Source organism: Chrysemys picta, chromosome 4 (genome assembly GCF_011386835.1).
Source record: "Chrysemys picta bellii isolate R12L10 chromosome 4, ASM1138683v2, whole genome shotgun sequence".
Lineage (NCBI taxonomy): Eukaryota > Metazoa > Chordata > Testudines > Emydidae > Chrysemys > Chrysemys picta.
Window position 1 is genome coordinate 127375636 of NC_088794.1, and position 288358 is coordinate 127663993.

The 288358-nt window shown below is 43.3% G+C and overlaps 4 protein-coding genes and 2 long non-coding RNA genes across 15 annotated transcripts in view; 1 reads left to right on the top strand and 5 right to left on the bottom strand.

Annotated features, from left to right (window-relative positions):
• Positions 1-1136, bottom strand: part of LOC101933271 (alpha-1-antitrypsin-like) — a 17542-nt gene extending 16406 nt beyond the window's left edge. The window contains exon 1 of the mRNA XM_065595656.1: positions 999-1136. The gene's annotated coding sequence lies outside the window, so the exon portion shown is untranslated. The remainder of the gene's footprint in view (positions 1-998) is intronic.
• A 13918-nt stretch (positions 1137-15054) lies between these two features.
• LOC101933012 (alpha-1-antitrypsin-like) lies at positions 15055-25117 on the bottom strand. Its single transcript, XM_008165761.4, has 5 exons — positions 25008-25117; positions 21263-21931; positions 19545-19815; positions 18660-18807; positions 15055-17496 (listed from the first exon to the last, which is right to left on the bottom strand). Exons 2-5 carry the CDS (start codon positions 21912-21914, stop codon positions 17302-17304), a joined length of 1266 nt encoding a protein of 421 aa, XP_008163983.1. The 5' UTR covers positions 21915-21931; positions 25008-25117; the 3' UTR covers positions 15055-17301.
• A 3403-nt stretch (positions 25118-28520) lies between these two features.
• LOC135983190 (uncharacterized) lies at positions 28521-30161 on the bottom strand. The gene is made up of 3 exons (XR_010600743.1): positions 29890-30161; positions 29287-29486; positions 28521-28659 (listed from the first exon to the last, which is right to left on the bottom strand). It is a non-coding gene; the product is annotated as an uncharacterized LOC135983190 (long non-coding RNA).
• Positions 29346-47097, top strand: LOC101932737 (uncharacterized). The gene is made up of 4 exons (XR_256844.3): positions 29346-29458; positions 30827-30970; positions 42985-43101; positions 44311-47097. It is a non-coding gene; the product is annotated as an uncharacterized LOC101932737 (long non-coding RNA).
• LOC101931719 (alpha-1-antitrypsin-like) lies at positions 39425-231381 on the bottom strand. 10 transcript variants are annotated; one of them, XM_065593536.1, is made up of 8 exons: positions 165662-165778; positions 162509-162621; positions 151200-151338; positions 79214-79417; positions 53659-54322; positions 47095-47368; positions 42706-42853; positions 39425-41069 (listed from the first exon to the last, which is right to left on the bottom strand). In XM_065593536.1, the coding sequence occupies exons 4-8, from the start codon at positions 79331-79333 to the stop codon at positions 40884-40886; spliced, it is 1392 nt and encodes a 463-aa protein (XP_065449608.1). In that variant the 5' UTR covers positions 79334-79417; positions 151200-151338; positions 162509-162621; positions 165662-165778; the 3' UTR covers positions 39425-40883. The 10 variants fall into 10 exon arrangements, with proteins under 10 accessions (XP_065449608.1, XP_065449609.1, XP_065449607.1 ...); XM_065593537.1 differs by lacking the exons at positions 162509-162621; positions 165662-165778 and adding an exon at positions 231204-231381; XM_065593535.1 differs by lacking the exon at positions 162509-162621 and having other exon boundaries at positions 165662-165801.
• Positions 162926-169341, bottom strand: GSC (goosecoid homeobox). Its single transcript, XM_005307505.5, has 4 exons — positions 168767-169341; positions 168099-168358; positions 165653-167670; positions 162926-164655 (listed from the first exon to the last, which is right to left on the bottom strand). Exons 1-3 carry the CDS (start codon positions 169086-169088, stop codon positions 167518-167520), a joined length of 735 nt encoding a protein of 244 aa, XP_005307562.1. The 5' UTR covers positions 169089-169341; the 3' UTR covers positions 162926-164655; positions 165653-167517.
• Positions 231382-288358: the final 56977 nt, after the last annotated feature.

Consider the following 288358-nt stretch of genomic DNA (forward strand, 5'->3'; position numbering starts at 1 on the left):
AAAGCACATCCAAGCCTGGGTCAGAGTTTTTCTTGAGTAGAAGTTGGGGTGTTTGGGCTAAAACCCAGGTAAAAGCCCACATTAACTGTGCAGTGAAGACATACCCTAGGAGTTAGAACATTACTATTTTACTTTTGAGGAATATCTGATAAAATTTAGATATAGTTATTAGCATATCATGGTCTGTACTTGCTCATGGGAATTCAGCCAGCTGTTAATGTCAGCACTTCAAGACATATAGAAGCTGATCCGTTATTTGTCAGTAGGGTTCACCATTTAGCCCCAAAGAGGATGTGGAGTAATAATCATCATTAGGAAGAGCCTGTTGAATGTAATAGTAGGAGGAGAAAGTTAAACTAGAGAATCAGTCTTAAAATCCACAATAGTGGCTCCAGCCATCTCAGCTCCTCTATGAAGAACATTAAACAGGACCTTGTGGACAACCTCCCAAGCAAATAGACTCTAGAAGAGATCAGTGAACAATGGCTGGGGATAAACTAATTTTGTAAAGCAAAGTTCTTCAGAAAGCCAACTAATAAGGAAAGAGCAGGGTAAGAAAAGGATCGGTGGAAAACAAATCTCACTAGATCTAGTCCGGCAAAATTCCCAAGGACTTTAATAGGAGTTTTTTCTACATCAGGACTGCAGAATTAGGCACAAAAATGTGAAAAGACAATGTCAGTTACTTTTACAATGCAATTGCACTGAGGAAAAAGATACCATACTCATACTATAGGAACAGCACAGGATAAGAAACATAGCAAACAAATATAATGTGTCCTGAGTAGGGCATGGTGTGGATTTGTACAGTGCCAACAGACCTGCTAGGAGGCATTGTACCTATATATGGAGGCACAATGTCTCTTGGAGCTCCCTGAAATGCAGAAGGAGCAATTCCAACATTTGCAATGGCTGTAGGAGCAGACCCTTTAATATGATAAAATATAATCACAGCTACAGAGAAATCCACTTCTTTCAAACAGAAATTACCAACTTACTTTTGAAATCTTCTGCTCTCTGGCTCCCGAATGAGTCCAGACAGACCAGTGTGGTCAGTGAACACCTCTGTCACGCCCATTTCCTCAGATCTCTCTTTTTTATCATAGGTACCAGAAATAGAACATTTTGTCCTATACTGATTATTTCGCTGTTCAAAAAAAAAAGCTGTTGAAACAGCTCATTCGGATAACACTGAAGAACTTGTGTCAGTTAGTGAGATCTGACGGTGCTTTTGCAACAATTGAGGGGTGTTTACATTTGTTTGTGTGAACAGTGTGCTTGAGGGAGGACTGAACATATTGGGAAGAGATGAGCCTTTGCATAATACCTGAATGTTCCTTTATGGATTTTGTTGTCTTTGAAGAAATGCCCCCTCGTTACTTCAATGGCATAATTTCTGTTCCTTGGGTACAGGGAGTGGCACAGAGCTGCTGTAGTGACTCCTGTGTCAGCTGCACACTGTACAGAACATGGCTGGGGCACCTCTGCATCCAGGTTACCAGAACAGTCCATCAAGGCCATTTGCGGCCATCAGAGTTTAGAGCAGCCCTGAGAATACTACAATCTATGGCAGGATCCAGGCTGGGGTAGACCCAATCCCAGGATTTCCGCAAAGGCAGTTAAAGAGTTTAAGAGCCTCACCCTCAATGTGTGTCACAGCTGCCATACAAATAAAACCTGATTAATTTAGAAGTAAAATGATTTGATTTCCGGTTGTTTAAAACTCCTTGGTACCTGTTTCCTTTTATTAACAGCTATTTAACTCAAAAGCCAGAAGGAAGAGTTGGGGGAAAATTGTTGAGTTGAATGGAGTTTGACCCAATGGTGTAACTAAGGACTTGCCTACACACAAAAATTGTACCTGTTTAACTACAGCAATATAGATACAGCAGTCTAACCTCCCTCACATGGATGTAGGTATACCTGTATAAAAGGTACTTATACCAGTATAGTTTTTTCCCATAAGCAACTGCATCCTCAGTAGGGAGGTTATACTGGTATAACTATTTCAGCAAGAAATCACACTCTTAACCCAAAGACTTATACCAGAACAAAAGCTGTGTGTGAAATCGGGTACACTGTGCTTAACTCTTGCAGCATTTTAACAAATCTTTGACATACCAGTATGTAGAAAGTAAACTGCACACAGCAAAAGTCAAGGAGAATCATGGCTGACCATCAAAACTAAATTCAGCACCACTTAAAAAAAGTTTCCGCACATAAATTTGTATATGGATTTAGTACCTTTTATATCCACTTAAGAAAGGATCTTAAACTCTGCTGTAAACAGAACAATGCTCATACATACGTATTTTCCCCTCTATACAGGGGAAAAACATATTTACAATCCTTAGGCGGCAGGCACCAGAACTGAGAGCAGGACAATTCCTGGGCTGTCAATATTCCTCCTGCTGGAATCCAGACAGCATGCAGAAAAAGGAGGATGGCGCAGATGTAGAAGGGTGAGGAAAGGAGTGTGGGAGCCTTTCATGCTTTGTCAAGATAGTGGATAATTGTAATTTTAATTAACAGGTCTTCAAAATTATAATGTGCTAGAAAACACAGATACAGTTCCCCACACAGAGTTCATTAGATTTTTAGTACCAATCATTTCTTCGTACAATTTCCTAAAATGCATTAAAAACAGAATGTGCACTAACTGGTCATGTTGACAACAATCTCTCTTTAAGAGGCAAAACCAAATGGCTTCCCATTAAATTTAGTTCCCATTTCAGCCAGACTTCCTCTGTCAGAGAATTCAGTTCTGTTCATCCCCTGATGACTGCCTCTGTCAGATTTACTATACAGAACTGACTGTTTTCTATATTTGCTACAAATTCACCCATAAACTAAACTGCATATAACATGAATTCAAAATGTCAGGAAAAATTAATACCGTACTTACAGTCATTCAAAAGGATCCTGTCATGCCCAGCTGATCTGCACTTCTCGTTGCTGTATTATTTACTACTAAACAGTATTAAACGGAGTGTCTTATAGTAAATACGATTCTGATCAAATAAAAAATATCAGAAAGAATATAGAGTAAACAATAAGGCAGTTTGTTTTTCTGAACACCTACAGCCAGATGCCCACTCTCCAGTACAGAATGGAGCCAATGCTAAGGGAAGGAAGGGATCTGGGCATCATATAGATGGGAGCAGTGACTAAGCCACTTGCTGTTCCCCAGCTTTTCGGTTTGTTTATGCATAATTAGAGCTTCACTGAAACGAGGAACCCATGCCCACAAGCAGCTGCCCGAACACTATGGTTCCCTGGGACAGGCACTAAATTTCATTTCCAAAAAGCCACACAGGTTACTATTGCTCAGATGAGCGTTATTTTCCAGAAGATAGGATTGGTAGGGTCCGCGTTGGGAGAGAGGGAGCCAATAGCATGGGAATCTGCCATGCTGATGAGAGGAAACTGTTCCCTGGAATCGATAAAGAGAGGCTTCTTCACCCATCTGATTGGAGAGCCACATTACTGGGGCTCGCCGTCCATCTGGCACTGCAATCCTCGTCCCCATTGTCTCATCTCTAGATATCAATATCGCCCCCAAAGAGGAGTCGATGGAGATGCACCACACTGAACCCTGTTCCACAAGAACGATTTGCCCTTCTCACATGTTTTTACATAGGAGAGTGTGATCGAGACCCTAAATTCCTGTTTATGCATGCCCTGCATGTGATCTTGTCCATGTTAGACATGACAGTCAAGCTCTTAATGTGATTTGAACTGGGATTTTAACAATTTCCTTTACACCAAAACTCTAACACTGGGCCTTCTGATTATATAAAATACTACAACCTGCAGCACCACTCCAAGTAGTCAGGAACCACCACAGATAAAAATGTAAGCTTCAGTCCTGCAAGGAGTTACACATCTACTGAATTTTAAGCATGTGAGTAATAATGAATATTCATGTGCTTAAAGATAAACCTGTTTTTCGGTCTTTGCTAGATCAGGCCATAAGCCAATAAGTAATAAAAATAAAAATATTCAAAAGAATGACACTTCAAAGAAATGGAAATATTTCATGGAGACATGTCAATTTGTTAGAAGTTGTATATGTTTCAATTAAAAGTTTTTAAATTTTTCTAATATTTTTTTACTCGCATCTCATTTTTTTTGGTAATTTTTTTGCCAACTTTTTTTCCAGTGTGTGAGGGGATGGGGAGGGGGAGCAGAAAAGTGAGAGAAAGTGAGATTTTTCTCCAGAAAATTGAAATTAAGTTTTGTGTATTCTTTTGAAAAAATTCTTTTAGAAAATTATCACACATACACACACAAATTCATAAAAAAGTGAATGAAACAAGAAAAGTATTAGAGTATAATTAACTCCTATAGCTAGTTCATTATAGTCTAAGTACCCAGGCAGAGATGCACCAATACTGCCAGGAAGAGCAATCATTCCAGCAATCTGAACAGAATAAATCACAGGTCAAGGAAGATGCAGTTAGCTTTAGGGTTCGTATGCATAGGGCTCCCCATCCTAAGGTTGGGGAGTCCTATGAGTACTTGGAGCAAGGGTTAGGGTTCCTATGGGCAGGGACCCTTGTGCTAAGGTTAGGGTTCCTTTGATTAGGGTACTTGGAGTTAGGGTTCCTCTGGATAGGGCTCCCCATCCTGGGGTAAGAGTTCCTATAGTTAGGGTACTTGGAGCTATAGTTAGGGAGTGTAGGGGTAGGATGCTTGTAGCTAGGCTTAGGTTCTTATAGGTAGGCTTCCCTGCAATAGGATTATGATTCAGAGTTAGGATTCTTAGGGGTAGGGGACTTGGAGCTAGGGTTAGGGTTCCTATGGTGTCATAACTATAAAGGGAAGGGTAACAGCCCTCCTGTGTACAATACTATAAAATCCCTCCTGGCCAGAGACTCCAAAATCCTTTTACCTGTAAAGGGTTAAGAAGCTCAGGTAACCTGGCTGACATCTGACCCAAAGGACCAATAAGGGGACAAGATACTTTCAAATCTTGGTGGGGGGAAGGCTTTTGTTTGTGCTCTTTGTTTTGGGGGTTGTTCGCTCTTGGGACTGAGAGGGACCAGACACCAATCCAGGCTCTCCAAATCTTTCTGAACAAGTCTCTCATATTTCAAACTTGTAAGTAAACAGCCAGGCAAGGCATGTTAGTTTTTAATCTTTGTTTTCTCAACTTGTAAATGTACCTTTTTGCAAGAGTGTTTATCTCTGTTTGCTGTAACTTTGAACCTAAGGCTAGAGGGGATTCCTCTGGGCTCTTTAAGTTTGATTACCCTGTAAAGTTAGTTTCCATCCTGATTTTACAGAGATGATTTTTACCTTTTTCTTTAATTAAAAGCCTTCTTTTTAAGAACCTGATTGATTTTTCCTTGTTTTTAGATCCAAGGGGGTTGGATCTTGATCCACCAGGAGTTGGTGGGAGGTAGGAGGGGGGGGTGGTTAATTTCTCCTTGTTTTAAGATCCAAGGGGTTTGGATCTGTATTCACCAGGGAATTGGTGAAGAGTCTTTCAAGGCTACCCAGGGAAGGGAATTAGCACATTTGGGAGTGATGGCAGCGGACCAGATCTAAGCTGGTAGTTAAGCTTAGAAGTTTTCTTGCAGGCCCCCACATTTGTACCCTAAAGTTCAGAGTGGGGAAGCAACCTTGACATATGGATACAGCTCTCTGCCCTAGGGTGAGAATACACACAAGGCAGTTACCTTTTTCCGTAACTGATGTTCTTCAAGATGTGTTGTTCATGTCCATTCAACTTAGGTGTGTGTGCTGGCCACATGCACCAGTGCCGGAAGATTTTTCCCTCAGCAGTATCTGTAGGGGACCAGCTCTGGCGCCCCCTGGAGTGGTGCGCATATGCCACAGTAAATAGGGCACTGCCGGCTCCCCCCACCCTCTGTTCCTTCTTGCTGGAAACTCCGACAGTGGGGAAAGAAGGCGGGTTGTGGAATGGACATGCGCAACACATCTCAAAGAACACCAGCTTCGGAAAAAGGTAACAGTCTTGTACGTATCTCTACCCATAGGAACCCTAACCCTAGCTCCAAGCACTCTACCCAGAGCAACCTTAATTTCAGTAAGAAGCGATTCAACTCTCGCAGGTCCAGGATAAGTCGCAGACTGCCCTTGGCCTTTGAGACTAAGAAGTAACGGGAATAGAACCCCTTGTTCCTGTACTCTGAAGGAACGCCCTCCAGCTCACCTAGCTGCAGTAACCCCTCTACCGCCTGTGCGAGGAGACCCTCGTGAGAAGGGTCCCTGAAGAGGGACGGGGGTTGGGGTGGGAAGGAGGGGTGAAAAGCAACTGAAGGGTGTAACCCCCACGCCACCATACTGAGGACCCATCGGTCCGCTGTAATAGATGCCCATGCAGGGAGGAAAGGAGAATGGTGGTTGGCAAAAATAGGGGAGGAAAGATCCTGGGAACAGTCTGGTAGGTTGCCCCCGGCATACTCTCAAAATGAGCGCTTGCCCGCCTGCTTATTGCAGGCTGTGCTCAGCTGAGAAGCCTGAGAAGGCTGGTGGCTAGGATGCTGCTTGTAGCCCTGGCTTTCTTATGGGGAGGCTCCTGGTGAGGGTGGCTCCCCTGGCCCGGAGGCTGCTGTGGCTTGACCCACTTGCAGGCAGGGCTGGGAATGTTTTATGGGTCGGGCGCGAGTCCTTTAGGCCATGGAACTTATTGTCCATCTGTTCTGCAAACAGGGCTTGCCCATCGAAGGGAAGGTCTTGTGTCAACTGCTGAGCCTCCGTGGTCAAGCCAGAGAGGCGCAGCCAGGATGCCCGGCGCATAGCGTTGCCCTCCTCCATGATTGCCCAGAACTCCTTCCTAGAAGCCTCAGGAAGGGAGCCCTCGAACTTGGCTATGGCTTGCCCCATATTAAAGTCATAGCATCCCCGGAGGGCCTGATGGTTGGCCACCCTCAACTGGAGACTAGAGAAGGAATAAACCTTATGCCCAAACAAGTCTAGTCTCTTGGAGTCTTTATTCTTAGGGGTAGCCCCGGGCTGACCCAATTGCTCCCTGTGGTTAACTGTCTCTACCAGTAGAGAGTTGGGAGCAGGGTGGGTGTACAGGTACTCATGGCCTTTGGATGGCACAACGTACTTGCGCTCAGCTCTCTTGGAGATGGGGGGGCAAGGAGGACTGAGTTTGCCACAGGGCATTAGTGACCTTTGAGACCCCCTTCATGAAGGGGCAAAGTCACCCTGGCTGGTGCTATGGAGCAGAGTACATCGAAGAGAGAGTCTGAGGGCTCCTCTAACTCCTCTGCCTGAAGACCCAAGTTGGCATGGACCCTCTTTAGTAGTTCCTGGTGCGATTTAGCCTCATCTGGAGGAACCAGTGGAGGGCGCCCTGTTACAGCTTCATCTGGTGATGATGAGGAGGATGCCTGTGCTGTAGGGTCCTCCACAACCATTGGTGGCACAGTGGCTTGCTCCCCTACTCCCTCTTTGACCTGCGGGGTCCTTGCGCCTGAGGCTTCGTGCACCAGAAGAGGGCGGGAGAGAGCGGCAGCTGGTCTCTCTGCGGCTCCTGACATGAGCAGGTGGCCTGGGAGGTCTGGGTGAACCCCCCATGGATTCCATGGGTACCATGGCCCTGGCCTCTGTGCCTGAGGTCCCGGGGCCGGTTTTGGTGCCCACAACGTAGCTGGCACCGCTGGTACCGGCGCTTGTCCCACTGTCAGGGAACCTCGCTCTGAACCCGGGCTGGATTCTGAGTGGTCGCTCCCAGTCGACCAGGCCCAAGTGGAACGGTGGCTCTGCCCTGACCGATGCCGATCACTCCACCTGCAGTCTGATCTGGAATGGGGTTTCGGGGACTGGTGGTGCTCGATGGATCCACGACAGCCTGGGGCCAGCGATCTATGTCTCGAGCTTGACGAACAGTACCGGGATGAGGAGCAGGACTGGGAGTCAGAACGGGCCCAGTGCTGGGAAGCACCCACATGCATTGATCCCTCAAGCGGTACCGTGGTCTCGGAGATACCGCGTGCCGGAACCGGTACTCCTGCCGGGGTACACGTGCCTACAGAGGTCTGCGCCCGGTCACCAGCAAACTGCACCTCAAGCCTTTCTGCCAGTGCCCAAGGTCTGGGGACCAAATGGGTCTGTGCTGCATCTGCCTTTCACTGTTAGAGGCATGGCAGCTATGGGAGGGTGAGCGCTGGTGGGACATCCCCTGCGATGGGGAACGGTGCCGCTGAGGTGGGGACCATGGCGGTCTGAACACGGGTTTACTCTGTGACCGGGGAACCACAGGAGCCAGTGTGGGCAGCACCGGGAGGGACATGATCTCCTGCGCCACCTGCAGGGCCTTTGGCATGGACGGTACCCTTCAGCATGGACAGTCTTAAGCTTTCCCTTGCGGAAGGATGTAGACCGACCTCACACCGTCTTCTTGGTCGGAGCCAGATGGGGAGCCAGTGGATGGTCCCAGTAGGGCACTGCATACCGAGGTCACGGTGCTTGGTGCCTGGGTGAGGACCGACTGCATAAGGAGCGCTCGTAAATGAATATCGCGCTCCTTCTTAGTCCTTGGCTTGAAGGACTTGCAAATTTTGCACTTTTCACTAATGTGCTCTTCGCACAAGCAAAGCAAGACAGCTGCTGTGTGGCTCACTAATGGGCATGGGCCTCTTGCAGCGATCACAAGGCTTAAAGCCTGGGGACCAGGGCATGCCCCGTTCTGAGGTAAAGTCCTGTTTGGGCCCTACGAAGTCGCTAACTATAACTAAGGGATTTACCAACACTAACAGAAAACTATATACACTATAATACAAGAATTAACGAGTTCGTATGAATAAGAAAGCAACAGTTCCAGCAAGAAGTAACTGAGGGAGGACGGGGGGCGGGGGGGGCGCCCTATATACCACGGCATCTGCATGCCACTCCAGGGGGCACCAGAGTCAGTCCCCTATGGATACTGCTGAGGGAAAAAACTTCCGGCACCAGTGCATGTGGCGAGCATACACACCTAAGGTGAATGGACATGAGCAAGCACTCGAAGAAGACCCTAGGATTAGGGTTCCTAAGGCTAAGGTAGTTGGTGCAGGGGCTAGGGTGCCTATGCTAAGAGTATTTGGAGCTTTAGTTAGGGTTAGGGCTCCCCACCCTAGGGTCAGGATTACTATGGAGATGGTTCCCCACCCAGTGGTTAGGTTCCTATGTGTGAGGCTCCCTGCCCTAGGGTTAGGGTACTTGGAGCTAGGATGAAGGTTCCTATGGGTATGGCTCCCCACTCTAGGGTGAGGACTGCTATGAGTAAGGCTCCCCACACTAGGAATAGGGTTCCTATGGGTAGGGCTCCCTTCCTTAAGGGTAGAGTTTCTATGATTAGGGTACTTGGAACTAGGGTTAGGGTTCCAATTGTAAGATTAGTTGGGAGGTTTTGTTAGATTTCGTAAAGGAAGGACTCCCCACCCTAGGGTCAGCATTCTTAGGCATAGGGTTACTGTGGTTAGAGTACTTGGAATTACAGTTAGGGTGCCTATGGATAGGGTTCCCCACCCTCAAGTTAGGGTGTCTCTGGATAGGGCTCTCTGCCCTAGGGTTAGGATGTCTATGCCTGCCGTAGTTGGAGTTAGAGTTAGGATCCCTTTAGTCTGGATATTTGAAGCCTTTGTTAGGGTTCATATGGGTAGGGCTTCCCACCCTAGGGTTACTGTTGGTACAGCTCCCTGCTTTAGGGTTCCTATGGGCAGGGTACTTGGAGCTCTGGTTGGGGGTTCCTACATTTAGGGCTCTCCACCCTAGGATTAGGGTTCCTGTGGGTCAGGTACTTGGAGCTCAGGTAGGGATCATATGGGTAGTGCACCTCTTGCTAGGAATAAGTTTCCTATGGGTAGGGCTCCCCATCCTAAAATTAGTTTAGATGATTAGGGTAGTTGGCGCTATAGTTAGGGATCCTAGGGGTAGGATCTTTGGAGCTAGGGTTAGGGTTCCCCTGGTTAAGCATCCCTGCACTAGGTTTAGGAGGCCTATGGGTATGAAGCTCCACACTAGCATTAGGGTTCCTATGGTTAGGATAGTGGCTTGTGGGTTAGAGTTCCTAGGGGTAGGGTACTTGGATTCTTGCCTTAGGGTTCCTATGGGTAAGGCACCTAGTGTTAGGGCTCCCAAGTGTAGGGTTCCCTGAATAGGGTAAGGGTTCCAGTGGCTAGGGTAGTTGGAACTAGGGTTAGCATGCCTATGGTTAGAATATCCAAAGCCTTTGTAAGGGTTCATATGGGTAGGGCTCCCCACCCCAGAGTCAAGGTTCCTATGGATTGGGTTCCCTGCACTTGGGTTAGGGTTCCTGTGGTTAGAGTACTTGAAACTAGGGCTAGGATGCCTATAAGCAGGGCTCGCCGCCTTAGGGTTCCTATGGGTAGGGCTCCCTGCCCTAAGGTTAGAGCTCCTATAATTAGGGTACTTGGAGCTGTAGATAGGGATCCTAGGGGTAGGCTCCTTGGGGCTATGGTTAGGGTTCCCATGGGTAGTGCTCTGCACAGTAGGTTTGTGATTCCTATGGGTACAAATCTCTGCATTAGGGTCAGGGTTCCTATGGTGAGAGTATTGGACCTAGGCTTAAGGTTTCTCCGGGTAAGACTGTTTGCCATAGGGTTCCTATGGTTAAGTTAGGTGGCTTTAGCTTTAGGGTTCATATGGGTAAGGCGCCATGCTGCAAGGTTAGCGCTCCTATGGCTAGGTCTCCCTGTCTTAGGGTTAGGGTTCTATTGTTTGGTTACTTGGAGTCAAGGTTAATGTTGCTATGACTAGTGTAGTAGGAGCTAGGGTTAGGTTGCCTATGGTAAGGGTATTTGCAGCTTTTGTTAGGGTACCTATAAGTAGGGCTCCCCAATTTAGGATTAGGGTTCCTATGGGTATGGCTCTCTGCCCTAGGTTTAGCAGTCTTATACCTACTGCCCTGGGCACTAGGGTTAGGGTTTCTATAATCAGGGTATTTGGAGCATTTATAAGGGTAGGGCTCCCCGCCTTAGGTGCAAGGTTCCTATGGATAGGGTTTCCCACCCTAGGCTTAAGGTTCCTATCATTAGGGCACGTGGCGTTAGGATTAGCATTCTTATGGCTAGGGCTCTCCGCCCTAGTGTAGGGTTCTTGGAGCAAGTGTTAGGATTCCTATGGATAGGTAATTAGAACTAGAGTTAGGGTTCCTATGGGTATGGCTCCCCACCTTAGGATTAGAGTTCTTATGAGTAATTTGCATTAGGGCTAGGGTTCCTATGAATTGGGGTCACCTCCCTAGAGTAGGGATCATGTGTGTTGGGCGCCCCAGCCTAGGATTAGGGATCCTATATATACAGCTGTCAGACCTAGGGCTAGGGTTCCTATGGGAAGGGTACTTGGAGCTCAGGCTAGTGTTCTCAGAGATGGCAGATGACAGAACAAGGAGCAATGGTCTCAAGTTGCAGTGGGGGAGGTCTAGGTTGGATATTAGGAAACACTATTTCACTAGGAGGGTGGTGAAGCACTGGAATGGGTTACCTAAGGAGGTGGTGGAATCTCCGTCCTTAGAGGTTTTTAAGGCCCAGCTTGACAAAGCCCTGGCGGGGATGATTTAGTTGGGGATTGGACCTGCTTTGACCAGGGGGTTGGACTAGATGACCTCCTGAGGTCTCTTCCAACCCTAATAGTCTATGATTCTAGGATTCCATGACAATGCAGCGGTGGTGGAAGTAGTGAGCTTCTCCTCACAACCCAGTGAAATCACTAAGAGCTGAGCTAGGTGATAGAGCTAGAGAATCCATATGTAGCATCCCACCTGAAGACAGACAGAGTGGTGAGAGATGATGTAGCAGCCCGGTGCCCCCTGCCCAAAAATCCTAGAGCTGTAATCACTATGAGCTGGGCTAGGTAGTCATGGTACCATGTGATCAGACCAGACATGACAGGTAGAGCAGCAAAATGGTCCAAAGGCAGAATTGCAGTTACAGGCAGAGACAGGGCGAAGGGTGGCACCTCTGGATTCTGGAATGTCACCGACCCCCAACAACAAACTGGGAGTAGAGTGTGGTGGCAGGCCGGGGAATGCGGTGTGTTGAATTCATTCAGTAGACATTCCCACTTGCAGGTGAGGAGACTAAAGCAAAGTAACCGTGGGGGGTGGGCATTTAACTTATTATTCACATACCGTCGATTCCTTGTTGCTGTGTTTTCCCAAATTAATGCTGTTCCCTCTCTCCTCACTAGATGTTGTCTTCTTTTGAAACACAGACTCAGTGCTGTGAGTGATGGTGCCATGAAGGGTGCCCAGGGGATATATTCAGCAATCCCAGTTTCTGGATGGAGGCTCAAGTTGGTTTGGTTTTGTAATTTCAAAATAGATATTGAACCCTCCCTTGTTGTTGCCAGCAATGCCTGGCAGTAAGGTTACACAGGATAAATAGTGTTATAATCCCACACTACACTCCCTCAGTGCAAAATGGAGCCGCTGCCCAGGCAAACAGAGAGCTGTGTAGATGGCAAAGGTGGCTTGCTTGTTTGTTGACCTGAGGCCTGCATTACCCTCTCTATGCAAACAGCATGTCGTAAGCGATCCAGTGGAAACAAGGAGCATACCATCAGGAGCAGCAGTATCCCTGAGACAGGGACTAAAATCCAGTGGTAAAAATGTCCATCCAGCATTAATTCCCAGTGGAGTGAACCAGAGCATGCAGAGCATGGGAGAGGACCTGCTACCATGGTATGGGACCCAGCCCTGCTCCAGGGGGAGAGAGGGCCTTGGAAAAAGATGTGCTGGATCTAATCATTGTTGTCTGTGGATGTCCTGCATATGCCTTTCTTCATATTAAATGAGAGTCATTGTCTTTCTAGGGCCAGATCAAGTCTTTTGCCACGTAGTAGGGTGTGTTGGGCAAGGAGGGACTGACAGGGCCATGGGAGCATGTGGTGGAATTCCCTCTGGGGCTCTGCAGCATGCATACCCGAGCAGTAGCTCTGCTCCTGTTTGGAAGAGTGCAGCATGCATTCCCCATGCAGTGGGAGAAACAGTGCGGGTAGAGAAAAGTCTTAGCTAAACAAATAGACTGAAATTCTCTACCTGCTGGATACCAGATGACGGGAGGAAGATGTGCAGCTGGGGACTGTCTTGATGTGTTCCCCCACTGTGGACGTCAGGGCTAAAGGGAATGGGTAGACACTATAATAAAGGAGGAATGTCTGTAGCAAGCCAGAGTGAGTTTGGTGGGACTGAACTGTCAATGGAGGAAAGTGTCTTCTGTTCATCCCATTCTGTCACTCATACAGCTCTTTGAGGCAACTGGCCAGTTTAAGCTGTATTGCTAACTAATCTCCTGCTAAAATGTTCACCAGTGTGTCAGTACATTTCATAGTCAATTGCTTGACCACACTTTGGTTAGTAATGAAATATACTCAAGGACCAAATAACCAATATCAGTCAGGTTTATTGCTATGCTAAAAGTCAGTGATGTCTAGTACAGGGAAGAAAGGTTCAGTATGATACCAATTTCTGGGAAGCCATCTTGTGCTGCGCTGTTAAAGGCACTTTACCGGGAAGGTGTCCTCCTCAAGTCACACCTCCAAAGCTATCCTTTTTATACCCAACTTGTTTACAAGTCAAAAGGTACTGTATGCATCATCTGAGGCTAGGCAAGGACTCTTTACCTTGTTTTCTGGTACCAACGGTGAACCCCGTAGTTCTTTGTTCTGAACACATGTATTCCAGGCACCAAGAGTGTGAAGGCACCTCCTAGGCAGGTAGCAGGACAGAACACTTGTATCTTCAGCCTGTCAGTTTTCCTGTCTGCTTAAGCCAAAGCTTACTTCAGCTAATGCAAGGGGTTATGGGTAAGGCTGCATATCTGTCACAGACATCACGGAATCCATGACTTTCCGTGACCTCCATGACTTCTGCAGTGGCTGGTGCGACTGGTTCTGGGGCTGCCTGAGCACTCAGGCATCCCCTGGGCCAGCAGCAGTTTGGGTGTGGGAGGGGTCTCAGGACTGGGGCAGGGGGTTGAGGTGCGGGGCAGTGCTTACCTCGGGGGGGTGGGGGCTCACTGGAAGCGGCTGGCATATCTCTGCAGCTCCTAGGTGGAGGGGCGAGGAGGCTCTGTGTGCTGCCCCTACCTGTAGGCACCACCTCTGCAACTCCCATTGGCTATGGTTCTCGGCCAATGGGAGCTGTGGCGCCGGCTCTCGTGGCAGGGGCAGTGCGTGGAGCCCCTCTGGCCTTCTCTCCCCCTAGGAGCTGCAGGGACATACCGGCCGCTTCTGGGAGCTGCACAGAGCTGGGTAGGGAGCCTGCCAGCCCTGCCAACCCTTCCCCTCCTCCCCAGCACCAGCGGTGGTCCCGGGCCATGCACTGCCATCTGTCCCCCACCCCAGCACCAGCATGGGTCCCGGGCCGTGCGCTGCCGCCTGTCCCATACCCTGCACCAGCGAGGGTCCTGGGTCACCCCCCCAGAGCAGCACCCCTGGACCCGCAGCACCCCTGGATCACCCCCCCAGAGCAGCCCTGGCCCAAGTTTTAGTTAGGGGTATATAGTACAAATCATGGACAAGCCACAGGCCATGAATTTTTTGTTTACTGCCCGTGACCTGTATATGACTTTTTAGTAAAAATACCTGTGACTAAAACTTAGCCTTAGTTATGAGATACTTAGCATAAGGAGAACAGAATTATAGATGGACATGGCCCGTTCAGGCCATACAACTGCTACAAATAAATATACACAATATGATATGTTGATAGGGTTCTTAACGCATATTAATGTGTGTGGTGTGAATAATACATATTGATAATGTGATATCTATTAACCAACCATACACTGGTCAATGTGTAGTGGTCTGGGTGGGAAAACAAGAGGTGGAGGGGAAGGGTTATAACCCATATCCCTTATACCTGCCCTGTGGCATATGGTGTAGCCTTTTATTTTGCTTAAAGTGAATTTAGAGATGTTGTATTACACCACCATGTGTTTGGCTCTGGTTGCTACAGTTTCAAGCTCAACAGAGTGAAATTGCCTCTGGTGCTTTTCTCAGATTTGGAGGCTTTAGGAATACACAAAGTCCAAGGATAATGACCACAGACACAATCACCAGTACAAAGCCTTATCTGTACTACAAATTTTATTAAGCAATAAGTAAAGTTACAATTACCCATGCATATAAAAATCCTAAAAAAACCTATGTAATAATTATCAGTGTAGTCATACTCACATCCTCAAAGATATTCTAGGGTCTGATGGACCTCTCACAAATCATCATCAGTAGAGGGATAGTTCCTGCTGGGGTTTTTCCTGTGGCTATTCCCGCTTTTACCCAATCGGCGAATCCTTTATATATTGTAATTCTAACTATACCTAACACCTTATGCATATGCACAAAGGTGTCAGCCCATTTTCCCTTAATTGTACTTCCACACCTCATGGGGGTGCTCCATTTTTCATAGGTTGTTCATAGTTCCTCTTATTCTTATTAGCATTTATGCACATGTACCCTGTGGTCAGACAGACATTTAAAGATGTTACAATCAGGTGTCTTGCGGTTTTGGACAATACATTGCAGTCTATTGCAATCCATTTTTCTGTAACATCACCTATTGGCACATCTTATGCAATAACTTTGTGACTTTACGGGCATCGGGTTATTCCTAGGTCACTCACTCATGTCAAGCATTCTTAAGCCTATGGCCTAGTTTGGCTAAGATAAAAATCTTACAGGTCTCATCCTGTAGGCCTTGCGTTTCAGCCATGCTTTACCTAATACACACTCATTACTCCTAAATGCTTGTCAATCCCTATACTTTTATAATCCTACAATTTAAACCTGTTTAGCATACAGTGATTATATATGAAATAGCGTAAGAGTAGACCATAGCATCATGTAATAGAATGATAAATGGATGATAAAATGAAATAATTGGCTACAATGATTTTAGATTTCCCAATAGGAAAGCTCAACAAACATGAAAACAGACCTGAATGCTCATTAACTTTGTCTAAGTTAAGATACCAGAATCTGATCCTGATGTAAAAAAATCCAAAAAATCTTTTATATTTATGTTGTCTCCATAAGATACCAAGTACGCAATACAAAATTTGCAAGGGCATTTTATTAATGCAAAAATTGCTGAATAATTTTATCATGGGCCTTAAGGTTCTTTTACAGTAAAAGTTTATGATCTGCAAACACAATATTTTTGGATGCTTCCTAAATATTTGTTGAAAACATATGTAAACCTAATAAATACAAGTTCATGGGGGGACTGGGTGGAGGAGAAATGAGAGAAAGAAAAGAATCCAGCAAGTAAAAACTTGTTCTTCCTTCTCCATCTGAGAAAAGTTCTGCTTGCTCACTATTTCTTTTTTTAAAACCCAGACACTTTCCAGAGATGCTGCTTTGTTAATGTGGTGTCACCATCATTGAAAGGCTTAACTGGCTTAAAAAGATGTATAAAACATAACGGCAAGAGAGTGGAGAGTCTCTAAAAGTCCGCACAAGTGAAAATTTTAGGTCCCAACATTTATTTTATTCATTAACTGAAAAATTAGTAATTGACAATATAAATTTCTGTGCCTGTTTCATTATTGTGCCTTTAAAAGTTTTTTGCCAATCTCTATGGAAGTAACATGGCACCTAGTGTGTGCTACGGAAGAGCAATTCTAAATGTTTTGGAGCGGCCTCTGGCTTTTGGGGACATCCCAGATAAAAGCTGGAACATGTGGGGAAGGTAAAATGACTGAAGGAGAAATAACTGAGAGAACCTGTTGGAGAGAGAGAGTTGTGACGGGACTGGCTTGGCAGCATGCTGACTAACAGCCAGGCCTTGGGCAGCAATAAGGGAAGGGACTGCTAATTTCTTGGACCCCAAGGCTGCGACTATCCAGAGGCAGACTGGCAGAGCAGTGATCATTACCAGGATTCCCGGTGATAAAGCTGCCAGTGAATAACCCAGAACTGAAGGCATTCAGGACACCGCCACTCAGTTGGGAAACTTTACATCTTACATGAGGATCTAGTAGAAGCCTTTTATAAAGACTGCTTTTCTAGGGACTCAGATAATGTATTAGTATGATCTGAATTACCAAACTGGGGCAAAGAGATGATAGGCCTTCTTATGCAGATTATCTGTGATTTGTTATTACACGTGCGGTATACATCATTAGCTATTTTGTTTGAGAAGAAATCTCAATTGCTTATAGGCTAAAAATTCCTATATATATATATATATATATGTTTGATTTGCTTGTAAATATAGGTCAATCAAAGTTCAGGGATGGTCACTGACACCTGGTGGTCTGTAGGAGAGCCTGCTGCAGCCCACCGTAAGCACTGATGCGTCCAGTGACTCCTCAATTATTTTATAGTCGGGTTGACGATTTTCCCCATGAAGATTGTGCTGAGGGTGGCTTTATCAACAATCATCACCACAAAGGGCCTGTTGAATTTAATGGTAATTGAAGGACGAAGAAGTTTGCTAACTACTATTGCAGTGGCTGCTGCTGCCTCGGTGCCATTCTCATGAACATTCAACACGGCCTTGTGAATAGCCTGCAAGGAAATGAGGCAAATGTTACAGCGTGAGTACAGGACCATGAACAGCAGCTGAAATTGAACTTGCTGTGTTAGGAAATGGGAAGAATACAAACAGGATTGGTACAGCCCAATGAACCCAACTCCACTGAGTGGCAAATCTCCCCTGGACTTCAAGAGACTTTTCCCTGTGTCCGGACTCCAGGATCAGACCCAGCAATATTAAGAGGCTGTTGCAGTTATTTCTCAATTGCAGTTCCACTGAGAAGAAAGATAGGCCTGCATGGATCAAGTCAGCTGCCCTTCTCCGCACAAGAGAGGTTTTTTTTTCTATCAATGATTACTATCAGCAATTCCTCCTTAACATTACAAACAGTCAGTACGTTTAGACAGTACAAAGCCGTGTTCCAGCAGAAATGTCCAGGCCAACAATGATCAAGAATCCATGGCCCTGAGCCCCAGAATTATTTTCTTCGGTGCAGCTTTTGTGTCATACTGTGCATTGATACTGCTGAACCTTAGTTACTCCAAACCTTAACTGGGTTCTTTACAGAGGTGGGGTGGAACCTCACTTAGAATGTCCTTATTGTCCCTAATGTGACTTAGATGATAATATTTCAATGCTAAGCTAGGGTCAGATTCTGATGACCTTACCTCTTTTGAGCTGTAGCCTATTACCCACAGTTAAATCCTGGCTCCATTGAAGTCAAGGGCATCGCTCTCATTGACTTCAGTGGGGCCAGGATTTCACCCATCTTCTCATTGGAATCTGAGGCAATGCTTGAGGAAAAAGGGTGACTAAGGGTATCACAACCTAGCCCTGGATTTGGAAGAGATTGTCACTGCTGCTATGGAGCCATTCTAGTCTGGGGGCAAGGAATAGTTAAAGCCATTCTTGTGCCTGTGCCCATTCCTAATGTACTTGCTGCTCCCGAGGACCATTTCCTTTTATAACAACCTTCAGAAACTACAGGTGAAGCCTTGTGCTTTCTGTAATGAGCCTGTTTGTGCCCCAGTCTAGAGAAAACTGATTGAGTGCCAGCAGCTACTGAGGTCAGTAAGAGTTCTGCCAGTGGCTTTAGTGGGAACAGAATCGAGCCCGTAAATAGTCTCGGATGTAAACTTTATAATCACAGGTACAGACAAATCCTGTTAACAAAACCATTTGTTCACTAACTTACTTTTGAAACATGCAGGTTGGACGTCCCAGCAATTCCAGACAGATCAGCGTGGCTAGAAAACACATCAGTAATACCCATTTTCTCAAACAGGACTTTCACATCGTAGGACCCCGAAATAGAAAACTTTGGAATGTACAGATTAATACTCCTGTCAACAAAGAACACAACATGATGGTGGAACATTGCACTCAGTTAATACTACGGAGTACCTGCAATTTAATGACACTGCCCGGTGCTTTTTTGATTCCTGAGGCATCTGCATTCTCTGTGTGATTTGTGTGTCTGAGTGAGGATTGAGCACCTAGAAGGGTCTAGGTGAGCCTTTTGTACATGCCTGGATGCTCCTGAACAGATGTGGTTGGACCATTGAACAAATGAACTTCTCCTGAGTCCATAACTTCATTTCAGAGCCCTGACATGTACCTTCCAACAGACTTCTGTGGGAACAGGAACGGTTGGAGGGACAAGGAGATGGTGGAGTGGGGTCAGAGATTAGGGTAAGGAGGTTGGAGTCAGTGGCACCAGGCAGTTAATAAATCTCATTAGCAACATGAAAGAAGTAGGAGCTTTCAAACATTCAACTGGCAACAAGATCAGTACTTGTTGTAGTCCTAGGACCTGACAGACTTGTTCAGATCAGTGGCCTGGCTAGAGTCCTAAGGGACCAGCAGCTGGGATGCTGCAGCCTGTGCTGTCAGAAGAGCTGGAGCTGTACATTCTGTGATGCTCTCCTCTAAGGTAGCTGGGGGATCATTTGAGAACTCTACTTACTCAACATGGAGAATACTGAACTCTGATACCTGCGTTAATATTTTGCCTTGCTCTGGAATTCTCTCCTAAATTACCATCAACCATCTATCCGTACAATGGTGGACAAAGGGTTACCTTTTTTGAAGTAATTTCTCCCATTTACACACAGTTTCTTTCAAGAGAGCAGCCTCCAACTGCTTCATCTTCCCTTCGTCAGGCAGAATAAATAATGCTTTGGCATTTCCATTGTACGGTATCTGCACCAGCCAGCACGACAGCTGGTTATCATAGTGGCTTTCATAGTCGGTATCCCGGCGCATCATACGGACTTTAACGGAGGTTTTCTCATCCACCAAAAAATCCTCCTCGAGGGTGTGGAAAGGATCGAAAGGATTTTCCCAGGAGGCTTATCATCAAAAGCAAAGAGAATGCAATTTAATAGTGGAGGGAGAGAGGAATTTGTTGGCAGAAATCGGACTCATTCAAAGGGAAGAAGCTCATAGGTGGGGGTAACTCCAAGTTTAGTATTATGAAGCGATGTCTGTTTTGCAGGCGAGCGGCAGCAGCATCACTGATGTGCTGGAGTTTGGGGTAAATGGGTTATTAGTCAAGATGAAAACCACTAAGTGAAATGAACAAATGTTGTTGGTTTTCTTTAAAGCATTATTGTGGAGAGAAGAATAGGTCCCTTAAATATTTATTCTGATGTAATGCTGGGGCCCCCCCAAACTATTCCAAATCAAACTGTTGCTACCTAGAGATGTCAAACCAAATATTGTCTTTATGCTTCTTACCCCTAGGAGCCAACAGGCACAGAACCACACTGGGTGAAGGCACAATCCCACTTGCAGCTCCAGGGACCAAGAGCCAAGAGCGAATGCTGCACCATTCCTGAGAATGGGCTCCCCTCTCCACAACCAGCAATGCCCCTCCCATTGCTGACTGGTGCGGAGCAGAGCAAAGCTATACCCTGCTCCACTCAGCTGGCTTGTGTTCCACTAGTGATGCAAAGAGGCAACAGCCCTTGGGCTTCCCATATTGCTAGGAGTGCGGGAAATGCACATATTGTTTCATACATGCAGTAGAAACTGACCTGAGAATAACAAATAAAATAAGGACTGTAAATATTCCACCTCCCTTGCAGAACAACATTTTCACCAAGGTTTAGCAGTGGACTGGAAATCAGAATCAAGTCACTTCTTGTTTTAATTCTTTATTAGGAAGAATTTACCTAGCAGGTGCCTCAAATAAAACAGCTATTAAAATGATTTCTTGTAGCTGTTTTATACTCAGTAGGTACCTAAAACACAATAAATGAACATGACTGCTCGGATAGAGTTTAAGGCCAGAAGGGACCATTTGATCATCTAGTCTGACCTCCTGCACAACCCAGGCTTTGGAATATCATCTGGTGACCCCTGCATTGCATCTGTTCTTGATTAGAAGACATAAGAGATGGAGAATCCACCACTTCCCTTGGTAGTTTGTGACACTGGTTAATCACCCTCATTGTTAAAAAATATTTCTAATTTGAATTTGTCTTGCTTTGATTTCTGCCAATTGGTTTTTGTTATTTCTTTTCTACCCTTCCAAAGTCTCTTCCAACTAAGAATCTTAAAGGAATTTTAAACTATTGGATCCCTCTTTTATGGTACATCAAATAAATGTTTTTTGTCCTTACCTTCAAGGCCCTGCACAATTTAGTCCAGTTCTAGCGCTGCGCTCTATTATATAATGACAGTTTCTCTTAATTTATAGAAAAAGCAGCAACAACGTTTTCTTTGCTTTAGATCAAAATCAGCCATTCAAAGATTATAATTTAAATAAATACCCATTTGGGCTCCATGCCTTACCTTTGAAATAAATGTAGTTAACAAGAACCATTATAGTGTTTGGATCAAGATAGCCGACTAGTTCCGGAATTTTCCCCCGGGTTTTCTTCTCTACATAACCATTGATCTTTTTCGCAGCCTCTTTTGAATTATGGAAATCAGTAGAAAAATATTCTGTTTCATAAAAGGTTTTGACGTCTTGTAAAAACTTCTCTAGTGCTTTAAACTCGGTCGCTATGAAAAGGGCATTTCCCATACTTGTCTGGATCTTATTGTTAGGACAATTCATCATGTGGATGTGATGATGGAAACTTTCATGTATCTCCTCCTCCTGAATCTCTGTCAGGCTAAAGCCCATTCCTTCAAAAATCTGAGTCCGAGTGGCCGATTTAGCACCCATTGCCAGCATTGCAAAGGCAGTGGCAATGCTCACGGGAGAGAAGAACACATTCTTGTCTGCTTCTGCTAATATAGCCTGCTTATAGAATCTAAATGTAAAGTCCGCATAGCTAGTACCTTGTTTGACACAGGCCTGGTTCAGCAATGCATGCTCTTCCGTGTGATTTGTATCTTTATGGTCATCCTCGCAGGTGGGGTGATGAGGAAAGTGATGGCAATGGACAAGAGCACAAAGAGCAGCAAGTAACAAACACACAGCAAGGGCGGAATTCATTTTCCTTTCAAATTATTCTGTCACAAAATAGAATCAAACAATTAAAGGGGCAAAATTAATAGTGACTTTGGTAGCAATTAATGGCTAGTCGTTTGCATTAGTTGTCATAATAATTATTAATAAAATGTATATAAAAATAATGCAAAAAACAAAGGAACATGGCATATATAATGTGACTATACATGATTATAAATCCCACTAAGGGATAATTTGGTTTAGTTTACTAATATGTCAGTTATAATAAAGATTGCAATATGCCTCGGCTGTTTAGGATATGTGTTGTGTTCTTCTCCAGCAAAATTCTGCAGCTAGTCTGTGTAGGGTCAGTAGTAACAGTGATATCATTTTTTCCACCATAACTATGTCTCACTATTCACTGGACACAATTAGAAAGTTTAAGAGACCTAGCAGGAGTTGGAGCAGCAGCTCTTTAGCTCCCTCTAGTGGTGACGTGGGAGAATTGAGGGAATCTGCTGCCTGACTAATTTGCATATACCACTCTGACTCTCCCTATAGTAGTGGTTCTCAAACTTTTGTACTGGTGACACCTTTCACACAGCAAGCCTCTGAGTGCAACTCCCCCCTCCCCTTATAAATTAAAAACACTTTTAAAATATTTAACACTACTATAAATGCTGGAGGTGAAGCAGGGTTTGGGGTGGAGGCTGACAGCTTGCCACCCCCACAAATAATAACCTCATGACATCCTGAGGGGTCACGACCCTATAGGAAAACTGAGTGGCTCCCTACCTGTCAGCAGGTATCAATCTGTGATAAATGTGCTGGGTAATTGCAGGTATATGAAAAAGGAGGTAAGTGTGAAAACATGGGGAAGTGGAGTTATCCACTGGGCCACTCTTAGCTGGGCAATGGGTCCAGATTGGGTAGCCATGCCCAGATGGGTAAGAGGAACACAAAGTCTTACCTTAGAGAAAGGGGGTTTCTTTTGAGTCCACAGGACCTAGGCGCAAGGACTGAGCTGAGCAGTGCAATGACAGCAGCAGCAGCAACCGGTGGGGCACTTGCAGGCTAGAGCAAGTCCCCAGCTGAGAGGAGCCCCTGCACCCCCCTGACTGAGGTGGAGGGTGGCCTGGATTTGCAAGGGAGGCCCAGGTGGAGATATACCTATCTCATAGAACTGGAAGGGACCCCGAAGGGTCATCGAGTCTAGCCCCCTGCCTTTACTAGCAGGACTAATTTTGCCCCAGATCCCTAAGTGGCCCCCTCAAGGATTGAACTCACAACCCTGGATTTAGCAGGCCAATGCTCAAACCACTGAGGGTCTTGACCACCAACCCAATTCCCTATTACTTTAATACCTTGTTGGTCTTGTCATTTGTTTATTTGTGTACCCTACATAAAATTTGGTTGTGTTCCCAAGTTTACCAGACTGCAAGCTGCTTGCCGGAGGGGAAGGTAACTGCCATGAAAGATGACCAGGGGTTACATTTTAAATGTTCAAAAGTCAGAGCATGGCCCTGAGTGGTGATTTACCCCAACCCTATTTATTTATTTTAAATGGAACCCCATTTTTAGCCCAGCAGAAAGTCAGATTCCCTATGTAATCACACCCCTGTGTGTTTGGGGATACACCAAATAACTTCCAAGTATAAAGGGAGGTTGTCCCCTTTTTTTTTTAATATTTGTTGTTTCATATTCGCTGCCATCCCCCAATGCTTAATCTTTAATCAGCTCTATCAGTGATGCAGTTACATACGCTAATAACTACAACCCCAGCAGCACAGAAGAACAGCTCTCACTTATTGTATTTAACCTGGAGGGGATAAGTCATGGCCAGCATTTTAACCTGCGTTTTTCTAATTATCTGAGAGGTAGCACACTAGTTCCAGAAGCACTTTTTCTTTTGTCTGCCTGAGTCAACAACCTCCCCCTGTCTACTTCCCATAGCTGAGCAAAGTTTAATTCAATGTTTTAGAAAGCTTGCTAAGTACAGAATATATGCTGCCTATAGCGAATTTATACCAGGCAGGGTTGAAGACCCCGTTTTCTATTTCTGTTGTACTGCAAAGATGTCATCAATTTCCATTTCCTTTTCTCATAGAAATTTTAATTTGTATTTTTGTCAAAATTTTGACATTGGAAAAATTTTGGCCAGCACCTTTTTTATTAGTTCCCCCCCGCCCCCAGGATGGGTGAAATGTCTCAACTGAAGAGATCAAAAAGGTGTGTTATACAACCTAGCAACATTTATATAATAGCCATAGCAATGACCTTTTCCCTTGGAAAAGCTGGGATGGCATCTTTAGCCCCAGATCTGAGTCCAGAAATTAAAATGGTGCTAGACTTTATTTCCCTGAGATTGGGTTGTCTCTGGGAGTAAAAAGAGAAACTAAATTCAGAAACAATGGCATTTTTCTTCCCTCCTCTCTACTCCCAAATTCTAATAGTAGGGTCTGCAACTAGACATTCAATTATCTGTTCTAGGCTATTTTGAGTTTAGTCACCAGGAAAATGTAGCAATGTACTGCATTTTAAATGTTTTCTCCCATTTCCCAGAATGCATTCATCTCCCCCCCAATGAATGTGTCTTGGTAGACTATGCCATTGTGAAAGACACAGAAAGGGTGACCTAGCACAAAGGGGCACCTCAACAGCTTCCTAGTTGATTGGGCACTTTAATGGCTCCTCGTGGCTTCAAAGACATTTTATTCTAAGGGCTGGGCTCCCAAAGCTGCGCAGCAGGGATTGATTTAGCGGGTCTAGTGAAGACTTGCTAAAGTGTCTCACATCGACTCCGCGCTGTGAAGACACTGGGGTAAGTTGACCTAAGCTACATCGACTGCAGCTATGTTATTCACGTAGCTGGAGTAGCGTAACTTAGGACAACTTACCCCCATAGTGAAGACAAGCCCTAATTTTAGTCTGAGTACACCTCCACTAGAACAGCAGGGTTTGCTGGTCCCTTGGATGTTTGCTTCAGTCCTATTTGAGAGTAATGAATCAATTGTAACAGCTACAGGGAACAAAGTCACAAATATGTGAATGATATAATCCTAGCACCAAAATAGCAAAAAACACAAATAACATCAATTCAAAGTCTCTAAGGAAAAATGAATACAGAACTGTACTTACATCGTCGAAGGGATCCTGCTGTGTTCATCTGATCTGGATTGCTCCTTGCATCACTATTTATATTGCTAAGCAGTACCCAGATGAATTTCCACTATTACACATTAAACAGGTTAAAGAAAAATGATCAGTGAGAGCACAGAGTAAATACTGATGGCCTGAAGGGGACTGAACCTGGGTGAGTGCCCTAGTCACTGGGGTAAAAGTTATAAGGGGAAGGACTATTTCTCTTTTGGCTGCTTTGTGAATCATGAATGGCACCAAACGTAAGGCGTTAGAACCTGGATCTTAAGAGCCTGGGGACAGTTGATGTTCCCACACCAGTAAGAGGCCATGCAAAGCAACATCCATGGAGCAATGTGGAGATTAGGTGCCATAGGAAGTACCACCCAAAGGGTCCAGAGGGACAGCAGCCTGTGACCCTCTGCTTGGCCCATGTGCACTATTTAACCCTGAAGGGTGCCCAAGGAAGCTGTCTGGGCAGCCACGTACAGTTCTGACTTGCTGTGACTTCAGACTGCACCTTGCTTTCTGATCTCTGTCTTCTGACCCCAGCCTGACTCTGGCCCCCTGATTCCAGCCTGGTTGTGCCTCTGATCTCCAGTCACTGACCCCGGCCTCATGCTGACCCTGACACATGCTTATCAATCCTGGTGATTATGCCAATCCTTGCTCACTGTCTATTGCCTCATGGCTGTCCTTGACTTGTGGACACCAGCTCAGCAGTGACTATTAGGCCAGACCACCTTTACCCAACTCCCTTACACCAAAGTCCCCTTGTGAATCCAGCCTGGAAAAAAAAAATCCTCAAACCTATTAGGTGAAGGTGTGTAAAATTCACAAATAGTTTTGGATAGGCTGCAACTGCATTTTTCAGCAAATAAACTATTCATTCGAAAAAAATTATCCACCTTTATTGATATCTTTCTGGTGTTAGGGTAGCCAGACAAAGTACAATGTTCTGATATAAGTGTGGGCTCAACATATCATCTCCTTCATTAAAGATGTGATGCATGCATGTTACATTTCCATTCTTCTCAATGTATGCAGGAGGGAGGGAGCAAAGGTTTGTGAGGGGTGGGGGTTATAGTCATGAGAGAGCCTTTTGTAGTATTTTCGGTGTTTCAACCAGTGGGATAAGCAGCCAGGATGATGTATGTGGACAATATGTTATAAATTGGAATAACATATTTTAATGTTTGTCTTGATTGAGCATTCTCCCCCAATCTACAGACGAGCAGCTATCAACCCCAGACAAAAGATTCCTCCTTCTGAGTGACTTCTCCCATTTGAGCAGTTTCCTTCAACAGAGCACCCTCCACCTACTTCCTTCTTCCATAAGAGAGAATAATGTAGCAGCATTTCCCTTTAAATGTATTTGTATCCACCAGCAAAGCAATTTCTCATCATAGTGATCTTCATACCACCCTATTTCACTTTAACAGATGTATTCCTATTAACCAACCAAACAACAACAACAAACCCTCTTCTTTGGTCAAATTTGGATGAAATGTTTTTTCCCGGTGGGCTTCTGATAAAAAGGAAGAAAAGGCTATTAAGTGCTCGTGGGAAAGGGAGTTATTAGTATAAATCGAACTAAGCCCATAGTTGGAGGTTTAAGTGAACTCGAAGTTAATTTTCACAAGGGGATTTTTTTATCTGCAACATGCTAGCCAGCCTATTGGCAGCAGCATCTCTGATGCATTAGGATTCTGTATAAATCTTTGAGAGTTACAATGAAACGTCAAATGAACAAATATCATCTGGGGTTTCTCTAAAACTATTATTTTGAGTGAAACAAATGCCCTTTAGTAAATATTTATACTGCTATTAAATTGGAGACGCCAAATTTGCCAAAAACTGCTACAGATCACATGATGGTAACTACAAATGTATAGTCATTAATAAAGCAAACATTTTCTTCATGCTTCCTATCACAAGGAGCTGATAGGCACAGACCCATGGTGGGGTAGTATCGAACTGCACTGGTGTAGAGGAGCTCTTGGAGAGATATTGTGCATCTCTGAGGCAGAAATGGTCCCCGGTCTCCAGGGGCCATGGGAGTAGCATGCACACTGCAGAATCCTTTGCAATGCTGTAATGTCTGTTCAGCAAGGTCCACTCGCCAGCACTTCACCTACCTGCCCTTGATCAGTCAGTCTCACTTCTTCGGTATTTCAGAGCTCATAAAATTCCTGGTTCTTCAGTTGACCGTAGCCTTGCACAACAGGAAAAGCCTGAATTTCTAATGTAAAAGGCATACTAGAAAAAGAACATTGTAAAAGCAAATTGTTAAACAAAAAAACCCTCATGCCTTCATTAGACTTACTAAAGAAGGAAAATGGAGCCTATTTTTCAAAATCCTTTGCATGGCCCCTCTGGGCTTTACCTTGTTTCAATGAACAAGGTAAATATAGTTATCTCCATTTTACAGATAAGAATACAGACGCACAGGGCAAACTTTGGGGACATTCCCAAGGTTACAATGGAGCTCTGTGATACAGCTGGCCCACCCCATGCTTCAAGTCACAAGACCATCCTTCCCATCCCAAGTTGGTTGCAACATGGAACACTAGCAGGGCAATGTGACAGTCTGGCCGTGAAGTTTAGTGTTGGTGAAATAGATACGCACTTGGTCATTTGATTTTTCATCTCTTTTTTGCTGTATAGAGGAAGAGTCAAAAGAAACATGTGCTATCCTTACAGAAAGACTTTCCAGATGGGATCAGTCTCCAATTAGGTGAGCTTACAGGCCAAACCTCTTATTGTTTGTATTATGCTAGCACTTACACAGCAACTAGACACCTGTGGCTAGCCCATGCCAGCCGAGTGGGCTCCGGGGCTTGGAGCGGGGCTGTTTCATTGCTGTGTAGACTTCTGGGCTTGGGCTCCAGCCCAAGCTCTGGGACCCTCCTACTCCCAGGGTCCTGAAGCCCGGACTCCAGCCTGCACCTGGAAGCCTACACAGTAATGAAATAGCCCTGCAGCGTGAGCCCCACGAGCCTAAGTTGGCTGGCCTGAGCCAGCCCTGTGTGTGCAGATATACCCTAAGAGGTCTCAGGCAAGATTGGAGCACCATTAGGCAAGATGCTATACATACAAATTATAAAAGAAAGTTCCTGTGCTGAGGAATTTACAGCCTAAATAGGCAAGACAGATAAAGGAAGGATTATTATCCTCATTGTACAGCTATGGATCTGAGACACACAAAGAGATTAAGTGACTTGCCCAATTTATACAGGGAGACTGGCACAGCTGGGAACCAAACCCAGATCTCCTATATCCCAACCCGGTGCCTTAATTATAGGACCATCCTTCTCTCTAATGACATTCTTTTATTAAAAGACAAATGACAGCATCCTTCCCCCTAGGTCTCAGTCAGGAATCCAAAACTTGTAATTGCTATAAAATGTGTGCGTGGATAACATGCATGTATAGTTAACAAGCACCATGACAGTGACTGGTTCAAGATCCTCAATTAACTCACTATTTTTCCATGGCTTTTTTTCTCTGGGTGATTACTGATTTATTGCTCAGCTTGTGGGGATTCTTGATGTCACTAGAAAAAAGGAGACATAGGTTCTATTCTTGGCCAGAAGTCTGCTGAGAGACCTTGAGCAAGTCGCTTCACCTTTCCGTGGCTCAGTTTCCCCATCTGTAAAATGGGGGAAATGATACTAAATTAGTCAAGTGCTTTGAGAGCTATTGATGAAAAGTGCTATATGAGAGCTAGATATTATCATCGTTATTATTCCTAAAAGCTTTTGTCATCATCGTTTAGCACATGTGGGAGATGAAAACCTTCAGCATCTCCTTCTTTGAATCTCTGTCAGCTTAGAGGTGAGTCCTTCCAGAATCTGCCTTTGGGCTTGTCTTCACTATCATGCTATATCAGCGCAGCTGCATCGGCTGCAGCTGTGCCGATGTAGTGCATCTGGTGAAGACGCGCTATGTCGACGGGAGAGTTCTCTCCCATCGATGTAATTACTCCACCTCAATGAGAGGCGGAAGCTATGTCGACAGGAGAGCGTCTCCCACTGACATAGTGCGGTGTAGACACCGCTTTAACTCGATGTAACTCACATCACTCAGGGGGGTGGCCTTTTCACACCCCTAAGCGACGTAAATTACATCAACTTAAGCGGTAGTGTAGACAAGAGTGGCAGATTTATCATCAGCATTGCAAAGACAGCAGAGATGATCACAAGAAAGAAGAAAATATTTTTGTCTGATGCATTTGCAGAAATCTGCTTGTAGAATATAAATGCAAAGTCAGCATTACCAGGCGCTATTTTGAGAAGACCATGTCACCATGCACATTATCTCTTTCAATCTGGGTATCACCTTCGGTGTGACTGGTATCTTCACGATCATCATGGCCTTTGATGGGACCGGGCTGGGGATGACTATGGCCGACTGCATGTAGCCCAAGAAGTAACAAACACAGCCAGAGGGTAGGTTTCATCTTCCTTAGAAATTATTCTGGAAAATGAAAGTGCCATTAAATCTGCAGAAATTAGTTAGTAAACAGTTATTATATTTTAGTACATAGCATTATTCATCATAAATAACAGAGGAAAATATTTTAAAAACAATTAACTGTCATGTCCTACTTAGTATTTCTGACAGCATGAAATGGGGAAAATGAATCCCATCAATAAACAAATGAATTGAATTTGATTATATCATAATTCTCTATAACATAAGTACAGGTCCCAATTTCATTGATTTTCCACGGTGGTAAAGCTGGAAATACGGGGTTGCATCCCAAAGGCCAGTGTTAATCATTACCCACAACTTTAAATCCCTTTCCGGGTTTTGTTTACTAATCCCTTAGATGTAATCAAAATACATGATTTCAAAACCCTCAGTGAAAAGTTCTTACCATCCATCTGAGCTGTTCCTTTTTCCATTATTTATATGTTCTGAACAATATGGAGCCGAATGCCCACTTTTAAAATACTCAACTGAGAAAATCAAACTGATCAGAGAGGATGCAAAGCAAACAATGCCGAGAGTGGATTATTTGGATTCCTGTGACTAGGTGTCCACACACAATAGGGAATTCAGCCAAAGCAAAAAGAGAGTCAGGAGGGCCCTGTACCATAGACAGTAGCAGTGACCAGCTTGTTTGCCACCTCCTGGCATGCGGCAGCTGCTCTGCTGCGCTCTGTGACAACAAGCACTTAGACCTCCACTGGGTCTGCGTGGCCAGGAGTCTGGCATGTAAATAACACAGATAACATTGAATTCGGCCGCCTATTTTGAATAACAAAATACACCTCTACCCCTATATAATGCTGTCCTCGGGAGCCAAAAAATCTTACCGCGTTATAGGTGAAACCGCGTTATATCGAACTTGCTTTGATCCACCGGAGTGCACAGCCCCACCCCCCCCCCAAAGCGCTGCTTTACCGCGTTATAGCCGAATTCATGTTATATCGGGTCACGTTATATCGGAGTAGAGGTGTATGTATTTATTTGCACAAGCACTTAGGCATTGACCTGACTGCTCCCACTGAAGTCAATGGTAAAACCCCCTTTGACATTATTAAGAGCAAGGTTATGCCAATGCTGAGCACTTTGGAAAATCCCAGATGAAATGACAATGATTCATTTTCCATATGATAAGCTATCCCATTGCTCATTTTACATTGGTTAGTGGTCAATAGAGATTAGTCTGAATTGTGACCTGTTGCATACGGATTCAGATTACCCCAAAGTTGAGCCAGTCCTAGTTTGGAAATCTCTCCAATGTTTGCTCTTACTGGTGCACTGAGGGACATTTCTTCTCTTTGCCTCTCTTAACATCACTGACCCAGATGGCTTCCACCTCCCTTACTGAACCGTGCCCCCAACCACAACTTTCTAATCAACTATGGATAGAAATGGCACAGAGGATCTACTGGAGGTTCATGCGGGAGGGAAGGCAAGATTCCTTTTCAAAAGCAAAGCCCAGAGGACAGGTAAAGTCTGGACTGGTTCTTATTATCTCTGAATTGATGTACCCATCCACCCCTGCAATACATCACTGTATCCTCTCCTACTCCTCCACACAGCAGATCCATGGTGGTTACACTGCATCCAACTGCTCCCATGGATTGGGGGTGGGGGTGGCGGTGGGAGTGGGGGTGGGGGGGAGGAAGCAGGGAGGATGTGTCCTAGTGAGTATGACGCCAATGAAAGAGTTAATCAGGTCACTAAAGATTCTAGGTGACAATGTCCTGCCCTCAGGTTCATTGATCAACCAGTGAGAGTGTTTTCGGATGATGGGATGCTTTTAAGTTTATGCCTTAATAAATCTTAGGCAGGTGGAGTTTACAAAAAACAGTCTGAGCTAGTCTCCTACCTTTGTGAACAGACCAGCGCTCCTGCTAATGATGCTAACTGAATTAATCTCTTAAACACAGTTGGTCTACTAATTTGCATCCACACTCCTAATCAGTATAACTTCAAACTCAATACCCAAGTATTGCAGCATATATGACATCATCTGCTCTTCTGAGACGTGAGAAATAGGTTAACACAATGCTTCTGAGCATCACACTAGTTTATACAGTGTAAGAACTAGGGTCCTTTTCAAAATAACTATTTCCCACTGACCCATCTTTGACAGAAGGCAGTACAAATCACAGGCATACTCTAGATTTACATCAGTGTAACTCCACTGACTTACTCCAGATTTACAATGGCAAAACTGGAATAGGACTTGGGCCTATGTCTGAGTCCCACTGTTCCCACTCCCAACTTCTTGTTCTATGAAAGGATTTAGACCATTTTCACTAAATTGTTTTATACCATAAGCATCGATTCCTTAACTAACATATGAAATTCATGCAGAAATTCAAATAGTGATTGATGGGATCTCATTGTAAACCAAGTAACTTCAGCTGGAGTATATTTCTAGTTTATAAATATTGCCTGTGTGGATTCTTTAGCGGGGCCAAAGACTTCTGTGGCAGACACGTTTTGCCTGGTAGTTCTCCAGAAAACCAGTTATTTATGAATAAGAATAAAACAACATTTAGATTTAAAATGTGATATGGCACATAACTTCTACTATTGCATAATGCCACTGCAGCCAATAGAATTATGCTGATTTACCCCTGTGGAGGATCTACCCCGAATGTATTGATATCTATCACCAAAAGATCTTGTTTGCAATTTCAAAATATATATGGGGCTGGCCTGTTCTCTCACCTCCACCCTTTCCCATATTGGTTCTCTGCAACTGATTTCCTCTGGGGACACAGGCAGTAGGCTGGCCCCCACAAGTTGCTGCTGGGGGCTCCTGCCTCAGGTGTGTTTGGAAGAAGAGATGCCTTTCATTTTGGATGAGGAAATCTAGAAAGGTCTGAGGAAAGATAGCCCAAGAAAGTAAGCTACAGGAAAAGTCTCAAGAAGCCTGTTTGAGACTAGTACTAGCTAGGAAGCCAGAATATAACCAGAAGGGAAGCACCAGTCCAGAGCGTGGATGGCCTCCATTGTTGCTGCTAGTGTTTCTATATTTTGCTAGCACGTATCAAATCCTTTCCCTTTAAAACTGTGTCTGCTGTTTTCTTTATTGGTTCTGAGCACAAGTACATTAGAAACCGTCTGGCTGTAACAATCTCAGACATTTAATATCTTCAGTAACGATGTAGAAAAGCAGAAAAAGAGCATATTCATGACATTCATAGATGATAGTAAATTGAAAGGAATTTCAAATGCTACTAAGGAAAGAAAAGAAATAAAAAAGGGGACTGTGATGGGGTGGGAGTTCCAGTCTAATGCAGGGTGAGTTCATCCCGTGCCTCAAACTGTTCTTTACCTCACAGCAGTGAGGCCTAAGGACTAAAGTCAATATAATTACCCTGATTCACAGGGCAGTAAGGCCTAGGGGTTGGAATCAATATGGCTACCCTAGTTTGCAGGGCAGTAAGCCCCAGTGTAACAACTGTCATCTTGCGTATCATTCAGGACCTCCACGTGAAGCATAAATCTTGAACTAATAGAATAAGTGCCTGATCCAAAGCCCTTTGTAATGTGTCTTCTCATTGGCTTCAATAAGCTTTGGATCGGGCCCAAAGTCTCCTAGTTGACAGCTGTTGCAGGGTTGCCAACCCTCCCGGATTGTCCTGGAGTCTCCAGAAATTAAAGATTAATCTTTAATTAAGTCCTAGGGGCTGGAGTCAGTAGGGTTTACCCTGATTCGCAGGGCAGTGAGGCTAGTGGCCAGAATCAATAGAGTTGCCCTAAGCCACAGGGCGGAAAGGCCTAGTGGCTGGAGTCAACAGAGTTTACCCTAAGCTGCAAGGTGGTAAGGCAAACTGCCGAGAATCAATTGGCCTTCACCTGGGGTGGGGGTGGCGACCAGAATAGGAGACCCGGACCCACCCTGCTCCACCTGGCCCTAACAGTGGCAGGGTATTCCGCCACTGAGTCAGTGGGGCTCCAACCAAAACATGCCGACTTTGCACTGGACTATAGCTAGTCCCCTCGCACATCCCGGGCCACTTCATACCATGTCTCTTGGAACTGTAGCTGAAGCGTCTTTGGGGTCTCTGGGCTTTTCGGCACGTGCGGTTCCCCCGATGACTCTGACCCGTCTCAGAAGTCCACAGGCACTTGGGCGTCCATTTGACTTTCTGTGGTTCCGGCTTCCATGGTCAGTGGTTCCAGCTGCTCCTGGGCTGGGGCAGGCAAGGAGCATCCTTCCTCTCTGGTAGTCAGCCCAGACTGAGCTGAGCTGTTCATTCTTATACTAGTGCTACACCTTGAGCATGCCCGATAGGGACATGGCTTTCTCTACCCACAGTGAGGAATTAACCCTTCCATGTCCAATGTGGGGTGAGTTCACCCCGTCACAGGGATTAAGATTAGAAATGTGAGCAGAAGAGAACAAAATGAAATTCAACTTGGAGTGGGAAGAAATGCAGGTTAATACACCTGGAAAAAGAAGCTCCAAATCAGATATTCAATTAAAAAGAATTCTGGAAATTAATGGAGACAAATATAAGGGGGTTGGTAGCAGAAAATTAGACATGGATATGCAATGGCTGGTGGAATTTTTGGCTTCATATTTGCAGGCATTATCACATCATGAAATCGGAAGGTAATGAACCTTGTCTACATAGCTTTGATGTTACTGTACCTGGAATGCTGCATATAGAAATATATTTATAAATTGGAGAAAGTTAAGATAAGAAAATTAAGTAGGGGTTGGAGGGACTTACAAAGAAAGATTACAATTATTAAATACATATTTGTCAAGTATCAGGGGGTAGCCGTGTTAGTCTGTATCTACAGAAACAACAAGGAGTCTGGTGGCACCTTAAAGACTAACAGATTTATTTGGGCATAAACTTTCGTGAGTAAAAACCTCACTTCTTCGGAAGGGCTCATTCACCTGCACATCCACTAATGTCATATATGCCATCATGTGCCAGCAATGCCCCTCTGCCATGTACATTGGACAAACCGGACAGTCCCTCCGCAAAAGAATAAATGGACACAAATCGGACATCAGGAATGGTAACATACACAAGCCAGTAAGTGAACACTTCAATCTCCCTGGTCATTCTATTACAGATTTAAAAGTCACTATCATTGAACAAAAAAACTTCAGAAACAGACTTCAAAGAGAAACAGCAGAACTAAAATTCATTTGCAAATTCAACACCATTAATCTGGGCTTGAATAGGGACTGGGAGTGGCTGGCTCACTACAGAAGCAGCTTTTCCTCTCCTGGAATTGACACCTCCTCATCCATTACTGGGAGTGGACTACATCCACCCTGATTGAATTGGCACTGTTAACACTGGTTCTCCACTTGTGAAGTAACTCCCTGCTCTCCATGTGTCAGTATATAATGCCTGCATCTGTAACTTTCACTCTATGCATCCGAAGAAGTGAGGTTTTTACTCACGAAAGCTTATGCCCAAATAAATCTGTTAGTCTTTAAGGTGCCACCAGACTCCTTGTTGTTTTTGTTTAAATACATATTTGTTGGCTAACTGACTAATAAGTAAGGCTAAGATTTGTCACAGATATTTTAGTAAAAGTCATGGACAGGTCATGGACAATAATGAAAACTTCATGGAAGCCTGTGGCCTGTCCCTGAGTTTTACTAAAATAATCCGTGACAAAATGGGGAGCCTGGGCAGCTGCGGGGGGGGACTGGGAGCTCCGGGGGTCCCCACCACCCTGGGGGCTCAGAGCTCCAGGGTCCCCTTCCGCTGGTGGCTCAGAGCTCTGGGGATTCCCCGACGCCCACGGTGGCCAGTAACTGCAGGGGTCTCCCCTGCCACCTGAGGTGGCCGGGAGTGGCAGGGGTCTTCCGACACCCGCAACAGCCGGGATCTTCAGGGAACCCCCTGCTGCCCGTGGCAGCTGGGAGCTCTGTGGTCCTCCCTGCTGCCTGCAGTGGCCAGGAGCTGCGGGGGGTCCACCTGCCACTCATGGCAGCTGGGGATCCTGCAGCTCCCAGCTGGTGCCGGCTTCCTCCTCAGAAGAGCTGGTCAAATTTTCCAGTGGAGTAATTTTCTGTTGGAAAAGGCTGATTTGACAAAATCTAAATGTCAAAATTTTCAAGAGGAAATTTTCAAAATATTCCTTTTCAACTTTATTGTTTAGATTGTTGTTCAATATATGTCAAAACAATATATTTCAACGTTTTGCATAAACATTTAGATACGGATAAAACAAAATGAAAATTTTTGACTTTTCATCCTGATTTGGAATTAAATGAAATGTCAAATCTCAGATTTTGTCTGGGGACAGAATTTCCATTATTTTGAACACTATAATCCTCATAGGAAATAATTCTGCTTAATGTTGCCAATTTTGGTTGGCCACATTCCTGGAGATTTCATCATACCACAGAGTCCTTAATTAAAGATTAATCTTTAATTTCTGGAGACTCCAGGACAATCCTGGAGGGTTGGCAACCCTGCTACAGCTGTCAACTAGGAGACTTTGGGCCCGATCCAAAGCTTATTGAAGCCAATGAGAAGACACATTACAAGGGGCTTTGGATCAGGCACTTATTCTATTAGTTCAAGATTTATGCTTCACGTGGAGGTCCTGAATGATACGCAAGATGACAGTTGTTACACTTACCCATTAAAAGCACTGTTTAGGGTTGTTTGGGATTTTTTTTAATATAGGGAGAAGACATATATTTCATAAATATTTGAGAGATGAAACCAAAGAAGGAGAAGAATTATTTAGGATTGCTACAATGGGTTTTAACAATGAGTAATAACATGAAATTAAAAATAGGAAAAATTTGGGATGAATATGAGGGAAAACTTTCTGGCAGTGAGCTCCATTGGAATAACTTCCCATAGGAAAAAACAAAAAAATATTATTGAAAAATAGATTGGTTTACATTTGATATATGCTATTCTACTGGATAATAGTCTGATATTACAAAAATTATACTACCTGTACTTACAACAAATATGGAAAAAAATTATTTCTGTAACCTAATAATTATTATCTCCAATCATGTAAGTAATAAAAATGATGAGACCTCCAAAAATTATAAAAAACGTATGTTACTCCTTACTATAAAAAATGCCTCTAATTGGAAGAGCAGTTAACCAAGTGTTCCCTTTTAATTACTTCCATTCAAGACACTGAGTTGTGATTCAGAGAATTATCTTTGTCAAGGCATGTAGATTTAATGGACCAAATTGTGCTCTCATTTACATCTGTACTGCACCAATGAATTTGGTCCTATGCACTGTAGGCATGGCTTCCAGTGGCCCTCCAAGTTACTGTTAATTCATGTCTGAATTGAGTTGAGTTATTTATCAAAAATAAATTATCTCATTTTAATTCACGTTTACATTTTTAAAGCACGTTTGCTCTAATCCACTAGGGGTGATTGGCTGACTCCAAACAGGGATGTATGTGAACTTCACTCTATTGCGCCAAAACAATACTTGGAATAGAATTTCATATAAAATTAGCAAAAAGAAGAACAGGAGTACTTGTGGCACCTTAGAGACTAACAAATTTATTAGAGCATAAGCTTTCGTGGACTACAGCCCACTTCTTCGGATGCGTAAGTGGGCTGTAGTCCACGAAAGCTTATGCTCTAATAAATTTGTTAGTCTCTAAGGTGCCACAAGTACTCCTGTTCTTCTTTTTGCGGATACAGACTAACACGGCTGTTACTCTGAAACATATAAAATTAGGCCTAGGATGACCAGATGTCCCATTTTTAAAGGGACAGTCCCATTTGTTGGGACTTTTTCTTATATAGGTGCCTATTACCCCTCACCCCCTGTCCCGTTTTTTCACAGTTGCTATCTGGCAATCCTAATTAGCCTAGTCTTGCACATCCAAACTCCCATGAGGTCAATGGTGCATCCTCTGGTGCCTGAACACAGGGTTACAGGAACCTCATTTTGGTCATTGGGAGTTTAGGGTGCACAAGAAATACAGGACTGGACCTTATGTAGCATTAAAATACGATCTTCTGATTGCCATACACAGAGACTTTATCTCAATGCTCACGCTACTTGACCTTTCAACAGCCTTTGGCACAGCTGACCATTGTTTGTCACAGATGGCCCATTTACAGGAGTAGCTAGAGTAGTCAGCACAGCAGTAAAGTGACTCCAATTATTCCTCGCCAGCAGGACCTAGAGACTGACAATGGACAACCGTCTTCTTCTCCAAAGACCCTCATGTGTAGAGATCCATGGGGACCTATCCTATCCCTTCTCCTTCTCTTCAATAACTACATGGGATCCCTGAGAGGGGATAGACCCATGGGAGTCATATTATTACCATAGGAGCCTAAGCTGATGTTGCACATGTCCATAAGATGATGTTGCATATGTCAGTTTCCATAGACTCAAGCCTATATCACTGCACAGATGTCAAACCTCAAGGAGATCAGCATCCGGATGAAGAACAACTAGTCTAAATGCTGGTCTGGCAAGACTGGAGAGATGCTGATGAGAGGGGGGAACACTCAAAGAGCAAGCTGGGACATTTCCTTCCCTTACTTTGAACATGTCTGTTCCATGTTCATCAAATGTTGTGTGAAGAAGTCTCTGGTTCCCTTTTTATCCTCACTAAGCCTAGATGATTATGGTAGCATCAGTGGTGAAAAACATCTTCCACCTCTATTTTGCTAGAAACCTTTTCTGCTTTCTCTCAGATGAGGACCTGGCCACAATGATTCAGTGCCAGCACCAGACTGGTTTACTGTAACTCATTGTATCTGGCACTGATGGTGGCAGTACTATAAAGGCTCCAGTTTGGAAAAAAGCAACAGCTTATCACCTTAATGGGAGAGGTCACTGTGAGCATATCCCCCCTGGGCTCTAATCCCCTGGAAGTCTGCTTCCTTGGTCAGTTCACTGCCTTGATATTCATCTTCAGAACCACCAGAGGGTCAGGATACAGCTACATCAGCAATTCCATCCAGAACTGTGGCAATCTCTCTGGTACAACACAGTTTTACAGAACCCAGGAAGAAGAATGCAAGAGGAGCATTCTCAGTCCAGAGTGTTGTATCTAGCTAGGTGCAGATAGCAACACCAGATTGCAAAAATTTGTAAGTTTGCTCTTAGGTGGTTCCTGTAACCTGGGTCCAGGAACTACAATTCCCAGGATGCACCATGGGAAGTGAGGGTGGAGGAAGAAAAGAGGAGGGGAAGAGGAAGAGAAATAAGAATGTGAGCTCTGTGAAGGAGCAAAGGAATAAAACTTATCTTTGCTCTTATCTAGTTTCCCGAGAATTCCTGAGAGGGTTCAGATACAAAAAAGGAAGTTCAGCTGTGGAACAGTTTCCAAAGATGATCAGACAGACCCAGAATCTGACCACCTTTAGGGCCCTCTGCCAGCTTTCCCACCATAACTGAGCTAGGGACTAATGGCAAATGCAGGGGCTGTACTTGTCTCTGTGTGGTGTGAAAGAAGTAGAAAGCTGACCGATAAGGTAGCAGAAAAAACAATGAGACAGCAAGAAAAGCATTGGTAACATGGTCCTGAGAGAAAGCCAAGAGATAACTTTTTGGGCAGAGTGCTAGCTGAACAGAGGCTTAGAACTGTGCGCAAAGAAACTGCCTCCTGTTGTTTGCTTCCTGCTATGTTTGGAGAAACAGGAGTTTATGTACATTCTTTATAAATAACAAGGATTGCGTCAAAGAAATATCTATCATCAATAACTTCTCCTAATGAAAGCAACCCACAAGACCCTAAATATTGGCTAACCACCTGGGCCCCAAAGGGTAACAATATATACATACATGGCAAAGAGCAGAGGCCTCTATGAAGTCCACTAGAGACCTCCCTATGGAGAGCTTAATTAGCACATAGATACAACGCTGTTTGACGCTGTGATTAGCTAGACTGTTTGCATCATATGTCCTAATTGCTTAATTCCTGTTCTGTAGAAATCACATAGTACAATTAAAAACTTTTAGATTTCATGTTTATTAATTTTCATTTCTCTAACATAATAACTTTCTGTATATTTCAAGGTCAAACATAAAGACTGGAAATCATAACATAGAATACCCATTAACAGAACACTCAGTAATTTACCTCTTCTGCCACTAGAGGTCAGAAAATATACCATCAGCATGAATATAGGAGAAAAAATATTGATAGATCTTCTGAAAAAAGAGTAAAATGGTATGAAGGTAAATTTTAGGTAAGAAAAATATATAAATAAGCATCTGTAGAATAAGTGATCTTGGAACCCTTTGTATCCTAACACTAAAGAGAAATCCTATACAACTGTGACTATATTAAAATATAAAGCAGGTGTTGAGCTTAGTGCAGATATTCTGTGAAGGTTCAATCTGGGAACAGACAGGGCCCACTTCAAGACACCACAGCCAAAACATGTAGTTAGTAAAACGCGGTATAAGTTACAGATAGGCTGTAAGTGATGGATTCTGCAAACATTTACTACTAGAGTGATGTTTACTACTGTGAGTGATTCCACTGGGTTAGATTAATCCTATACTGTCAAAAATACTGACACAGGGACATTGGGGAAACACAAGCCATTATCCCTATTTGGGAGCTTCCAAAACTTGACTTGGGCCCTGGCACAGGGCTGACCTAAACTGAACTTTGATTCAGTGTTGCACAGAAGCCACTTCAAGGATTCAGAATTGCTGGGGCACAGTTCTACTCCGGTCACACCTCCTCCCATTCTGATCTGCCACTTGCTTCCTCTGGCTCAATTCTGCTATGCCTCTGTCCTACCCTAGAATGGTCAATACAGAGGTGTCAATGTTCTTCACCAGGGAGACCTTACACCTTCTCTATGATCCCTTTTCACCCGCCTGGGTGGCACAAAGGGCCACAGGGCAATGGTTTATCAGACTCATTGACAGCAATGGGGCCACTCAGGGTAGTAAGCACTACATTTGTTAATAGGTATCTGCTAGACTGAGCCTCAGGTTGGTGAGAAAACGGATGTAAGTGGTAAAGAAGTGTAACGGACTAATTTGGCAGTCAGTGAGCATTCAAAACAAATGTAATTTACACGATGAGGAGGTGGACAGGAGAGGTGCAGCAGGCATAGGTTAGTAATCTCAACATCTTTTCTGATCCTCACTTTCCAGAAAATGTTTTGCTGCTTTCAGCATTACAAAGGATTTTCTCTTTTCACCTCTGCTGACAGTTCTGCCTGAACTCAAATTCCTTTTCTTTTCTTTGTTTTTAAATGCAAACTCAAACTAATCTGTAGTGATGGTGATTTAAAATCTATTAAAGGTCTCAGTTGTGAAGCAAAATATACAACACTACAAGGGAAAAGGTGGCCTCTAAAGCCATCTCTACGCTGATTAGGTCAAAACGTTTCTTTATTTAATAGTGGTGGTCAATTACTCATAGTTAATGCATACAGAACTTTAATAACTATTGTTCCACAGGGTTCATGATTTTGCCCATAAAAAGTGCGGTATCATTGCTAAATATCATCATCATGAAGGGTCTGTTGAATTTAATGTTAGTAGGCGTAGACATTGGCACTATTTCCACAGTAGAGGCTGCCGAAGCTTCAGTGCCATTCTCATCCACATTCACCATGGCTTGATGGATAGCCTACAAGGAAATCAACAAACATTACCGTTCCAGGTGTGGGCTGTAAGCAGCATTCTGAATATGAGCTTGATTGTTTTTAAACCAAAAGTGCTGAGAGAAATAACTGCTAAAGAATGAGCAACAGAGCAACAGGTGTGAGTGAACACCACAAATCAAAAGGGCAACTGCAAACCCAGTAAGAAAAAATCAATGATCTGCATGAATCAAAATTGCCTCATCCTTAAAAGAAGACATTCTCATAGTCACTATTTCATACTACTATCGCAAGCACTGGCGCTGATTCTCCTCTTGCTTACACTAATGTAAATCAGGAGCAACTTCACTGAAGTCAGTGGGGTTACACTAGTGTAAAACTAATGTGAGACCAGAAGTACACCCAGTTGTCTTTGGCAAATTTATATAGTGGAGTAATAATAATTCATAAGTGAGAACAATGAAGAGTGGACAGAAAATAGATTTGAGGGGTAGAGATTGCTTTCCTTGCGTATGTCTTGTATGATAACAGCATCAGAAGTTGGATAGATAAAATGGGTTTGGGGCAGAAAAGGGCACAAGCTTGTCCTTACCTCACTGAGAGACATGTATAGACTGGATTCATTAGATTACATCTGTTCATTTGTGGGTGGTTCAGGGTTTCTGTATTGTTTTTTAACAGGAATTCAGTGTTAACTAATGGAATGTACCCTGCAGGTAAGGTATAATTGTAAGGCTCTCAGACTGACAATCCGTATGGACTGAACATGGGTTGAACTGAAATGGTCTGCAAGGGACTGGCACTGAAGCCAACAGGAGCTAAGGGTGCTTCTCAAACTGGGAGAAATTTTTGGACCAAAACTTTTTTCAGTGAAAAATGCAGATTTGGTGACACTGAAATAGTTTGCAAATGCATGCCAATTTTGACAAGTTGTGTGTGTTTAAAAAGATTTTCTAAAAAATCAAAAATCAAAATGTTTTGATTTTTTCAATTTAAAATGGCTTTTTTTGTTTCAAAATTCCCTTTAACTTTTTTTAATTAAAATGCTGAAAAAAGAAACAAAAGGTTTCATATCTGGTTGAGTGAAATGTTTTAGTCAAACCAGAACAATTATTTCTGACTTCTTGCTTTCTCAAAAATGTTGTTGTCAGTTTGACCTGAAATGATGTTTTCCCCCTGAATTTTCAGAATTGCCAATAATCCAAAGAACCTGTTTTTTGCCCAGCTGTTCATAGCACCTTACAGAATTGAACCCACTGTTTTTAATAACAGGAGGGGCAAAGGCAGCTATGCACAGGCAGCAGCAGCAATGGAAGCTCTGAAAAACAGCACTTTGCCCCCCCCCTTTCATATCAAGGGAAAGATGGCCGTGGGGTCTTCTCTGGGAAGTGGGGGAGGGGAGAGAGAGATTTGTTCAAGTGTGTGGTCAGTAAAGTGGCACCATGCACTGTAAAACTCTGCTGGGCCAAAATGTTGTACATGCTGTGATACAACTGCATAGGCAACCTAGCTAGTTTGGGCTGAATATTCCATCCCTCAGTCCCTGCCTCTCATACAGAGCAAAGCCCTTTTATGTGGGTTTCCGCTAGGAAACATTTGTAAAGAAATGTTTTTAAATACCAGTTACCATGGATCCTTTAAACAGAAAGAAACCTAACTTACCTCTGAAATCCTGTGCCTTGGCTGCCCAGTAATTCCAGACAGGTCAGCTTCATTAGTGAATACATTTCTGATGCCCATTCTATAAAGAATTTGTTTTAAGTCAAATTTGCCATGAATGGAGAATCTTGGCAGATATAAATTGGTTGAGCTGTCCAAAGAGAAATGCAAGAAAATGGTAAAACATTTCAATCAGATGTCACAGTGCAGGACAGGCTCATTCCTGACAACATAACATGCTGTGGTGATTACTGAGAAATTTGTTTGCATTGTTTCCACTAGCCCATAGAGAAGATTTGACTGAAGATCCATGACAGATTTCCTCTGGTGGGGAACAGAAGGTTTCTGAGAAGTGATATTGGAAGCCAGGACTAGGAGGAAGGATGGCTCATAGCTAAGGTGCTACCCTGGAACATGGTAGACCTGGGTTCTATTCCCTGTCACTTAAAATCTCTGTGCCTTAGCACCCCATCTGTTAATTAGGTATAATAGCACTGCTCTACCTCACAGGGGTGTTGTGAGGATAAAGACATTGAGGTCTGTGAGGTGCTCAGATACTATGGTAATGGGACCTATAACGACCTAATACAGATAGAGAGACAGTTTCAGGAAAACTCTAAGTAATATTGCTAAGTACAACGAGACTGAGGCTGTGCTCCTGAATTCGACAAGTGCAGAGCATCTGGATTATCCCTTCACCTAGCTTGTTTTTCCTCTCCATCCTCCAGGAGATTCCTTATCTGCCCCACCAAGAATCTGATTCAGTGACACCCACTGAAGTCAATGGGAAGATTCTCATTGACTTCAAAGGACTATGGGTCAACCTCAGGACAGCTCATCTCAATGTCCATAATCAGGAGGACTGTCCAGCAGGCTTTAAAAACAGAATCAAACTTCAGAGCCTGCTGGACCATCTTCCAAGCTCCTATTACTGGTAGGTTGCCAGTGTCCCTTAAGATATCTAAGGTTGTACTGTATTCCCATTTTTAGGGAAATTTTCCTCCTTAAGGCTCTTTAGCCAAGGTTTTCAAAAGCGACGAGTGATTTTGTGCCTGATTTTCAGAAAGTGCTGAGCATTCACCCTCTGAAAATCAATCCCTTTTAAGGTGTCTCTAGCTGGACACCCAAAAAAGCGAGGCACCCAAATTCATGAGTCCCTTTTGAAAATGTTGTCCTTAGCTTAACAATTAAATTAAACCTGTGGGGGGAAAACAAACAAAACAGATTCCAAAGAGAGCAGAAGAATGTGTGGTGCCTAATTTATTTAGGATAAAAGCTAACAACAAAGCATATCTGTCTAGTTCATGAATCATATTGTTGGCTCTAGGTAAGATTTAGTCAATTTAATGGAAAATAAATACTTCGGTGCTTTCTGTAAAACTAGTCAATGCTCAGCATTTCTGGTGCATTTTTTTCTCACTGTCCCACTGTCTCTAGTTTTTCTGGAGTTAGTTCTAGCATCTACAGTGAGAAGCACTAGCCATTTGATAGCACGTGAGAACATGTCTTAAGTTAGATGCTAGGATTGTTACTAACTATTAGTGCTAGTGGAGGTGCAATACTCTTTCCTGATTGCTGATCTCTTCCCTTTTCCTGTTTTTTTGGCAGAAGGTGCTGACTGCTGCCCTATTAATGATGCAACTGTCATTGGACCATTTTTATCCTCCCATTATAAAGAATAAGCCATTCCACCTGTCCCCATCTACTGCTAATGTGAGGGGAAAGAAGAATGCAGCACACACACAGCCTCAGGAAGAAAGGAATAGACACTGGGACACACAACTAATTACCCACATGTTAAACAGGGCCCTTGCTATACATAAGAGTAACACTCCGTGCTTCTACACCTTCCATCCAACAATCTCAACAGGGTGACCAGATAGCAAGTGTGAAAAATTGGGATGGGGGGCAGGGGGATAATAGTTGCCAGTATAAGACAAAGTCCTTAATATCAGGATGTCCGGTCACTCTAATCTCAACAGTAATGAACACTTCTCACAATACCCCTGTGAGTGGTATCAACCCATTTTGTGGGTGGGAAACTGAGGCACAAAGAGGTCAAGTGACTTGAACAAGATCACACAGGAACTTGGTGACTGACCTAGGAATAGAATCCCGAGCTCTTGAGATTTAACCATAGGGCCACCCCTTCTTCCCTACTGAAATGGCCTAAAAGTACACTGCTCCCAGCTGCATGCAATTCTACGTTATCTCCATATATTTATTCAGACCAGATAGATTGAACTGGACCGTGCAAAAGTTTTTCACTGAAACCAGGCATAACTCAGCTGGGTTTGTGAAAGTCAAATGACCTCCCCTTGGAAACTCTCTTCACTACTGCAGTGGGGTGTGAGGCATCAGGCTGCAGATTGACATGAAGGTAACAAAAAGAGAACAGGACCCAAGGAGTTCCAACTATATTACTGCTAAACAGAAAAACAGGTAGATAGCCTACTCCCCTGGAGGCACTTAAGTGGGTTTGATTTAGGGAGTGAACGGATTTACTACACCCTCCCAAAGACGCAAAATGGACCAACCAACCGCTCTGAAAATTATGTGGAGAGAGAGGAGGTGTTTACTGGCCATCGGTTTGCATGAGTGCCAAACTCCAGTGAATTTCAGTGAGTGAATGTGTCCACACAAAGCTAGCTCGTTGGGGGTCTCTAATAATGAGGTCTTTCTATACTACAAACCATAGAACCCCACTGCTGCTTTATAGGTAGATTATTCCAGTTTTGGAAAAGGTAAGACATTTTGCTTAGTTCCTTGTCTGCTGATACTAAGGCAGCTCCTCTTTGCACAATTCATGTTTATTTGACAGGGATAACACCACTGACATTTTGGTTAAGCTGTTTCATTGCCCAGTACTGATTTTAGGAACAATCATGAGCATTGGGGCTGAAACTAGCGGTGTGGGGGGTGCGGCAGCACCCACTGGCTTGAAGTAGTAAAATAACAACCCAAATACATGGTTTCTGCCCTCAGCATCCCCACTATAAAAATTGTTCCAGCACCACTCGTCACGAGGATCCTCCTCTTGGTAGAGCTAGATTAAATTTTTACATTTCTGAAGTTTCAATGAAAAACAGTTCACATTTTTCAGTGAAAGTTTTGTGAAAAAGTGTTGCCAAGTTTCAAAAGGCTCTGCCAGCTAGTCAACGTAAAGAACTGTAAACTGTGTATTTAATTTAATCCAATTCCTTGTCTTAAAGCTTGGGTTTGGTAATCTAAGGCAGTGTTGTCAAGCATTCAGCCTGCTTGGTGCATTTATGTGGCACATTCTTACTCTCCAGAATGAAAGGCCCCGAGTCCGCCAACAGGCACATGCTTAATTTTATGCACATTAGCAGTCCCACTGTAGACATGCAAGAAGCCAAGCACGTTTTCAGCACCGGAGCCTAAATTTTCCCCTTTCAAAGTGAGTTAAAATTCTAGCTCTCATGGTTGCAAAGATAATATGACATGAATGTAATAAATGAAGTGCCATCTTCTTCGGTCTGCCAGCAGCCTGAAACAATGCCTTTGAGATGCATGAACTCTTCCCCCACCCCTACACACACACACTCCTTTAGTCTCACTGGGGTGATAATTCTGAAGACAAATGATGAAACTTAAAATATTAGCATTAACTTTTTCATTGATGATCATCTTAGCAGGTGGGATGGGGGAAAGCATAGGAGAGAGAATCCAGGGGGGCTGGAAATGAAAGCGGCCACAGGGAGGGAAATGCAGAAGGGAAAAAAATGAGATAAAGGGAGAACAACAGACTACAGAGAAAAGCACACAGGGAAGCAAAAGAAACAAAATGCAGAAATGGCAGTGGTCCTAAAGGGAAGCAGATTTTCACATTGAGTGATACAGAATGTGACAGTAGGATATTGAACAGATAACATGTCCTGGGCTTGGTCTACACTACAGACTTATGTCAATGTAACTACATCGCTCAGGGGTGTGGAAAATCCACACCCCTGAACGACACAGTTATACCGACTGAACTTCTGGTGTAAACAGTGCTATGCCGACAGAAGGGCTTCTCCCATCAATATAGCTACCACCTCTTGGGGAGCTAGAGTACCTACACTGACAGGAAAAGCTCTCCCTTTGGCATAGATAGCGTCTTCACTACAGTACAGTGGTGCAGCTGCATCAGTGCAGTGCTATATGTGTAGACAAGCCCTTGAAAATAACTAAAAAAGTTAACTACATAAAGGCCATATTCTATTCTTGATCTTTGTACATTAACCTCACTGAGGGTAGCACATTAGTCCTAATTCTATACCACAGCCAGGGGATCATAGTTAAAAATACAATCATCCTTCCCCAAGAATTTGTCCGACACCCTTGATCTAAAGGGACTGCCTGCCACCGGAGTAGAGAGCTGAAAGATTTTACCTTTCTGATAGTAATTTTCTCCATTTAGGCAGACTTTCACATGACAAGCCATTCTCCAACTTCCTCATTTGTCCTTCATCAGGCAGAATAAAATATGCTTTAATGCTTTCTTCCTTATAATCCATTTGCACCACGGTGCTAGACAGCTGGTCATCATAGGCGTGTTTGCACATGCCCATCCGGAACATCATAGGGACTTTAACAACTGTGTTTCTATCCACAAAGAAGTCATCGTCTTTAGTGTACTTTGGATTGAAAGTTTTATTCCACGTGGCTTATGATTCAAAGAAAGAGAGAGTTAGTGGATGTTCTGGGAACAAGAAACCATCCTTAGTTGGCATTAACTGCAGTAGCTGTATTTGCCTTCAGAGCTACACAAATTCACACTAACTGAGGATCTGTCCCTAAATGTATAAATTAGAATAACTCAACTGTAATATGCACATGGAGAGGGTTGGGTTGGGAGTGGTTTAAACAAACCCAGAAGCTGTTCTGTAGTGAAAGGATGGTGCTTTCAACTTAGATAGCCATCATATACCCCAATGCCTCTCCTCATGCCAGAAGGAATTGCCAGACTATTCTCAGGGAGGAGGCTTAATACATTCCCCGGTGTCCTAACACGGGATATGAGTTGATATTGCACGTCTGGTAGCAATTTTCAAGTGACACCAAGCAGCATGAAAGCTGGAGTAAACATCTCCTGCCACCACATTGGCTGGGTAGCAGACCAACATTTTAAACACCTCCCAAAATCTAATTTGGATGGGAAAAGTCATAAATAGACTGTGCCCCATCTCTAAGAAACACCCTCACAACCTCCCCTCACCTCAGTCTGGTTTAGGTGCGGGACTAGGTAGAGGAGTTTTCAGCTCAACTGATCCCTTTCTTTCATTTGGCTGAAGTCCATAAAAGAGCTCTTGTTCAAGGGGATGGATTTCAGCCAAGTGGAAGAAAGGGATCAGTTGGGCTGAAAACTCCTCTACCTAGTCCCACACCTAAACCAGATTGAGACGAGGGTGTTACTTAGAGATGGGAGCAGGGCACAATCTACTGACGGCTTTTCCCATCCAAATTAGGTTTTGGGGGATGTTTTAAATGTTGATCTGCTACCCAGCCAATGTGGTGGCAGGAGATGTTTACTCCAGCTTTCATGCCTCTTGATGAAAACCCTCTTGCAAAATGTACTGGGCAAGAAGAAAACATGGGATTTTCAAAAGCTAATAGCTTGGTCAAAACAAAACCAATCTTTTCTGAAGCACTCAAAGTGTTTTCAGAGAAGTGTCTTCTCAGTGAGAAGAAATTCCAAGCCAAAATCCAACTATTTACCCTCATTCACTGCAGCCATAGAGCTGTTAACAAACAACTAGAAAAACAACAAAACATTGCAATGATGTTTCTTGTAATATGGAAATAAATTATTCCCTGTCCTCCCAACCCTGTGTACTAAAAAACAGTTGATCTATTAATCAGTTTTGCTTAGACTTTCCCAACTGATGTATTTTTCAGAAAGTACTGAATGACTGAAAACAAAGCATTAGAATGCATTCATATGCTTCCACTGTAATGCTATATGTTCCCAGTAGATAATGCTTAATATCTATAGCTTCCTTTTCTTTGTATAATGCATATATATATATAAAGTGCCAAAAATACACCCCTTTCTTGTAATTAGAGGCGGGATACCTTGAGTTCTAGTCCCACCTCAGACACTGTCCTTAATGATACTAAAATAGTGTGTGTTAATGCCTAGATATATGGTGATGGAAGCCTTAAAAATACCCCAATTACATTAGCTCGAAATAAATCTTGTTTAACTGAATTACTGAAGTGACTAATCTCGTCAAACTACAGATGGTCCCAAGTGAAGCTGGTTAAAAACTGGCATGTTTTCTTGCCAAATCAAGACAATGCCAAAATATCAAAAACAGCAGAATGTAAAGTTCTGAAACATTTAGATTCAGAATTGTTGAAATGTTTCATTTTTATATTTCTGATCAAAATTAAATGTTTCAGTATTCTTGAACCAAAATGTTTCATTTTGGTATGTTGAACCTCAAAATATTTCTTTTCATGATGATTCTACAATTAATCTGTGTCCCTTGAGCTGCTGCAGTGTCTCATGGGAGCTATAGTTCAGGTGCCTTGTGCCCCAATTCTCCTCTATGGGCTAGGCTCCCTGGCTGGACTACAACTCCCACAGGCACTGCGGCAGCTCAGGCAAACATAGATTAATGTGCAATTGATCTGAAATGAAATGTTTTGATTTGGTTTCACAAACCAAAATGTTTTTGATTCAGGTTAACCCAACACAAAATGAAATATTTAATTTAGATTTTTCAGATGAAAAATCAAAAAATTTAGGCAACAATCAAAATTTTTCACAGAAATTTTTGATTTTGTAGCAACTGCATTTTCCATTTAAAATAAAACAGATGGAAAATTCCTGACCACCTCTAATCCTAAACCCCAAAATTCAGATCTGGATTTGGATGGCAAATTCCTCAGAGTTCATCCAGAAATGCTCCTTTATGACTACTAGCCTTAGCAGCTCTTCCTAATTCAGAGACAATGAATCTGCATTTATAAGATTTTGGATGCAGTATGCCATCATACAAAATGTCATGAAGAACAGAGGATACTGTAAGTAGGGGTTGTCGACAATTTTCCATCTATTTTTCATGGAAAATCAGGATTTTGACTAGAACCTTTTTTATGAAAAATCGCTGCTTTCTGGGGAAACTTTTGTGGAAAAACTGAATCCCTGAACACCAAAATATTTTGGTATTTGATATTTCAATTAAAAGTTGGAAAAGTTATTAAAATTTTCTGCAGAAACCAATCCCTATTTTCTGATCAGCTCTAACTCTAAGTTACACTTTGCTTCTTAATTAAAGTACATGGGCAGCACAATTACCCTGCTGGGTAAAATTGGTCTAGTTGACTAAACCCTGGACTGAGAACAAAGTCCTCTGGAATTCTAATCCCTCCTCCAACCCTGAGTCACTCTGAGGCCTTGTGCAAATAATTTCATCTCTACCCTTTGTTTCCTCAGCTATAAAACTGGCATAATAATAGTTACATACTACTTAAGGGTGTCATTATTATTAATTAATGCTTGTATGGGGCTTTCAAGATATAAAATGCAAAGCATTATTCTTTAAAGAGGAGAAAATTACTACATTGTGACTGTAAGTTTCTCCATAAACAGTGTAGCCACAAACATGATGTATGTAATTTTAGAGTAAGTCTGTCTGTTAAAAGAAGTCTCCAATTTTTGTACTGTCAGATCAGAGCCCCTGGACTCTTCTTTAACACGGCAGAAGTATTGCCATGTCATGTTTTAGGGAAATTCCATAGTGAGTCACAACATTTTTTGATAAGTCACAGGCCCAAATCCTGATATGCTCAGGCAGCTATTACTTGCTGCTTACTTGGACAAAATTCCTACTGGTTTCATACACAGCTTTGGTTAAAAACTGAGTAAGGATGTCAGAATTTGGCAGACAGACTGCATATTGGGGACATTCATTAATTCTTCCCTCCTCCTCCATCCAAATCCAGATCTGCCTGTGCTGCTCTTCCTCTTAGCAGGGCACTTTTCAAGGAGGTCTTGCCTCTGCAATTCTTTACAATGCTCCAGGGACAAAAGGAAACCCAGAGCTTGCCCTTTCCAGTGGGTTGGACAATAATTCCTCACTGGACTATGGGGCAAGTAAAATGACAGGATTTTTGGGGGGGGGGGGGGGCGGGGGGAGATGAACATGCTCACTATCTAAGCCCCAAGACAAACAAGAAGAATAGCAAATCATCCGGTGAAACCCTCAGTACAGTGCAAGTTAGAATGCCACCAAACCTCCATCCTCAGACAACAACTCAATGTAAGCTACAATGTACTGTGGAAAAGGGAGAAGAGTCATCAGGACTGCGGGGGGAATAATCACATGGTACAGAGGATGGGACAGCCATTAAACGTGAGGTCAGACTTTATAAAAGCTTCTAAAATTTCAGATTCTTCTCCAAACCAATCCCAGCCTCTGAACCATTCAACATTTTAGCCCATTCTCATTTTCCAGGTGGAAGCAATAGCAGCAATAGTTTGGATTTTAAGTGTAATTCTTCGCAATTTCTTTAAAATCAAAAAGAAATGCAGTTTGTCTCAGGACATAATCATCCACTCATAGCAAACATTTTAAAGAGACAGGGATTTAAAGTGGAAGACAGGATCTACACACACAAAATATTGGGGGTGCTGGGAATTCATTCAGATATGGAATTGAACATTGCGGCTAGGGGCATCTCTACTTTTAAACAAATATCCATTTTAAAACATATGTGACAGCTGTATCTTCATATGTGCGATGTAGAAGGTTTTAATTCCTATATTATTTTCATTGAATATTTTCCTCTTATTATTATAATGTATGATATTGTACTAATCTTATGGCTAAACCCTTCAAATCTATGTAACTTTTACTTCCATAGCGGTTTGATTTCAGGGTGGATAGAATCCACACTTTTTTTTTTTGGTCCACTGTTAAGACTGGAAGGAAAGCTTGATACATGCTAACTAAAAGCCTGTCTTGAAAATGCTATTTGGGAGATGAGTAAAGATCTTGAAACGAGAGAGGGACAGATAGAAACTAGCCTTCCTTGATGGAGTGAGGAAGAGGGACATGGATGTGGAAGGTCAAAGAAACATAGAATCATAGAGTTAGAAGAGTCCATAAGGGTCATCTAATCTAACCCCCTGCCAAGATGCAGGATTTGTTGTGTCTAAACCAGGGGTCGGCAACCTTTCAGAAGTGGTGTGCCAAGTCTTCATTTATTCACTCTAATTTAAGGTTTCACGTGCCAGTAAAACATTGTAATGTTTTTAGAAGGTCTCTTTCTATAAGTCTGTAATATATAACTAAACTATTGTTGTATGTAAAGTAAATAAAGTTTTTAAAATGTTTAAGAAGCTTAATTTAAAATTAAATTAAAATGCAGAGCCCCCAGGACCTGGGCAGTGTGAATGCCACTGAAAACCAGCTCGTGTGCCGCCTTCGGCACGCGTGCCATAGATTGCCTACCCCTGATCTAAACCATCCAAGACAAATGGCTATCCAGCCTCCTTTTGAAAATCTGCAGTGAAGAAACTTCCACACCCTTCCAAGGCAGTCTGTTCCATTGTCCGACTGTTCTACAGTTAGGAAATTTTTCCTGAGATTTAATCTAAATCTGCTAAACAGTACTTTGAATCCATTGCCTCTTGTCCTGCCCTCTGTGGCAAGACAGAACAACTTTATTCCATCTTTTTTATGGCAGCCTTTCAAGTGAATCAATTGAACTAGATTCAAACTAGTTTTACCACTCTACAGCTAATCCTTCAAAGATTTACACAAATGCATAGATGTAATTGAAAAACAAAGGGGAAATGTTTTTTTTGAGGAGTGGGTTGACATTTGAAAAACTTTGACCAGCTCAATAGCTGGTTACAAACCAAAAACTTCACTGACATTTTTCATTTTTTTAAATTAATTTCAAAATTTAGAAGTCAAGACAACTTGTGTGAGTAAAGAGACTCACATGGGCAAACACTGGCACAACTGGGGGCCCTGGTCAGGTTTCAGAATTTGATAAAAGGTGTAATCAGTTATCTTAGGCTTGGTCTACACTAACCCCCCAAATCGAACTAAGGTACGCAACTTCAGCTACGTGAATAACGTAGCTGAAGTTCGAAGTACCTTAGTTCGATCTTACCTCTGTCCACACGCGGCAGGCAGGCTCCCCCGTCGACTCCGCGGTACTCCTCTCGCCGAGCTGGAGTACCGCAGTCGACGGCAAGCACTTCCGGGTTCGACTTATCGCGTCCAGACAAGACGCGATAAGTCGAACCCAGAAGTTCGATTGCCAGCCGCCGAACTAGCGGCTGGGTATAGACGTACCCTTAGTTACAAAGAGGTGGGCTTTAAGGAGAAGCAGAAGTTCTGTTATATACCTGCCTTTGTGCTGTTTGCTGTTGCTGGGACAGAGTAAAGAATTTTCCACTCAATAAGTTGTTTAGGTATCTTACAGCATTTTGCAAACTGCACTCTAAACCTGCTTATCAGAAATTTTCATAGCATTTGTCAAGGGTGCCAATTCAGGAAAGCACTTAAGCAATGAGTCCTACTGACTTCAGTGGGTTCTATGTATATGATTAAGTGTTTTGTTAAACAGGGATTCGCTCCTGAATTTGGTACCTGCGTGAATGTATATTTTACGTACCCTTTCATCGGAAAAAAAAATAATTTTTTTACTATTTTTTTTTATCAGCTCTGGCTTTGATCAGAAAATGGGGGGTGGGGGAATCACCAAAATTTTGTTAAAAAAACAGGCAACACTTTCAATCAGAAAATTATTTTCAATGAAAATGTGTTGACCAGCTCTATTCATAATTAATACTGTGAATAAAAGGCCAATTGTGAAGCAGGTTGTGATTCCCCCTCCAAAAATAGTACTCCAAAGGGAGTGGTGAAGCCTAGAGTTGGCACAAGGATAGCCAAATGACCTGAGGCGAGATGTCCTATGATTTTGTCTTACCTTTAAGGTAAATATAACTAAGAAGAAGAATTTCAGTAACTGGATCCAGATTATTGAGTAGGTTGATAATTTTCCCATGTGTTTTTTTCTCTATGTAATTATTGATCTTCTGCTGAGTTGGTCTGACATTCTTGAAGTTTTCTGGGAAAGCTTCTCCACTGTAAAAGTTTTTTAGATCATTTAAAAATTGCTGCTGCAGTTTCAGCTGGTCTTTCACAAACAGGACATTCCCCATATCCAGCTGGAAGTTAGCATTCTGGTGGTTTAGTGATTGCATGAGCTGACAGAAACCTTCATGTATCTCTCTTTGCTGGATCTCATTTGGTTTAAAGTGGAACACTCTAAGAATCTGTTGCAGTGTCTCTGATTTAGCACCCAGGGTCAGCATTGCAAAGGCAGTGGAGATGCTTATGGGAGAAAAGATCACATTCCTGTTGTTTCTCTGAGAAGAAGCCTCCTTATAAAAATAAAATGCAAACTGACAAATGCTTCTCCCTACTTTATGACCCAGCATATTTTCGTTTGCTGGACCTACTTGGTTTCTGTTTCCACCGTGGTAATTTTCAGGACTGTTGTTGCTAGAATTCTGTTGGCAAGGTATATCAGCATGAATCCCAGCAATCAAAAAACACAGGTAAAAGATTGACTTCATTTTTCTAAGATTCTGTAAGAAAAAAAACATATTTGGTCTACAAATCTTAATAATTTTCAACATATGCTCACCAACAGGAAGGAATTGTTTAAGAACCTGAAAATACTATGGAGGAGGCATGGAAGCAGTGACCACAGGCTATTTGAATTCAATACAGTGACAAAATGGTTCCGAGTACTAGCAATAATATATTTCAAGGAAACAAATTTTGGTTGTGAATTTTGAATTGTGAAAGAAGAAATGTTAAAATCCGTGAATGTGGAAGAACACTGAAGTATCTTAAAAGATGCCATAATTAAGGTGCAGTAGACTAGAATTCATTTGAAATCAGTCATTCCCCATTTGTTTGCATTTTTCAATGAGGGACCGAGGGTTAAAAGAAATTTGGTGTGCAACAGAAAGGGGGAGGGAGTCAAAGAATATTCAGTTAAATTTTGCAGGTGAAGGTAAGGCAGAAAGAAAGCAGTATTAATGTTAGCAAAAGGGGAACAAAGAATGCCTTTGTTCAATCTCAAGTGTGTTGAGGGAAAATACATACACCAGAGAGAAAATAGATCCACTAATGTATGAGGAATGGGTGAAAAATTATTATGGTTCCATAATGGGTGAACAAGTTTTTTAAAAAATCTGTAATTAACAGCAGAAAAAAAATTGCTCTGGGCAGTTAATACCTATTAAAACCTTAGTGAATATACTGTAGCAATTGGTAAAACACAAATAGGTAAGGGAATACACAGAAAATGTGTATATGTACATATCAACAAGCCCAGGTGATAAGCATACCAAAGTGTTAGGGGAATTGTTAATGAATGTACCAAACCAATGACAATTATTTTTGAAAAATCATGGAGAACTGAGGAGATCCTAGAGATCATAAAAAAGGGAGGAAAGTGTGATGCTGATAATGGGGGTGATGATGCTGAACTGGAAAAATCTTGAGAAATTACAAATAGTGGAACTCTGAATAAACAGAACCAATGGAAAAGGACAGTAGCAACCAAAACAACAGGAGAGGGTTTTCCAAAGTGGGTGGGAACTGTCAGTGTCAATGTACCTGTGGTAACAGCATCTTTAAATACTGAAATGACATAATTGGGCACAAACTGTGCTAGTATTTGGTGTCTGGGTTTTGGTCAACAGACCAAATAAAAAGTAAATAACAGTCTTGCTTATATATAAACACAATATGCCCAGTAGCCACTCCATCCAGGGGATATGTTTTTAAAATAAAATACCCTGAATAAACAAACATAGTGTCTGGGATTTTCAAAGGGAGTTAGTTATGTGTCCAATATTGACGTTCAATGGGAACTGGGCACCTCTCTTTGACTTAATTTGATTGCCTCCATCAATTCTCACCTTGCCCATGGCATTTTCCTCCACCATATTCCATCAAAGCCCCAGTTCTCCAAAATCCAGCCAGCTCAGAATGCTAGGAAGTACACCTATAGCAAACCCACCATGACTCCCCTGTCTTGTCAGCAACACATTTAAATTTGTCCTAATTGATCTTACAGCATTTCAGGCTTACTCCAGCTTCTCTCTCTCAGTCTGCTTTTCCAGACTCTGCCTCCAGGCACTTCCTCTAATGCTGGTGCAAGAACCTTCTCTACCCAGCTCTGCAATCTCCAGAAGCCTTTGAGTAATCCTCTGCCTCATCAGCTCTCTCCCCCTCTCTCGAAGTCTCACGTTAAATCATAGCTTTTCCTATTTACATCAGCCTCCCTTTTCTCTCTCCCTCTGCCTTGGACTTGCGGCATAACACTTTAATGTATTCACTATGCAATCTCTTTATGCCACATGTGACATTTGGTACCATGACTCTTGTATTATTTAACTACTTAAAACATTTGGAGATACAGTTTATCTGAAAGGAGCTATTCCATACAAAGAGGTTCTGTAGCGCAGATTTTTTTTTTAAAAAGGTTGAGATGGAACAAAAGCAACCAGCGTGTGGATGGAATAATTCCACAACTGATTATCCATGAACCAACCTGCATGTAGCACAGGGAACATGGATTATAATTCTCCAAGGGAAAAAAACATTACTTACAGTGCAATCAACAGAGTCTTGTGTTCTCCAGGTCCGCACTGCTCCTTGCTCTGTTGTTTATGCTGCTGAACATACAGCAAGGCACCCGCTAGTAAATTCTAATTACATCAGCTAAGGGCTATGACTCAGAACTCAATTTCAGAGATGAGGCAGAGCAAGCAGTGGTGAAACTAGTTTTACTGGACACCTAATTTTGTTGAATATGCTTGTCCCACATGTGACTGTTTATATTACTCAAGATTGTCTAACTCTCCTTGATGTTTTGAACTGGTTTCCCTCAAACCACTTAAATATTTACATCAACCACCCATCCTAACCTCAATTGTTGAAATCTCCCATCTCTGTTTAAACAAAAGGAGCCATCAAAAATAACAGGTTATATCCAATACCTTGAATGAGGTTTGTAACAACTCTTTAAGTGCTTCAACCAATATGCCATAAGGATAATGTTTGCTCTATTTAATCTACAGGGACAATTCGAAGTTGTGTGGGTTCACTGTACATTGGGCATGATCTTGCTCCAGTTGATGTCAATGGCAAAACTCTGATTTGGTTCTAGTTGGAGCAGGGCTTAAACCATTTAGCAAGATCCTCGGTCCTGCCAAGGCATTGGTACAAAGCAGCCATAAACCCAGCATAAAGAGCCACTTGAAGATACCTTCCCCCCCCCCCGGAATGGAGAACTCCTCTGATAGCGCTGGGTTGGTATAGGGGTTCCATACCACATAGGGGGCAGGTAGCCAGATGAAAGGGGACATGGCTGGGATGACGCTGCATTCAGCTGGTTCCCAGTTATAAGAATGGTCCTCAGGGACCATGGGAATCTAGGTGCCAAACAGAACAGCCTTTAGAAAAGGTTTGGAATTGGAAAAGGTTCAGAAAAGGGCAACAAAAATGATTAGGGGTATGGAATGGCTGCCATATGAGGAGAGATTAATAAGACTGGGATTTTTCAGCTTGGAAAAAAGACGACTAAGGGGGCGATATGATAGAGGTCTATAAAACCATGACTGGTGTGGAGAAAGTAAAAAAGGAAGTGTTATTTTCTCCTTCTCATAACACAAGAACTAGGGTTCACCAAATGAAATTAATAGGCAGCAGGTTTAAAACAAACAAAAGGAAGTATTTTTTCACACAACGCACAGTCACCCTGTGGAATTCCTTGCCAGAGGATGTTGTGAAGGCCAAGACTATAACAGGGTTCAAAAAAGAACTAAATAAATTCATGGAGGACAGGTCCATCAATGGCTATTAGCCAGGATGGACAGGGATGGTGTCCCTAGCCTCTGTTAACCAGAAGCTGGGAATGGGCGACAAGCAGGGGTGAAAGTAATCTCTTCAGGGAAGGGACCATTTCTGACTATGCATATACACAAAGCATAGTACAATGGGGCTCTGATCCCAGCTGGGGCCACTAGGTACGTCGGTGGTACAAATAATTAATAATAATAATCAGATAACATTTTCTAAGGACTATATAAACACTAGGTTAAGGCCTGACCTGTGAAAAGCCAGGCATCTTCAACACCCACTGAATTGGAGGTGACTGGATCAATGAGAGTTGAGGGTGATTAGCACCACACAGCAGGTACTCAGTGCCTTGCAGAATTAACCCCTTAAAGGGAAATATAAATGGCTTTTTAAACCAAGGACTGAGAAATAGAAAGCTTTCTTGGATACAAAGCTGATTCATATGTGATTAATCTAAATCCCACAAGGGCACAGTATATTCACCTGGAACAGCATTTATGGTTTTATTTTCAGTGCTTCTTATTTTGTGTAAATGTCACCAATCTCACTCAGAACTGGCTTTTAAAATTGGGCTATAGATTTCCTTGTACCGAGATGGATTTCTGATGAAGGAATGTAAACCAAATTAAATATAGACGCCATGAATGACAATGTGATGGCAGTGAGTAAGCTATATTTAAACCCACTTTGACCACACCTCAAAGTGTGCGCAGGAGGAAAGCTGCTACATTCAGTACATTGTGTAAACACACGCACCCAGAGAAGAAAAGAAAATCAATGCTATTTATACTGATATGCTGGGAATGAGAATTTCCTGACTCTAACATATCAGCTTTGGAAGTCTGTATCTGAGTTTCAGATGGGATAATCTCCAGAATCCAACGACCAGGGACAGGGGATAAGGAAATAAGAAACACACTCATATACCATCGTGATACTAAAATCTAGAGAGATGATAGCTAGGAACACTGATTCACAGGGAATCTGACCATTTCATTCAATTTTTGAGACCTGATATTCCAAGACTATGCTAGTATGTGCCAGAGATGTGCTGCTAATAGCATAACAAGGTGCTCCCACTGAGCCCTTGTCTACACTTGGGAAATTGCTGAAAGTTCCCACTGTATCTAACATAGGTGCAACCCCACTAGTGCTAGCAGCAATAGTAGCTCTAGTGTAGATGGACCACCAACTGCCACCAGTGTTGTGTTGATTATATCTGCTTTGAGAAGGGTTCCAAGAGAACTGTCTACACTAGAGCGGACTCCCCACTTTGATATACTCGGTGGCACTGAACAAGTGTTAGCAATAGTGGGGAATTTTGACAAAATTTCCTGTATAGATGGCACCAAAAAGGTTCCACCTTAGCCTGTGCTAAACCCAATACATTAGATATGTTTGTGATTTCAGAGGAGTCTCTTAATCTGGAGATTGAGGAGTCTCTTAATTTCTTGTCCCATTGAAACCTAAGCACTTCCTCACAACCATAATTAAAGAGGGAGGCAACAAGATTTGACAAGCAAACTTATACCAAGCTGCACGTGGCCGGAGCGGTGTATACTTTCTCTTGGAAAAATATACTGAGTCTCTTGATAGTAAAGTAGAGCATTTGGCTTCTGTAATTTGCAAGGTGTGTGCGCATGCTAGTTGATGCACTCGGATGCATTATAATGTAACATTTTGTTCTTCAGAAGTAACTCCATGAGCCTCAGGGATGTCAAATTTGTCAGAGATGCTATAGAAGTAGTTAGAGATAGGTAAGGGCGAGCTGAAGCAGAGGCAGAAAATGGCTCCCGTCTTCCCTCCAGTTTGGTTGTGGAATTTTAACAGCAGCCTCCACCAGCAAATCACTGGCAACTCTATGGCACAACACGAATCTCCACAATGGGGGATTTAATACTAAATACCCTGACATGCCAGACCACCATTGATGCTTTCCTTTGTTTCTTTCTTATCTATTTCCTCCCTTAGCACTCACCCTCTTTTCCTACAGGAACCCATTTCCAAAATATACATATTTAAAATACTTCTTGTTGTGCGCAACTTGCCAGGATAGCTTCCACTCTCAAATTACATAGTCTTATATTGCAAGAAACTATAGAGTTATTGAAAGCATCATTATCCCCATATTACAGATGGGAAAACTGATGCACGGGGAGGTTAAATGGATCCTGGCTCTCAATCCTGTACTCGTTGCACCGGACCACATTCTTTGCCCCAAATGATTCAGATCAATTTGTTTCACAAAAGGTTTTTGGCAGCAACTTTCCAAAGTACTTCAGACATAGCACAGTGTGCACTTACTCCAACACAGAGACAGAAGGAGGTATAGGAATGGCATTAACCATGAGAAAGTTGCTCAGCTTAGGGCATTCCATGGAGGCAAGGCTGCATACGACTGGCATGCAGAAGTACTGGTTCCTCAAGAAAATGACCTCTGTACTCCTCATTTCAGAGCCATTGCTCTGGACACACCTAGTCTCCACCCACAGCATGTCCACATATAGACCCTGCAGGTACCAGCTCATGATTTCTCTGTTGGCCATTCATCTGCTGAGTATGTGTATGAGCAGCTCACTGGGTGAGCACATTCCCTTCTCTGGCACTTATGAGGTTTCAGACCGAGATAAAATCTGGTGCAAATTTTGCTTTCAGTTACACCTCCCCATACACACCCACACTCCACGCCACTGATTCCAATGCATGGGGGTAGCTCAGACCTGAATTTGGCACCAAATATTTCCAAGTGCCATAATGAGAGAAGCACGAGTCTCAGAGAAAGAAAACAAAAACATCCAACAGCTTTGTTTCTCTCGGGCTTAACAAGACCAAAACCTGCCCTATGCACCTCTCTCTTGTATCCCACGCACCAGCCAGCCATTATACATATTTTTTTTAAAGTTTCCTAACAGAGGGCTGTGGCATGAAAGAGAATAAAAATGCAATAGTTGCTCAACAGCTGTAAGATGAAAGGATCCTTTGCAGAAGCAGCTGCTAAAACAGGTGGAGTTTTGGGGAGTGGGGGTGGGGCGGAATACAAATCATCCACATTCTTGAGGGTTTTGCTGGTGGCTGCTGTTCTGAATCCCATCCTAGGGTCTCATCTAAAGTCCACTGAAGCCAATGGGAACCTTTTTTGTTGACTTCAAAGGGTTTTCTTCGAATCATACCCCTATTGGGGTATGCACAGCTTCCTGTCAGTCCACATAGCAAACTGTAAATTCACCAACAGCTCATGCAAGCGCAAAGCCCCGTGATCACAGATCAAATTCGGTCTCATATGTCCATGGCTGCTGTTTGTTGCAAACTTGGTAGGCATTGCCTGCGAATTCCTATGAGATTGCAGTATCCTATTCTGGTTATTGTGGAGCGGGGACCTGATCCAAAGCCCTTTGAAGTCAATAGAGAAACTTCCATCTTTAATTACTTTGTCTTGGATTTTCAATGGGAGTTAGGTGCCGAACTCCCTTAGGCTCCTTTCAAAATCCCAGTCTTATTTTACAGTTTTGCCCACTGGGATGGTTTCCCTGAGTTACACATTTCTATTTTGTGTGGGTTCCAGGGAGACAGCAGTCAGACTGCCATACACCAATGCAAACAATATGAAGCATACAAATGGCAGTCAGTATCTCTTGCTTTTGTTTTGAGATCAGTTCAGCTTTTGTTGGCTCCTCCTTCGCACATAATAGGATAGTGTGGTTCCATCTTCCACTTGAAATCATGATTAATGCACATTTCTAACTTCATTAAGGGGGTAAAATGCCATATTCCACTCCTGTCTCCTGCCCATTCTAAAGCGTTTAGACTCAGGATTTGGAAGGCTAAGTGGGGTTTCCTTTCTAGATCTTCTAAATATACCATTCCAGTTTTTGCACTTTCCTAAAAGAAAAACGGTGGCTACCAAAACACCCATTCTGGGGACAGAAGCAGCATTGTCAGCAGTCCCTTAAACTTAACTTTCCCATGCCTCAGCTCAAGGGAGCAAACTTTGAGAAGACGACTTGGGGTTATATTTTCAAAAGTGTCTAAGACCAAGTCTACACTACAGGGACTACAGCATGATAGCTATGGCTCTGTAGCTATGCCAGTATACCCCATAGTATAAATGCAGTCTACAGCAATGAAAGGGGCTTTTCCACCACAGTAGGAACTCCACCTCCCTGAGTGATGGTAGGTAGGTTCATGGAAGCATCGCTCCATCAACCAAGCTGCATTTATATCGGGGATTGCATTGGCATAGCTAAGGTTCTCAGGGTTGTGGATTTTTCACACCCCTCAATACCATAGCTAGGTTTTAAATGTGGATCAGGCCTAAGTGACTTAGGAGTCTAAGTTTCAAAAGAGAATTCGTTTTCAAAAGTGAGGTAGACACTCAGGGGGGCAGGTTTTAAAGGTATCTAGGAACCTATAGATGCAGATAGGTGCCTAGTGAGATTTTCAAAAGTGCATAAGCAGGTTAGGCGTCTAATCTGCTTAGGCACTTTTGAAGATCCCACTAGCACCTAGATTCACAAGCGGGACTTAGGCATTACAACAATGAATATTGAAACACCTAACTTTTTGGGCATGCTGGCACCTACTAGAATTCACAGCCCAAAGTTAGGTGCCCAAGCATAGGTGCCTAAGAACGGCATTCACAGAAGCCAACATGCTGTGTGTGGGAAGTTGCCCAAGCTAGCCAATAGGAAATGCTGAGGAGAGAGTGTCCTATCCCTCAAAGTGAAAAAGGAACCTAACTCTGGGTCACATGGAGATGTCATCTCCGCTCACAGCAATGAAGCCTCTTCCGGAGTTAGGCACCTATGCCAGGTCAGATGTTGCTTGAGAAAAAGCAAGGAAGAGATGGTGCCAGTGTCAGGTTGCCAACCCTCCAGGATTGTCCTGGAGTCTCCATGAATTAAATATTATGTCATGTGATTAAACCTCCAGGAATACCTCCAACCAAAATTGGCAATCCTATGCCAACGGCACGGGTAGTGGTGTTCCCCTCCACCCCATAATAAGTGCTGAGAGCCCTAATTCTGCATGTGAGAGACCTAGGTTCAAATGTCCACTCTACCTGACACCTTGACAGTATTAAACTGTTTTGTTACAATACAAACAGGAGACACTGTGATCTAGACAAGATGTCTCAATCAGTACTAAGTAGCAGCTGCTTAATTATTTTAAAAATAAAATGTCAATGATTATATTATGTCATATTGCAACATGTTAATAATAGTGCATATTGAAGTACAGAGTACTATGCACTACTACTAGCCGACATGTCATGAAATAAAACTAAAAGAATAAAAATATCATAAAAATAAAACCCCATAAAATAAAATTTGAAACAGAATCAGATGCTATTCCATTCCAACAGCATAGTAGGCACTTATACATGGGCTTAGCAGAATCTAACAGTAGTTAGAGATAGGTAAGGGCGAGCTGAAGCAGAGGCAGAAAATGGCTCCCGTCTTCCCTCCAGTTTGGTTGTGGAATTTTAACAGCAGCCTCCACCAGCAAATCACTGGCAACTCTATGGCGCAACATGAATCTCCACAATGGGGGATTTAATACTAAATACCCTGACATGCCAGACCACCATTGATGCTTTCCTTTGTTTCTTTCTTATCTATTTCCTCCCTTAGCACTCACCCTCTTTTCCTACAGGAACCCATTTCCAAAATATACATATTTAAAATACTTCTTGTTGTGTGCAACTTGCCAGGATAGCTTCCACTCTCAAATTACAAAGTCTTATATTGCAAGAAACTATAGAGAATTATTGTGCTATGGGATATTCTGATGTGGGGCTCCCTCACTCTCTCCTGTATATCTCCAAAAAGATATACTGGCATTAGAAAAGGTTCAGAGAAGAGCAACTAAAATGATTAGGGGTTTGGAACGGGTCCCATATGAGGAGAGATTAAAGAGGCTAGGACTTTTCAGCTTGGAAAAGAGGAGACTAAGGGGGGATATGGTAGAGGTATATAAAATCATGAGTGATGTGGAGAAAGTAGATAAGGAAAAGTTATTTACTTATTCCCATAATGCAAGAAATAGGGGCCACAAAATGAAATTAATGGGCAGCAGTTTTAAAAAAAATAAAAGGAAGTTCTTCTTCACACAGCACACAGTCAACTTGTGGAACTCCTTGCCTGAGGAGGCTGTGAAGGCTAGGACTATAACAGCATTTAAAAGAGAACTGGATAAATTTATGGAGGTTAAGTCCATTAATGGCTATTAGCCAGGATGAGTAAGGAATGGTGTCCCTAGCCTCTGTTTGTCAGAGGGCGGAGATGGAGATGGGCAGGACAGAGACCACTTGATCATTACCTGTTAGGTTCACTCCCTCTGGGGCACTTGGCATTGGCCACTGTCGGCAGACAGGATACTGAGCTAAATGGACCTTTGGTCTGACCCAGTACGGCCGTTTTTATGTTCTTATGTTCTTGTTTAAAAAAATCATCTAATATAATACGTTGTCTGTAAAGACAGGAAAAACATCTTAATTGTCATACTGTGTTTTAGAGGTACAACTCCCTTTAAATAATGTAATGATTTAAGTATAGCTTCATATACCTGGTCTTTCTTTCTTACATGCACACAGCACAGATCTGTGTCTGTGACTTGTTAGTAAATAGCTATTTACATCTTAATGAAAAATCAACTCACAATAATATCTTACTAAAACAAATCTTTCCCCAAAATAATGCTGGCAGATATTTTGTCCCGCGCTCAAGTTTCACAACAAATATTTTTTGCTTTAGACAGAATATTGGGTAATAATAATAAGTAAGCAAGCACCTCCTGTTTATATGCAGGAATTTGTTATTGCATGTTGCTTAGAAACCTGTAGTGAATCAACTAGTTTTAAAGAGCACGGGGAAATTGTAAACCTAGATATTTGATTTAGACACACAAACAGGACACTTATGGACACTTATGGACACAATCTGTGTTTGTCTCTCCAGACACCACTATATTTGAAGAATATGAAGCAGTTTGAAGAAGTTGCCCTTAAACTACTTGTTAATCTTCGGTACCACCCAAGGAAGCATGAACAATGACAATCATCAAAATATGCTATGAATCAAAATATATCACAAATCAACCATTAACCAAAAAGCATCACATTCAGTTACAAGGCTGTAAAAATAATTATATCTGTAAATTGTCATGTCACAGAGATGTGAAGCAAAACAGTCATATGCCAGATCACTGTAAACAACAACAGACTAGCAAGCATTATATGGCCAGTGATCACGGTGGTTAACAGGTTAAGGTAGGTGATCACAGATCCCTAAGCACACAGCTGGCACACATACCACGAAGCAGTTGGCAGGTGTGGTATAAGGAGTGTGTTTATGCCACAGAATTAGCAGGTTTGCACAGATCTTCATTATGAAGGAAAATCATAGCCAAGGAAGATTGAAAAGAGATCAAAACACAGGATACAGCCTGCAAATGGGAAATGTGTGCAAGAGAAGCATATATCTACCTCAAAGTGGAAGCTTTCTAGGAAAATAAAACAACGTGAGAAGCAACATCTGTAACAGATACCACCTGACATAAATCCCTACATGCAGCGTGTTGGCATTATTATGTGGTAACATACAAGCACAGAACTCTGCCTCTGTAGTCAGAGAGTAGGTGTACACTGGAAAAAAAAAAAAAAAAAAAAAAAAAAGGTGTGTTCTTAACTTGGGTTAGCTACCGGGGTCAAAATAGCAGTCAAGATAGGACAACTCAGCTTTTAACTTGGTTAGAAGCAAGAGTTGAAGACTATAGGACAACCTGAGGTTGAACTTGAACAGCTAACTCCAGTTAAAAGCCGAGTTGCTGTGTCTTCAATGCTATTTTAACCCTAGCTAAAAACATGCCTTTTTTGCAGTGTAGATATACCTTAAGAGGGTGCATACGTACCTAAAGAAATCTCTGGTCTTATAAGCATGTATTCATTGCTTTCTGTTATTTGGTGGCCTGGCCACACTATCCACAGCCTCAGCCTTCTCCTCACAGACCTGAAAATCCAGGCAGACAGATGGGAAGGTGGTAACCTGCTGCATTATTATGCAGTACCCTTACACACGACACATGGCATACCTTTTGGCGCTCCACTCCTGTGTAGATACTGAACCCTATTTTCAGCATGCCCAAATCCTTCACACTCCTCAGACATTTTATAAACCTCACTGTATGAAGTTTAAGCTGAAAAAGCTGTGGAACCTTATGCAATCTGAAGAGGTATGTTAGCAATGGGAGTTATTGCCTAGGATATAAGATGCATAGCATTAGGAGCAACGGATGTGTGCAGATATGCTAAACACATATGGTACAAGAACCAAATCAAACTTGTATAAAGATATAAAGGGAGATTGCTGATACCACTATTGTTAGATGGGATACTCGAGCACTTGAAGGCAGCAACTATTTCCAGATGCATGAACATCATTTTGAGACAGGCACACCTGTTCTGATTGTATGAAACAGAGCCGCTAGCAAAGGTGATCATTGTGATTCCCTACAAAAAGCATACATGATTGTCAGGCAAACATAGGTCTGAATGCAGGTGGAAGAAGTGGGCATAAGTTCATGAGACATGACACAGGTCCATATGCCACTCTGTAACAGACCACGACATGGACTTTGTTTCCTTCTGTCTGCTCCTCTCTCCATCCTATCATTTTGCCAATGACTCTGTTGATTCCCATTTCCACATTGTTCTCCATGCTGCCTGTATATATGGCACACAAGTCAACATCATCTCCTCAGTTATATACTTTCTAAGGACTTATTTTTTCCACACTGATACAAGAAATGAGCTAATTTACAAATATGGAGAAAGGGGAGCCACCAAGAAATGCACAAGCCGAAACTTGCTTAACATGTGTTCTTATTACAGTTTTATTTATTTGTATTACTGTAGTGCCTTGGTAGGAGCCCTAGTCATAGACCAGGAGCCCATTGTGATAGGCACTGTACTGACATAGAACTCCCATGTGGAGTCTTTCCATTCCTTCTGGTCTTTGTTACTCTGACTCATTGTGGCATGTCGAAAATGAGCTTGCAAGATCATAGCGGCATGGACTACCTCTTTACATTTGTTTTGTAAACTGTTTCACGTGCTTTGGGGCACTACATAGATAATAAAAAGAAATCGTCATTATAATAATTAAATAATAAATAAACATCAAAAGGTGGTCCAGGAACAATTTGTGCAGGATAATGCTACTCAGCATTTATGTAGTAATTTACATCTTCAAACCACTGTGCAGATGTTAGCTAATTAATTAAAGGTGAATGACAGCGCCATGTGGAGGCATAATTGGCTGAGCACAGAGTGCGCCTGACCACAATGGAGCCTCTAATTTAGTCAGTGCACTCAAACAATTCTATGAAGATAACAACTGTACCATCAGAGTGCTAATGTTAACTGGTGCATAATGTTTAGATCCTCCTGATCACAAGTATGTAAATAAGAAATGTAGCAGTTGCACAGAAGGAACTTGTAGCTTCACTCAAAAAAAAGGCAATATCCAAATATTGCATGTAGAAATAGTGTCAGTCTCATGAGCAATGGAGGCATAGCTCAGTTGGATCAGCATCTCACAAACCTAAGAGGGATATACAGAGGGATTTAGAACAGCTACCATTCATTATGCAAGTAGAACAGCTTTGCACTCATTAAAGAATGATTCCTCATTCCAGACACTCACTGAGTATGTCCCTCACATGAAGATTTACAGAAAATAGATGCATGGTGCATTGTTTACACTATATTAGATATAACCCTGTGACTGCCATGTACGCCATGGAAATGCTGTCCTTTCCTATATCTTCTCTCTAGAGCAGCTAAGGGCTGAGTAACCACGTGTGTTCAGCTGATTGGTCCAGTCACATTTGGGGAAATCAGCTACTGTATGTCCACAAATGATTGCTTTGGTGCATTTGGTTGGGTTACATCAGTGAGGAAAGCAATTAAATCATCCCTTTGGAGCACCATGACTTCAGAAACTCTAGACACATGACACAAATGAGTGGATTGTCAACTGCCAGAAGCTGCCTGCTATCTATGCCATCAGCTGGAATGATTCGAGCATTCCAAACATGCTTAGGGAGCCCTACATCTCCTACAAACAAGGAATGTTGCAAGGGTGATAAACAGAAGAATGTTGATGGGACAGCAGGTCACATACATAAATTATTTCCCATTGGCGCAAATGATACAGTGATATTCTATACATTCTGAATCAGACATGCCTTATTCACAGAGCCATGGAAAATATTCACTCACACATTCACCCATTCATATGCCTTTTCTCTCTCTCTCTCTCTCTCACACACACACACACACACACACACACTCTTCAGTAAGGCACTACACGACAGAATGGAGTCAACAACCCGTACCTTTTTCTGAGTTAAACAAAACTGAGACCTTTCAAAAATGTTCATGCGAAAACTGTGAATGTGAGGCCCTGGAATAGCCAGGACATCCACCTAGCATGTGGGAGACCCAGCTCAAGTCCCTGCTCTGAATTAGGCAGAGCAAGGGCAGAGGTGAAAGTAAGCCGTTATGGGCCGGTAAGGAGGATGGGTAAGAAAAGGTGCAGTAGCTACTGGCAAGAAAATGGAGCATTCTCTCCCTCTCTTACTCCTCCTCCTGGCTCCAGCAATATTGAGGGTCCGGGGGCCCGGCTCTATGAATGTTCGGGGCCGGGTCTCCCCCCTGGCCCCACCTGCTGCCCCCCCTGCACCTTCCCTGAGTGTGGGCTGGCCCCTCTTTGCTGCCCCTGTGCATCTCCCTTCCATGTCTCTCCCCTGAAGCTCCATGCTGCCTGCCTGCATTAACTGCCACCTCAGGGTCCTAGTGCCCCCCCACACTAATGCCAGGGCAGGCTGCCCTTCCCCCTCCGACCCTTTCATTTTCCGGTGGGACCCTCCACCAGTACAGCCGCCCCCCCGCCCACAGTCACCGCTCTTGCCCCACTCTGGGCAAGGGGCAGCCCCATCCCCCACCCCCTGGAGCCCAATGCCCTTTAAATTGCCGCCAGAGCCCCCGCTGACAGAGCCCTGGGGTAGCGGCGGCAGGGCTTGGGTGGCGATTTAAAGGGCCCAGGGCTCCTGCCACCGCTACCGCCCCGGGCCCGTTAAATCGCCGCAGGAGCCCCACTGCCGCTACCCCAGGGCTACGGGAACAATTTAAAGGGCCCGGGCCCTTTAAATAGCCCCCGGAGCCTGCCAGAGCCCTGGGGTAGCGGTGGCAGGGCTCTGGTGGCTATTGAAAGGGTTCGGGGCTCCCGCTGCCTCTACCACCCCAGGCCCTTTAAATAGCCACCAGAGACCTGCCACCCCCAGGGCTCCAGCAGCAGGGCTCCAGAGACGATTTAAAGGGCCCTGGAGGGTAGCGGCAGCTGGAGCCCCGGGCCCTTTAAATCGCCCCCAAACCCCAGGGCTCCCAGACACCTCTGCAGCTGGGAGCTCAGGGGTGATTTAAAGGGCTTGGGGCTCCCAGCTGCTGCTACCACAGCCCTAGCCCCGGGCCCTTTAAATCCTGATTTAAAGGGCCTAGGGATTTAAAGGCCTCGCCTCTTCTGGCAGAGGCCACGCCTCTTCTGGCGGAGGCCACGCCCCTCCTCAGGGCTCCGGAGTACTGGCAAGTCCTTTAAATTACTTTCACCCCTGAGCAAGGGCTTGGACTTGGGTCTTCCCCCAGGCTCTAGAGCACCGTTTCTCAAATGTGGCCACATGTGGCCACCAGGGGGTTTCCCTACAGCCATCACAGCTTCCTGAGTGGTGATGGGGGGCAGCAAAGCGTCAGCCCCGCTCCCTCCCTGTTGCTCCTGGATGCACCACTCTGCATGTCTCTGGAGACAGGTGGGGCACAACACTGAAGGAGCAAGGTGAGTTCTCTAATGGGGGAGGGGAAGAACAGAAAGCTTAGTGGGGCTCGGACTTGGTTGGGTTGCAGGGACTTAGGGAGCCTGGCTGCAGACTAGGGCTCCAGCCATGGGGGTTCAGACTCCAACCCCGGCCACGAGGCAGCGGGCTCCAATCCCTGGCTCCAGCCATGGGGGTTCAGACTCCAACCCCGGCCACGAGGCAGCGGGCTTCAATCCCTGGCTCTGGCCGTGTGGTGCTGACCCCCAATCCCGCCGGCAGCTGCTGGCCAGAGCCAGGGATTGGAGCCCATTGCCACATGGCCAGGGGTTGGAGTGTGCTCTGACCCCCAGCCCCGGTCACTGACCCCTAGCGCCGGCCCCAGGAGCCAACCCTGAGCTCCAGCAGCTGCCGGCCCTGGGTGCAGATCCATGGCAAAGGCCTGGGGCTCTAGCGGGTGCTGGTTCTGGATGCTGATCCCTAGCCCTGGCTGTGCAGCAGCAGGCGCAGACCCCAAGCACCAGCCCCAAATCCCGGACCTGAGAAATGTTTGATGAATCAACATTTTCTGACAGCAAAACATCCTGCTGAAAAATTCTCTTCCTGTCCAGTTCTCCTTTCAACCTACTCCATCCTGCCATAACAATCCTAGGTATGTTATTCACAGGCAAATGTAATGAGCCGCAGCAGTCATGATGAAATGCCTGTAAACCAGTGGTGGGCAACCTGCAGCCGCACGTGGCCCGTCAGGGTAACCCGCTGGTGGGCCGCGAGACAGTTTGTTTACATTGCCTGTCTGCAGGCACAGCTGCCTGCAGCTCCCAGTGGCTGGGGTTCTCTGTTCCCAGCCAATGGGAGCCACCAAGGCACTGGGACCACTCCCTTCTTTTGCACTCTGGGTGCAAACTGAGAGTGAAGTTTTGCAGGCACAAAATGCCCTCACAAAAGAGAGGCCAAGCCTCTCTTTTGAACATATGGCCTTAATTTTCTGACCTGTACCAACACTCAGAATTGCCTCTACAGAGGCAAGCATGGGGTATCATGGTGATAGGAATGAACAGATAAACCTCGCCTATAGACTGGTATATGCTATTTGTCATGCAGCGTCTGAAACACTGTGCTGTGCAATTTTTTACTGACAAGCTCCACAATACGCTTCAACAGACAATCAGTATGACCTGACAGTGCTTGCAACTCCCAGCCTCCCTGGTGCGGATATTGTCATCACAAGTCATGAAGCAAGCCTGGTCTCGTGATGAGACATATTCCTGTCATAAGTGAGGCATCATACAGCTATCAGCACAAGCAATCGCTGGCATCACCAGCTGACAATCATCTTTAGCACACACTTAGCATACAACCACTACCAGTGCCAACCGTCAGATCAGTACTATAACCATGTCTCGTAGCTAGAGCAGTGAGTCCTACAGAAAAATGAGATGACCAGCCACCAACAAGGTCATAGAGTGACTAGATGGGGCTTAGTCCCTCAACTCCATCTCTGGCAGTGCCACGGCCAGGAAAGAGGTGGAGCAATGCAGTGGGAGGATCCCATTCCCACCTGCATCGTAGATTCCCCGCAGGTGGAGCTAAATTCCTCAAACCCAGTAAGGGGTGCTAGCTCCTGAGCCGTGCTTCCCAGGAATGGAAAGGGGGAATCCTGAAGTGACTGGGGGAGAAGGGGAGTCCCAGAGGTGTGGAATCCTGAGGTGACTGGAGGGGGAGCCCTGGGGTGATCAGGGGGAAGGAGAGTCCCAGGGAAAGGGGGGAACAATGAGGTGATTGGGGAGGAGGGGAGATTGCTGAGGGGATTGGGAGGGAAGGAGATTCCTGGGGGAAGAGGGGAATCCCGGTGACTGTAAGGGGAAGGGTAGTCCCAGGGGAGGAGGGAACCAAAGCACCAGCAGAGTTGCTAGGCCATGGAGTTACTATTGGGCCTGTAAAATGTGTGCCCATCGTAAAGACGCATTTCAGAACTGGATGCCGTGCTGGTACACTGAGGTGTTCTTTACTGTTTAGTGCAGTGCCATCAGCACAGCAAGATCTGCAGCAGCAGCAGGATGTTGCTAATGATGTCGACCTCATAGACCGGGATGAGGCCACAGCTACCATGAGATGAGACCCTGATAACCACCTGCAGCATAGGCACTCGCGTATTAAGGGGATGAGTGGAACATAGATTAGATAATCTTGAGTGGTGATATGGAGGCTTCCTCTAATCATTTGACATCATATGAAGGGGAGCTATCAACTACGGCAGCCTAATGAATTGACTGGTCAAAGACTATGTATGCCATCAACAAGAGCACACTGTTAAGAATACTGTGCATTGAAATGCATGGAGCAGCCTCTATGTGGGATCACTGTAGAGCTCAGACCATAACATGACTGTACAGACACTGCAGAGCTTGGTCACAGACATAGTGGGTACACCTACACAGCATTTTGGAGCCCGTGGGAGCGAGCGTCCCAGCCCGGGTTGACAGACTTGGACTAGCGGAGCTCAGGCTAGCACTCAAAAAATAGCTGTGTAGACAGTGCTTTGAAGCCTTGGGCTGGAGCTCGGACTCTGAAGCCTAGGAAGCGGGGCTCGCTCCCATGGGCTACAAAATGCCATGTAGACATATGCAGTAAGGCCACCACTAAATGCAACACTGGGGTATTAACTATATGGTGTGAATGGGCCAATGAGCTACACCATACCTGAGGATCCCTTGCTTACTACCCAGAGCTTGCTAAGCCCATGTATAATGCCTGCTATGCTGTTGGAATGGAATAGCATCTGGTACTACCACCAGCCAGGTACACATCTACTACTTCAATCAACATAGGCAATCAGAGCTTTTCTCTCAGTTAACATTATTCAATATTTATATTCCTTATGTTGCTGTAATGGCCTGCTGCGTGCTGTTCACAGTGATGGTTTCTGTCCTAGGTGTATACCTGCCCTCCCACATTTCACAATAAATCTCAATACACATCCAACCCCATATTGTCATATGTGCTTGTTTGCCATGAGTGGAACTCTTGTCATTTGCTCTTTGCTGTACATATCTTCTATAACCATATTTCTTCCAGTGCTCTTTGTTAGCTCTTAGTTAGCTGTCACCAACTGTATGGCCACTATCTGGACTATGTATTATAGACCCTTACTTATTGCCTTCTATAAACCCTTCATTTTCATTTGGCTTAGATGCTGCTTGCAGGCATCCTGCTTGATTGGAACTTGTGGGTGACGCAGTGCTGTGGGTTTTAATGCCTTCTCTTTTCACCCCTCCTTTAGGTGTGGTCTCACCTGTAGTTATCTACCATGACTTATAATATATCTCACAGCCCTAACATAGCTCTTTCACTAACCACTTACACAGGTCTCTGCTCAGACCCTATGCCACCAGCACTCCCAGCTATCTCCGTGACACCACTGATTTCCTGAGAAAACTACAATGCATTGGTGATCTCCCAGAAAACACCATCCTAGCCACCATGGGTGTGGAGGCTCTCTACACAAACATCCCACACACAGATGGAATACAAGCTGTCAGGAACAGTATCCCTGATGATGACACAGCACAACTTGTTGCTGAGCTCTGTGACGTTATCCTCATGCACAATTATTTCAAATTTGGTGACAATATATACCTCCAGACCAGTGGCACTGCCATGGGCATCTGCATGGCCCCCAAAATGCCAACATTTTTATGGCTGACCTTGAACAATGTTTTGTCAGCTCTCGTCCACTCACGCCCCTTCTCTACCTACGCTACATTGATGACATCTTCATCATCTGGACCCATGGGAAGGAGACTCTAGAAGAATTCCACCACGATTTCAACAGCTTCCACCCCACCATCAACCTCAGCCTGGACCAATCTACACGGGAGGTCCACTTCCTAGACACCACAGCACAAATAAGTGATGGTCACATTAACACCACCCTATACCGAAAACCCACCGACCGCTATGCCTACCTTCATGCCTCCAGCTTCCACCCTGGACACACCACACTATCCATCGTCTACAGCCAAGCGCTGAGGTACAACCGCATCTGCTCCAACCCCTCAGACAGAGACCAACACCTACAAAATCTTCACCAAGCATTCTCAAAACTACGATATCCGCACAAGGAAATAAGGAAACAAATCAACAGAGCCAGACGTGTACCCAGAAGCCTCCTGCTACAAGACAAGCCCAAGAAAGAAACCAACAGAACTCCACTGGCCATAACCTACAGTCCTCAGCTTAAACCTCTCCAACGCATCATCGGTGATCTACAACCCATCCTGGACAATGATTCCTCGCTTTCACAGACCTTGGGAGGCAGGCCAGTCCTTGCCCACAGACAACCCGCCAACCTTAAGCATATTCTCACCAGCAACTACACACCGCACCATAACAACTCTAACTCAGGAACCAATCCATGCAACAAACCAATCGATGCCAACTCTGCCCACATATCTACACCGGCAACACCATCACAGGACCTAACCAGGTCAGCTACGACATCACCGGTTTATTCACCTGCACGTCCTCCAATGTTATACATGCCATCATGTGCCAGCAATGCCCTTCTGCTATGTACATTGGCCAAACTGGACAGTCACTACGTAAAAGGATAAATGGACACAAGTCAGAAATCAGGAATGGCAATATACAAAAACCTGTAGGAGAACACTTCAACCTCCCCAGCCACACAATAGCAGATGTAAAGGTAGCCATTTTACAGCAAAAAAACTTCAGGACCAGACTCCAAAGAGAAACTGCTGAGCTCCAGTTCATTTGCAAATTTGACACCATCAGCTCAGGATTAAACAAAGACTGTGACTGGCTATCCAACTACAAAAGCAGTTTCTCCTCCCTTGGTGTTCATACCTCAACTGCTAGCAGAGGACCTCACCCTCCCTGATTGAACTAACCTCGTTATCTCCAGACGGATTCTTGCCTTCATATTTATACCTGCCCCTGGAAATTTCCATTACATGCATCTGACGAAGTGGGCATTCACCCACGAAAGCTTATGCTCCAATACATCTGTTAGTCTTAAAAGTGCCACAAGACTCTCTGTTGCACTTATACAGGAACTCCTGCTGGCTCCTGAAGGTCCTGCAGCATAGTCCCATGACTATGAAATGAAGCACAGTTGACTCTCACCACTCCAGCGTTCCTAGGACCCATGCAGTGCCCCATGCTGAGCTACATGGGCTTGGAGAAGAAAAACAGTAGAAGCCAACCCCCAAAACCAGAGAAATGCTCAATGGCAGGAGTAGACACAGATGTGGCCTCAGCAGGTGCTGTAGCATTGGGGCAATAAGTCACACTAATGGTATCAGAGTGCTGCCTGGCTGTTTGCGCCAACCTCCCCTTGCCACCACTCACCCTCTTGTTGTCTTTTAGTGACTTGCTGTGATAGGTATGGGGGCAGGACAATGCTCCTCCATACCTGTGTCTTTGACCTACTGCTTGGCTGCTCCCCTTGCAGAAATAAGACCACACATCTGATGCATGTGAGAACTTACCCATACTATGACCTCCCTCTACACCTTCTTGCCACCACTGACGTTCAGCTGAGTGACAAACGAAGTAGCCTGGATGGGTGAGACACCACTCAACTCCAGAGTCATTTCCAGAAGCCAGAGAAATAGGAATGAATCTGTTTTAGACCTACCTGGAAAAAAAATGGAAGGACTGAAGCTGGCATGCTATTTCACGACATTGATGTCTGAGCCCCTTTGTACAGACTGAAAACAGAACTTTATGGTCTGAAGGGGTGCACTCTTAAGTGACTTAGGGCTGGTCTTCACTACCCGCCTGGATCGGTGGGTAGAAATCAATCTCTCGGGGATCGATATATCGCGTCTCATCGGGACGCGATAATCTATCCCCGAATCGACGCACGTACTCCACCAGCCCAGGTAGGAGTAAGTGCCGTCGACAGGGGAGCCGCGGCGGTCGATTTGCTGCCGTCCTCACAGCAGAGTAAGTCGGATCAGATACGTCGAATTCAGCTAAGCTACTCCCGTAGCTGAATTTGCATATCTGAAATCGATCCCCCCCCGTAGTGTAGACGTAGCCTTACTCTCCAGGGCAGAAGAATATAAAATGTTACATTTGGCCAGAGTCCAGGTAAACTGTAACAACCTATTCAGCATCTCCATCACAATGACAGAGTGTTATTGAGAATCCCTTTCACAATTGCAGATATAGATGAGAATGTTTGATGGAGACCCCACAAAGGCACTGGGACCAAAGGGATTCCTTACGGATTTCTTCAAGTGAACCACTCCCATTCTTTTCTCTTTGTGCTGTCTTCTTTAATTGGTTTTACCACACAAATACATATATAGCTTTTAGATCTCATCATCAGTGTTATGAACAAGTATTGTTGAAATTTAGCATCCTACTCCTAAAGATATTGATTACAGAATGAGAACAGCAGGTGCCCTTATCAGTGTTCTCAGCAGAATTCAAAGATACAGTACATTTAAAAATTCCACCCCCACAAATGATAACTAGACTTGGAAGCATCTGATTGTTTACAAATGAATTTTGATGTATAATATTTGATGGATAATATTGACATTTCTTTCCAAGTAAATTTTATATTTGTCATTATTTATTAGCACTGCAGCAACTCCTAGAAGGATTGGGGTCCCAGTGTACTAAGCAAAGGACAAGCATGAAATAAAGAGACAGTCCCCTGCTCCAAAGGGCCTACAATCTAAGCATCTGATGAGACAACAGGTGGAAAAGACAAACAAACAGAAGGGAGGACAGGGTCTCAGTGGCATAAGTTTGGCATAAAAAATACCAGGCAGAGTACACCAACTGGCTAATCTTAATAAATTTTTTCACTAGTAGAAACATTTTAAAAGCATCAGACACCAATTGTTATGTATACATAATGTAATGATTGTAGAAGATTCATAAGAGATTCAGAAATTAAAGGATAGTATTCAATAGTGTCAATTTCTTAATATTCCACTTTTAAGAATCACTATGTATTGTTCCTTGCTATAGACATTAATAGGTACATGCCTAGGTTCTACCCTGTGGTATCACAGTGATGAATGAATTATAAAAACAAAGGCTAAAAAAATAGAATAAAATAAATAAGATTAAGGCTTGACTATAATTAGACAGACAAAATAGATTAGAGAGATTACACAAAAATAGACTAGATACATTAGATATAGATCAGATACATAACTAACAATAGGGGTCTGGACTTACGTACACAGAATTGTGATGCAACACAAAGGTTCAGAAGTCTCTGGCACAGCAGGAGGAGGACAGGATCCCTGCCCCAGGTAACGTGGGATGGATGTGGATCATGGGGAGAGGATGGGGAGAGTGTGGGGGCCCCGGGCTGTTGGGGGTGGGGGTGGGGAGGAGTCACATGGGGGGGTCACATGCCCCCGCCCTTTAACTGGTGCCCTGTAGGAATGTGTTCCTCCCTAATCACAAGCCTTGAAGAACGGCAAACTGTTCCCCTGGCAGTGACGCAGGAGTGACCTTGTTCTAGCGCCTATGTTTGGGAAACTTATTTGGCTGATTTGATTGTTCCCTCGCAGCTGGCATTCACGCGCTCAAGAGATGGGTTCGTTATCTTATGTGCATGTATACTGCCTGGCTTTTCTATGCGCAAGATTTGTACCAATGAGAAGCGTTGTAAGCAGGGAAGTGTAAAGAATAAAAGCCCCAGGAAAAGTTCCTGGAGGTAGAGGGGCTTTTTGGCTACCACAGACCTGGTGTTCTGTTTCCTTTCCTGCGTTGTCACCACAGTGCCCCCCCTTTGTGTCCCTCCTATGAGTGCAGTGTACCAGTAAGAAATGAATTCTACTTGCACCACTGGTTACCATAGGTGCTCAGCACCGGTGACATGGGAAACATCCAGTGTGTCCGATTCAGTGAGTTCACCCTCAATTCAGTTTACACCAGCGTGTGTCAGAGGAGGACTAAACCCGGTGATTTTAGACACAGCCTGGGGGGAATGACGTTCGTGCTCCACACTAAGGAGTCTGCATTTGTATGGGAAATGTAGCAAAGGTGAGGGGAAATTCTACCAGCCCTGAACAAGCCTGCCCTGCCTGCACGTCCACTCCCACTACCTCCTACTGCTTTTTCTCACTCCCTTCACTCTCCCTGTGCCTCGAGCTTTTTCATTCAAACCCCTCCCTTAATACACACTGCCTTCCACCAAGCCTGCCAGTGCAGTTATTAATGCGGTTATACAACCGACAATAAATAATAATAATAATAAATAATTACAATGCTTTGATGAGCATTCAGGACAAATGTTATCTGTCTGGGGTGTGTTTTACATCCTAAGCCTTGTGGGACATGAACTGTGCTTTTCTTTATATGAGGCCAGCATTGAACAAATGAATCGCTTTATCCAGATTCTGACCACAGAAGGACTGACCCCATAGTTAAATCTCCATTACCCAAATGTAGGATTGTATATATTATAAATGCACATTGTATATAGTACTATACTAGTAATTTAGACTTTCATATCACCTTTCTTCCCAAAGGATCACAAACTGCTTCAAGGATGTAAGGTAGAAGCTATAGCTTGTATCTAGGAGAGGGCTTTTTTCTCACCCCTGAAATCTAGTCACTGCAATACTGTTTAGGACCATGTCTATTAAAGTGTTTATAATCACTGTTGTGCTGCAATCTCAAAGCAGCAGCCAAACAAGATCCCAGAGGAAATTTGTCAGTACATGCTCACATTAGTACAGCAACACACAGGCTTGTTCCAGTGTAATCTAGATACCTCCCAAGGTACTCACATCACAGAGCCTTTTACCTCAACAACTTTGTTATCCCCAAAAATTTGAGTTTTCCTCATTTCATCATTTTTTAAAAAGTTCTATTTTTTAATGCCAAATCCTCAAAATTGAAGTAAGCCTCCCAAAGCCACAGAGCACCAACAAAACAGCTCTGACTGCTGTAAACATTACTGACCCCTGTGCTCTTTGTAGGAGACCTGGGTAATGGGAGACATAGCAATAGATTCACTGAGCAGTCCCTCATTTTGCCTACAAATTCCGCTACTGTATTGCTCCAAATAGAACAGCTAGAGCACTGCACAGTGGCATGCAGAGTGTACAGAGGATCACCTGCACATCTCTATTTCCACTACTTGATTGAAGATAAAAGAAAAGGTCTCTCACAGGAGACTCTTAACTCTTCTCTTCAGACATTATGGATCAAATACTGCTTTGCATTCTCCCTTGACTTCAACTGAGTTCCTTGGGGTGTAACAGAGAGCAAACCTTGCCCTTAGATGTACAAATATTTTCATTAGACACAGACTTACAGAAGTTAATAGGAAGTGGAGGTTCTTTAGGTTTCCCCTTTATCATACAATAACATGCCATTTGGAAGTTTATAACTGGGCAAATGTGGGTCTGAGTTACGCAAACTCTTCACCGCAAGAGGTATTAGCAACCTTATTTATAAGGGGGGGGGGGAAATATTTTCTTTTCTCCCATGGATAATTAACCACTGTTCTGCCTTTCAATTAATAGAATAGCATTATTTCAAGGTAGTGTGAATCCAGTCCTCCTAGCAACTGTCATCCAATTATTTCTGATCTTTTAAAAGACAGCTAGGTTGATTTTGAATCTCTTCGCTGAGTAACAGAATCAAATTAAACCTTCATCAGGCTGACACAATGAACTTTAAAGCAGGTCCAATTGCACATCTGACTGTCTTTTTGCTTTTCTTACCTTTGTCTCTCTCTGTGTAAAATTGTCTCCATTTGTGACAAATGTATATAGACCATGTTCTTTTAGGGGCAAAGTGTGTCCTTGCAAAGGCCCCCAAAGCCTGTCATGCAATGGAATCATTATGGTGCTGCTCCGCAGTCAACAGGTAGTGGGAAAACGATGCAGAGAGCATGGAGGAGAGACAAAAACCAATCCAAGCCATAGCTGTAATATAAAAGAACAAATGACAATGACAGACAGACTGTGTTGCATTGCTCTGCAGCAGGGAGGAGTGACAAGTCCCAAGAAAGGGCAGGGATGGGGCTGGTAGGTCTGTAAAACTATATGGCTCTTCTGGTCAAATGTCCCAGATGAAGGGACCATAGTTGGCTGCAGCTGCTGCTACTGTACAGCCCAGGAGTTGCAATAACAGCCACAGAATGACTGCCCAGCTGCTCTGCATTGTGGCTGTGGTCTGGGGGATAAGGATTGCATTTGTCCAACCACCCGGTTAAGCTCCCCCTGCAAAACATGTCTACTTAGTTTTTTGGGGCGTGGGGGTGGAAGGGGAGAGATGAGAGTTAGGCGGGAGTTTTGTCTCAATTACTCTTCTTTGGTTTCTTCAGTTTGTGATAAGAATTTTGGGCTTGATCTTGCTGCAGCAAGGTGCAGAGCACTCCGGCAAAGTGTTGAATGCCCTCAGCTGACATCAGGGGGATTTGAAGACACTAGTACTGGATCAAGCCTTTAATCAATTGGTGTTTTAATCAATCAGCATGTAAGATTTAAGCATCTGCTTTTCCTGTGTTGAAAATGAAACAAACCCCTATACCAACAAATAAAACACAACAGGATCCATCCCACAGTCTTTGCCTAGGCAAGTCAGTAAGGTTTGAAACCATGTAACTGAGGGCAGAAGTGGACCCTTTGATTGCGTTGAGACTTTTACCTGTGTAAGGACTGTGTGAGACCAGGCCAAGTACTTAAAGAACCAAGGCTTAACGCATTGATGGATAAAATATTTTGATTCTTGGACAAAGAACAATACAAAATATAATTTGAATATCAGCATTCAGTTAATGAATTCAGTAGCTATAAATAAGCAAACTTTAATGCAAGATCAAACTATTATTTACTCAATACACTCCTTACACAACACTCTGAAGCCACATCAAGAGATTTGCACCATCTACTGGTGAATCTGTTTTCCAGATTCAAAGTACATGAAACCTATTATTATTATGGAGCTTGAGTTTAAAACCCCATTATTCCTGTAGACATATTTAGTAGTCCCTGCCTAAAAGATTGTGTTACTTTGTCTGTGAATTATTAATACCAACATACAGAGCAAACTCATCCCTGATGCAACACCACTGAAAGTGACTGATTTTAATATAGCTCCCATGTAATTCATCTTGGGTAAATTGTTACACCAAAGCTTTCATCAAGGAAGCACTGACACAATTTCAATCTCTGAAAGTTTGCCTAGCTCAATCCTCATGCTTATGTATTTGAATCCATTACAAAGTTAACAGTGTGACAAATGCTTTGTTTTCTTTTACGTTTATGTTACAGGTTAAATACAGAATAGTAATTCTGGGCCAAGTTAATTGCTACTCAAGACTTCAATGGAGCTGCACCCATTTGTGACAGCAGTGAATGTGACCTGCTCCGTATAGGTTCCAAATTACACATTTCTGTTGGTGCTAAACTCTCTCATTAGTTGGGATATAATCCCTTTATGGGGCACTCCGTTGCCTATGTCTCTTGATGTCTTACGTTGCATTTGACAGATAAAAGTCTTTTAGAGCTTGTAAAGATATTTTGCATCCTTTTCATTGCCCAATGCTTAGGGTGCTGGCTACAGGTGAATTACAAGTGGATTAAGTAAAAGCAATAACTTTTAATTACAGTAACTGAGAAATAGTATAAAATGTTTATTCAGCAGATTTAACAGGAATTGCTATAACATTAAAAAAGGGAGTCATAATTTTCATTTGAGAGTGATGTATTGATAAGAGGCAACTTGGGTTCAAATTTTCAAAAGTGGCCTCTAATTTTGGGGGTCTTATAATAAAGATGCAACACACAAGAGTGATGGGCAAGAGACTTGTCTTTATGTCCCAGACCCTATCACATAACACTGACACAAGTGGCCATCTATGTCCTCAATGCCAACTGAAGACCACTGGAACTATGGGGGACTCAGAACCTCTGAAAAATCAGGCCCTCAATGTTTTAAAGTGCGCATCAAAAAATTAAAGTCCTCGCAATTAAAAGTCACTTTTGAAAATTCGTCCCGGTGGTGGATATGTAAATAATGCCATCTACTGGTACAGTTTGGAGCATAGGCTAAGGAATGGGGTCTGCAGCTCTGTCTCGTTGTCATTTCACCTCCCCCAGCTGTGACAATTTGAATATAATAGAGTAGTAGTGTAGTGCTCAGGAAGTAATATGAAAGCGTGTGCCTATGAGTCAGTCTATAAAGGACAGGGAAAACACAACATATGTGTAACTCCCCAGGCACCATGCTGGAATTCTATACTCGTGCTGCTATGAGTAAGTACACTGATTTTTTTTTTTAAATAAAGATCCTTTGAGAACCATTTTATTTTGTTTTCCTGAGTAGGAAAAAATGTCAGACCTTGGACTAATTAATTCAGGTCTCTAAGTGAATAAGCTATCATTCTGACTATATGTAGAAATGCAAAGAGTCAGGACCTAGTAAAATTTTAATTTATATTTAGCTGATTGTCCCCTTTTTTAGAGGGATTTGCAGGTAAGAAACATTTTGCCTGACCGGCATGTATTCCATGCCCAGAATCTATTTAAAGAATTGTCAAACATCGCACAAAATCATTCACTGATGCAGCTAGCTTCATTTTCTTTAAGGGATGGAATTATTTGAGAATAAGAGACACTCACACTCTATATAAATTGGCTCAAGAGGAAGTGCTTTGCTTGCTACTATCCACTATATGGGTGTGCATACATAGTTCAAAACCTTCTCACCTTGCTCAGACAGGCAGTCCCACTGATGTCAAAGGGAAAACAAATTGAGCAGAAATTGACCCATAATTTTCCTTGTTCCTTCCCACAATTCTGAGCTCCATCCAGTTCCAGGGCTATATAGGGAAGGGCAGTGGTGCAAGGACAGTGGTACGGTCCGGTACACTTTACCAGTAAGATATTTATAGCTGGTACGACTTACCAGAAAGACAGAGGAGGAGCCCACCCCCAGCCCCGCCCAACCCTTCCACGAAGCCGTGTCTCCTCCGTCTGTTCAGTAACCCTGCCGGAGGACAGGGCTGCAGGGGGTACAGCCGCTGGAGGAGCTGCCTGTGTTCTGTTCCTTTCCCCGCTGGGAACCACCTCCGGCGGGGCTGCTGTACAGACGGCGGAGACGCAGCTCTGTGGACGGGCAGGGGCTGGGGGCGGTACAGCAGCCGTGCCAGAGGAGCTGCTGATGTTCTGCTCCTTTCCCCGCTGTGGTTCTCTGGAGAGCCCTGCAGTTCAGGGCTCTCCCTGGAATGGCAGCAGGGAAAGGAGCAGAACATGGGGCCAACGGGCAGCCCCATGCTGGCAGCTCCTCCAGCACAGCTGTTGTACCGCCCCCAACTCCACCCTCAGCCCTACCACGCAGCTGCGTCTCCTGAGTCCTCCTTCCTAGGGTCTGTCCAGCAGAAGTCTCCAGTGCAGCGGGAGGAAGACAGAGCCCCCCCCGGTAACGTGGGATGGATGTGGATCACGGGGAGGGGACGGGGAGCGTGCAGGGGCCCCAGGCTGGGTGGGCAGGGAGGAGTCACGTGGGGAGGTCACGTGCCCCACCTTTATGTCCCTCCCATGAGTACAGCGTACTGGCAAGAAATGATTTCTACTTGCACCACTGGGGTAGGGCCATGTTAATCCCAACCTGCTCTAGTCTTGGGGGCAGATCTTGAAAAACAATTTAGATGTTTCTCTTCCTTTCTGTGCAGTTATTTTCTTGGCCGCGTGAGCTGCTGAGAGTTACAAAATATCAACATTCTTTCCTGCTGCGTTCCCATTTACAGCCATGCAGACTCAACAAATATGATGCCTTTGGGAAATATAATTTTAGGCAACAACCAGATTGTAATAGTAATCCCAAATGGGTTTTCAAAGAGGTTCTGTTCTCTGCTTGTTTTCCCTCCATTAATGCAGGTGTACTTTATACCACATAGTCCTTAGTTATATGTGGTGTGTTCTGAAGTAAGCGCTCCAACTTTTCATACTGGTGATATAGTATTCTTTAAATGTGCGGCAAACTTCGCTACAACATTGTTTCTTCAGATGGTGCCTAGAAAATCATGCTTTACTATTAACCATCTGGATTGCTTGTTGGTCACTGATAGTATGCCTTATCGCACCTTTTTTTCAAGAATTTCCAAGCACTTTACCATCATTAATTAATCTTAAAAAATTCCTTGTGTGGAAAGTACTTGTAATTAAAAACAACAACACACAATTGGAAAAAAGTGAGCCACATGGAAGTTAGGTGATTTCCTCAAGATTAAGTGTAGGCGTGCACACACACACACATACATACGCACACATGAGAAACTGTTGTCAGGACTGGACATAGCAAGTTAATACAGTGGGGGAAAGAACCCTAGGGTGAAATCCTGGCCCTACTGATGTCAATAGGAGTTTTGTCACTACCTTTAATCACAAGACTCCTGACTTCCAGTCTTGTGCTACAACCGTTAACACATCTTACTTCTTTCCACACTTGTCATTGATTGCCTCTCTTTCCATCCTCCAGGTATTATTTCCCTCTACTAAGCATTCTTCTTCTCTGCCACATTAAGGGAAGCTATGTGTAAGATCTTAGTAGTTCTAGGTGTTGAGACCCTGGGAAATAATGCTGAACCCACTTTAATGTGCTTTTAAGACTAGTCTTAAGACATCTGATGATGTTTACATGCAATAGCTTAATGGTGTTACTCTAGGCCCTTGTTCAATTTCTCTTACCTGTCTTTGATTGTTGCCTATCTTGTGGGGTTTCCTTCATCCTTAATATTGTAATGATTTAGCAAACTGATTATTTGTAAAATAGGTTGTGCCTTGGACGTTTTTGTGTGTGCAGATGTGTATTATCAAAATCAATGCAAGGAACATACAGCTGTGACCTCACTATATTTGAGGGCAGTAATTTTACCTAATTACTAGATAATACATATTTAAACCATTGTTTTTCACTCCCACACTGCTATCACCGTAGCAGTAGCTTCCCACTTTATTGCTTGCTTACTTTTTTAATCCCCATGGCATTGCAAAAACAAAATTGTTTCCAATATTTTTTCTCCTGCTGGTTGCCATAGTAACCACAGTAGTTGCCTCTTACAGATGGTTTTGTGTTGTCTTATATCACCTTAAAACTTTCAATGTCTTGATTTCAGTGTTTGCCACTAATCTTGTAACATTGTTTTAGTCTGTGATATATAGACCCCATACTGTTGTCTGTCAAAATACATCACTGCATGAAAGGTAGTATCTGAAGGATGTGCCCATGCTAAGGACCTGATTCCTAAAGATTTTGAGCACTTCTGGCAGGTGCTGAGTGCTCTCAGTGTGGTGCTCAGCACCTTTCAGGACTCAACTCCAAGAGAGAAGACCTGCAGGGACACTTTTGCATGAAGTGGTTTTCTGCACAGCTTGTTTTTGCAACAGTTTAGTGCAAGCACACAGCAACACTCTTTCAGACAGAACCCATTTTGGTACCTCAACACAATGAGTTCACCTTACAACAGCATTTGTACCAGTGCATCTTGGGATTCCTGAAATACATACCACACAGTACCCAGCATCGTTGACAGGAGCAGGGGCTTTGGGGGTAATTTCTGAATGTGAGCTCCAATACTTGTGTCTTTCTGCTCACATTGCAGAGAAATCAATGTAGGTAACACTACTGCAACCGGACAGGAACTAAAGGTCTCTTCCCGCATGTTGCAGCTGACTACTACAGTCAATCAATACAGCTGACGCAGCTGTTGTGTGTGGATACAATGCAACAGGCTCCAGGCATTCCAACCAATGAGGGGTCTGTTTAAAAGCAACATATTTACCTACTTCAGTCTGGGCCTGGAAGTTATGAAATCTCATAGCCTTGGATTTTCTGATGTCAGGAATTGAGTAGGCAAAAGTCCAGCTGGAGAATGGAGCACAAGGTTCTTCACCCAGGGAACAACAAGGTTAGACTACGACCCTCTGATTTTTACACTGTAAAGGGCCAACCCTGGAAACCTGTACTGATTCAGGCAATCCCATTGACTTCCGTGGGACTACTGATGTGAGGAAGGCTTTCAGGATCGGGCTCTACATAATTAAGTGCAGTAACTTGGCTTTGCATGCACTCCTGGTCTCCAGGCAGACCTGTGAACTGCAGCAATTAGGTGGAAAAATAGCGTTGAAAGATTCCGAATTACCCAGAAAAAGTGCTATTATGCAGGGACTGCAAATTTACATAATGCTCCATTGGTTCCAAACTGTAGAACATTTGTACTGTAATGTACTGTGCTGCGCTGTGGTCACCTCACCCTGTAGCTATAGTATCTGCATAACATTTGCAGTCACCGATTCAAAGCAGATAAGGAGGCACAGTACTCCTGTCTAGACAGGCTGCTGGAAGAAAAATTCAGACCTAAAGACACAACTGGCAGCTTGATGACTAGGTTCCCTTCATGTTATTTTGCCACAAGAGAAATCTTAACAATCTACACTGTCTAGTGCACCCTGAGAGATTAATCTTAGCACTTCACAGAGATACTGCACCTACTTAATTTTAAAGACAAGGCTCTGTTGTTGGCATCGATATCTTGACACGGGGCAGCAAAAAAATGGTTAGGAAGGTAACCTGAGAATCCTAAAAAACATAACCAGGAGACCAGAAACTCTAAGGGCAACGTTTTTAAAGGCAATCACACAGCCATATTTTGGAAGTCCCTTCTACAGCAGGCTATTGATAAGAACTCCCATATCTTGGCAGATGGAAGACACAACAAGTTTGCTCTTTGGTGCCTATGTGTCTGAAACTCATTAGAAGCCACAAATAAATAAATAAATATTTTAAAAAACCAGTAAAACTCCGATATTTTCATCATGCTAACATAGAAAGCCTGCCCCAGGAACATGTGAATAGCAATAATTCCTGGATGGCATTAGACAGCTTCACTCAGACCTTGACAATGCATTTGTCTCAGAGGTACAGCAATTTCTGACATGGTGCCAGTATGTTAAAGAAACCCTATTTTTCCTTAGTATTTTGAGAATCAGTTATGTACTTTGGACAACACAACCTATGCCGTACTTTTCCATACATTGGCAAAGGAGTGAGATGGCAGAAAACCCTACTCACACCTTGCACTTGGGAAGTATACAATTTCAAATAAAAAAACAAAGTGTTTGGGATCAAATTCTGCTCTCAGTTACAACCATGCATCCCCTTTGACTTCAAAGGGGCTGCATGAATGTAACTCGGTGCAAAATGTGGCCCAAGGTGTCTATCAAAGGTCATTGTTGAGACCACGTCTGGTGAGTTCATATCTTGGATGACGATTTTAAGCACTTTTAGGAGCTCTTTATTGTCCATAGAGGAACTACTGAACGTCATTGAATCAAGACTACACAAATAGCACAGAATATGCCAGTCTGTAAACAGAGGAAGTCACAATGAGGCTGTGTGCTGATGGCAATAAGTTTGTCCACAATGCTATGGTCAATAAACACAATATGAAGTCTACTACTAGGCATTCCAATGCACCCATTCTAAAATAGAGAGTGACAGCAAGTTGCAGGGATGGGCATGTGTACAATGCAACTTATAGTGAGATGTTTATTCTCAAAGTGTCAGATTCTGTTCCTGGCTCCATATGGACTTCTTGCCTTCACAGCATCTCAGATTCCTCATATGTAAAACTGGGATAATTCCCTAAATCACAAGGATTTTTTGAGGTTTAATTCACTTGTGTTTCTAAAGCACTTTGAGATCTTTGGACAGAATTTCTCGTTTAAGTATAAATACAGGCACCGCATGTAAAGCATCTGGTTGCCAAGAGGAAATAGGAGATATACTTACATACTTACTTCATTGGCAGCAGTCCTTCAAAGAAGTGGATATGCTTGGACAGTAAGGGTCAGAGGTGTTCTGTATTGTGGAGAAGGCAGAGAGAGACAGGACACCTCCAGGGTGCTGGAGGAAGTGTACTCAAATGAAATCACAAGTACAACTTTTAAAAGGTGCAGTGCCATCATGAGTGTTCAGCTCAGCACTGGCATGGGAAAGAGAAAAGCCCTGGTCATTCCCTCAACCTGTCTGGTTGTCCCTCATTTCTGGTTGCTTCCCACATGATCTCAGTGGATGGAAAAGGAGCATTCTGCAGCCTTAATCTGGTGCACAGGGCAGCCAGAATCTAACCCATAATTAGATTATGTTGTGCATGATTTATTCCTGTGAGGAGGGAAACTACTTTCTGATTCTCAGAGAAATGATGATGTACATGTGAGAAATGTACTGGGTGGGGCAAAGAAATATCAGCATGGAATTCTAGTCCATAAAATTGCCCTTTCAGCTATAAAAGGATCAGTATGCAGTCACAGATTTATGTGGGGTTTGGAACCAAATGGATAAATACAGAACAAATGAACATTTGCAGAATCAAAAGGTAGCTCACTAAAACTGTTTCCAGAGAAATATGTAGATCAGAAGCCCCTCAGTAGTCTTCCCACATAACAGATCCAGAGGCTACTTAGCAGCTGTCAGCAAAATGGTTGGGAGGAGTCTGCCAAAGAGAGCCACATGCTGCTGCTGGAAAAAATCTTCCACAACTAAGCTTGGCATTCATATCTCTGACTGCCATCCATGAACTAACGAAATTGCACTGTCTACACTGATCACAATTATTAAGACCATATTTAAAATTAGGAAAGTGAGAACACAAAAAACACCAATAGCTCTGCAGTTCATCTGTATTCAGCTCTGCCTGCCACTTAAGTATTGTCAGGGTAACACCCTACTAAATGAGCTGTGAGACATACAGTAAACTAAAAACTGAGGCCAACAGGCTAGATGACATGATACTGCCAAATTCCCATCCTCCTCCTTTTCAGAAATATATTGTATGAACTTAAATGGGAAACTAAGCAAATAATTAAAAGGACAGATGATTATTCAGTTGTAGGAATAGTTCATTCTCTCTCAGGATGTTTAAAATGGATACCGACTGATTAACATCTGCAGCACAAAATTTGAAATTAACTGCACAGTTCCCATCCGCTGAAGTCCCTGGTCATTAGAATGTACTTTCACAGCCACAGATTTACTTTTATATGTGAGTGCATAGTCATCATTACCAAGAGATCCAAAAATTGCTGTCACTGCAGGGTTTGCCAGAATGCAAAATTTAGGGTGGATTTCAGCTCCGGACAGAGAAATACTTTGTTTTTATTATAAAAGATTGAGTTGCCAAGTTAATTCGAGGCAGTTAAAAGTTTGCTTCTTATTCATTGATGTATAAATAACCTCCTGAACTGTACGATGATTAGAGATGGACTGGAGGCAGGGCAGGATTTTTTATGAGATTTTCAAGAAATGTACCCATCTTTTTTCCAACCAGCTCTAACAATGTTTTTACAAAGCAGGGTCCAGTATGAAAGGCAGTTTACAGGGAAGTGTGCATTTTTACCTTAGGATTCTCCATTCCTCACAAAGTAAAGAAAATAAAGGGACAATGATATGGCAAAAGCACAGAACCTGGAGTTAGAAGACATTGATTTTATTCTTGGCTCTGTCACTGAATTCTTCCATGACCTGGGATAAAACACCATATTGCTTTGTGCTTCAGTTTCCCTACCTGTAAAATGAGGATAATAAAGACTTACCCCCATCTTATCAGCTCCCTCGGTTTTGTTCCTTTGCTGGTCTTGAAAGTATTATCCCACAAACTGATGTTGCTGATACTCCTATTTTGTGATGCCGTTTCCATTGCTCCAGAAAGGGCTCTGACCACATTCTCTAATATGGGTGTAACTATGTGTAAACAAGCAATAAATCAAAGCACTCTCTCAAGACCCAACATGTTAAGCAGAGAAATCCCATATCTGGTGCAAAATGAAATAGCTAGTGAAGACGACCAGTAACCTATTCTGTAGCATTGAAGACTTGAAAGGAATTATGTGGTTAAGGTATTGTGTTGGATTTTTAAATTTCCTGGGATACAATAAGTGGAATGCAGATAATGTAAATACAAATATAGGAATCTCAGCAGAGTAGATGGTGAAAAAAAATAGAACAGAGACCACCAATATGAGGTGGATATATTTTCCAAATGAATTTAATGGGAAAAATCTTTTTGGCAATGGTGCTGTCTCACATGCCAAGCAAATTGAAAATCTTGCAAGATATTCCATTTCTTACACTTGTCATGATCCTTTCCACAATGTAAAACTAGAATACCAGCAATTCCTCTGCCTAGACAGAACAACTTCCACTATTACTCAGAGGAAACAGTCATTTCAGGTTCATATCTCAAAAACATCAATCTCAAAAGCCTTTCTCCAAAACAAATTACTCATTTAAGACATACAGTTACCAGTGCCTATTTTTCTTGCAGAATGTTCCAGAAATGGCTTCCAGATCTCAGCTACCTTCTTCCTGTTGGAATAACTTGAAGTCTCTTTTACCTTTTGGAAAGAAATTGCTTCAGAATAGATTAGTAAATTCTGGAAACAATCTCAATAGCTCTTTTGGATTTAGTCATAAAGAATGCCAGGCTGTCATAAAGGAATTGCTAAACAAACAAACAAAAATCTTAAAGAAAACCAGAGGCAAACCTTCCAAAAATTAAAGAGAGACTCATCCAAATACTTTATAACCCTCCAAAAAATAAAATTCTAGCCATTGCTCTATATTAGAGTACTGGAAAAGTTCAGTGGCCAACCACAGATAAGCACAGATGTTCAGATCTTGAATCTTGTCCCCAAGTCTATGGGTGGTAAGATTTAATCTTAATGCTACTGTCAATCATTTTAATTGATCATCGGGGAACTAATTGTTGGCTGAATATCAGAAGATCCAGCAGTTCAGTTCAATGTCTAAAAGTCTGTGCGCCTTATTAAGCCACACAAGGGGGAAGAACTTGTATGGAAACATCACAAATAACACAATCTTTTCTGTCACAACATTTCGAGTCCTTCCTGCTTATAGCTGAGCCGATAGAATAGGCTCTCTAATAATACATGGTTTAGAAGAGGAAATTATGTAATAATAAAGAACAAATGCAAACTTGTTCAATTGTTATAACATTCTGAAGAACATTCCTAGGAAATACCAGATGTAGTGCAATGGGCCATCACCTTCTAGTCACAGTCTTGTTGCGGGGTAGGACTTCACTCCAAATTAAAATGGCACTGGCCCATGTTATAAAACTCACTTAGTGTGCTGTTAGCAACTGACTGTCAATGGGATTGTGGCTCTTGACTGACAAAATTCCTTTTAAATTTTTAAAGATTTTTAAAGACATTTAGTCATTTAACTCCCATTGGTTTCAGTGGGAGTTAGACACCTAAATGCCTTTAAAAACCTGGGGCCAAAGTTAAAGAGATTCACCAAGCCAGGATCCTCCTTTCACTTATTTCCCTCAAATACCTCAGCTTTTGAAAGACACTTTTCCTACTTCCTTAAGGGGTGTCCTAGCTCATGATGACCTTTGTCACTGTAGGTGGGCCATCTAAACAGTATATTTATTTGCACTGCAGTAGTGCCCAGTAGCCCCAATCAGGGACCAGGCACCAACGTGTTAGGCCCTGTATGCACACATACTGAAAAGACAATCCCTGCCCCCAAAGAGCTTAAAAACTTGACTCTTGATGCACTCAGAAGGAGAAATCTGTACATGAGGAGATATTGGAGAGGGGGGAGTGAACTATTATTAAAGAACCCTAGATGAATAAAATCCTCCAATTTAGTAAACCATAATTAGGGGTTATTGTTTTAAAGAAATACACAATATAAGATAGAGTACATATTACATTTTACAACTCATTCTCATCCATATGAAGTTCATTTCCAAATTCACATGGATACTATTTTTGAACTAGAGAGAGCAGAGGTTAAGTAGGAATGAAACAGGAAATGGAACAACAAATAAAAGCTATGAAACAAAACCCTGCGTTTTCTGTAATTTGGACTCTAATGGCTTTATCCAGCAGGAACATTATGCATGCAGGAGTCCATGGAAGGCAGCAGACAGCTGTGTAACCTGTCCCAGTACCCTGCCAACCTACTCTGCGGAAAGCTGGCCGGGGTCCAGGTGTCTCACTAGGAAATGCAAAAGGGGATGGCCATTCTAATAGAACACCTTTTTCAAGCCCCCTGCGCCACATTGCTATGTCTTTCTCTTGAGCACAATAAATAAATAAATAATATAACATAACCACCCTAAAACCAAAGACAAAATCCCTTCTCAAAGAGCTGCAGACACTTTTAAAAAAAAAAAAACATTTTGGAAGTTAATTTTTCCAAAGTTGAATTAGAAAGGACATATCTGCTAGTCATAGATCAGAAGGCTCAGAGCAGAGTCCATTTAGACATTTCTTGCTAGGACTTATGCCCCCAACAAACATGTGATGCTTATACATGGTCTCTTGCCTGTCTTTACACACGGCCATCTGTTAGGCAGAATTGCCCATTCCCAAATAGTTCCAGACTGTTTCATGATAGCTTAGGTGCCAAGCAAACACACGCATAGGTAGGGGATTGTGCTGTCACCTTCTGCAGAAGATAGAAGGTATCTTCTTCCTGACAAAAAGAACAGGAGTACTTGTGGCACCCTAGAGACTAACAAATTTATTTGAGCATAAGCTTTCGTGGGCTATAGCCTACTTCATCGGATGCATAGAATGGAACACACAGAAAGAAGATATTTATACATACAGAGAACATGAAAAGGTGGAAGTTGTCCAAATTCTTCCTGAAAGTAATCCCTGCCACATTGCCATCACATGTATTTGTAGATTTGATATCAGCTACTGAAACTTATGTGCCATAAAGAACAAACAATGGATAACAGAAGGAGTGGTTTGTAGGCACTTTTGGCTGAGAGAATGGTTTGTAGCACAGCAGATGTCTAGAAATTTAGATGGAGGCACTGTAACTAGAGACCCTTGGGAGTAAAATCAAATAAAAAAGAATCAAGGCAGCAGTGTCCCAGTTTATATTTTTCAAACCACAAGGGACATCTGTGAAAATAATTGTGCTATTTCTTTGATGGACAGGGGAGGACATTCCAGATGTGACAGTGATGCTCACAGGTTTCTCAGTTTAATCTATATCCCTGCTGAAGTCTTTTCTCACAGTGGTTTCTCTGCTAAGAGAGGAGAGATGCCTGACAGGGGGAGACAAAATGTTTGTCTCTAAGGGCTAAGAGCTGGAAGAATTTTATCCGTCTTTCTGAGACAGATCACCTTGAAGAGTGTGTGCCAACATCTACATATAGGAGGTGTGACTTTGAATCCTAACTTATTTCCCGCAGTGTTTTCAAATCTTATAGTCCTCATTATATATGGGAGCTATTTTACAGAAAAGCCTGTGCTTTTGGGGCTTAACCCTGCAAGGGGCTGAGTGAGCAATCTGGCCCTTAGTTAGAAATGCATTTAAGCACATGCTTAGCTTGCAACATGCAAATAGTGCTTTTGAAGTCAGACTACTCACATGCTTAAAGTTAAGCAGCTGATTAAGACCTTTGCTGGATTGGGGTCAGAGTTGTCACTTCCGTACCTTGCAGGATTGAAGCCCTGAATCAAACATGGGGCATGATTCTGATCTCAGGCACCAAGCTGCCAGCATGTCTTGAAAACTGTGCTATTTTACAGGATATTTGGCGCTACAGAAAAGAACAACTTTATTAGAAGTCAGAGGATACTGTTGCATCAAATGTCAGAATCAAGCACTCATAAGTCATAACAGTTAAACAACAGAAGCCCACAAAGGTTTGTCTGCCAAAACTGTGAATCTGTACTAAACACAGCTCTCCTTTTTTACCAACTGTATCTCCTCCAATTCATTAGAAAAGTTTAGTATTCTTAACTGTACCCATCAAGCTGACAATTTTTATTGAAGTCTTTCCCCCATTGACAATATAGTCAGACTATTCATCTGATGAAAGAACAGCACATTTCAGGGTTTGTCATGTGACTTCTTATAAACTTGTCATTTGGCGTTAAATACCATGACCATGTTGATTAGAGCAACAGTATGACATAGGGATGGAAAATGCTGTCAACTCACTACAAAAATATATAAGGCCTCACTTTTAATTACTCAGTTAGTAACAGATTAGTTCTTATTGCCTGCCAACAGCATGACCTCTCTCTCTCTCAAGGTCAGCATAAATCAAAAGAAATCAGATGAGCCTGAACTTGTCGTTTATTCACTTCTAACCCTTTCATAAGAAAATCTGTTTAACAAAAAAGCAAGTCTCTGTTCAATAAGGAGACCATTATTAGGTCTAAAGAGCCAAATTTCCTGTTGTATTTTTTTTTTCTGAATAGCCTCAAGTAATATTCCAGGAAAAAGGGCCTTGATACTGTTTTCTTTGTGAAATAAAAAGAAAATCAGCATTAGAAACACGATATTGCTTACAGGTTTCAAATATCACTACGAATAAGGGTTTCCTGGTTCCATGCTTTAAGGATTAACGGTATTAAGAACTACAAAATTACATTTGTCATGTTTACTTTATCTGTCTTGATCTGACAAACTTCTGCAAAACTTATAAATATGGGGTGAATGTGGCTGTTTTCTGAGCTTTTTGGCTAATAATTATAGATAATCCCATAAAATGCGGCATTTCACTTGCAAAAAAAATATTTAAAAGTTTGTAAAACCATGAATATGGTGCTGGTTTAAAAGTTAACTATTTCTTTTGGGCAAGACAGTTGCTTGGTAACATGTGGCTATTGCAGTGATAATTGTAAAATATTTTTAATGTTGAATGGATGCTCCAGAACCTAAGTTTTCATTTAAACCCCAAATTATGTTTCTGGCTCTTATGGCCGGGGGAAAGTGTTTTATTTGCCAGATACCAGTGACTTCTTTGACAAAGATTGGGATTTTTGGGAAAGTGCCCAGGCTGTTCAGATGGAGAATGCCTTCCCAAAAGCCTGATACACAGGCACACACAATTTTTGTATGCCTATAAATAGTTTTGCCAGAGGTATAATTTTTTTTTAAATTTGAAATAGTTATACCAGTACAACCACTAGCATGGGCACAGTTACACTGGTAAAAAGCTGCCTTGTACCAGGATAGCTTATTCCCAATCCCATATGGGTACAGGCTATACCCATATAAGCCCATTCATACCAGCGTAACTGTGAATCCACACTCGTGAGGGTGTATTGCATTAACTATATGAGTGTCGTTAGAGCAGTACAACTTTCTAGTGTAGATGAGAAACTGTAGTTCATAAAAGGAGGAACCACTGCTGTGTTATTGTTTATTTAGTATTTGTATTACCATAGGGCTTAGGAGCACTAGTCCTGGACCAGGATCCTATTGTGATAGACGCCGTACAAAAGAGATTTTTTTCTGGAACTAAAAATCAATGTGAAACTCATATACAAAATATTGACGGAGGCTCAATTTAGGTTGCTGTACATGTAACATACATGACACAAAGCTTCAAAAGCAAAAAGACAGATAGAACATGAAGCCACCTAATCACTACTCCAGGGGTTGGCAACCTTTCGGCAGTGGTGTGCCGAGTCTTCATTTATTCATTCTAATTTAAGGTTTCGCATGCCAGTAATACATTTTAACATTTTTAGAAGGTCTCTTCCTATAAGTCTATAATATATAACTAAAGTATTGTTGTATGTAAAGTAAATAAGGTTTTTAAAATGTTTAAGAAGCTTCATTTAAAATTAAATTAAAATGCAGAGCCCCAGGACTGGTGGCCAGGACCCGGGCAGTGTGAGTGCCACTGAAAATCAGCTCGCGTGCCGCCTTCGGCACACGTGCCAGAGGTTGCCTACCCCTGCTCTACTCCTTCCAGAGAGACACGTCTCTACTAACACAATTACCATGTTCCTCAGACAACCACCACAACCTCTACTACACTTGCAATACCAGCCTTTCATCACTCCCTGGCTCAAACTTGGGTAAGTGGTTTCCAAGAACTCTGCAGAAGGGGTGGAGTCTAGTCTATTTGTTGTGGGGCAGGGGTCGGGGGAAGAATTTAGCTGTTCCTTTGTCCAATAGCATTACTTATAAAGGGGCTGGATCTTGCTTTCCTTGTGCACTCCAAGGAAAGAAGCACATATGCCTAAAGCAATCACAATCTCATCCCATATGCACAGGTGTCATTACAGAATGTAGGGCCAAAAAGACACCGAGGGCTAATTCTGCCTTCATTTACACCCATAAAACCTCCTAAAGTCAATGGAATTGCACACATATAATAATAGTACTACCAAGCTCTTGCATAGAGCTTTTCATCAGTCGATCTCAAAATGTTTTTCAATGGAGTTCAGTATCACAATCCCCATTTTACAGATAGGGAAACTGAGGCATACAGCAGGGATGTGACTCTCCCAGGGTCAGCCAGCAGACCAGGGGTAAAATCAGGAATAGAACCCAGGTCTCTTGACTCCCAATTCAGTGTTTTATCCATTAGGCCACACTGAGGGAAAAAACTGGTCCTTCTAGAGAGAGAATGCTGCTCAAAAAAATTATAACGAATGCAGTAGATATCATGTTAATTGAGATGTAACAGTGATAAAATTCCCATATAAGGACTACAGAATATATGCACACATAAAAATTAGGGATGCATCCATATTTGTCTTGCTAGGTACACATTTAGTAACTTAGCTACCATACTTCCTACACACAAGCCATCTTCAACTCTGGTATTCAAATGTCAACCTATTAGTGGGGAACCCCAACTAATTCAGTCATCCATATATTTCTGCAGCATGATTTGTGGATTAGTTACAGCAGGAAAAATTATAATGACAAATCTATATACAAAGCAATATACATTATTCATATCTGCAATAAAAACATCAAATGTATTGTCATGACTTATTGCAGTGTGATACATATGCGCTATTTGGCCAGATGATGCACCAGATGTTTCCTTTTCTTTAGATTTGAAAATTTCACATGCAGCCAAAGGCAGGGACTGTGGGTAGGGATGGAATTTAATTGTTTAAAGTTAAATGTGCAAATGATGGCATTTATTAAACTGTTAAATTCATATTATTCATTCTCCGCTTAAGTCTCCTTTTTCTTGTCCCTCCTCTCAGCTGACTGCACAAACCGATGTTGGGCTGAGGAGATGGACTTGATTATGTTTCCTTACTTTATTTCCCCCCCACTACCTAAAAATAGTTTTATTTATTTGCTTGTTAGAGCATAATAGGATAAATTCATTTTTGGAGTAACTACTATCAGGGGGGAGGGATAGCTCAGTGGTTTGAGCATTGGCCTGCTAAACCCAGGGTTGTGAGCTCAATCCTTGGGGATCTGCGGCAAAATCAGTACTTGGTCCTGCTAGTGAAGGCAGGGGGCTGGACTCGATGACCTTTCAGGGTCCCTTCCAGTTCTAGGAGATGGGATATCTCCATTCATTTCATTTACTGAATGGATTTACAGAAGTGATTGAATTTGACCTAGCACTACTTCTATATAGCCACCCTTTGAACTAAACATGAAAACCTGGAGAAATGAAAATTAATATTTTAAGTCATGTAAAAATCATATTTTCTGTGAATTAATTTTTACTGGGAGCAAAGAGGTTTATGTGATTATTGCATAGCAATTGACCCAGTCTTATAGTCAGTGTCTAAGAGAGACCAGTGTAGAACAGCCAACAGCCCAGTGGTTAGAGTACTGACCTGGGTTCAAATCCCTGCCCTAGATCAGGCAGAGCAACGATTCCCTGGCCACTAGGCTATGGGCTATGCTGGGTTCACACTGCTCTCTTTTTGTAAAATAATGTCCAAAGCTCTCAAATTCATCCCAATACAGTACAGGAAAAAATTTTTGAAATCTCAAAAATATTAATGGGACAGGAAAACCATTTGCCATCCAGCTCTAATTAGGTATAACACAAACACCCAAGTAGTTATGTGGGTATAGTATGTGTGTGTGTTTTATTATATTATATATATATAGGAGGAGTAGATAGAGGACAAAAGCAGCATGTAACCAATACTGTAGGCAACAGATTTAGGTCAGCTTGGGTGTCATCGGTGCACCGCAGCAGGTAGATAAGGCAAAAGCATCCATTTGTAGTAAAATGTTTCCTTCCCCTTCTCCACAACCTCTGAGCAAAAGTCCTTTCTAGAAGGTGGCCAGGCAATCTGCTCCCCTCGTGTGGGAAGGCAGCATTTGCATGGCGACTCCCCATTCCAACAAAGCAGGCAGAAGCCTACAGGAGCCAGCACTCCTTCTACTGGCGCCACTGAACTGTCTTTGAAAATTTAGCAATACTCTAGGGCATCCCCAAACCTGAGCCAACCCCAGACTGCACTGTGGGACCGTAAAACCCTGCAGCATGTGAGGATCCCGCTCTCTTTTCCTGCTGGAGCTGCGGACCTCTCAGGAAGGAGACGGGGGAATCTTGCACACACTGAGATTTTACAATTCTAAAGGGGATCCTGGGGTGAAAACTGCAGCTAAACCCCAACAGTATCTTTAAATTTAAAGGTACAGTTCAGCAGGGTTTGCTGGGTCCCATGTGTCCCGACTGGGTTTAGGGCTAATTCAAGGTATAAGGAATTGATCCAGCTGGTTTGGCTGGGTCTACACTACCTGCCTGAATCGGCGGGTAGAAATCGACCTCTCGGGGATTGATTTATCGCGTCCCATTGGGACGCGACAATCGATCCCCGAATCGACGCTCTTACTCCACCAGCGGAGGTGGGAGTAAGCACCGTCGACGGGAAGCCGCAGAGGTCGATTTTGCTGCCGTCCCTACAGCGGGGTAAGTCGGCTGCGATACGTCAAATTCAGCTACGCTATTCACGTAGCTGAATTTGCGTATCTTAAATCGACCCCCCCCCCGTAGTGAAGATGTAGCCTCTGAGCCTATTTGCCCATCACTACCCCTGCCAAATATTAGCTCTTGGGAAGAAATCAGAACCAAACAAAAACTGTTTTAACAGTGCACTCTGCTGTACATTATACGCTACATGCCACTTCCAGGCACCTTCTTCATTATCACTCCCACCCTCCTGCTATTATTTTCTCTCTATTACTGTTCAGTGTCCAACCCTGTATAGCACTTGGAGATACGGTGTGTACGAAAGATGCTATACAAAATAAAGTTGTAAGGCATGGCATATGTTTGATCCTTTTTGGGATCTGGACTGTTTCTACATCCACCAAGAGGGTGAGCTGAAGATTAACTGATCACTTGTACAAAAGGAAAAAAAGGGAGTTACTGAAAGCTTATGCCTTGAAAGAATAGCCCTGCTAAAGGAGGCAGAACAGCTGTGCTGCACAGGACTCCATGTTGCAGCTGCACGACTATCACCCTCAAAAGGGCAGACAGTGAACTCCTTTCTTTATCAAGACCATTTCTACTGGGGGGTCCCCAGCCATACTGTGGCTTGACTTGATCGGGGGGGAACGGCTCTTTGTGCCTTTTACCCCCTTGACATAACTAAGCCAGGCCCATTCTGGACTACAGCGTAAACAGCTTGAGCAGGCTGAGGGATACAAATCTCCTTAACAGCAGCTCAGAAGGTTGGCCTATGCCTTGAAGCATAAGGGTTTATATTCCTCAGTTTTTAAAATCCTATCTAATGTAACTGTGGCCATGGGATACATGTGGCCCAGAGACCCTCTGACCATACTTTTTTGGGGGTGACAAATTTACTCCCTCATCCCTCTTCAGACCTGGGCTGATTGAGGAGCTCGCTGGACCGCTCAAGTTGATTTTCAATAAGTCTTAGAACACTGGGGAAGTTCCAGAAAACTGGAAGAAAGCGCATGTTGTGCCAATTTTTAAAAACGGTAAATGGGATGACAGGCTGACATTGATCCCGGGCAAGACAATGTAGCAGCTGATATGAGACTTGATTAATAATGAACTAAAGGAGGGGAATGTGATTAATGCAAATCAACATGGGTTTACAGAAAATAGATCCTGTCACACTAACTGATATTTTTTTCTGATGAGATTACAAGTTTGGTTGATAAAGGTACTAGTATGGATATAATATCCTGGGACTTGGTGACTATGATATTTTGATTAAAAAACTAGAGGTATATAAAATTAACATGGCACATGTTAAACAGACTATAAATTAGCTAAGTGATAGATCTCAAAATGTAACTGTAAATGGGGAATCATCCCTGATCAGGTCTGTTTCCAATGGGGTCCTGCAGATATGGGTTCTTGGCCCTACACTATTTAACATCCTTATCAGTAACCTGGAATCAAAAATAAAATCATCACTGATGAAGTTTGCAGATGACACAACAATTAGAAGAGTGGCAAATAATGAAGAGGATAGATCCCTGATTCAGAACTATCTAGATCACTTGGTAAATTTGGCGCAAGCAAACAGTGTGTGTTTTAATATGGCTAAATGTAAATTCATACATCTGGGAAAAAAGAATGTAGGCCATTTTTACAGGATGGGGGAATCTCTCCTGGGAAGCAGTGATTGAAAAAGATTTTGGTGGCACCTTAAAGACTAACAGATTTATTTGGGCATGAGCTTTCGTGAGTAAAAACCTCACTTCTTCGGATGCATAGAGGTTTTTACTCACGAAAGCTCATGCCCAAATAAATCTGTTAGTCTTTAAGGTGCCACCAGACTCCTTGTTGTTTTTGTAGATACAGACTAACACGGCTACCCCCTGATACTTGAAAAAGATTTGTGGGTCATGGTGGATAATCAGCGTAAGATAAGTTCATTACACAAAAAGTGTAATGCTGTGGCCAAAAGAGCTCATGCCATCCTGGGATGTATAAACAGAGGAATATTGGGTAGGATTAGGGAGGTTATATTTCCTTTGTATTTGGTACTGGAGTGACCACTAGTGGAATTGTGTGTCCAGTTCTGCTATTCACAGTTCAGAAAGGTTGTTGATAAATTAGAGAAGGTTCAGAGAAGCATCATGAGAATGATTAAAGGGTGAGAAAACCTGCCATATAACGATAAATTCCAGGAGCTCAATCTATTTAGTTTAACAAAGAAAAGGTTAAGGGGTGATTCGATCTCTGTCTGTAAGTACCTACATGGGAAACAAATATTTAATAATGAGCTCTTCAATCTACCAGAGAGAGGTATAACATGATCCAATTGTTGGAATTTGAAGCTAGACAAATTCAGACTGGAAATAAGATGTACATTTTTAATAAAGAAAGTAATTAATCTTTGGAACAATTTACCAAGAGTCCTGGTAGATTCTCCTTCACTGACCATTTTTAAATCAAGATGGGATGGGGTTTTTTTCTAAAAGATATGTTCTAGGAATTGGTTTGGGGAAGTTCTATGGCTTGTGCTATACAGGAGGTCAAACTAGATAATTACAATGGTTCCTTTTAGCCTTAGAATTTATGAATCTGATACAGACATCAACCACAGATGCCCATCTTCAGCGTGCAGTGGTGGTGGCAATAGCACATGGATTCTCTGTTGCTTTGTCTCTGTCCATTAAACAAAAATGCATCAGTTCCACTGTGCTATGTGCCCTTGTGTAAGCACAAACAGCTTAAAGGTTTCACCCAGTAAAGAATTTACAACAGGAACACTGAAGGGAAAATGAATATTAATGCATCCATTGCAGGTGGTTTGGGAGAAAGCTCCAGTGATTTTATTGTGCTTTATCTTGTGAAACAGACCTGGTAAGAAGTCTGAGATTCTTTCATGAGAAAGGTATTGCAAAAAGGAAAGGATTGGAAAGTATTCAGAATTGAGGAAACACATATACACTAGGTGGCACCAAAGCAAATATTATTTCCTCACTGCACCAGTGCAAGTGGCTGAAAACCGCAGATCAGATATTTTAAAAGATTAATATTTATAGACTACATAATAAATGTTTGGAAACAGACAGCTGTAATGGTTCAAGGGACACAAAAACATTAGTTCAATAGGCTTTCCACTCCTAAGAACAGTATTTTACAGCACGTCCCATGACCCAGCAGCACTTTGTCCTAATACAGGCCACTAAAGTTCTGGGAGCTAAGCCATGAACTCTATTCTTTCCATAGAGTGCGAACATCTCCTAGCAATAACTTCTGCTCACAGGCAGCGAGATGGCTGTTTTCAGAGGTCATGGAGGTCTAGACTTTATCAGCTCTGCTTTCTCTGAAAGGAAATTGTTCAATACACTGGAGGTAGGATGCTTGCCTGGAACCCACATCTGAGATATTACAGAAAGATTGCCGCTCATCCATACCTCTGACCAACACCCCATACTGCTCATCCACATGGACACTAATCAAGTATCAGAGGGGTAGCCGTGTTAGTCTGAATCTGTAAAAAGCAACAGAGGGTCCTGTGGCACCTTTAAGACTAACCGAAGTATTGGGAGCATAAGTTTTCGTGGGTAAGAACCTCACTTCTTCAGATGCAAGTAATGGAAATCTCCAGACACTAATGATACTGCCAGGTCTGACCCTAAGCAGATCAGAAATGACTACAGAACTCTGGGAGCTGGGTGAAGGGGTTGGGGTGCATGTTGTGTTCTCGTCCATCCTCCCCATTGAAGGTCAGGGCCCAGGCAGGGACACCTACATCTTGGAGATGAATGCATGGCTGTGCAGTTAGTGTCGATGGAGTGCTTTGGCTTTCTTCATCATGGGATGCTGTTCCAGGAAAAAGTTCCACCAGACAGGAAGAGTATCTGCTGGAAAGAGATGGGGTCCACTTGACCAGGAAGGGAAAGAGCATTTTCATGCACTAACTCACCAATCTAGTGAGGAGGGCTTCAAACTAGGTTCAAAGGGGGCAGCCAGGCAGGTGACAAAAGCCCACAGGTAAGTATTAAAAAAAAAAAAAAGATGGCCTTAATGGAGGGTTACATGTTGGGAGAACATGGAAAATTACAACAGGATTATAGGAGCAACTATCAGTGGTGGAATGTGCTCAACATTTTAGCTATCTATACACAAATGCAAGGGGATTATGGGGATTGACCGGAGGAACTGAAAGTACTAGTACATAAACTAAATTATGACTTAATTGGCATCACAGAGACTTGGTGGGATAAGTCTCATGACTGGAAAATTGGCATAGAGGGGCATAGCTTGTTCAGGAAGGACAGGTAGGGTAAAAAGAGAAGTTGTTGCATTATACATCAAACATATACAAACTTGTTCTGAAGTGCACAAGGAGGAGGGAGGCAGACCAGTTGAAAGTCTCTATATAAAGCAAAAAGGGGTAAAATAAAAAATATGGGTGGCACTATGGTAGGATCTACTTTAGACCACCAAAAGAGGAAGAAGCATTTCTAGAACAAATAACAGAAATACCCAAAACACAAGACCTAGTAGTAATCAGGGACTTTTCCAACAGATATCTGGGTAGTTAAAGAAATACAGCAGAACACAATTTACATTCAGGTCTTGGAATGTACTGGGGACAACTTTTTCTTCCAGAAAGTGGAGGAAGAAACCAGAAGTGTGGCCATTTTAGACTTGATTCTGACCAATAGGGAGGAGTTGGTAGCAAATCTGAAAGTGGAAGGCAATTTGACAGAAAGTGATCATGAAGTGACAGATTTCATTATGCTAAGCCAGGGGTTCCCAAACTTGGTTTGTGGCTTGTTCAGGGTAAGCCCCTGGCAGGCCACGAGACGCTTTGTTTACCTTAGCGTGCGCAGGTACGGCCACTCGCAGCTCCCAGTGGCCATGGTTCGCAGTTCCTGGCCAATGGGAACTGCAGGAAGCGGTGGCTACAGGGGAAGCAGCAGATGTGATATATCTTGATTGTGGTTAGGCTTTTGACACAGTCCCACGTGACATTCTCATGGGCAAACTAGAGAAATGAGCTCTAGATAAAATTACTATAAGGTGGGCATACAACTGGTTGAAAGACCATAGTAGTTAGGAATGGTTCTCAATCATATTGGGAGGGCTTATCTAGTAGGGCATTGTGGGTTCTGTCCTAGGTCTGGTACTATTCAATATTTTCATTAATGAATTGGATAATGGAGTGGAGAGAATGCTTATATAATGTACAGATGACACCAAGATGGGAGGGTTTGCAAGCACTGGGAGACAGGACTAGAATTCAAATCAACCTTGACAAATTAGAGAATTGGTCTGAATTCAACAAGATGAAATTCAATAAAGGCAAGTGCAAAGTTCTTCACTTACAAAGGAAAAAAATATCAAATTCACAAATCCACCACAACCCTTGGTAAATTGTTCCAATGGCTAGTTACCTTCACTGTTGTTAATTTGCACCTTATTTCAAGTCTGAATTTGTCTATTTTCAACTTCTACCCATTGGATCTTGTTATACCTTTGTTTGCTAGACTGAGGAGCCTTCTTATCAAATTTCTGTTCCTCACATAGGTATTTATAAATTGATGAAGTCTACCACTGATGACTTAACCTTCCATTGGAAAATTAAGACAGACTGAGCTCCTTAAATCGATTACTATAAAACATGCTTTACAATAATGTAATCACTCATGGCTGTTCTCTGAACCTTCTCCAATTTTTGGACACCGTAACTACACAAAGTATCCCAGTAGTGTTCAACCAGTGCCAAATATAGAGGTAATATGTCATCCACAGATTTTATGTTTTCTTCTTGGTCATTGATAAAAATGTTAAATAGCATCTTGGCATAGAGTGGTTGGCCCCTGTAAATGAAGCAGGTCCGGTGCCCTTGTGTTAGCAGCACAGGTGCTCGCAGTTTGGCCAGTTAAGAGGATGGGGCAGCACCTGGAGGCTACAAGAGATCAGGGAGTGACCCAGTGAGACAGAGTCCTGGAAACTGGATGAGGTCTCTGCAGGTCCTCCCTGGCAAGAGGGAGGAATTATCAAGGAGTCAGTGGAGGGAGGAGCTAGTTGGCGGACCTTCCTAACTCAGACACCACCAAGGGCAGAGAAAGCTGGGGTGAGAGCTGAAGGATGACAGCAGGAGAAGGAGACACCTGCTGGCTCTCAGAGCCAGAGGGCCAGGGCACAGTGAGGGATGCTGGGGCTACATTTGTTAATTGCCTGAATTGTGTTGGGACTTGTGTGCATGGGGCTTTCTTCTGTATTAAATTAATCCTACAAGGGTCATTTGAACTAAGAAAGACTGTTCTGACTATTTCAGAGGACTAAGGAGGAGGGACACTGAGGCAGGCACACCTGTCATGCCATAGCCTGCTGGTGAAAGGCACTCCCGGGTGGGGCCACTTTCTTACACATCCTTAATAAATAAAATATGGTGCCCTTGCAAGCCCTGAGGTGATGCATGACTAAGTTGTAAGGGAAGCTTTTGCCCAGTTTGAAGTAGTGCAACAAAGCAATCATCAGCAGCTGAAATGCACTAAAGAGTTATTCCAATGACAAAGAGACTACGATAACTAGGAAAATATTTGCTCCGCTACCAGTTACCCCAAAATACACACATATCAAGAGGCCCTGGTTTCATTTATGGAGGACCTATTCCTCCCCCTATGAGTGCCGCTAATGATTCAGTGAATCTGAACCAGAACCAAAACAGGGGTAAGTTCTGATCCAGTGATTTGAATCTATCACTACCCTGCCCACAAGATTCAAAGAGGTTTGGATTAAAGGTTCCAGTTTTGGCCCGTCTCTGTTTTGAAATGTCACCAATCTAATTCACCTCATGTGATTCAAGGCAATCTAGTTCCTCCTAAGTTTCACCCAATAATTATTGGAAAACTAGTTTTTCAAGCTGCAAAATCCACTCCATAGCTAGGCCTTAACACTGTGGCAGTGTCTTTGAATGACAAATGCAGGCCTCCTCTGCAATACATTTTAGCTGTGACACCCTGATTTCAGTTAAAATTCATAGACTGTTAATTAGCACATGGAACAGGAAGTTTCTAAATAGTTCACCAGGTATGCATTTGGCAGCCTGTGCACCAAACCAAGAGTGTGGTTAAAAAATACCCCAAAACTCTCATATCATTGAAATGTTAATAAACATTTATTTCTTCTGGGACCTCCTATGTTAATAAAACCTGTCTGCTGGATTGAATCTTTAAAACTCAGGTGTTAAATAGTAACACGGAGGTAGAATTTCTGAAAGTTATAGCACTAACAGTGCAGCAAAACATGGAGAGTATGCATTTTGGGGTGTCTATTTGACAGTTTTTATACTTTCATGAAATGTTCATTTTCTGTTGTGTTAGTTATTCCAACTCCCATAATCATTAGACCAAAGAGGAAATTGCAGCCTCAAGTGCTGCTGATTCACTGGTTCTCCAGAGTTAAAAGGAAAAAGCAGGATTAGATGGTTTTCCCAAATGTTTTTTCTTGTACTAATCATGCCGAGCTCACATTTCTGTGCACATTAAATAGTCAGATAGCTCCATCAAAACATTGCATGATTTGTTTAATACCAGGAAGCAATGTGGTTTACTGTACTTAATGTTATGGGGGCATGAGCTATTATTTTATCAATGCCAGGGCTTTCCAAGATGCACTGAAGCTGCGCCTACACTAGAGGACTGAACTACTGGTAAGAGAACAAGTGAGACAGCATGCCTGTGAAAGCCAGCGATGCAGGGTGTCCACGTGCTGAGTCACTCTACGTTTTGCTCCAAATCTGCACTTGCACTGCACCCACTGCACTGTCGCAGTTGCACTGCTGTGCTCCCAGAAAGGTTCCATGAAGCAGTCGCTTCTGGGAGATTTCAACAGTCAGCCTTCAGGGAGACCAAGGGAATTATGGGAGAAGAGGTTAATGCCTAGAGTCTACCAGTGGGAACGCCTTGTAAATCCTTGGGCTGCAGCATTATTTGCTAGACCTTTTCTCAAAATGGAGGCTGGGACGAATCCTCCGCAAGAAAGATATCTGCTGGAGTTTGTGAAAGCAGTTGTGAGGCATCTCACGTGGCTGCAGTGAGGCAGTGGTGGGTGTTCCAGCTATGCCTATGGAGAGTCAGAGCCTGAAAATAGCAATTGTTGGAGCAATGGCCAGGCACCTGTGATTCCCAGCTAAGACAGCTCCATATAGTACTTAAGGAGTGTTCTCTGGGTGGAGTACTGCATTTGAGCCTGGACAAATGGATGAGCTCATGGGAAGTTTACCATCTTCCCATACTGCTATTTGAAGGCAGCTTTGTCTTACAGCAAAACAAAATCTGATTGTCATAATTGCAAGCTACAGCTCGTCAAAGCTCTTTTGTCCATTGCCTGCTAGGTTTCAGCTCCATGTCCTAAATGTGGAAGTACATCTGTTCAACATTTGGCACATGAAATCCTAGGAAGTATGCAATGACGAAATAGCCAGAATGAGTTATCAGCCAAGGTACAAAGCAATTAAATTGGAACTGAACAGCTAACTTCACCTTGCCAACCTGTAGGACATCTCCTTAGTGCTATTCTGTTCTCCTCCCACAACACCAGGGCAAGGAAAGGACCACAAATATTAATTAAGCCTCACAACCTCTCTGAATCTTATTTCATTTTACAGTTGGGGAAACTGAAGCACAGAGGTGTTAAGCGACTTTTCCAAGGTTACAGAATTAGTGACTAGCAGGGCAGAGAACAGAACAGAGGACTCTTGACTCACAGCCCCATGGACTAACCCCTAGATTAGCCTGCATTTTATATCTTTGTAATCCTTTCAACAATGGGCAAATGTATGTGATTACAACAGCTTCAAATGAGCATTAGCCACTCTGTGCAACAGTATATTTTTAAATGCAGCATTTCACACTTGCAGTTGATTATAATTTAATAAGACCTTTTTATTGCATGAAAGGTTAGAAGTTGTAACGCATTCATGTAATATCAAAAAACCATACAGATATACCAATGTAATTTTGATGTGATAGCTATAGAGTCTTGGGTCTGGTACAAAGAACCTTTAAAAAAAACTGTATTTGAATGCGTAGCTATTTTGGTGGATTGGAGCTGGGCTGACGTAGTCAGAATGTATGTTTATATTACACGTGGAATCTCTTTAATAATGTCTGTTTATAATAAAATTATAAAGCAAAACTCATTTCAGATAGCTTTGCATGTGAGTTATTGGGGTTTGCAAAGATTTGATTGCTTGCCCAAACTGTGGATTCTGGGCCTAAGGGTTTTATTTACTACATTACATCAAGTTATACTGTGTGTTCAGTACATCGAGAATGTCTCCTTGATCTTTCAGGAGTAAGAATATTTTATTTCTACTCTCTGGTTCTTGGACTTATGGAAACAAGATTTTTTTGGACTGAATTTGTGTCACTACTTGAAAGCTGGTAATCTGAACTCCTTGTCTATTACATTGTTTGCAAACTAATATTGCAACTGTGGAAATAAATATTAGCTGCAGCTTCCTAGAGTCCCAGACGATTGGTTTGTGGATTGTGCTGCACTTTCTGGCCTAGCAGACAGTTAAGGCCCTTCGTTATTGGTATTTACCTATTTTCTTCCCGGACAAATTGCTAGGTTTTTGGAAAAGCCAGTATTTGGGTTTTACTGATTTCACTCAAAATTTGGGGGGTTTGGAGACCTGGGCATTTTTCTCAGGGGAAGCAGATAAGACCATGCTGAAGGGCAGGCGTGGCTGGCAGGGGCTCTGTCTGGCAGGGTGGCCAGTACTCACACAGAGTGACCAGACGTCCCGATTTTATCGGGACTGTCCCAATATTTACTTGTTTGTCCCGCATCCCGACCGATGTTCAGTTGGGATGCGAATTGTCCCAATATTTTGCCCTCCAGCACACAGGCGGAGGGGGCTTGCGCCCCCCCCCGCCCCAACTCCGCCCCTTCCCTCCCCCATTGGATCCCTCCCCAAATTTCCACCCCCAAGCCAGCCCCCTCACTGCCCCATTGGATTCCTCCCCAAATCCCCGTCCTGGCTCCGCCTCTTCCCCAAGCACACCGCATTCCTCCTCCTCCTCCCTCCCTCCCAGGCTTGCGCTAATCAGCTGTATGGTGGCGCAAGTGCTGGAGGGAGGGGGGAGAAGCAGGACGCAGCAGCCCACTCAGAGGAGGCAGAGGTGAGCTGGGGCGGGGGGGCGGGGCGTTGAGCTGCCGGTGGGAGCTCAGCCCCCACCAATTCTTCCCATGCTCCAGTGGCTCTTGGTTTTTGTTTTTGTTTTTTGCTTTTGTTTTTTCTTCTGCTGCCAGCTCTTTTTTTTTTTTCGACGGCACCCCCCACCCCGGGTCCCGATATTTCACGTCTCTCATCTGGTCACCCTAGTACTCACAGGGTGCAGCCTTCTTCCCCTCCCCTCCTGGCCCTGGGACCTTCAGCATAGCCCCTTTGCTTCCTCTGTGTAGGCAGGAGAGTGAGACCAGCAGGAAGCCAGGTCCCAGCAGTTGAGACCACCCTTTGGCTGCAGGGAGTGGATGGCTCTTTCAGCTGCCACATAATGAGCATCCCCTCACTCTCCTGAGTATTGGGCATCCTTGCCAGTGACCCTTCATTGTTGGTTTTTACTTCTTCTCCTGCTTTTAAAAACTTTTGTATAAAATGCAATAAATTCCTGGGAAATTAAAAAAATAAAAACCCAAAATGTCTTACGGATAGTACACTGGACTGGAACTCAGGAGATCTGGATTCTAGTCCTGGCTCTACAACTGGTCTGCTGAATGACCTTGGGCAAGTCACTTCTCTGCTCTATGCCACAGTTTCCCTATCTATAAAATGGGGATTATAGTCACCTCCTTTGTAAAGCACTTTGAAATCTACTCATGAAAAGCAAGAGCCTCTATTGCTGGATTACATTTTTAATCAGTGAAGGGGCCAAAGTACAACTCTCCAGTCTGAAACGTTTTGAACTTCTGGGAGATGGGTTGGAATTCAAGTTTCTGGATCTGACTCTCCCTTTATGCTTTTAGTTTTGGGTCAAATCTCAAACCAGAAGCGGCCTATTTTTTTACTCCCTTTGGGTGGAATCCAAGTTCTCATGAGAGTAGGGTGACCAGACGTCCCAATTGTATCGGGACTGTCCCGATATTTGCTTATTTGTCCCACGTCCCGACCTACCTTTGGTCGGGATGCGAATTGTCCTGATATTTTGCCTCCGCTCCGGGCCGGCGCACGGGCTCACCCCACCCCCACCCCGCCCCCAGCCCCGACTCCACCCCCTCCCTTCCCCATTGGGGGAAGAAAACCTTGTGAAAACTTGAAAGATTTCAGTGCCATCAAACTTGAACCTTAACCTGATTCTGAACACCACCTTCAAAAGCCACCTCCAGTTTTTATATGTGATCATGGTGCTTTATGTACTAAAATCCTAATATTTTTATTAGTGTTATTAAGTGCCTTAAGGCTAGATTGTATGCAGTGTAGTTGTAGCCGTGTTGGTCCCAGGATATTAGAGAGAGATGGTAAGGCTACATTGTGGCTTTGGTTACTTGGCTGCATAGAGGAGTTAAAGGGGAGCAAGCCCTTCTTTTTGACTTCCCTCTATGGCCACATTAGTTGTGCCCACATCATAGCTGCTGACAAGTGGGAAGAGCAGGGGCTGGGTGCCCGATGTTCCCTGCTGCGGACAAATGGATGGAAGGTGGCAGAAAGAGATGAGGAGCTGGCAAAGCAATGGCTGCACTTCCCTCTATGCAGAGGAGCTAGCTGTGTGCAAGCGAAGGAGTAAGTTGCACCTTGAAAGAGAGGTGTAGTTTAATCCCCGCTGCAAGACCAAGAGGCACATTATCTGGATGTTTCTGCTAAAATGTTCAGCAGTTACATAATGAGTGATGCTGAAATTTAAACAGTAGGTTTCAGAGTTAATCTAGTGAGATGAATGGGCCAGTTCAAATCTCTCTGAGCTGTTATCTGCAGGTTCAAGATTGCACCACTTCCTCAGATGGCATCTGGATTATGGTTAAGTCTATCTTCATACTCTTGCAGGGTATCACTTTTTTCCTTAGAATGAAAGCTTAGATTCTGAACACAATTCAGTGGCAAGGGGTGGAATGTGCAGCGAGTTGCAGAGCTGCAGAATTCCTGCGGCCTAGCACTGAATGTCAAATCCAGCAGTACACACAGATGCCATAGCATTAGATTAAAAAGCAGTTCAAAACACTGAGATCCTTTACAAAGAAATTAATATGCTCAGCTACAGCAGACTGATGGGCTGGCTGCAAACAGGAGCATATCATCCATGAAAAATACAACCTCCCACCCTGTGTTTGTTATCATCATACCAGGCAATACGGACCAAGAGGTGCAAGCTGGCAAGAAGTCCAATGCCAAGACAAAAAGAAGAGGCAAAACTGGACACCGCTGTGTGGGCCTCCATGTTATCAACAAACATGGAATGTTATTAAATTGCATTACAGTAGCAAACAGAAGCTCATATCAGGATGCAGCCCTGCTGTGCTAGGTACTGTACAAATGCATAGACCAACACTGCCCTTGTTCTGAATAGTTTATAGTTCAAGGCCTGCAACAATCTCTGTAGATAGACCCCTTGTGCCTGCATGGAGGCCCAATGACTTCAGTGGGGCTTTGCAGAGGCTCACATGGAGATCGTTGCAGGAAGGGGTCCTAAACTAAGAGAAGACAACAAGTGAGTAATAGAGAAATAGAAGGAATTGGGGAGGGAAGGTGAGGGTCACAATGAAAGGAACAGGTAGTTGCACCAAGTGGCTGTGAACACATCTGGCTTTTGAATTATTTAAAGCATCTTTTGTCTGTATTTTTAAGTTTTAGGATAAAGAAAGCATTCCAGAGGTCGGTGACCTCTACTGGTCACCTGCTTAGCCATAATTTTAAACTATTGCTTAGGCCTTGTCTACACTACAGACTGCTGCTGGCATAGCTTTGCGGAACAGGGTTGTGACATGGTGTGACCCCTGACTGACAGAGCTGTGCTGGCAAAAGCCCTGAGACAGTTTTAGTGGCAAAACTGTGCTTCTGCTGGTATAGCTTGTGCTGGAGGTAAGAGGGCGGGGGGGGGGGGGGAATCAACTGTACCAGTAAAAGCTTGGAGTGCTTTACCTGTTTATTAGTTACTAGTGTAGACACGACCTTACTCTAGGAAAAGTGAGACCACTTCCCTCCAAGCTAATGCCCTTTAATGCTGATGGAAAAATAATGACACTCAATCCTGAAAATCTCAGCATTAAATGAAAAAATAAAAGAGAGTAACAGGAAGATGAAGATGGAGAAAGAGAGAGAGCGCTATGTAATACACTGGTAGCAGCCAGCCTGTATTTCCCTCACTGGCTCATATCATGTCATCAGTTCATCAGAACTCCTTATGATGGCACAGTTTGGCTCAGTGTTCTGCAACTGATCAGACTTCATCTGCATGTATTATTTAGGGAAGCATTTGGCTACCAGACATGGCACGTGGCTAACAGGCAGCACTTCAGTCAAACTAGAGAAATATGGCTATCGAACCCTTGGGCTCCTTCCTTTTCTTAGGAAGAAAAGATACATGTAAAATCCTGGGGACCTAATCCCACCCTGAGTTATACCTGACGGGGGAGGGATAGCCCAGGGGTTTGAGCATTGGCCTGCTAAACCCAGTGTTGTGAATTCAATCTTTGAGGGGGCCATTTAGGGATCTGGGGCAAAAATCTGTCTGGGGATTGGTCCTGCTTTGATCAGGGGGTTGGACTAGATGACCTCCTGAGGTCCCTTCCAACCCTGATATTCTATAATTACAGTGATTTTAATAGCACAGTCCAGGTGTATCTGAAAGAATCCGTTGGCTCAGAGACAGCAGCAGGCACCCTGGTTGATAGGAGAGGGAATTATTTTACACATGCACACAGCAGTATGTTTGGGAATTCATTGGAGGCAGTCTATACGGAGGCCCTGTGGCTCTTTGGGAGCAGTAGCTGTTTTCTCTCTCTCTCTCTACCTCCACCCCAGTCCCCTCAGCTCCCTGCCAATGCATTTTCATTGGTGCCACCTTGCCAGGAACACCTCTGTCCACTGCTGTACCTGGCCCCTCCACTGAAGGAAGATTCCACAGTATGCAGAGGGATATGCAAAATTAATACAGTCTAAGGCATGTCCCTCCCTATGTGTGGATCCCCAGCCTCAAACTGCACCCTGTTAGCATAGGCCTGGCTTGACACAAGTAATTGGACGTGGGTGAGGCCTCATTTTTGGAAGACAGGATTAAGAAGTAAGTGGATCAGTAAACTGGAAATAAAATGTCTGGAGTAGCTAAAATACAGGGGAACATCCAGGGAACCATTTACAATGGACAAGATAACAATGGATAAGATAAGCCTGGAGGTAAAGAGTAAGCCGTGCACAGACTGTCAATGCCCAGACGGGCTGTACAGGGATTGGTTCCTGCAAAGTAACCACACCAATCCCAAAATGTGTGATGCAATGTGTAAATGTACAAAAAGGAAGAGATTGGCCATGTAACTTTGGATATGTGGCAAGTTCTGCCCCCCTCCCCATGTTTGAGCCTGATCAGCTCAAGTGTAGTTTGATTGTAAGCCAATTGAAGAAACCTCAGTGATGAGTTCGGAGTCAAGCTGAGTTCTTGGGAATTCAGTGGATAAGGTATCAGAGCTACACCAACTCTTGGAGTCTACAGACAGGGGAGAGGACATTTCAGAGTTGGCTGATCCTCACTCCCATAGAGGAAAATCTGTGCACAATTCCTTGTTACAATCAGGGGCGCCATGTGGATCTTGTTTTTAATTAATTTCTTCCTACCCTCAATGGCAAGGTTGATCGAAGCCCCATGGAGTAAGTCAGGTTAGGGAGCATCTTCCTGGCTTTATGGTCTTCTAGAAAGACATTCTTAGCCTAGAAAAGGAACTGCCTGAGCCCTCCAGGCAGAACATGGTTTGGAGCTGACTGACTGCTGCTAGTTCTAGCTGCAAGAAACATCAGATGACACCTTCACCTCCAGCATATCTGTGTGGTGCCCAACTTGTCTATTCCTTTATGCCCCTCATCCTGTGCACATGCTAGGATCACTCAGCTTAGCATTGCCTGGGTGCTATGTCACCTGAGCCTTATAGAGAAGATGCTAGCAGCCTCAAAGGGATGACATTGCTCATTAAACTGAATGTGAAACACAGCAGCAGTGCCCACATGGGCGAGAAGCCGCCCTACTGCCCTCTCAGGTTAGGCCTTACTGGACCTCCATCATGCAGGAGGGGGAATGCGGGGCCAAACCTGAGCAACAGTGACACCCCCATGTACCATGTTGCAACAACACCACTCACTCAAGGCCCCACTGCCCCCTCCCCCCACCACAACAAAAGGGCTACAGTGCCAAACCTGAGTGGGCACAGTGGGCAGCGAGGCACACAGCACTGCCCCTCTGCTACAAAGGGGCTGGCTCCTGCACCAGGGCTTCCCCACCTAGGGGCCTGCCTAGCCTTGCCCCACTTCCAGCTGCCTGTGTCCCCTCTCAGGGATGGGGAGTGACACTGCACCTGGATGGGTGGGCTGGAAGGTAAGATGCTGGGGCTGATGCTGGGGCGATAGGCTGCAGCGGGGACAGCTCCCCAGGGGGTGCTGGTGCATATCATGGGTAAAATTTCTGGGGGGTGCCCCTGAAGCAGAGGATCACAAAACAGCAGCCTCTTCTAAGAGTAACCTGTGAGGATAGGGTTACCATACGTCCTCTTTTTCCCGGACATGTCCGGCTTTTCGGCAGTCAAACCCCCGTCCGGGGGGAATTGCCAAAAAGCCGAACATGTCCGGGAAAATGGCGGCTCTGTTTAAGAGCCGGGCTGCCTGAACGCTACCGGCTTCGGGCAGCCCCGTGCCTCCAGACCCTGCGCCGCCGGAGCCCAGGAGGGGAAGTGCCCGGCTGGGGGCGCAGGGTCTGGAGGCAGGGGGGCTGCCCGAAGCCGGTAGCGCTTGGGCAGCCCGGTTCTTAAACAGAGCCTCCAGGAGCTGCGGCTCTGTGTAACTGACACTGTGTCAGTTACACAGAGCCCCAGCGGCTGGAGGCTCCAGCCGCCCCCGCTCTGTTTAAGAGCCGGGCTGCCCGAGCGCTACCGGCTTCGGGCAGCCCTCCTGCCTCCAGATCCTGCGCCCCCAGCCGGGCACTTCCCCTCCCGGGCTCCGTCGGCGCAGGGTCTGGAGGCACGGGGCTGCCCGAAGCCGGTAGCGCTCGGGCAGCCCGGCTCTTAAATAGAGCCGCGGGGGCTGGAGCCTCCAGCCGCCGGGGCTGTGTGTAACTGACACAGTGTCAGTTACACAGAGCCCCAGCCGCTGGAGGCTCTGTTTAAGAGCCGGGCTGCCCCAGAGCTACCGGCTTCGGGCAGCCCCGTGCCTGGAGACCCTGCGCCGCCGGAGCCCGGGACGGGAAGTGCCCGGCTGGGGGCGCAGGGTCTGGAGGCATGGGGGTTGCCCGAAGCCGGTAGCGCTTGGGCAGCCCGGCTCTTAAACAGAGCGGGGGCGGCTGGAGCCTCCAGCCCCCGGGGCTCTGTGTAACTGACCCAGTGTCAGTTACACAGAGCCAAAGAGGAGCAAAGCCTCCAGCCCCCTGGGCTCTGTGTAACTGACACAGTGTCAGTTACACAGAGCCCCAGCCGCTGGAGGCTCTGTTTAAGAACCGGGCTGCCCGAGAGCTACCGGCTTCGGGCAGCCCCCTTGCCTCCGGACCCTGCGCCCCCAGCCGGGCACTTCCCCTCCCGGGCTCCGGCGGCGCAGGGTCCGGAGGCACGGGGGCTGCCCGAAGCCGGTAGCGCTGGGGCAGCCCGGCTCTTAGAGCCTAAGAGGAGCAGAGCCTCCAGCTGCGGGGGCTCTGCTCCTCTTCGGCTCTGTGTAACTTATACAGTGTAAGTTACGCAGAGCCGCCGGAGCCCCGGAGGGGAAGTGCCCGGCTGGGGGCACAGGGTCCGGAGGCATAGGGGCTGCCCAAAGCCCGAGCGCTACCGGCTTCACGGTTTGCTGGGCAGCCTCCAGACCCTGCGCCCCCGGCTGGGCGCTTCCCCTCCCAGGCTCCAGCTGCGCTGGGGAAGCGCCGGCTGGGGGCGCAGGGTCTGGGGGCTGCCCGGCAAACCGTGAAGCTGGTAGCACTGGGGCAGCCCTTTCCCCCTGGCTGGGAGTGGGAGGGAGGAGGGGGCGGAGTTAGGGTGGGGGAAGGGGCGGAGTTGGGGCGGGGCTTGGGGTGGGGAAATGGGCGGGGCCATGGCCCGTGGAGGGTCCTCTTTTTTTATTTATGAGATATGGTAACCCTATGTGAGGATATCTTCAACAGTAAAAGCAACACACGGTCAGAGATCAGCAATTACTGAATTGATATGTTCACCATAAAATCCAAGAGCTGGATGCACATGGAAGAATACAATCATCTTTTCGGGCCTGAGAAATAAAGTAGTAAAATCCATCTCTCAGCTGTCCAGGCGGCAGATCAGGCTCCAACAACAGCAGTGAAGCCCAGTGCAGTTTCTGCCAGCAGCCAAAGGGAGCAGCACCTCGGATGTGACAGAGTAGACATAGCTAGACAAGAGGCACTCTCCCAAACCCCATTTACCTGGCTCTACACATCTGGCACTGACCGTGCCCACTGGAATGTCAGAGTCTCAAGAAATGCCAGCAGAGATGTTTAAGAATTACAGGGCCAAATTCAGCCCTGACTGGATACACTGCTGAAATCAATGAAGTGGCACAGGTCTGTAAGCCAGGACAGAATTCAGCCCATTCCCTTTACTTTTAAATTATAAAAGCTAGGGGCCTGATCCTGAAAATCCTTGTTGCGGATGTGAGCAATTGTTCATCTCATGAGTAACACACTGAAATCAATAGGAGTCCCAGGGGCTCAGTACCTTTGGAAATCAAACCTCTGATTTAGGCACTTATGGTTAAGCACCCAAACTTGAATGGCTTGTCCTAAATGACTTGCCTAAAGATCCCATAGCACTTCAGGGCCTGAGTCAGGAACTGAACAGCAGGCTCCTCCTTTCCTCTAGATGTACCTATCTGCAGTGCCCTCTGTATGGCTGGACCTCTCCGCCTGCACAAAGATTAGCTAGGTTTCAGAGTAGCAGCCGTGTTAGTCTGTATCCGCAAAAAGAAGAACAGGAGTACTTGTGGCACCTTAGAGACTAACAAATTTATTAGAGCATAAGCTTTCGTGGGCTACAGCCCACTGTATGCATCCGAAGAAGTGGGCTGTAGTCCACGAAAGCTTATGCTCTAATAAATTTGTTAGTCTACAAATTTATTAGAGCATAAGCTTTCGTGGGCTACAGCCCACTGTATGCATCCGAAGAAGTGGGCTGTAGTCCACGAAAGCTTATGCTCTAATAAATTTGTTAGTCTCTAAGGTGCCACAAGTACTCCTGTTCTTCTTTTTAAAGATTAGCTAGAAAACAAAGTACACAACATTCAACAATGCTTCACCTCAGCACAGGCAGAATCATGTGTATTTTTGTATCGCATTCTTATTTTAATTAACAATTACACAACAAGAAGCCAGGCAGCCCTGTTAGACTACAGGGCCAGATTTTCAGTTAGTATTAATCCCCAGAGCTCCATTCACTGTGTGGTTTAATACAAATAGTTGATTAACCTTTGAAAACTCTTTTTTATGAGGCCACACACAGGCCCGATTCAGAAAAACACAAGCACGTGCTTAAATCCATCCCTAATTAAAGAAAGTACTTAAGTATGTGATTAAATCCTAATGCTTAAGTGCTTCCCTGAATCATGACCATAGTTTGTTATAGAAATATGTGACGGCTTTACAGAAGTCAATGGTGCACTGTTACAGCTGACGCTCCTAGTAGCCATGTGAAGTTTTACTACCCTAGTTTCAATAATGTGGTGACTCTCTGTTGTTTTGATTGTGCCATGAGTTTCTTACTGAATGATGGCCATGTCGATTCTCCATAGTCATCTTCAAATAATCTTAATTGCAAGATTTCAGATTGGAAAAATGTCTACATTTTTTAGTGCCAAGATTTTTGTAGATTTCCACATTTCTGGGAATCAAGACAATTTAATATAGCTGCATTAGTTGTTCATTTTAAATTAACATAAAAACATCCTTTCCAGCTATATTACTTTTTCAGAACCAAAGTTGCATCTTTTTTAACAGAAGTTTATATGGTTCCAGGCTGCAGTTTGGGGTCTTGGAAGCCATTTTTTTTTTAAAGTTACAGTTCAAAATTTCTGCACTAACAACATAGTTTCTGTTCAAAGATCTAATTTCCATTGGTGTCTTGGTTTACCGCTCTATAAATCCTCAATGTGCCTTTCATTTAATTTTTCCACACTTTAAATACATCTGTTCAACATTTGCTTCATAAAATATTAGGAAATATGTGCTGAAGAAATATTCACTTTACTAGTCATCTTACAAGGTAAAAGTAAATCTGTACTCAAGTTTTTTCACTTTGGTAGCTCACACTTAAGCTAATTCCCATGCTTAATACTATATGCATACTTTTTCTAAAGGTGTTATTTGTGGACAGATCTATTCCTAAAAATATGTAAAAAAAAAAAAAAAACCCTAGATATAGATAATAGCCTTTTCATCTATCATAAGCATTTTTATGTATCATCATTTTAAGTTTTTTTGCACCATGGATGGAAATAAGAAATGTTATACCTAATCTCCCTTACATGCATTTCAAGTATCTCAACTTAGTTTGAAGGAAACAATGGGGATATATTTAGACCTATTGAATGTAAATGATGCGATATCGCCTCCATTTTGGACACATATATTGGGAGACATGCTAGCTATACAGAGAAGAGTACATGAATGTCTAGAAAGGTGATGGAGACAGTCTGCCTTTAAAAAAAAAGCAATTCACACGTCAATCCTACTTTTCAAAAAGTAATGGAAAAATGAAGGAATAAGCTAACCCTACTATGAACACCTTCAATTGGTGAAAAAACAAGTACTCTTTTCACAAGGATGAATGAGAATGCACAGAAATGGTGATGATTATATTATATAATATTATCAGGCCAGATCCCCAGTGGAGCTACCTCAATTTATACGGGTTCTGCTGCATACATATTGAGCAGGGATGGGTGCCAGGATATGCCCTGGATAAATGTTACTTGACCTGGTCTGTGGATCATTAAGGGTTGTTTTCTCACAGTACAATTTGTCTAGCTGTGATTATTTCCTATAGAAAACCAGAAACTGATCTCTTGTATACGTGGGCAGATTCAGTGGAGCTGCTTCTCTAGTTTTATTCCAGTGTAACAAAGATCAGAATCTGGCCCACTGCATTTGCTACAGGCTGATGCAAGATATGGCTTGCAATTTTGCACCTCATACCATGCTGATTGGCATTGTAACATCTGTCATGTAGGAAGGGACAGAATGGATTTTTTCTAACAATAGGTGTATCCTGGTACACCTGTCTTTTCTCCACACAGCCTATTTATATGCTAATCACTGCCAAGAACATTCCACCCTTCATTAATGCTAAAATGTGTCATCCTTGCCTCTGAAATTATAGGGCCTTCTTTAGATTAAAATGATCTGCTAGGCTCAACAGGCACAGAGGCTATTCTATATTTCCACCCAGGAGACAACTGAGTAAAACGAATTATATGGATGCCTCAGTCAACCCCTTCCTGCCCTGAGGTGGAGGCTGTACTCTATTCAGAGAGATTGCTACACACAATAATGTCCTTATGAACCTGAGGATCTTGGAAAAAATAGGGCGAGAGGGGCTGGAACCCAGTGCACCTCCAGCATCCTCACATGGAGGGGGAAGATCTTCCCTGCTGGTTGGTGTCATTTACCAGAGAAGGGTTTTGAAAGGGCTGCAAGACTAGACCCTATATCTCCTGGCTGACAGTACATGGAGATTGCAGCCAAAGACAATGGGCCCATCAAACTGTAGGCTCTCTCTCACACAGCGATAGGGGTGTGTGATGTGGAACACAGGCTAGGGAATGGAGGAGGAGGAATTCCCTCATAATGGCAGAGGTGCTGCATGCCCACAGGACAGGAAACTGTGGTCTGAAGTGGCCCCCAGTTGGTGCTTTGCAGGACTGGAGTGAAAGAGCATCCAGCCAATAATGGTCATTTTTTTCCCACTTGCCCCCTCTGTGCCTCACCTGTAATAACTTCTGCAGGTTGCCTGGCTCTGACTGAGTGGAAAGTAGGGAATGAAAGATCAGGAACAGTGGGAGAAGCCTTTTCTCCCTGCTGTGAAGAAGCTGGATTTTTCCCCCCCTTAGTTCTCCTTGCACACCAGTGGCTGGTCTCTCTCCTGAACAGATTCTGGGGCTTGCCTCCTGCAGAAGGCTGTGTACAGTTTAGGCTAGTTAGTGCCCTTAGATAGTAATGGAGTATAGGATCTTGTCCTGTTGGCATGTCTTTCTTTCTTTGGGAAAATGATTTTTCAGACTCCACTGAGAAACCAGTAGCATTCAAGCTCTTTTCTCACTGGAAGTCTTATTTTTTGGGTGAGCTGAGATGAATGACTATGCTTATATCATCTCTTCACAGTGTAGGCAGTACAGAGGCCAAATTCCTCACTCCTTACTCATTCAATACTCAGGTTAAATACAATCAGACTACACAGTCCTACTACCAAGGGTTTAGATATATTCTCTGGTTACCCCATTTACTGGTAGACACAGCCTCTTCTTACTGCAAAAAATGTATTTCACAAAGAGACTCGTGTTGTTGCCTGAGCACGAAGGGAAACCCCAATCGCAGATTTAACAGTCACATGTGTGCTTTAAAAAAATAACCTTTCCTTTCAATTATGCCATTTTTATCATCTGATGAAAATATTTTAGTTTTTGACCCTGGACGTTAAGCTGTGGTAACTGATATTTTTCTTTGTTTTGATGTGTGTCTCTTATAGCTCAGTATGGTTACAGTGCATGTTTAAAGCCTGTTATTTAAAACCGTCTGCTCCCAATATGTATCAAAAGCTGAAAGCACCAAATTGAATTTGAGAAAATCCTGCCCAGGGATTACTGAGTGTTCGATTTGATTGTGAATGCTTGTCCGAAAGGTGGGTTCTGGGCATCAACGTTTATTTTCTTCATTGGATTTGGCAACATTATGTATTAAAACTGATAATTTTCCCTGATCTGCCTTTCCAGCTTTTTGGCTTCTCCTAGTCCCTTATTATAAGTACGCTAGTCCTTTTTATTGACTCATAAAAACCAAGCTTGTTTTCTGATTGAACTGGTAAAAAGTACTGGAAAGTTGGTAATCTGAACTCCACATGAAACAGCTTGCAGACAGATACTGCTGTTGTGGGAGACAAGGAGTATGTTTCAAATATGAGTTACTTCATTTTTCATATTATGCCACAGGCTGCTGTGTGCTTGCAGCATGCTTGGTTGTGTTATTGAATTCCCTCTTTAAGGTTCAGAAGGTCCATTGTGAGTGAGTGCCAAAGGTTCAGATGTCTCTCTCTCTTTTATCTGAAAAACTTAATCTGTTTCCCTATTTACACCCCCAAAAGCAACACTCTTGGGCCAGGTCCCTCAGCCTGCCCATTCACTCAGATGCCTGTGAGCATAGTGAACCTTAAGTACATTGATGCCATAGAGGCAGAGATTTTCCCCACTTCCCCTTTTGCTCCCTCCCCCAACAGTCTCTGCAGTATTCCTCTAGCTAAACTCAGCACCACCCAGCCCCCCATTAGCATCATTTCTTCCTACAAAAGAGTTTCAACAGTAGGTGTCTTTAGTTCCTTCATGAATCACCTGTACTGGCTGAAGTGCCCCACCACAGAAAGCTGGTGACAGAGATATTAGGATGCATCTCAGACCTAGAGCTGCCTGCTGCACATGACCCAGCAGAAACATGGACATGCTCTGGAAGAAAGGGACCACTCTGGAATCAAAGAAAAGCAATTTAGGACTGGCCATTGTCCTAATGCTACTCTGGCCAGGCTCCTTTAAGATACAATGCCTTAAGTGCCTCCTTCCTGCCTATGAACCCTTCCCTATCCCCCAGTGATGTCATCTATAGGAATGGGAAGGTGATCTAGGTTGGAGGTGTGAAGTCCATTTAATTTCTTATTCAAACTTATGGAAAGTTACAGGTTCTGTTTAAAGAACAGGAGTACTTGTGGCACCTTAGAGACTAACAAATTTATTAGAGCATAAGCTTTCGTGGGCTACAGCCCACTTCTTCGGATGCACGAAAGCTTATGCTCTAATAAATTTGTTAGTCTCTAAGGTGCCACAAGTACTCCTGTTCTTTTTGCGGATACAGACTAACACGACTGCTACTCTGTAACCTGAGGTTCTGTTTAGGCACTGGAGAACCAACATTGCTGCCAGCTCACTGCATGCATGAACATTTTAATATTCAATATTTTGCCTTACAAAATGAAATGCTGGCCCAGCCTGTCAGTTTCCCTTATTGTGTGTGGATTGTCTTTTTTCCCCATTTTAACCTCTAATACCAAAAGCTTTTTGGATTACAAATTACATGGAAACCACAAAAAACTTAATGGCATTAGGTTTAACTTACTGTTGTGTTTTCTTTGCAAAGCTAAACATACTATGAATTCTTTTAAAAAAAAAACAAAAAACTTTTATTGCACATTTTATGCTTCAAGGAGCACTGAAAGTACATGGTTTCCCCCAAAACACACGTGACTCAGAGGAATAAAAACTGCTGTTAGACTTGTAAAAAGCATATTTTTAAAGCTCTAACCCAGTGTAGCGGAAAAGTCTTGTGTGTCTTTCCTCCTTTTATATGAGAATATTAAGTGCAACCCCAACCCTTTAATACAATGTATCATCTGTTTCAAATTGGAAAGAAGTCAACTCTCTAATACAGTAAAAAAAACCATACAAGTTAGTTTTCTAATTGAACTTTCTGGTCTTGGACTGCACACATTAAACCCTGACAATCTGAGACTCAAGGTGGGTGAGGTAATCTCTTTTATTGGACCAACTTCTGTTGATGAAAAAGTAAAGCTTTTGAGTTACACACAGCTCTTCCTCAGGTGCACCGTATAGCTGAAAAGCTTGTCTCTTTCACCAACTGAAGTTGGTCCAATGAAAGATATGACCTCACCCACCTTTCTCACTGATATCCTGGGACCAACATGGCTACAATACTGCGGACAATCTGGCAAGCTCTAGCATTTTGGGGAGTGGGTTAAATGTTTGTAATTACACATAGCTGACTATTGCCATCAGTACAGAGGAAGAGCAGTCACCTGCATGCTCTATATTCATACACACTAGTGCCACATTATGGTTGAGAATTGAAACCCAGAACAATTAGGAAATTCTAAACTTGTTCTTATAGCAACTGCATCTCAGCAGCACCCAAAAAACGACTCAAAAACTCACCATCAATGCATGCGTGGGATGCGATTTCTCAAACATTTGTAGTTGTGTGGATAGGTAACCACAATGGAGTTCGAGGGCTGGCAAGCCAGTAGGAGGTTGAACTATATTTTGGATAGGAAAAAATCCAAGCTAATTTAAGTCAGTGAGATACATCAACTACAGTATAGGTCTATTCAAAGCCCTATCTCCTATGCAACAGGGATATCTCAGTCAACTGCCTCCACATCTGCAACCACTTTATTAAGGATTGCTATGCTGTGTATTTGTATTGCAGTAGCCCCAACAATGCTCCACGTGCTACATGCATGTGTTAGAAACTGCCAGAAGCTGGGAGTGGATGACAGGGGATGGATCACTCAATGATTGCCTGGTCTGTTCATTCCCTCTGGGGCACCTGGCATTGGCCACCATCAGAAGACAGGACGCTGGGCTAGATGGATCATTGGTCTGACCCAGTATTAGGGTGACCAGATGTCCCAATTTTATAGGGACAGCACTGATTTTGGGGTCTTTTTCTTATATAGGTTTCTATTCCCTCCCCATCCCCGTCCCAATTTTTCACATTTGCTGTCTAGTCACCCTACGCAGTAGGGTCGTTCTTATGTTCTAGAGGGCCCTGAAGACTTTACAGTCCAGAAGGTTTAATTGCACAAGGCCTGATTTTCAAAGATACCGAGCACCTGTGACACTACCTGAATCTCAGATGCTCAGCTTCTCTGAAAATTACGTCCATGAGAGCATGGGGGGAATGAACAAAAAAATACATTGAATATGGTGGGATCATTCCCTCCCTCCGTGTGTCACTCGGCCCAGCACCCAAGTGCATGATATTTTCGGTGGCTCCCCTCTCTGTGATTGGAACCCTGCCAGCAGAAGCAGCGCCCTCCTCCCTGCCCCCAAACACACAGTGAAAGTATTAATGGTATTAATCCTGTGACCCTGTTCGGCTGTCCGACATATGAACACGAGACTCAGCCTAGGTTCATTCTCAGTTGGCTTCTCACAAAGGGAGAGAGCAAGGGGTGCATGTCAGTTGCATTATCTGATGTGCAACTGAAGTAGTAAGAGAACTTCTTTTCCCCCTAAGCCACTGTGTCTAACTCTGGCAGATAGTGACCAAGTACATTGCGTCCTTTTGTGTTCCCCCAGCTAGCATAGTTATTGTTACATATTTTGGCTCACCCCAACCCAAATTTAGAAGGGAAACCAACTTCCAGGGTTCTTTGGTTACATCAGGACTCAGGCCTATTCCCAGTTCCAACCCAGCATCAACCCACCAGGCAAACTTCACGGGTGGATTTGCAATAAGATTCAGCCATAAGAAGAATGGTTTTATTCAAATGGGAACTATGCATACCAGTTTTCACACACACACAAAAAAGGCAGAGAGCCCCTTTCAAGCCAAACTTGGAAGGGATATAGTGGTCGTATATTGCCAGCTCTCCTCTCTGGATTCTCCCACCCTAGTACAATATACTATGTTTGAGTTTCCAAAGCTGTAGAGAAATATTTTATTTCCACCCAAATATGCAAACAAACCCTTGCACTGTCAGCTAAAGTGTTCCTGATACATTCTCTCTTCATATTAGGTTCTCGAAAGCCATTTTCATTTAATTTTCTTATAAAACCAAAATTCTGGGCTCCAACTGCTTCACAGGCTTCTTTTTTTAAAATTATTTTAGTTGACAAGTGAGGGGAAATGTCTTTAAAGAGTGAACTGTAGATTCTTATCCCCTTCACCCTCAAGCATAGCTAACCCAGAAACGATCAAAAGTTTCTATTGCAGACTGCACTCACAGGGAGAAAAGCTGTAGTCAGGATGGTCCAGACTGAGGCTTGGAATGCAAGGAAGAGAACAAATCCAAGCCACTGTATATTTTTCCAGTCCAGGAAATAGGGTTTATGGGAGAAAGTGGCCTTCCTCAGACATAAGTGATCAGTTTCTGTGGGCTCAGACTGCCCTGTATTATATGCCTCATTATTACCCAGGTCAGAGAGTTGGATCTTTAAGTCAGCAGAGCTATTAATAAATCAATTTATCAGGCCATATCTCATTTGGTTTTCCTCTCAGTCCCCACTGCCTCTGGGATTTAATGGCATTAAGAGCCAAATCTGGCCTTCAGACATGCACATAAACAAGTGACATAACGCTTTCGGCAATTCAACAGTCTGGTTGCAAAGAAGATCCACAGAAAAAGGCAGGTAAGAGTGCAAATACATATATTAGAGTGCAAATCCCTTAAATCCCTTTCTTTATTACAGACAGCGGCTTTTAATATCTAACACCCTTACGAGAATTAACTTAATTAAGCCCTCTCCAGACTAGCTCACCACCATTTATGAAAGTATAGACTGGATATAAGGCCTTTAAGAGTCCCGATATCTCCTGAAACAACTTTAGACTGGAAGGGGAGAACTAAAGAGGAAGCACTGAGGGCAGGTAGTTGGACTTTGAGCAAAGCAGAGTGGATAGACGGGGTATAGGAGAAGAGACTGAATTGGCTGAACCTTGGCCAAGAGGCCTCTCAGGTCAAATTTAGCCAGTGTGTTCTAGTTCCTAGGCATCTCCTAGTTGCATCTATCTCATGGATATGCAGAGAACAAATAAACCATTCAGATGCAGTGATGGTGTTTGTTCTGGGGGAGTGCCCTTTAAAGCTTAATTCTGAGGCCCCTACCAGCGACCTCGCATGCACGGTCCATAAATGGCATCCTCCATGCAGCATCTCCAAAATGGCATCCTCCATGCAGCATGACCTTGCACGTACAGTGTGTTCAAGGTCACGTTGCGGGAAGGTCACCATTCTGAGCCCCATGTGGCACTGAGTAAGATAGAGCAGCTGATGCTAGTGGGCCAGATCTAGCTTTCAGGGGGCCGCTCACTGCCTCTGAGCCCCCTACACTGCATGGATTGCAGGTGCCTAGTGCCACCACTGTTCAGAAGTAATCCTGCTCCAAACTATGGGCCCTTGTTTAAGCTGCGTATACAGGCATGAGGTACAGAACTTGGAGGGAAATCCCAGTTCCTGAAACAAAGCCCAGTTGAAAGGGATAAGAGTCCACTGGAATTATGAGAGAGTTGAAGGAGAGTTGACAGAAAGCCTGTCGGGAAGGACTCTGCATCTCTCCATGAACTGTGGCAGTTCGGCACCACTCACAACAATGTAAGCAGGCCAGAGGCACAGAAGACATGTGACCGGGGGCGGGAGGGTGGGGAGTGTCTATGCACAATCTGGACCTAGCAGCTCAAAACTGGAGTTCGGGGGAAATTTCCATCAAAACTAGGGTTACCATTCGTCCGGATTTACCCGGACATGTCCTCCTTTTTGTGTTAAAAATAGCGTCCGGGGGGGGAATTTGTAAATCACTAAAAATGTCCGGGATTTCCCCCCCCCATGCAGAGCGAGGCGCGGCTGGGAGGGCTGCAGGAAAGTCAGCCTTTCCCCCTGCAGCTTGCCCGGCTGGACTCCGGAGCAGCTGTAGAGCTCCTCCTCCCCCCCCCCCCCTCCCTCCCCGCATTCTGAGCCGGCCGGCCTGCCGGGCCGTTTGCATCGGGTCTCGGCAGCTCCTCCTCCCCTGCAGCCCAGCGCCCCGCTCCGGCAGCACTGTGCAGGGGCAGGGACCGGGTTGTGTGTTGCGCTGGGGAGCGCAGCCACGTGTCCGGCTCCGCACAGAGCCCAACACCATGTTCTGAGCAGTGGGGTAAGGGGGCCAGGGGGCAGGAGAAGGGGCATGGAGATTTTGGAGGGGGCAGTCAAGAGACGGGGGGGGGGGGTCGGGCGTTGGGGGGGGGCTTTTTGGGGGGGTGGAGAAGGTTTTGGGCAGTCAGGGTACAGGTAGGGGGTAGGGTCCTGGGGGACAGTTTGGGGGGTTTTAGGAGGGGGCAGTTAGGGGACAAGGAACAGGGAGGCTTAGGTAGGGGGTGGGGTTCTGGAGGGCAGTTAGGAGCAGGGGTCCCAGGAGAGGGCAGTCAGGGGACAAGGAGCGGGGGGGGGTGTTTGGGAGTTCTGGGGGGGGCTGTCAGGGGGCAGGGGTGGGGAGAGGGATCGGAGCAGTCAGGGGACAGGGAGCAGAGGGGTTTAGATGGGACGGGAGTTCTGGGGGGAGGGCTGTCAGGGGGTGGGGAGTGGTTGGATGGGGCGTGGGAGTCCCAGGGGTCTGTCTGGGGTGGGGGTGTGGATAAGGGTTGGGGCAATCAGGGTACAGGTAGGGTCCTAGGGGGCCAGTTAGGATGGGGGGAGGGTCTCAGGAGGGGGCAGTCAGGGGACAAGAGGCAGGGAGGCTTAGGTAGGGGGTGGAGTCCTGGGGGGCAGTTAGGGGCAGGGGTCCCAGGAGGGGGCAGTCAGGGGACAAGGAACAGGGGGAGGGTTGGGAGTTCTGAGGGGGGCGGGAAGTGGGAGGGGCAGGGGCGGGGCTAGGGCAGGACGGGGGCGGGGCTCCTCCCGTCCTCTTTTTTGCTTGCTGAAATATGGTAACCCTAATCAAAACACTGTAACCCTAATCAAAACACTTTCACAAGAAAAGGCTTTGCCCAAAATTAATTGTCACAAATTTTTTGTTTTGGTTCATGTTTGGGTTTTTCCCCTCCTCCCATTTCTCTCCCTTTTTCCCTGGGGGGCTGGTGCCACAGCACACAGTATGGTGGAGATTTTGGGCAGAGATGCTGTCCATAGGCAGCCACAAACAGACTGCCATAATTTTGATAGAATGTGGACAGCCCTGAGAGCCTATTGGGGGCTGCTCCAGATTCTGAAGCACCTCAGAGCCAAGGCGGCTCTCAAAGCCACCTCAACCCCCCTCTCTCCTCAGGCAGCAAGTGCTGTGCTGTGCTGTACTTGTAGCTCCCAAAGGAGTCATGCTGCCCAGGGACTAACCAGATTACTCTTGTGCCACTCAACTTAACTTCCTTGTCTGTCCACTCTCATTTGGCCAGAGGCAGAATATCTGCCTCTCATGCCATAGCACTGCTTTCCAAAGGCTATAGAATCATAGAAATGTAGGATTAGAAAGGAACTCATCTAGAGTAGCTCATTCCCTTGTGCTGAGGCAGGACCAAGTATACCTAGACCATCCCTGACAGGTGTTTGTCTAACCTGTTTTTAAAAACCTCCAATGACAGGATTCCACCACCTCCCTTGGAAGCCTCTTCCAGTACTTAAAACTATCCTTATAGTTAGAAAGGTTTTCCTGATCTCTAACTTAACTCTCCTTTTCTGCAGACTGAGCCCCTTACTTCTTGTCCTACTTTCACTGGATGTGGAGAACAACTGACCACCGTCCTCTTTATAACTGTCCTCAACATATTTGTAGATTTATCAGATCCCTTTCTCACTCTTCTTTTCCTCATTATACATACTCTTTGTTAACCTTTCCTCCAGTTTTCTAAAGCTTTTCTCATTTTTGTTGCTCTCCTCTGGACTCTCTCCAATTTGTCCACATCTTTCTTAAAGTGTGGCGCCCAGAACTGGACTCAGTACTCCAGCTGAGGCCACACCAGTGCCGAGTAGAGTGGGATAATTACCTTCCGAGCCTTACATACAACATTCCTTTTAATACACCCCAGAGTGATATTAGCTTTTTTGCAGCTGCATCACACTGTTGACTCACTCAATACGTGATCCACATAGCCCCGAGATCCTTTTCCACAGTACTACTGCCTAGCCAGTTATTCCCCATTTTGTATTTGTGCATTTGACTTTTCCTGGCTAAGTTCAGTACTTTGCATTATGGCTTCTCTCATAGCCAAGAATCACATCATGGGTTGAAGGGAGAACATTTAAAGACCTGAGACAACATTCTGTCCTGTGTTGTACCTGTACAGCCACATGGAAATCAGAGGTTGCACAGGTGTAAGGAAGGGCAGTATTTGGCTCCTAAAGTCCAACTCAGTACTTTCAAAGTAGTGGAGAGATGTTCTGGGTTCTTTCTCCTGTTTTCTGTTAGGCACTAGGTATTAAGAGACACTGCTTTCAATCTGAAAACAAACAAACGGACATAAAGTCCAGGTTAGGTGGAATTTTGTTTTTTCCTGTGTGTCTACTTCTTGCTGCAGATCAGCCATATAACCAGTCTGCTGAATTGTCTGAGCGGTAATTAGCACTGTTCATGAATGATAACTGCTGTGTGCATGGGGATTTGGCAAATGCACATGAGCAAGCCAGTTTCAAATAAGAAGACTGGGAAACACCCTCTTTCTGCTCTATATACTTAGGGGGGAATCCAAAGAGAAATCCATTCAGCAGTTCCCCCCTCCCCCTTGCAACTCTTCAAATCACAAAAACCAGCATCACAACTAATTGGCCTAACCGTCAAACCCTTGAGGTGGTTCTGCTAGCTCAGGTTTGAGGCACACTGGCAGGGGAGCATAGGAGACTCTAGCATGTCACTGAGTAATGGGGTACTCACCTCTTGAGTGCCTCCAAGTGGCTGGGTGTGGTTGGGTAGTTCTTTTCTTACTCCTGGCATCCCCTGCAGGCTGACAGCCAACCTTGGTGGGACTTCAACAGCTTGGCCCTCCAGCCAAGTCACAAAGTCCAAATGAACCCTTCCCAGGTTAGTAAGGGTCCAATAAGTGAACACTCCCGTTGCCCTCAATAGGGCCTTCAGTCACGGCTCTGGGCTCTTTAAATTCAGCCCTTTGTTTGGGCTCTCAAATAAGCCCTTTCCTATTCTTGGGATTTATGCCACTGTGGCCGGTGCAGGGACCCAGGCCTGCCCATTACTCTGGGCTCTAGTCCAAGGACCCATACACAGCAGCCACATACTGCTCCACTTCAGTGCTTCTTTCCTGGACCTCATCCCATCCGGCCCCTTTAGCTTCACCCTTATCTCAGGATTAAGGTTCTTGGGTCGTCTCTCCCCCTGCAAACCCACCTATGCAAAATGCAGCCAAACCCAAACTCTGGCTACCTGCTCAAGGTCCTTTGATCTGAGAGGAACACCCTCACCTTGCCCCTCTCGTCTAGGGTTGCCAACTTTCTAATCACACAAAACCAAACACCCCTGCCCTGCCCAAAGGTCCCACCCCTTCTCCGAGGCTCTGCCCCCACTCACTCCATCCCCACTCCCTCCATCGCTTGCTCTCCACCATGCTCAGTCACTTTCACCGGGCTGGGGTAAGGAGTTGGGGTGCGGGAAGGGGGTGAGGGCTGCAGGTTCTGGGGTGGGGCCAGGGATGAGGGCTTTAAACTAGGTTCACCGGGGGAAGGAGACCAAAGCCCTGAGGTAAGTGGGGAAATGGGATACCGGGAGGAAGCATGAGCAGAAGAGTGCAAGAGGGGAGGACTCCTGTCTCAGACTGAGAAAGCGGGACAATCAGCAAGTTATCTTAAGTGCGTATACACAAATGCAAGAAGCCTGGGAAACAAGCAGGGAGAACTGGAAGTCCTGGCACAGTCAAGGAACTATGATGTGATTGGAATAACAGAGACTTGGTGGGATAACTCACATGACTGGAGTACTGTCATGGATGGATATAAACTGTTCAGGAAGGACAGACAGGGCAGAAAAGATGGGGGAGTTGCATTGTATGTAAGAGAGGAGTATGACTGCTCAGAGCTCCGATATGAAACTGCAAAAAAACCTGAGAGTCTCTGGATTAAGTTTAGAAGTGTGAGCAACAAGGGTGATGTCGTGGTGGAAGTCTGCTATAGACCACCAGACCAGGGAGATGAGGTGGATGAGGCTTTCTTCCGACAACTAGCAGAAGTTACTTTAGATTGCAGGCCCTAGTTCTCATGGGAGACTTTAATCACCCCGTTATCTGCTGGGAGAGCAATACAGTGGTGCACAGACAATCCAGGAAGTTTTTGGAAAGTGTAGGGGACAATTTCCTGGTGCAAGTGCTGGAGGAACCAACTAGGGGCAGAGCTCTTCTTGACCTGCTGCTCACAAACAGGGAAGAATTAGTAGGGGAAGCAAAAGTGGATGGGAACCTGGGAGGCAGTGACCATGAGATGGTTGAGTTCAGGATCCTGACACAAGGAAGAAAGGAGAGCAGCAGAATACGGACCCTGGAATTCAGAAAAGCAGACTTTGACTCCCTCAGGGAACTGATGGGCAGGATCCCCTGGGAGAATAACATGAGGGGGAAAGGAGTCCAGGAGAGCTGGCTGTATTTTAAAGAATCTTTATTGAGGCTGCAGGAAAAAAACATCCCGATGTGTAGAAAGAATAGTAAATATGGCAGGCGACCAACTTGCTTAACAGTGAAATCCTTGCTGATCTTAAACGCAAAAAAGCAGCTTACAAGAAGTGGAAGATTGGACAAATGACCAGGGAGGAGTATAAAAATATTGCTCAGGCATGCAGGAGTGAAATCAGGAAGGCCAAATCACACTTGGAGTTGCAGCTAGCAAGAGATGTTAAGAGTAACAAGAAGGGTTTCTTCAGGTATGTTAGCAACAAGAAGAAAATCAAAGTGTGGGCCCCTTACTGAATGAGGGAGGCAACTTAGTGACAGAGGATGTGGAAAAAGCTAATGTACTCAATGCTTTTTTTGCCTCTGTCTTCACAAACAAGGTCAGCTCCCAGACTGCTGCACTGGGCAGCACAGTATGGGGAGGAGGTGACCAGCCCTTTGGAGAAAGAAGATCAGGACTATTTAGAAAAACTCGATGAGCACAAGTCCATGGGGACAGATGCACTGAATCTGAGGGTGCTAAAGGAGTTGACGGATGTGATTGCAGAGCCATTGGCCATTATCTTTGAAAACTCATGGCGATCGGGGGAGGTCCCGGATGACTGGAAAAAGGCTAATGTAGTCCCCATCTTTAAAAAAGGGAAGGAGGAGGATCCGGGGAACTACAGGCCAGTCAGCCTCACCTCAGTCCCTGGAAAAATCATGGAGCAGGTCCTCAAGGAATCAATTCTGAAGCACTTAGAGGCGAGGAAAGTGATCAGGAATAGTTAGCATGGATTCACCAAGGGCAAGTTATGCCTGACTAACCTAATTGCCTTCTATGAGGAGATAACTGGGTCTGTGAATGAGGGGAAAGCAGTGGATGTGTTATTCCTAGACTTTAGCAAAGCTTTTGATACAGTCTCCCACAGTATTCTTGCCGGCAAGTTAAAGAAGTATGGGCAGGATGAATGGACTATAAGGTGGATAGAAAGCTGGCTAGATCGTCGGGATCAACGGGTAGTGATCAATGGCTCCATGTCTAGTTGGCAGCTGGTATCAAGCGGAATGCCCCAACAGTCGGTCCTGGGGCCGGTTTTGTTCAATATCTTCATTAATGATTTGGAGGATGGCGTGGACTGCACTCTCAGCAAGTTTGCAGATGACACTAAACTGGGAGGAGTGGTAGATACGCTGGAGCGTAGGGATACGATACAGAGGAACCTAGACAAATTAGAGGATTGGGCCAAAAGAAACCTGATGAGGTTCAACAAGGACAAGTGCAGAGTCCTGCACTTAGGACGGAAGAATCCCATTCACTGCTACAGACTAGGGACCGAATTGCTAGGATGCAGTTCTGCAGAAAAGGACCTAGGAGTTACAGTGGACGAGAAGCTGGATATGAGTCAACAGTGTGCCCTTGTTGCCAAGAAGGCCAACGGCATTTTGGGCTGTATAAGTAGGGGCATTGCCAGCAGATCAAGGGACGTGATCATTCCCCTCTATTCGACATTGGTGAGGCCTCATCTGGAGTACTGTGTCCAGTTTTGGGCCCCACACTACAAGAAGGATGTGGAAAAATTGGAAAGAGTCCAGCGGAGGGCAACAAAAATGATTAGGGGGCTGGAGCACATGACTTATGAGGAGAGGCTGAGGGACCTGGGATTGTTTAGTCTGCAGAAGAGAAGAATGAGGGGGGATTTGATAGCTGCTTTCAACTACCTGAACGGGGGTTCCAAAGAGGATGGATCTAGACTGTTCTCAGAGGTACCAGATGACAGAACAAGGAGTAATGGTCTCAAGTTGCAGTGGGGGAGGTTTAGGTTGGATATTAGGAAAAACTTTTTCACTGGGAGGTGGTGAAGCACTGGAATGGGTTATCTAGGGAGGTGGTGGAATCTCCTTCCTTAGAAGTTTTTAAGGTCAGGCTTGACAAAGCCCTGGCTGGGATGATTTAGTTGGGAATTGGTCCTGCTTTGAGCAGGGGGTTGGACTAGATGACCTCTTGAGGTCCCTTCCAACCTGATATTCTATGATTCTATGAGGGGTTTGGGATGCAGGAGGGGCCTCAGGCTGGGGTGCAGGCTCTGGCTGGGGGTGTGGGCTCTGGGGGGGCAGAGATGAGGGGCTTGGGGTTCAGAAGGGGGTTCAGGGCAGGGGCCGGGGGTTGGGGTGCAGGGTCCCAGCAGTGTTTACCGCGGCTCCCAGGAAGTGGCCGCCAGGGCCCTGTAGCCCCTAGGAGCATGGGCAGCCAGGGAGGCTCTGAGCGCTGCCCTTGCAACCACAGATGCCTCAGCCCCCATTTGTCATGGTTCCCGGCCAATGGGAGCTGCAGAGCCGGCACTAGGGGTGGGGGCAACGTGCACAGCCTTCTTGGCTGTCCCAGTGCCTAGGAGCTGCAAGGACGTAGCGGCTGCTTCCGGGAGTTGCATGGAGCATGGGCAGGCAGGGGAGCCTGCCTTAGCTCTGGCGCCCCCACTGCGCTGCCAACTGGACTTTTACTGGTCCAATTGGCAGTGCCAACAGCAGCCACCAGGATCCTTTTTCAACCAGGCATTCCAGTCGAAAACTAGACTCCTGGCAACCCTACTCTGGTCCCTGCTAAGAACTGAGCTGGTAAGGCCTGGCAGCTTATTTTATTTGAGCCTACTTGGCTCTGATTGGCTGCTTCCATGAGGCCTCTCTAGGCAGCCTGGAGGAACCACCTTTGTTGTTCCTTGCCAGTCATTTCGCTGCTTTCCAGAACAGGGCATAGTAGGACCTCAGGGCATCCTGCAGGGAGCAACAAAGGCCAAGTATGTCCAGTCACATACTTTCTATGCTTATGAATTAATACATGATTACAGATTAAAGCCGATCCACAATCTTTAGCAACCACTTTATGTAACACACCACTCTGAAAGACAACCAACAATATTGCTTCCACCAAAATAAACCTACTTATAGAAATTGTGGAGCTAAAATATTAGTGTTGTCTACCACTAAAGAATACAAACCCCATTTACATGAAAACTGGTCATCATGCTCAAGAGAAAGGCAGATTTCTCTCTCTCTCTCTCTCTCTCTCTCTCTCTCTCTCACACACACACACACACACACACACACACACACACACACACACACACACACACACACACACAAAGTGTTTGGATCCAGGGTTTTGATTCAGGGTACAGATAGTTAAAGAAAAATGAAATCACAGTAATGCCCATTATATGGCCCATTGTCAAGGTGAAGGAGAATTATCCACAGCTGTTTCATGATAAAGTAAACTTTATAATGTCAGACTCTGAACATCATGGAAGCTGCTGGTGCTGCTTTCTGTAATAGCAGCATTAACTTTCCCTGCTGCTGGGATTTGCTCCTATTGCCTTATTATTTGACTTAGAAGAGGTTTTAAGATGAGAGCCGTGGTTGCTTTGGGCCTGGTAATGCTCAGTAGTAAAATAAATGTTCTCTTATATTTTTAAAGGTTTCAGAGTAGCAGCCGTGTTAGTCTGTATCCGCAAAAGGTGCCACAAGTACTCCTGTTCTTATATTTTTAAAGGGGCTTCCTACGGTAGCAATGTTACTTCATTTGTATAACTCAAATGACTCAACAGTGCTGCTGCCTGAATACAACAGACTTATGCCACCTACGCAACTACATAATGTGCCATACTTAGTCTGCCAGCCAGAGTGTCACCCCAGTCCCCCATCTGTAGGCCTGTCTGATGCTGCTGCCAGTGGTTTGAGGCAGAAGCTGAATTCCCTAATGGCTCTCTCCTGCTCCATGTTTGGAAAATTGCATGTCAGCTCCTCTTGACTGCTCACTCCATGTAGGACACTCATCAGAACCCACAGAGCCACCCAAACTATCAGGGGAAGCAAACAGGGGTTGGGAAGGTCATGGGTAACTCAGAGGTGTGGGGCCTGAGTATAGGTTGTAAGAGAGCAGACGAGAACCTACATCTGTTACTTCATACAGGAACCTGCTAAATCTAGGACCGGACTTCCACCTTGGACCCTGGCCTGGCCCTCTTCTCAGAAGTGATCCCAGTGCAAGCCCTTGTGCCATGCTCAGACAAGTGCAGCAGAGAGTGAGCCTCCCAGCCCAGGTAGACAGACTTGCACTAGCTAGTGTGCTGAAAATAGCACTCAGGATGTGGCAGAGACTGTGGATAGCTGCTGCTCAGGCCACAACATCCACACTCCTATTTTTAACATGTTAGTTCATGCCAAAACTAGCCCAAGTCTATCTACCCAGGTTAGGATGCTCGCTCCTGTGTTGTGTTGTGAATTCATGTCTAATGTGCTCTGTTTTTAAAGGCGCTCTCAACTGCAGTGTGGACATACCTAAGAGGTGGTACAGATATTGACTATCTGGATGCAGTATTGCCGTATAGCCCTAGGGATATTCCTACCTATTGTGTGACAATGCTTTTAGGTTAATCTCCCTGGCTTTTACTGCTCCCTGGTTTTAGAGAGGAAATTTGGGGAGCTTGGTTGGATGAAGCAAATTTCACGCTGTTCTTCAGACTGGAACTTCTCCTGTATTTTGTTCAAATCAAAGCAAGCCCCCAGGATTTGAACACCTAAAAAACTTGAGGGTGTATGGAAGTGGAGTCATGCTCAAAATTTCATTGTCTACTCTTATTCCAACAATGGGCTGTACCAAAATCCTAGAGCCAAACATCTTAAAATCAGGTCCAGATTCGAATTTGCAGTTGGCCCACCTACATTTTGCTATTATTTTTACTTGGAGCTTTATCTCCTTCTTTCAGATACCTCCCTCTACCTTCCCCAATCTTGTATCACAAGACCCCAAGTGATATCACAGTTGTGCTCTAATAGACACTCTCTAAAGACACAGCTAGAGACAGTTCCTGCTCCAAAGAGATTACATTCTAAGTAGATAAGACAGACAAAGGGTGGGAGAAAAGAAGTATTATTACCCCCATTTTACAGATGAGAACTGAGATACAAAGTGATGTGCCCAGGGTCACACAGGGAGTCTGTGACAGAGTCAGGAAATAAACCCTCATCTCCTGAACCCCAGTCCAGTGCCTTCAACACAAGACATTTTATTATTGTTAAAAATATCACATTTAATTGGGATCACTTTACACAGACACACATTCTTTGCATGACTGTATGCTTACCACACCCTCCAGCTCCTCTGGCTGAGGAACAAAAAGGAAAACAAGCCAAATTCAATGGAGTTACACCAAGAATTAATTTGGGTTTATATGTTTATTCTGCTAATACTTTAGGGTAGCTCAATGAGTGAGGGCTATGGGATAAACTAAAGAAACCAATTCCTAAAACAATAAAAAAAAAAAAAGTGGGGATAGAAAGTTTAAAAAAAAAAACTAACTCAAAGGTCCGTTTGGTTTGGCTTTAATCTTGTGTGCTGTGGGGATTTTTTTTTTCAGTTGAGTGTGAGTGCAGTTGTGGTTGAATGCTGGTTTATTTATGTATGCATGTGTTCAGGAAGTGCCAAGGGTAACTGCTCAGTGTTTAACCAAAGCACTGTAATTCCTTCAGTGCTCTCTGGTCACAGGATGGGTTTGATCTCTTCAGGCCACTAGATGTTCCATACATACATCTGTCTGTTGTAGTAGTTCTAGGGAACCAATCACCACAGTACATAATTCTTTTACTTGTGATTTGGTGTTTTCCCTGATTGACTAAGGGGCATCTGTCTCTGTTAGTGTCTCTGGCCTCTTGGGAAGCCATCTGACTGTGCCGGATTGTCTCCCATTCTGGGAACAAAAGGCTTTTGATTGATACCGATTTTGCATTATTTTGTTTTATGACTCTGTACTTGTACCTATATAGTGTTCACACAGGTAAGTGCACAGCCCCCTATCATCCCACCACTTTCCTGCATGGAGGAGAGTCCCTACTGGTAAGCATGATGAAAGAGGAGCAGCAGGGCTTGAGGGTAATTCCCCAGCTCCTGCAGTTCTACCTATCACACAGAAGCCCTTCATAGGCACTGCACGCTATGCAGACCGGGAGAGGGCAAAGCCACTTTCTGCAGTATCACTGTCCCCATTCTGCATGTCACAGGGAGTGTTACTTTATGTAATGAACCTCTTTGCAGACTGAATGCCCCATGAGAGGGCAGGGTTTGGCTGTAACTGTGAGGGCACAGAATGGCTCCTACTGAGAGAGCCATGAATCAGAGATTGTCTGCTTCAGAGATCTATAGGATTTCCCTGAAGACCATGTGACATCTATGGGTTCAGAGGCCCAAACCTCCTGTGAATGTCAGAGGGTTAGCTCTGCCCTCTGACCCTTGGGACAGGACAATTCGGAGGACAGTCCAGGATGTTAACCTCAGAGTAAAGGTTCTTTAAGTGTCCAAATCCCATCAAAATTCAATGATATTTAGGCACCTAAATCACTTAAGTACTTCAGAATTTTACCCATAATCTCCAGTTGAATTTGTTATTGTCCTTCAGGCTTCTTTCTGGGAGGGAAGCTACATGAAGGTACTTGGTACAGTTGCGTTGTTTATTTGCAATCAGCTACTCAGGACTGCTGATCTACTGGGTCTCAACGTGCAGTCCTTGTTGCATGCAACACACTCTGACTATGGCCTGTGAAAACTGCACAATCAAGCTCACCCTGATACAACTTGCAGAAAAAAATAACTAAGCAAAGCAGGGGGATTCCAGTGGAGCTGAATAGTTTAACAGAAACAACATGGGCTGGGGATTAACCACTTGAACAGTTTGAAGGAAAAACATTTTTAGTTAAAATTCTCATGGCTCCTCAGAGATTTTCTTTTCCTAATGGAAAAATGAATGTTGATCTTACAATACTTGTAGCTACAAATGAAAATAAAGTTCAGTCATGCCAGGTTGGATGGACACTCTGGTCAAGGTGCAGAGCCAATTGTAATGCACACCAGCCACAACCTCAATGGAGAAATGCTGCATCTCAGCAGATTAACCTGAGTTTGAAGTTTTTATTTGACAAGATTTTATTTAAAGGCTTTTTTTGAGTTCATGGGTTTTTGTTTTTTATTTGGAGTTACAGGCTTAATATCTATAATAAATCTGGTGTAGCAATAATCACATGCAAATTAAGCGAATTTTCAATGTGTTTTCAATGCAGAATAATTGACAAGGTGTCTTGGGCTGAATCTTCCGTGAGTTATGGGGGAGAGTTAGCCACCTGACTTGCATTAGGATCAATGGGAAACTTCACTGTCCACAGATTGGTTATAATCTGAATGTGCAACACAAATTGGGCAAGTAGGGTAAGAACCCATTTGGCTCTTTAAATAATGGTGCAATGGTTCATGCCCTGTGCATGGTGCTAAAAATGTAGTTGCTTGTATTGATTCAGTGCAGTTTAAACGTGGCTTCATGGGGGTGGGAGGAAACAGTGCTACAAGAAATGTGAAATATGTTGTAACTGCAGATGATCTGAACTGATAATATAAGATGTGATGTGGAACCAGAGGTGTGTTTAGATTTGATGAGTGATAGTGGCACACGCCCAAATATCTGTCAGCATTAACCACTACTGATTACATGTTCTATGTGAATGTTCAGACGAACGGCTAAGGCACCAAAGTAGACCCCCAGCCCAGGTTGAAAATGCCCTGGGTTGTTACAGCTGATATTCTGCAGTGACACCTCATTTATACTGAACCTATTCTAGGTGATTATGACTGCACTTTCTATGCACCAAAAATAGATTCAAGCCGTAGTGCCAGGGCATTCTCTTTATCATTGCGCCTTGTGATTGCAATTTTTGCAAGCTACCTTCATTTCATAATAAATGGAGCTACAAAGGGTAGGTTTCATAAGGAAGGATTTTTTTAAATTTGTATATTTTAATGAAGAAGCCTTTGTAGTCATTAAGGTTTAAAAGCAGCTGTGTAACAACCAGTCCTAGTAGTGAGGATTGCTACATTTTTAGAAAGCTGACTGAATTTCTATAGATATAGAAAATGGACAGCTATATAGGTTACAGCACAATTATTTATGTAGTGTCCATTTTCTATGGGTTAAATATTCTGAAGGGAGAAAGCATGGTCAAGTGGATAGAGCACGGGGGTAGGAGTCAATAGAGTTGGGTCGGCCACCAGTCTGTTGCCCTCACCTCAGTTTCCCCAGCTAAAAAATGGGGATAACGATACTTACCCCTCCTTTGTGCAGCACCTTGATCTACAGAAGAAAGTTAATTAATTATTATTAAGAAGTTGGGTTTGACCTGTAAGACCCTAAATAGCCTGGTACTTTCCTGCTTGAGAGATGGCCTCTTTTCCAGGTGCTGTACTCTCACCATTGTGATCACCAGAGGTGCTTGAGCTGGAGTACATAAGGCGGCACTGTCAGCATGGCGCTCTCCATGAGGGATCCTGACTTTGGAAGCTGCTCCAGGCCTCATTCCAAAATAGCCCAAACCTCTACATTTCAGACTGCTGTGAGATCTATCTATTGACCTAGGCTTTGCGGGGAGGGACAGGCACAATAGGGCTATCATTTATGGGGGAGGAAGTTACCGTTTGGGTTAGATTTTATAGTGGTTTCTTATTTTTTTTATTTGGGGTTTGATCTGCTTGTGTTTATCATTTTGGCAAAGGTGCCTAGAGCCCAGACTTGGTGCTTATGTATACATATGCAGAGTTATATATCAAAAACAAACAAAAAACATTCCTCTCACCCATATCCACACATGCACACTGTTATATAAGGAGCCAAATGGGTTCTTACCCTACTTGCCCAATTTGTGTTGCACATTCAGATTATAACCAATCTGTGGACACCTCTCTCTGATTTTCTTCTGCATACTGTACCATGGAAAAAGCAAGATTAGAACCCACATCTCCCTGTTCGACAAGCACAGTCCCTACCACTTGAACTAAAAGAGCATCTTCGTTGGCTGTTAGCAGTATAATGCATATGGGTCACAATTGAGTAGCTCTAATTCTAACCAGTAGAGACGAGTGGTCCATAAAATACAGTAGCCAGTTTGTTACCGTATGCCTGTTTGCATGTGCAAATGGGATACTCTGAATGGAAATATGGATGATATTTTCACAGTCTGGTACCTAAATGGCACGGACAAAACGTGTGTTCATTGCAGTGAGTGACTAAGAGCGTAAGAAGGTAAATAGACAGAACATGGCAATAGGCTGAGGTTCCATGCTTAAAGGGCCTGCTGAGGTTTTCAATTCTCCACCATGCCTCAGGTAGCTAAGTGCTGGAACTCTGTGCAAGCTACTGACAGACAAAGTTGTAAGGATGAGACACAGAGTGCCCCAAACAAACAGAGTCAGACAAACTATAAGCTAACCAGAAGGAAAGCAGCTTTCTCTCAGTCAATAGCTTACAAACAGAGGGCTCCAGCACTGGGCTCCCTGGAGCCCAGGTGGGGAATTCAAAGCCTCCATGGGCTCACTTCCATGAGTACCTCCCTTTAATTAATTATGCAGCCTGAACCCATGGCCACAGTCTACCTGGCTACAAGTTACCCTCTCACTCCCTCTGCTGAATTGCTGCAATGCAAAGACATTTTGCCTCACCACTTAACCCCTATTTTCCATCCAGTGTCTTTTTCATACCTGGTCTAGTACAATAGTCACAGAGCCCTTTTAGTGTCCCAAAGCAGAAAACACGTTGGTGAGTGTGCCTGTGAGACTTTAGTTTACTGTTAGAATTGGAGACTGGCCAGCCTATCCTAAGAAAAACTACAGTATCCTGTATGTACAATACTTAAGCGTGCATAGATGACAAAAATACACCATGTCCTTGATCCTACAAGGTGCTGAGAACCCCCCAGCTCCCAATGAAGTCAATGGGATTTGAAGGCACTCCACACCTTGCAGACTCATCCTTTTTGTCTGTACAATTCCCCTTCATTCATGTTTGTTTATCTCATTGAGGTTAAGGGTACAATTGGGTCCATATTAAGGAAAACTCAAACAATCCCTTGCATCCATGTAAACATTGTGGTAATTATGGGCAATCTAGGTGAGCACTGCAGTAGGGACCAAAACCCACTCCCATTGAGGTCACTGAATTGACTAGGATAATGATGTAACACTTATTGCAAGTCACTGCTGTACATGTAGCTACCATGCTACTTAAATAGCCAACTTAAAATATATTTTTGCGTTACTTGTTTAGCCACAATAAATGTATTTTAAGTTGGCTATTTAAGTAGCATGGTTAATAAGGAAATTAGTGATCCTTATTTAATATACTGTAATTAGTTTAGATTTTTGCAGTGGGTTTAATAAAAGCTATGGCTGCCTTGATGCATCTTCCTGGCTGCAGGTCATGTGGAAAGTAGTGCAACATGGCCACACAATGAGGTGTACTGCAGTGCTCCCATCAAGCTCAGAAAATGTAAGGGGCTACTATTGACTAAAAGAAGAGTGACTTTAAATACCCTTCTAGTAAGTGACTAAGACCCTCCCAGTGCCACCTTACCTGGAATATACTGGATCAGGCATTTTGGACCTCAAATACTAGTTACTTTAGGGAAATGAGAGTACTTTATTCCACCATAGGGTATTTATTTTTTGCAGTGTCTTTGGACTTAAAGTTCAGTCCTGCAATCCTTGCACAGCCAAGGCTAGGCCTTTATTTTACACAATCTATTCAAACAACTGACAGTGAGTTACATGGCCCCTAGTGCATACTATGAGCGTCACATTGGTGTCAGGCTCCCTGCATCACTTGCACAGAGGTGGGGTTGTGTGGGCAGGAGGAGAAGGCACTCAGACACCATTATGATGGGCATCACATAAGAACATAAGGTGTCTACTCCACTATCATCGGGTGCGTATACATACCGGAGCAAGCTTTAATTTACCAAGCTCAGACACTGGAGCAATGAAGCCACAGCAGCACAGGGGCTGTACAAACCCACCTAGAAACCTGGGTAATTACTTGGGGCAGCTAGCCCACACTGCAGCCTGTGCGGCTGCTTCTTGCTGCTCTGGTACCTAACCTAGCTAGATTAAAGCTGGTTTAGGTGTGTATACGCAAGCTGCAGTCACACCCCGTGTCTGCAGCGTAAACATATCCATTGATAGATGGATTGGGGCAGGTCCAGGAAGGACAATGGTATCTGTGACATGGATCCAGTGTCACAAAAGCTCCCACTAGACTGGAATTAGGGTGACTAGATGTCCTGATTTTATAGGGACAGTACCGATTTTGGGGGCTTTTTCTTATATAGGTTCCTATTACCTCCCCACCCCCTGTCCTGATTTTTCACACTTGCTGTCTGGTCACCCTAGCTGGAATAGTCATCTTGAAAGGGCTGCATTGCCTAACCTTCAGTTGGTAGATACAGAGAAGTCCATGCTGAGGTTGAAGTCGGGGGGAGGGAATGAATTCCATTCCCCACCACCACCACTTAGCTGCCTGAACAACGAATCTGTGAAAATAACAATTCTCAGACCTCATAAAAGTCCCAGGAAAAACCCAATGCACCATTAGGAGGCCCAACCCAACATGCCTTTCTGCATTTAGAAAGCCACTTACCTGGCTTTATTTAATCTAGCTAAAACGGAGCTCTGCAACTGTGGCAATGCATGAGCAGGGGGCATGCAGGGTCACGTACCTCCTCAGATTTGCTGCTTGGCTTTTACTGAGCATGCTCACACAGACTGAGTATGCTCAGTAACACTACTGAAGCCGGCTGCCTTCAGTCTGTCGCTCCCACTATCGGCAAACATGGGTAACCTCTGAAGGGGGATACTCTACGCTCCTGCGTATGGTGTATGTTGTGCCAGTCACAACCTCTTCAGGAAACTAGGAGTAAGGTGGAGAGTTGCTGTGGGAAAGTTTAGGTTTTTTTTTTTTTTTAATTTAACTATCAAAATATTAATTTGTTAGTCAGTTAAACGTCTTTACAGAATTAGGTAAATTGTTTATATTTTATCCAAATGTAATCTAATGCACTTAAGCAAACCTTACAAACTCCCCAGAAAAGGGTATGTCACAGGATTTTCTACTCACTGCCGGAGGGCTTCCTTCTGGCCACATCTGGGGATTAGCTCTTTCAGCCTGATATCCTCTTCTTGAGGTTCCTCAGCCTGATGCCTTGCTCTCTCAGTCCCTGGCCCCTCTCTTGCACCTCAGAAGCTGCAATGCCTCACTCTCATGGTTTAGCCCTCCAGCAAAGTCACAAGAGTCCTCCCCTTCTGGGGTACTATCACAGCCTTCCTCACTGTCACAGGCAGCCCTTAAGTTCACTGTTCTGGCAAAGCCACTTCCTATGTGGCTAAAATGCACGGCTCCAGACAGCCTCCAAGTTCACTGCCCACAGTATGCCACTTACTCAGTGGCTGGTAGGGGAACCCAGGCCCACTCTCTACTTTGGGTTCCAGTCCAGGGCTCTATCTCCAGCAGTGAAGGCAACCAAAAACCTTCCTGCCATTCCCCTGGACTACTTTCTACCTTGCCCCTCCCATGATCACAGTCTTCACCCTTCTAGCCAAACCCCTCCTTTTGGGTCTAAATCCCCCTCTCTCCCTTGTCCCTGAGTTAGTGACTGCAACCCTCTTCCCTGCTAGCATCTCCCTGGTTTTATAGAAGCCCCATCTGTTCCTGCCCATGTGAGTTTCCTTTAATTAGGGCTCTCTTCTCAGCCTAAATATCCCCCAACTTGCAGCCTAATAGGTTAATTGGCCCATCTAGCCTACATTAATCCCTTCAGGACGAGTGTGGGGTGCACACTCCATCACAGGGTAGATTTGGAAAATCTAGTATACATGCATGTACACTCTTTATATTAAATTTTCAAATGCTAACACTTATTTATTTTCCTGATTTAGAACACCTATCGCCACAGCATGTCATATGCATGCTAATATTTATCATAATTTTTAACCAAAATATGGTATGTACTTTATATGTATGATTTGGGGAATGTTAGTTAGTAAACACAAATGTAGACCAAAAAAATACCCTAACTTCTTTAACTGCAGGCTCCCAACAGAAACAAGATGGGGCAGTTGATTCTTGCCTGAAGCTGCAGTACTTTCATGCGTACAGCATGTATATTAAGAGGCTGTCTTGTGGTTAACACACAAGACCAGCAAACAGGAGATCCATGTTCTATTCCTAGCTCAGTCCCAGATTTTTTTGCATATTCTTGGCTAACCTCTTTGTGCCTCCATTTCCCCCTTTCTAAAATGGGACAATGACATTTACCTAGTGTAAAAGGGGGCGTGAGGCTTAATCCACTAATGTTTATGAAGTGCTTTGTGATTCTTGGAATAAAAGCACTACAGAAGTTGTGAGCATTATAATTAGGGCCCTACCCAATTCAGGGCCATGAAAAACGCGTCACGGACCGTGAAATTTGGTCTCCCCCCGTGATATCTGGTCTTTTGTGTGCTTTTACCCTATATTATACAGATTCCTCCAGGGAGACCAGTGTTTCTCAAATTGGGGGTCCTGATGCAAAAGGGAATTGCGGGGGGTTCACAAAGTTATTTTAGGGGGGTCGCGATATTGCCACCTTTACTTCTACGCTGCCTTCAGAGCTGGGCAGCCGGAGAGTGGCGGCTGCTGACTGAGGGCCCAGCTCTGCAGGCAGCAGCACAGAAGTAAGGGTTGCAATACCATACCAGTCCATCCTTACTTCTGCGCTGCTGCTAGCGGCGGCTCTGCCTTCAGAGCTCTGCTCCTGGCCAGCAGCCACCATTTTCCAGCTGCCCAGCTCTGAAGGCAGAGCCGCCACCATCAGCAGCACAGAAGTAAGGGTAGCAGTACCACAACTCCCTCTACAATAACCTTGCGACCCCTCCCCAACTCCTTTTTGGGTCAGGACCCCTACCATTACAACATTGTGAAATTTCAGATTTAAATAGCTGAAATCATGACATTTACAATTTTTTTAATCCTATGACCGTGAAATTGACCAAAATGGACAGTGAATGTGGTAGGGCCCTAATTATAAGCTCTACTTTGACTCTAATACATCCCCTTTTCATGTCAAATACATCACTTTTTAAACTGGTTCATAGGCATGGACTCACAACAGCTGTATCGTGAAGGGGTGTATGCTGGCATCTTGCAATGGCGCATGGAGAATAATAACCACTGGCATACCAGACAGCTGCTTGCACACTGGAAGTGGCATTCAACCCAGGTAACACAGACACCGGTTAAAAGGGGGAATCACCTACGGTACTGGCCTGGGACTCAAGCTACGTGGGTTCAATTCCCAGCTCAACCACAGACTACCTGTGTTACACTGGGCAACTTGCTGAATCTCTCTGTGCCTCAGGTAGTCCCCCAATCTGTGAAATGATGATAATAATACTGCCTATGTTGCATCAACTGAGACTGTAAACTCCTTGGGGCAGGAACTGTCTCTTATGCTTGTTCAGTGCCTCATACAATAGGGCCCCAATTTTGGTTGGGATCTCTAGGCACTACTTTAATAATATTTTATTAATCCACATGGTTTAATGGAAGAGTGACTGCAAGCTGTCTTTTTTCACACAGGTTTGAATTGTATTTGACATCAGTTCCTGCAGGGATTTTCTTGTTTGTTTGTTTCTTCCTACCAGAGGTATTTATTGATGCTATGAGGCAATCTATGGCAATGTATAATTTTAGGCTTTCCTGCTTGACAATCTCGGCTCAAATAAATAATGTTGACAATTTCAAATTAAGGACCTGGGAGCTCTGCCTGAGCAAGGATTGTGGGGATCAGGCACTTGATTTTTTAAAAGCAAGTGTGTGTTAGAAATCTGGGCTCTAACTTTTATATTAATTTTTGTGACCCTGCCTGACACCACCTTTTGCAGCCTCATCAAATAAGCCCTTTTTGTTAATCTTTATGTGCCCCTCTTTTGCCTCTGCCTAGCAGTGCACAGTACTTCTACTGTTACAGCTCCTGGCCTTTCACACAGGCCTCGGGGCCTTGAAGTGTTGTCAGCTTGTAGCAAAGGGCATGTATTTTATAGAACCTTCGTAGAGCAGAAACATTTTCAATAATGAATACTTCACAGCGCTACAGTAGAAAACCCTTGGATATACAAACAGTTTTAGTAATACATTATAATAAGTTTCCAGTTAAAAATACTTTACTTTTGTTATTTATTATCTGGCATCTTAAAGCATGTTTTACAGCTATTTAAAATCATGAAATTGCGAGCCAAAGCCTGCACACCTTATTCAAGGCCAAGTATTGCTTGCCTTTCTCATGTGAATACTCTCATTGAAGTCAATAGGAGTTTTGTGTAAAGGTTATAGGCCCAGCCCTACTCACATGAGTAGACCAAATGAAGTCAGTGGTAGTATTGTATGGGTAAGAATTACTCACATCACATGAGCAAAGGCTGCAGGATTGAGCCCTAATGTGCTTGGTAGAAACTGGTTATATGTATTGTCTGTTAAAAAAAAACAAAACACAATGTATTTTATAACATAAAGGGTATTATAAAATGCATTGTTGATTAATTTAAAATATAGCAGCATATAATAATGATTTCATAAAAAATAATATATCAGACCAAATTCTGTTGTCATTTACCCTGGCGTTAATCTGCAGTAACTCCATTGAAATCAGTGGTGTAGCGGAAAGCCAAATTTGGCCCATCATTCCTAAATAGAACCTTAATATTAAATTTTACTTGGGATTTCTTTTTTTGTCACAGTGTGTAGAAAAAAATAGCACTTTCTTTGTGTTCTTTTTAAATTAAAGGAATCGTGCTGTTTTATTGAGGTTAAAAAAAAGTGAAGTTATATGAAAAAAATAAATGTATTTTCTGATCAATTTGACTATGGGATACAAAGCAAGCTGCCATCTGAAGTCTTTTGAAACACTGACCCAAATTTTACTCTCAGTCACACCAGTTCTAATCCAGATTAACTCCACTGTGTAACTAATATTAGATTCTGGCCTTTATATGAAAATTATAGAGCTACAGTATACTAAAAATAGTGGGGTCAAAGTGATAATCCTCTGTAGAAAAGGAGAATGCTAACAAATATCTATCAATCAGGCAACACATGCCATTTTCAAAATGCTAATAAAAAGATTAATAGCACTGCTTTGACATCCTAAAGCCTTTTGGAAACTCTTCCTATTAAAAACACATTATAAATCATTTTTAGAGAGAAAGCAAGTCCTATTTAATCAAATAAATTACAATGGAATCTTGATAACATTTAATGAAACTTAATGTGTTTAGAATAATTATAACTGTTGCTAAATTAGTCAGTTCTGTATGCCTCTTTACAAGCTGCATTACTTTGGAAGCTTAACAGAGGATTGGAATTAGCAAAATAAGACTATTCATTCACCTCATTTCTGCTCATCTTGGATCCAGTCCTACTCCCAGTGAAGACAATGGCAAAACTCCCAGAGACCACAAGAAGATTAGGAGGAGACACTTTGTTTGATAGGAACACATAATGGAAGGCCTGATTCAAACCCCATGGAAGTCAATGGAGAACTCCCATTAATATCAATGGGTTTTGGATCAGGCCCATATTGAGTAAAAGTCCACAAAAGAAGAGTCACAAAACATTGGAGGGAGCCGAGCCTGCATTGGTTCCATGATGTGCAAACAGGCACAGAATGGAGTTTTGCCTTGCCTAACCTATGGTGCGTAAACAGATATTGCAGATGGCCATGGAGAATCCTGCACGTTTTGAGCCACATCCCACACCCGCTACAAATACCAGATAAGCGTAGAGGATCTTGGGCATGACTGGGGGCAGAGGATGGATGTGTCTGGACAGAACCAAGCATATATTTTTCATCTGAAATCAAATGTACTAAAACCAACCAAAAAACAGCAGTGGAAAACTCTCTGTCTGTAACAAGATGCAGAGAAACTACAGCCCAATGGGAAGAAGTCCTGGGTTCTAATCCCAGCTCTGCCACTGCTATGGTTGCTTTGTGGCCTTGAGCAAGTCACTTAATCACTCTGTGCCTCCATTTTTCCATCTGTAAAGCAGGCATAACAGCAGTGAGCCATCTCAGTGGGGCATTGTGAGGATTGTTAAAACATTACTTTGAACACACATAGTTCTATACAAATGCCAAGGCTTGTTATTTGGATCTAGACCAGGATTGGAATTTTTCTGACGTTTGGGGATATGTTCATATCCAGAGTTTTGCTTTCGCTTATCTAAATGGTACTGGGCCAGCACCAAAGTTCTGGAGAGCATTAAAGTTCTGGGTTGGTAGGATCCTTGGGGTTGTGTGGAAAAGTCCCACTGGAAACCAAGAAGCGGGAAAGGTGACAACAATATTTTACCCTTCCAGGAACTCCCACAACTGACATTAAAAAATGCAGTGATACATTCTTTGCCATTATGCACATAATCATTTTGGGGTCTGATGTTCCTCCCACTGAAGTACAAGGGAGAAATTATACATCATATACAGTGAAAATTTTGGCATCCAATTCCTCCCACATATTTTAATGGGAGGAAGGAATTAAATGCCAAAACCCAAAATGAGCATCCTGGACATATCCCTCAAAACCATAACTCATTCCATGGCACGGCACTCATTGTACACTCGCACTGACCTCCATCCCACGCGACACAAACCCAGCAGTCGCCCTCCAATTACCAAGATAAATTATTGTTATTTAAAATTCTGACTGTGAAATTGATATTATGGCAGAGTTTATGTAGGTAAAAAAAGTGTAATCCATTATTTAAGATTCCTCCTACTCTATTTATTTGTGGAGTTCTCTTTACCAGAGTTTTGTCTCAGAGAAACTGGTGTCACTCACACACTGGACATCAGTAGGTTGAGAACACAGAATAACATAGGGTAGATATTTGTGAGTGCCTTTATCTGATCTTCATGTTTGTGTGCACAAAACTGTGCATGTTTGCGCCCTCCTATCACCTGCCCTTTAAATCATGCACTCACGAGTGTTAAAATTTGCACTCGCAAAGCTCATCAGGACAAGTGCAGATGCAAATTTTAATGCTAGCATGCACAGATGTTAGATATTGGTTGTGCCTATTAAGACTGATCTTTGAAAATGTAGGCCCATATAGCTTCGATTAGAACCTGCACCAATAAGTTTTAATAGAAGCTTTTATTGTTAAAGCAGGGGGAGAAAGCATAGCATGTGTAAGCCCCAGAATGTACAACTCGGTTCTACATCTGAAACCTTATCCTTAACTCAATACCACTTTGGCTTATATTTGCCTCATGGTACTTCAATGTTGCAGTAGTCTATTATTTATTATTAGTAATTATTTGTACTGCAGTAGCACCTTGGAGCACCAGTAATGGACCAAAACCCCACCGTGTTTCTCAACCTGTTCCAGGTGGCGGCCCCTTATTCAAAGTCAAAAAATTTTCACAATCCCCTTACACTTACTATAAAGTAAGAGTAAAAATGTATCAATGATAACAATGATCAGCCTATAGAATTTGTGTGTGTGTGTTTTGGGATGTTGACAGAGAATACTTCAAGAGTACCAGTGTGTGGAGAGCCAGGAATAAGTTTTTCTTTGCTTTAGATTGTCATACAATTGTCTACACCTTGTGACCCCCGATTACCTTTTTGTGATGCCCCCCAGAGGATCACAACTCATTGGGTTTAGAAACACTGTGCTAGACACTGTAGTATGTATTTTCCTTAGCCATGCTACTTTATACTGTGATCACATCAGATTTCACAAGCTAAGCAAGGTATGGTCAGGTCAGAATCTGGATGAGAGACCTCCAGGTGCAGGAGGAAGTGGTGATGCTGGTTCAGTAGATGATGCTTTTCTCTCTGAGTTTGCATTTAACCAATGGCAGCTACAATACTGCTGCCAATACCATTTTTCAGGTGAGATTTAAGCCCCCTTCTTTCCAAATAACAAATTTTAATCTCTACCTGCACATAGAAAATGTTCATAGAATCCCATCATTCATCCCACCATTGCAACTTCTTATTACACAAATAATCCTCACTCACATAAGTGATTCCCACTAGCTTTAATGGTATTGCCTACATGACTGAGGATTTCTCATGAGATTAAGGATTTTAGGATCAGGATCGTAGTTCCTGCTTTTTCTCCCATTGAAGTCAAAGAGAACTTTGCCATTGATTTCAGCGGGAGCAGGATCTGGCCATAGAGCTATTGATAAAAAGAAATACAGTAATCCTCTAATCTAAGGTAATATCTACAAAGGTGCTGAGCATCTGTCACTACCACTGACATCAGTGGGACTTTCAGGTGCTCAGCACTTCTGAAAACAAGTTCACCCTCATTTAGGTGCCTAAATACAACATAAAATGCCTAAGTTTAAGCACTCAGGGTTTAAAATAAAAAATCTCAGCAGATGATTCACAAATGAAAGTGTAGATCAAATAAAATGTATGTTGCTATTTTATTTTTATTTTTTAACTATTTGGTTTATTTTGGGGATTACATATTCTTGAATTTCCTGTGTCTCGTTTATTTCAGTGTTGGTCTGAGGCAGATGGTATAATTTTCCTTTAAACAGCATGGAACATCTGGAAGCTGGGCTATATGTGTCACAGGTTTGTGTTTTCTTATTTTTATGGGACCAAACTCCTCGAGGGATCACCCAAAATCCACATCATGTTCTTGGGTACAGATGTTTACCAAGAGATCATTACCCTAGCAAATATATTTATATCAACACATGTTGGCAGTTGGCTTCCTACCAGCTCCACATCAGAGGAGGGTGAATTTCTCCACCACAGGGATAGAATAACGTGCATGGGTAAAATGAACCTCACTGAAGTGGTTTTGGGACAGAAGGAATTAAATGAGCTAGGCACTGCACAAAACATAGTCTTCTTGGCCAAATCAAACCCCTTTCTGCAGCTCTACTATCTGAGATGAGAAAGATGTGGATTTGAGTTTAAGCACACTTTGGAGTTTGGAGGAATCCATGAGTTAAATGCTGCAGCCCACAACCAACTTCTTTAAAGTTTCTTTTCAGAGATAGCATATAGAGATGTGATGAGGATTTCCCATTAAGCAGAGAATACACATAGCTCCATCTAGAGTAATCTTTAACACTAGATTTAAAGCACACACATATATGCAACAATTATAACTGGAGCCAAATCAAGGAAAAATACATTAAATGATCATTCTGAATTCACTCCAAACTGTCTGATTCAATCAGACCTGATTAACCCTGTGTTTAGATTTTCTGAGTGTCTGGGGAGAAGAATAACTGAAGTGGTAGCTAAATCTATTGTATGCATGCATGCATACTGCATATTACTGTATCACTAGTTATTGTTTATCTAAAGTTCTCTCCCCTCACACACACACAACAAGTTTACAAAGTGATTTAGAATAATTGGGTGTGACTGCAAAATAAACAGAAATCTAGTCACTGGAGAAGTCTTCAGGCAGAAAAGAACAGGGTCACTGCTGTAAATTTATGGTGTCACTGAAAATACACAAAGATATATAGGATGGAAACCAGAAATGAAGTAAAATGCACTACAGCTATAACATATCTGTGCATATATTGTACCGATACAACATAGATACAGTAGCTTCATATTTCTCTCTTTTCTCTTACCTCTCTGAGTTCAAGGTGCCACTGAATGTTGTTCTTTCACTGTGAAATTCCATTTGTCCTTGAAGCAGGGAGATTCTTCTCCTGCACATGCCAAGATTCTATTCAGCTAAGAGCCAGTTTCTCGGGCTTGTTAATGTTTCTGAGGATGGTAATAAAGGAATAATAATAAATAACTGGAAACAAAAATATGGACCAAATTCTGCCACAAAGACCTGCCACAAATGGACACATGTATGTACTGCCAAAGTGCACCCATCTTCTAGCCATCAGCTGACACCCACACTCCGCTTAGAACAGATTGTTCCTTCTAGAGGTATTAATAATCTACATAGGAGGCTGTGAATAGCAACAAGGTCAGGAGGTGTCTTCACCATGGTACAGTCCTCAATGGGATTTAGGGTGACCAGATGTCCTGATTTTATAGGGACAGTCATGATATTTGGGGCTTTGTCTTATATAGGCACCTATTACCCCCAACCACTGTCCTGATTTTTCACACGTGCTGTCTGGTCACCCTAATGGGGCTGCTCACAATGCAGAACGCTGAGCAGGTGTGCAAGGCTTCATAGGATCAAAACTTTTGGCAATAAGCTCCTCGGAGCAGAGATCTCCTCTTTGTGTTTGTTCTGCTTAACTGTACAGACATGCTTTTGGGCACTTCATAAATGTAAATAATTTATAATAATACATCAAAGAGTTTCGACACTGGTACTTACTTAATATTTATTTGGTTGTCACCTTCTTCCACTTAGGAACACAAATAGCTCATTAATCCTCACAATACATTTATGGAGCAAGTAACTATTATCCTACCTATTTTTCAGTCCGGTGTCCTGACTACTAGACCATGGACAAGCTTCTGGTCTCTGCTAAGGCTGTTCTGTGTTAACCACTTTCTTGGGGATTTCTCTGGTGTGGGAGAATCCCCAATAGATGTATGGCTCCCATTTCCTGCTGCGCCTGGTGGAGGGGATGTGTTGGGGGCATGGCCAAGAGAGAAGGATAGTGAACTGCAACCTCTGACTTGTTTCCAGATACTCTGTCCTGTGCACCTGGGACCAACTTTGCCCCTGCTCGCTCCAGGACAAGCTTAACAAAAAGCTGGTTCACAGCAACCTTTATAACATCCCCATGCCATACCTCAGAGCTGCACCAAGTGCAGCATGCCCAATCCAAAGGATTTTGCCCTTTTATGTCTCATTCATTATTAGCAATTATTTTGCTCAACAATAGAGCAGCCCTATAGCTAATGATCCTAATTTTTACACAGATAAAATACCCTGTTGATTTTTAGGCAAAGTGCACATGCCTCTTCATGAGATTATAAACCAATGTTCTAAATGATTGTTCTGAGGTTGCAGTTCAGCTCAGCATGTGCCATGGAGTGGGTTATCTGCCCTACCACAGTGGAACATTATATCTTGTAATTTTTTATAGAGAGCAGTTGACAAGCCAGCAAAAATGGCATCATATTAATGAAATTTACAACAGTGGAATGACCATATTTAACTTGACATCAATGATTATATAAGAGTATGATGACTGTTCACTGGAACAGTCAATGGATGGTAACACCACTGAGGGAATGCTGTGTTTTGGTTGCAAATATTAATATGCAAGAAAGAAAAAAATTATATTGGGGTGGGGGAACCTTATATACAGGTCTGGAGTTTGCAAAACTCATTCACCAATTTTTGTTTTCATAGCCTGGGATAAGCCAATCCAAGAAGTGCCCTCCCCATGTCCCTCCCTCATTCCAAATAATTAACCCCTTAATCCCAACACATTGCCTTAGCAGCATGTCATGAACATGTCAGAGATCAAAGACTTGCAGGCTTTCGTTGTGATGTAGCTTTTTGATTCGTAGGTGTGAGGATATGAGAGTCCTGAACCCCGGGCCTGTGTTCCGCTGCCACAGCACCACCCAACAGCTCTTCTAATGACTGGAGAATTGGAGCCCTAAGGCCTTATGCTCCACTAATGGTAGCGCCCTCAAGGACTTGATTAGAGGAGCTCCAGAGCCCCTGACTATGCCGGGTACACAATTTAAACCAGAAGGAGACACAGGAAGTTGTCTGTGCAACAAGTTAGTTCCTGGCTTGCTGCTGCTACAGAACCTGCCTTCCACTACCTGACTTGTTCTCGCCTGTGGTTCCTGCTTTGCTCTTGATTCCTGACCCTGTTCTCTGGCTCTGATCCTTAGCTTGACTCCTGATTCTGATTCCAGCTCTGACTCTTGGGTTGGGTTAATGACTCCTGAGCCCGACTCCTGCTCCAACCACTAGGTTTGACTGCCCATGTCCCGGTTATAACAATAGGCCCCCACCCCTCTCCTCAGCTGGCCCTCTTGCTCTTCAACTGGCTCTGCAACTCCTTCCAAATGTTTCTTCAGGCTAAAGCAGGGATCAGCAACCTTTGGAACATGGCCCATCAGGGAAATCCGCTGACACCCCGGGACAGTTTGTTTACCTGCAGCGTCTGCAGGTTCAGCTGATGGCAGCTCCCACTGGCCGTGGATCGTCGTCCCCGGCCAATGGGGGCTGCGGGAAGTGGCATGGGCCGAGAGATGTGCTGGCCGCTGCTTCCCGCAGCCCCCATTGGCCTGGAACGGCGAACCGCCAGCAGATTTCCCTGACAGGCCACATGCCAAAGGTTGCCAATCCCTGGGCTAAAGGATGGCCTTTGCTATGTATTAATGATAGAGGAAACCACCCCTTTAGAAGCTATGCTGACACAGTAGTAATAGTTAGCACTTAATATCTTTAGATCTCAAAGCTAAGGTGAACAAGCAGAATGGTTTCCATTTTACAGATAGAGAAACTGAGGCACAGAGAACTGAAGTTAGTTGCCTAATTCACACAGAAAGTCAGTGAAAAAGCCAGAAATAAAACAAATGTCTTCTCTATTCCCCTATGACTTTCATATGCTACCTCCCTCTAGTCCATGCCTGTATAAAGAAGCCCTCAGGCTAGTAGATGTCTGCTTCATTTTCAAGCCCTGAATCTACAATATTTCATCAGTGCATAAACTGGAACATTGCCCACTTTTGTTCCTCGCGAGTTTTCTAATCAATTATTTTTTCTTATTATTTATATTTACCATATATGGAATCATATTGTCAGAGATGAAAAAGCCTCACTGGGTGTTTGATCTTGTCCGCAGCAAGCACGGTTCTCCAATAGTCATGCATCATTAACATTAAAGTGATCCTACACTGATTCTTATCTAAATCACTCTTCAGCATCACAGGCAGCATTCTGAATATTTCCTCTGAGAAAAGAGCATCCTCCTGTGTCCTGTGGGTCTTCTATGCAGCCTGACAAGACCATGATTGGCATGGAATCCTGACATTTGGATGTCAGACATGTATCCAGGACCTGGCAGAAAGAGCAGGAATTTCTAATCTGGTCATAGGGATTTAGTTATTTATGAATGTAAAGTCCTAGCTGGGGAATCTATGCTACAGTTTATTCAGCTGCAGTGTGGGGGCTTTCCCTGAAGTAAAACAGAAAAATAAAACATGACAACAAACAAATAAAATCGTATTCACTTTTATACCACAACTTTTACTTTTGGAAGGAAAAGCATAATATTTAAAGGAAAATATTAACAAGTAAAGATCTTGAAACTGAATTGTGTAAATATACTTTAAGCCAAACCCTGCATGCCTCATTCACTCAAGACCCCCCTTAACGATATTGTTATTTCATGTCGCCTACTTCTGTGGGCCAAATCCTGAGGACCTTACTCAGGACCAGATTCTCAGTGCAGCTGCTGGGGAGAAGGAAAGTTGGCTCTAAACCACTCATTTGTCCCTTTGATCCTGGGCTAGCAGTGACTACTTTAAATTATACCAAGTGTGGCCATCCACATATATCAGGAAGAGTACCATGAGCTTTGTCCGACTCTCAACAGCACCTCCCTCGCCCTCTAGACAGATGACACAGAGCTGGCTACACTACCCAATGATTCCCCTCGGTTGGAGGTATTCTTGGCCCCACCTTTAGGACAGCAATAGGTCAGCTTTGTGCAGACTCAGCAGTGCTGAAACTAGTACAAAGCAGGTGGAGTTGGGGCCAAGCACCTGTCTCTGAGTTTTTACTTTGAATTGGCTTAAAGCAAAGCTCTGGTCAACTTTGATAAGAGTTTTACCAGAATAGAGAGTGATAAAATAGTGACCAAGGCCCTCAGGTTTGACCCTATATAAGTGAACAGCTTTAGAAACTACTGTATTTTCATATGGGTTTTATTTTTATTTATTTTGCAGTTGTCTGGCTTTCATCTAGTCAGGGACAGTAATTTACTTCGGTCAGTAGAGCAGATGTATGAAACTGCAAAGTAATATTAGGCTATTCCTAGGACAGCCACTGCAGATTGATAGGAAATAAGAAATAATCATTCTAGGGAGCCTAACGTCCTACTTCTTGGCCCTTGACGTAAATCCTACCTACACTCTTAATGCAATGTGCTAGGTGACACAGCTCTGTCCCCAGTGATCAGCAGCCCATATTATTAAAATAACACCAGCAACGTGACCATAATCAGTCTCTGTTTCAATGTTTTTTCTGATGTCAGAATAATTCAGATGCCCGGATGGCTGAAGCAGCTGTGCCAATAGATATGTGAGCACAGAAAAACACAGCCGTTTTCCAATTTCTGAAGGCCATTATATATGCCTTGGAGCAACTGATTTACCAATTTTTTTAAGTGCAAAAGTGGTGACTAGTGATATTTACCTTCATACAAGTTACTTTTGTAGAGATTGGCTTCACATGAGCCCTAAGGACCGAACATTGAGTCTAGTCACTCCCAACCCATGGAAAAACCCTACTTCACATCAAGGATCTCATTTGCAAACAGTATAGCCTCTGAAAACCTGGTAGAATTTACTGGTTCACATGTGGAGTCTGTACCAGTATGACTATTTCAGTTAGGAGAGTGATTTTTTTCTACTGAAATTGTTATACCAGTAAAACTTTTAGTGTGGATGCAGCCATATCAGTGTAAAAGTGCTGTATACCTGTTATACCAGTATAAACACATTTATATGGATATAACTGCATCCACACTAGGAGGGTGGTACCATTTTAACTACAACTGTACAGTTAAAGGGGTAAAATATTTGTGTGTAAACAAGGCCTCAGGTATGCAGTAATCAAATGAACATTAAGAAAGGATGTGAGACTCTGTCCCTTCTCAGTTTCCCTGACTGCAGGAATCTGGCCCAAATTTGTTATTCCTCCTATCAAAGATAATGCTCTATTTCCCCATATTTTATTTCAAGATAACCCTTCATTGATATAAATGAGGGATGTTCCAGCCTGATCTAAAGCCTTTGAAATCTACCGAAAGACTCATTGACTTCGAGACTCTGGTACTACGTCTTATCCTTTTGGCCTGGCTCAAGAAGACAAAAGTGAATAAGCATCATTGTGAAGGGCTGTCCCCGTGACAGAAGAGCCAACCAGAAAAAAAAGGCGATTGTGATTCACATTTTTAGAACCTGACAGACTACAAAAACCTATAAGAAAGTAACACTGAACGATTAAGACCTAATTAGCAATATAAACTTGGCTTGGGACTTTCTATATAATGACAGGAATCTCCAAATAAAAGGGTACTGAGTTCAATGCCCTTCTAAATCATTACAGCTTCCATAGAAACTATCAGTCACCTAAAAGCTCTTAGGCCATGTCTACATTACAAAGTTGTATAATGTATATGTCACTGTATAGCTGCTGATTCTAGCATGTCACTCGTACACATGCACTCTTGGGTGCTTGCATCAGCACTGGGTCTCCTCACGATGCATGGCTGCATCAGCATCAAATGCAGTGCACCACAGGTAGGTATCTCAGTGTGTCCTGTGCTGCCTTATGCAACATTATTGCAGAGCTTTGTGGGATGCCAATGGTTTGCCCAAGGATTTCTGTGAGCTAGGGGTCAAGTCCCCACCATGCCGATTTCTCCAGCCCATCATGACGATCCCAGCCCATAATTTTGGCATTGTTTTTGTAAACTCGCATAGTCCTATGTGCCTCTTCTCAATCTTTGCCTCTCTCTGGCAGAAGCACACTCTACACCAGTGTTTCTCAACCTTTTTGATACCAGGGACTGGCTTGCTGCCTTCCTAAACTACATCAGGGAGATCTCGGACTGGAACCAGTCCACGGACCGGTCGCTGAGAAACGCTGTCCCACATAACTCAGGGCAATTCTCGGGAGCATTGCTAGTACAGGATGCACAGTTCTCATGTATTTGCAGAACTTGAATAAGGAGAAAAAATATCATAGAAATCTAGTACAGGAAAGAAGCTTGATCGGTCACCTAGTCCACTACCCTGCACTGAGATAGGACTTAGTATATAAGGATTAATTCCTGTACAGACTTACCTGAGCTTCCTTCCCCTTCAACTGTGGGGTCAGGTGTTCACCGGGCTTGACTCTGGAGGATTTTATAGAGTTCCTGACTCCTGACATGGTTTAAGTCCCTCACACACATACACCTGCTTCCTCCTTTTCCTTGATGGTCACAACAGGGGTCTTCTTAATGGAAAGTTACTCACTCAGGGGTTATTTACTCACTTGAGGATATTGCATTCTTTTGCACACTCCGCACTCTCACTGAGGTTTTGGGTGTGCAAACAATGCAGGTTTGGGCCCTCATTTTATGATTTTAGTAATGTATTCCTCAAATACAAAACAACATTGTCTGTATCCTATCACTGATCTTTCAATAATCCAGCCTTCAACCTGGGCTCACTCTCAGATGGCAAAAAGTGTGTGATCACAGCATGAAACGAGTAATTTTCTGTCACCAGGGATAATCCTGCAGCCTTTATACAGGCAAAATTTCCAGACTGAGTTGATGGGAAAACATGGTCTTGGGACTAAAATTCAGCACTATCATTTCCAGTTCTGTTCCCAACTCTGCAACAGACTTCCGGGGTGGCCTGGAGGAAGTAACAGCTTTTCTGTACTTGCACTTCCCTGTCTGTAACATGGAATAGATTATAGTTCCCTACCGCAACAGGAGCATTATGAAGCTTCACTGCAGCATTTATTGTGGCTTTGTCATAAGCTCTGTATCCTTGGGTGCCTGCCCTGTAGCTGCCCCAGCTAAACTACTGTGATGCTGCATCATTTCTGTTCTCTCTGACCCTCTTAAGAACTTTGCACTGTCCAAAAGCATGCAAGACAAAATTCCCTTGCTTGGGTCCTACTATATTAAACAGAAATAATCTTGAACTAAAGTCTCTCTGTTGGACTACAGGGTTGCACAGCCCTTCTCCTTGGCACCCGTAGTCTCAGGAAGCACCTCTGCCTTAGAAGAGCTTCTCTTTCTATGAGCACCTCCCTGCAACTGAGCCCTAATAGCCTTTTACCAGGCCTGGGTACTCGTTATTCAATTAACTGCTTAGCTGGACTCCTTAAATTAGCTGATAACAGATAGTCTGGGCCCACACACCCCTTAAAGGGACCAGCAATCCTGTGACACTAAGTATTAGTGACCCCTGACTAAGGGGTAATACATAGGCACACCATCCAGGAGTAGCCTGAGAACCAGACTGGGACTCTAATGGTATATCTATACTGCAATGTAAGCCCCAGAGTTCGAACTCAGACTCCAGTCTACCCCCGCACTCCGCTTCCTTGTACACACAAATCTTGCTAACCCAGCGCTTGGACCCAGGGTCCTAGGACCCCACAAGGGGGAGAGGGTCAAAGCCTGAGTCAAGCCGGGACACAGGGTTCAAGCCCTACTGCTTTGCAGTGCAGACGCAGCCCCACTGAACTCATGCTCTGGGAGTCCACCAAAATGTATCCTGCAATCCCATGATCTGACCTTCTTTGTCCTCTGGACAGTCAAGTTTGGTGGATAGTGAAGTTTTCTCACACTGCAGCATGAACAAATAGGGTTAGCATATTTTAATTAAAAAAAAGGAGGACACTCCACGGGCCCCGCCCCTGCCCCCAGCCCCGCCCCTTCCCCAAAGTCCCCGTCCCAACTCTGCCCCCTCCCCTGAACGCTCCGCCCCCCCTGTTCCTCCCCCTCCCCTGCTTCCCGCGAATCAAATGTTCGCAGGAAGCCTGAAACAGGGAGGCAGCAGGTAAGCTGGGGCGGGGCGTGGCACGGCCCGGCCCAGTCCGGCCCCCCCTGGCCAAGCAGCTCCCTCCGGCGGCCGGCCGGCCCAGGCCAAGAGGCTCTGGCCCCAGTGTCTCCCGCCCGGCTTGGCTCGGGCCTGGGGCACCGGCCCTGGTTCCGGCCGAGCGGCTCCGGCCCGCCCTGGCCCCAACGGCCCTGGCCAAGCACCGCCGGCCCCAGCGACGCCAGCCCCCGGCCGAGCACCGCCAGCCCCAGCGGCTCTGGCCGGGACCCAAGCCCCACGACCCCTCCCTCCCTATTTTCCCGGACATGTCCGGCTTTTTGGGATTTCCTCCCAGACGGGGATTTGAGGCCCAAAAAGCCGGACATGTCTGGGAAAATCTGGATGTATGGTAACCCTAAAACAAAGGGCTAGGCAGCCACATTTTGGGAGGGCACTAGGGAGTCCGGGTGGCTGGACTTGGGCCTGCTTAATATGGTGTAGATGTTGAAGCCCCAGATTGGGTCCCAGGGTTCAACAATTCCTAACCTGAAGTTACAAATGAATGTAGAAGCTCAAGCTCTAGCTTAACAAACCTAGGGTCTGCTAATTTGAGTTCTACTAACCCTGGGCTTACATTGCAGTGTAGACATATCCGGAGTCACCATCTGGCTCCTGGTTCCCCACTTCTTCTGGGGGAGAAGGAATCTGCAACAGCCCTAAACGTGACACAGATTACTTCCCTGGTGTGCCAGCTTGGCTGTGATAGCAAACATATAGATACAGTAGAGCCAAGGCTCCACCCACATGCACAAGAAGGGGAAGAGCAGTCCTTTGGAGGCTGCTGTACCTGTCTGCATTGCTCCATGCAAGGAGCCTAGCCCATGCAGAGGAGTAAGGGGGTTCCTTATGCTGCCTTCTTCCCCAGTACAGGACTCCTGTATCGGGGAAGGCGGCAGCAGGAGGGTAGCCAGGGTCACAATCTGGCCCTAAATGTTAGCAAAGCACTTTAAGATTACTTTATGACAGGTGCTAGAAAAATCTCTGAAGACAGAGAGCAGTCAAGAGAATTATTCTAATCCTTACTAGTATTACAAATAAACACACACTTTTCTGGATATTCAAGGTCTGAATTTTGTGCCTTGGGCCCATTTCTAGTAAACGTGGTTTAAAATAAAGTGACGAGCAATTTTCCATGACAGTCTTTAATGTTGCATGTATAGGCAACAGATTTTTGTGGTGCACTAATTAGCTAATGATCCAAATACTCAATTAGAGCATATATATGCAACTGTAGCACAAAAATATCTGCACATGCAAGCACTCAGGCACAATTTTAGAGACCATAAGAATGGACATACTGGCTCAGAGCAATGTTCCATCTAGACCGGTATCCTATCTACCTTAAAATGCTGCAATTTTTCTATAACTTCCACTACTTCAAATGTGTCTTTGTTTCATAAGTCATTTGTAAAACAAAGCTGATACAGTTTATGTTCCTGGGATCCAGTTACGGTGATGCTTTGAACTCAAATACTAGTGAAAATATAAAGTAGGGTTAAGATTCTCAGATGGTGTCATTTGATTTGCACCAGCTGAGAATCTAGCTTGTTCTTTCTAACACTGATTACCACAATGATTAAAAAACATTCCCATCACTTAAAACTCAGATGATGAATATGCTAACAGAGCATGGATTGGATTATATATATCAGAGAGAGATATCAGAGGAGTCAGAGTTGGAAAAGACCTATTAGATGACCTAAACCATCTCCATTCAGCATAATGCTTCCATATTGTACCTTTACTAGAGTTTGCTCCATTCTAGTCTTAAATGTCCCCTGCAAGAATATTCCACTCCTGAACACATCTCATCATCAAGAAGTTTGTCTTGACATTTGGTCTACATTTTCCTTTTCTTAATGTTATCTGATTATTTCTATCCATGCTTAGTACTGTCTGAAATAATTCTCCGCCCTCCACGATGGTGCCAAGCTTGAAAAATAGCAACCTGTCTATACCATTATTCAAAAAAGGGGGAAAGGGGAAATAGGGGAAGCAGCAACACATTCCTGACCCCTTTATATGCCATCTCCCTTAATAACAAAGTATTAATTTCCTTTTTGATTATTTTTATTGTCTGATGAAAATTATTAGAAATTATTTTAATTTAATAGGTCAGGGAGAAAGGATAGCGTTGTAACAAAAACATGAGATGTGGGCACTGACTGTGAACTAACCTACACTGGTGTAAATCATGAGTGACTTCATTAAAGTTAAAGGAGTCCACCAGTGTAAGCGTCCCCATCTTGGCTACACTATGACTTTGCCTGCATCTTAATAAATGTTAACAGGACTTTTCAGTTATGTCAGACTAATTTCATTGAGCCAACATAGTGTATGTCTACACTACAGTGGCACAGCTACTGCGCTCCAGATGTGCCACTGTAGTGTAAACACTTCCTGCAGTGACGGAAGGAGTTTTTCCTATGCTGTAGTAAATCTACCTCTCCAAGGGACAGTAGCTAGGTCAATGAAAGAATTATTCCGTTGATCTAGCTGCATCTACAGTGGGGGTTAGGTCGATATAACCATGTTGCACAGGGCGCAAAATTGTTCACAGCCCTGAGGATGTAACTAGGGTGCTCTCATTTTTGTGTGTAGATCAGGTCAAAATTGAAAGCAGCCTTTTTGCTCATCAAGGTAAGGCTTAAGTGAGATCAGGCTCTATTTTTGGGTCTGCCACAGACTTCCTGTGTTATTCTGAGTAAGTCACTTAACCACTGTGGGTGGGATTCACAAAGATATTTAGACACCTAACTCCCGGGAATTATATCCTGCCTCACGTGCCTCACTCTTCCCCATCCTGACCATGCAAGTCTTGCCTAATTGATGTTTGTAAAGCAATTTGAGATCCTTGGGTTTAGTCACACTCTTAGATATGTGAGCATCATTCCCATTAACTTTGATGGGATTATGCCCATATATATCAGGGGGGAACAGAGGGAGAAGTGCAAAGTACTAATTAGTATATTTGTATGAATATAGGACCTAATTATCTATCTCCCTGATGTACTATCCCATCATTTGTTAGTGCTCCACAGAGCTAAATTATATTTGCAGTTATACCGGTATGACTCTGGAGTAACTCCTTCTCAGTCAATGTAACTGAAAACAGAATGTGCCTTTCTGTGCAGGTATTTAGAGCTTCCATGGTACTCACTTGTATCCTGCAGCAGGAGATTCAGATCCCTCACGTTTTAGCTACTACATCAATAGAAAATGCAGGTTCTCTGAACTGGTGCAAAACTGTCTTGTTAATTTGCGGAGTTTCCACTATAATATACAGGAAAGAGTGAGATTAAAACATTTAGGGTCAAATCTTGACTACTCTACTTAGAAGAATTTAAAGGGGACCTACAGAGAATTTTTTAAAATTGATCTTTTTCTAAACTCCTTTATTATTAGGCTTTGCAGAATTCATTTTTTTATATAATTTTGATGAATAATATCTGTTATGAACATTTTTCAATTTTTACCTATTTAAATTTTCACGATCACACAAAACCAATTTAAATTTTCACAATTGTAGGAAATTATGGGGAGAGTCAGACAATAATTTAATGACAGTGGACGCTGAGATTGAAAAAGTTAAAGCTTTATAACTGCTACAATACAAACTGTCAACATCACATGTTAAAATATACAAAGTAAATATCCCAAATCAAACTCTAATAAGTTCACAAGCAGTATTTTTCTTACTTTGCCTATCTTTTCCATTTCAATTATCATCAATGGAACTATTTTTATCAGTTTGTGTACGTATGGTAAAGTCAAGATTTACTGTTAAAACGTTACAATCTAATCCTTCCAAGCCTATTTGCAATGCATAAAGAGGCTCTGAAAGGTGTTTTGTTCTTAAGATCACACAGACACACTTGTTTTTTCCTTACAAATAGCAGGAATATTAATTTTGATCGCTCCTAGTTTTGCTGGAGGCCATGCTGGATGTCTCAGAGGAGAAATATCGTTTGCGCTCATCACTGAAAGCTGTTAAACAAAACATAAAGGGCCAGATTCTGCGACTCCTACTTACATCTTTCTCCAAGCGTTGTGCCATCCAAGTCAATGCAACTATTCATGGAGTAAGATACTATTCAACATGAGTAAGAATTGGAACCAAGGAGTGTTAAGGAGTTTGACTAAAAAAGTTTCCATCCCTCTTAATTGCTCAGCCATTCACAATCTTGATTCTTGCGATACCCTCATTTCACTAGTTCTCCAGCAATCAGTCTTGCAGGCTAAACAAGATTTTCTGCTGTAAAAACATGGCTACGAAATAAACTTTTCAGGCTTTCTTTACACATAATAAAGAAGAAAAATTCTCCCTTCTTAGAAGTCACCTTTAAGAATGTAACCCACATGGTTTAGTTCAGGAGTTAAACTGACTTTCAATTAGATTTTTTAATAATATTTATGCTATTAACTTTAATGAAAGTATTCACATGGATGAAGTTAAACATGTGTATTGGTGTTTGAAGGATCAAGCCTATAGTAACTACATTTTAGTACCCTCTCGTCAAGAGGTAGCAAGCCATTTTAATAAAATACATATTTTTTAAAAGGTATACTTTACCCATTCAAAATCATTTTTACTCCCAAACTAACACCAATAACAAGTTGTCAGTGGACTGGTTATATGCGTAAAGTTAAGACAGTGCATAAATGTTTACAAAATCGAGGCTATACTACCTTTTCCTCTATATCTCACTATTACATGCAGCATGAACATGCCCACTAAAACATAATACTGGCTAAATATATGGGGGGGGGATTAAACATCCATCCAATGAGGCTTCCTGCATATACCTTACCAAAAAACACCTCCCCACACATAAACCACCACTTCCCACATTTTGGAACCTAGTTTCAGTGATGCTGAGCTGTACATTCAATACAGTTTTACATAGGTAATGTACATGTCTGGTGTGTTATTGCTGCGCTTTTAGAAGCATAACATTAGCTCTGCACACACATACTAGCATCTGCATTGATGGGGAAGCATCAGTTGGGAAATGGTACCCCCTTTGCTTCTTCTCTTCAGTGGGAAAGGCAGGATCGGCTTCTCCTCTTCTCTAGGGGTGGTTAGACAGTAATCAATCCATTGAGGACTGGGTCATGTGAGGCCACTCCTATTTCTTTTCTTCCCTGTGGGATGGGGGCTACTCTGGCATCTCACCAGAGGGGAAAGAGGTGTTGGGTTCATCCAAAGGGTGAGTGCAAGAGCACCAGGAATCTTGTCTTTACTGGCAATTTTTGGGAAATCGCCAACTCTTGCACGAATACCAGCAGAGCTGCACCATGCTACTTCTACAGTGGGAGATTTAAATAAACTCTGATATAGAGGAAGCCATGAAGGAACACACATAGGAAAACTGGGTGTACCATGAATGGAGGGAGATGTTTGAGCACAGGTGTTAGAGTGTCTATACTACCCTTGCCCACCACCACCCCCTGCTACAATTACCCACTGTTGCCATCACCTGGACAGCTGCACCAGTGGGAGCAATGGTGGGACTACCAACTCACACCAGTGCCTTATCTACACTAGCGGGTCTACCATTGCTATCGCCGGTGGAGCTGCACTGGTGGTAGCAATGCTTGGAACTTTACAAGGAAAAGATCTTTTCTAAACAAGGGTACAGAAGGGGAAGCATGTATGGGTGGGAGATGACTGTGTGACTCAACAGGGATGAGGACAGTGGGGCTGGGTGTCTCAAGTAGCAGGCATAGGGGAAATGAACACAAATGGACGTGACCTTAAGGGGCAGAGTGGAAGTCTCCACTGTGAGGCATGCATAAACTGAGCAACACAAGGAGATTAGGAAGCCACTGTAGACCAAATATGATTCTTTTGCCTTAGTGGGGTAAAGAGCAACTAGCACCTTCCTACCAAATATCCCCTAGATCAGTTCATAACTCCTCTTGTTTGTGACTTATTTGAGTTGTATCAATAGCAATATCAGTGTAGTGAGATAGCTCTCATAAATGGGGATCATCAAAGACAAACTGGTTGGAAACTCAAAGGAGCATCTCTCTCCAGAAAGCAAGAGAGAGGGGAGCTGGGAAATCAAACAACAAAGGGGAGGCTACATTTGCTTTACCTGAAAATATTTCCTAGTGCTATCTCTTCTAGCTCCACTGTGGTTTGTGAGAGTACAGAGGAGCTGAGAGAATGGATTTACAAATATTGCATTACAAAACATGACGCCATTGGCAGAATAAAGGATCAAATCACTATTATATGCAGTGTAGTTGTAGCCCTGAGGGTCCCAGGATAAGTAGTTGGTCCAATAAGAGACATTACCTCACCCACCTTGTCTCTCTGATCGCTTTTAGTCAGTCAGCTCTGGTGAAGCCATGACAAGTAACCCGGCCTGAGCTGAAGTTTTCTCCTGGTTGCTCTGCAGCTCTCAGCCAGCCCCGCAGGCCGCCAGCTCTCCAGGTGCTCGTCCCGCCCACTTCCCCCACCAGGCTCGCAGGACACGTTACTCAATGAACCAAGGGGCCCTCCTCATCCACAGGCGCTGGAAATGGGGCGCTTCGGAGCGGGGCCGTCACACCTGCTGCCCCTGCCAGGACACGAGCCCTAGCGCCAGGCGTGCCCCGGCTCCTCGCACCTGCGAGCGGCGCTGGCGGAGGCTAACAGCGGGGGAGAGCCCCGGCCAGCGCATGGCGCACACGAAACAGCCCCTGCAGCGGGGAACGGGCTGGGAACAGGCGCCTCCCGGGGGGGTGGGTTAGAGCTGCCAGCACGTGGGGCGCCCTGCGGCCGGGCGCAGCTCACCGCGGGGAAGCGGGGCCCACGCGGCCCTGGAGCCACGCTCTACCCCCGTGTCCTTGCCCTCATCGCTGCCCCCACCCAGCCCAGCCCTGCGGGCGGCCGGGGCACAGCTCGGCGCGGGGCCCGTTGCGCCGCAGGGTGGGGTGCTGGGCTACTGCCCGCTCTGCTCAGAGCCAGCAGCTGCCGAGGGCTGCGTGGCAAGCGGCGCAAAGCGCGCCCCGCCGGAGTCTGGCCAGGGGCTAGAGTGCAGGGCTGGCTGCAGGCTGCTAAGACGCTGCGCCCCGGCTCACTCAGGCCCGCGGGCCTGTCCGGCCTAACCAAGGCCGCCAGCCTCAGACGCGGTGAGAGCGAGCCAGCCAAACGCGCCCTCCTGGCTGAGCCGACTCCACAAAGCGCTCCCCGGGCGTCCGACCAGCGAGGGGAGCGCTCCCCCCAGGCCCTCATCTGCCCAGCTCCAGGGGCGGGGGCCGTGCCCTATTTACATGCAATGTATTAGCCAGTGTCCCCGCCCTGGGCTCTGGCAGCGGACAGCTCCTTCTCCTGCCAGCTTGAGGCCAAGCATCAGCGAGCTGCTCTGAAAATGGCCATGCGTTCTTCTGGGGGCTTGCTTGCCCGCCCCTGACTTCCAGAGCAGCACACGCTAGACACCGCAGGCGGGCATTTAACACAGAACCCATTTAAAAACTGATACTAGCGCCTCAGGCTGACCTTAAGCATTAATCACCCTAGTTGAAATATGAGGGCTGGGGGAGCTTTACAGACAAGCTTAGTTACAAAACGATTGCTGGGCGCTCCTTGTAAAGAACCATCAACTTCGGCAATGAATGGTACCGCTATGGGACGACAGTAACCATTAGTGTAGGAAACCCACCAAACCGTATTCGGAGTTACGGTGCATTTAGACAGTTGCAACCGTTCACAGGTGGATTCTTCCGTTGCCCGTATTTAAAAAGATAAAATAAAAAAGTTTTGCTTTCGTTTTTAATTATGTCTCGCGCCTGCTAATAAATTTAAACATCACTTCACACGCTGAAATTAGGGATTAATCAGTTACAAATTAGCACCATTTACAACACCGTATCTTCCACTCTTTCCAAACTAGTCAACCCCTGATAAATAAATAACTGCAGACGCCCCTTTTTCTAGATTAAGGAAAAATATGTCGCCACCATCGGATTTAAAGTATCTGTAAATAGCACAAAGATAAATAAAGGGGCCGGTGTATACCTGTGCAACACCTCCGCAACTTATTTTATTTACAAGCAATCACCTCGGGGTAATGTACACTATATACAGATCTCTTTTCCCTCCAACAAGGCAGAGTGTGTGCAAGTAGCATCCTTTTGTGCAAGTCCCACAGTCCACGGCAAGGGTCCATTTGCAAGGTATCAACTATCGGAGTCCAAATCACTTTTCCCTTCTTCTTGCCTCTTTTCTGGGGACGTTTTGGAAGCTTTATTCCATTTCTGTGCGTTTTCTGACTCCTCCGAAGAGGATCTCTTTTGCCTTCTCCATTTTGCCCGGCGGTTCTTGAACCAAACCTGTCATTGCAATAAATCAAATCATTATAGTAGTAACAAACAACAACAACATTTTGTTCAGACGGGCACCCCTTTCAGCCCGTATACGCGTCACACCAGTTCTGCGTGGCATGCACATCTTTGACTCGATTTGCTTTGGTTCAGTTTAAATGGAAAAGCAGAGTAATTACAATCGGTTAGGTATATTTCAAGTCTAAGATTTCCCGCGTTTAGAGGGGTGATCGCTTATCGAAATTTGCTAATTATCTGAGTGATCGGTTTATTTATCCGAGTGCAGACGGGTACGTTTAAGAGCTAAACTTTTTGCCCCTCTTGTAAACCTGTTGCATGCTCTTCCATCAGCTTGCCTTGGACAACGCGCGGCGATGGCTGCAGCTAGACTAGGAACTGAGACTCAGTTAACTTTTAAATATAAAAGGGGAAAATACCTCCACTTTTTCCTCTCTTAAATGCACCCTCCTGGCCAGCTGTTCCCTGGTGCCCACATCTGGGTATTTAGTTTCCTGGAAGAGGTTTTCCAAAGCTTCCAGCTGCTCGTCAGTGAAGATAGTTCGGTGTCGTCTTTTCCTCCTGCAGTGCAGCTGGTTCAGTAACTGCAGCTCAGTCCGGGACAAGGTGCCCACGTTCATATACGGCAACATCTGGTGGGGCACAGGCGACATCAGGACTGACCCAGTACCCTCGTAGCCTAGAGAGAAGACGACCACACTATTTGCATTGGACGGAGAGATCAAGATCAGATCACTCCGTTAAAAACTTGTGCCCCCTTCCCTCTGACATCGACCCACCGACACAACCCGAGATCCCTCTCTGAGCCCGAAACAAAGAACTCGCGTGCCAAACGATCCGACATTAGAATGGGGCTGAATGAGACGCGTCCTATAGACATAATACAGGGCAAGGAACTGGCAGGGTGACAGTACTTCGCTGGGATTCCTAGTCATTTCGGAGAGGCAGGGACCCAAACGCTGTTTACAGCTGGCTCATCAAGCACACAAATAGCCAGGCACCCGCCTCGCAAACAATCTCAATCCCCCCCCCCCATCCCGGGCTCTCCCAGCTGGGTGAGAACGAACGGGCACCTGGGCTCGCTTACCTGTTGCAGGGACGCACGAACACTGCTGCGCGCCCAGAGGCTGCATGGCCCCACAGCACGAAGGACCCACGGGGGACGCCTGCACATGCAGCTGCCCGTAGTAGTAGTTGTTGTAGGCAATCCTAGATCCACTGACCGCGGGCAGATTGGAAGCGGGGGCCACCGCCCGGGAGTAAAATCCGCTGTAATCGGTGCCGTAGAGGGAGTCCCCATGCAGGTTGGAGAACACCACCGGCGCGGCGCTCTGGTGCAGCAGGACCGACTCCTTGCAGCGGGGTCTGGCGGCCAGGATGTTGTCGATGCTGAACATACCAGCAGGCATTACCCGAACTCTGCAGGGGCGGGCAGGGAGGGACGAAACCGAAACTTTCCCGAGACTTTCAAGGGGATCAGAGCGAAAGAAATTGATCTTTTTTCCGAAGGCAGCGTGTGTGTGTGTGTGTGTGTGTGCGCGCGCGCGTGCGCTCGCAGGAGACTGCTCTGTAACTTTCCCCCCTCCACTCTAGCCTGTTTACTGGTCTCAACCCAGAGGGCTGCATGGAGTATAATCCATCTGCACTTCTTCCCTTTTTTATACCCAGGCGACGTCATCCTGGATTTAGTTCCTGGTAATAGGCAGATGACAAACAAAACCAGATTTGACTTTATTTTGGGGATGGGGGAGGGAAGAGGTGGAGCTCGGAGTGGGGTACACAAAGGAGTGAAAGGAGCCTGAGCTGTGTATTGAGAATTAATGAAATTAACTTAATCCTTTCCATTAGTGGGACTTTTTTCTTTTCTTTCTTTTTTTTTTTTCTTTTTTTTTTTTGTGTGTGTGTGAAAAGGCCCCAGATTTAGGCTTGATCTCTCCGCTGCACCGGCTAATTGCCCAGGTTAATCTGATTAATGCCATTGTGGAGACGTGGTTAGCAGCTCCTAGCCCTGTCTATTATGCACCTACTCTCCTTGTGTTGGTTCACATTATTAGGTGTGATTTCCTCTGTCTGCGGCTCAGAGTCATTATTTATTTGGTTAGGAAACACTTAAAAAAATCTTTAAAAAGAATTAAACTGCGACACAGTTGCGCCATATTTTGTGCATGGATATTTCTGGGATAGGGTTTGGGTCTTGGCTCCTTTGACTCAGAGTAAAGGGGATGCGTAGTGTGCCTTGTTTTCTAAAAGCACAACACCTTACACAGGATAAATTAACTTTAAAAAAAATTACTTCGATTATTTCTTTGGACAATTGTTCTAAGCATTTAAAAAAAAACAAGCAAGGCAGCTAGTAATGTCTTTACAGTGCAGAAACTGAACATTTTAGTAATAATGTCATCTAAAAACACATTGAGTGGTAGGGATTCAGATTTGCTTTTCATTCATTAAGATGCGCTTTTCCTTTTCAAGAAAGAATCATTTATTTTCTATCCTAGAAAACACAGTCTATGGAGCAGCGATTGTACAGTACTGAATTCTGCATGCCCATTACATGTACAGGGCGCGATTTAATTCCCTTAAACTGTTTATTAAAGACGTTTGTCTCTCCTGGTAGCTGGCTCTTGTGATTTGCAGAATAGTTGGTCTGTCACGACTGTCACTAGGAATCCACAGGAGGTAAACTGAACAAGATTAGACTATTTGCCCCATCAACCCTCTATCAAAGAAGGTAGGAAATTGTAAGCATGAAATGAAAACAAGCCATTAGGATCTGTTTACGAGGAACAAATTATTTTTACTCAACAAAGAGTGTACTCATTAATGTTAGGTGAAGCCTACTTGTATCCCTTCCCTTCAGTATTCAACAATTTCAAATTGGATATGAAAGTGATCTAGACCAGGAGGCTATTAATATCAGCAAAGGGCTTGTATGTTTGAGTTGTTTTGTTTGTTTGTTTGGGGTTTTGGGCGGGGGAGGGAGATCTAGTACTCACTTTTTATTAATAAATCAGAATATGATTATTTAGAATGTTTCCTTCATTCAGCTTCTGCTTACTTTGAAGATCACTGTTTTTTAAACACCAGAAAAAAATAAAACACACGCACAATTGCAACCAAAATATTTGACCGAAGTCCTGGATGTGAATTCTTACACACGGCGTTTAGATGTGAAGTTCATGCGGATTTCCAAATGTACTGTAAAGTGAAACTATTGCACAGAGGTAAAACCCGTAATTCCCTCGGACTAGATTGGCGCTGCCAGTCATGTTACAAATAGAACAGCATGCTGCAGAATTTCGCTATCTCAATGCTTGTTCACGTATTCGTCCTTGGTGCCTCTACTGAAGTGCTTAACACTCCTTAAATCACAATCTGAAACTCCAGTTTACATGCAGTGCGCTCTGTTGAAATGCAGAGTATCATTCCGTCTCATCCATAGATCTTCTAGGAGGCGAAGGACAGAGAAACGGAGCAATAGTGGGATTGCTATGAAACTGACAAACAGAAGACGGAGCGGTCTAGTTTTGAATACAACGAGAGAGAGAGAGAGAGGGAGCGACCTCCCTATCCACCCGTTTACATTAACAAAATACCACATTGCAGTGTCCAGTATCTTGGGTTTTCTTAAATAGGAGAGTCCTGCATGTTTTTCATGACCTCTCGGCTGATGTTTTGTGTAATAAAGGGGGTTACCACTTGATCCCAGGTGGTTTTTATACCAGAGCAAGTGACTGAGGCTGATGAACTTCACCTTGGTGATGTGCGCAGTATAAAGACAATATTTGTACATTAGAAGGGCTGAGGTACATTCCTAAGGCAGAATCAGAAGAATTTTGCAAGCCCTTTTCGGATCTGGCCAGCCAAAATATAAGCAGAGCCACAGAACTATGTTGCCCTAGCTACCTAACTAGCCTTAGCCGCTGTCAGTTTAATTAAAATAATTAGCTATAAAATATTCATTTTCCCCGCAGTTTAAAGTAATTCCTGCTCACTGTTATGCTAGTATGAAAAAGCCTGTAGTCGTTCATTTTAAGGGCAGAATTAAGTTATGGTGGATACATTCTGATCTGCTTGAATAATTATTTCAATTTTTCATAGGTTTATTTCCTCAAGGTAAGATTTTGCATCATAGGACAAGTGTGTTATGTTAAGTCACAAAGTAGCCGTAATAAGATTGTAGAACCATATTTTTCTCGTTATGGTTAAGATTTATAATACTCTGCTGAATCACAATCTAATAGCACCCATTCTGTTCCTTTCTATAGACATAGTACAACATTTTAACAGAGAGCTTCCTTATAGTTTCCAATGTTGTTGGTTTTTATTTCTGGTTAATTTTTTCCAAATAACGTTAAAACTTTGTATAGAAGTTGTACGTGCATTTTAGTGAACTTTAAGCAGAATCTTGATTTATTTATGTCACACACACACACACACACACACTTACTAAAACCTGATTTAAGAGTTTCTCATTTCGCATCCACTTTGCACTAACTTACAAATGTAATAATGCGTTAAACAAACAATCTGCTGTGCCATATTGTCAGGGTGAAATTGGAATAACAAATGAAACGCAAGCAAATTGTGTTGCATAGTGTTGCTAAGCGATTGTTTGTTACTATAGCATAGTCACAGCATGGGTTGAAAGACACATCTAAAGAGGAGTACAGTAACGGGCAGACCAAGCTGTTAGATATGAAATAATGTAAACACTACATTGATTTTCAATATTATTACCCAAACACGATTTCATACAAAGCAATCACCATGCATAAGTCTATGAAAATATGCTTGTTGAGAAGTCAGTCATTTTTATAATAGTCCTCATTTTAAAGATATTAAATAACAGATCAGTGGATTCAAAATACATCGATTTTCGTGAGTTCAGTATATCAACTCGCTTTTTTGATTACAGCAATACCAGCAATTTATTAGAAGCTCTGTCTCTAATAAATTGTTTCTGTGATTTAAATAGAAATGACAAAAGTTTTTCTGCCATGAAATTTCTCCCAGGAGTAGTAAATCGAGATTCCCCACTACCATCTACACACACACCTTCTCTCCCCACTGAATTAATTCAAAATGGTCTCCGAAACTTTTCTCATTTACATTTTATAAGGATGCCAAGCCCTGTGCACTATAGGATTATTTCTCAATCGTAAACATGTAATTATGGACCAGAGAAGGAGTTTATATGTATTTGATTTATTCTTTTCGAAATAGGCTCATCCTTCAATTCTAGGATTGTAAGGGCCGCATAAGGATCACCTAATTAAAAAAAGAATAATATGTATTATAACCAAAGCCCTGTGCCTGTTTGACTCTAGCATTGGAGCATGGAATAAAATTATTCTTTTTAAGAAACAACCCAGTTTACTGTATTTCCGCGTTAGTAGCATGCAATAGGTATTTTATTCTCCAGGCTACTTCAAACACATTCCTTAATTACACGTCACTAGGACGTTGTTGTGACGAGCAATACATCATCTCTCCAACTTTTGGCGAACAGGTCTTAGGAGTGTTAGGAAGAGGGAAGACCTTAATAAGGTTCACGGGACAAGTTGTGGTCGCAGACACACTGGTGTAAATCCGGAGTGACTCCACTCATTTCAATAGTCACTCCGGATTTACACTGGTATAGCTGAGCAGAGGTTTGACCCAGGAGACGTGTATCAGAGAGACTGGAATACACAACCCCGTGAGGATGTAGTGTAAAATGATGCCAGCTCATTTAGAGAGAAAAAAAATATCCCTCTGAATTGATTTTATTCTAGGCTGACCAGACAGCAAGTGTGAAAAATCGGGAGGGGGGGGGGGGTAAATAGGAGCTTATATAAGAAAAAGCCCCAAATATCAGGACTGTCCCTAAAATTGGGACATCTGGTTACCCTATTTTATTCAGTCAACCTGATTTGTTTTAAACTCTGAACACAGTAAAAGGAGACCCCCACCAGAGTTCCAAACATTTAATAAAATGTAAAACTTTTTAGCTAACATTGGTGTGATGACATACACACAAAAATATATACCATTATTGCAATGATTTGAACTAGCTGAGGGGGTGAGGGGATAGATCGATCTCCTAGAGGGTGGAGAGGTAGAGGAGCGGATGGGAGAGAAAACAACACATGATTTATAATGAGCTAAAACTTTTAAAATAAAATAAAGCACCTTGTAGTTCAGTTTAAAAAATAACTGAGTTTGCAAATGTTACCCTCACCCTTAGTCAAACATCAGCTTTCCCAAAGTTTGTTTCAAAATTATTGCATCATTACTTAAAACCCCCCCACATAATGCACAATTATGATAATTTGTTCCCAGAATAAACTTATTTTGGACTGATTAGGAAAGTCAGTCATTTGAAAACTAGGCAAAACTGCTAAGGTTGTTCCTAAAACTTCCCTCTAACAATATCATCTTCTAAAGTTTTCATTCATATAAACCTTATTAATGAAGATCTTTTATTTAAATGTCAAGGGGATTTGAAATTTAGAGTAAATTATGAACTTGCATGTCTTGCCAAGTCATGGGTCAAATGCGTTTGTGAAAAACTGCTAAAAGAGCATATGGTTTTGAATTTTTCTACAATGACTAGTGTTTAAATAAATTGCTTGTACTGCTTAACTTCATGTATAATTTTGACAGAAATTGGCCTATAGCCTTTTGATATGTAAACATTTCAGGCTTTTATGCGGTATAAAAAGACACTTGCTTTTTGGGATCAGCTAAAGCAGTCACCCTGTAATTCAGAAAACTGGCACCTAACATTACATTCTTGCTACATTTCAACTTTCAAGTGGCAGCATAAAGAAAAAAGAGAGGATGTTTCAAAAGCAATGTCCATTTGGAATTAAAAACTGTAAATGAGGTGAGAATGTGCCACTTACTATCTGATTGAAATGGATAAACCATAGCATTAAAGTCCATTCCCTGTCTTTTTTTTTTTTTTTAAACAGACAAATCAGTGAAGGGACACTTAAGTATAGCACAGGACTGACTTGCATGTCAAATTTCTGTCTTACAACAAAATCAATCAGTGTAAAGCACAAATAGGTGTTGAAAAATCTCGGTATCACTTCAGAATATATTTTCATAAAATGTTTCAATGATACAGGCCATCCTCATGCAAATTAAAATGGGCTTTTATGTATGGAATGTTGCATACAACTCCTCATATAAATGTGATATGAAGGCCTTTAAATTATTTTTATTCCAAAAACAACTTATCTGAAATGGCACTAGGCTGCATTTTCACTGTGCACTAGGCCATACCCTAAGCTTCTTCTGCAGTTTTTACTCAGGCAAATCTCCCATTGAGTTCAGCAAGCATTTTTAAAACTGAGTAAATGCTTCAGGATCTGGTGAATAGAAAATAGTAGGTGACTCATTTCTAAGTCTCCTTAAACTAAAATGATTTTGTGTGTGTATAAATCCACCAAGCTACTGAATAAATCCATTTATTACTAATATATCTGTCTCACATAAATAAACCTCCAAATGTTGATTGGATGGATAAGTCTAACCCAGTGCTAGACAGAACAGGACCTGGATAGTTGCCTGGTGCCAGACAGCTCAATATGTTTATTTCCTGTGTGCTTTAGCTGGGGCTAAGCTGAAGTTGGAAAAGGGTTTAAATGAACTATGTAATTTCAATCTGTTACTGTAGTAAAATTCATATTTATTGTATATGTCAGGTTGTCATATACAGACTTCTCAAGATACACTGCCCCTTTTGTTAGCTTGTGGAGGTCATTTTTTTCAGAATTACAAGTAGTCAACGTAGACATATACCTTGTATACAATTCAGATGCTATAGCAATTTAAAAGCCCTTAATATGGATACAGTCTATGTGATGAAATCTAATTAAGGAAATAGAATCCCTCAAAGGTGTCTATAAATGGGAACAGAGGCAAGAGAAGGTGTTTTATGCAGGTTTCAAATGCATTCCAACACACTGCATTGTAGTTAGTAAATGGAGAAGAATAACTTTTGTATTTTGTATATTAAGAAAACGTTTTTTCTCCCAGTTTCTTATTACATGTAAACCCTGCAGATAATTTCAAATGGGAATCTTTTCTAATTATATATCTATTTCAAGGAGACTGGTGGGAAAACAATTAGAGTCCAATCCTGTACTCAGGAAGTCAATGGGAGCAGGCCCTTAATTTGTAATTTCTCTTTTCACCAAATATTAATATTGTAGTTTGAAAGAACATTTTTTACAGGCCTTAAGAGCTGTATTTATTAAGAGAGATTATGGACAAATGGTTTAAGAACAGAGTATGTCTACACTGAACACCAAGCCCAGGCTCTGAATCAGGTTTGAGCCCAAGCCTCCCTTCTGTCCACATACAAATCAGTCTGACTTGAGTGAGCAAGGACTCAGGACCCGAGTCCTATGACCCTGCTGTGGGGGTGAGTCAGAGCCTGAGTCCCACTGTGACTTGGGTTCAAGTCCTGTCATTGTGCAGTTGGATGCAGGTTCAGCAGCAGACATGAATCAGAAGGTCTGCGCAGTGCAGTATGGACATGGTAGCATGGCTGAGACATCCAGGTCAAGCAGTTGTAAATGCAGGTTTACAATGTAGTGTGGACATTCAAACGTGAGCTTGGAAACACCAAATCCACAAGCCCACATTCAATAGACCCGAGCTTAGTGTGCGGTGTAGACATACTCTCAGAAGTATAGTGAGATGATCTGGATTCTGTTCCCTCTTCTACCATTGACTCTGTGTGACATTGGGCAGGTCACTTGGCATATGTCTACTCTGCAATTAAACACCCGCAGTTAGCCTGCATCAGCTAAGTCAGGCTCGTGAGGCTTAGCTTGCAGGACGGTAAAATTGCAGTGAAGACATTCAGGCGTAGGATGGAGCCCGAGTCCAAATGTCTACCCCGCAATTTTATAGGCACGCGGCCCGAGCCCTGCAAGCCCAAGTCAGCTGACACAGGCCAGCTGTGTGTATTTAATTGCAGCGGAGACATACCCTAAGCCTCCCATCTACATTATGAAAATCTACCATGCTAAAGGAATTGGTTATAACACAGTAGTGCCTGGTAAGACTGAAACATAAGTCTGTCTTTTAGCCAGGCCTGACCCATGCTTTAAGAATGTTCCCAGATTGCACTACAGCCCAAGACCACTTGCAAACTGAACTGGATTATAACTGGATCCCACAACAGAGTCGATTGTCATAGTGTTGATAAAGCTTTAATCCTCCCTGTACTTTGGTTTTACCCTCTGTAAAAGGGGGGTGGGGATAATACTAATTCCTTATGCCACGCATGTGTTGTGAGTCTGAGATCTTGTCTATGCTTAAAAGGATTTGCCAGTATAGCTATTTGTCAGAAGAGCTCGACTGGCAAAGCCCCCTAGTGAAGATGCAAGAGAGTTCTTATATTGGCAAGAGAGTTCTTTTGCTGGTACAACTTATACTAGCTTCCCCCAATAGAACAAACTATACCAGCAAAAGGACTTTTTTATCAAAATAATTATATATACACACACACTACAGCTTTTGTTGGCATAGCTATGTTGATTCGAGAGTGTGATTTAACACAGATATGCTGGTAAAACTTTCTGGTGTAGACCAGCCCTACGCTATACCAGTATAAGGCACCTTTATACTAGTACAGGGATGGCCTAACTTACTGACCCTCCAAGCTGCATACGATAATCTTCAGAAGTTCAAGAGCCGCAAGACATGCACAACTTGCCCCACAGGGTGGTGCCTGCCAGGGCACAGGGCTTCTGCCTGAGACCCCCCCTCCTCACAGGGCAGACGCTCCTAGCCCCAGTACTCCACCACAGGGCAGAAGCCCTGAACTCCCCCCCAGTCTGATAGGTGGAGAAAGGGTGGGGGGCGTGTGGGGCTCTGCGAGCCGCACTTAAACTGTAAAAGAGCCACAAGCAGCTCACAAGCTACAGTTTGGCCATGCCTGTACTAGTATAACTGCCTCAACACTAGGGCATACACCAGTATAACTACATAGGGGTGTGATTTTTATTTTAACCAAACTTTTTTAGTGTAGACCAACCCTAACTTCATTAATACTGGTAATGTGCTTTGAGATTCTCAAAAAATAGGCTCTTGTAAAGGACTTAATCATCAGAGGTGCTGAGCACTCACAACAGACAGTCACGTTTGTGAGTGCTCAGCAACTATCAAGATCTTCCCAGAAAGAATTTATTTCTTATATATGCTATCAGCACTTTTACTGCTTGGGTCCCCACTGTAGCCATTTACTTGTGATGCAGACAGTCTTAAGAAATCATTTGTAGTTAAAAGAACAGGAGTACTTGTGGCACCTTAGAGACTAACAAATTTATTAGAGCATAAGCTTTCGTGGACTACAGCCCACTTCTTCGGATGCATAAGTGGGCTGTAGTCCACGAAAGCTTATGCTCTAATAAATTTGTTAGTCTCTAAGGTGCCACAAGTACTCCTGTTCTTTTTGCGGATACAGACTAACTCGGCCGCTACTCTGAAACCTGTCATTTGTAGTTAGTTACAAGAGCAACCATTTTACTATTTTAAAAACTTTTTAAAAAGTGAAGCATAACAGAAGATACGCTTTATAGTAATTGCTTTAATGTAAATGTACACATTTTAAAATATCAAAACTTGTATGCATAAAACTTAAATTTTCCGTCATTTTAGGGTCTGATCCTGCAGTCCTTACTCAAGTCAAATTCACATTGAAGTCAATAAGGGCTTGATCCAAAACCAATGGAAGCCTGTCCATAACTTCCTAGGAGCTTTGAATCAGAACTTAACTGCAAAACTGGGTCTTTTACCTAAAAAATTAATTTACCTATGCAGAACACCATAATATTGAAATACAATAGGTTACTGCAGGGGTAGTCAATAGATGGATCAAAGGCCAAATCTAGACTGCCAGCTGCTTTTAAATGGACCCCAAAGTCTTTTAATTTACTCCTTATTATTTTGTATTATTATTTTCTCTGGGCTCTTGACCAAGAAACTTGGACCTTGATAAAAAAAGGTCAAGTATTGGGGGGAGGGATAGCTCAGTGGTTTGAGCATTGGCCTGCTAAACCTAGGGTTGAGTTCAATCCTTGAGGGGGCCACTTCGGGATCTGGGGCAAAAATCAGTACTTGGTCCTGCTAGTGAAGGCAGTGGGCTGGACTCGATGACCTTTCGGGGTCCCTTCCAACTCTATGAGATAGGTATCTCTCTCTCTCTCTCTCTCTCTAAATATATATTTTAAAATAAAATAAAAATGGACTACCCTGCGTTACTGTGTCTGGTTTTTCTTCGAATAAACTAAGTTAAGTGTGACCAGTTCATACCATGAAATGGTCTTCATATTTAAATGTATGGAAAATTGTGTTAAAGTATATATGTTTGCAAAGGTCAAAAGTAAAAACCCAGTGAATATGATTATAATAGAGAAGTATATAATAAGGAATAGTGGATTTAACAAAAGCAGGATGCATCTGCAAAAGGGAATTACAAAGTAACTAGTTTGGATAGATGACATTTTGGATCAATAAAATAAATAACACCACCATAATCAATTTAAATGACTGAAGACTGAGTTGGATGTATAAAACAGAAACATTGAGTGAAATAACTGAGGTAGTGGAGTTGTTTCACTTACCCAGTAAAGCTTTTGTCTTTAATCCAGGTCTCCAGTTTAAAATCACAGTACTGTGTCTGTCACCTTTATCCCTGTTTTAGTTCCAATTTATGTATTATGGGAAAAAGTAGTCTGTTCATAATAATGATAGTTTGGAGAATTGAATGCAAGATCCTAACATTGGACAGCTGAGCTTTAAAAAACCCCGAAAAACTAGGTCTACATGATATTATAGGGGCATTTTTAATATTACTATTCCAAAGATATTTTTCCCTTCTTTAATGCTTGCAAGCTTAATAGTTTTGATTACTTTAATAAAAGATAACACAAAACTTGCACATTAAATTGTGATAGCTTTAATCTAATGTAATTAATCTCCATTCACACACCACCCCCCAAAAACAAAAAAAACCCAGAAACCCTCCAGGATTCTGGAATTATTTGAATCCTACAATATTTCAAATATATTTGCAATTTAACAATTAATATATTTTAAGGTAATGCTAAAAGAGGACTTTTTATAATTTGGACCACCTCTTAATAGAAAGATGGTCTTCTGGACATGTCTCCTTTCCCACTTCACAATCATTATAATTTGTGATTATGCAATGTTCCTGTAGTAACTATGGCAACTGCTCACATGGACCAGTAATATTAGGAGAGTATTTATGTATATATAGCTGTCTTCCATATAAGTGTTTTGTCCGCTTGATTCTCTAGGTTCATGGATTCACTCCAGACTTACACCAGTGTAAACAAAAACAGTTTGGTCTGATATTTGCTCCAGCGGGTCAGTGTGGCAGTCTGGATGTGATCCCAGGCCAGGGACTGAACTGAGATCATATATCAGCCATGGTCAAAGCTAATTTCTGTTTCAGAGATGTTACCAAATTACATCTCTTTTGTTTACATACTGACCTGGCACAAGTCATGGTTTTAACAATGAGGATAGTTTACTGCAGTTTTTCTGCCCTGGGTTTTAAAGAGTGACCCTGGCACTTAACATTCCAATTGAAATTCTATTTGCATAGTTTTACTGTAAGGCAACAAAGAAATTATGAGGGTTGTGGTATAAAATAACTTTCATCATCTCCTTATTACATTTGAACTGAACACACGTAGTTTGAAGAAACTGTTACAATACTCAGGATCTTAAATATATTCCTCTATATGTGTGGATCAGTTTGTCCAGGGCAGGAACAAGGTTTAAACAGTGGCCTATTGTGGCTTCCTTTGATTGTGAAACCCTTTTCTTTCTATTAAAGATTCTGTAGGATACCAATCACCAGAGGATGTTAGCTAAAGCTTTACTCTTAAAGTGATTAGAGTTTAAACCCATTAATTTTAGGGTTTCCTAACCTCAGCCTACCCTAATTCAGCAAAAGAAGCCCTGCATGGAAGCAGCACCAGGATTCAGGGAGTGTAAAGGGGAACTTTCACCACTTAAAGAAAGTTAACTAAAAATGGACTGCATTAAAAGAAGTCTGAAATGTTTGTGCATACTGAAGCCTGTCTTCCAAGTTTGTCAATAATGGTGTTAGAGTAGAAACTTTAGGCTACTATGTTGTTTGCTGAAAGAGAACAGCACTACTGCCATAAGTGAGAGTTACATGCATACAAGGTCCCAGTGCTTAATTTGTGCCATCTAGGCTTGGCAGTTCACAGCCTCAGCACGTCTGAACTTGCTGCATGAGTTATAAATGTAAAAAAATTGCTTGTGCCCTGGCACCTCTTTCATTATAAATTAAAGACACAGGTGTGCAGACCTAGCAGTGTTTAAAGATCCTAGAGTAGAAAGCACAATAGGTTATCTTGTGAGTAGTAAAGATAAGTCTCAGGAAGAGAATGCTCTAAGAGGAAAATGGGAGGGTTCTTTGGTAATGAATCTAAGGGCTAGTCTACACACAGCAATGGCACCAATTTAAATAAATCACTTTAGAAAACAATTTAGCTGAATTGGTCCCATTGCTGTGTGTAGACCAGGCCTAAGAAACACAGCCATTGAAGATTTAACAACGTTAATTTTGAAGATACAGTGGGGTTTTCTGCTAATTAATTGAACCTGAAGCATTTTAAGACCTAGTAGTTTGTGAAATGATGGCTAACAGGCTGCTTCTTGAATGTCTGAGGTACCAGCAATGTAAGGAATCACAGTCTGAGAGCAACTGCAGTATTAAAGATGCTATTTGTAAAGAGAGAGAGAGAGAGAGAGAGAGAGAGAGGGGAAAGAAAAATAGTCTGAGTTCTACAGCTTGCGTTTCTTTAACAGCCTCTGTTGCTGCTACAGCAGCAGCAACCACTTAGCTATACCTCTCTTTGCTTCAAACTCCACATTGTCTACCTTTCACTGTAATCAAGAGCTAAGAGCATGACCACAGAGACTCCAGGATTCTTCTAACTTAAAACAGTATTTACAATTGTTCCTATAGCAGGATTTTTTTTAGGAGCCTAGTTTTTATAGTATGAGGGAAAATAAGCCATTATATCTAAAGAAGAGCTCTGTGAAGCTCAAAAGCGTGTCTCTTCCACCAACAGAAGTTGGTTCAATGAAAGATATTACATATCCCACCTTGTCTTTCTCATTATATCCAAGAACATAAGAATGGCCCTACTGGGTCAAACCAAAAGTCTATCTAGCCCCGTATCCTGTCTTTCCGACAGCGGCCAATGCCAGTTGCCCCAGAGGGAATGGGCAGAACAGGTAATCATCAAGTGATCCATTCCCTGTCACTCATTCCCAGCCTCTGGCAAACAGAGACTAGGGACACCATTCCTGCCCATCCTGGCTAATAGACATTGACAGACCTATCCTCCATGAATTTATCTAGTTCTTTTTTGAACCCTGTTATGGTCTTGGCCTTCACAACATCCTCTGGCAAGGAGTTCCACAGGTTGACTGTGCATTGTATGAAGAAATACTTCCTGTTTGTTTGTTTTAAACCTGCTGCCTATTAATTTCATTTGGTGACCCCTAGTTCTTGTGTCATGAGAAGGTGTAAACAACACTTCCTTATCTACTTTCTCTACACCAGTCATGATTTTATAGATCTCAATCATATCTCTCCTTAGCCGTCTCTTTTTCAAGCTGAAAAATCCCAGTCTTATTAATCTCTCCTCATACGGAAGCCATTCCATACCCCTAATAATTTTTGTTGCCCTTTTCTGAACTTTTTCCAATTGCAATATATCTTTTTTGAGATGGGGCGACCACATTTGCACACAGTATTCAAGATGTGGGAGTACCATGGATTTATATAGAGGCAATACGATATTTTCTGTTTTATCATCTATCCATTTCTTAATGATTCCCAACATTCTGTTCGCTTTTTTGACTGCCGCTGCACATTGAGTGGATGTTATCAGAGAACTATCCACAATGACTCCAAGATCTCTGAGTGGTAACAGCTAATTTAGACCCCCTCATTTTATATGTATAGTTGGGATTATGTTTCCAATGTTCATTACTTTGCATTTATCAACATTGAATTTCATCTGCCATTTTGTTGCCCAGTCACCCAGTTTCGAGAGATCCTTTTGTAGCTCTCCACAGTCTGCCTGGGACGTAACTATCTTGAGTAGTTTTGTATCATCTGCAAAATTTTACCACCTCACTGTTTACCCCCTTTTCCAGATCATTTATGAATACGTTTGAATAGGACTGGTCCCAGTATAGACCCCTGGGGGACACCACTATTTGCCTCTCTCCATTCTGAAAACTCTCCATTTATTCCTACCCTTTGTTTCCTATCTTTGAATCAGTTACCAATCCATGAGAGGACCTTCCCTCTTATTCCATGACAGCTTACTTTGCTTAAGAGCCTTTGGTGAGGGACTTTGAGCTAAAGGTAGATTTGGTTATTTTGTCTCTCGATTAGGTGATTCATACGTTAGTTCCAGCTAACATAAAAAGTTTAAGTATGGACAAAACACTGATTTTATTTATTTATTTTGCTTCCAAACCTTGTATATAGCATGATGGAGCAGAGGCAGCAAGAGCTTGTTCAGATGAAGAAAACATACATTAACAAATACACATGCCATGGAGCACTGGACTATTATATATGCATAAACACACATATGTACGCACATGCACACAGAAGAGTTCAAGGAATTTTGGGCAAGAGCAATAAAAATGCTATAGCATTCAGCCTCACAGCAACAACAACAACAACAACAAACTCAAGAGATGGCAGTCACAAATTTGTATACCCTTACTGGCTAGTGTTTACTTTGCCATATTTTTGCACTTAAAATTCACTTTATTTATTAAATGCCACACCAGACTGCCACGTTTTAAAAAAACATGCTTTGTAATGCTCAAGAACTGTAGCTAACCACTTAATTTCAGCTTTCCTTCATCTAAGGTAATAAAGTTATCAGCTCCCACCTACACCCTATGCACTGTTTGCAATACTAGGATTATTATCCAGGATCCTCAGATATAAATGGAATTCCCCCCCCCCCGGCGCACGCGCGCGCACACACACACACACACACACACACACACACACCACTATTGTTCTAGCAATGGTAGGAGTACCAGTGTAGGCAGGGTCTGAGAATTTTTACCACCTTGCCGTCTAGACCTGCTCGGAGCAGAGTTAGATAACATGGTAGGATGACAGGTGGGCTGCACTGAATCCTCAGGGCTCCCACCACTAGTATGGTACTGGAGAAGCTGCACCAGCACTAAACCAACGATAGGAGAAAATCCTCTATGTAGACTCAGCTCCATTGGTTTCAATGGGAATTGGATCAGGCTTTACTTCAGACCATGTTGAAAATACCTTGATAGAAATCCTTTGGGTTAAGTTGCTAATTGCAGGGGCAGGTGGAAACCACAGGACCTCTTGGGGAATTAAAACTCTCAATGAGGCCCTGTTTACTCTAGGATAATTACCTTGTTGTTGACACTGAGTATAAACCACAGACCCTCCTAATTCCTCCTCCACTAGAGTTGTAAATAGCTTTGCAGCTGTAGAAAGAGCCAAATGCTTTAACACCCATTGCAGAAATCCTGCTAGACACAATTGGTCTGGATCTGTAGTCTGGTTTTGCTGAGCTCTTATTCTCTTTCACCCCATGTTCACTACAATAAAATCTGTGTTGGCCAAACCCATTTTAATAACTGGTTCAACCTAACATATTTTGGGCTTGTCAATGCACTAAGTCACATTAAAATCACTAGTTAAGTTAAACCAAAGAGATTTTGCTAAACTGGGGCAAAGGGCTGTCTGAATACTTAGGGTATGTCTACACTAAAGGGGTGGGTCGATTTAAGATACGCAAATTAAACTACGCGAATAGCGTAGCTGATTTCAACGTATTGCAGCTGACATACCCCGCTGTAGGGACGGCGGCAAAATCGACCTCTGCGGCTTCCCGTCGACGGTGCTTACTCCCACCTCCGCTGGTGGAGTAAGAGCGTCGATTCGGGGATCGATTGTCCCGTCCCAACGGGACGCGATAAATCGATCCCCGAGAGGTCGATTTCTACCCACCGATTCAGGCGGGTAGTGTAGACCTAGCCTTATTTCTGTTTAAATTAGGTTTATTTTGGTTTAGTTTACATCAATTAGGAAGAAATTTAAGCTAAATTGAAATAAGTAGTTTAAACCAAAGTAAGAGGGATTTTCCCTAGTTTAATTAAGCCAGTGCAAGTTTGCATGTAGACAATGACTAAGATATTTTGTCTGGTCACTGAAGTCCAGGGAAAAATGTATTAAACCCATTTTAGAGAACTGTATTTAGAGACTGTTTTTGATAAATTACACTAGTCTACAATTTTTGAGAAGTCATCTGCTTCAGAGATAAAATGTGCTATTTATTATGTATTTTGATGTGCTGAATTCAAATATGACAATTAGAACAACTGATTGGCTACTGTTTCTAAGATATTTAAGTTTTTACATTTTATGTCTATGTATATTGTGTAGATAGTAGAGTTTTAATTATAAATTGTAAACCTAGGTCTTTTCATGTGTTTATGGTTGCTTTACATGATAATATTTCATCTGTCCTGTTTATGTAACACTTTAAAAATCAGCAAAAGGGTTATATAAATAAAATTTATTATGAAACAAAAGGCAAAAAACTATTATGTACATAGTTTAGTCCTATTCAGTGTCTACTCGGCGCTTCTTGGCTTGTCTCTTGTATTCATGAAAAGGAGTATCTCTTGTCACTGTCCAGCAATAGTCTGCAAGCATTGATGGGCTCCATTTGCCCTGATAGCGTTTCTCCATTGTTGCAATGTCCTGGTGCAATTGCTCACCGTGCTCGTCGCTCACTGCTCCGCAGTTCGGTGGAAAAAAATCTAGATGAGAGTGCAAAAAATGTATCTTTAGTGACATGTTGCAACCAAGGCTTTTGTATGCCTTGAGGAGATTTTCTACCAACAACCTGTAGTTGTCTGCCTTGTTGTTTCAGAGAAAATTTATTGCCACTAACTGGAAGGCTTTCCATGCCGTCTTTTCCTTGCCACGCAGTGCATGGTCAAATGCATCATCTCGAAGAAATTCACGAATCTGAGAACCAACAAAGACACCTTCCTTTATCTTAGCTTCACTTAACCTTGGAAATTTTCCACGGAGGTACTTGAAAGCTGCTTGTCTTTTGTCAATGGCCTTGACAAAGTTCTTCATCAGACCCAGCTTGATGTGTAAGGGTGGTAACAAAATCTTCCTTGATTCAACAAGTGGTGGATGCTGAACACTTTTCCTCCCAGGCTCCAATGACTGTCAGAGTGGCCAATCTTACTTGATGTAGTGGGAATCTCTTGCACAACTATCCCATTCGCAGAGAAAACAGCAGTACTTTGTGTATCCAGTCTGCAGACCAAGCAAGAGAGCAACAACCTTCAAATCACCACAAAGCTGCCACTGATGTTGGTCATAGTTTATGCACCTCAAAAGTTGTTTCATGTTGTCATACCTTTCCTTCATATGGACTGCATGACCAACTGGAATTGATGGCAAAACATTGCCATTATGCAGTAAAACAGCTTTAAGACTCGTCTTCGATGAATCAATGAACAGTCTCCACTCATCTGGATCGTGAACGATGTTGAGGGCTGCCATCACACCATCGATGTTGTTGCAGGCTACAAGATCACCTTCCATGAAGAAGAATGGGACAAGATCCTTTTGACAGTCATGGAACATGGAAACCCTAACATCACCTGCCAGAAGATTCCACTGCTGTCAGGGCTGGCTCTAGGATTTTTGCTGCCCAAAGCAAAAACAATTTTGGCTGCCCCCCCCCCCCCTGTTCTTTAATTACCCCACCCCCTGGCCCCGCCTCAACTCCGCCCCTTCCCCAAATCCCCAGCCCTGCCTCCTCCCCCCAGGCTCTCAAGCCTAGGAGGGAGGCAGGGCTGGGGAGAAGCGGCGCCCGCGCCGCAGCCGCTCGGGATCTCCCCCTCCCTCCCAGGTTTGAGAGCCTGGGAGGGAGGGGGAGACTCCGAGTGGCCACGGCGTGGGCGTCGCTTCTCCCCCTCCCTCCAAGGCTCTCAAGTCTGGGAGGGAGGGGGAGCAGCGGCGCGCGAAACGGCCGCTCAGGATCACCCCCTCCCTCCAAGGTTTGAGAGCCTGGGAGGGAGGGGGAGACCCCGAGCCGCCGCGGCGCGCGAAACAGCTGATTCGCGCGCCGCTGCTCCCCCTCCCTCCCAAGCTTGAGAGCCTGGGAGGGAGGGCGAGTAGCGGCGCGCGAATCAGCTGTTTCGCGCGCCATGGCAGCAGCAGCGGAGGTGAGCTAGGGCGGCCGGGGCACATTTTTAGGGGCGGCATTCTGGCTAAAAATGTGCCGCCCCAAGCACCAGCTTGTTTTGCTGGTGCCTAGAGCCGGCCCTGACTGCTGTAGTCTGGAGCCCAACAGCTCTGCCTTACTCTTGGGTAGTTCCAAATCCCTGACAAGGTTATTCAGTTCACCTTGTGTTATGAGGTGTGGTTCAGAGGAGGAGGATGGGAGAAAATGTGGGTCCTGTGACATTGATGGTTCAGGACCAGAAGTTTCATCCTCTTCCTCGTCTGACTCAAGTGAGAATGATTCTGGTGCATCAGGAACCGGCAGTCCTTTTCCGTGGGGTACTGGGCGTATAGCTGATGGAATGTTTGGATAATGCACAGTCCACTTTTTCTTCTTTGACACACCTTTCCCAACTGGAGGCACCATGCAGAAGTAACAATTGCTGGTATTATCTATTGGCTCTCTCCAAATGGCATAGATTTCCTTTTCCTGTTCAACCACTGGCGAAGATTTGTTGCACAAGTGTCGCAGCATATGTGTGGGGCCCACCTCTTGTCCCAATCTCCAATTTTGCAGCCAAAATAAAGGTGATAGGCTTTCTTAACCATAGTGGTTATACTGCGCTTTTGTGATGCAAAAGTCACTTCACCACAAACATAGCAGAAGTTATCTGCACTGTTCACACAAATACGAGGCATCTCTGCTCGCTTTGGCTAAACAGAAATGTGTCCCTTTGCAAAATCAAACACTGACAAATAAGAGAGCATGACACTGTATGATTTCTAGAGCTGATATAGGGCAATTTTTTCAGCAGGGTGATGTAAGCTTCGTTATGATTGCATCATCCATGACTTCTAGGAATAACATGATGCAATTCATATCATGTATGACACAATACCAGCTTCAGATTGCATCATTCATTGTTTTGCCTAAAAAGCAAGTACTGTCCAAACCCAGTCATAGATTTATTCATAGATCCTGTCAAAGATGTATTTTAGTCATTTCTGGTTTAAATTGAGATCCCTTTCCTTTATAACTCACTTATCCTCTGCCATTCCCAAGTCAAGGGTCGTATATACTGACCCAATAACATATCTTGAAAACTAGAGCCAATCAACAATTTTAAGCATCATTTTCGTTCTCAGTGACCCAGAATTAGTAAAGTTTGACTACATTTATTTCAGAAGCATTTTGGCTGTAGAGCAGTGTTATCAGAGCATGTTTCTAATTGCTTAAGTCTGATTGAGAGTGTGTGACTGGGCTACCGGCAACTACAGATGAGCCAAAATGGAAATCTCATATTTGAACTCCTTTGAATTTGCAGGTCAGATTTGAATCCTCAGATTTATTTGTCGATCTACCCTTTTATATTGCACTCATCACCACTGTACTCGAATGCCAGAGCTGAGGTTGCCCTTATGGTTTTGACTCCAGATCAAGTGCAAAATTGGAATAGGCTTAGTTTATGCTTCAGGACTGGGTACAGCCAGAATTGTGCAGACAGAGCTGTTCCATTCAAGACAACAGCAAATCTTACCAGATTAACTAGTCCCATGAGAGGTCTGCCAGTTGGGACTGGAATCTCTTGAGAACAGCTCATAAGATATTGGTGTGATGGCGAACCTGAACCTGAGCCTAAATCTAATCCACATCCAAACACCAGCTCCTTAGCCCATCTCTACATGTTTCTTCTAGTAAGTGCACCCAGCCTTGAAAACAGTTTTAACATAATTTTGACTGATCCACACTGACCAGACAGACACCTTAAACTTGTGTCAGCTGGTCCCACTTTTTGAAAATGGTTCACAGTCTAAAATTTTTTTTGTTTGCAGGCTAGAGGGAGTCTATTGGTTCGACAAGCAGCCCAGGATCAACTCTGCATCTCTCAGTTAAGCTTTTCCAGCTATTTACCATCCAGTCCCCTCCCCAACACACACACACACGCAATCCATGCAATTTCTTAACACATTATAATGATGGAATCCAGGACTTCCAGGATACTTGGGACAAAAGGTCCAGGCTTTTTGGAACACGTTTAGAAAAATAGAATAGATATTTTACAGACAGTTATTAACCACTACAGACAACTGCTATCTAATTTATTTATTTCTTTTCAATATCATCAGTATATCCTATTGAGTGCTTTTGTCTCCCATTATATAGCTCTGGTTTGCTGACAAAAACTGTTGCAATGAAATCAACTGTCCACGACAATTCCAGTTCATTGTATGGTTAATACCAATAATGTACTCTAAACTGATGTTTAACAGAGTTAACTGATTTGCTGGAGTGTTAACAGCCACAGACTTTAACTAATAAACAGATCATTAACTGCTGGTAATAAACAACTTGCCAGGAATCATTTATTATTTAAAAACATAGTTTGTCTTTAAAAAGATGGTTCCCATTGAGGACTGTGTATGACACTTTTCCTGTTGTCACTCAGAGTGTGAGGTACTGCAATACCAAAGAGAAACCATTCCACACTCTCTAAATCAGACTCTGTTAAAAAGTTACTCTATTTTTCCATCAGAAAATAATTATGAGTAAAATGTTATTTATTGAGCACTGCCACTGTTTCATAGTATGGCCAGCATTGTTACAAACCTCTCATTTTTAATACTGCCTTCTGTTTAAGGCATGGACTCTAATTCCTATTTCTGATTGCACAGTATAACTGCCTCATCCTTCTCACAGGATATCACATCTGTGGCACTGCCACAAACTCATTTCCTGCTGAAAACAACCATGTGTGGTATATAATATTTACATGCAGAGAATTTCAATAATGGAAACAAAAGGAAGAGAAAGAGAGAGATGTTATTCTATAGGGAGCAGACAGAAAGATATTCTAAAAGGGACCATTTCAAGCTAAGGTTGTAATAGAGATTTCTCTCATAAGAAATTTACATTGAATTTTCTCTCATAAGAAATTTACATTCTGACAAGGAAAAGCTTGTCAGAGAATTATTGTAGGTGAAGAATTCTTCTCATAGATGTCTAAATCATTTAGTCTGTAATAAGATTAAACTAAATTCAAGCGCTTCACATAATGAGAGAGAGAGAGAGAGGCAGTAGCATTCAGTGTTATTTTGATCTTGTCAGTGTTCCGTAGTTCAATAGGACAGTCCTGTTTGATTTTCTTTTTTTTACATTCTTCATGAGAGGAGCTGAAGAGGTGGAAGAGCTGACCAAAAGGGGAAAAGTATATTAATATTAATTACTAATACTACAATTAAGTTACCAAAGCTATGAGATAGAGAAAGTATTAACATGGTATCCTAACCTTTTGTCTGCATTATTTTGTGAGATTTATTATTTGAAGTAACAATTAAGATACAATGAATCCTAATAAAAGTAACAATTAAATATAATTCAAGGTCCTGATTTTGCAGTTGTTTGACATCCAAACCTTCAGCTGAACACATGTATATGAGAATGTTATATGTTTTAATTAATTATTAATTATTAATTATTTATTAATTTGTATTCTATTAGCTCCTAGAGGTGCCAACCAAGATTGGAGTCTTATGGTGCTAGGCATTGTACTCATGAATAAAGAGACAGTTCCTGCCTCAAAGACTTTGCAAACTAAATACGGAATAGATGGCAGTTAGATTTGCCAATATAATTTATGAATTGAAAGAGTGATGCATTTAAAATTTAAATGAAATGTCAGCAATCAAACACAACTTAGGGATGCCTTCTTTATACCAACCCCCTTTTAACAGAGGTTGCTATATCCTTTAAACACAAAGCTTTTTTCACCATTATTTTTTAATTCCCATATAAAACCCAGAGACCAAAAGAGGGCAATATTTATATAGTTATTAAAAAAACAAACAAACAAAAATAAACCCCCCAAAATCCTGACCTTAAGCTAACATCACAGATATGCTATTACTTGCAGTGAGAAACAAAAACAGCATTTGCATGCTGCTTAGAAAAATGCTTCCATCTAATTGCTTGTGGAAGAAGCATTTTATTTATGGACACACTGTGCAGAAGGAAATTTGGTTTGCCAAGTGTATAATAATATGCATGGAACTTTGCCAGGAAGCTGGCTATACCAGGATGTTTGGTGTTCCATATACCAGGAACTTGGAACAGCTCTGCATGTAAACACACAGAGAAGGCTACTCCCCTCCCTCCCCGCAAGGGAACTTTAAGGCCGGCCTTCACTTGGATGCAAATGTATAAAATTAATAACTACCAGCAACGTTATGTAATTGAAACATGAATAATTCACTTTAAAATAACTAGGAATAAATGTATCAATTAGCTATCAAGAGATAAGAGATTATTTGCTACTCTTACATTTGCCATTTACAGAAACATAGCACTAAAAACAGATTTTATGGGGTTTTAAGTTAATCCTTAAAAATCAGATATGAAGAAATCTACAACTGTGGCAAAATGGAGGTCTCAAGTCTGCAATTCTTATGAGTAATCCTATTAACTGAATTCATTGTGACAACACACATGAGTAAGGGTTGCAGGATCAGGCCATGCTGATTTGAAAGAGAAAGCAGGACTAATCAATTAGTTGATTAGAAACCCCTTTTTGTTATAGTTTCCCCCCTTTATTACCCATAGTATGACTGCAGGGGGCAGACGGGATTTTTGAAGAGGAGCCAAAATTAGCTCAATTGCTGGACTTGAATCAGGAATTTTGTTACTGCTAAATATCTCTAAGTGGAACCTTTATAAACTAAAGGGAAAGCTATATAAAAAACAAATACTGAACTTAAATTTAAAAACATGAGGTTACTACCACAGTATGATGAGATAATGACAGGGAATGTAGAAATAAGATGAGGCTTCCATTGTAATATTAACTCACCCACATTGCACCGAGGGCCCAGCCTGACTAGATGTCTGGTCATTGTGGTCGTCTGGAAGAGCATATTCTTGACTCCCCTGGCCTGCAGAGTTTCCACAGTCCCCTAAAATGGGAAAGGCTGGTGGTCCACCTAGCAGTTGATGCTCTAGCCCTTCTTCTATCCTTTCCCCATCTGCCCTGCACACAGCATCCAACCCTTACCTCTCTTCCAGCTCAGTGGAACCACCCTCTTTCCACTGCCACAGAGTTCTCTCTATCCAAATGGAAACAGGATGAATGTGGCCCACAGTGGGCCTGACCATGCTTTCCTTGTGCATCCAAGGCCACTATTCAAGTCAGTTGCAGTGCTGGTCCCAGTCTATCTATTTAGGCACATACTGAATAGCCTCTCTCATAATAAAAATGTATTCTGCATATGCAGCCTGCACCATCTTGCATCAGCGGGCGTGGATCCAGCTTGATTTAGCCACAGTAGGTTTTATTTCTTATTGCCCAAGCTACCAAGCTCAATCATGCTCCCTTTGGAGTTTGTTTTCCATTAACTTAGATGGAAACAAGATCAGGCCCACAATTACCTTTCAGTTAGACAAAAATCACTGGATAGAAGTGCATAGAACTTGTGCTGGCCCTCTGCCCGGGGTGAATTTAATCCCCACAGAGTAGAGTACCTGGGGAGAACATCCATTTTATAACATTTTAAAATTCAGATAAGTGGGTCACAGTTATCCAAAATTTAAAACAGTTTCCCAGAAAAAATGTTGCTTGTATTATATCATCTCAGGAAACTTGTTAAATGACCTTTCTAGGCTAGATGAGCTTTTATTCCAAAAAAATATTATAAACAGTCTACTGAATACAAGAAGAAAAAAATAATCTATTTTTCAGATCAAGCTCTCAAGCCTTGCAGTGGTGGAAAATAAATCTTACAAATTCTTTCAATTTCCATTTAACATTTCCTGTTCCAATTGCAGAGACAGTTGTCTCCTAAAGTGGTTGTAGTGCATTCATAAATTGCAACAGTATGGTTTCCCTGACAAATCCATTTCAAATCCAATAAAAAAATATAATGGAATTAACTGCTTGGAGATTTTGTTGAATAGCTCAGCTCTTAATAGGCCAATAGCCCAGTATGTTAATATATTAAGAGGCTAGACAAAGTTATAATATGGGAAACGGAAAGCAGACGAACAGTGAAGCAACAGGACTTTCTTGCACCTGGAAATAAGTTGCTATTTAAGAATCTGATCCTGCAGTTTGGCACGTGGTTAAGGTGTTGGAGAGCAGCAATTCCTAACTACATGCTGCATCCCGGATATAACAAACACCTAGATATTTGTCTGTGTTCCCGGACAGTGGGAGGAATGAGCTTGTAAAGGGAGACACACTCCCTCCTTCCTGGGACATGATGTTCACAATCTTCCCTACAGTCATCCTAGGGCCCATTTAATCATACCTACAAGTCTCGGACTTTTTGGGATATCCACAGCTGGGAGGGCAGTGCCATCCAGGTTACTGCTGAGGTTGCTATGGCTACTTAAGTTTCATTCAAGATTTTTTGTTTAATTTATTTATTGTTGCATCTAGCAGAGACTGTTCCACTTCTGAGACACAAGGAAGTGGCAGTCAGAAACACATGGCAGTGTGGCTTAATGATCAGGGCCGGATTTACACCTTTTTCAGCCCTAGGTACTGCCTCTTCAGCCCCCCTGCCCGCCGCCTACAACTGACCTTCATGTTTTCCATAAAAAATGAAACTTTTAACTCACTTTTAACTTTTAGGCACCCCTAGAATGCCGGCTCCCCTAGGCTAGTAGGAATGTGCCTACTGTGTCTAACTGGAAATCGTTAAGCCCAGGCCTGAGAGCATAGGTCTGGATCTTAATTTAGTTCATACCTTTTCACAACTTTATTACTAAACTTAGGCCTGGTCTACATTGTGGGGGGGGGGGGGGGAGGGGTCGACCTAAGATACGCAACTTTAGCTACGAGAATAGCGTAGCTGAAGTCGACGTATCTTAATTCGACTTGCCTCGATTCCTCACGGCGCAGGATCAACTGCCGCTGCTCCCCCGTTGACTCCGCTTCTGCCTCTCGCCATGGTGGAGTTCCGGAGTCGATGGCAGAGCGATTGGGGATCGATTTATCGCGTCTACACTAGACGCGATAAATCGATCCCCGATAGATCGATCACTACCTGCAGATCCGGTGGGTAGTGAAGATGTACCCTTAGTGTGCTTCGTTCACTTAGTCTGCACAACACAGAATACTTTTAGGCGAGATCCTTGGGCAGGTGTAAAGCAGCCTCGCTCTATTAATCTTGAGTCAATTCAACAAATCTGTATATGCAAATGTTTGTGCACAACAAATAATAAGGGGTAAAATCAGACAATGTGAACAGTGATGCAGAATTCCTAGGCTTACAAACACCATTTCTGTGATATTCAGCCAGCTCTAGTTACGGTCTAATAATTTAAATATTTAATGTCGAATTAAAATAATATTGTTTTGAAAACAAAGAAAAATATCCCAGAACAGGAAATGTTTTGGGGGATTCCTATAATTTTAAAGTGACCATCTGAATTTTTCCTTTATTTCAGTGAAATGACCTAAACACTCAGAAATTTTATTGTAGAATGAAATGGTAGCAATTTCTAAATTACAGAGGATGTTGTCAGAGAGAAAAGGTGTGTGAGGTAATATCTTTTATTGGACCAATTTCTGCTGGTGAGAGAGAGAAGCTTTTGAGCTACACAGAGCTCTCCTTCAGATCAGAGGGTGGTGGTATTACAGAGGTGTGCATGGCAATACATAGTGTGCTGCTGGGACGTGATCAAGGTCGTGAATGTGTCAGATATCACTGTGGTATTTGAACAACTAGAATTCCCAAAACGACACAGAACCCATGTGCCTATCCTGTACCTATAAGTGGCTTTCAGAAATCTTGGCCCTTTGCACAGTGGAGCTCAGAAGGTAGACCAGACAGACCACGTAAACAGCAATTGGTGCTCTAAGGGACATTTACTATTTACATTAGCAATCCCCATCCCCAGACTGGGGCTGAACCCTGAAGAGTGGCAGAGTGGAGGCCCACATGACGGCCAGCCTTGTTCACAATAAGCGTAAGCCAAACAGAAGGCTGGGGGGCAGGGGAGAGCAGGATAACTGTCTTCAGATATGTAAAAAGGTTGTTATAAAGAGGACAGTGATGAATTGTTTTCCATGTCCATTGAGGGTAGGATAAGAAGTATTTAGCTTAATTTGCAGCAAGAGAGATCCAGGATACATATAAGAATACCTTTCTAACTCTAAGGAGAGTTAAGCCCTGGAACAGGTTATCTAGGGAGATGATGGAATCCCTGTCCTTGGAGGTTTTTATGTACAAATCAGACAAACACCTGTTAGGGATGGTCAGGATATACTTAATCTTGTCCCAGAAAGGTCTCTTCCAGCCCTACATTACTATAATTCTATGAATTCTTGTGTACTGTTGGGAGTGATTCTGAATGTGGAGGAGAGGTGTGTGTTAAAAGCATGCTAGGGGAACCAAATGCTGGTTAGTGTACCTACGGTATGTCTACTTCAAAAAAAGGTGTGTTCTTGACTCTGGTTAGCTACCCTGTGTTCGCTAACTCAGGTTAAAATAGCAATGAAGACAAGGCAGCTTTTTTAAAAATTTGGTTTTGCAGCTCAAGTTCAAGCCTATAGAACAGCCTTGAACTCAAATTGCTAACCCTGGTTAAAAGCCAAGTTGCCATGTTTTCTTTGCTATTTTAATCCAGGTTAGCTAAAGGAGGTTAGCTAACCCATGTTAAGAATATACAGTTTTGGTCTGGGGTTTGTTTTTGTTTTTTGGCAATGTAGACAAATCCCAAGTTTCTCCAAGTCGTAGACAAGGCCTAAGTTACTCCTGATCAGACCGGATTGTGTCTGTTTTTCTGACTAGCTGTCCAGACTTTCCTGACTGAATGAATAGCCAATCATTTTCTCAAGTGAATAAGTCACAGCAAATTCTAAGATGCTCCACTTCAGAAATTACTATGATCACTGGATATTATATATATATATAAAATGCTTTCCTTGGTAAATAGTGGCTTTTGTTAAAGGCATAATTCTGAGTATCATTTCATTCTTGGTGATGATTAAACTAAGATTTCGACACCTCAGCAGTTGACCTTGATCAATGTTTTGAATTGCCCATCATATAAAAAAGAGCTTTAGACACCAAGCAATTATTTAGTGATGGCCATCAGGATAAATATTCACTGAAGAGAAAAATAGAATGAGTGCACTCAAATAGTAAGTGCAAAAAATATAATCATAAAGTCAAAATTTAATTTGCATGTGTCCACAACTCTGCACTATAACTTTTCTCTCTGCAATTTCCATCCATTGGAATATACCAAAGGTAAAATTTAAGACTTCAAAATAAAATGACATCTTTGCAATGGCTATTATGCAGAGATGAGAAGCTGGAATTTGATGTCAAATCAAATTAAAGCATACTTTGTTGCATTTGGGGCAACATTTGCATTTTGCACATTTTAATACTATGCCTATTAGCTAGCTAAGGATCCCACACTTCTCCCGGGCACTGAGACTTTTTAAGGGTATTCTAAATGTAAGGCAAAGAAGCATTGAACTGCATCATTTCACAAACAGCTACTGCTCATTAATTTACAATACTAAGAAAACAAGGACACTCATTACATTTACCCAGTTAAAACTGTGTTGATGAGAATGTGATTCCTTATCACTTTAAAGTAACCTTTATAATTCAAGTAGGAAGCTGGTCAGATTAGTGCAAACACACTGCACTAGCTTTGAAGAAATCTCGTACAAAATCCTGCCCCCTGTTGCCTGGATCGGCTAGTGAGGAAAGAGGATTTTCCTTCTCTCACCCAAGCAGCTGCAGAACAAATAAGGTGGCTATCATTTTGCTAGGTGCCATGCAAAACTAAAAATAACCTGTGTCTTTAACATAGCTGATGATGTTCCACTCCGTTACCCCGTGAACAGGAGTGTGTGAATTTACTTGCTCTTTTTATTTTGTGTGGTGTTATTTATAGCAGGGAGAAAGCTTTCCTGGAAAGGTTGTCTTACACTTGGACTTAAACACAGTCAAGGCTGGGATTCAGTCAGATTTCTTCTGGCAATGGGTTCCACAGATGTCGTCCCACCACTGAGAATGTTTTACCCCCACAGCTGATATAATCTAAGCCTGGGCCTCGCCAGCTACACTGTCCCTGTGGAGGATGAACCAGTCTTTGTGGCAGCTAGCTCTTGATCCATTACCAGCACTTTAGATATGAAGTCCAGGACTCTGAATTCTGTTCTGAAATGAATGGAGAGCCACTGGAACACATGAAGCACAGGGTTAATTGTGTTCATACTGGCACTTGCCTTCCTCTCTATTAAGAAGAGGAATCAGGACTGGATTAAGGCACAGGAACAATAGGTCCATCATGACTACTGCCCCAGGTCCTGGAATCATGCAGTGATGTCAGACTCTCAGCTTTTCTTTTTTTAAATGGCTCTCATACTTATTGTTGTGGGAAAAAAGGGTCAAACACACAACCCCTGTGTAATATGCAGTGGTGACATCGGCCTGCGTCTGCAGACTGCCAGAAATAAAAGCTCTGAGAGTGGTGAGCGTCTTCATTCATTTTAATGGGCTGACTCAAATGCACTGCTTTGGAAGGACCCCCACATCAACACGACCCAAGAGAATTCTGCTTGGAGGGGTTTACTTTCCCCATTCCATCATGGCTTTCTTCCGGGGTGATGTCACTACGGAGCCCACCACACCCAGAGTCCTCAGCATGGGAGGTGGAGGCTGAATCCTCTTCTCTGGGATGTTCCACAATTTACCTAAAGACAGCAATGGTCCCTGTGGAGGTGGTAGTTTCTGTCTTCAGAAAAGGCAGGGGTGACAGCCCCTCCCAAACCAGACCAGCATGAGGCTTGTGTGCAGCCTCTGCTTCTACCGAGCAGGGATGAGGCCTAGAGAGGGTCAAAAAAGCGACAAAATGTTGGCAATATTTTCACAAAAGTTTTCTCCATTTTATGCAAGTTTGAAATGTTGATGAAAATTTTGTCAAAACAGCAAATGTTGACAATTTTTGACCAGCCCTTATAAGACTGTGCCATGGGATGGGACCAGAGTAGGCCACTATGTATGGGTGAACCTAGGGCCCCAAATTATCTTAATCCAGTCTTCTCTGTAATGTACCATATATATTCCACCATAAGAACTGCAACTATTTGGCTCTTTTTTCCTTAGTGTCATCTTAACATAGTGTGAGCTAGATGGCCTCTCTCAGGGGTCTACCTCATAAATCTGTAGGGTAAAGTACTGTGCAAAACATGCACCTCTGGGCCCATACCACACATACCTAAAACCTCCAGAAGGTTAGAGTAGTGTTCTTAGCTCCTAGCTAATTTGAAGATCCTGTGTTCAGAATTAACTCCTTTTATTCAGCACCCATCTTCTTAGATATTACTATACTGCACATCATCATCCACAGAACCAGAAGAAGTCTATCATTTTGGGTCCCATTTCATTCAGGAGCTCTTTAGATGGTCTGTGACAATAACACGTAATGCTCACTCAGATCCTTGTCTTCATTTCAAGTCATTTAGACATTTTGCCTTAAATCCACTGTCTCTCTCAGCAGTCTGGGAATCATTCCAGCTCTTCCCAGGCATTATCACAATGAAGCTCCTAACTATTCTGTATTTCCAGAATCCACAAAGATGTCTTTTTCAGATCCCCTTATTATTATCTCACTTAGTGCGAAGGTCAGACCAGAACGCCCACATCCTCTTGTGAAACCACAATGCTTTTGTCTTCCATCCCAGCATTCTCGTCTCTCAGACCTGAGCACTCTAGCAAATATATTTTCTAGGCATGCTGTACAGGCTACTGCTTTGATGAGTTATTCTTCCTCCTCCTAGTGCAGAGGGATTACTACTGTCAGTTTCTAATCCTGACACACACACTAAGTATTCCAGACTGCTTTGGTAGAAATTCTTTCCAGCAATTCAGTGGCAATTTCTCCAATGCCCAATGTCACCTATGTAACCTTACCGTTCCGCAGAGGAACTTCTCCTCCATTTCTCCAGCTAGCTAAAATAAATCCCATTGAGCTCTGTCTTTCTGGCTGTGATTCAAATGGAGTTTAAAAAAAAAAAAGAGCATCAAGTTGCCTCTCCCATATTAACAATCCCTGAAACCACTCTTAGGGCAGGACTACACTACAGCCGGGATCAACGCTCTGAGATCGATCCACCGGCAGTTGATTTAGCAGGTCTAGTGAAGACCCGCCAAATCGACAGCAGATCATTTTCCAGTCAACCCCTGTACTCTACCCCCCAACGAGAAGAGTAAGGTAAGTTGACGGGAGAGTTTCTCTCGTCGACCCCCTGCAGTAACTTGACCTAAGGTACATTGACTCCAGCTACGTTATTCACATAGCTAGAGTTGCGTAGCATAGGTCGACTTACTGCAGTAGTGTAGACATAGCCTTATGTATGAAAACAGGAACATAGGAATTGCCATACTAAGGGCAGGTCTATACTACCGGGTTAAGTCGACCTAAGTTATGCAACTCCAGCTATGTGCATAATGTAGCTGGAGACAACGTATCTTAGGTCGACTTATTCCAGTGTCTACAATGTGCTGGGTCAATGGGAGAAACTCTCCTGTCAACTTACCTTATGCTTCTTGTTCCGGAGTACTGGAGTCGACAGGAGAGCAATCTGTGGTTGATTTATCGGGTCTTCAGTGCATTGATTGCCGCAGCATCGATCCATGGTAAGTGTAGACATGCCCTAAGACATGACATAATGATCCACTTATTCCAATACCTTGTCTCAGAGTGGCCAAACCTGGATGTTGCAGAGTAAGATGTAATAGCTTCATACTACTACTACTGTAAGGGTGGGCCTATTACTATGCCAGTGGAAAATTTCTTCCTGACTGTAAGACTGTCCGCACCTCCTGCTAGTCATCCAGGGAATTAGCTCACCAGCCCCTAGAGCGCCCTCTGCAGGCCGGTGATCCACCTTGTCATCTGCACTAGCCCTGTGTCCCTCCCAGGACCCCGGTGCCCCTTGCCCTGGGTGCTGCCCCCTGGCAATACCCACACACACTAGGTCTCCTCTCCCAGGGGAACCCCTACCCACTAACCCCACCTCACCTCAGGATAAGGCCACTGCCAGTCACCAACTAGCCCCCTGCTCCATGGGGCAGACTGCAGTACAGGCCACTCATCATCGGCAAGGTTGGGTTTGGACCTGCTGCCTTGGCCTAGCCCTGGGCTGCCCTCTGCAACCCCCAGTACCCCTTGGCCTATTACCAGGCCACAGCCTGGGGCTATCCAGGCTGGAGTTCCCCAGCCTTTCCCCAGCCCTGCTCCACTACAGGTACCCTGTCTAGCTCCCTGCAGCCAGGCCCTTCTCTCTCTGAAGGCAGAGAGAGACTCTGTGGGCTCCTGGCTCCCAGCCTCTTTATACAGGCCATCTGGGCTCTGATTAGGGTGTGGCCCAGCTGCAGCCACTTCCCCCAATCAGCCAGGGTTTTACCTTGCCCTGCCCCAGCCCTCTGCAGGGCTTTTCCAACCCCTCAGGGCAGGACCAGGGGTCCACCCCGCTACACTGACCATAGCTATTGATCATCTTAGGTCTTGAAACATGAGGACTGATAACCCTTATTTTTATTTTATTTATCCCAGCCAGTGTAACATCAGATACTACTTAGTTTTAAGGATGTCTAATATTTTTGTGACTCTTACTGGGAAATATTTCTCAATCCTGTAGCAATGAATTTCCAAAAATTAATGACACTGGGGCAAATCCTGCCTCTCTCCTGCAGTTATGGAGGAACCAAACTTGTGCAGATCTATGGGATGGGGACAGAAAAATGGGATTCCCGCACAGGAGTGCACCTCCCCCGCCCCGCACACTAGATACCCTAGCACACTAGCGGTATTATTGTGGCATTTTAGGCCCTATTTTGCATACCCCGGGATTCAGACAGTTTGGAAAAGTATGTATCTGAACTGAACCCAAAGCTCTGAACCATGCATGTTTGACCATAATTATAAAAACCTAGAGGGGGCCATGTTCTGTCCCACGCTGTAGTTAGTATGCTGGTGCAAGCCAGTCACACATAGCTGTTTAGCCAACTAAATGAGGATTCTCTTGGCATAGGGGAATTTATGGATGGAGTAGGGCTAGTGTAACTGGCTCTGCACTATCTCCGTCTGGCGCAGGAAGTAGGAAGCTCCCTTTTGTCAGGGAGTGGACATGGGCATGGACAGAGCGCTATTGCACTTTGGCAATCCTCAGATGCTGAATGGGCCCCTTAAGATGCAGCCCTGGGGCTGCACTAACTTGTGCCAAGGGGTTGAACTGATTAGGTGCTCATAGCCACCTTTGTCCCCTCTTCTTTGGAATCCTGTGTCAAATACAGCCCAACAGAACCTGAGTTCTATGGCTACACTACAGCATAAGTTGACATAAGTTACATTGTGAATTAGCCACCCCCCTGAGCGACATAAGTGCCAGTGTGAACAGCTTCTCCTGCCAACATAGCTACCACCACTCATGGGGGCTGGAGTAATTACGGGGACAGGAGAGCTCTCTCTTGTCAGCTTAAAGAGGCTACATTAGAGAGCTCTCTAGTACAGTCATAGCCTAAATATCTGACCCAAACACTTCTATATTGAGGTGGGTGAAGGGCTAAGAATTAAACCATAATTCTAATGTTCCTATATAATAGGTCTAATACAGATTTAATCTATTTAATTGCAAGTGTTCTTCTTTAACAATGTTTTGTCTGTTGTCACTGAAAGGTCTTTTGCAGCAGACCATCTCATTTACAGGGCCAGGTAATCAGTAAGGATTTAGTGCACATACTCTGTAGGAAAGTATACAGTAATGTAATTACCAGATTTATATTTTACGCAACGTTCAGACTGTATCATAGATCTGGGCTCTAGTCTCATTTTTTGCCATTGCTTTGCTGTGTGACATTAGGCTTATGACACTTAATCCCTGTGCCTCATTTTACCCATTTATGCAGTGGGGAAAACAACACTGATCTGTCTCAAGACTGGTCAGATCTCAACATCCGTGGACATTTTACCACAGTAAAGATTGGAGGATTTGATTATGGCTTTTAAATTGGCCATTTATAATATTGGTAAAGCACTTTGATATCTTCAGGTAGAGTGGCTAATGATTATATTGTTATGTAAAGCATTTCACTTCAAATATTTTAAATAAATATTCTGAATATTTCTCCCACCATCAGCAATGGCTTTGTTAGAGGTTGTTTTTGTTTATTCTAACTTTAGTCTCAATTAAAAAAAAAAAAAAAGAGTATATTAGCCAACTTTTAATTTAAAACACTCCTGAAGAAAATTGCAACAGGAAAACAGCTGTTACACACACAATAGTGACACAGTGACTTACTATAGCTAATTAATCAGAACACCTGGAGTATCTTTCAGAGTTAAACTGGAAACAAAATACTAGAGATTAGGTTTTCAAAGCTACTGGTGGTCCCCACTAATCTTTTTCAGGTGTAAACTACAGCACACGAGGAAAACAAAATCTGACTCATTTCTGTGAGACAGGAGGTCCTTGGGCTAATAATTGCAGCATGTAGTTTCCATAAAATTTACAAGGTTGGCTTTCCATTTTAGTATTGGCAGAGCTGCAATAAATGCCAGTGAGGTCCATCAAAAGAGCATTTTTGTGTGTCCTTGTAAAAATAGATCAATCTTTTTAACAGACTTGAATAATTACAACACATATCCACAACTTTAGAGTCCTTTTCCACACCAGAAACAACATGCTAAGTCATAAATGAAGAGGAAAAATAAACACAGAACATAATAAACTAGACTTGGTTTGGTTAAGCAGTTCTGCCTTTCAGCTGCCATGATGTAGCTAACCAAGTTTCCACTAGGGGTGGGCAGAAAGGTTATTCTCCTTGTTTTACAGCTTTCCTTTCCCCTTTGCCTGTTGCATTCTCTAGGTTTGAGAGCATGACGGCTCCAACAGGGGAAAAGAAAGAGAACCCGCAGAGAACAGTCATGCCACACACGCATTCATTCCTGGACCTCACTTTAACTCTTACGTTGACGGTCTTGTGGGAAAATTAACAATGAATGGGGGAGAATGAAGATAGCCCAAAACACAGGGCAACTGCAACTTTAAATCTTCTGTACTGCACTGATAATTTGTCCCATTCTGTAGTCATTGCTGCATTGTCAACTAAAAGTAATCAGATATAGTCAATGGGACAGATTCCTTGTCGTGCCAAGTTTCCACCCATCACAGCAAAGGTAGAGGGCTTGTTATAGCTGATTCTTTGCCCAGCTTAGTCTTGGCCCCACCAGTTGCCGGCCTTACTCCCTTCCATATCCCAGTGTGGCACTTCTGCAAGGGCTGGGGACATGGAGGTTAAGAGCCAGGTCTAAGCCTGGCAGGAAGCTCTATGGTGAAGGAAATCGACACATGGGGAACTGCTGGCAATTTTACTTTCCGTTCTGTTAGGGCTGAGATGTAAGAGCCCCCTCACCAAAGCAATAGTGATGTATATATAATGGCAAATCATGAGAGTAATGTTGATCATTAAGAAGGACAGAGGTGGGGGTAAAAAGGGACAGAGGGAAGAGGGTGCTTGGGCAAGTCATTCCACCACAATATAACCCATCTATGATACATAATAGCCCCTAGAGAAACATGTATTTCTGCTGGGAGAACTTAAGCATTGCTAATGGAAGATGGACCGTATTGACAAAGGAGCTTCTGTCCAGCCTTGAGTCTTGAACATAGGTGTTGTCATAACATACAGCTAAGGGTAGCATAAAATCCCTCCTTTACCTGTAAGGGGTTAAGAAGCTCAAATAACCTGGTTGGTACCTGACCAAAAGGACCAATAAGGGAAGAAGATCCTTTCAAATCTGTGGGGGGAGGTTTTGTTTGTGCTCTTTGTTGTTGTTCTCTTCGGGACAGAGAGAGACCAGGCAGGAAAAACACATCTCCTAAAACCCTACCTGAAATAAGCATCTGCAATTACAATTTGTAAGTAATAGCAAGGAAATGCGTTAGTTAGATTATCTTTTGTTTTAGCTTGTGAATTTTCCCTATGCTAAGAGGGAGGTTTATTCTTGTTTTTTGTAACTTGAAAGTTTTACCTATGAGGAATCCTCTGTGTTTTAAATCTTATTACCCTGTAAAATTACCTTCCATCCTGATTTTACAGAGATGCTTCTTTTATTTTTTTCTTTATAATAAAGTTCTGTTTTTAAGAATCTGATTGGTTTTTAGTGTCCTAAAAACCCAAGGGTCTGGTCTGTGCTCACCTTGTTTACCTATTTGGTTGGTATATTGTTCTCAAGCCTCCCCAGGAAAGGGGGTGAAGGGGCTTGGGGGGATATTTTGGGGAAACAAACTCCAAGTGGTCCTTTTCCTGAATCTTTGTCTAATTCACTTAGTTAGGACAAGGAAGAATTTGTGCTTTGGGGAAGTTTTTAACCTAAGCTGATAGAAATAAGCTTAGGGGTTCTTTCATGTGGGTCCCCACATCTGTATCCTAGAGTTCAGAGTGGGGAGGGAACCCTGACAGATGTCGATTGTCTCGTCGGGACGCAACAATCAATCCCTGAATCGACGCTCTTACTCCACCGGTGGAGGTGGGAGTAAGCGCCGTCGACGGGGAGCCGCGGAGGTCGATTTTGCTGCCGTCCTCACAGCGGGGTAAGTCGGCTCTGATACGCGTAGCTGAATTTGCGTATCTTAAATCGACCCCCCCCGTAGTGAAGACCTGCCCTCTGACAGACAGACAGGCAGGTACTTGCATGAGAACTCTATCACTACTCCCCCATGCCTTTATATAGATGCCCCAACTGAGACTGTGCTTTGTGTTATACATACATATAGTAAGAGCCAGTCCCTGTCCTAAAGGCAGGGCCAGCTCTAGGAACTAGTGCTCCAAGCATTGGGGCGGCACTTTCCAAGGGGTGGCACTCCGGCTCCTTTTTTTTGTTTTTTTTGTTTTTTTGTTTTGCTTGGGGCACAAAAAGCCGGGAGCTGGCCCTGAGCGGAGGTGAGCTGCTGAGGTGGGGGGTGCGGGGAGGGCCGCAAGAAGTAACCCTGGGGGGGAGGGGCAGGGGAACCGCTCCCCGTCCCCAGCTCACCTCCGCTCCACTGCCGTCTGCTCCCCCGAGCGCACCACCCTCCCTTCTCCCTCCCAGGCTTGCCACAAAACAGCTGATTCGCGTGGCAAGCCTGGGAGGGAGGGGGGAGAAGCGGAGCGGCAGTGGCGGCGCGCTCAGGGGAGCAGGCGGCAGTGGAGTGGAGGTGAGCTGTGGCAGTGGGGGGTGCGGGGAGGGCTGCAGGAAGTAACCCTGGGGGCGGGGCTGGGAGGAACCGCTCCCCCCCAGCTCACCTCCGCCTCCTCCCCCAAGCGCGCCGCCGCTCCGCTTCTCCCCCCTCCCTCCCAGGCAAGCCTGGGAGGGAGGGGTAGGAGGGGAAATGTGTCGTGCCTGGGGGAGGAGGCAGGGCCAGGGATTTGGGGAAGGGGTTGGAATGGGGCGGGGAAGGGGCGGAGTTGGGGCGGGGCCAGGGGGCGCGGGAAATTTTTTTTGCTTGGGGCAGCAAAAAACTTGGAGCCAGCCCTGCCTAAAGGGCTTACAAATTAATACCAGACAAAGAGCTGGAGAAAGGATGTATGTTAATAGTTATTCTACAGAAAGGGAATTGAGAAACAGAGAGTAAGTGACTTAACCAAGGTGACATAAGTCAGGGACAGAGCCATGAACTGAACTCAGATCTCTTGAGTCTCTGTTCAGTGCTTTAACTACAAGATCATCCTTCCTCTATCATATATTATTTTAATCCAAGAGAGTCCTAATTATTCGGTTTTGTGGGTTGATTCCTCACATATTGCATTCTCTCCTCTCTGTCCCCCTCATTTCATTATTCACTAACACTGGAAGCAAAGGGACATTCTTCAGTGGTGTAACAAATGCCATTATTTTTAATGGACTTATACTAGGAATGGACGGCTTAATTTAATCACTATATTATAACTTTCACTCATCCACATCAGTCCCTCCATTTGCAAGCTACAGTAATTGCTCAGGATCCATTAGTACACATGAAACTATCCAACTTTAATATTGTTGAATCAGTGATGTAAATGTGATTTGCTTCCTTACATTTGTTTTCAAGGTTATTGATAGAGTCACAGAACTAGTACAGCCCAGGCAGTGATGGTGCGAGCTTCCCACAACTGCCTCTGCCCTGAGCTGCAGGGACCCCAGTAAGCAAAGAGAGCAGTTTAGCCACCAGGCCCAAACAATATTTGGTTTCTCTGCTGAGAAAGCTCACAGAAGTCCCATTTGTGGGGGGGGGGGGGGGGGGGGGGGGAGAAGGGGGGGTGTTTTGTGACATGGACCTCTGCCCACTGGGAACTGGACTGAGAGCCACCAGGCTAATTGCAAACAAGTCATACACACATTAGATGGCAACGACTTTTGGTCACTCACAATCTGGGCTGCATTTTAATTAGTGTCCGAAAGACAAAAGGCTCTATAGCCCATCGCCAACCCTCCGAGCCATCCATTCACCCTAATATCATATGTTCACTATGAGAAACTTCTTTTCAAAGCTAAACAAAACTACTGTACTACACAGAACTGGCAAACAAAATCATTTGCAGCATATTTCCTCTGCCATAAATATACCCCAAACCCATTTATTTTCTTGATTTCATTATTTGCCTCAACTAAAGAACAGTTACATTATTGTTTCCTCTAGAGTCCAACTCTTTCTTTACATTTTTACCACTAAATTGAATCTACTAGCAGCAATCTAACTGGTATTTAAAATGCACAGTATGTCAACGTGACCAGATTTCAACACAAATTTCTCCTAAAACTCATAGATGCCTTGTTTCTGGTTTTATAGAAATTTTAGACTGTTCATTCTCTGAATGTTTTGTTGCTAGTACTCTGAACTCACTATCATATGAATCATAGAACTGGAAGGGCCCTTGAGAGGTTATCTAGTCCAATCCCCTGCACATGTGGCAGGACTAATTATCTACACCATTCCTGACAAGTATTTGTCTAACCTGCTCTTAAAAGTCTCCAACGATGGAGATTCCACAAACTCCCTAGGCAATTTATTCCAGTGCTTAACCACCCTGACAGTTAGGAAGTTTTTCCTAATGTCCAACCTAAACCTTCCTTGCTGCAATTTGAGCCCATTGCTTCTTGTCCTACCCTCAGAGGTTAAGAAAAACAACCTTTTACATACTTGAAAACTGTTATGTCCCCTCTGAGTCTTCTCTTTTCCAGACTAAACAAACCCAATTTTTAAAATCTTCCCTCATAGGTCATGTTTTCTAGACCTTTAATCATTTTTGTTGCTCTTCTCTGGACTCTCTCCAATTTTTCCACATCCTTCCTGAAATGTGGCGCCCAGAACTGGACACAATACTCCAGTTGAGGCCTAATCAGAGCGGAGTAGAGCAGAAGAATTACCGTATATACTTGTTCATATGCCAAATTTTTTTAGTAAAAAAGGGAAGCACCAGAGACGGACGGGAGTCGGCTTATGAACGGGTATAGAGAGGGAGAGGTGGGACACAGCCCCTCCCCCCAACAGAGGGAGCAAGGAGAGGCAGTACAGCCAGCAGAGCCAGAAGGGAAGAGTCGGGGCCAGACTCTAGAGTCTCTCCTCTTCTGGCCACGCTGTTCTCCCCCCAGCCTCCAAAGCAGCTGCAGCTCCAGCTCTGGGGCTGGAAGGCTGCAGCCCTGCCGCTCGGCCCCGCCCGCCAGAGCAGGCTGCGGCCGCCCCGCCCGGTCTGGCCTGCCAGAGCAGGCTGTGGCCATGCTGCCCAGCCTGCTGGAGCAGCTCCACCAGGTCAGAGACATCCTCCCCTGGCTCTCCCCAGATAAGGTGGGAAGGGATGGGATGGGGAGAGTGTGGGGGTCCCCGGCTAGGGGTGGTGTCATGTGGGGGGTGGTCACAGGGGAGACATCCTCCCCTGACTCCCAGCTTCTCCTCCCTCAAAAAATTTCCCCACCAGTTGCTGTCCCGGCCCGTCAGGGTAAGCAGCTGGCGTGCTTTACTTAGGTTTATCTCCATGCCTGCGGACGTAAACAAACCATCTCGGCCCACCAGCAGCTTATCCTGGTGGCCCGGGAGCCAAAGTTTCCTGACCCCTGAATTATAGGGTCGGCTTATGAATGGGTTATAGAATTTTCCCATTTTTACTTATCCATTTTGGGGGGGTGGTCAGCTTATAAACGAACCGGCTTATGATCGAGTATATACGGTACTTCTTGTGTCTTGCTTACAACGCTCCTGCGAATACATCCCAGAAGGATATTCACTTTTTTTGCAACAGCATTACACTGTTGATTCATATTTTAGCTAGTGGTCCACTAGGACGCCCAGATCCTTTTCTGCAGTACTCCTTCCTGAGCAGTCATTTCCCATTTTGTGTGTGTGCAACTAATTGTTCCTTCCTAAATGGAGTACTTTGCATTTGTCATTATTGAAACAGGAAACATTCTTAGATTTATGCTATGTCAGAAAATACAAAATCTATTGTCACTTGCCATCTCTTTGAAAACCAAAGATTTGTCAACTCCTAACAAACAAGATGGAAAAAGCGTCCAAGGTGAGGTATCTGCCATTACCAATAATTGCTGGCATTTTATCTCGGTATACTGCAGTGTACTGTAAACTGTGGTAAAATTACAAGCTATCACTTTAAATGTAAGGGGTTTCCTCGTCTTGCTTGCAGGCTAAGGGGCTTTGTAGGGAAGCATGCAATCAGTCTGCAGAAAGCCAGCCTGCAGCAAGGTGGGGTGAGTTATACCTCTCTGTTTTAGGAAAAAGCCAGCTTTGTCTCTCTCTGTTTCGAGGTTCTTGTGTTAGGGGTCTGAATTCTAAGAAATAAAGTAGCGTTACATTGCAATTTTCTAGCAAGAATATTTTATGTTTTTAATCTAACTTCTCTGCATGTATGCTGTGAGTATAACATGTACCAAGATGAAAACGTTCCTATCAAGCTTTGTTTCTTTTACATCCATTCCTATCCATAATTTCACTTGGGTTTCTTGAAACATTGCACTGTTCTTTTCCTGACCAACAGCGCCCTTTCCCACCTTGCCAGGATTTACCCAGGATCCCCATTTCTATGTAGCTACATGGGAATGGTAGGGTGGTAGTCACACCTTAACACCTGTTTGCAACCCCCCAGAATGAGAACCACGATGTATAGAAAAAGCATTCCACATATGCGTTTGCTTTCAAAGAATGACTCCTAAAACTATTACATCCGACTAGACATGTCACTGCTCCTTTCTTTAACATGGTAAGATTTTAGGAGCGTTACCTCCTACAGAGCAAGGGTGCGTGCATGTGTATGTAAAGTCAAAACGTGCACCAAATGAAGACATAGCCAAATCAGCAGCAACCTTCTCAGTTAATCCTGTACTAGGATTGTGCTATCATCAACACTTTATTCCACAGAGTGGATACTCTCTCGATACACTGATCACAAGAACTAGATAAACAAAATTCTTGCTAATCCAAGATTATTAATCTGTTCAAGATTGCCAAGCACAACAATACTGTAGCAATCAGTGTTAAATCAGTGGGGTCAGATTGCGGAGTCTTCCCTACTCAAGCTGGATGAAATTCATACAAATACTTAGAAACAGCACAATGGCCTCTGCCTTGCTTACAATCTAATTAAACCCTCACACTTTGTGTTGGCCCTCTGCACAAGAGCAATAACACAGTGTTTCAGTTACTCCTGTGAACTAAGACCCAATACCCTCTTTCTGTTTAAACACAATGTTTATATGTGCCTTAGAAATACCAGAGCTCGAAGACAGGACTCCCATTGATGTCAAAGGGAACCATATTAGTCCCCTAGTGACTTTGATGCTACTTCTACTCCTGCTCCTAGCAGTGATTTCTTCCAAAGGTGAGTCAGACACCTGTATATACACCTGTTATCTGGTCTCTAAATGCAGGTAAGCAGTTTCTAGAAGGCCTAAAAGTACATTATATTGGTTGGGAATATCATCTCTGTAATTGTGAATGTGATTTGCCATATTGGAGCCAGGGACGAATTCTAAGGACTAAATTCTGCCCTTGGGTGTATGCATATGTGGGCAGAGTTTGTCACTGAGAAAGGAAAAATGTAGGACGATCTGGTTTTAGTATAAAACAGAGTGCACTGATCCAAACTAATAAAGTTCTTCCCTCAGGGTATTTAATTTTGGGGTTTTTTTTGCATACAATAGGATTGTTTACACCAGGGTGTAACTGTCTATGTGAATATAATCATGCTATTTATGTAGGAAATTGAAACGTTTACAATAAGAATCAAGAATAATTTCATTCTGAAGGATTAAGCATTCAATTGAGAATGTGGAGTTAAGGTTTGACATTTCCTTTTTCTTTTTTTTTTTCTTTTCCAAGTGGTTTTTACTAGCATTCTTATTACACTCAGAGTAACATAAAATAAATACCCATCCAAGCCAAGCCAAAAATTGCCATGCCAATAGAAAGCAAGACCTGCTGAGAAAATCTCTCTTTTCAGTGACTGACTTTTGTGAAAGCCCTAGTTTGGATTTAGAAGTCCTCAGTCATCTAGCCTGATCAGCAAAGTATAGAGTCATTCTGAAACAGAGAGTCATAAGCAGCACTAGGCCAGTGACAGCAGCCTCTCAAAATTCTGTCTGTTTAATGCTATGTCCTGGGCAGGTCTACAAAAAATGTTGCAATCAATTCCATTCTATATATCTTTATTTATTCACCTAGCATATGTAACAGTATGTATATTAGCTTGTAGGCAGGGGCGCTCATAAACCTTACATGGTCCAACCACTAGAGAGGGACAGAAATCACATCAGGTGAATTTGGGTTTCATTCTCTTCCTGGGCAGAGATTCACAACAATTCAAATCACCATAAGGATCCTCACTTGTAACAAAGTCCCTTGTCAGCTCATCAGCAGAGATTGAACCTGGGACCTCTGGATCTAAACCATGATTCCTCTTCTGCTTGAGCTCAAGAATCATGTCAATACATTTGGAGGTAGTAGCAGAGTCATAAACCTCTTTACGTAACTCAGCCACTAGAGGGGCAATGAAGATTCACGCTGGGATAGTGTGGTTAAGAGTTGAATTGTTTCTCCTGTAGGATCTTGATTCCCAGGTGAGCTAGAGCTTCATGAAACCACAACTGATAGCACTGGTGTTGCCTGCATCCCCAATAATCTTAGTGAATTGATTGCAGGACAATGCTGTCCATAAACATAAAATAAAATGAACTTGGAACTAAGCTTACATTTTAAACAGACAACATGACAAATCAGACAGAAAATGCCCTGGAAGAGCCCCATAGGGTGATTATAAACCAGAGTGCAGCATTGGACTATAAAATACAATAATGGCTGGGTTGCCAATGGAGGTGTGGGGGTTCATGGAAGGAGTGATGTGCGAGAAGAAAGGATAGGTGCCTGGTTTTATTGTGTCAGCTGCTCCCATGGTGGAAAATGTGTTTTACTTTAGGAAAGTTTTATTTTTAGGAGTATAGTTTCCTTTGGTTCAGGTTATAAAATAAGATTAGGGATCTTTTCCTCCATATCTTCAGTCTCCCAAATACACTTCTATGGACAGTGACGGGGATTATGTATATTTTTATTTTCCTGTTTTTGCAGAATCATTGGAAAGTTACACATGTAAAGTGACAGACTGTCTGGGATTGGAGGGACCAAACATTGAGGATGTGGAGTCTGATGACAGCCTAACTTAAGTACCAATACAAACATTTCGAAATATCTCTTAATCACCCTCCCTTTGACCTTCTTGTGTGTGTTTGTGGGGAGAAGGAATTTTATTTACAGCTTTAAGTATCTGCTACATAGAAGGGTCAACCTAAATTAAATTAGTGCTCTGAATAAAAGCATTTGCTGGATGTGTATTGAACTGAGAGTTCAAGACAGATTCCAAATTAACACATTTTTTTTCTGTTGGAAGTATAGAGCAATTGGGATCATTTGGTAGGCTGGGCGCAAGCAAACATTTCAATACAGTGAAATGTACCGTGGGGGACTCTATCCTGGGAAGCAATGACTCTGAAAAGCATTTGGGGTCATGGTGGATAATCAGCTGAACATGACCCTCCAGTGTGACGCTGTAGCTAACAGAACTAACATGTTCCTTGGCCACATAAACAAGGGAATATTGTGGAGGGGTAGGGAGGTTATATTACCTATATATTTGGCACTGGTACAACTGCTACTGGAATCCTGTTTCCAGTTCTGGTATCCACACTTAAGAAGGATGTTGATAAATTGGAGAGGGTTCAGAGAAGAACCATGAATATGATTAAATGATTGGAAAACCTGCCTTATAGTATCAGAGGGGTAGCCGTGTTAGTCTGAATCGGTAAAAAGCAACAGAGGGTCCTGTGGCACCTTTAAGACTAACAGAAGTATTGGAGCATAAGCTTTCGTGGGTGAATGCCCACTTCATCAGACGCAAGCATCTGATGAAGTGGGCATTCACCCATGAAAGCTTATGCTCCAATACTTCAGTTAGTCTTAAAGGTGCCACAGGACCCTCTGCTGCCTTATAGTGAGAGACTGAAGCAGCTCAATCTATTTAGCTTCACAAAAAGGAGATTAAGTGGTGACTTGATCACAGTCTACAAGTACCTACACACAGGGAACAAATCTTTGATAATAGAGGACTCTTCTATCTCCAAGACAAAACTAATAAAATCTGATGGCTGGAAGTTAAAGCTAGACAAATTCAGACTGGAAATAATGTGCAAGTGAGAGTAATTAATCATTGGAATGATTTATTAAGGGTTGTGACTGATTCTTCATCACTGCACATTTTTAAATTCAGGTTGGATGTTTTTCTCAAAGATATGCTCTAATTCAACCACAGCTATTGGACTTGAAGCAGGAATGAATAGAAAAACATTCAGTCTTCCCTATAATATATGTGCTCTAGGAATTATTTTGGGGGAGTCCTATGGCCTGTGTTATGCAAGACGTCAGACTAGATTATCATAACAGTCCTCTCTGCAGGGTGATATCCACGGGTGGGCCGCGGCCCACCCACTTAGCATCCAGACACACTCAAATCTGAGCGGGGTGTAGAGCTGCCACAGCAGCCCAGAGCATCACTCGGCCTGTAGCGCCCAGTGGGATTTAGTCACCTGCAGCTGCCCAGTGCCCGCCAGCCAGACCCAGGGAAGAGCCAATGGTCCCTCTCCAGTACTTGGCTCCCCCAGTGTCTTGCAAGGCGGCTGGGCTCCTGCGTGGAGCCTGAATGACTACAGCTCCCCGTACCTGTACATGGGCGGCCTGGTGTCCCAGCCGCCCCAGGCCCTCTTGCACCCCAAAGTGCACCTGCAGCCGCAACTACAGCATGCTGTCCTGGCTCAAGGGCCACAATCGCTACTGCTACTTCAAGGACGGCGAGAAGTGCTTCCTGATCATCGGGTGCCAGTGGGTCATGGCCGCGCAGGTGGCGCTGCACTGGCAGCAAGCCAATGAGAGCCTGGACAACCTCCTCCCAGACTCCCTGTGTGCCCTGCCTGGGCCCCCACTGCCGCCAGCGGGGACGGTGCCCTGCAGAGACCCCCTGCCGAGCTGGCCACCACCACCCTGCGCTGGGTCTCCGAGCACTCCACAGCCCTGCGGGTGCAGCCCCCCAAAGCAGGTAAGCGGCAGGGGATCTGGCAGCACCACAACCTGGGAGCCCAGGGCTCCTCAGAGCCTGCAGGCATGGGCGTGAGGCAATCTGGATCCAATAGGAGATGGGCTTTGGAGTTCTCTAAGTACCTGGACACGGGACAAGGGGTCTCTGGATCCCACAGGCCCTGCAATCCCAGGGGTCTCTGCAAAGCAGAGGAGGATTCTGAGGAGGGAATGGGTCAGGATCACTGAAAGGCAGCTGGCAGGGAATGCTCCCTAGAGCAGGTAGGTACGGGTTTCCAAGGGGCAGGTGGGCTGCAGGTTCCCCAGGGTACGAGCACCGTTCCTCACTCCTGACGCCGGGCAGGGAGTTGCATATGGGCCATATGCAAAGAGCCCGCAGCTGTAGTTATTTGCAGATAGGTGAGGGGGAGGAGAGGACGATGATTATCATTGCTTGCATGCACCAGGAGTTCTGGCCACTGCCCTGATTAAACGGGGTGTTTGTACATTGCTGGGAGTCCCTTCGGACCAGGTCTAGGAGGAGGGTGTCGCGTCGGGGGAAAAGCTGAGCTAGCAGTGTCTGTCATTGCCCATCCACCTGAAAGTCGGAGCCCACCCACGTTTCCACTCCTAGCTACGCCACTGCCTCTCTGGCCTTAGACTCTACCAAAACAACAATAAAAAATTACTTACAAAGCTAAAGGCTAGTGTTACTTTATTAAAAATGTTCGATTTCTTTAAAAATAATCCTTAGAACCAATAAGATACAGGTCAAACAATTCAGTTTCTTGGCTATTACACCTCTTTCCTCTTTGGCTGCTATTAGCATAGTGTGGGCCCCAGTAATGCAAACTAATCCACATGGCTGGACCCTTATGCCTGGACAGAGCCAATGGGGCTCTATGCAGATCAGTTTGCAGGACAGACTGGAAGTTCTTTGAGGCATGGCTTTTAATCCTAGGTACCTATCAACTGCCTACCACAGTGTGGGTGCTTTGCTAGTCATTAATATTAATGTAACAAATTAATGGCCATCTACATACCACCGACACTCAAAACTGCATGGCCAGAAGAACAGAACAAGTACAGAACACAGATTCTTTTACTCCAAAAGCACAAATTCCTATCACTTGAGCTAAAAGAGAATCTCTGCTAGTTGTTAGCATTATAGGGTCTGTGACACACAGTGTTAAGTAGTTCTGGCACTATCCCAGAGAGAGCATTGCTACAAATACTTGCCAGTCCATCACTAATGATAAATAATAACTAAATAGGGCTATTGGTTACCTCCTGATGAAATGCTATCTCAAACTGTGTGTGTGACCAAGTTACTTATTGCTACATATTGACAAAGCTAAAAAATATCCATGTGTTTCTAAAAGAAGAGGCCTTTTTAATCAGTGGAGATGTTTTCTCTGAAGTTGTCAGGCACTTGCTATAACCTCAAATCACTGCAAGCAACAAACAATCACAGCAGATGATACCAAATCTGTGCTGAGTTTTACCTGCCTCTGTAAAATTAAATAAAAATTTAACAGTACCACTATTGTGATTCACACATAATTGAGTGTGCCAGCTAATAATCTTTAATATCCACTGCTGACAGGATGGAATTAACTGCATTTTTTCCTGTCCAACTTTCATTTTTTCCATGTGGTGTAAGCCAGTATCTAATCCCATCCTTATATCATTTTTGCTATATTAACTCGATTGAGGGGAAAGTTCTTAGCCTGAAAGCAGGTTAGGGTGAGACCTTGAACTATCAATGTTTACACAAGTTAAAGATGCCTTTTGTTGAGGTATTCCACTGATGCGTGCCAACAAAAGCTTTTCATGCGCAAAAGAATCAATACAGAATTATAGTTAAGCCATGTAATAATTATCCTCATTAGACGTAACCAGAGCATGGTAGGGATGAATTCAGTTATAAACTCTAGTAATGCTCAGGAAGTATATTATATATGTAATTTAATAATCCTGGAAATAAATACACAATTCTTTTTGTCTTTAGCCCAAAGTCTATTAAAGGAGAGAGGTAATTCACTCTAGAGTGAGAAGACTGATTCTTTTACTTAATTTGGCAGTAGCCTTTGAAAATAAACCTCAGGAATGTCTAATGGGGCATTCTGAGACTAACACAGATGGGGTACCTGTTTGCAACACTTTCTCATGTGAGTCACCCTTACTCACATGAGTCATCCTGACGGGAATAGTTGACTGAGTAAGAACTGGTTGTGAGAGTGCAAAATTAGGTTCTCTCTCACTCAGCATAGAAAAGAGTTTTCACTGTTAAAGAAGCCCAGAAGTCTCTAGCATTTCTAGGCACCTAATCACAGATACATAATTTGTCTGATTCCACTTCTTGCACCCTTGCAAATTTTTAGAGAGACTCATGGGATGCTAATAAGATCATGAATGTTTTTAAAGTATAGATCTAAAGTTCATGTCTTGACTAGAGGTTGGCAAATCAATCCAGATAAACATTGTGAACAATCTATGCCCAATACCTCATGGTTATCATGATACTGCTGCTGTAATCCACTGGAAAACTTCATGGCAGTTCTGGGAATAGAACCCAATGCCTTTTGCTCCAAGAGCACTTCCCTAACACTTGAGCTAAACAAGAATGTACTTTAGCTGTCGGCAATGTAGGGCATATAGCACACAACCAAGCACTTCTAAGTCTAGTCAGTAGACGTCTGTAGTACTTCTGCACACTAGCCAGATCATTGTAATATGAACCATTCCAAAATTTCCCCAAGAAATCCAGTTAAACTAAATCCAAACTTTTGAGATTGGGGGTGGAGGGAAGGAGAGGAAGAGAGAGAGTCAATAACCTGTGGCCTGTGTTCAGTTTTCATATGCCTCTGCATTGATTGGATTTGGGCCACAACAGGAAGCTTAAATTCTAAGATAGAAGTGGTCTTCCTGCAACATTTCTGACTTTAAAACCAGTAAGTAGAAAGTCTCTCAAAATTCCTGTACCTGGGGATTTACATCCTGCAGAGAAATCACATCCAAACTTTTAGATACTTATCTGATCACATTCTCTGAACCTTTAAGGTACATCTACCATTTTAAAGCCCAATGCTTTCTTCTTGCCAGGAGAGGCAGCCTGTTCTAACAGTTTGAGCACTCAACTCTACTCCTAGCTCTGACATTTTCTTGTTAAGTGACATACTCATAGCCACAGAGACTCTGTGACTCAGTTTCCACTTCTGTAAGAAGTTTATACTATCACTTACCTATCCCAGGATTAATTGCAACAGCAAAGCACTTTGCCATTAGAAAGGGTACGTTTTACTGTTTTCCTTTGTTATCCATTTAAAATTAACAATTTATGAATAAAAATTGGGGGAAATTAACCTTTGAAGGATTAGAATTTGCAAGGAAAGCGACAGCACTGTTACCATGGTGATAGGCTCGCAAAAGATTCTAAAAGACAGACAGATATAACTGTAAGCAAAGCATAACTTATTAATTGTGCAGTAAGTGGGCCAAATTCTGCTGTCCTGCTATGATCCAATCCAATTCAAGTCAGTGGTAAAATGCACATAATAGTAATAGAATTCAGCTCTTACATCGGTGTAAATCTGGAGTAACTCTGTTAAAGTCAGTGGTGTTAGGTTGGATTTACACTAGCATAATTGAGAGTATAATATGGCCCAATAAGACAACTCATATGGGTAAGGCATGCAGGATTTGGAGATGATTGTTTAAAATAATTTGGATTTATTTTTCCAGAGGCTATTTAATTACTGGTGGCCAGCTATAATGTTACTTGCATACCATTTATTTTTAAACTATTGAGGGTTTTTTCCCCCTTCATATGCATTGGGAAGATTAAGCGATCCATTTTAAGAATGTCATTTCTCAGAATGTTGAAACAACTGTTGAAAGAAAGACAGAAAAAAAGAAAGACAAAGAAAATGGTGCTCCATGGAAAAGTTATTTTCAAACCCAGTTGTAGAAGAATGTGCTTGTGTAGCCTGAACATTTTTTAGCAATGAAGCCATGGTACTAAAATATTAGGTATTTAATTTATGTTTTCATTGTAAAGATGTATTGTAATTACATTCAAAGTCATCAACAATAGCGGAATGGTATAAACAAGATCTAACGCACATGCTATTAAATTAGGCGGCTTCTAGCATTATTATCATTGGCAGTAAAATTGCTTTGATTGCTATCAGTTATAATCAAATATAGGAAAAGGCTGGAATGCTAGTACCTTCCACAGTAGTATGTTCTTTAGCAGTCAAACAAAGCTGTGACATATCAATTTAAAATTCTCCTTTGCAGTAGCAGATTAACAACATAATGAATGCTTGATTTGTTGCAATGTACAAGTTCAATTGATTATTTTATTTTCATCTGTCCACTATAACAGGTCATTTGTCCATTTCAATAGGTTAGCATTGTAAATGAGCCAATTCAGTATACTGAACTGTTTGTAACTCTGAGGCCACCGGTCCTACAGAGCTCTCTCCTAGGAAATGACAGCTGAAGTACCCCAACCTATCTTCACTGTCATGATGGGACACACTGGGATGGAGAGAGAGTGTTTCTCAGGTGACTGGGTCTCAGGCCATTCAGAGCTTTATGAGTCATAACCAGAAATGGATTGAATTCCCTTCTCAAGACCAATGGCTGGTTCTTCTACCTAGTAGTGTCTCACCACAAGCAAGCATCAAAATGCAGAAGCTGTTTCAGAGCTGGCTAAGTCATTGCACCTTAAAGCATAGCTCGAAGGTAGATGGTATCTGAGTAGTTATTTGTCTCCAAGACAGGGGCTTGATACCCATGCCTCATTCAGTCAATGATTGTGGGAGTTCAGGGCACATGGACGGGGGTTGTAAAAACACATCTGTGAAGTCAGTGAATTTCCCTTGCCAGAGGGAACACCACAGAGATAACTGCTCTTTATTCCACAGCAACCTTTCCTCTCCCAAAACCAGTCCCAAGTCCCCCCAGAAGACATTCAAGAGAAGTCAGCAGGGGGGCATGGGCACGTTGAAGCAAGAAAAGCAAAAGATGTAGATGTAAAGGGGGTCCATTCAAGGGTCCCTTTGGAGATTCAAGTTCATCCAGCTCTAACCTCTAAAAACTGAAAGGATTGGTTGGCTTCCAAACCCTACAAAACCACACGGTGGGATTCAGATTTCAGAAGTCTTCATAAAATGCACCCTCCAGGATTTGCACAGCCCTAATAATAATGCTTTGCAGCCCTAATAATAATGCTGTGCAACATATCTGTATTGTCATCTGCCATTACTAGGAGGTGACACTTCTGAACAACCACGGTTAGGAGAGCCTTTGAAAGGACATATGGATCAAACATCAATGGGGAATGTTAACTGGTAGAATTCCTAAGGCCCTCTCCTTCCGAGAGGTTCAGAGATTCAGAACTCTTCTTGGAACTCTAGAGCATCCACAAATACAGCCTCAGAACAGAAATGGATTTGGATTCTAGTGTTCCCCCAAGGTTTATAGTTTACTATTGAATTCCATAAAGGACTAGAATTACTGTGTGTACTCTTTGCTTTTGGGTCACATCACAGACAAAAGGACTTATGCCTAAATACAGTGGAGCCCTCGTGAAGTTATTAAACGTAAAGGCTGGGATGTTAAAAGGGGCCTACATGAATTAGGTGTCCGTCTCCCTTAGGCTTCTTTGAAAATCCCAGACAAAATACAAACTGGACTAGATCATGACTACTCTGGCTAATTTGATGCTTTGACTCTGCCTATGACCTGTACTGGATATGTAAAGGTCAGAGAGGAATGAAGACCTCCTCTACAAAATAAACTTGAGTCAACTATGCCCGTACACCATATGGTATACAGTATACAGAGGGAAAATACTTCCCTATCACATCTGATGGGTCATCTTATGCCATGAAAAAAACATCAGATACTTGAAATTTAGTTTACGTTCAGGGTCTGTCTACACTGTGAAAAGGTGAGTTCTTAACTCTGGTTAGCTAACTCTTCAAATAGCAGTTCAGACATGGCTACTCAGCTTTGAATTTGGGTTAGGAGCTTGAGTACCCTATAGACTTTAACTCCAGCAACTAACCCGAGTTCAAAGCCAAGTTACTGTCTTCACTACTATTTTAACCCACATTAGCTAACCCATGTTAAGAACACTTTTTTTTTCCAGTGTAGACATGCCCATAGAGAGCAACGTATAAGTCTAGTATCAAAATTCAGCACTGTGAATTATAACTGGAAATCCAGAGTGAGCTTTGGCTAGGGTGGGCCAAATTCACCCATGGTGTAACTAGTGAAATCACTAGAATAAAGCCAGGACTAAAACTGAGCAAGTATTTTTATAGTTAATTATTTTTTTATTAGGTGTAATCAGAACTGCTGAAAGAACCCATGCTTTTCTACATAAGAGGGCGCCAGATATGGTGTTTCTTACAAGTTATTTTTATCACTAAATAGCTTATTTTAAAAAAAGTTTTAGAAGTTTGAAAACATGAACTAAAGACGCATACATAAAGAGGGCCAGATTCTCAAACTCATGGCCCAAATGAAGCAGAAAGCACCTGGATCTCCCCTGTTGTGGATTGGCAAGCCAGCTCCCGCACCAGCCCCGCTGCAGCCCTGGACATAGGGCACATATCAACAGCAGAAAGGGGGCATGGGCAGAGCATGCGCAGCTGCGGGATGGCCTCTTAGAGGCGTTGCAGGGAGCTGCAACCAGCCACAATCTTTTGTGCCCCCAATCCCCATCCACCTAGCCCAGATGGACCCAGCAGATAATCCGGCCCGATATATAAAAACTATAACCAACTATTTGTTTTAGTTTTTTAAAGATGATTGAAATGATACAAGATCAATAATTGTCTATCTTTGCACCAATCTTAGTTTTGAAGTTTGCATTATGTTAAAAAGACAGTTGGCATCTGTAACATCCCTGTATGCAAATTCCAGTACATTGCTTTGAGTTATGTGTCTGCATGTTAGGTAGAAAAGCATGGACATTAACAGAGAGCCACAGCAAAGCATCTAGTGCATCTGAATCTTTTGTTTGCAGCTCAGTCTTTTCCTGCCTAGCAGTGACAGGATCAGGGAAGAATTTTCTGTGACTAATTAGGTTTTAACTTGCCAGAGAGAAAATGGACATTGGCAGTCTATTGTATAATAGTGAAACATAGTTTGAACTAGATTGAACTTAATTTCCTTTTCACTGAAAGGAAAGAAAGATTAATGAAATATCCCCAAATCCATCCTGTTAGTTTTTATTAAATCAGCAAATGAAATTTAACCTCCAATTCTGTTATAAAATCTTTTTCCTGTAGATTAAGTTTCAACAAACATAAATGAAATAGACATACTCCCCTCTACAACATTGTAGATATGAAAATTACATTATTTCAATCAACATTAAAGTTACTTTAGGCAAATGCCCCATTAAGAAACAATTATTTCTGTAAAAAGAAACATAAATGTTACCTAGACTTTATTAAACGATGTCACTTGGCTAATTATTTGTGAAAACCATTTACTGACATCCCAACATTTACTTGCTGTTTTTGTCAGTAATACTAGATCAGTCCTAAAGGAACATGGATTTCTCTTTTATTAATTTTATACTTTCCATGGGATCCCATCCAGGTAATACTCCTATTTCACCTACTCTATGGATTTTTAATTATTATTTGTATTCTATTACTACATGAATCTCCTGACTCATTCCTCTTCCTCACCCCAGTATAAATCAAGAGCAATTCCACTGAAGTCAGTAGATTTACACCAGTGTAAAACCAAAGTAAGTAAGAAGAGAATCAGGCCCTGTGTGCTTTCAGAATATATCAGTTTAGATATATGTATGCACATGCAATACAATTCAGGCAACTATTCCCAGCCGAGGAGTCCCCTTTCTAGTTGAGATTTAAACGACAAGTCAGTCAACTAGGATCCTGATCCAGTCATTGGATACATGAAGCCAGATGCTTGTTCCTCCACCCTTGGAGCCAAACACTTGCTGTGACATGTAGCCCCACTGAAATCAGTGGGGTGCAAATCTGACTGAAGGTTTGAGCCATCTGTACTGTAGGTGGGAGGAGGGAATTTGTGCCTGAAACATTTTAGTTGCCATTAATCATAACATTTTTCCTGATTAACTCACCTGCTCAGTAGCACAAGGGTGTGAATGTGTGTGCGCTGAATATATATCACTGGGAGACCACCCCCTCTCTAATATCTGACAATACAAGGTCTCATCCTATGAGGAGTGGAGTACTCTCCATTCCCAAAGAAGGCAGTGAGATTGGGTGTTTCCGCACCAACATGAGGGGCTGGACATCTTGTTGGGTCAGGCCCCAAGAGGCTTGATCCTGCAGCCCTTTCCTCCAGTGAGCATTCCCTCTGAGTTGAGTTGCTCCACCCTGTCATGTAACTCACAGCACAATAAAGAAGCAATTGCTGCCGTAGAAATTAAAATGTTAACACTGTTTACGTCAAACTTGCCAGTGCTCAGTACTACGCCAGACGATATGAAACTGTATAAAATATTCAGAATGATTGCCAAGAAAGTAGATGCGCTGCCAATGCTCCCAAGCACATCCTCTGGAACTGATTACTCCTAATCCTTTAGAAAAATGTATAAATAAAATGATGCCAAGACTGATGGACAAGCTGGGGCACCTACTCATGTTTCTAATATATTGCTTCCCCCTTCCCCCATATGAAATGCTCTCCTCTTTTAGTAACTAAAGTTGACAATCTTCAAAAGAAATCAAACTGTATATAAATGAACATTCTGAAGCATGTCACAGCAAGTCAGAAACTATTGAAATCTACTAGAACTCCCCTAAACAAGAATTTAAATCTTTTAGTAAGGCTTTAGTAGAGTAATTAGTTAACTTATTGGTAGGAATGTGCTTAACAGGAACACCAGAGATGTTTACACTTAGTATTAGCTTCTCAAGCATGTATTCTAATCCCAAAGCCCCAATCTATGTGTTACTGGGAATGCAGCAATTACTTAGGTTCTCTACAAGTTAGAGGAGGGATGAAGAAATCCTCAATAGGTGGATAATTAGTTTTACGCACTACCATTCTCTGCATGGGGCCAGATCCTGTGGTCCTGATTTACTCAGGCCATGCTGCCACTAAAGTCAAAGGGAGTTTTGCCCCAATACAGTCCAGACCACCAACTGTGATCATCAGGGTTGCTTGGCGGTATGTCAGGAGACACAATGGCTTGTTCTCCTTCCTTAAATATATTGTAATAGTCTTTCTTTATCAAAAAGTGTCTAGTAAGCTAGAGTAAGTGGGTTTCAGCAGCCTATCTACTCATTAATAACTGCAGCTGGTGCTTGCTTTGGTGTTTTATTTTATGCTTAACACAATACATCTTTAGAACAGATGGATTTAGCAAATCCCATCAAGATACTAAATAGGAATGAGTTGCATTTAAAACAGCTGGCCGCAAACTGGTTTTACATATAATAGATGAGTGGTATGTATTCATATTCTCCACCTCCTAACACACTATGGTTTATCATATGTCTGGAGAGTTGATATTCCTCTGAAACAAAGGTAGTTTTACTCCAAAATAGGGGTTGTTTATGTCTAAACATGGATATTGGGAGGAAAACAGACTAATATGATAGCATTGTTTTTGCCAACTCATTATAATTACAGATGGTCCAAGCCAGAAAATTCAGACACAGATTTCAGATCTAAAATAACCCCCCCAGAACTTGAAGTTCATTATAGAGATAGATCCAGGGTCATGTATAGGTACTTAGGTGCATGGACCATCTCCAGATGGAATATAACTTATTTATATGCTTGCAAAGATATACAGTGATAGGTGATCAATGAATCATTGCTAAGCTAGTAATGAAGACACACAGTAGAAACCCAGTTATGTGAACTTCCCTTTTTGACACATCCTGGGTTCCACTGACTGATTATCTCAACACATTTGGCATTGACCAAGCAGTTCAGCTAATCATGAATTTATTGCATATCCATCCACAAATACTTAAACCAGAGCTTGGAGTTCTTTACTCACCAACAGTCTATATGCAGATCTCTCCCATTTTTGCTATTTAGCACCATGAAATGGGTGCAAATATTTAGTGCTGGTTAGCATGAACAGTCTGTGAGGTGCTTCCAATTTTCATGGGTTACCCACTGAGTTAAGTCTTCATAAGAATTCACAGCCTAAGTAAAGGCAGTAGAAGGCTGTGAATTCACCTCGACCACCACACTTGGGGTCCTCACTCTCTGTGCAGTGAGTGACTGAACTTTGCAAGATCTCCACCCTATGTGGTGCTAAGGAGAGCTCCAGGGATTGTAGCAGGTTAGGGGAGGTAAAGTGCCATGGCCAGTGGATGACCCACCAGTCAAACCCTTCCCACTTGGTCAAGAAAGACACACAGCTGAGGAGGCTGCAGTGCTGTGGTTGCAGTAATGGCCTGTGAGCAGTTCTCTAGCCACTCAGAGGCTTTGAGGAAGGGAGGATTCCATTCTCTCACTCACCTGCAAACCGCCCCCAGCCACTGCAAAGGATCTGCCATAGGTGAGAGGAAAAGAAAAGAAAGCAAACCCAAGATCAGTAATATACTTGTCATGTCCTATGCATGATTTTAAGAAGCATTGCCCTAGGGGCGCACACACACAGTGTCCATGTTGCTAAGAATGGACAGTGATGACAGGGGGCCAGATGATGTACTACAGTTAATGGGAAATGTGTGCATGCATCTGGAGAGAGAATTTGACCCCAAGTGATTTTCAGTAGATTATATTTTGTTACCTAATTTGATATGCACCAAAATGAAAACTGTTCTAGATACTCATTTGCAATCAAACAAACAAAACGCTGTACAATAAATGCATCTATCTAAGGTTTCATGGTTTTGAAGAGCTTACTGTTCATATAATTCTGATGCCTTACCAGGCTTTCAAAAAGCACATGGGGGCTTCCAGAATTTTCGAATCTTGGTCCTGGCATGTGGAAAATAAGTTTTTTTAAACCTGTCACTATCATATGCCCTATGGATCCTCAGGCAAACAGTTAGACTGCCTACTTCCTTTTAGAAGCATTTGTTTAAAGTCATTCTTAACTACATGCTAAATGGGTCAGGGAGGGAGCGGGAGAGAGAACCCAGAAGGAATTCAAGAACCAATTTTTGTTCTTTTGGATTTTTACCCACACCTACAGGGAACAGGTCTCCTATCTTTGGCACATCATAAAAGGATTTCTCTCTTCTGCTGAATATTTTATCCCTCTAGCATCCAAAATGTGTTGCTGAACAATGGCTGATGAGAGGGTGTTGGCTCTGGTGCAATTTTACCATCCCTTCACCTGTCATCACTGGGGAAAGAGAGTCACACAGTCAAATACTTGTAACTATGCACAAGAGTATTGTTATTTGGCATTCTCCTGTTTGCCACCCAATTGGGGAGAAATAATATCATGTGACCTAGGATAGCCATTTACATGTCATGAACAACACACACAAGTGAGCAGTTTGTGAACAGCCTAGAGGCTGAAATTAGTTTGCATGAACTAGACAATAATGAATAGAGAATAACTGCAAAATTAAATCGGCCAAAACCTTAGGGTCATTTCAAATTATGCCCAATGCCAGTAGCCCTAAGGGATCATTAATGGAGCTGGGGATCCTCAGGGTGCAAGAACTCCCAGCCCACACCCCCTCCAACAGCTGCAGAAAAAGTTTGTGACATAGGAGCCACAAAGGCGGTTCTATCCAAGCATCCCTTGTACTTGAATGATCCTTGTATGGCTGGCTTAAAATCCACTTTGTGGTGACAGTGAGGTGCAAAGCTGGTACAGCACAGCCCATGATCTGGGCCAGAATCTCTCGGTTAATGATTTTCAGTAAGACATAAAGGACATTCATCACATCATGTATTTGCAATGAATAATTCAACCAGATCCTTCACTTCATATCACTTTAGGAAATACTTTCTTCCAAAAAGCAAGAGGACACAATCCAAGATATATCTACATTGTGCATCCTGTACATAGGTACTAACTGTGAGGCAGCAAATGCAACCCAAGGTTGCTGCCCTGAAAGAAAATAAAAGAGCGCTCTCATAGACTGTCTCCAAAACTCATGCTGTTGCTGCCCTACTTTCTGGGTGGCGGTGCTGCTGCTGCTTCTCATGTATCATCCAGTTTTCAGACACAAACTAATTATTATGTAAAATGCAAGATGCAAGCACAAAATCAAAACCCCTATAATCATAAAATCCAGCATATGGAAAACGTAATGGGCTATGTTGAGTGAAAAATTGCTCTCGTCGACCTTTGCCAGCAGTTGATGCTTAGGATGCACCCAAAAGCCTACTCATTTATACACCATCCCCATACCAAAAAGAGATCCAAAGTGCCATCCCCTGTCAAAAAATTAACTGCAAAGAGAGACTTGTGATAACCCACGTAAAGGCAGCAAAGCGAGGTCATTGATTGTTTTTATTAGGAAACCTGTAAAGATCTGCTGTGGCCATATGGGAAGTTTTGAATTGAAAGAAAACATCACTGAGATATTTTCAGTTTTATTAAGGACATGAAAACAAAGAACATGGTTGCTCCATTTGTTGCTGCTTAGGTATAATTAGCAATGGGTGGCCTTGGACGTGCTGGAGGTTGCATGGCTTGCCCCTGTGCACGGGACAGTGGGAGAAGAGGACATGAAAAACACATTCCCTAGAGCAGGCACCCGCACAGGGTATGGAGTGCACACGACCTGCAGCAGTGAAGCCTGGACTGCATGATGATGAGGAGAGAACAAGCTGCATCTTTACATGGAAAGTCAGAGCACTGCTCCTCAGTGTATACTCCCGCAGGGCTCCCGAAGGCATTCTGCCTACTGTACTCCCTATCTGCAGGCAGAATGCCTCTGGCCAATACCATTGGTGTACCATGGGACCTTGGAGGGGGAGCAGAGAATGTGGGAAGAGATTTTGCAAGGAGGGTTGGGGGACCTCAAAGAGGGGGATAAGAAAGTGACTTTGAGGTGAACCTTAGAGACTGGGGTAGTCAATAATCATAATAAAACCCTGGTCCTTTATGTGAATCTTCAAGCTCAGGCTCATAGACATGCCTTTTGCAGGACAGCAATATCCTGGATTAGTTACTGTGCTTAGGGGCTGATACTATGCCTTAAAATGTAACTGCTATTTACAATTTTTATCCTACACACATGATGATGATGGTGGTGGTGGTGGGGAGGGTGGGGTGGCTGTGATCAGAATCCAGTGGTAAATGCATAGAGAAGCATACTCTGTAAAATGCATTTTGACCAGCCACCTGCACTCAAGAGTAGTAAAACCATCTTTATACAAGCAGTTAAAAATAATATCCTTTCTTTGCAAAATAACATCATCAGCAACAGTTCATGAAACAATTGCACAAGCCTGCAGAACTGTTCTGTTATGGATACTCACGCACAGTCTTAAAGGGCATGGCTCAAGATTACAAACAACATTGTTACATGAAGTGCATTTGATAATTAATCTCATTCAATGTTTAAAAATCTCTCGTAGGTTTTTAATTAAAGTTAAGAGGATCCAAGTGGTGGTTCTGATTTTACAGTATATGTTTACCATTAGATTAGTTCTGGCTGATTGATGTGCATGCACTAGACCTACTTCAGAACGTTCTGCTTGAAAAGCATGCTGAATCCACTTTTACTGTAGCATACCCAAGACACAATTAGCTGCCCTTGCTGCTTCAGAATCATTGTTTATTACATGGTCAAAAACTGGAATAACTGTTGCAATTATTTTCTTGGAAGGATTATTTATTTTAACTCTGTACCTTAACAATGGGCAAACTGGTAAGCCTGGATAATTTTTTTGTTTTGTTTCCTAGCCAACACAATTACAGACCATGTTGCTACCACATTCTGATACCGTGGTAGATGGGTAGTCTATAGCAGAGTTTCTGTTAGCATGATGGCCACACTACCCCTAGGTCTAAGACACCACAGCCCTGTTCACATGGGATACTAAAACCACGTGGTAGTTTTGCTAGCCGGCAGAGGAACAGTTCAGTGGTTTGTGCCTTACCCTGCTAAACCCAGGGTTGTGAGTTCAATCCTTGAGGGGGCCACTTAGGGATCTGGGGAAAAATCAGTACTTGGTCCTGCTAGTGAAGGCAGGGGGCTTGATTCAATGACCTTTCAGGGTCCCTTCCAAATAGGTATATCTTCATATATTATAGCTTCAACCACATTTGAAAAGCTGTAAAGCACAACCAAGAGCAGCACCTATCATTGGTTTTCAAATGCAGCATTAGCTATTCTAACTCTGATCTTAGTGTAGTCAGAGCTACACAAAACTAGAGTCTATTTTAATCGAAGTACATTTTAAATACAGCCCTAAGGCAAAATCTTGCACCTGGTGCTATTCTTACAAGGGATGAAGGAGTGACACCAGCCACTAGCAAGTTGCCAGTGCTGTTTTGCCAGCACAATGCAGGATAACCTAAGGACATCAGGACACATGTTGAGATTTCTTTAAAAGGAATAGCTTGTCTCCCCCATAACGCATGCTGTAGCATCCATGCGAGGTGGTCTGATCATGTCCCCAAGATGACAGATCCCATCATCTTGGGGTCTTTGATACCCTTGCTAGTGCCCCACATAATAGTCTCTTGTATGCAAGGCAGAAATCTTGACCGATTTCTCAGTTGGTATGCCGGTGGATAAAGAAAGAAGTTCCCCTGAGCCATTTTCATAGCCCTCCCTTTCCCTGACGCAAGCACACCTGTGCTACACAGGACAGTATTAGATCCCTAGAGATTTTCTGCAGTTAATTTTATTGTCTGAATAAGAACACAGTAGTAAGAGCCTCAGAAACTACCCAGTCTGAAATGGAACCAGAAGCCCATCTTGCTCAGTGGGGCTATTTTTCACTCTATCAATGCTTTTCTTTAAATGTCTGTAGTAACGACTTGCTGAAAGCCTGGGCTATTTGACATTGTTTTGAAGTTGAGGCTGTCTTCAAGGCCCTAACCTTCAATTTCACATGTTGTAAGCCTTTCGAATCTGGTATTAATAATAAATATTATTGCCGTGCATCCTTATTTTTTGCTTAATTGAATTACAGAAAATGTAATAGCCTTATGAAAACAATATATGAGTTTTCAAACCTAATTAACATGATACAAGTGCAAAGGTCACTAAAACAGTTGTTTTATCTGGAAACCTTCCATACAAATAGATAAAAACTAAACTGCATTTAATTCAGCAACTTCAGTTAGAAGTCAAATCAAAGATGACTAGTTCTGGCCTGGGGGTGCAGCCTTTCTGGTAATAAATACTTTCCTTTTGTCATGATTTTAGAGAAAGAGAGATACAAACCCTGTCAAAGGTTTTTAGGTTTGTCCAAGTCAGCCATGACCAGGACTTAGTGATACAGGGTTGGCCTATTCGCTAAGGAGAAAAATCAATCCAGATGTAATAGAATCTCATCAGCCTGCAGTAAGTTTTATTTTTAAATGAATTCTTTTTTTCTCCCCTTAATACACACAATCCTGGGGCCCGATTCTTCAGTCCCTCCATGCACAAATCTCCAATTTAAGTCAATAAGAGTTCTACAAATAGAGGGCCTTCAGGACTTAACTCCTTACATATTTCTCCTTTATATTTTCTTATATATTCTTCACATGGATTTCCCCTCTGCACTGACTGTGAGAAGGGCTTGGGGATGGTAGCACAGCCACTTTTATTACAAGCCCAGAGACCTGCATTCAGCAATTGACTTATTGCTTTCATTCCCCCCCATGCTGACGTGTAGAAGTAATTCCTTCCTATCTCGGAAGAGAAGAGAACGACCATGGTATATTCACTATGCCATTTGTCTGCCGATCCACAGACACCTTAACCACTGGCTGCTACCTTATCAGCCACACAAAATGCTGCCCAGTGACATAGTCAACAGCATGTGAGCTTCTGTGACAGGCACTAAATGCCTACATGGATGCCATTGGATACCAAGGGCAGGCATTCTCATACCCATGCCAATCTGAATAAGTGATGGCATGTTTTATTTCATCATTACTGCCAATACAGCTCCTAAAATTGTTCTTCCAAGGAGGACATGGAAGCATTTAAAATAAAAAAGAGTTTGACATTGCAACAGCCTTCTTAATGGTAGAACACACTCATTTCGGGTTCACCACCACCACCTTTATAGAGTCATAGAATTTTCAGACCAGCCAAAAGCCACCTCTTCAAAAGAGCTACAAAAGCCAGGAAAAATTAACACCACCGCCACCACCACCACTTTGCACTTCCAGGGATATCACTCTGAGGATCTCAAGGCGATTTACAAACAGAAAGAGGACTAAGCCTCACAATACCTCCTGTGCAACAGATATTACTATTGGCCTTTTACAGGTGGGCAAACAGAGGTATGAAGAGGTTAGTAACCGGCACCAGAACCCAGATCCCCTGGCACTCTTTAAACTCAAGACCATCTTTTCTTCCCCTAATGAACATTTAAAATTCAATGTATATTTTCCTGTTTAGTTCAATCATTTAAAGAGTTGAAAGATGTAAACCACTCATATTATAACCAGCACAACCCAGAAAAAGAGGAAAACATTTTTGGCCATAGTCCTTTTTTAAAACTCTTTTGCAACATCTATGCTTCATTCATAACAAAAATATCATTTTTATATGAACACATAACAGCATGAGAGCAGGTTTTGGGTGAGTGCAGTTTTACACAATGAAACCAAAAAGGGCTTCGCCAAACAAAGACTGATCATATGGCTAACAGCTGTGACAGGGGTATCCTTATGTAATCTGAAAAGTAGTAACAGTCACCTTTGCTGGTGTTCCCATTTCAGAAGCAACTAGCTGGAAGCATAGGAAACAAAGATGTGAGGTAATTTTTCTTTAGGAATGTAAAAGGATAAAGAATTAGGTAGAAAAATGCCAATGAATAAAAAAGAAAATCTAAAATAGAAAAAAGCTTTTAAAATAATTCACACGTAGGGGCATGAGGGTTGCTCTTTGTGTTTGTAAAAAGTGTAACTTTCAGTCTAGATGACTTAAATATTATAATAAGGAGATAAGAACCAAAATATGGTTTATGTGAGAGCATAGCGTCTCTCCTCAATAACAGATAGCACCACATGATGAAAACATAATGACCTCTGTCCCTTTAGACAGACATACTGAAAGCTGTTATGCCCTGAAAACAAAGCCATCTCAGTTTCAGACCTAGATACACCACAATATATATTTTCCTACACAAGCACTGTACACATTCTGAATCTGAGAAGTCAGTGTATGCTGCCTGGGTCACCCTGCTAAACCTGCTGCCTGGTTTCTTTATTAATTCCCCTCAATCTTCCACCTGTGACTCGTGGATAAAAGCAGCAACCCACTGAACTGTTTTATTCACAGAAGAGCAGAATTTGTGAGAAAGAACAAACCAAAGCAATTGGGAACATAAAGAGGGGGGGGGGGTACAACTGTGGGCATGCAAAATCTCCTTAGAAATAAGAGAGGGGAAAAACAAAGGAAAACATAACAAGAGTTATGAACAGCACTTACCTGCTATGGAAGATACAGCAATAAGCCAGCTCCAAAATGGCTACGTTGGGGCTACAGCTGCTTATCTCTGCTAAATTTAAAGGGCTAGAAGGGCACGTTGGGAAAAAGTTCCTCTAAAGAAAAGTTAATAGGTACCAGGGAAGAACTACAGGAGGATATGCCTACCGAAAGGGCTGTTCCTGCACATTGCTGTTGTCTATTATCTTTTTCTATAGTGAAACCCACAGGAAAGTAAACTCTATTAGGTTCATCTTGTGGCATTATCTAGAATAAATAATGAGAGGACAGGGTATTCCACCCATCACTAGGATTGCCAACTTTCTAATCACACAAAACCAAACACTCTTTCCCCGACCTCTGCCCTGCCCCTTCCCCTGGGCTCTGCCCCTGCCCTGCCTCCTCTCCGAGACCTCACCCCCACTCACTCCATCCCCCCTCCCTCTATCGCTCACTCTCTCCCACCCTCACTCACTCATTTTCACTGGGCTGCGGCAGGGGGTGTGGACTCTGGGGTTGGGGCCGTAACTGAGGGGTTCAGGGTGCAGGAGGATGAGGGGTTGGAGTGTAAGAGGGGCTGCGGGCTAGGGGGTGAAGCCAAGGGTTTCAGAGTGTGGGAGGTGGCCCTGGGCTGAGGCAGGGGGCTGGGGTATGAGAGGGGGTATGGGCTCTAGGCTGGGAGTATGGGCACTGGGGTGAGGTCAGAAATGAGGGGATCAGGGTGTTGGCTCTGGGCTGGGACAGGGAGTTGGGGTGTGGGAAGGGCTGCGGGCTCTGGAAGGGAGTTTGCGTGCAGGAAGGGGTGTGAAGTGCAGGCTCTGGGAGGGAGTTTAGGTGTGGGAAAGGGTGAGAGGTGCAGGCTCCAGGTGGCACTTACCTCGGGGGACTTCCAAGAAACGGCAACATGTCCCTTGGCTCCTAGGTGGAGGCATGGCCAGGTGGCTCTGTGTGCTGCCTCCGCACACAGGTGCTGCCCCTGCAGTTCCCATTGGCCACAGTTCCTGGCCAATAGGAGCTGCGGAACCAGCGCTCTGCGTGGGGACAGCACGCAGAGCCACGCTGGCTGCAAGGAGCCAAGGGACATGTCACCGATTCCAGGGAGCCGCACAGAGCCAGATAGGGAGCCTGCCAGCCCCAACAACCAGACTTTTAACACCCTTATTTCTTCTCTTTCCTATCTTTCTGTTTTTTCCTTCTATTTAAGAAGAGTCTGGCTTAGCTGGCCAAGACTCAAGGCTCTAAATTTTGCATTACTGCTGTAAACCTGTGACCAGAAAGAGGCAGCTAAATACAATGCCCTAAACAGGCCCTTGATGGTACAAGATTGCCAGGTATCAAAGTGGCTGATAAGATCATATGCTGTGCCTGTGTTTTTCCAGCAGTGAGGTTGCAAATGAGAGTCTATATGAGAGACAGAACCTGCATTTTCTATCTTTGTTGTTCTTTTTTTCCTCCCGTTTTGTATGAGTTTGTCTTGTTTTATCTTAAAGGAAATGGGACCAGATTTTAACAGCAGCAGCAAAGGCAACAACTCCAGCCTATCTTAACTAACTTCTCTTGTCCTCAAGAGGACAATTATTACCATCTTTAATATCATCTAAAACCCAGAGACCTTTCTTGTGGCCACAGCTTCCTGGGCCAGGGGAAATAGCGGCCCCTCCCTGTTGCTTCTGGATGCCCTGCCTTGGTGTTGGTTACTGGGGCCACCAGCAGGGGTTTGGCCCTGCCCCTCTCTGGAGACACCTGGGCACAATGCTGGAGGAGCAGGCACCCACTGAATTCCCCACTTTCCTGGGGGTGGTGGGGCTCGGGCTTTGGGGTTCAGCCCTGGGGTGGCAGGCCCCAGGCTCTGGTGGCAGGGCTTCAAGCTCTAGCTCCCCGCTGCCTCCTCTGGCCCCCCATCCAGGGCTTAATTTGTCCCCAGGCTTGCCAGGGCTGAGTAAGTCTGTGAAAAGTGATACTTGTATGTTTGTTAATATCACTTTTCACAGCAGACTTACTAGCTAGCAATAAATAAATTACAATGATTTGGATGTGTATATGTGCACATTTATTTGTTTTTCCTAAAGCTAATATAAGTACTTATACTTTAGGAAAATGTGTGAGATCAGCCACCAGCAAGAATTGGTGGCCCCACTCTGAGGCCACCAAAAAATTTGTCCTGAGAACCCCTGATCTAAAAGACTGTCAAACAAGGGGTTTTCCCTTCTGAAGACTGTCCAGCTAAAGGGAACAAGGGGTGTTGTTACAATGAAAATCTAATACTTTCAGATGCTTCAACTGTTTCTCCTTCTTGTCTGTATCTCTAATAAAAGGTAAAAAAAGATTTTTAGTGGTGTGTTTGCCATGGTACTAAGCAGTCTCTGTATTATCAACACCAGAACCTTGTTTAAAAGTGTTTAATGTTGAACAGTAAGTGGATCTTATTAACACTTTTGATTTTGGGTGCTCATCTATGCCATCTAAATTAATACAACAGGCCCCTATTCTTGCCCTAGCTGTACTTCTGCACCCTATCCCAGCTAAAACCTGGAAGTGCAGAGCAGCACAGAGAATGAAAAGTGAGGTGGAAAGAATTGCAGAAAAGTTTTCAAACCTTGAAAAATGTCATTTTCAGGTGGAGGTTTGGAGTGGCATCTCTTTGACCCAAACTAGCTCACCCCAGCCCAGTGACAGGATTGGGGAAGAGGCCCCAACCAGATCCTGATTAGGTTTTGTCATTGGGGTTTCAGGCTGATGCAGTGCCAAGGGGTTGCTTTTAACAGCACTGAAATCTTATGAACTACTCTCATGAGAGTTTCACTCAAGATGGCAGAAATCTTAAGATTTTGGCCCTGTTCTTAAATGGAACTAAATAAAAAAGGTGCATTTCAGTTTTGGACACAACTCTGAACTGAAACCACAGGTGCTTGACTTAAAACCTTCCTACCCAGACCTGGAATTAAAGGGTTTCAGAAGAGCGGTTCTGGTTTTCAAGTGACAACTAGAATTTGTCAAATGCAAACAAACCTACCTGGCGTATGTGCTGGAACTAGGGGTGCTGGGAGTGCAGTAGCACCTCCTGGTTTTAAGTGGTTTTCATCATTTACAGGGTTTATAGTTTTCTCTAATGGCTTTCAATATACAAATTATTCTAGCACCTCTGCTACCTGGTGAGCAAGCTCTGTGCCTTCTCTCTAGGATGACCAGACAGCAAGAGTGAAAAATCGGGATGGGGGTGGGGTGTAATAGGAGCCTATATAAGAAAAAGACCCAAAAATCAGGACTGTCCCTATAAAATTGGGACATCTGGTCACCCTACTTCCCTCTCTCACACTTTTCAAAAGCTTCCCCCTTTCTTGATGAGCCTCCTTATCCCAGTGCAGGTTCGTGTGGAGATTGGACAGTGGTGGGGAAGGGAAGAAGCACATGTGGGCATCATATTTGGTTTGGCTTGTTACTACTGATACCTTGCTCCAGGAGTCAATAGTGAGAGGTATCCAAGACTTGTGGAAGCCTTGTTTACCAGGCTTATTCAGGGTTAAAAGCTTGCTGCAGCTTTGTTAAAAATGTAGTTTGGAAGCAGTTTAGGAGAGGGCATGTGGCTGCCCTTACAGCTCTCTAGGGACACATGTTTGGGGGAGTGCTGCAGTGTTGGAAGGAGTGTGAATAACATTTTAAATCAGCTGCTTACATCCCAGGGGCTCACAACTGTTAGGAGCAAAACAAGAACTGAAGTAGAAATTCTTCTTTATACTGTGTAGCAATGCATAGGATCTTCTCCCTGTCAGTCCCAAACAGATAGCCTTGCCATCAAATGCACGGGCCCTTATGATGGACAGATGGCTGGATGTAATACAATGTATAGTTTAATTAAAGATGGGCCTGAACCAAAGCCTGCCATTTAGTTGGATCCTACAAAGCATATCCCCTAGCTTTAGAAAATAAGGGAATCCCTTAATGAAACTGATCACTGTTAAGCTTAGAACAGATAGCGCAGTATGTAGAGCAGAGGTGGGCAAACTACAGGCCGCGGGCCACATCCAGCCCGCAGGGTCGTCCTGCCCGGCCCTTGAGCTCCCAGCCCCTCCCCCACTATACCCTCTCCCCCGGAGCCACGCCGCCGCGTGGGCAGCGTTCTGGGCAGCGGGGGTTGCGCGCTCCTGCCAAGCAGTGTGGCAGGCTCCGCCTGGGCAGCGCGGCTGCCAGACATGCTGCTCTGAGTGGCATGGTAAGGGGGCTGGGGAGTTGGATAAGGAGTGGGGGATCCTAGGGGACAGTCAGGGGACAGGGAACATGGGGTGGTTGGATGGGGCAGAGGTTCTGGGGGGTGGTCAGGGGACGGGGAATGTTGGGGGGGGTTGGATAAGTGTGGGAGTCTCAGGGGGCGGGGGTGTGGATGGGGTCAGGGGAGGGGAACGGGGAGGGTTGGATAGGCGTGGGGTCCCAGAGGGCCTGTCAGTGGGTGGGGGTGTGGATAGGGATCGGGGCAGTCAGGGGACTGGGAACAGGGGGTTGGACAGGTGGTAGAGTCCCGGGGGGCAGTTAGGAGCGGGGGATCCCGGGAGGGGGTGGTTAGGGGTGGGGGCGGTCAGGGGACAATGAGCGAGGGGGGTTGGATGGGTCAGGGTTCTGAGGGGGGCAGTCAGGAGGCAGGAAGTAGGAAAGGTCGGATAGGGGGCAGGGGCCAGACTGGGGAGGCACAGCCTTCACTACCTGGCCCTCCATACAGTTTTGCAACCCCAATGTGGCCCTCAGGCCAAAAAGTTTGTCCACCCCGATGTAGAGTCTTGAAGTAAATCCACACTAGAATGGGTCAGAATATTTTCAACCTAATTAGATTTCGTCAAAATATGCTGTTTTGTTGAAGCCAAGATGTCTCAGTTTTGACAAAGTCTTCACTGACGTGTTTTCGGAGAGAGCAAGACTGACTCTCACAGTCCAGAGACTGGTGGTCAGGGTGCTAGTCTGGAAGACTCCGGTTTAAGTCCCTGGTCTTTTAGGGCTGGTCCACACTAAGCCCCCAGTTCGAACTAAGATACGCAACTTCAGCTATCAGGTTTCAGAGTAGCAGCTGTGTTAGTCTGTATCCGCAAAAAGAAGAACAGGAGTACTTGTGGCACCTTAGAGACTAACAAATTTGCTATGTGAATAACGTAGCTGAAGTCGAAGTATCTTAGTTCAAACTTAAAGGTACTTACCGCGGGTCCACACTCAGCAGGCAGGCTCCCCCGTCGACTCCGCCTACTCCTCTCACGGAGCAGGATTACTGGCGTCGACGGCGAGCACTTCCGGGATCGATTTATCGTGTCTAGACAAGACGCGATAAATTGATCCCAGAAGATCGATTGCTTGCTGCCGAACCAGCGGGTAAGTATAGACGTACCCATAGATTCAGAATGATCTGGGATGAAAAACTCTGATCTGACTCAGGTAGAGCCAGGACTAAAACCTGCATCTTCCAGGCCAGTGCTCCACCCAGCAGGCTACATACACTCTCAGAGCTTGCCGTGAAACAGAACTGTTGTCCCCCAGTCATACACAGGTATGGGGTTACTGCTCTGTTCTTAGCACAGCTCCACACTCAATTCCCGTCTTCTGGGGATTCCCAGGCCAGAAAATGTTATGACCAGTGTTGTGTACTGAACACTCACAAAGCACATGTCTGGATGATGTACACAAAATGTTCCACTTTTACTGAACATAACTGAGAGCTCACAGAGTAAGGAGCAATTTACCCAAGTTCCAGAGAATGCCCCATCTGCCCAAAATCAACCCTCACACTGCTCTTCTTCCTAGCTCTGTGTCTAGACTAAGGTTCCACCCTGTATTAGAATTTACTTTCAACAATGTACCATCTCAGACTGTTCCCCGGTCCTTCTAGCCAATAAGAACCCACAGCTCACATGGGCCTCAGTTTATCTCATATGCATGCACTCCAGAGAATTCATTAAACTCTAAAGGTTATATGTGTATGTATACACACACACACATGTTGAGATTAGGTCAGGGTGTGTTAACTAACCTTGACCTAGCCAAGAGCTTTTCCTACCGTAAGGAGAGCCTAAGGTACACCTGGACCTGCTTAGTCAAGGTAACAGGCATTGCAATGTGTCCACACAAGGAAAGTGGTTGGATAACAGTATTGTGCAAGGACATATCTAACCACTAGAACTGGTTGAAATTTTACAAACTAACATTATAATTGGAAAATGGTCCTTTTTCAAAAATGTTCATTTTTTAAAAAAAATATCTTTTTTTTAAACAAAAGGAAAACAATTATGCTGAGTTTTTGTTTTTTCCTTTCCTCCTCCCTTTCCCAATCCCCAGTGGCAAAATAGTAAAAAGAGAGTAAAGAGAAAAGATGGGGGGGGGGAGAGAAAGGGTGAAAAACATTTAAAAAATGCAAAAACAAAAATGTTCAAAAATCAAAAATGTCACTACAAATTTTCATGAAAAGTTATAGAAATATCACTTTCCTTTGCGAAACCTGCAGAAAATAAGGTTCTTCATGAACATTTTTGAAATAAGTTGTTTCCCAACCAGCTCTGCTACAAAAAATATCATTTATCTGTATGCAGGCTAAAATAAAGGTAATCAATTCTCAGGATTCTGGGCATAAGCAGTTTCGCCAGTAGCATTAGGATTTCTTCTCTTCCCTACTGCTTCTGTGCAGCATTACACCACTGGCTAGTGAAATCCTCCCATAATGCACCTGTATCTTTATTACCATAATGTACTGTTTAGCAGCACTGACAAAGCTCTTGGTGCTGAACAGTACACACAAAAAAGTTTCTCTGCCCAAAGCCACCCTATTAAATAGAAGAAGGCAGGGAACTTCAGGAAAACTAGAGGGGATTGTGGCTTTATAAAATTCACTTCTTGTTGGCATCATGGAAGTAGTGGTGGTATATGGGTGTTAGGTGCAATTTGGATGAGGAGGGGATTGTAGTTGATCAAGCTGGTTTGAGGAGGGCATTCTTTGTATCAACGGTAGTTTGGAAAAATATATGGAGATGCAGATTTGAGAAGGAAATAAATGGGGACTGGCATGGCTAATGCAGCAACATGATAGGAGATCAGGTCTACAGCATAGGTAGGGACAGAGTTATGAAGGGCTTTCAAAGCAAAGATTGCTATTCAGAAGTTTAAATTTGATGCACTAAAAAAGGGAAGACAGTGGAGGGATTTATAAAGAGTTGTGGCATAGTCAGATCAAAGGACCAGGAAGAAAACTTTTAGCAGCCATATTTTGGAATACCTTGCTCTGAAGCACAAGATGTTGAGCTATCTCATGTCTACCAAGTGAGTTTTCTATCTCCCAGCCACTTGGGAGCAGAACTTAGCTGAGCTGAGACACAGGTCAGAGCTGGGGCCTAGATCTTTTTCTAAGTGTTATTATGTGTATTGATAGTACTGTATAAACAAGACATGGGCCAGAACCTTAGATGAAAAACCCATCAGGAACTATGTTCTGGCCCATCAGCACTTTGGGGACATTTGGATTCACATTCAAAGCCAGAACCACTCTCATCATAGGTTAGACCCATCTCTAACACAGATGCACATTGATAAATGACACGTATACATTAGTGTTAGTGTTGTAAGAATTTTGGGAGCAGAGACCATCTTTTCATCATACGTGTCTACAGTGCCTAACACAGTGTAACTCCAATCCCTGATCAAGGCCTCTAAGTACTACTGCAATACACATTGTTAATATTAATATAATGGCAAGATCGTTCAGAATTGTATATTCAACAAGAAGAAAATAAAGCTTCAGTGGAGGACTTCCCATCTACTAAAAAGAATTATTGCATGGTATTCCCTTTGTTCACCTCTGGAATATCTGATTTTATGTAAATGGGAGTTTCCAAATGATTCAAGGAGGTTATAGACGTTCAGAAGTATTTATATAGTGCAGAAAAGAAATGAGCTTGGATGCAGCAGTTTTATCTTAGGACAAAGATAAGATGATCCTTTCTGAAAGAGAATTCCTTAAAGAATCTAGGACAAAAGGATTACACCCTCCCTGAAAAGGAATTATGAAGCTTCCAGAGCAACTTTTACACCGTAAAATGCATCTTCATCTACTGCTATTTTGAAATGAGTGGATGAGGTCAGAGACCAACTGAATATGAATTAAAATTAGCATTACAAGAGATTTCTTAAATGATACTTTTGGACTAGTCTCTGATCTTGGCTACACTGGTGTAAATCTGGATTAGCTCCTCAGTCTGCTCTGAAATCAATTAAGTTACTCTAGGATTCATATCAGTGTAACTGAAATCCAAATTGGCCCATTGGAATTACTCCAGATTTGCACTGGCATAAATAAATAAGGAATCTGGCCTTTGAACCTACACATTTGTTTCTTACTTTATCATTTCTATTTTTCAGAATTAGTATATTCATTAATCTGACTCTACTCAGCATTTTTCTTTGGGTTGAAAGTTAAAATAATATTCATAGCAGTTACAAAAATGATCCACATTTTCCCTTTTAAAGCCTGGCTGCATTCTAATTTCTTAACCTTTTACTTGGGAAAATGGTTTGCTGTAATACCAGAACACTTAGATAGGGCCAGATTCTGACACTGCTGAATAGTAACTGAAGCCAATGGGACTACTTATGGAGTAGGATGCTACTCAGCATAAGTGAGGGTGTCAAAATCTAGTCTAAAGTAAGCAAGTATCTTCACAGCTTTGGAAAAACTATTTTGGAAAGTTTTTGCAGCTGGTGTGATTTAAGTTCTTTTAATGGTGATTGGTGGGGATGATTCTGCTTTCAAATGACTAGGAGATGGAGAGCCCACTTTTGAGAATTGGTGGGAAAAATAAGGGAGAAGAAATTATGAGGGAAAAAAAATCCGACTTCAGATCAGAGAGAACATGCCAGCTACTGATCTGTGCATAGTTTCAATTGCTTTCTACAGACAACTGTGGATGAATTTTATACCTATGAAGGTGAGGAATTAACAGTACTGGCTAGAGCCAGACATCATGGGGTGAGAAGTTGTGGCAGTTCCCCCTCAACAGAACCCTGTCAACAAACTTCGGTCAAGATCTGCTATTCCATTGTTGAGCATCTCTTGAGCAGATGCAGGAATAATCATGCTGAATGATGCCAAAATTATCCTCGGGCTCTCTAATATGGATAAATGTTCACCAGGGAATAGGTCCATCAGACGCCACTTCATTTTTAACATAGGCCCTGATTCAGCAGAGTGCACAGGCATGTGTTAAAGTGCTTTCCTGAACCAGGGCCTTTATTAGGTTTTGAACCAACAGGTGAATCTTGACCCCATCAAAGTCAATGGCAAAAGTCCTGGCTACAGTATGATATCTTTGCATTCCTGAAGCATATGCCAACCAGTGATCTCAAGCACATGCATAAATGAATTAATCCTCACAATATACCTCTGAAATAAGGATTTTCCCCATTTTACAGGAGGGAAAATTAGGCACAGAAAGGTTAAGACTTTTCCAGGTTATACCATGAATCACTGGCAGAGGTGGGAGCAGAACACAGACCTCCAAAACCACAGTCTTGTGCCCTAGTTCTTCTGGCTATTCTGTCTTCTCACAATTTGCTACACTGGCAGAGTGATTTTGTAAAGTATTAGACATACCCACCAGCAGGGCCGGCTCCAGGCACCAGCTTATCAAGCAGGTGCTTGGGGCGGCCGCTCCGGAGAGGGGCGGCACGTCCAGGTATTCAGCGGCAATTCGGCGGATGGTCCCTCACTCTGCGTGGGAGCGAAGGACCTCCCGCCGAATTGCCGCTGCAGATCACGATCGCAGCTTTTTTGTTTGTTTGTTTGTTTTGTTTTGGCTGCTTGGGGCAGCCAAAACCCTGGAGCCAGCCCTTCCCACCAGATCAGTTGTTTTCATTAAAGGATCGTCGAATTTTGAAATATTTCACACATCAGTCGATATTTTTAATTCAAACTTTTTGGTTTTGGTATCATTGTCACAGTCTTATTTTATTGCCCATTTCATGGGGTTTGAAAAAGCTTATTTACAAGGACTTACCTTGAATGTATTACCTTAATTCTTTATCTGGTTACAATCCCAATAGATAGTATTTTCCAATGCCTACCAAATCCAGAAGAGGCCAAAACTACAATTAATTCACTAAACTCAGAAAAATACACACATTATACTGAAAAGCAAACATCTTCTTATTTTGAGTTTTTAATTTACACTGTATTCAATATTCATTTTTATTTTATATTTAAAAGTTCTGGGTTGATCAAATTGTGGCATATTTCTTCCTGAGTAAGTGGTAGTGAGTAGAGATTTCTGACAGTTGTATATTAAATGCAGGTGGTTCTATGAATGCTATTTCTGTCTGATACACTACATTAACCATAACCTGAAATTTCTTCCAAAAGAACTGGAATGAATTAAATTGTTTAATAAAACCTTACTTACCTGCATAAACTCATTTCTAGTTTGCATTTAGGTTCCCCTAATGCATCTGTCCAGATTGTTATTTGTAGCATAAAAAGCTAGAAGTATTTACTTAGAAAACCAAACACAGAGCTGTAATCCTGGTAACTGTCCAAGATTTTTTTTTTTAACATTTCCTTACCATAGTATGAACTGTTACATATTTCATTTAACATGAATTGATAACTTCATTTCCACTCCAAATCTAAATTAAAGACTCGTGCACTTATCTTACCACTCTACATTATTTACATTTCATTGCACCTCTTTTGAATTTGCATTAAAAATATTAAGTTTCAGGCACTAAAGAACTTGAGGAAGTTTTTTGGTTATTGCTGTCATTCATTTTATAGTAATACCACGGAACAGAACAAAACGTTGTATTATGGAGCCATTCACTCGTAAGGTTATCTCCCACTGAAGAGAAAACTTACGGTTATTAATATAGAAACAATGTGTATAGTAAAGCAATTAAGTTTTATCATGTGGACAAAAAAAATCATCACTCGCAAATGGTAAATACGGAGGCTTGAAAGCTTGTGTTAAAACCATCATGTTAAATGGCAGGAAAAAGCACATTAGGGATTGAAGATGACTATTATATCATGTTTTTAAAGTTAAAACAAACCATTAAAATCTTTATTGGTTCAGAGGCAAAATGGAGCCTTGCAATTCCAAGTGCAGCATCATTTATATCCATAAACAGATTAAATTTTAAAAGATCTCTCAGTACCACTGACCAGAGGAACAATGTCATTGTTAGAAAACACACACACTGGTTACCTTATAATCAAATTTTCACTGCTCTTTCTGACAGGTTTTTAAGTTACTTAAGGGATCTATTTATATGTGGAAGCAACAACATCATGCAGTAAATCCAACCACAACTCAGTCACATATTTTATTAAGTTTAAGTTCAGTGAAAGTGCAGAGTAAACTAGGGCCCTATGTCTCTCAGTTACATCTGATTTGCGGTTGCTATAAAAAGGCCCACATGCCGCTCTTTCAGATGTGTTTTGGATTGAAAATAGGATTAATGTGCTAAAGTGTGATTAGAATGGTTAAACACGATTAATTGGAACAGACTTGTATTGCCAAGGGAGCGCCGCTGTTGCTGGCCGGCCTCCAGTTTACCAAGTGAACAAAGCAGGCCAACTGTCCAAGTTTTTCCATGTCTTTGCTTATGTGCCTTTTCCTTTGCATTTTCTCATAGCCAGCTTGTCTCAGAGCAGATTAAATACAGCTGAGAATGTTGGTCTAGGTCTGCAGCTAGGGATCCTGAGGGAATAAGCAGGAACCTCAGGCCCAGACTTGGCTTCTCCAGTGCTGGTTGAAAACTGCCATGCACCTAGGGCAAGGGTCCAGGTGGATCGACTAGGGAGTGGGAGTAATTTGGGGTTTTTAAAATGATCTATTAAACCCCTGAACTTTAATCAAGCTGCTACCATACTGACAGCCGTGATTTACTTGCAAATAGCTGTAGTGGGTAAAAGGGGCAAGGACTGAGGAGTACGAGCACTTGTTCAGAGTTTTATAGAGACTCGAGCGTACGCACACACATGCATATACCAATCACATGAACACACTGATTTGTTTTTATTGCAAGCAAATTTGTGTGCATCTGTGACACAGAAAATCTATTGTTTTTGTTATTAAATATTTGACCGGACACAGAGCAAAACCTGCTCTCTCTCCTCTAACCCTCTTCCTCCCCTCCCCCCACTTCCCCACCTTTTCACAAACACACATTAAGGATTTAAGGTTTAGGTAAATCAAAGCTTTAAACTGCTCCTGCCTGGAGAAGTCAGAATGGTTTAGTATATTGTTTTAAAAACAAGAAATATCTCCATACAACAAACCATTAAGGTATTAAAATTTGCACAAATTAAACTCAGGAGTACAGACATTTAGGCACAGTTCAAATCACAATGGAATCGCATTTCCCTACAACTAAGACTATGTCTACACTGCACTTTCGTCGGTAAAACGAAAAAACCCACGCCCCTGACCAACAAAAGTTTTACCGACAAAAAGCACTGGTGGGAACAGCACTTTGTCAGCGGGAGACACTCTCTTGCAGACAAAGTTGCCCCCCCTTGTTGGGGGTGGTTTTATTTTGTCGACAGGTGAGCTTGCTCCTGCCGACAAGGAGCAGCTACACTGCTTACCTCAGAACGGTGCGGCTATAACAGCACAGCTGTGCCACTGTAAGGTGCACAGTGTAGACACAGCCTAAGTCACTTTAAGGGTTACTGAGTAAGAATGTTCTACCTGAGAGCAGTCCTGGAAATCTCCCATATAGATACTGTCCCTTTGGCCCGAGCAAGGCCAACATTTGAGGCCTTGCAGAATTGTTTCCATTGGGAGAAGAAATTGATGATCAAGTCGGGTATATTCTTTGGTGGAGTCCTGATTATTTACAAAGAAAGTACACAAAGTCCTGTTTCCTTGATCACAGTAGAAACAAACAATAGCAAGCAGTTTCCTTGCTCACAGATCTGCCCCTCGAGTCAGTTCTGTGCCCCAAGAAACTCTGTCTCTCTGCTCCCTCGCAGGGCCATGCTCACAACTCCTTTTCTCACTGTTTGCTGGATTTATTCTTTCTGGCTTTCTGCCTTTCAGACACACTCACGGCTTGCCAGAACAATCCACAGGCCCCTACATTTGTAATCAATGAACCCCGCCGCTCACATAGCTACACTTCTGATCTGTCCTTGCCCTATGGCCCAGTGTATTGTGGGGTAACTTCCTGTTACAGCTATCACTACATAAAGGGGCATTTAATGCTCCTACCATTTAGCCTGAAAGAAGACCCCATAGCACAACCATTGGCTTTAACCAAGTCTGTGATTGTCTATAGATCAAAGACCTGCTCAATGGCAGCCATTAACAACATGCAGCATAACTATAAAGTAACAACTGTGTGATCCTGTATTATTGGTTCCCTTCTCTCATTCATGAACACTGAGGGCATGTCTACAGTGATCAATCTATCAGGGGTTGATTCATCACATCTAGTGTAGACGCGACAAAATCGATCCCCGATTGCTCTGCCGTCGACTCTGGAACTCCCACCGTGGCGAGAGGTGGAAGCGGAGTCGACGGGGGAGTGGCAGTGGTCGACTTGCTGCCGTCCTCACGGAGGTATAAAGGGACTTTGCTGGCTTGACCTTGTAGGCTATTTGCATATAAAACTCCCACTGAACTCAGTTTTTCTGCATCAGGGCTGCAGAATCAAGCCATTAAGGAATATCTGGGATTAGAAATATGATATATACACACTTGCTGCTCTCTCCAATCTAGAGAGATCCTGAGCCAAATTCTGCTATCTGTTAAACCTGTGTATTAACCTCATAAAGTGAGCACCGATTTAATAGAGTACAATTTGCTGCAACCCCTGTATTTTTGTATGGAATCCCTCACAAGTAAGAAAATAGAGAAGTAGAGATGCCTATAGTTAAGGTTGCCTAACATTTTCCACTATACTGTTTTGCTGAAAAAGTAATGGCAACTATCAAGCAGGTCTTTGATCTATAGACAATCACAGACCTGGTTAAAGCCAATGGATGTGCTAAGCACCTTTCTTTCAGGCAAAACAGAAAGAACAATTAAATGCCCCTTTATGTAGTGATAGCTAGAAACAATAGAAAGCCCTTGTATCATGATCAATGGAACTACAGTCAGAAAGCCAATGTTTCCTGGGGGTATAATTATTCATGGGACACCAGGGGAACAGGTTTAATAAAGTTCCACGACATGCTCAACTTAATCTACATTCAGCTTCACTCTTGTGAATGAAATATGGTAGCAGTGTCTGAGTGGTGAGTTCTCTGCAGTGCAGCAGCTGGCAGCATGAGCCATGAAACTCAGTCTGAAGCCCCTCAGAGTCTGGGATTTTGCAGACACAAACCTAGTCCAGCAATGGACTCCAATGGATGAAGGAGTTCCATCTTTACACAGACATAGCCACACAGAAGGACGATGACAGGAACAGGAAAATAAAATTATTATTTTATTGTATTGGGGAACAAGGCAGAGAGATCTGTACCACAATCCAATCCAATCCAAAGGGGAGGAGATAGACCCACACTGGCTGCTACATGCAATTTTGGGGACTTGACAGACTCCCTGATTCGGACAGGTTAGTCTGTGGCACTTGGGATTACCACCTGCGGGAGAGGCTGCTCCAGGGAGGCAATCTCACATTAGACAGATACTTAGACAAGAGAAAGGACGAAAGCCCTAGCAGGCACAACACCCCCAAAAGTACATGCTGCAAGACAACAGCAAAGGTGGGCAGATGGCTGGGGTTCCATAACCATAATGAGATGCTTTTACTGTGGGAGACAGCATCAGTAGGTAGTAGGGTTACCATATGTCCTCTTTTTCCCGGACATGTCCGGCTTTTCGGCACTCAAACCCCCGTCCGGGGGGAATTGCCAAAAAGCCGAACGTGTCCGGGAAAATGGTAGCTCTGCTCCTCCCCTGACTCTTCGGCTCTGTTTAAGAGCCGAGCTGCCCAAGCGCTATGGGCTTCAGGCAGCCCCCTTGCCTCCGGACCCCAGCCGCCTGCCGGGCACTTCCCCTCCCGGGCTCCGGCGGCGCAGGGTCCGGAGGCATGGGGGCTGCCCGAAGCCGGTAGCGCTGGGGCAGCTCGGCTCTTAAAAAGAGCCGAAGAGTCAGCGGAGGAGCAGAGCCTCCGCGGCTCTGCTCCTCCCCTGACTCTTCGGCTCTGTTTAAGAGCTGGGCATGGGGGCTGCCCGAAGCCGATAGCGCTCGGGCAGCCCGGCTCTTAAACAGAGCCGGGCTGCCCGAGCGCTACCGGCTTTGGGCAGCCCCCATGCCTCCAGACCCTGCGCCGCTGGAGCCTGGGAGGGGAAGTGCCCGGCTGGGGGCGCAGGGTCCGGAGGCAAGGGGGCTGCCCGAAGCCCAAGCGCTACTGGCTTCACGGTTTGCCGGGCAGCCCCCAGACCCTGCGCCCCCGGTTGGGCGCTTCCCCTCCCGGGCTCCAGCTGCGCTGGGGAAGCGCCGGCCGGGGGCGCAGGGTCTGGGGGCTGCCCGGCAAACCGTGAAGCCGGTAGCGCTCGGGCAGCCCTTTTCCCGTGGCTGGGAGTGGGAGGGGGCGGAGTTAGGGCGGGGAAGGGGGGGCTGGGGCGGGGCTGGGGGTGGGGAAATGGGCGGGGCCAGGGCCCGTGGAGGGTCCTCTTTTTTTATTTAATAGATATGGTAACCCTAGGTAAAGGAGAAGTGCCCCATATTAGGACAGCGCTACAAAGAATGTTGCAAGTTGATCCATGTTAGCAGTGTGTGCAAGAACCAAAGAAGGTCCCAGAAAGATTCGTTCAGACATGTACAAGAAGGTGACGGGACATCAGACAATGGTGATGCCATCATGACTCCTTGAGTCTGAGAGCATATCAGGTTCAGGCTGTCAGGACAGGAAAGCAACAAAAGACCATACCAACCTAGGTACAATGGCAATAGGGAAACATCATGTGCAATTTCAGCTTGATAGCCAATTGCAATGTGATTCCTTGGGGTGAACTGGACTAAAAAACACACCCATTTCAAAAAGCAGGTGCAATCTAATAATGTACAATAAGAGCATAGTGCAGCCTGTAGAAAAATCTGACCTCATAGTAACTAGCCTGAAAAATAACAGATGGTACCAACTGAAGTTGGTAGTGGTGGATGGAAAGCACCAGAGACACCAGTTGTGGAATACAGCCATACAAGCCATGGATATGACCAGGGTGCAGAGTCAGAGTTCTATAGCTGCAGTGCAAGAAGCAAAGTGGGGAGTCACATGGATTATGGAGATTATGTTAAAAGCCTATGAGATGTGTTCAAAGGTCATGGGTGCCTCAGAGGAAAACTGTGATGGAAGTAGACCCTGCAATGGAACTTGTGTACTTTTCACAAAGGAAAATTCCAGTGGCATTACGTAATCCAATACTCTCAGAGCTCAAAAGTTTGCAGAGCAGGAGTATCGTAGAACCTGTAGATGATGGTGTAAACAGCATGGTGGTGGTAAAAAAGCAATCAGGAAAATTATGCATCTGCATAGACCCAAAAGCTACTGAATCAGGCATTGAAAAGATGCCACTATCCACTGCCCAAAATTGATGAGGTTGTCAGAACTCTCCAAAGCCAGAATCTTTACAATCGGTGATGTGAGGAACAGATTTTGACACATAAGCCTGGATAAAAAGTCTAGCATGCTGACAACTTTTGCAACACTATTTGGTCACTACCAAGGGCTGTGCATGCCAATGGGAATAAGCCCAGCACCAGAGGTGTTCCAGAGAAGACTCACCCAAGTGCTGGAAGGACTGCCTCAGGTGAAAATAGTTGCAGATGATATCCTCATTGTAGGTGAAGAGAGCAATGATACAGAAGCTGAACAAGACCATAATAGAAAACAACAAGCTTTTCTACACCAATGCAGAAAAAAAACCCCATAAAACTCAACCCAGAAAAAATGCAACTCAAACAGCGTGAGGCGACATACTTTGGACATCTGCTCACAGCAGAGGGTCTGAAAGAAGATCTCAACAAGATCCAGGCAGTCAGAGACATACCATCTCCAGTGGATGTGAAAGAGGTACAGCACTTTACAGGAATGATACATTTTCTGTCGAAGTTCTGTCCACACCTGGCTGCAGTAGCAGAACCCATACATCAGCTCACAAGGCAAAAATGTTGAGTGGGACTGGGCAGGTTCCCAACAGCAAGCATTTGACACATTGAAACATTATAATGGATTCCCCTTTCCTGAAGTACCACCCAGAAGAGCTACTGACACTCCAGTGTCATGCATCAGAGAGAGGATTGGCTGCAGCTCTTTTGCAGGAGCAGCTGATCACTTATGTCAGTAGAGCCCTGAACAGGGGTATGCCCAAATAGAAAAAGAGCTTCTGGCTGTGGTATTTGGAGTAGAGTAATGCCATCTGTACACCTATGGCCACTCTGTATTAGTGCCATCCAACCACATGCCCCTAGAGACAATCACGGCAAAGCCCCTTATTAGTGCTCCAAAGAGATTGCAGCACATGTGCTGTGCTTCCAACGCTACCAGGTAGAGATCAGGATAATTACTGGTATTAGCTGACACCCTGGGTAGGGCATGTATACCCAGAATCAGGACATAATGAAACATGTTAATGGATTCAATCTCCTAGTTTCATCAGCAAAGCTGAATGAAATCAAAGAGGCTATGGAAAGGACATCCAGCTACAGGCAGTCAAAAAGTGATAACAGCAGGGTGACCAGAAGACAAAAGCCAAGTACCATATTTTCAAATTAAAGATGAGCTGAGTGTGCAGAACGGAATCATATTTTGAGAACAGAGAGCTGTTGTTCCTGCCTCATTACATAAGAATGTCATGCAAAAAATGCGTGCCTCGCACCTGGGCATTGACAGCTGTCTTAGACAGACTCAAGAGTGTGTTCACTGGCTGGGAATGAGTACGCAATTTCACTTCTTGATAGAAGGGTGTGACACCTGCTGGTCATGTGATCACCACCAGCAGAATGAGACTCTGACCACCTGAGCATCCCACCTGACCATAGGAAAAGGTGGGCGCTGGCTGATTTACCTTCAGTGAAAACAGTACTCGATTACAGTGAACTACTATTCACATTTTTGGGAAGTTGATGCCTTGCCTGATACAAGAAGCAAGTCAGTGGCTGGCAAACTGAAGTCCCACTTTGGGAGATACGGCATTATGATTACAGACACTGTATTCACAGACAATGGCCCACCATTTGCCTTGGAAGAATTCAAGGAATTTCCACGCAAATGGGAGTTTGATCAGCACACCTCCTCTGCATCATACCCCCACAATAATGGTAAGGTGGAATCAGCTCTGAAAACAACTCACAGCTGGTCTACACTTGAAACACAACAGTGGCACAGCTACAGCGCTGTAGCCATGCTGCTGTAGCACTTCAGTGTAGCCACTCACTACAGTGACAGGAGGGGTGTGGAGGAACATGGACAGGAGAGTGAGCTCTGTCCCAGGGATCCTGCCTGGGTTGGCCCTATTGAAAGACCCCTCCCCTCCAGGAAATAGTGATACACACACACACACACCCCTCTGTGCTGCCCCCTACTTTGCCAGGAGACACTGAATCATCAAGCACTGTACCTGCAACTCGCTGGAAGAGACCAATCCCTCACTTGGGCACAAATCCCTGCCTCTCACCAGGAAAGACCAGTCCTCTACCCCCAGGAACTGACCCCCACCCCTTATCATGATAGACTCTCCTCCCATCCCGTCCCATCACTGCCCCCTCTCCCTTCCAAGGAGACCACCCCACACCTGACACCTTTGGACCTAACACTTGGGACATCTGACATCTGTCTCTATTTTTGAAATACAGCATTGGCAACCGCAGGATCCAGCTGTTAGACACCAGAGGAGTGGACTAAAGGAGTTGTGAGGGGGTGCATTGGCACCAAGCTCATATGAGGTGACTAGGCAAACAGGACAAGTGATTAGAAGGAGCAGGAGACACCTCTAAGCCTGCTGACTCAACAGCCAGAGGAAGCCTAGAGATCATCACAGAATGGACAGACAGAGAACCATCTGGAGGCCAACACCAAAGAGAGGGAGGAGACTCCACAGAGAGAGAGAGAGAGAGTTTGCAACACTTGGAGACAGGTGACATCGATAGGTCACTCCCAGTGCAGTTGCTTGTTGAAGAGATCAGACTATCTCAAAGATTAAGTGACCAGCTGAGTCTGTGGTTAAAAGTAGACTCCAACTCAGCTATGTGCTAGCAACCTCTGGCTGGGAGGACATGGGGAGGGGATCTGGGTATCAATTATTTGTCTTTAATGTTTATATTAAAATATTTGTAAAACAGGGAAGATGTAAAATGATCAGTGGAACTGGAGTTGGAGGGCCAATGTTCCCTGGGGGGTCTGTTATTAACAGGACACAAGGGGAAGAGGGAATGTGGGAAGTTAGGCTGGAAGCAACTCAGCCATGTGGACAGAGCAGTCCACCAAGTTTAATAAAGTTCCACGTGTTCAACGTAACTTGCATTCAGCTTCACTCATCGGGAATGAAACTGCCACAGCCCAAGGCACTGGGCAGCACAACAAGGCGTTCAGAAGCTAATCCACATGGGCTGAGGGGTTTCCCAGTGTTAGATTGCAAATGAAGGGACTGGGGGATTGATGGGTTGCAGATGTGTGCGCCTGTGTGTGAGAGGGAGAAAGCAGGAGCAAGCCAGCAGAAAGTGAGAGAAACAGTGGTGAGCATGGCCATGGGAGAAAACCAAATCACAGAGGCCCAGATCCACAAAGGGATTTAGGCAACTAAATCCCAGATTTAGGCACCCCTGAAAACCACAAAACCCCCAGTTGGCTGCTACCTAACCCTGTAGACACCTAAACAGCATTTAACTTTTCACTGTAAAAATTATATATGAGCCCATAGGCGCCAATTGCATGGGTATTCTGGGGCTGGAGCACCCATGGGAAAAAAATAGTGGGTGCTCAGCACCCACCAGCAGTGCCACAGATCAGCTCCTCCGCCTTGCTGCCCTCTGCCTCCTCAGCAAGAAACACCACAACCCGATTCCAGGATTCACAGATTCCAAGGCCAGAAGGGACCATTGTGATCATCTAGTCTGGCCTTCTGTATAACACAGGTCATAGAACTTCCTCCAAATTGTTCCTCGAGCACATCTTTTAGAAATACATACAATCTTGATTTAAAAATTGCCAGTGAACGAGAATTCACCATGACCCTTGGTAAGTTGTTCCAATGGTTAATTACTCTGACCATTAAAAATGTACGCCTTATTTCCAGTCTGAATTTGTCTAGCTTCAACTTCCAGGCATTGGGTGGTGTTATACCTTTCTCTGGTAGATTGAAGAGCTCATTATCAAATATTTGTTCCCCATGTAGATACTTATAGATTGTTATCAAATCATCCCTTAACCTGTTCTTTGTTAAGCTAAATAGATTGAGCTCCTTGAGTCTATCTGATCAGTATAAAGCAAGTTTTCTAAGCCTTTAATCAGCCTCATAGCTTTTCTCTGAATCTTCTCCAATTTATAGCATCCTTCTTAAATTGTGGACACAGGATTCCAGCAGAAGTTGCGTCGGTGCCAAATACAGAGGTAAAATAACCTTTCTACTTCTATTCAAGATTGCCCTGTTTATGCATCCCAGGATCACATTAGGCCTTTTGGCCACAGCATCACACTGTGAGCTTATGTACAGTATTCATGAGTCATTATCTATGATTTATGATTATCCACCACCACCCCCAAATCTTTTCCAGAATCACTGCTTCCCAGGAGAGAGTTCATCATCAGCTAAGTAGGGCCTACATTCTTTGTTTCTACATGTATACATTTACAGTTAGCTATACTAAAACGCATATTGTTTGTGCCCAGTTTACAGTGATCCAGATCACTCTGTATCAGTGACCTGTCCTCTTCGTTATTTAGCACTCCCCCAATTTTTGTGTAACCTGCAAATTTGAGCAGTGACCATTTTTCTGTTTTTTTCCGGGGCATTGATAAAAATGCTAAATAGCATAGGGCCAAGAACCAATCCTTGTGGGAACCCCCTGGAAACATCTGCTCTATGACAATTCCCCCTTTATAATTATATTTTGAGACATATCAGTTAGCCAATTTTTAATCCATTTAATGTCTGCCATGATAATTTTATATTGTTCTAGTTTTTTAATCAAAATATGAGATGATACCAAGTCAAAGGCCTTATAAGATTCTAAGTATATTAAATCAACACTATTATGTTTATCAACCAAACTTGTAATCTCATCAAAACAAGGGGTTCCCAGCTGTGGATCGTAAACAGAGCTAAGTACCTCCCTCCAGCCCAGACTTAGGTGCCTTACTCCCCTAGAGGGGCAGGGCGTAGGACACACCTCTCTTAACAGCATCTCCCATACGCTAGATTAGGTGACTCCCTGCCTGGCCCTAGCCTCCCCATCCCTTATAATTTATAGGTTTTAAAGTAGCAGAAGAAGGGCATTTTTGCTTCTGTTTTGAATTCTGGATTCTCTCTTTTCCATGGCAGCTGGAAGTGAGCTGTACCTCAATGTGGCTGAGCTCTAAATCTATCATGATTAAGCAAATCCTCAGATGTGTAGAGGGAAGCTTCCACTCAATCCTCTCTACTGTGTATTCCCCAGCTGCACATACATGGTAAATGTTGTCTTGCAGGGCTTCCTCTCTTCCCAGTTCAATGCTGCGTTGTTGGTCAGTCAGTAGGGCTGGGTTGGTGGGTGAAACAGAAGGCTCTTATAGAGCATATAGAAGATTTGGGCCTAGGCCACAGCCCTAGGCATACACATCTCAAAAATATGTAGCTAATCCCTAGCAGCATTTGAGGGAGATGTGGGTGGGCAGAGAGATCTCAGTGGGCTTCTGGACCCTCCCCAAAGCCTCTATTCTAAGAAATGGCATACAACACCTGACTGTTTCCAACTCTCCACCATGGAGAGCACTGTAGTGAATGATATATACTCAGATCGCTATCTAAGGAACAGAAGGGGATCAATCAGCTATAGCTTTGCCATCTGTATAACGATAAACTCTTGAAGAGTTTAAAAAAAACAAACCGCAAACACAAACCCTAATGTATTGTATTTTTATTTAAAATTTGTAAATATTTGTATTATCTGTATCTTGTGGTATTTGGTACTAGAGGGAAAACTTTGGACTGAGACCTAACAGTTTTTATGTTTTTGTTATTTTTCTTGCAATTCGGTCCAGATTGCATTACAGTTGTATAAAGAAACGTTTTTGTACTATACTTACATATAATTTTTTTAACATTTAAAAAAATGCTGGCTTTTATGGATCTCATTCTCAGGCACATCTCTCTCCCCATTCATTTTATAGGGAGAGTAAGCACCTAACCCAGACTTTGTGGATTCATATGATTTCAATGTGTCTAAAAGTTAGACGTTAGAAAGGGGAGTGCTGTAAATCTCTTTGTGAATCTGTCCTGAGCTTCTTATGGGCAAGAATTAAATTAAATAAACCCAGCAGTAACTAATCAGAAAAAACGATTGTGAGAGGCCATTACATTTACATGGGCCTGACTCTATGCCCAATGAGGTCAGTGGCAAAAACTGCAGCTGAATTTCAGGGAAATAAGATCAAGCCCTAAATGTTTGAATGAACAGGCTGATTATGCTGATGTATGTATGCCTGTCTCTGAATACATGTGAGTTTATACATATTTATTGAAAGTAATGACTTTCTGATCTTGTATTACTGGTCCCCTTCTCTCCTTCATTAACACTTAGACGAAATCAATGTAACATCAAGTTTAATTTTCACTTTGCATTGGATTTTCCAGTACATTGAATTTTCTGTGGTGTCGCCCCGCTGAATATGGGAGCCTAGTTCTGTACATTTTGCCAAGGATGTTCGCATTGCTAAGTCAGCATGTCGACATTTCACCCTGTGACTTAAGCGCCAGGTATACTGGAGAAAGCCTTACATTGGTGGCTGTAATATTTAGGGCCCGAATTTTAGAAGTGCTAAGCACCCACAACTCCAGCTGAAGTCAACAGCAGCTACAGGATTTAGGAGCCTAAGTGTAACCTTTGGGTGAGCTAGAGTTCACTAAATTGTCCTTCTCCAATGCCCCCCCCAAAACCCAACTCCCATAGAAAAGCAACCGGAGACCCAGAATTCAGTCTCTAAGGATTTTCAGCAAGGATTGCACAGGGTCAACCTCCCCACATTCAAGTCCCAAAGGAATGAATTTTATTAAGTAACAACTTTATAAAATCTTAGGATAAAGAAACATAATAAATAATTTAATTTTTACAACATAACATGGCTATTTTATAATCCACACACATCTTCAAAATTATATAGAAACACAAATAAACAAATTAAATCTAAACAAGTCAGTCCCCACAGAAACACAGTGAGAAGAAACTCAGAGTTCCCAAAAGATTAGGTTGAGTTCACCTGAGTCTCAGTTAGAGACTTTGATCACCATATCTATACAGTCTGCTGAGTCAAAAGCAACATCTTCCCTCTACTTGCTTGTAGGAATCTTCAGCTGGAATTCATGCAGACTCTTCCTCTGCTGAAATCACTGTTAGCCAGCCAGCTAACTGATTAACCAACTACTCAGTTAAGTATATAGATTAAAAAAAAAACTTTTACAAGAAAATACAAGAACTGAGAATAGCAAAATATAAATGACTCTTTCCCCATTATTACATTTAAAGAAAAGTTGGTGAATCATACTAACAGACAATTTAACTAAAACAGTTTGGCTAAACTCAAACAACAGTCAAAGCATACAATTAAAATAGAAGAAATTATTTTTCCCCTCACAATTTCCCCTTTCTATAATTAATATTCCCCATGCTTCCCTGTTAATATCACTAATCTGCTGCAAAATACTTCAGAGTTAGGGAAAACAGCCTGCTTTCTGCTCTTGGGCTCAGCTTCTCCAAACTCACCTAGGGCACCTGGCCTTTTTACTCCTGGGGGAATTATGCGCCACTGTGCATGCACAGAATTTATGTCCCCTGCAGATTTCATTGCTTCCCCGCAGGAAAATGGCTTTCGGACGGGGAAGCAAAGGGAAGCCACAAGAGTAGTCATGCGACCCTCCCCAGCAATATGTTTCAGGTGCCTGGGGCAGCCAGCATAGAGGTAAATAATTGTGGGGCACTGGACAGGTCTGGGGAAGACCTGGTTGGTGGTTCCTACCCTGTGACAGGCTCAGCTGCTATTCCCAGCTGGGTTGGGAGGATGGGACTTCCTCTTCCCCTGCATGGCATCTGGAGCCGTGTCAGACCCACCTCCAGATTTCTCCCCTGGCTGCAGGAAGCTCTACAAACTCCCCCCGACCTCGTGCTTCCTGCACCCATCGCTCCTCAACTGCCAGGGGAGGGATCACTGTATAAGGAGCTGCTCCCCCATCCGCCCAACTCTTGTGCATCCAGACCCCCTCATAACCAGACCTTCTCACCAAGCCTCACCCCCTCACAGCCATAACACCCCCTGACAAGCCCCACTCCCCTTGCACCTGGAACACCCCAACGAGCCACCCGCAGCTGGATTCCCCACTCTATCTAGCCCCATCCAGCTGCACCTGGATCCCCACCCCACTGAGCCCCACTCCCCCAGCATCTGGACCCCCCCACTGATCCTCCCACACCAAGACCCCCTGCCGAGCTCTATCCCCCACATACACCCAGAAACCCCCGAGCCCCAACCACCTTCACCTGGACTCCCCTTGCAAAGTCCCATTACTGTTGCACCAAGAACCCCCCAACAAGACCCTGTGCATCCAGGTCCCACCCAGATCCCCCACTAAGCCGCCCACACCCAGATTGCCCCCACACAGGCCCCTCTCAACCTCACAGGAAGCCCCCCCCACACTTGGATCCTGCCTTGCTGAGCCTGCCTGCTCACACCTGGTGCACCTGGCAGGGAGGGGCAGGGCCCTAGGGTGTTTCTGGGGCAGGCCCTATCCTTGCGCTGTGTCAGGCTTGGGTGCAGCCTCATTGCTGAGTCTGTGTCCCAGGTGGTGGGAAGCTGCACAGTGATCTCTGCCCTCTGTGCAGCCAGTGGCCTGTGCTCCCCAACGCCATGCCGGAGTCTCAACATTTATATGACAAATAAAATTTGCAAAATTTTAAAATATTGTGTGCAGAATTCTTAATTTTTTGGCGCAGAATGCCCTCAGGAATACCTTTTGTAAAACAACTACCCTGACTGCTTGTCTGACCCCAGCAATAGGGAACATAGTGGAGCACACCCAAAACTACCACACCCAAAATCAGGAAGCTTCTGGATGTGGAGGGCTAAATCTGCCTAGCAATAATGACCCAGATATAACTCACTCCTAACCTCCCCTCCCCCGAGTCTCAAAGAGATATCTCCCCATCAGGCACATGGGTTACATAAGCACTTATCAGAGGGGTAGCCGTGTTAGTCTGGATCTGTAAAAAGCGACAAAGTCCTGTGGCACCTTATAGACTAACAGACGTATTGGAGCATAAGCTTCCGTGGGTGCGTCTGATGAAGTGGATATTCACCCACGAAAGCTTATGCTCCAATACGTCTGTTAGTCCTGTGGCACCTTATAGACTCTTTGTTGCTATAAGCACTTAGGCACTTCTGAAAATTTTATTCCATGTTCTTAGTGCATGCAATGAAAAACTTATGCATGCAAAAATATTCTTAACTTTACACATGACTTGTTAGTATAATTAAGATGGTACCACTTTCTTGGCATGTCTAACTCTACCCCTGCTAGTTCGCTACTTGCCATTGCAACACACGAAGGTCACAACCACACCACTGCAGCTCAGTCTGTGGCCCATATTTTAGCATGCATTCCGACAAGTTTTCTACCCACCAGGAAGAAGTTGCCATGAGTTCTCCAGAAAAGAAATGTCCAGAGGAGATGGAAAACTTATCCCATCAAAATGACCCAATGGAAACAAGTTTCTGATGTCCCAAGATTGCACGTTTCCTCTCATCTTTAGAGGACTGTGGTCCGCCACTATAAAGACTACAGAATCTTACCAGAGGCTTTCAAACCCCCTAATCAGCAGTTCCTTTAGTCCAAAAAACACAATTCCCAACATTGCTTTGATTCCATTCTGTGCTTTCTTTCAAGCACAATTTTACATTACATGTTTATAGGCTACAAGACCTCCTGGCCACCTTTCACCTACTTTGGACATTGTAGACTTTGTTTTCCTTTCACTTATACCCATGTAGATCAGGAGTAACTCCACTGAAGTCATTGCACTTACAATGGGGTAAAACTATGTAAGTGGAGAAACCAGTAAATCTTCAGTCAAAGAGAGGCTACAACACAGCACATCTCAACAAAAAGCCTAGGGACTTCACCCAAAATTTAAAGAGATAAACATGTATGGATCCCCTTCCTTTACTGTAAATACACAGTTAAATAGCCATTTGCTGAGCTAGAATAAAGTGGATCTATCAGCAAGGCACAAAAGAAAAAAGACTAATGTTTACATATTTACTGAGCTTCAAACAGAAAAGGTTTGCTAGTATTTAAACTACCAGCAAACCCTCCCAGGAGAAAAGCTATAATCCATTTGGCATAAAGAAGAACATTCAGTCCAGGATTAATCCATGACCATTGGAGATGAAAATTCTTAGCTAAAGAAAGGACTGTACACAGTGGCCATCCTTAATAAGTAGGGCTCTACCTCTGTCACGGAGGTCTCGCAAATCACGGATTCCATGACTTTCATGACTTCTGCAGCAGCCAGTGTGGCTGATCCCAGGGCCGCCTGGCTCCGGGGACAGCCACACCGGCCGCTGCTGGAATGACTCTGCAGCCAACTGTCTAGGCAGCCCCACAGTTAGCCGTACCGGGACCAGAGGTCCCGCACCAGAGGTCCCAGGGGCAGCCGGAGCAGACCCTGCTGGCAGCCCCCAGCAGCTGGTGCCACTGTCCCCACCCAAGCAGCGATGGCCACTGTGTACAGTCCCTTCTTTAGCTAATGTTTGCCGGTAGTTTAAATACTAGCAAACCTTTCTTGTTTGAAGCTCCCCGTCAGCAGTACCCTTCCCCTCCTCCCCCCCCCCCGCCCCGATTTAGTCAGGGGTATTTATAGTATAAGTCATGGACAGGTCACAGGCCATGAATTTTTGTTTATTGTCCATGACTTATACTATAAATACCCATGACTAAATCATAGCCTTATTAATAAATTGCTAGTTTTGCCTAGATAAATAGATACAGATATCTCTGCATGTTCAGAATTACCTACTCTCACATATATTTACTGTAGGAAATAACTAAATACCCTGAATATTGCAGAAAAGTTATCTAAGGGCTTATCTACATGGTGGGGTAATGCATTCTCGAGGAGCATGATTTCTTTAGCACACTAATATATGGCATATTACTTGGCCCATGTAGACCTTTGCTGGTGCACACTAAAGGTTCCCTAGTGTGCTTTAATGCTGTGTTGTTTGAAACAGTACTATGTTAAATGCAGTTGGAAACCTTTAGTGTGCACTAGCATGGATCAATGAATGTGCAACATGTCAGTGCGCTTTAGAAATCACACCTCTGCAGAGCTCATTATCCCACCGCGTAGACAAGTCCTCAGGTAAATTGCATGTTTTTAAAGTCACGGTGCATTACAGCAGAATCAGGTCCAGGCTGTATACTCTAGCAGTATAGTTTACTATTACAGAGGAAGGGTTGTCCAGTGATTAGAGCACTAGCCTAGGAGTTGGGAGATGTGGGGTGAAGTCCCTGATCTGCCATAGACTTCCTGTGAGACCTTGGGTAAGTCACTTCACCTCCCACAGCCTCAGTTCTCCATCTATAAAAATGGGGGTGGCAGCAGCACCCTACATCCCAGAGGTGTTGTGAGGATAAATATATTAAAGATCTTAGACAGACAAAATAATTTTTCCCATTAGCCATTTCCCATTACCATTAATATAGCACTCTTCTGCTTGAAAGTGTGGTACAAAGAACTCATTTATCTTCACAAATCTTTGCAAGGTGAGTATTATCATCTTTGTTTTATAGAGGGAGAACTACAGCAGAGAGATCAAAGGCTGGATCCTGCAAGGAGCTGAGCTTTGTGGCCTCATCCGCCATAGCCCTTAAGTATATACTTAACTTTAAGTACATGAGTAGTCCCTTTGATATCAAGCATATGCTCAAGTGCTTTGCTGGATTGGAGCCAGAGTGCCAAGCACCTTGCAGATTGAGACCTGACTGATTCAACCAAAGCCATGTAGCAAGTCAATAGCAGAGCATTATATTTTGGGAATATCTCCTCCGGATTCCTGATCAGGCTCCAAGAAGAGACCGATCCCTGGAGAAGCTATCTTGGGTCTTAAACAGAGCCCAGTGCATGTTGGGACAGGAGTCTGGGGAGCTTAATGACTGTTGTCCAAATACTTTTTCAGAGAGAAATTCTCTTCTACGTGCACCTGGTTTTTGCCTGCATGCCACGCCTGTTGAGTGTGCACTATTGAAAATCTGAGCCATATAGTAAAGGATATCCATAATTATATGTCACAGAAAGGAAAAACTGCAGATATGGAGGCATTTGCTTTGGTAACCGTTGACTGTTTTTTAAATCCAAAAACCTACAGGGAATGTTGCAAACCTATATAGTGTACAGCTAACTCTCCTGTTTAGCTTAAAGATGGGAAAAAGGTTAGGTAAATACTCAGCTTGAAAGCACTACTTATTCCATTAAGCGTTACACAAGAAATTTATTTCCTGTTTCAGACAGAAAAAACCCTCTAAGAACTTTGTTGTTCTGCTAAATCCTCCCACTTTTGGCCGAACCACACCCTTTTGGGGGAAGGGGTGTGTGTAGGAGATTTGCCATTACAAATGTGGAAAACATGCAGAGCTGGGGAGCTGCACTTTTGGGAGGGTAGCTGAATTGCGGCTGATTGAGCAGTGCACTGTGTTGGCTGCTGTCATCCCTTCAGAAGCATCATTTCTTCCAAACTTTAGAGAGCCACAGTGCAGACGTGAGAGCAGAAACAGGTCCTTACACCAAGGACTGAATGTTACTTTCAGGCTCTCGGCAGCTTTTTCTACATCTTTATCTTTTCTGCTGTACACTGCAAGATTGCGTATAGATTTATGGGAATTCTTTCCATGTTCGCAACTTATAAGTATTAATAACCAGTGCAAGTTGGAAAATAATACATCATTCCTAACTCTATTAAGTACCGAAAATCTGGCTTTGGTTAAAATAAGATTCCCTCTAGTAATGCCCAATATACAGTAAATATTATATAAAAAAACCCAGATCTCATCTTATCTAAGGAACAGTGACATGAAGATTTTTGCCTGAAGCTCAGCAACCTTCAAACTTAAGACGAGTGAAGGGGCGCAGGCACTCAGTTTACAAGTAATTACTTTCCAATGAGTAGCCACTTTCAAGTAGTTTGTATCTAATAATGTCTATACACAAAGGCAATCTTATGTTGATATGTAGCATGTGCACAAACACACATAGTCGCACAGATCAAATGATGTCTGTTAATGTCTATATTGTTGCAATTGGTATTAATGGAAAAAAATAACACCTGTGTTTCCGATATCACTACCCAAAAGCAGTTCTGGACCTCTGTCACATGAGCTATCGCACTGGTTGACGATGTGATTTTAAAACCACTTGCCCAGTTATTTAAAGTTGAATCTTGAATCCCTGACTCTGGCAAAATTCCCCTTGCAGCCAGTGGGAGTCTTCTGACTAAGTAAGCACTTCAGGATTTGGGCCCAGATCTACACAGATATTTAGGCTCCTGATTTCCATTGATTTCAATGGATCTGGACCTTGGTCACTATTAATTTAAAAATTGCTTCAGTGTGTTATGGCATTGCTGTACTTTACAGTATTAAATAAACCAAGCATTTAAGTACAAAAACTGTCCTCATGGGTAACTCAGGGAATCTTTAGGTTGTAAGTCCCTCAGATCAGGATCTCCTCACCTCATTAGTAATAATATGCAGATCATCATGCCTTAATCTACCAAAATAGACTCCCCACAACACACACATTGTCTCAGCAACAATCAATTGAATGCTTGGGTAAAGGCTGCCAAACTTAGGCTATGGCAGATATCAGAGGAAACAAGTTCTTACAGCTATTTACTAAGAACAGGTTAACTTGAAATGTAGTAAATTAAAACAAAATTCCCAAATCCCCCTATCAGTTTCTGTGGTTCTACAATCACATTTTCCTATTTTTTAAACATACTTCTCTCTTGCCTGTTGTTGTGTGAAAGACTTCTTCAAATGCACAGCATGTGGTCTCTGTGAATCAGAGAATATCAGGGTTAGAAGGGACCTCAGGAGGTCATCTTGTCCAACCCCCTGCTCAAAGCAGGACCAATCCCCAGACAGATTTTTGCTCCTGATCTCTAAATGGCCCCCTTGAGGACTGAACTCACAACACCCAGGGTTTAGTAGGCCAATGCTCAAACCACTGAGCTATCTCTCCCCCCGAAGCACTTCAGGGAGGGAAAGGTGGTCTAGCAGATAGCTGGGTCAAAGACCATAGATAGAAAACTGCCTTATATGAAAATTCTGAATTTGAAATATAAGAAACATGTGTTCAGAAAACAAGATCTGTACACTGCTAATGGGTAAAATACAAATATGCCTTATGGCTGCATTAAAAAAGGGGCTCGTGCAAGATCTTGGAAATGAGGATGACACATTTTCTCTCCTGCATCCTAATATGACACCATTATACAGACCCTACCGGGTAAGAAATTGAGAGTGTTATTGAAACAATAGATGGACTAAGTCCTTCCTTAGCTGTTTTACTTATCCAGACAAGCCTCCCATTAAAGCCAATGACAGCTTTGCCTTTCTAAGAAACAGATAAAGATTTGGCTGCATGACTTTTCACAAGAGGCCACGGCCTGCAGCTACCAAGGGATGTAGCAGATTCTCCATCACTTCAAGTCTTTAAATCAAGATCTTTCTAAAAGATATGCTCTAGTTCAATTGCAAGTTATTTGTCTTGATGTAGGAATTATTGGGTGAAGTTCTATAGCCTGTTTTACATAAGCGAGCAGATTAGATGTCCTTAATCTAGATTATGAGGCAGTGTGGTCCAGTGGATAAGGCACTCAGGAGAAATTGGCTTTATTCTCAGCCCACAGTCCAATTCTCAGCCGATTGCCATTGACCTGCTGGGTGACTTGGGCATGCCACCTTGTCTGCAAAATGGGGAAATTGGGACATTGCAGAGCACTGAGATCTGGAGATTAAAAGAGGCTAGATATTATAATGGTTCATCAGACCTTAACATTGATGAATGCATTAACTGTAAAGGCAAGTTTTTCTGTAATTGTGACACAATGGGGATATTCACAGAGTTCATTTGCTTGAATTCACACTCCTCTTGCATCATTCAGTGGCTTAGTGTTAGTATATAGGCCTGATATATAAAATTAAATATGGATGCAGTGAGTTCAGATCCAAAACTTCCCAAAGTTGCTAGGTATTCAGATCTGGGGGGTTAGTTTGACCCTGTAGTGATATTGAGACGGTAGTCAGAAAGTTCAGATCTGGGTTTGAACTTTCCCAAACTTGGTGTGTTCAGATTTGGGGTATTAGTTTGGCTGCATCTATCAGTATTGGAAATTTTTTTTTTTTTGAAGTTGAGAGAGTTTAAAAAGAATCTCCTTGGCAAACAAACTTTTTTTTTAAACCTTGTCAAACTTGCCAAACTAGAAAACTTAGCCCAATCTTAAATTAAAAAGTCAATGGAGAAAATAAAAGGCTTCACACGCATACCAGAAAGAAAGCTCATATTCTGAATGAGATTTGGATACAGTTATCTCATTCCGAACATTACCTCATGAATCTGGCAGCTTTGTTGGCTTCTGCCCTTAGAAAAGTTTGTTCAGAGGATTGGTGGCTCAATTCCTGACTTGCTCTTTATTGCAATACTGAGGGGGAAACCTCAATACCTTTGCAAGAAAGTCTCAAGTGGCTTATTCATCAGATTTTGTAAAAAGACTTAGGCTTTGTCTACACTAGCATTTTTGTCAGCAAAACTTTTGCCGGTCAGGGATGTGGAGAAAAACAAACAAACAACCATACCAAAACAATGTCAGCAGGAAAAGCTCTCCTGCCAACATAGCTTCCACCCTCATTGGGGTGATTTAATTACGTCAATGGCATAGAGCGGCTACATGAGAGAGCTTACAGCGGTGCAGCTGCATTGGCACAGTATGTGTCTTTTTTTTCTTCTGCTGCTTGAGGAGAGAGAGAATTTTGCTGAGTGTTTCTATAGGTTCTATGACAATGGTACTGTTATAGATTTTCAGAGAGTTTAAAACACACAGGGCCAGATTCTCTATTCAGTTACACCATTTTATACATGGGTAGCTTCATTGACTTCGGTGGAGTTACTCCTGATCTGCACAAGTGAGAGCAAGTGTCAGCCCAGTGCTATTATCGCATACATTCTGATCTGCCAATAATGCCAGCCTCAACTACCCACTCAGAGCCTTCGCAATTAAAATAAAGTGTTCTTGAGACATCACAGGATGATTTCCGGATTGTCCGTCTTTTCTGAAATTATATTTTGGGGGTTAGCTATTCGTTTTTTCTGACATAAACGAAGCTAAAATTCAGTCTTGAAGGATCAAATGCCTTGGGAAACTATTTGGCCTGATTTATTTTTTCTGTATCTCTCTGTAAGATCCCATTTCTCTTGATGTTTATTCCTCTTTTTCTCTGCTGCCAACTGCTGTCTTCCTCAGTCTGTTACCAGATTTCCACTGTTCTCAGTTCCATGCTTCCCAATATACCTGCCTCTATTAATCTTTGTCTGTCTTCTTCCAGTACCAAACCTTGCCCCTCATTTTCTTGACATTCCATATTTCTCTACAGCTTGAGCTGGTTCGAATATAGGTATTTTTCCCAGTGGAAAATATTTCCCAATGGAAAATGTCAACTTTTCAGTGAAAAACTGAAAATTAAAAATTTTCAGCTGAAAAACAAAAATGTCAATTCAGAAATGCCACCGTTGTGCCTCAAGGGAATTGTAGTTTATGCACCTCATCCCCCATTTCTCCTCTATAGGACAAAATTCCTAGTCAGACTACATCTCCCATGATGCACTATGGTATCCCCATTTGCTGAACCACCACAGTGCATTATGGCAGTCACATGGCCACTGTGCATTATGGGAGATGTCCTGCAGCTGAGGAACTCAGCACAGGAGAATGGGAGCATGAAGCACCCAAACTACAATTCCCACAAGACACCGTAGTAGCATTTCCAAATGGAAAATGTTCAGTGTTTGACTGAAATGTTTTGATTTTGGTGTATTTGCTTTTTCAATAAAGAGGAAATTTTCCACAGAAAGCAGGCACTTCTTGAGGAAAATTTAGCTTTGCTGAAAACCCAGTTTCACATAAAAAAAAATGCTGACAGAAAATTTCAGCTGGTCCCACTCTGCTGCCATACTTATGTTTTGTCTATTCCTTGTCTTCATCTCTGCTACCAAATCTCCCTCTCTTCACAACCAGACCTTCTGACCTCCTTCTAGACCCCTCTGTTCACCAAGAATCCTCTCTGAGTCAATGTTCGTGGATGTTGATGACTAAGTATCTCAAGATTTTTCATTCTGAAGACAGAAATGCCTGCCATTCACTTGCACACAGCACTCAACAATTATGGCACTCTCCAAAACTCCATTCTATCTTTTCCCTTTTAGAGCTGAAATTGAAGACAAGTGGCAGACTAGGCGATGAACTGATAATGTGGAGCTAACTGTGAAGTATTCTAAACAGTAACATGTCAAGCAGAGATTTGCCATCAGGTGATGATTTTTAAATAAGTAACTGAGAAGTATGACAGAAAGTCACTACTCCCCTGAACTAAATGTTCAAAGTGTCTTGAAAATGGTGCTGATGACAAGCTACAGGCTTTGCTAGCGTAACTGAGCGACAAGTTTTTGTTTTCAAAATGCATACAAAAGGAAACAAAAAGTGCAAAAGAATGGGAAGCTCTAATGGGTATTTATTTTTATTTCCATTATGGTTTTCATCTAATAAAAGGTTTTGGCCAAAATCATTGGTCACTGCACAGTAGCAGTTCCAGTTCAGTGGTGTGTATCCCAGAACTTACTGAAAACAAAAACAGGAAAAAAAAATCATAAAAATGTTTTCGTAACAAAAATTAGACTGAAGACTGGGATGCATGGACTTTCTAAAATGAAAACCCCCCATTAATTGAATTTCCCCTGTGATTTATAGCAGTAGAGAGAGTTTGTTTTGATCTGCTGTATGGAATAACAGAACCTTTAGAAGTTTGGAGTTCTGTGTTATCTTAGAACTTCTGCAAATGGTTTCAGATATTTTATGAAACATAGCAGAAGTTATCTGCACTGTTCACACAAGTACGAGGCATCTCTGCTCACTTTGGCGAAACAGAAATGTGTCCCTTTGCAAAAATCGAACACTGACAAATAAGAGAGCACGACACTGTATGATTTCTAGAGCTGATATAGGGCAATTTGTTCAGCAGAGTGATGTAAGCTTCGTTATGATTGCATCATCCATGACTTCTAGGAATAACATGATGCAATTCATATCATGTACGACGTAATACCAGCTTCAGATTGCATCATTCATTGTTTTGCCTAAAAAGCAAGTACTGTCCAAACCCAGTCATAGATTTATTCATAGATCCAGTCAAAGATGTATTTTAGTCATTTCTGGTTTAAATTGAGATCCCTTCCCTTTATAACTCACTTATCCTCCGCCATTCCCAAGTCAAGGGTCGTATATACTGACCCAATAGCATATCTTGAAAACTAGAGCCAATCAACAATTTTAAGCATCATTTTCGTTCTCAGTGACCCAGAATTAGTAAAGTTTGACTACATTTATTTCAGAAGCATTTTGGCTGTAGAGCAGTGTAATAATAGACATTTACAGATAGGCAAAATAAGAAAAATGCTTATTAGTGTTTGATTTAAGGATATTTATATTGTATATTTTGACATGTGATAGTGACAATTTGTGCTTTAACTGTTATATTTTAAGTTTGAATCTCAACATTGACTGTCATTAAATAGTTATTGCTGGACCCCCACCCCATTTCCTGCAATTGTGAATATTTAAATTGATAAAAAAATGAAAAAAAATGCTTAAAATAAGCATTGATGTTATCTGCCAAGATTATAAATATATATATATATATATAAATTGAATTCTGCCAAGTCTATCTATATTTCAGCCAACAACAGCATCTACCTGTGGTGACAGGACTGGGCAACTTCACTGCAGGTTTCCACGTAACATTGGGTCTCATCAGGGCCGGCTCCAGCTTTTTTGCCGCCCCAAGCGGCGAAGCGGGAAAAAAATAAAATAAAATAAAGCCGCGATTGGCAATGCTTTGGCGGCAGCTTTACCACGCTGCTTAATTCTTTGGCTGCGGGTCCTTCGCACTGAGGGACCCGCCACCAAATTGCTGCTGAAGACCCGGACATGCCGCCCCTTTCCATTGGCCTCCCCAAGCACCTGCTTCCTTCGCTGGTGCCTGGAGCCGGCCCTGGGTCTCATCTAGGCCCCTTCTGACTTTTCTCCGAGTTGAGGGTGCTCAGCACCTCAGAGGCAGTGCTGCAGAATCAGGCCATTAGCCCATATTTATGCTGCCTGGTAATTCCATCAAATATTCTACTTTTAGTCAGTAACAATCCATTCTTCCTTATTTTTCCTCTCCCAAAGGAGGCAAATACTCTACAGAATGTGGCTCATGAATTTCTGTTTTTCCATTATTGTTACAGTCTCCCCATTTTAATCTTGCATTTTCATTAAATAGCATACCACAGATATATTTTCAATCCAAGCGACTGTTTGAAAGAAGCCAATGGAATAGGAATACATCCTTTTGTGTTCTTTTTAAAGAAATCAAATAACCTGATTCATTGCTTCCTTCTTCGCTTGCAGCATGTTTCACTTATATTAATAGAGCTTTATCTTTTGTTTACATCTTCAAGCAAAAAGCAATAGCAGCTCTCCAAATACTCAGATAGATGCAATATTTAAACATTACTGCTTTCAAAGGTCAGCTTTTCTTCTGCTCCTTAATTAGGATTCAAGGTCTCCAACAAGAAGTTGTTTCAGCAGATGTATTAGTTCTTTCACCTTTACAAAAATATCAGTCCTGGTTTTTCACTTTGCAAAAAGGAAAAAAAGGAAATCGTTTTAAATGACACACACATATATATATTTTAATAAGAAAAGGAAGCTCCAAATATGGTGGAAATGGAATTAATTGGGGTCCCAATTCAGCAAACTCATTTAAGCATGTGCTTAACTCCCTCCCTATTCAGCAAAGCTCTTAAGCATTTGCATGAGTCCCATTGAAGTCAATGGATATCAGAATCTAGCCCATAATGTGTATACTTGTGTGCACAGGTGTGTGTGTGTGTGTGTGTGTGTGTGTGTGTGTACTCACACATACATGCAATCTCAACATAGAGTTCAGTGTAACGTAGTGGCAGCTACAAACAGGGGCTTCTCACACCTGAGATGACCGCTAAGCCTCTTAGCGAATATGATTCTGCATCTGGGTGACCAGATCATTACAGACATAGCCACCATTTTGCCATTGGTGAAATCAAAGGGTGCAGTTTTATTACGGGAACGTTTGTATTAAAGCAGGGGGTTCCAAATTTTTGTCCCTGAGGACCACCTGTGCAGCTGCAATAGCCACTGTGGTCCACTATTAACACGTATCCGTCAGGGAGAGAGGTCCCACAGGGCATGCGCAGCGCCTCACCTCAGCAGCAACCAGAGTCAGCAAGAGGAGCAAGGGGTAAGCAGGTGCCACAGCCAGTCCCTGCCAACACCCTCTATTTCAGCAGCCCGCTGAGTGCCTTGAGCTGGTCACCTGGCAGCCTGCCCCAGTCACCCACCAGCACCCTGGCGTGCCTCACAGGAACCCCCTGCCTGGGAATGAGGGAAGGGCTCAGGGGCCACCAGTGCTAGGCAGAGGCTTGGGCCGGGCCTGGCCATTACCTTGACGGTCCCAATCACCCACCACCAATCCCCAATCCCAGGGCGGTGGGGGGCTGCAGTGTGGCCAATATTCCAGGGGGCTCAACAGCCACAGACTGCAGTGGGAATGAACGGGAACAGCCACAAACCCTCTCAGCTCCTCCAGCCACGCTGGAAGCTACTACCTCTCGAGGCCAGCCCCTTCTCCTTGCCCTCCAGCCACTACCCACTGGTTCCACTTTGCCCTCTGCCGCCTACCGGAGGTGCTAGGCTCCTCCGGCCCTGGGCAGGGGCCATCACCGGCCACCATTCTGCCAACATATACAGTTTGGGGGGGCAATGTTCTTCTCCAACTCCACCCATTTTGTACCACCCGGGACTGTGCTGCAGCCCGCAGCCCACAGTTTGGGAATCCCTGTATTAAAGGGTGATGATGTGTTACCATATTTGCAGCACAGATGAGTTAATTGGAGTCTTTATATTTAATGAAGAGGAAGATATTAGTTCCTTTTGGTAGGGGACACTGCATAAAAAGAGCTAAGACAAACAGCAGAAGGAGGTCTCCCTTAGTTGAGTTTAGTGCATTCTACAGAGAAGAGGGCAGCAAGCAATACATTCTAGGATCTGAGTTTTAGATGTTTGTGCTGAAAACTATCAGAACTCCTTAAACCAGGTGGTACTTGTTTGAGATGGAAATGACTCATTAAATCAACCAGTCCATCTCTACCAAATTAATAATAGTAAAATAATAAAAAAGTAATCATGTAATAAACAGGGCTGTGCCCTACTGTACCTTTTCCTGTATTTTGCCCAGTCTGGTTTTAAACATCTCAAGTGATGGGGACCACCTCTCTGGGGCTGATACTCTATAACTCCTTTTTTTAAAGGTGGGTTGGTAGGTGGGAAATTTTGTGAATTTATTTTTTTAGAAAACACTTCGCATGTTTTTAAAATTTCAACATTTGAAAAATTTCAACTGTCCCAAGCTCGCTGGCAGGAAGTGTTTCTTGACATTAAGCCTACATTTCCCTTTTTAAAATATCATGCCATTGCTTCTAGTCATACCACATTACAAGACACAGGATTTTCTTGTGGTTAAGGCAGGATTCCTGGCTCTGCCACAGACTACCTGTGTGCCCTTTGGCAAGTCACTTCACCTCTCTGTATCTCAATTAGCCACCCGTAAAATAATATTCCTTTCCTCCTACCCTTTTTCTGTCTTGCCTATTTCGACTGTAAATTCTTCAGGCCAATACTTTCTCTTGGTGTGTTTATGTACAGCTTCTAGCACAATGGTGCCCTGACCTCAGCTGAGCCTTCTAATCACTACTACAATAAGAATAATTTACTTCAGGGCTCCTCAGTACCTCTGTAAAGCAGGTTATCTCTTGTTCGAGGTCTAACCATGGATTTATGAGCCTAACTTTGGGCACTCTGGTTTTGAAATTTTGACCATTATTTCTGAGCCATCTCAGTTCTTTGGTGTTTTAATCCTTCCTTCTAATTCAATTCCCCAGCTCCCTGGTCATGTTAATTTCTTTTCTTTGAAGTCCCTCCACTTTTTTAGATTTTTCTGGTAATGTGGGCCTTGTACTGAATGCAATTTTGTATTCCTTATATATTTTTTAAATCCTAGATCTTAAAGCTTTATGTTTCTCTCTTTATATATAATTTTGACTTTGCTTTCATATGAGTTATCTTGATCTTTATTAGGGGAGAAATATTACCAGTATTTGATTCTGAATCACCAGCTATTATTTTTTATAGGCATTTCTTTCCTATTGGTGTCATAGTGAACCTCTACAATGTAAACTAAGTTAGACTTAACAAAACACTGGGATGATTCATACGATCATAAAATTATATTGGTCTGAATTTTTCTGAAGTCTCTCCAGAATGGTTTGAATTTACTGGATGTGTTTCAAGCTGCTATCATAAGCACCCTAAACTGGACTAAACTAACTCAATGCTATGATGTCAACCATCTCAAAGTTGTCAGTGCCCCTTATGTCTATCAAAATACTCTTGCTGCTAAATTTGAGCAGATGCCAGACAACAATGGTGCTCACAGTATGGCCTAAATTTTCAAATTTTTGCAACTGCCTTACTCTGGGATTGATCCAATGACCAATGAAGTTAATAGGAGACCTTCAAGTGATTTCAGTAAGCACTGGCCCTCAGGATGGGTTTGAATTACGGTTGTGCACCATCTCCAATGTAGCATAAGCTTTTGTGGACTACAGCCCACTTCTTCGGATGCATATCATTTTCGTGGGCTGTAGTCCACGAAAGCTTATGCTCTAATAAATTTGTTAGTCTCTAAGGTGCCACAAGTACTCCTGTTCTTCTTTTTGCGGATACAGACTAACACGGCTGCTACTCTGAAACCTGTCATCTCCAATGTGTGCAGATGCAACAGGAATTTGTCCCCCTAAGCTGGGGGCACACAAGCCATGTGTGGCCTAGATGAGAATCTTTTAAAGTCATTGTTACAAAAACTACCTCCAATGAAAGATTGCCTTGTGGTTAAGATATTAAATTGGGAGTCAAGGTTCAATTCCCAAATCTGCCACAGAGTTCCTGTAGGACCTTGGACTAGTAGCTTAATATCTCTGTATCTCAATTCTCCATCTGTAAAAGGGAGATAATTATACTGCCTCTCTTTCATCCTTCATCTGTCTTGTCTATTTAGATTGTAAGTTGTTCAGGACCACACCTGTCTCTTACCATATGTATGTACATTGCCTAGTCCTGGTCTTGGTTGGGCCTCTTGGTGGTATGCTAACAGAAATAACTAAATATCAAAGTTGGCTCAACAGGACTGACTCCCTAATGAAAAGGAAGACTGACTCACTCAGCACTTAATCAGCCAGCTAGATCCACAACACAGAATTGCGAATCCAGCTCTGCAAGATGAGGATAAGCGCCTCCAGTACCTGATTTTAACTAGAGTTGAGGGCACTTAGCGCCTCGCTGCACCCAGGCCTTATAAATTGAAAATATCTTGGCTGCAAGAGACATCTGCAGATCTCCAGAGAAAGGCAACATAATCAGATAATCACAAACTAGCAAGGAATAGCTACAGAGTGGAAAAATGAGGACACGTTCCACTCAAAGCTTCAGGCGATTGAAAAGCATAGACAGGCCAGTGTAAAACTCCATCTCACAGGACAGAGCACTGTGCTAGTATTCCAAAGCTATCATCAATCACCTTGTAAAACTGAACCTGCAACTTATCCCAACCAACACAATTCACACTCTAGCAGCTCCACCATCTACAGTCATGGTTCTCTGTTGCCCTGTTGCTTATGCAGTCATTTACACCTGCGCAATATGGACATAAAGTACTTCCAAATCAGAATGGTAGCCGTTCACACTGATTCTGCTCTAGTGTAAATCACTACAACAAGGTGCAGGGCAGCAGTCCCTTTGTCAGGATGGAAAACAGAAACTCCACTTCTCTATTAAACATGGCTTTCTTCAGCAATCAAAATTACCAGTGGTGCCAAGCTTTGGTTGGCATGCTCCTGAAGTGTTCTACCTAGTGCTGCTCTTATTGATGCCAAAAATCACCGCCTAAATGAGCACAGCAAGTGCCACTTATGGCTAGCTCAAAAAGACATCTGTAAAAATCTTCTACTTCTTACACGTAACAAACACTTCTGGCATTGAAATCTGGACTCTTAAGTGACATCAAACCCGAACAACCTATACTTTCCTTAGGTATTGCTATGGAAAGATACACAGCATCAACTAAGACCATATCTAGCTATAAAGGACAGTGCATGGTCCATTGGACAGGCTATACAACAAACTCAGGAGACCTGCAGTTCTCTTCCCATCTCTGCCACGGATAATTTGTAGGGCCATGATCAAATCACAGCCTCTCTCCACCTCTGTTTCCCCATCCGTAAAAGGGATGAATGATGCTCACCTAGCTTTGCAAAGGGTTTTAAGAGCCTTGGCATAAAGAGTGTGATATATTCACTAGGCATTATTACAAACACTGATGTTCTTCATCAGTCAAAGACAACAGATGCTGCCAATATCCTCCAGGAAATTAATCAGTGCTGGGTTGGGCGAGCTGTTTGAATACCTACCCTCTAAAGGGCTTTTAGGTTATAATATTGAAAAACACTCCTTTGCTTGATATGTGACACAGGATGTATGTCACAGCTATGCAGTCCTGTAACCCAGTGTGGAACCATTAGGCCAAAGGCGAGAAATAAGAAAATGTGAGGGCTTTTGAATATTGGGAATTTGCACAGGGGATCAGACGGGTTTCAAGTTCACTTAGCACAGATGTTTCTATAATTGAGACACACTGGGAAAATGCATTAACACACAGCTCTGTCTTTTCTACAGGTTATTTGAACCATTAAAAAAATTCAATAGCAAGGATATAATTCTTTATTAAATTCTATAGGCCAGTAAAAAAAAAAAAAAAAAAAAAAACCCTGCACAAAGGTTATTTCTATAGAAGAATCCATAGGAAGCACAAGCCCCATCTCAAGCCAGTTGACCAATCCATTCTTATAAATCCCTTTATAAGCAGTGTTCTACTGATTTAAAATAAAGGCCCATATTTATTAAGGACCATATCTTTAAATAGACGGGCTCTGTAAGCAGCTGTAGATCAAACACCAGAGCTGGATCAAAACCCCTTTAAATCTATGGAGTTTCAGCTGGGGTTGGATTAGTCCCTCAGTTACTTCTACTACATTTGCATGTGCGAATGATCAGTTCAGCATCCAATTAGCCTTATGTAAGTGCAAATCCCAGCCTATACATGCCATCATGGTAATTGCATATGCAAATAAGCTACAAACTCAAATGGCATGTACATTTTTTTCAGTCTGGCCCTAGGATTTCTAACCATTGAAAAGTCTGACCCTTAAAATATCATACAAATGGATGGATAATATCAGAAAGAAAAATGTAAAGAATGAGTTTGAGGTAGAAGGAAAAGAATAATTTGGGTCTGAGGCTTCCCAAATACTACACAATCCTCTGCTTTTTCAGCCGAAGATACGTGATGAATTAGTTGAAAAGAACTGGGGAATCTTTGTCAGCACTAACCTCCTCTTCCCCATCAGATGTCAGCAGTGACTGGGACCATATGCAATATCTTTCAAGAAAGATTCCTTTTCTGGAAGTCAAAACCTTTCACGAGTCACTTGCACTTGCATGTCAATTAGCTTTAGAAAGAAATCCTCAGGCACACAGCCTCCTGCTGTTATGCCTAACAAGGATCCCCTAACTCCAGATCCAGAGATTAATTAAGATTATCAGGTGCTGGGTCCCAAATGTATCTGTTTACCTTACATTATTCCTCTGAAAGGACAGCAAACATTACCTCCCTTTTTTTTCCAGCTAGCACCTGATTGTCTTGATGGGTCAAAATAATTATACAAACAAGAAGGAAATGGTGTCTTTCGGAACCTTTATCTCAGCCCAGTGGGAGGCAGATGGATAAGCATGAATAACAAATTATCTTGCAGTGGATTCCACTAATCAGCCCCAGGGTTGGGGTGGTTTAGCATGAAGCAATTCTTAGCTTATTGCAAAGTTAGTTCAGTACTTCAGCAGAGGACTTTACCCCCTAATTAAGAACCTGAAACAAATTGAAAACAGCTGTGAATAATTAGACAATTTAAGTGCTGTTAAGGAGGAATAATTTCTGTAGCCATTGTAATAAATCTTATGCTGTCTGAACTCATACCTTCTACATGAACTTTTTTCTTTTGCTAGGTTAGCGCATTACTCATAAGAGAAACAGTATCCCTTTTGTTTTGATTGGGTCTGCTTAATAACTATCACTATAAGTGGAAGTGTGATGACAAAGAGAATAGCCTTTACTTGCCTTAATTTTCAAATGTTGTGGTTCAAATCCTATGTCAGATTCCTGGCATGTGTGTTTGGTGAGAAAAGGGGTCCCTGATTTGCACTGTAAATAATACTGGACTCCCATCTACATGGCATTTTTCAAATTTCTCTGGACAAAAATGTATGTTGGGAAATATTTAAAAATTTAGCAACAGAACTTTTGGCTTGGTACAGAAGTAAGTCCCTGCAGCATTAACTAATACTTTAAAAAACAAACAAAAACAAAAACAATTTTATCCTGAAGTTTTCATAATGTTTTTCTTCTTTCATTTGTTTGGAACTCAGAAAGTTCAGTAAAACTAATTTGCAAAATTGAATCATTCATCGTGCATTCTAAAATTCCATAGGGCCTGATTTGTAAGCTTTAAGCAGTTACACTACGATTTAGGCCCCAATTCTGCAAACGCTTACATACATACTTCATTATGCACACAGTGAGTAGTTCTATTGAAGTCATTAAGGCTGTCCACATAGAATCATTAAAATTTAGGATTGGAAGGGACTTCAAGAGGTCATCAAGTTCAGCCCCCTATGCTGAGGCAGGCCCAGGTAAACCTAAACCATCCTTGACAGGTGCTCATCCAACCTGTTCTGAAAAACCTCCAGTGATGGGAATTTCACAACCTCCCTTGGAAGCCTATTCCAGGGCTTAACTACCCTTATAGTTAGAAAGTTTTTCCTACTATCTGACCTAAATCTCCCTTCCTGCAGATTAAGCCCATTACTTCTTGCCCTACCTTCAGTGAATATGGAGAACAATTGATCACCGCTCTCTTTATAACAACCCTTAACGTATTTGAAAACTGTTATTAGGTTCCCCTCAGTCTTCTTTTTTCAAGACTTAACATGCCCAGTTTTTTAAACCTTTGCTCATAGGTCAGGTTTGATCATTTTTGTTGCTTTCCTCTGGATTCTCTCCAATTTGTCCGCATCTTTCCTAAAGTGTGGCACCCAGAACTGGCCACATTACAACACCTCATCAGTGCCGAGTAGAGTAGGAGAATTACCTCCCACATCTTACATATAATACTCTTGTTAATACACCCTGAATATTTATCTTTTTCACAACTGCATCACGTTGTTAAATCATATTCAATTTGTGATCCACTATAACCTCCGGATCCTTCCCCACATCCATTGGGCCAGTAACCCTGTCAAAGAAGGAAATTAGGTTGCTGTGGAATGATTTGTTCTTGATTAATCCATCCTGGGTATTCCTTATATCCCTATTATCCTCCAGGTGCTTACAAACTGATGGTTTATTGATTTGTTCCAGTATCTTTCCAGGCATCGAAGTTAGGCTGACTAGTCTATAATTCCCTAGGTCCTCTTTGTTTCACTTTTTAAAAATAGGTTCTATGTTTACCTTTCTCCAGTCCTCTGGGACCTCAACTCTCCTCCATGAGTTCTTGAAGATAATAGCTAATGGTTCTGAAATTGCTTCAGCTATTTCTTTAAGTATCCTAGGATGAATGTCATCAGACCCTCACAGCTTGAATACATCTAACTTATCTAAATATTCTTCAACTTGTTCTTTCTCTATTTTGGCTTGAGTTCCTTCCCCCTTGTTGTTAGTATTAATTGCGTTGAGTCTGTGGTCACTAATATTTTTAGTGAAGCTGAAGCTAAATTGGCATTAAACATCTCAGCCTTCTTGATGTAATCAGTTATTAGCTCTCCTTCCCTGCTAAGTGGAAGACCTACACTTTCCTTCCTCTTTCTTTTGCTCCTAGTGTATTTAAAGAACCCTTTTCTTAGTGCATTTTATGTCCCTTGCTAAGTGTAACTCATGTTGTGCCTTAGCCTTTCTGATTTTGTTCCTGCATCCTTGTGCTATTCGTTTGTATGCATCCTTAGCAATTTGTCTGTTTCCACATTTTGTAGGATTCCTTTTTGATTTGCAGGTCATTAAAGAACTTCCGATGGAGTCACACTGGCATCTTACTATTTTTCCTATCTTTCCTTTGAATCAGGATAGATTGCAGTTGTGCCTTTAATATTGTCTCCTTGAGAAACTGCCATCTCTCCTGAACTCCTTTTTAGCTTAGATTTTCTTCCCATGAGACCTTCCCTACCAGTTCTGAGACAGTTTGTCAGCTTTTTTGAAGTCTCATGGTCTTATTCTGCTGCTCTCACTCCTTCCTTCCCTTAGAATCATGAAATCTATCACTTCATGATCACTTTCACCTCAATTGCCTCCCACCTTCAGATTCACTACCTATTTCTCCCTGTTGATCGGAATCAAATCTAAAATGGCTGTCCCTCTGGTTACTTCCTCCATATTCTGAAACAAAAAGTTGTCCCCTGATAAATTCTAAGAATTTATTTGAAGTTTTGTGTTCTGCTGTATTACTTTTCCATTAGATACCTGAGTAGTTAAAGTCCCCAATTACTACCAGGTCTTGTGTTTTGGATATTTGCGTTATTCTAAAAATGCCTCATCCATTTCCTCTTCCTGATTTGGCAGTTTCTAGTAGGCATCTATCATGACATCACCCCTATTTTTCACCCCTTTGTCTTTACCAGAGACTTTCAACTGGTCTGCCTCTCATCTCCTTCTGGACTTTAGAACAAGTGTCTATATTCCTGATGTATAATGCAACACCTTCTCCCTTTTTATCCTGCCTGTGCTTCGTGAACAAGCTATCTCCCTCTATACCAGTATTCCAGTCATGAGATTTATCCCACCAAGTCTCTGTAATGCTAATTGTCATAATTTAGCTTATGTACTACCAATTTCAAGCTGCGGCCCCACTATTGGATTCTGAATTACCCCTGTCTTTTCACCATCTTCCCACCAGTACCTTTTAAACTATACAGCCCTCTCCTTACCATCCCAACCCCGGTGTGTGGTGGCTCTTTGTCTCTGCCCACATCCCACTAAGTTCCTGGTGGCTCTAACCCTGTTCCTCACCTTGGAGCCTGACTCTTCTTCCTGTGGAAGCAAGGAGTTGTTTTCCATCCCAGAACCCTTGGCACATAAGGATATTGGGACAGGATTTAGTATTTAGGGTCCACCTCTGCCCTAAAATATAAATTAATGGAGATATCCTATCTCCTAGAACTGGAAGGGACCTTGAAAAGTCATGAGTCCAGCCCCCTGCCTTCACTAGCAGGACCAAGTACTGATTTTGCCCCAGATCCCTAAGTGGCCCCTCAAGGATTGAACTCACAACCCTGGGTTTAGCAGGCCAATACTCAAACCACTGAGCTATCCTGGGAAAGAAAAGATATTCAGCAGTGAAATAAATTTCAGTTTTAAGCTTTCAAGGGATTATTATATAAAAAAAGAACTTATTTTAAAAATGACAAAATTTGCCTTGACAGTGTCCTTTTAAAGAAAGAAAATGATTAGTATTAAAGGTGATCTAAGCTGTATTGAGTCTCTTGTCAGAACAAGTAGCAGGTGGTAGCCATGTTAGTCTGTAGCCACAAAAACAACAAGGAGTCCGGTGGCACCTTAAAGACTAACAGATTTATTTGGGCATAAGCTTTTGTGGGTAAAAAACCTCAGAACAATTCCACGAGTTTACATAATGGCTTAGTAGACAATTGTGAGCATTAGCCACCGCATTGGGGAATTGGGGCAATGTCAGCTGATAAGGACTATAATATATTATTCCATCGCCATGCAGGGACTCAAGGAAATGTCAGCACACACCTCTAGACATTCAGACATACTTATTTTTTTCTTCATTTTTGAGAGAAATGCTCTGCAGCATGGAAAATAAAAGGAAAAGGGACTAATAATAATGTAGTTAAAAGACACATCAAAACTTGAGCAAAGGAAAATACAGCTTGTGTAGCAGGAAAAATGCTTCTGAGTGATTAGGCAGTCTGCTAGACAGTGGAGTGGTCTCTCTAGGGGAATGCTGAAAGCCTAGTCATTTGAGTCATTTAAAATGGACAGGGCTAAACACTAAAACGTACTGTAAGGAACAAACCTCCAAAAACAGGGTAGTGAACAAGACAACCTACCACAATAGACCTTTTCCATTCCTAATTTTTATGATTCTACCATCTCACCAGCTGATCATCCAGGTACCTGATCATCCAGGTACATTACCATCCTGACTGTCAGAGACATTCAGACTCAAGACTCTTGTCTGAATTTCAGAAGGTTGGCATTTTTAAAAACAGCATTTTGGGTTCCATGTTAACCCTATCTCAGTGACTCCATAAGGCTGCAAGGCTAGCAATAGTAAAAGAGAGGCTAGTTCACTGGTTTATAAACTTTGTAGGCTGCATATTCCTTTTCAAATAATGTAGTCTACTGGGTACCGCCTCTGAGATAGAGTCATAATATAGCTATGATTAGATTGCCAAGTCTTACTAAATAAAATGTGTTGTCCGCCATTACAGGATTTTTCTCGTATATCCCCTGACAAGAGCTTGCATACCCCTACGGGTGCACATACCCCAGTTTGAAAACCAATACTCTAGTTCAAACAGGAATTAATTCAAGGAAGTCCTATGGCCTGTGGTCTACAGGAAGTCAGGACCTTATAATCTATAATATATGAATAAAATGATGAATATATGAATAGGAAACATACCTGCTGAGTAAGATGGTACCATTTTTGCACATTTTTTTTTAAAGAGAAGACCTGTACTTTAATTCTTTTATTTCAAGTTGTTTCCTTAATTCCTGTATCTCTCATTCCAGCCAAGAGCTATGAGGACCCCAGGCTGTGAACATGTGGATGTACAGTGGACACCAAAAAAAGTTTGTTCTTGTTTCAGAGATAGTACCAATTCCATTCAAGTACAAGGGAAACCACTGGGATCTCTAATACCTCTGATATTGGAATGGATGTTTTAACTGTGCCCACTGTACAGGCCCTTACTTGCTTCCAGTCAAGTCAGTAGGATTTTGCCATTTACTTGAATGGGAGTCGAATTAGATCCGTTGGCACAATTCCTGCCTCTAAGAATTCTGACAATTCCTCAACACACAGAGCATTGGGCGGGGGAGGGTGCGGGGGGCATATAATCCATCATACCAAATACCCCATCAGTTGTATGAGTGCAGTTTCCACTGAAGGATCCTAAAGCTTTTCTAATTTTGGGCTAGATCACAGAATCATAAAAATGTATCTGTAGGGCTGAAAGGAACCTCAAGAAGTCATTTAGTCTAGTCCCCTGCGCTGAGGCAGGACCAAGTAAATCTAGATCACCATGATGGGCGTTTGACCAACCTGTTCTTAAATACTGCCAATTATGGGAACATCACAACCTCCCTTGGAAGCCTATTTCAGAGCTTCACTACCCTTATAGTTAGAAAATTTCCCCTAATAGCTAACCTAAAATCTCCCTTGCTGCACATTAAGCCCATTACTTCTTGTTCTACCTTCAGTGGACATGGAGAACAATTGATCAAAATCCTCTTTATAACAGCTCTTAACATATTTGAAAACTATGATCAAGTCCCCCCTCAGTCTTCTTTTCTTAAGACTAAACATGCACAGGTTTTTTAATCTTTCCTCATAGGTCAGGTTTGATCATTTATGTTGCTCTTCTCTGGATTCTCTCCAAGTTGTCCACATATTTGCTGACGTGTTTTGCCCAGAATTGGTCACAGCTGAGGCCTCACCAGTGTTGAGTAAACAGGACAATTATCTTGTATGTCATACGTATGACACTCCTGTTAATACACCCCAGAATGATATTAGCCTTTTTTTTTTTTTTTTTTTTTTGCAACTGCATCACAGTGTTGGCTCATATTCAATTTGTTATCCACTACAGGCCCCAGATCCTTTTCAGTAGTATTACCACCTAGCCAGTTATTCCCCATTTTGTATTTATGCATTGGATTTTTTTCCCTCCCTAAGTGTAGTACTTTGCACTTGTCTATATTGAATTTCATCTTGTTTATTTCGGACCAATTCTCCAATGTGTCGAAGTTATTCTGAATTCATGACTAGTCCTAAAGGCAGCTGCGCAGGGCTGCTGCCCTCCTGCGTAACCATGGTAGGGCTGCTCACAGAGAGTTTTGGAATGCGTGGCTGGACTGAGATCCCAGCAATCTCCTACACAAGTGAGTGGGTAGGGAGTGAGTAGGGAAAGGGTGGAACTAAAGCTCAAGAAAGCAAACAAACTCCATCCCAAAAAGGGATGATGTAACTTAATCTCCCACCCTCTTCAGAGCAAGACGGGAGCATGGGAGAAATAGTGACTCTCTGACCTTGTCTCCCTTGTGACAGCATGTAGGGTACATGTAGCTTAGGGTGACCAGACGTCTCGATATTTGGGGCTGTCTTCTATAGACAACTATATTCCCTCCCCCCCCCCCGAAAAAAGTCCCGATTTTCCACACTTGCTATCTGATCACACTAATGTAGTGACACACTGCAATGAAAGGCAGGCTGTGGTGTGTAGCTATATGCTGCTGTGAAAGGCTCCAGCAGCACGGAGCCAACGGGACACTACACTGCAGCATAGACATGGAAGGCACTGCTTGGATACATAGAGAGCTATGTCGGGTCTATATCCTGGATTCTGGCATGTAGGGCACTCTACTCTACTCACCTAGGTCTTGCCTCACTCTCTAACAATGCTACTTATACCTCTGCGAGGGGGTGTGTGCAGTGTATGTGCTCTGCATGCCGCAGACCTACCCAGGGCCGGCTCCAGCTTTTTTGCCGCCCCAAGCAGCAAAGCGGAAGAAGAAGAAAAGAAAAAAAAAAGAAAAAAGATAAAGCCCTGATTGATGGCAGCACAGCCGCGCCACTTCATTCTTCGGCAGCAATTTGGCGGCGGGTCCAAGAGGGACCAAGGGACCTGCCGCCGAATTGCCACTGAAGACCTGGACATGCCACCTCTTTCCATTGGCCACCCCAAGCATCTGCGTCCTTCGCTGGTGCCTGGAGCTGGCCGTGGACCTACCCTCTGAGTCACTTTCATGCAAATGCAATGCCAACAGACCCCATTCAGTGGCAGCCGGGATCAAACCTGGGACCTCTTGAACTTAATGTATAAGCCTCTACTCCCTGAGCTAAAAGACACCCCTTTCTAAGACCAGGCTGCAGCAGGCTCATCAATTGCTAATTGGCCTAGCCACCACTAGAGGGGGACTAAGGTGACCAGATGTCCCGATTTTATAGGGACAGTCCCGATTTTTGCTGTCTGGTCACCCTAAGGGGGACAGAGTGCCATTCCAAGCAGGCAGGGATTACACAGAGGTGGCACAGTTATATACCACCCAGTGCTCAGATTGAGTTTAACAGCTCTATCTAGCCCTTTTAGTTACTGCTGCTGCAAATGTCTGGTTTGTTGCCACAGCTTGATCTGACAGCCAGCCTAGGTTCTATAGCAGGGGAGGCAATAAGGCTTAGTGATTAGGAGTGGAAGTCAGGATCTCAGGGTTTTGCCACCCTCATTCACAGTGAGTAGTCAAATAAGATATTACGCACTAGGCGCAAGCGCTGGTCAACATTAGAGAAATGTGCACTGATGTAGCCACACCCATGAAGTGACACTGGTTCAAACCCCACAATGTGCCTATGGAAAGTAGGGTTTACACCAGTCTGGTTTACTCCGGTAACTTATCAGATGAAGTCCATGCAGTGAAAGCCTCACTTTACAATTGGTGCAGCACATCTGTATTAGGGGTTTTGCAGAGGCCATAGGTATTTCAGTGTCATCACACCCAGGCAAATGTTGAAAATGTAAATTTCCTGCTACAGACAGGCCCCAAGTTTAGTGCCCTTTGGCCCTCGGTTTCTCCTTCTATAAAATAGGACAAATAGTACCTATCACTCTGAGTGACTGTGAGGCTTAATTAATTAAGGCTTTAAGATCCCTGTCTGAAAGGTGCTGCAGATCTCCAAACTATGTTATGCAAAATGAAAACATACACATTTTATGAGATCAAAAGCAACCCCTGAAATTAACTTCCCTAGACTTCTCCTACACAAAACGTATCATGCTGCAGACAAGAAGTTTAACAAATAGACTTAACTGGTTGGCCAACTTTTTTTTTTTTTTTTTTTTAAACTCTGGTGTTTATAATTCCAATTGGTGTAAAATTTCCTGATGGTTAACACATCATGTTAAAGACACTTTTGAATGAATGACTCATTCCCAAATAATTGACTACCTTTGTAATTTGGGAAGTAAAAATCACATTTATGAGTCCCTGGGGTGGAGGGTCTATATTGTTGTGTATAAAACGTAGATAAATCATAAAACCTGATTTTTTTTCCTTTTGTAAAAGCTTCCATTAACCTTTGTGTATACATTAAAGCAGTGCTCTCTAAATGTGTGCAGCTGCTTTAAATCACTGGTGCATTTTAAAATCAAGTCTTTTTATATCTTGATGTTAAAATTACATGTTGGTTACTGTAATCCTGTCTTCTTTTTTGTGGGACATCCTTGGATCAGTCTTGCTTCTGGAGAGACCTCTCCCATTGCAATACGTTTTTGAATGAATGTAAACAACACAAGCCTAAGAATTTTACAGCCAATCTGAACAGTGTTTTTCAAGTAAACAAAACAAAAAAATTAACCAATCACGGTAGATACAATGAAGGACGTCATCCGTACTTAACAAATAGGTGCATTTTAGATTTAGGTTTAAATAAACACACAATGTGATTCTAATTTAATTTGACAAGAATATTTAATTACTGTAAAGCAAATCCGTTATTATCTTAAAATATCTATTTACTAACCCGAACACCCACTCCACCCAAGGTGGCACTGAAACTAGGCAATATTCAACTCCTTAATAAAATAGCTACGTCACTTGCCCTGCCTTTGCAATGTAGAAGTCCTGTCCCTTCATGCAAGCAAGTACTTTCCCCACATTTTCGGAGTACTGTAAATTAGTTTAGTATGCTTGAAAGAACCTGTAATTGTAACTGCTCTTGTTGACACATCAGCTTGATGCCACACAGAGCACAATTGGGACCATATCCCTCCGTTTTGCAGCTATAGTGCATTTCAAGGGCTTGACAGGTCCAGCGCTAAGATGTTCTGAATTAGATTTGAATTACAACCGCTAAATGCCCTTGTCAAAGCTTGTTATGCCTGACACTAGCCATATATATTTAACTGACTGTTCCTATGGAAGGTACACAGCTTAAACAAAGACATACTCCAAAAGTTTCATGCAGAATTGTCAAAATATAATTGAGTTAAAAAAGCAACTAAAGCACAAGGAGAGCAATCTTTGTTGCTTTTTTCCCCCCTCTTTGAAATAAATCCAAGGGACAATTTAGTGGAATCTTAGTACAAAGTAAGAAGAGCATATGCTGTTTCCACAGAGACACTGAATCCTATACAAATACCAGATTCATCTATACAAGCTGATCCTGCGCCCATCAAAGCCAATGATAAAACTTAAGGATTGGGCCCTCTAAAAATATTTAATGCCAGATCCTGCTGCCTTTACTCAAATTGAGGAATATCTTACTCTGCAAGTAGTCCCACTGAAATCAGTGGGCCTACTATTCACCATGAGTAAGAGTGGCAGGATCAGGCCCTTAAATTTTAGAGGAGCCAGGATTTTTGCAACCCTGCTTGCATTTTGTGCGTTGCAACCCTCATATGAGATAAACAAAAAGGCTAATATAACATCTACCCAATTCAGCCAGCTATATCTAAATAAATTAATCTAAAATCACAAAAACAGCTTTACTATCAGCAAATTTATTTACAATAGCGAGCTAGCAGTATGAGAGTGCAACACTATATTCTTTGGCTTTAACAACCTTAAGAAAATAGCACTTTTTGTGTACAATCCCTCCCATTATACTGATGAAAAGTGCTGTATAAGAGATATGTATTATTAATTATTATTAGTATTATAATCGCTCAGAAGACTCCTGATCACAAGTGGACTTCTGATTCTTGGGCCTTATGCAGATGAAAACTCATGACCACGAAGGTCTTGAAACACTCTAGTAGCTGAAATGGTGTATGTTGCACGCAAGCGCCATTATGAGAAGAGGAGTTAGAGCAAATGGCCTAGCCTAGAGCCGAGTAATTGGAAGAAATCTCAAGGATCCCCCCTCAAACTAACCTAATAGCCTGAAGTGTAGTTGTAGTCGTGTTGGTCTCAGAATATTAGTGAGATAAGGTGAATGAGGTAACATCTTTTATTGCAGTGGTTCTCAACCAGGGGCCTGGAGCCCCCTGGGGGGGCTGTGCGCAGGTTTCAGGGGGGCTGCCAAGCAGGACCAGCGTTAGACCCGCTAGGGTCCAGGGCAGAAAGCTGAAGCCCCACTGCATGGGGCTGAAGTCCAGGGCCCTGAACCTCACCACCAGGTGCTGAAGCTGAAGCCTGAGCCATGTAGCTTCGCGGGACCCCCTGTGGCGTGAGGCCCCAGGCAACTGCCCTGCTTGCTACTCCTAATGCCAGCCCCGGCTTTTATATGCAGAAAACCAGTTATTGTGCCACAAGTGGGCTGTGGAGCTTTTATAGCCTGTTGGGGAGGCGGGGGGAGGGTGTAGCTCGGAAAGAAAAAGGTTGAGAACCCCTGTTTTATTGGACCAACTTGTGTTGGTGAGAGAGCTCGAAAGCTTGTCTCTTTAATAAGTTGGTCCAACAAAAGATAGTACCTCACCCACCTTGTGTCTCTAATATCCTAAACTCATTCCTTATGGAGTCAAGCTAGCTTTCCTGAACCCGCCCTCCAGAGCATAGGAAATTAGGGTGGAATTATCACACCCCCATGAAAAAACCTGCAGAAGAGGCCTCTATGTGTAAAGAAATACCATGAGCTTCTCTTCCTCCAAATTCTTCTGTCAGGAGAGTGGAATTTGCCCCACCATGAAAGAAAGAGGAAACGTCTTGTCACTAGATTCCCTACTCTGCCACCGGCTTCCTGTGTGACCTTGGACAAGTCAATTAATCTCTCTGTATCTCAGTTCCCCATTTTCAAATGAGGATAATAATACTCCCTTTGTCTGTCTTGTCTGTTAAGACTAAGCTGAGGCGGGGTCTCTCTTATTATGGGTGCATACACTGCAGAGCACAATGGGGCCTCTAGGTGCTACTATAACACAAATAAATATCTTGTGGATCTTTAGGGCTTAGACGGATACCAGGGCTTCTGGGGTCCCATCTCCCCTCTCCAGCTCTCTGGCAGTGTAGCTCCATTGGAATTGTGCCATAAGTATCCTTATATCAGCAGCTGACCCCGAAATCCCCCTTAAGATGGAGTCCCTAATGCAGAGCATTCCCAGCTCCTTCCCAGGAGCACAGTGTGGCCTGGCATGTCCAAAGCTACTGACAGCTTTGCACAGAATAAAAATCCTGTATCAGTTACTTACAAACTTTTAAAGCCAAACAGAAAGTTTAAGGGCCAGATTTGGAAATAGTTTGCGCTCACAATGATCAGGATTGGCAATTTGCTCAGAGAATTCCCCTAGCTGTGCGTGCAATCACAGTAAAAGAGTGTGCAAATTGGCACATTGCACTACAATGTGCACTATATTTGTTTTGAAACTCTAGCCCTAAAAAGCCCCGTAACCAAATAGGAATGGTGTTTAAATGAAGGCACAAGGGGTTAGGCTGTGAGAGGCATTGCTATTCTTTGTTAATTTTGTATTCAGTTAAGAAGCACACACTGATTACTTTTAGCAGTGTCCCCCTGATACAATTCAGATGTAAATCACATTTCTGTAGTCAGCTGCTGCTGTTTAAGCAGAAATATTTTGACACAATAATTACAGGGCTGAAACTATGCTTTACATTAGTGTATAAAACACTCATTAAATTAAAATTCTTCCATGAAATCATGAAAATAAACAGCCTGTCTGAACTGGCATCAACAAATTCACAGGATGCTTCTGCATTTTCTCAGGGTTAGCCTTCAAGTGACTATTACAAGGCCCTTATTTAACCGTGAAGTGTTAAAGGTTCACATTCTTTTGAAGGCCCCATTCTGCTTATTTTTAAAATTATTGCTTTAATTGTTTTTACAACTTGTAAGATTTTAAAGCTATTAAGCCTCAAAGTTGTGGGGAAAAATTAAAATGGTGATTATTATAACTTTCATAAGGCTGCGGGATGGCCGTGGCAACACATTCTCTCCAGAGTGAATTAAACACACTAGTTACATGGCACCATATGTGGTACCTCACCTTGGTCTATTATGACTAGGAAACAGGATATACACAATTCCTTGTGGCATGGAAAAAGAAAGCTAACCTTCTGGAAAAGAGGAGGGTGCAAATAGGTCATTTTGAATCAGCACAGTGCCCCTCTCCCCTTCACCATCCTTCTGTGGTGTCCCAAACTGAGGTAATCCAAAACCACTGGCCATTTTTGAAGATGTGGGCCTCAGTGTCCACAGAAACAGAGTGCTCCTCTGTTTTCAAAGTCTCCTCAGAAAGACTCATGTGGTAAATTGTTTGGGTCTCAATTTATCCACCTCAGAAGAATGAAGGGTTGAGTCAACCCTGCTGGGATTTGAATTGGTGGTTCCAGGGAGTCTAAACTGAAGCTTAGACCACTAAGCCTTTCCCCTCGCTCTACGGGCATGGGGAGTGAATGTATGTATATACGCATACTAATCCTTATAAGCCCTACTTGTGTTTTGTTTGTTTTCTGTTCATCTGTACAATATCACTGATCTTAACAACGTACAGAGCAAGCTGTGGTTTTTCTGGGCTTGGGAGTGAACAGTGTGGGATCTTCAAGAGGCAGATGATGTAATCACAGTGGTCTAAAACATTTTTGTTACATCTATATTCCATCAAAATCCACAATTATGGTTGAGTGTTCTTTGACTGAAGGGATTCCAGAAAGATGGACTGCAATGGTAATTGCACCATTTTATCTTAACATGTGAATTTAAGACTGATCCCACTGGTCTTATGAAATTACAGCCAACATGTGATTTTCTCCATTTGTACACAACATATAGATGACGGTGGCTGCAAAAATGTATATTTAGCCTTAACTTGTCAGAATTTGTATGGCCATCAGCTAAAAAATATTCAAAACCTCTAACCCATTTTATTAACCAGGATTATATTTTTTAAAAAGATCAGTTTTATAGCATATCAGTTTTTAGTTCACATTGTAATTTAATAGTAAAGATCTTTTTTAATGTCACAGTTGCCTCTTCTACAGCAGCCACATATATGTGTTTATGTCCAGCATTACTGGTATTATGGTACTTCTCCCACCCCAAAGCATGACATTTCCACAGTGGGCAGCAATAGCCTAATTACCACAGCCAAATCCTAAGGTCCAACATGCTCAATGGGAGTTTTGCCTGAGTAAGGAAGGCAGCATTTGGCCTCACAGTAGAGGAACATTAATAACATTAAGCTTTCTATTTTCATGAAACAACGGAAAAAAAAGCAACAGCCATTTTTCAAATGAGAGCGAGCGAGCGCCTACTGAACAGATTGGGGCTATTGTAAAGCTCATATTAATGTCACTTAAAAAAATGTCGAAGTCCGTATTCACGTGCGATAAATCCTCTTTTGTGCAAGCATCTGCTTTTTTGCCTACACGTTCTGCTTTTATATGCGCAGAGGAGCTCCTTGCATGCAGTTACCCACAGCTGCATGGGCAAATGACAGTGCAGGTGCAAACCACCCTTCAAGAAGATTCATGGACACATGTCTCCACTTTAAGATTTCGTGTTTTGTTAAAGAGAAAATGCTATTTTATGATGACATAGCCAAGGATGCCTTGGGGTACCACAGAGCTGACTGAGTGAAGCACTGAGGCCTAGATCCTCAAACATATTTAGGTGCCTAACTCCCACTGATTTCAATGGGAGTTAAACACTCAAATATAGTTGAGGGTCTCGTCCTGAGTCCATAGGGCCCAATTCTCCTATCACATGAACCACCATTCAATGGGATCTGCAGGGTTTTAAGGAACTGTGGCCACTAGAAAGTTCCCTAGTCATCAGAAGACAATGTCACCAAAGTAGCTTATTCATCTACCAACCACTATCCCTAACTGTCTTGCTGTGAGAATGGTCCTGAGCCATGGCTCAGTGTATTTCCTGGAAGTGCATAGTTCCCAAAGAACTACTTGGAATTCAGAAGCAATTAGCTTGGTGAAGATGTGATTTGTAATGAACACTATAAACAGGGTGACCATACATCCCATTTTGGCCAGGACAGTCCTCTTTTTAAGCCCTGTCCTGAACGTCCTGACTTTTTTCACAAACCTAGGCATTTGTCCCATTTACTCATCAGTTGCCAAAAAAGCGGGACGCTCTCCGGGGGGGGAGGGGGCACAGAGGAATGTTCAGGGGGGTGAGTGGCGATGCCAGGCACCAGGTCTCGGGCTGTGAGCCCCAACCCTGAGCAGAGTAGCT

Excerpts from the sequence above, each read along its gene's own strand:
- LOC101933012 (XM_008165761.4), bottom strand. The coding sequence starts at position 21,914 with ATGAATTCCGCCCTTGCTGTGTGTTTGTTACTTGCTGCTCTTTGTGCT. Across the intron at positions 19,816-21,262 it reads TAACTACATTTATTTCAAAG|CCTCCTGGGAAAATCCTTTC; the intron begins GTAAGGCATGGA and ends TTTGATGATAAG. Across the intron at positions 18,808-19,544 it reads GAGAAATTACTTCAAAAAAG|GAGTATTAATCTGTACATTC; the intron begins GTAACCCTTTGT and ends CTTTGTTGACAG.
- LOC101931719 (XM_065593537.1), bottom strand. The coding sequence starts at position 79,333 with ATGATTCCATTGCATGACAGGCTTTGGGGGCCTTTGCAAGGACACACT. Across the intron at positions 47,369-53,658 it reads TAGTTATATTTACCTTAAAG|CCACGTGGAATAAAACTTTC; the intron begins GTAAGACAAAAT and ends TTGAATCATAAG. Across the intron at positions 41,070-42,705 it reads CAAGGCACAGGATTTCAGAG|GCTATCCATCAAGCCATGGT; the intron begins GTAAGTTAGGTT and ends ATTTCCTTGTAG.
- GSC (XM_005307505.5), bottom strand. The coding sequence starts at position 169,088 with ATGCCTGCTGGTATGTTCAGCATCGACAACATCCTGGCCGCCAGACCC. Across the intron at positions 168,359-168,766 it reads TTCGTGCGTCCCTGCAACAG|GCTACGAGGGTACTGGGTCA; the intron begins GTAAGCGAGCCC and ends TCTTCTCTCTAG. Across the intron at positions 167,671-168,098 it reads TAAGAGAGGAAAAAGTGGAG|GTTTGGTTCAAGAACCGCCG; the intron begins GTATTTTCCCCT and ends TTGCAATGACAG.